Genomic DNA, 288358 nt, shown 5'->3' on the forward strand with positions numbered 1-288358 from the left:
AAATACTCATAGGTAGTTTTAAATTGCTTATTAAAGGCACAGGTCATTTAGGACTGGTGGTAACTAGATACATTTTAAGCAGCTTAATATTTATATGTTGAGAAGAGAATTTGTACTGTGTGCCAGGCACTCAACACATGAAAACAGAGTTGTGTTAGCCTTAGTTTCTTATGCTAGCACAATCACTCTACATGTTTACTATTCTATGTAGGATGAAATATTCAATATTTTCATGGTTTCCCAGTTTTAACTGTCCCTAAAAGCAGCAAAAGGAACAAGAGGAGAAGGAAACTTTTAGACTGCCAGAGAGTCTGAAATATAATAAATACTACAGTAATATTGTCTTAATAACAAAAGAGGACTACTAAGGTAATTTTTAGATTTAAATGGGAATTTTCATTCTAAAGTAATGACAAAAAGGTAAATACAAAAGGCAGTTATTAAAAAAAAAACCATGAATCTTGATTCAGATATAATTTTTCTTGCAACAACATGTGAACATTTTAATTTAAAATTAATAAATCACAATTCTGTATTGCTTTTAAGATTAAGATTCAATAATTGACACATTTCAGAATTAACCAAAGTACATTTCTATTACAAGTTAGTTTATCCAAGTAAGTAAAGAATAAACCACAGCGTAGCTCCCTTAACCTAGGAGTCAGGTTTTAATGACAAAGTCCGTTGCCAGCAATGGACATGCAGGTAACCATCAAGGAAGTTGTAAATACAAACCCCAAACTGCTTCTATAAACTGAAAAGACCTTTGTTGAGTCACAGGCATAAAAATGGGGCATTGGCACTGCATTCAGTGAATATGACCTTTATGACTTACGCATGGAAGTGCCTTCTAGAGTGGTCATGAGGATCACAGTCTTATACCATCTAGTTGATTTTCTATTTCATTGGTAGCATCTTCTTTATCATAATCCATCCAGACAACTATTTACAAAGAATGTTCAAATCTGGAACTCAAGAGACACTGTAGCTTTCCACCAGAAATAAACCAGCTTATTTCTGTAAAGTAATTTAGTAATAGCTGTAGAAGGCCAATATAATCCAGAGAAAAATGAAATCAAGAATCAAATTGAAAACAGAGACTATTAAGTGCTCTAGATACAAGTTTCACTAATTATCTTACTTATTTTCGTGAATACCTTCCTGCATTACCAATTAAAAGAACAAACAAACCCCACCAGCCATTTCTATCCTTATACCTGTATCTTAACACAGACATGATGGGAATGATAGGAAATAAAACTCATATTAAGTTCTCCTAATGTACTCCAAAACATCAAAATTATTTTTATTCATGATTTGTACTATTGCAGGATGGCAAGTAGGTGTGAAGTCAATTAGGAGCGAATGGTGGGAACAAAAAGCCAGAACTAAAGCACATATTTTTCTCTTTCACGTGGCTCTTGGCATGTCAGAAGGGACAATACTGCCTCCAAAAGCCAAACAATTAAAATGATGAGAGAAGAAGAGGAGAGGAGGGGAAGGGAGAAGAGAGGGCACTCTAATAATTAATGCTACAGGTCACAGACCTTTTTTAAATCTTTAAAATAAAAAATGTATTGCTATCAACAAGCACATTTCATTACTCTTTCTTTCTCCAGTTTTTTACATGAATATTATTTACTTATTTGAAAAAAATCTAAAGTAACTCAACATCTCAAATGACCCATGAATTTACCAAGAAGTACTTTGTCACTTAAGTTCTCACAGACAGTAAAAATGTTGGTAATGGGCTGGGAACAATGTTTATAACAAATCTCTACAGTTTACTGGTCAGAAGCTGCATCTCTAAGTAACTGACATTTCTCTTTCATGAATATAATCTTATCTATTTTAGAGCTCACCAAGGTTCAAGCCTCTCACTTTGTCTCTGCTAGCTCCAAATATTTTTTACCTTTAAATGGAAAAAAAAAGGTTAACTTTTAAATTCTGAAAATTCAATGGTTATTATATTATTTACCATGGGAAGGGGGGGGGAGGAGTAGGGTGAGAAAGGGTTAATTAAAAAACAAACTAGCTAAAATTACAACATATACAGAAACTTATTTCCAAAATGAAGGGAAAAAAAGAGGGAAGGGGAAAGTAGCGGCACAAACCAAAGTCCTGAAGCCAAATCTGAAGAGGACATAGAAAGGAAAACGAAAGTGTAAGAAAGTAGAGTCAATGGGATTCTTTTTCTGTTTCAATGATTTAGTTATAAATATAGATTATTAGTCTTCTCTCTATACATGTAACAAATGCCAAACAACTCACTATTATGAAATTTTTAAAACTGGTTCTTTCACATTTGTTAAAAAAGGTAAAAATCACATACTTTTCTTCCCTTCCTTCAGTTCAAATTCTGAACTGAAATATTACATGTAACAATAGCTGGTTCTAACTTCTATACAAAGTTAAACCATATTGAACTCCTTTGCCAATATAAGGAGCTACAAAATTTCTATCACACTTGCCTCCAATTTAGGCATAAGAAACATTTCTCAAAGCAACTCAAAAGGAGCAAGTCAAGGAAAAGAAAGTTATGAAGAAGAGAGAAAAGAAGACTAGCAGATAAAACACATACTCTGCAAAACTCAAATCTGCCATTCAAGTACTGAAAATACCCCAAAAGGGACAATGAATGGGATCTATTATAATGAAGTCAGCAAAATAAAATGCAAATCTCAAGCATGATAAATGGCCCTGATGGGCTTTCTGCTGAAAGACGTAGGCTAGTGATTCAGTCCACAATTCCTTTTGGACCCTAAAGAAGGGATTCAATAGAAAGTTGTCATTCTGTTTTGCAATTTTTTCTTGGTTGTCTTCAGGAAATGGTAGCTTGTTTTTTTCCTCCATGTTATGTAGACCATTTCTTTAAACCCCAAAAGAATAATATTTTTCATATATTAAAAGACTTCTTTTAGAAAATGGAAAAAAGAATATGAGGCCACGGCAATGATGTTAACGGTTACTCTTCATTGCTTCTTTAGCTGCCATGATCAGTGGTGTCAAGCTGGATAATGGTTTGGCCAGTTTCAGGAAGGGATGCTGTCAGAAAGAGTGGGGGAAAATAAATGTAAATGTCACCAGTTTAGAAGCTAAATATTTCCTTTCAATTAAGCCCCAAAGACTACTTTATGGATCATAATTTATTTAACAAACACATATTTCAGTACTTATATAAAATCAACAAAATCACTACATCACTCCTATGGTTGAAAGTGTAGTCTTTTTAGTTTTTCTCATATTATAAAATCTCAGTTAAATGACCCAGATACCCATGCCTGCAATGAACTGGTGTGAGAACTGGTAATATGAAAAACTCATACATTTATCCCAGTTTTATGGGTATTTTATTCCCAGCAGATAAAATCCTAAACTGCAGCAGCTGCCATGCTGCTGGTGATGAATGAATAGTGAAATGTAATTATTAACCCTATGTAAACTTTCTGCCGGTTACTCAAAAAAGTCAACTTTTTCCCCAAATAGTATTATTTCCAAATTCACCTGTAACAATTCTCTGGCTGAACCCCTTTTCTCCACATCCATCTCCAAACATCGATTTAAGAAATCCCGAAATATTGGGGAAAGTTTCTCTGGGTTTTGAAGTTCTGGGGTTCCATTAGTCGCTATCAGGTACAAGGCCTAAGAATAGAAGAACAACTCTGACATACTTAAGATAGCTCAACAAAGTTAGAGAGTACTTTAAAGTTTATGGATCTTTTACGTATTTAAAGACAATTGTCATACACACTAAAGTGCGGTTATTATTTCTACCCATTTCGATTAGATATTTTTCACTTTATTTTTAGATGTTACATTTCCCTGACTTTTTTTCAAAATTATCTTCACCTTTTTCTTTTTTTGGATTATAAATACATATTGATAAATAAAACTACCACTATAATAAAATGGTATAAAGAAAAATGACCACAATCCCACCATCCACATATAGTATCCTATTTATCTTTCTTAAGATTTTTTTTTCGAAGTCATACCACATTTCAAAACAATGGGATTTGTTGAAACCGCTTTAAGAAATTTTAAATTAGCTATATCTATATGGCTATAGATGAACAGGTGGAACACATAGGATTTTTAAGGCAATGAAAATACTCTTTAAGATAATTTTATAATGGACACGTTATTCAGTATACATTTGTCCAAACCCATGACATATGACATCAAGAGTGAACCCTAATGTAAACTATAGACTCTGGATGATAATGATGTGTCAGTGTAGGTTCAATGATTGTAAGAAATGTACCCTCTGTGAGGGATGGTGATAATGGGGGAGGTTATGCATGTGTAGGGGGAGAGGGCATATGGGAAATCTCTGTACTTTTCTCTCAGTATTGCTGTGAACATGAAACTGCTCTAAAAAAACAAAGTCTTTAAAAAAAAAACACAAAAAACAAAACCCGAAACAAAACTAGCTATATCCCACCCTCATCATTACTATCAATAATAACAGATTAGATCTACAAAATTATTTTAATGGCTGAATTGAATAGTGTCTTATTATATGGGTGCTTCATAATTTAGTCAATCCCCTTTGGAAAATCCCTGTATTCTTTATGTAATTCTCTGACTATTTTCTTTGAATTCCTAGAAATGGAATTAAAAAAAAAAAAAACCTGAATAGACTTTTTGAAAGAAGTTTTAGATGTACAGAAAATTGAGCAGATAGTACACAGCTCCCATATACCACCCCTAAACACACACACACACACACACACACACACAGAGTTCCCCCATTATTAAAATCATACATTAGTATGGTACACTATGTTACAAGTGATGAACCAATATTGACACACTTTCATTAAACAGAAGTCTGTAGTTTACATTGGGGTTCACTCTTTGTATTGCACAGTTCTATGGGTTTTGACAAATGTACACTATCATGCAACTACCATTATAGTATCACACAGAATACTTTCACTGCCCTAAAAATTCCCTGTGTTCCACCTATTGGTTATTATGAATAATGCTGCCATGAACATTTGTGTACAAGCTCTTGGGTGGATGAATGCTTTTAATTCTCTTGGTTATTTACCTAGCAGTGGAACTGCCAAGTCACATGGTAACTCAAAGTTAATTTTTACAGGAACTGTCAAACTGTTTTCCAAAGTGCTGTACCATTTTACATTTCCACTAGCAATGTATGAGGGTTCCAATTTCTTCACATTCTCACCAACACTTATCATTGTCTGCCTTTTTGATTACAGTCATTCTAGTAAGGGTGTAGTGATCTTGTTGAGGCTTTGATTTGCATTTCCTTATTAACTACTGATACTGAGTCATATATGATAATTTAAAAGAAGTAAAAGATAAAAGAGAAAGAAAGAAAAATGGAACTCTCCACCTCAGCTGCTGGAATACGTACATAACTGTTTAAAGTCTACTGACTTCATCTGTTTCTCAGAACCCTCACTCTTTTGTTTGAATATGGGCTTTAACATTGCCATCTACACAGCCTTCTCATAGAATGTGATCCTGCTTTCCTCTTTGTACCTGGGGGTACAGAGGCCAAGGTTCAAAGTCAACAACCTGAAGGATATATCTAGAGTCCCTTAATTCTGCAGAAAAGTGACCAAATTCTTACTTATGTGCAAATTTAGAAACCATACAGCTTACCAAAAATTTACAAACTCTTTACACCTAACACATTCAACTCAATAAGCCAGAAGCAAATGATTTTTAGATGTAGAGTGAGGGCAGAGACTAGGTTTTATCAACTTTGTATCCTAAATTCTTGGCCAGTGCCTGGCAAAAGCAAGTTCTAAATAAATGATTTAAAGAAAATTATTTTTCTTAAAATAAGGCTGGTATTTAATTGGTCTTACCCTCAAAGGATTTTCATTGAGGTATGGAGGCTCTCCTTCTACCATCTCAATAGCCATAATACCCAGAGACCAGATGTCAACCTTAGGGCCATAAGCTTTCCGTGTAACCACCTCTGGTGCCATCCAGTATGGCGTTCCAACCATAGTACTTCGCTTGCTCTGCTCAGGGGTGATCTGGGCACAGAAACCAAAGTCAGCTATAAAACAAAATAAAACATCTTGAGTTAATGGTGTCCATGGGTTGTTTAAGAGTTTACTTTATATGATTTAACTAATTACATTTGAGTATTCAGCCTCTTAATTTTTAAGAATGTATTAATAAAGAAAACCAGAATGGGCTTACAAATATTTTGATGATGTTATATACTCCCACTTTTTAACTTTTACTTCCCACAAGTAGAGGGTAAATTATCAGGAAGCCTTTTATTCTAAATAATTCTATCCTAAAAATTTTAATAAAGTTGAAAAAGTCTGAAAGAAAAAGTCACCAAAGCTGGACACCAAAACTATGTCCACTGTGAATCAGGCAAAGGTCAGGAAGTGGAAATTACTTTTGAAGAAAATAAACAGAAGCTAGAATTAATAATAATAAGCATCCAACTCAGCAGAGAGCCTAGAAAAAGAACATGTTTAACTACAACTGTACCTACAAGGTCTTCACCAGCATTACTCTATTCCAACCACCTCATTTATAACTGAAGAGCAGAATGCCTAATTTAGTACCCAGTATTAATTTAGTGGAAAAGTCAAGATGAGAATCTAGAATTTTTTCCTTCCTTCTACTGTTAAACCCATTCTACTCCATATGTAAATACTGTTAACATTTAGGTTTGTAAGCTTTAGACTTTTCGTTATGCATTTCCAAATGTACAAATAATACCCGTGAACTGATTGGTTTATTTTACCTAGTTAGGATATTTTGTAAACCGCTTTTTAAAACCTAATTTTTAAAATATCTTTCCATATTAGTACGTTAACCCACCTCATTATTATAACTACACAACTTCACGGAACATAAAAATACCATAATGTATTTAACCATTTCTGTACTACTAAACATTTAAGATACTGTTGGTTTTTCTTTACAAGGTTGCAGAGAACATTTTTGTACTTATTGCTGTGCATATGTTCAGTAATTCTATAGGAGAGAATCCTACAAGAGCAATTGTTAGGTCAAATCATAACATTTACAGCTAAAATGAGTGCTTATAACTGTTCCAAGTATAATACCTCATAAGAATTAACATACCTCATGATAACTTTATGAGACAGGCATATTTACTACTATTATGATTTCCATTTTACAAATGGGGAAACTGAGGCATACATATTTTTAGATAACTTATCCAAGATCATTCATCTAGTAAGTGGTAGAGCCATGGTAACATATTATCCAAAAAAGTCAAATTTAGTTTACCTGTGTATCCACCAAAAACGTATGAGAATGTCAATTTCTAGTTTTCCCATTAAAATTACAATTATTAACTATATATTCTGACCATCTGATAGAACCTGGGTCCCCTTTCTTGTGGTTGAATAAACTTCGGAGGATCTATCTTAAAAAGAGAGATGTTGAAAAAGGAGCCAAACTCTTCTAGGCAAACAGAAGAAAAAGTTTTTGGTCTCTTGATCTAAGAAATGCCTTGAATTTTGCATAGTTGGAGAAACCTCAGTAGAAGTTCTTCTTGAATCCTCCAGAGGACATGGTTGGAACTGAAGATTATAGCCAGCAGAGGAAAGGAGGGTTTTTTTTTTTTCCATGACTCTACCATGTCTGATACAGAAGTTAATTAGGGAAAGAGGTTTACACATGGTTTTTTTCAGACCTTGTCATCTCTGACATAAGAGTCATACAGCCCTCCCCCAATTAGGCCACCATCTACCAAATCCAGAGAAAGATGAACAGCATAATGACAAAAACCTACCCCAACAGGTAGCAGAGATAAATCCAAGTTTATGTTTGGAAGACAGCACCAACATTATAATAGTCCCAGACACTGTTCCTCAGTGCTTTACATTTTTACTACTCAGAAGAATGCTCTGAGATAGGTACTGTTATTTTCCTTATCATACAAATGAGAAAATGGACACAAAAAGAGATTACGTAACTCACCCAAAATTATTCAGCAAGTAGTAGCAGATCTGCTATTTAAACTCAAGCTGTCCAGCTGACAGTCCATATCTTTTTACTACTATTCTCCCCCACTCCATGTATTGCCATAAAAATGTTAATAGCAGAAGAGGGTTTTTACTTAAACAAAAGGCAGAAAATTATAAGTAACATATAAATGTTATTTGTTCACTTGTTACTCACTAAGTTTAACAGATCCTTCCATGCCCAAAAGCACATTGTCGCTTTTGATGTCTCTGTGGATCACTTGATTAGCATGTAAAAACTCCAATGCCTGTAAACACTGAACAGGAGAAAAACATCTATCAATGAAACAGTCCCTGAAAAGTCTAAGGGAAGTTCACATACACTATTTATGACCTAAGCACCACCTCTAGTAACCAGCAGAAGACACTCTAATAATACATTTATGAAGAAAAAAATCCTGTCACATGCAGTTATGAAAATAAGACACCTTAAATAATTAGATCCCCCTCTTCCCACTCTCTGCTCTTATCCAGAGACAAATATTAAATAATGTCTTATCTAGTCCTATTTCTGCCACAGATTATTTAATACCATAGAATATCACTTAGTCTTCAATGTTCTCATTTATGAAATGGTGGGTGGGTCTACATGATTTCTAGGCCTGCTCAGGTTTAAATGCCTAAAGGTATGCAGCACTTGGTAAAGATGCACAAGGCTTTTTAGAAATCATTTCAACAGTAAAGGATAAACTTGTGATCATTCCCATTTGAATCTGAAATATGCCGAAGTCTAATCAATGTAAGCCACTGGGGGTCTGGTTCTCTCCAGCTGTTCAATGCTATGTAAAATGTTTTCTTCATTTCTTCTATGGTAGGTTTTACATAAAGCTATACCCACACCCTAGACACCAATGATGATCCTGGACACCACTTCCCTCTTATGCCATATTTCAGAAAGCACTGAGTCAAAAGAGCAGAAGAACTACTCTCACTTCCTTAAAAACAAGAATGAAATTCAATTTTAAAAATCTGCTTGCTATTTTTTTTAATGTAAACTGAGTATAAATGGTAACTTGGAAAAAGTTTTTATTTCTTACCCCCATTAAAGTAGAACAACAAAGTCTGTACATCATTAATAACAAAAATCTCATTCAAAATACTCTACTATTCAAAGAAAAAAACCAGATTAACTGTGTATTACTGCAATACATTTACCAAGCATTTAAACAGATTCCTGAAAAGAACAAATCCCCAGAAAAATACTTGTGTAAACAAATAGAAACAAATGTTATCACAATTAGAGGAACTACTAAAATAATTTTATATTGATTATGAAAAAAATTATAAGAAAAACAAATTAAGTATAAATAGATAAATCCTTAAGTTTTTATCAGCTTTTAAGTGATCAACCATTCTTTGTTAAGGGATATATTATTGTTTCCCTCCTGAAAGAGTTCAAGAGGGCTCCCCTTAGGTGAAACATAATTACATTAGAATTAAAAGTTTCAAAGAATACTTTTTTAAAAACACCTAATAAAAGCTGAAAAAGGAAAAACATCACACATACTGTTCTTACATGAACAAAGTTTATAATTTACTTATAATTCACTGTAAAAATGCTGAAAGCCAAATCACAGGAAACATAATAGTCGTAAGAACTTTTACAATTTTGTCCTTTGTGACAATGATTCCTAGGATATTCGAAGAAAGTACTGTTGCAGTTTTAATGACAATAAGCAAATCATCAACCTAAGTCTCATCTGTAGGAAAAGATTACATGGAAGAAAGAAAGGCTCATTTTTGGCTTAGATGTAGGCAATGTGGCAGAATTCTACTAGCCTAAGCAAACAGTATGTCTCAAATTCATTAATGAATATCATCTCATTGGTCACCTTTAATGAGATCGATAAAGCCACAAGTAAACTTATTAATTAATACTTAGGGTGAAGATGTGTACCACTTTGTCCTTGCTTCCACTGTTGAGCGGTGTATTTTTAATGGCACTCCCTCTCACCCTTAAAAGTATCCTGCTTGGATAATAACTAAAAATTTGCTTTTTTTCACATCCTGTTAACCACATTGTTACTGTAACTTTTCAAAAAGGGAGCAAACTCACCTCTCTGCATACAGCAGCAATCTGTGCTTCATCCATGCAGGTCTCTGTTACAACATCAGTAAGTGATCCCCCAGCAAGGTACTCCATTACCACAAACAATTCATCTCCCACCAGGTAACTAAAAAAAGAACATAAAAAATACATTCACACTTTTACTTTTTCTAAACACGTGGTACTCTATATTGAAGAATTCAAATGTTAGGAATCCTAATTTAAAAAACTAGAAAGCTGGTAGCTTTGAGAGCTGGGAAGAAAACTGAAAAGTTGCTATGGAACAGCACACACAAAAAAAATAACAGAGGGTCATTATGATTTTCCCAAATCACTTTAAAATTTTGCCCACAATTCTAACTTGAGTGTGTACATAGATTATTCCAATTCAAATAACCTTGTATGGTAGGAATGATTTGTCCTGTTTCACAGATGAAAAGATGGAGGCTTGGAAAGGCTAAGTAACTCATCCAAGGTCACACAGCCAGTAAGTGACAGAACCAGAACCTGAAGCCAAGCACAACTGATTCCAAAGCTTATGGCTTATCTTAACCACCATGCTTTACTGACTTGAAATACTATTTTAAAAGCAGAGAAATGTACCTGCAAAGTTTCTTTCTATGAACATGGTCCCCAGAGCTAGCCCTGAAGTCTAAAAATGTGTTTTCTTTTAACCCATTCAAAACAAATTTAAATATGGAAATTTTAAAAATCACCTATGATTCCCTATCTCCAATACAACCACTACTATAATTTTCATTTATTTTTCTACTATTCTTCTTTCATTCACATATATGTAACTGCTTTTAAAAAAAACAGATGTAAGGTAATTCCCTGGCGGTCCACTGGTTAGGACTCCGAGCTCTCACTGCCGAGGGCTCGGGTTCAAGCCCTGGTTGGGGAACTAAAATCCCATATGCCACATGGTGCAGCCAAATATAAAAAAATTTTTAAATTAAAAAAATTAAAAATGTAAGATACATAATTTTCTCTTCTACTTTTTGTTTTGCTATTTAACATCAATTCCTAAATTAAGTGAGGTTCTGATAAACATGCTATTTGCCCCTGAAAGACAAAATTTGAAATAAAAACTGACTTGAAAGTTTAAAAACTGTGTGGTCAGTCACCTCTGTCAGTCAAGACATGAATCATAGCCAACGTCTCCTTAATGTTTCTGCTTCTGATCATTTGTAATTAATATGAGCACCAGCAGCAATGTCCTTCATTTAACTGCCTTCTCTCGCTTACCAAGTGATATCTATGTAGAAAAAGGACCTTCTAAACTGTAATATGCTATTTTGACCTCTCCTCCTCCTTCAAGTTTACTTTTCAGTGTTGACACTCAACCCTAGTCTAACTAAACTGGCTAGCCCCCAAAGCTATGAGACTTAAAATTTCAACATTTTTCTCCCAATGTTTAAGAAATATTTATATTTACCTGTCTAAGAAGTTAACTATGTTGGGATTCTTTAATTCTTTCATCACCAGAATCTCATTAATGATCAATTCCTTCTTTGGCTGTTTCTGTAAATTAATCTGCTTAATAGCAACCTATGATGGAAACAGAAAAAAAAAGTCAGAACAAGTTTCCTAATACTCTTAGAAAATTATAAACACTGATCAGTTAATAATCTATTACATACATACTATACGATGAGATTATAATTTACTCATAGGCAGTACTTTAACTTCTACACTGCCTATGCACAATTCTTTGTAATACATAGAGCTTAAATATTTTTAGATTTCTCTTGAAATCTTAATGCAAGGTCAGCCCAGTGCCAGGAATTAATCCTCTTTTCATCCCAAGCTGGGAAAATAATTTTTAAAATATTTATTTATGAAACCAAACACGTAATTACTTCTTTTTTCCCCTCAATAAGGAAAGTGCTATAAAATTACCTAGAGTAATTCTTTCAACATATTGAACTGCAAAAGAGATTCCTTATTGATTATTCACAGGCAGATCTAGTTTCTTCCCATATTAAAAGCTAATGCTAACACCCAGAAGTATGAAAAGGTAGCTACCTCTTGTCCCAATGCCACATCAGTAGCAGTGAAAACTGTGCCAGAAGCCCTAGGGAAAAAAAGACACAACCAGATTTAAGGTTTCTAAATCATTCGCATTTATAACATCCAAAGACTTTATACTCAGAACAACTAAAAAGAGGTTAAAGAACGTTGAAGACTCAACATCTTTAAAAGAAGTAAAAGCAAAAACAAAGGGGGAAAAAATAAGAAAAAGGGGCAATTCTTGTGGCCAAAACTTATGTTAGAAATTTGTCATAAATTTCAGATCTACAAAAATACAGAAAAAAGATAAAGAAAAGAAAGAAAAAAGTCACATATACTCATGGATCCACTGCCCTGTTTAAGAAACAAAGAACTACAAATAAATTTGAAGGTTCTTATGTGCCCTTTCCAAAGGCATCCTACCTCCTCCCAAAAGTAATCTATATTGGGTATTTATTCTGTATTTGATGTGCATCATTTCCATGTATTTCTCTATACTTTATTAAGCCCATAGGTGTGTACCACTATAGAAAATGTTTCACGTAATTTTTTAACTTCATATAAATGATTTCATTTTATGTATTTTCTTGTAATTTGCTTTTTTTTTTTTATATTAGGGGATATTATTATTTATTTATTTATTTATTTTATTTTGGCTGTGTTGGGTCTTCGTTTCTGCGCGAGGGCTTTCTCTAGTTGCAGCAAGTGGGGGCCACTCTTCATCGCGGTGCGTGGGTCTCTCACTGTCGCGGCCTCTCTTGTTGTGGAGCACAGGCTCCAGATGCGTAGGCTCAGTAGTTGTGGCTCACGGGCCTAGTTGCTCCGCGGCATGTGGGATCTTCCCAGACCAGGGCTTGAACCCGTGTCCCCTGCATTGGCAGGCAGATTCTCAACCACTGCGCCACCAGGGAAGCCCTGTAATTTGCTTTTTAAATTCAACACTGGATTGGGGCTGGTCATCCATATGGACAGGTGTTATCCTTGTTCATTTGTAATTATTACATTTATTATCCAGTATACTATTTATAATTTATCCATTCTCAGGCAGAAGAATATTAACATGATTTTCAATTTCTTGTTATTAAAACCAGTGCTGCAAGTGATTAAAAAGAAATTCATAAGGAAGTTTTCAAAAAGACTCAAGCTCACTTTCTAAACTCACAGAACACTTTCCAGAGATTAATAACATTAAAAATTCAAGATGTTCATTTGCTCCCAAGCAACAGAAAAAAAGATTTCAGTTAGCATACTTTAAAGATACAAATTATTGGGAATTCCCTGGAGATGCAGTGGTTAGGACTCCGTGTTTCCACTGAAGGGGGCCTGGGTTCAATCCCTGCTCGGGGAACTAAGATCCCATGAACCGTTTGGCGCAGCCAAAAAATAATTAATAATATTTTTTTAAAAATACAAATTATTGAACAAAATCAGAAGATCAGTAGAATTAAATATCCATATTCAATGACGTGATTAAAATGCAGGTTTTTTAAACGATAATCCCACCCATCTAATTTCTTATCACCAACGTGAAATAATACTTAAGAAGAAACAATGTACAATCACTGCTAAGTAGTACAGTATTTTAATAGCATCTAGAAATAAATGCATTACTTATTTACACAAATCCAAGGATACTACTCATAGAATACCAGAAGTGCTCAATGTCAGCAGGCAAAAGAGATATCATGCTGGACACCCAGGAAATAATGAATATTCTGGTAATACAGTCACAAATACTTACCCTTGCCCAATTTTTTCATATCTTGTGTATTTTTTCTTAGGGTCACCTATGCTTACAATAGTTCCTATTTTAAACAAAAACAACAAAAAGTTGGAAACTCAGTCAAGCATTTAAAAATTGTAAACTAATTCTGATAACATTATTTCTTTTAATAACCTCCACTGATTTTAGAACAGTAGTTTTCAAACATAACACTAAGTTTCAAAAATAATGTATGTTTCAAACACAAAACACTAAAGAAACAATTAATACAAATAAAAAAGTATCAGAAGCAAGAAGACACATTTCCACTAGGTTAGACCTCCTAACTAATGTCTTGATTATCCCATTTTCTCAAAAATGACCACGTTTTAGAATGACCAACGATACTAGTTTTCTTGAGACTAAGGGGGTTTTAGGATGTGGCATGTTCAGTCTTAAAACTGGTAAATTCCCAGGGAAAGGAAAAGTTGGTCATCCTACTTTTCATACTCCACTGAAATGTACTAAACTAACGATAAGTTATAAAACTACTCACTATGAGAAAAAAAAATTTTTATATATATATGAAATATCCAAATGGAAAACCCTAAATGGCTTTTCTGACTCTTCTCGTATATCTTATATCTTTGAATATATTTAGGAAACCACTTATTACTATAAACATTACTCTAATGTGAACTAATCATACATCTGTTTTAGGAAAGTTCACTATGTCACAACTAAGAAACATGTTTTATTTTACTTTATTTAACTTTTAATTTTACATTGCAGTATAGCTGACTAAAAATGTCGTGATAGTTTCAGGTGCACAGCAAAGGGACTCAGCCATACATATACATGTATCCACTCTCCCCCAAACTCCCCTCCCAGCCAGGCTGCCACATAACATTGGGCAGAGTTCCCTGTGCTATACAGTAGGTCCTTGTTGGTTATCCTTTTTTTATTAAAAATTTTTTTTTAATTTTTGGTTGTGTTGGGTCTTCGTTGCTACGCGAGGGCTTTCTCTAGTTGCAGTGAGCGGGGGCTACTCTTCGTTGCGGTGCACAGACTTCTCATTGCTGTGGCTTCTCTTGTTGTGGAGCACAGGCTCTAGGAGCACAGGCTTCAGTAGTTGTGGCACGCAGGCTCAGCAGTTGTGACACACCGGCTTAGTTGCTCCGTGGCATGTGGGATCTTCCCGGACCAGCGATCGAATCCGTGTCCCCTGCATTGGCAGGCGGATTCTTAACCACTGCGTTACCAGGGAAGTCCCTGGTTATCCATTTTAAATATAGCAGTGTCTACACGTCGATTCCAAACTCCCTAACTATCCCTTCCCTCATTCTTCCCCCCGGTAACCATAAGTTCATTCTCTAAGTCTGTGAGTCTGTTTCTGTTTTGTAAATAAGTTCATTTGTATCATTTCTTTTTAGATTGCCCATATAAGGGATATCATACAATATTTCTCTTTCTCTGACTTACTTCACTCAATGTAACAATCTCTAGGTCCATCCGTGGTGCTGCAAATAGCATTATTTCATTCTTTTTAATGGCTGAGTAATATTCCACTGTATGTATGTACCACATCTTCTTTATCCATTCCTCTGTTGAGGGACATTTAGGTTGCTTCCATGTCTTGGCTATTGTAAACAGTGCTCCAATGAACACTGGGGTGCATGCATCCTTTCGGACCATGTTTTTCTCCAGATATATGCCCAGGAGTGGGACTGTAGTGTCATGTGGTAGCTCTACTTTTAGGTTTTTAAGGAACCTCTATACTGTTCTCCATAGTGGCTGTACCAATTTACATTCCCACCAACAGTGTAGGAGGGTTCCCATCTCTCTGCACCCTCTCCAGCATTTATTGTTTGTGGATTTTTTGATGAAAGCCATTTTGACTGGTGTGAGGTGATATCTCATTGTAGTTTTGACTTGTATTTCTCTAATAATTAGCGATGTTGACCATTTTTTCATGTGTCTCTCGGCCACCTGTGTCTTCTTTGGAGAAATGTCTATTTAGGTCTTCTGCCCATTTTTTGATTGGGTTGTTTGTTTTGATAATATTAAGCCTCATGAACTGTTTGTAAATTCTGGAGACTAATCCCTTGTCAGTCACATCATTTGCAAATATTTTCTCCCAATCTGTGGGTTGTCTTTTCGTTTTGTTTATAGTTTCCTTTGCTGTGCAAAAGCTTTTGAGTTTAATTAGGTCCCCTTTGTTTATTTTTGTTTTTATTTCCATTATTCTGGGAGACAGATTAAAAAAGATATTGTTGTGATTTATGTCAGAGAGTATTCTGCCTATGTTTTCCTCTAGGAATTTTAGAGTGTCCAGTCTCACATTTAGGTCTTTAATCCATTTTTGAGCTTATTTTTGTATATGGTGTTAAATAATGATCTAATTTCATTTTTTTACATGTAGCTGTCCAGTTTTCCCGCAACCATTTGTTGAAGAGACTGTCTTTCCACCATTGTGTAGTCTTGCCTCCTTTGTTGTAGATTAATTGATCATAGGTGCATGGGTTTATCTCTGGGCTTTCTATCCTGTTCCACTGATCTATATTTCTATTTGTGTGCCAGTACCATATGGTTTTGATGACTGTAGCTTTGTAGTATAGTCTGAAGTCAGGGAGCCTGATTCCTCCAGTTCCATTTTTCTTTCTCCAGATTGCCTTGGCTATTTGGGGTCTTTTGTGTCTCCATACAAATTTTATGATTTTTTTGTTCTAGTTCTGTGAAAAATGCCATTGGTAATCTGATAGGGATTGCACTGAATCTGTAGATTGCCTTGGGTAGTATAGTCATTTTGACAATATTGATTCTTCCAATCCACGAACATGGTATATCTCTCCATCTGTTGGTATCATCTTTAATTTCTTTCATCAGCGTCGTATAGTTTTCAGAGTACAGGTCTTTTGTCTCCTTAGGTATGTTTACACCTAGGTATTTTATTCTTTTGATGCAATGGTAAATGGGATTGTTTCTTGAACTTCTCTTTCTGATCTTTCATTGTCAGTGTATAGAAATGCAACAGATTTCTGTGTATTAATTTTGTAACCTGCAACTTTACCAAATTCATTGATTAGCTCTAGTAGTTTTCTGGTAGCATCTTTAGGATCTACTTCGCATACTATCATGTCATCTGCAAACAGTGACAGTTTAACTTCTTCTTTTCCAGTTTGGATACGTTTTATTTCTTTTTCTTCTCTGACTGCTGTAGCTAGGACCTCTAAAACTATGTTGAATAAAAGTGGTGAGAGTGGACATCCTTGTCTTGTTCCTGATCTTAGAGGCAATGCTTTCAGCTTTTCACCACTGAGTATGATATTAGCTGTAGGTTTGTAGTATATGCCCTTTACTATGTTGAGGTATGTTCCCTCTATGCCCACTTTCTGGAGAGTTTTTATCATACGTGTGTGCTGAATTTTGTCAAAAGCTTTTTCTGCATCTGTTGAGATGATCATATGGTTTTTATTCTTCAATTTGTTGGTGTGATGTATCACACTGCTTGATTTGTAGATACTGAAAAATCCTTGCATCCCTGGGATAAATACCAATTGATCATGGTGTATGATACTTTTACGGTATTATTGGATCCGGATTGCTAGTATTTTGTTGACTATTTTTGCGTCAGTGATATGTTCATCAGTGATACTGGCTGTAATTTTCTTCTTTTGTGGTATCTTTCTCTGGTTTTGGTATCAGGGTGATGGTGGCCTCATAGAATGAGTTTAGGAGTTTTCCTTCCTCTGTAATTTTTTGGAACAGTTTCAGAAGGACAGGAGTTAGCTCTTCTCTAAATGTCTGATGGAATTCACCTGTGAAGCCATCAGGTCTTGGACTTTGTTTGTTGGGAGTTTTTTAATCACAGTTTCAATTTCATTACTTGTGATTGGTCTGTTCATATTTTCTATTTCTTCCTGGTTCAGTCTTGGAAGGTTGTACTTTTCTAAGAATTTTTCCATTCCTTCCAGCTTGTCCATTTTATTGGCATACAGTTGCTTGTAGTAAGTCTCTTATGATCCTTTGTATTTCTGCAGTGTCCGTTGTCACTTCTCCTTTTTCATTTCTAATTTTATTGATTTGAGTCCTGTCCCTTTTTTTCTTGATGAGTGTGGCTAAAGTTTATCAATTTTGTTTATCTTTTCAAAGAACCAGCTTTTAGTTTCATTGATCTTTGCTATTGTCTTCTTTCTCTCTATTTCATTTATTTCTGCTCTGATCTTTATGATTTCTTTCCTTCTACTAACTTTAGGTTTTGTTTATTCTTCTTTCTCTAGTTGCTTTAGGTGTAAGCTTAGGTTGTTTATTTGAGATTTTTCTTGAGAAACAGATTTTAAAATTAGGATGTTGTACATATAACTCTAACTTATATTCGTATTAACAGTAAGTCAAAACATGAGAAAACCACACTAAATTTTCACTTAAACTTTCACTAGGTAAAAGGAGAGAGGGGCATATCAAAGAAATTCACAGAAATAATCCAGTTTTACATAGGTACCCCACCGCAAGCCTACTGCCAATATACAATATTTTTCCTTGATCCCTCTAGGTCAGTATCCTTTATAACTAAAGTTGCTATAGACTTGTAATGAGACGTTATTGCTACCCTCTCTCTGGCACTGTGTGTATTATTTCCAGTGCTTGATCCAGGCCAATGATAGTTGATGGATGAAAAAGGAGAAAAGAAAAAAATATATTTTATGCTTACACATATTATCTATATAGGCCATTTTGTTTAGTTAGTTAGGGACATATTGTATTCTACAGGTGTGCATAAATATATACAAACTTCCTTTCATAAAGTTTCCAACTAGGACCCTTAGATTTGGCCCTTTGAGAAGAAGTATTGCTCCCCAAAGTACTGACTATTTTGCAAAGATGCTGCTCACTAGCCAGCACATAATAATAAGAAAACAAAGAAGAGTATTATTTTGGCTTTACTACATTAATTGAAGCTGTTGTTCCTAGAAGAAAACAATTTATTTTTTATGTCTTAAGCTAACATATAAGACATAAATTAAGATCCATCTGGGCCAAACGTTTCAGGGGCTGTTAAAAATTTAAGAATAATGTAAAATGTAGTTAACATACTTAATTTCTCCATAATCTCTTCATCTGTCATTTTGGCCTTCTTTTTCTGTTTGTCTGAAGTCTTGGCACCACTATCAACATTAGAATCACCAACTGGTGCAGGAATAGGATCAATTACAGACCGTGTATAAATCTGCAGAGAAACAGTTAATTACTGAGACTTGAGGAAAAATATTTTTAGGTATTCTTACTGGCACACTATTCAGTTCTTTGATTTTTGACAAAAACTAAGTTGTCCTCAGTGTTCTAAAGAATGAGAATAGTATTTTCAGACTTGTCTTATAAAAGACTGGTAACTAAGATGCAATGTGAAACATTTTTCTTTGGCATGACATGTATATATTTTAAAAGTCTGTTTAGCAAAACAGCAGATCTGTGAATGAAATTTAAGTGTAACCAGATTACAGAAAATAATATGCCAGAAATTAAGAAAAAAGAAGTACAAGTTTAAAAATCATATTTTTTCTACAAGAGAGAAATAAGGAGCAAAGAAACCCTGATGTTGAAATAACTATTATTAATTTCCACAAAAATTTTTTATACAAATATAGTATCTACCATTTCATTGCAAACAGCCAGTTCTAAATGGTAAAGAAAATAGACCTATCATTAGATGAGGATCCAATGGCAGTCCTTAGAGCCTTACCCGCCTATTGTGCCAACACTTCACCATGCTCCCCCGACTTTATTTGTATTAGTACAGGGAGAGGGACAGGACTTTTTCTGTCTCTATCTAAGGTTTTTATTGTTAAAATTCTCCCATATCTGTTAGAAACTTCACTCTCGGCAGCCTCTTGAATGATACCAAGGCTTTAAGAGAAATGTTAAATGGGAGTTAAATACGTACTTTGGATAAGAGGTAAGATCCAAGTTTTAGATACAGTACTTTTCTGCACTGAGATAAACAGAAAAAGGCAGAGAAACAGATGCGTTCTCTGGAACAGATGGTGTAATACAGAAAGAAAACAAAATGAGAAAAGTATTTTAACTTTTAAAGGATCCATTCGATTTTAATTTTCAAAAAACTAGTTTTTTGATGCGTGGTGTTTAGGTAAAGATCTCCTAGTCAAATATCCCATATTAAAACATTTTAAGCCTGAGGACTTTTAAAAAATTAATCACTGGAAGTCAAATACAGACTGCTTTTTAAAATACACAGGCACAGACACACACAACCCAATTCACTAATCAGAAACTCACTGATTTTGTATGATCTGGTCGTGGGGCAATAACAGGAGGAGGAGTCTCTTCATCATCATCGTCTTCTTCTGTTACTACTGCTGTTTCCGAACCCTTGGTATTCAGCTGCATTTATCACACGAACAAAGTGAGGAAGACAAGTCAAATATAAAAACACGTTAAAATATGACTATCTCTCTTTTTCACCATACTTGAAAAAATATTTAATAGCTCATTTCAAAGCAATAAAACCTCACTGGTTCTAATCTAATCATTTAAAAAGTAAAGGTAATTCTATACGTTACAGAAAAGTTTATGAAACAAATGTATACAGTAAATACCAAGTATTCTTAAGAGGGAATTCACACCTTTTATAGAGAATTTTATACCCTTTTAACAAGCCCAAAAAGTAAACAATCATTTCATTTGTTAAGACCAAAAACAAAAATCCTCTGGACTTTGTATAAGTCAGAGTTTTCTGGCTATTTAAAACAGCTAGATTCACCAGAAGAAGTTGTGGCTAACAAAGCAAAAGACGAAGGCATTATCCTTTATACAGAGCTTATTATATGCCAGGTGTATGCTAGGTAGGTACTTTACATGTTATTACATATAGTCTTCAAATAACTCCAGGAGACTGTGTCCTCCTAATTGAGGAATTGAAAATAAAATAGCTACTGTTTGCAAGAGGTATTTGTGCTTACATGATAACTTAGATAAAGTTTCAGACAACTCTGAAGATTCTGACAGGCTTCTATTGTTCAGTATATTTCCAGTCTATATTCAGTAGGATGATGCCAGAGGAAAATGCTGGCAAGTTCTTTGTATTCATGTTTATATATGGAAACATTACCAAAAGTAGCTAAACTGCTCTAAAGATCATAAGCTTTAGTTACTTTAAGCATCATCTGAGGAAATTCTATTTGCTTAATATGGCTTCCTCAAACAATCAAGTGGCTAGCTAAAAACATATATCAATATTAAGTAGCTATTTCTAGAGGCTGTAATTTATTTCAGAATGTAAAATAAAAACTGAGACTTGTTTTGGGTAACTTAAATTAGAACAAGAGCTATAAGAAATAACATATTAACTTACTGCTGGTGTTCCAGACGGGAAGCCATCTTTCTCTGAATAGAAAACAGAAAATAATGCTAAGTTAACAATTCAAAAAATAAAACAATTTTATACAATAAAAGGAAAAAAAGATAAAGCAGAGCAAGTAAAAAGTTCTTAGACTGGTTTCATTTTAAGTTGAATTAAGTCTTGAGAAAAACAGTATCAGTATTCAAACAAGAATTTACATATTATAAACCTCAAATTTAATGGAACTCTGTAAATTTGCTAAAAATCATTGAATTGTATACTTCAAGTGGGTGAATTTCACAGCATGAAATTATACCTTAATAAAAAAATTTTATTTGAAACTATACCTGTATTTATTAAAATAAAACAGAAGTCTATTCATAATGATATTTTTCTCCAGCAAACTGCCTATCAAGGAACTTAAAAAACCAACAGTAACTCTGCAAAGGAAAATTATTGACATAAATTTTGATCAGTATGAAAGCATATCCCTGAAGACAAAACACAGTTCATGAAGACTAAACATCACAATATTCATTCTGGAGTTTAGAAGAGCAAGTTTTGTTTTACCTTTCAAAATGACCAGACACACACACACACGTGAATATACCATTCTTTGTTCAAACACTGATTAAAAAAAAGACTATTCATTTACACAGACTTAGAAGTTGACAAGAAAGTTGCAGACAAATCTGACCTTTTGCTAAGGTTGTACTAGACTATGTAAAAAAGGTCAAGATTTACCAAGTGGGCTCTATTTCTTCCTTCAACACAGCCCTTATTTCTGCGAGAATGCAATCAAATAAGTACAATTAATTAAAACTAAATGTATGATTTTTAGCTCAATCATATTGTTCTTTAAAACTACATGTATGACTTGAGAGGACAGAGAAACATATTAAATGATAACCTGTGATGTAATTAGCAAAATCTACACTGAGGGAAACAGGACAAATGATTCTGTTTCTTTAACAAATAAACTGCAAGAAAAGGAGAGCATGAGAGGAACCAACGTGAGGGAGGGGAAGCCTAAATAACAAGAGATGCAAGAGATACCACAATCAACTGTAATGTATGGATTTTATTCTAATCCTTATTTGAACAAATAAACTTAAAAAAACCCCACTATTCTCCAATTCTTACCTGATGATATTCCAATTCTGAGGAATAAATACTTTTAGTTCTAATGCTTATTTTATGTTTATATATGTGATGAGTTTCAATTTTTGAGCAAACATTTTTTACTTCAAAGTCTGTGCATTTATATATAGTAAAACAACCTGTCCCACTGACAATAAATATATTTCTAGTACAAACATGCCTATAAATCAGCCTCTTTCCCTTCTATTGCTGAACTCATTCAAAAGCAGTAAAGAGAAAAAACAAATAAACAAAAGGTCCGAACACTCACTTTTGGCAAAACTAAGAGATTAATATAATCCCCAGACTCCAAATTATGCATAACAGCTGTCCCAATGAGTTTACAAAAGGCAGGATCTATGCAGGGAAAAAAGTAGCTTAGCTTTTTAATTTTTCCAGAAGCAATCTTTTTATCCAGAAGTGCTCCACAACTCTACAATCCCATTTAAGTCAGCCTTTTACCATGGTCTGATGTCTTACCAGGAGGAGTAAAGCTCAGGTATTTCTGCTTCACTGTGTTGGAGTCATAGAACTTTAAGACATCCAGCACAGCCTGAGGATTCTTCTTTTGCTCTAGTTTGGTGATATTGGAAGTCTGTAATAATCGAGCCCACTGTTCTGGCATGCCCTAACAAAAAGATATTCAGAAATCAGTTGTTTTGAATTGCTCTAATAAGATCAATTTCCAGAGGAAAGTGAGAAAATACATAAAACAAATCAATCTACATAATTGTAGGTATGACTAAATTCTAAAATGTCTGGTTTTCTAAATCTATTTTGCAAATTATAATCAATAGGCTCAGCTCCCTAGGAAAAGAACACATCTAAACACAAACACTTTTGTAAGAAGAGAAAAGCACTAAGAATTCACAGTTAACGTGTGGATAGAAAAGTTAACTTCAAATTTAATACTGAAAGGAAAGGTTTGAGTATTGCTTTAAAAATGAGTCTGAACTTGGTAAACTTACAGTGAATTCTCCAGTAACAGCATCAAAGCCAACATGGATGGTGTGCTCAAAATCAGATGGAGGAGAAATTTCTGGCCTTTCCTTCTCTTTCTTCTTACTTCCTAGAAGGCATTAAAAAGAGAGTCTCTTTAAACAAGATTAATAAAGGTACTTATAATCATGTTTATAGTTTTCCCAAAACAGACTAGGAACAAAATTATTCTAAAACAGAAATTTTCCCTAAAAACACTGGCTGATAGGAAACTGATAAATCAAGTACAGAAACCTATTCTGTCATCAAGGGCCAGGGTTGGGGGAGGGGAGAGGAGGGGGAGGGTGTCAACCTATGTCCTGATTAAAGAGGCACACAGACTGACCCAGCACCAGGCCTGAATAAAAGCCCTCAGGGCAGAAGAGAGAGCCCCTCAGATTATCGGTTCTCTCATAAATAAAGAACTACACCTCAGATGCCGAACAATCTGGAAAACAAAGTCTATCAAGTCCTATTTCCAGTGAGCTATACTCATCTAGAAAGAGCAATTTACATTACTATGACTATGGATAATATACACCATATAAACAGGTAGTTTACAAGGACCACGTCACCTCTCTTGTGCAGCAACTCTAACTCTTCCTTTTTATTGACATTAATAACTGTTACATTTTAAGATTTCCCAGTTCTTCTGTGGTTCCGCCAATTATTTTTACAACATTTCTGCCACACACCTATCAATAATATTCTCTGTAAATTCAAACACATCAGTTCTTTTTTTTTCCCCACCTAGCCACCTTGCTCTCAGATCCTCTTGCTCTAATCTGCAGTAGTTTATTAGGCGGAGGCTTCTGGCACAGCTATTGGTCCTAGGTCATTCCTTCACTTTTACGCTGTGCTAGAATCTATTTTCTGTATCCTGTGTTCTCCTCTTCTGGTATACACCTTTGTTTTAATTGATAATTCTTGACTAACTATATATGTATTTAGGTTGAAAATACCATCCCCCTTTGAATTTCTTCTAATTTCCAGTGTTGCTATTTAGAAGGCCAAAGCCACTTTCTCATTCTGAACCACTGTTGAAAATCAATTGACCATATATATGCACAGGTCTATTTCTGGATGTTCAACTCTGTTGCAATAATCTCTTTATCTTATGCCAATAGTAAAGACTGCCTGGATTACTGTAGTTTTATAATAAGCATTGAAACTACACACTCTAAGCCTTGTGACCTTTTCTTTTTTTATTTATTTTTTTAAAAGAATTCACAAGTTTTTCTTGTTTTATACATATATTTTTTATTTTTATTTACTTATTTTTTAAAATTTATTTTCTTTATTTTTTTCAGCCTCATCGGTTCTTAGTTGCAGCATGCAGGATCTTTCGTTGCAGCGTGCGGGCTTCTCCCCAGTTGTGGCACTCAGGCTTCTCTCTAGTTGTGGTGTGCGGGTTTTTTCTCTCTAGTTGTGGCGCGCAGGCTCCAGGGTATGTGGGCTCCAGAGTGTGTGGGCTCTGTAGTTTGCAGCACGTGGGCTCTCTGGTTGAGGCGCATGAGCTCAGTAGTTGTGGTGCACAGGCTTAGTTGCCCTGTGGCATGTGGGATCTTAGTTCCCCAACCAGGGATCAAACCCACGTCCCCTGCATCGGAAGGCAGATTCTTTACCACTGGACCACCAGGGAAGTCCCCGACCTTTTCTTTTTTAAAAAATTGTTTGGCTGTATTCTAGGTCTTTTGCATTTCCATGTGAATTTTAGAATAATCTTGATAATTTCTAAAAAAAAGCCTGCTGGGATTTTGATTTAGACTGCACTGAATCTATAGATCATTTTAGGGAGAACTCATTTATTAACAATATTGTGTCTTCTAATCCATGAAAATAGTGACTCTCTCCACTTATTTAGGTCTTCTTTCATTTCTCTCAGCAATGTTCTATAGTTATCATTGTACAGCTCTGTTACTGCTTTTGTCTGATTTCTGCCACAGTATTTCAAAAGGTCTGACGCTACTGCAAATGGTACAGCTTTTTTTTAATAATAGTAATCTTTTATTTATTTATTTTTTATATTTATTTTTGGCTGTGTTGGGTCTCTGCTTCTGTGTGAGGGCTCTCTCCAGTGGCAAGCAGGGGCCACTCTTCATCGCGGTGAGCCTGCCCCTTCACCATCGCGGCCTCTCTTGTTGCGCAGCACAGGCTCCAGACGTGCAGGCTCAGCAGCCGTGGCTCACGGGCCCAGTTGCTCCGCGGCACGCAGGATCCCCCCAGACCAGGGCTCGAACCCGTGCCCCCTGCATTAGCAGGCAGACTCCCAACCACTGCACCACCAGGGAAGCCCTGGTACAGCTTTTTAAATTTCAATTTTCAATTGTTCATTGATGGCATAGAGAAACACAGTTGATTCTTAAATACTGATCTTATATCCTGAAACCTTACTATTAAGCCTTACTTTTTGTTCCAGTAGCATTTGTAGCTATCACAGAATTTCCTATAAAATTTGAATTATGTTGCTGGTGAATAAAGACAGCTTTACTTCTTCCTTCCCACTCTGGAGTCCTTTCATTTATTTTTCTTGCCTTGTTGCACTGGCTAGAACCTCTAGCACACTGTTGAATAAAAGTGGTGAAAGGGTAATCTTTGTATGTTTCTTAATCTAAGTAGGAAAAGCCATTTTTTCTCCACCAAGTTTGATACCAGGGTTAAGTTTTTCAAAGATGTTAAAGGTATTTCCTTCTATTTCAAATTTGCTGAATGCTTTGATCAGAAATGAATATTGGATTTCGTCAAATGCTTTTTCTACATCTACTGAGATGAACGTGTGGTTCACCTTTTAAATTTTGTTAGTATAGTAAATTATACTGATTGATTTCCAAATGTTACACCAACCCTGCATTACTGAAATGAAATCCACTTGGTCATGATGTATTACTCTTTTTGTATACTGTTGGGTTGTAATTACTAAAATCTTGCTAAGATTTTGCGTCTATGTTAATGAAGGATATTGGTGTGTAGCTTTCTTTTCTTGAAATGTCTTTGGTTGGGGTATGAGTAATGCTGGTCTCATAAAATGATTCGGGAAGTATTCCTTCCTATTCAATTTTCTAGAAGTTTGTATAGAATTGGTAATGTTTCTACCTCAAATGCTTGGTAAACTTCACCAATGGAGCCATCTGAGTCTTTGTGGGAAGGCTAGTAACTATAAACTAAATTTTCCTCAGAAACATAGGGTTTTCAGGTTACGTATTTTTTTTTTTGAGTGAGCTTTGAAAACTTGTGTCTTTCAAGAATTTTTTTCACTTTAATGTTTTGAATTTATTTGTATATATTTGTTCATAATACTACCTTCTTTTTAATATCTGTAAAATTAGTATAGAGATACCATCTCTGTCATTCTCAATATTGATAATCTGTGTCTTTTCTGCCTCCCGACTACCCCGTCAGTCTTGCTAAAGGTTCACCTATTTTATTGGTATTCTCAATGAATTAACTTTTTACTTCATTGATTTTACTGTTTTTTTTTTTTTATTTCACTGATTTCTGCTTTGACTTTTATTATTTCTTTTCATCTACTTACTCTGGATCTCACCTGTTCTTCCCTTCTAGTTTATTAAAATGGCTTAGCTGAAATCACTGAATTGAAATCTTTCTTTTCTTTTCTAATATGGATGTTTTAAATACTATAAATTTCCTCTAAGTACTGCTTTAGCAGCATCATGTAGATATAGATGTCTTGAATTTTCATTTTCATTCAGTTTAATATATTTCCTAAATATTCTTTTAATTTCTTCATTTATTTGGAAGTGCTTTTATTTACTTTCCAAATATTTCCAGGGATCTTTCTGTTACTGATTTCTAACTTAATTACACTGTGGTCACAGAATATACTTTGTGATTTGAATCTTCCTAAATTTATCGAGACTTTAAAAAATGGCCACAGAATACATCTTGGTAAATGTTCCATGTTCACTTAAAAAGAATGGAATATTCTATAAAGGTCAATTGGTCAAATTGGCTGATAGTTTTAGCAATTTTCTGTCTACTTGTTCTACCAATTATTGTGAAAGTGTACTGGACTTTGCAACTATAACTGCACTTGTCTATTTCTTCTTGAAATCTGTTTTTTGCTTCATGTATTTTGAAGCTCTGCTGTTAAGTAAATAAATGTTTAGCTCTATTACACCATATTGATGAACAGACACTATTATCATTATAAAATAAATTATTCCCTATCCCTTAACTAGAGGAATATTTCTTGCTCTAAAATCTACTGTGTCTGATATTAACAAAGCCCATCCAGCTTTTTTTCATTGTTAGCATACTTTATTTTTTTTTAAAGCACCAGTGCTCTTTTTTTTTTGAAGCTGTTCACAGTCTTTTTAAAAATTATTTATTTATTTATTTATTTGGTTGGTTGGTTGGTTGCACCGGGTCTTAGTTGCAGCTTGCTGGCTCCTTAGTTGCAGCACGTGGCCTCCTGAGTTGTGGCATGTGAACTCTTAGTTGTGGCATGCATGTGGGATCTAGTTCCCTGACCAGGGATCGAACCCTGGCCCCCTGCATTGGGAGTGTGGAGTCTTATCCACTGCGCCACCAGGGAAGTCCCATTGTTAGCATACTTCAAAAAAATTATTTTATTTTAACCTATTTTGTGGCTTTATATTTTTTAAGTGGGTTTCTTATAGGTTGCATATAAATTTAGGTCTGCTTTAGCAATCTGTTAATCTCTGCCTTTTAAACGGGGTGTCTAGATCAGTATCATTTAATGTGATTGCTATAGTTAGGTTTAAACCCACCATTCTTTCATTTGTTTTCTAATCATCTCTATCTATTCTTTGTTTCCACTTCCTTATTTTCTTCTTTTGGATTAACTACGTATTTTTTTTATTATTACCTTTTTTCCCCCTTCTATATGTGTCTTTTCTTTCTGACAGCTTTTTTTTTAAAACAGACTTTTTTAGAGCAGTTTTAGGTTCACAGAAAATTGAGCCTATGGACTTCCCTGGTGGCGCAGTGGCTAAGAATCCACCTGCCAATGTAGAGGACATGGGTTTGATCCCTAGTACGGGAAGATCCCACATGCTGCAGAGCAACTAAGCCTGTGTGCCACAACTACTGAGCCTGGGCTCTAGAGCCCACAAGCCACAACTACTGAGCCTGCATGCTGCAACTACTGAATACTGAAGCTCGTGGGCCTAGAGCCCATGCTCCACAAGAGAAGCCACCGCAATGAGAAGCCCGCACACCGCAACGACGAGTAGTCCTTGCTTGCCACAACTAGAGAAAGCCCGTGCACAGCAGCAAAGACCCAACACAGACAAAAAAATAAATAAATTAAATTAAATTAAAATTTAAAAATAAAATTATTTAAAAAAAAAAGAAAATTGAGCTTAAAGTCTGGATGTTTTTAAGAGTTTTCTATCACTGGTTTTAAACAATGATTATGTGCTTTTGTGCAGTTTTCATCATGTTTCCTGTGCTCAGAATTCACTGAACTTCTTGAATCTGTGGGTTTATAGTTTCCATTAAATTAGGGGAAAAAAAATCAGCCATTGTTTAAAGTTTTCTTTTTAAGGTTTTTTTTTAAATAATTTTTATTGGAGTATAACTGATTTACAATGATATGTTAGTTTCAGGTGTACAGCAAAGTGAATCAGTTATACATATACATGTATCCACTCTTTTTAAGATTCTCTTCCCATATAGGTCATTACAGAGTACTGAGTAGAGTACATATACATACATATACAGTATACAGTAGGTCCTTATTTTAAGTATTGGGTTTTTTTTATTTTTATTTTTTTTAACATCTTTATTGGAGTATAATTGCTTTACAATGGTGTGTTAGTTTCTGCTGTATAACAAAGTGAATCAGTTATACATATATATATTTTCCCGTATCTCTTCCCTCTTGCATCTCCCTCCCTCCCACCCTCCCTATCCCACCCCTCTAGGTGGTGTTTTTTAAATGTCTCTCCTTCCCCTCCTTTGGAGACTTCAGTTATACTTACATTAGTCTGCGCGAAGTTGTTCCATGGTTGTTCACTTTTGTTTCAGTCTTTTTTCTCCAAGTTTTATTCTGATGGTTTCTATTGCCATGGTCTTCAAATTCACTAATCTTTTACTCTGCAATGTCTAGTCTACTGTTAGTTTTGTCCAGTGTATTTTCCAGCTCTAGAATTTTGATTTGTTCTTTTTTCTCTCTTCCTTTGCTTTTCCTTAATATGCTGAATCCTTCCTTTGGGTTCTTCAACATATAGGATACAGTTATTTAAATATTTTAATGTCCATGCCTACTAATTCTATCACCTGTGTTATTTTGGTATTGACTCCAATTGATGGATTTTACTCATTTACTCATATTTATTTACAAATATTGACTGGATTTTACTCATTTACTAATATTTATTTACAAATATTGACTGGATAACAGACTGACATTTTTTCCTTGTTAGGTGCAGATATTTTTGCATTCCTATAAATATTTGTGAACTTTGTTCTGGGACATAGATAGGTGATTCTTAGCTGTACTCATATAGGAGAGAAACAAATTTAGAAACAGTTGATCCTTTTAGGTATTATTTTTAAAGTTTTGTTAGGCAGGGCTAGAGCAGCATTTAATCTAGGGCTAATTCTGTCCTGCTACTGAGGCAAGACCTCTATCTAATATTTTGTACTCTGAATAGTGGGAACAGGAAATATTCTGGGCCCTGTGTGAGCTTTAAAGGCTGTTCCCTTTTATAATTTCCAGTGGTTTTTTTCCCCACAGTTTTGGGTAGTTTCCTCACACGCATGTGCTACTGAAGACTCAAAGGGGACCCTCTGCAGATCTCTTTCTCTCTCTGTTCAGCTCTTTACTCTCTGATACTCTGACTACAAACTAGCAGCCTTGGCACCCCCAAATTCCCAGTTCTGTTTTTCAACTTTACGAGACCACTTAATTGTCCCTCCCTATTGCTGTAAACTCTTCAGGCAATAAGCTGAACCAATTATAGGACTCAACTCATTTGTTTCCCATCTCTTTGGGATCACTTTCCTTTACTATCTGATGTCCAATGTCTTGAAAACTGTTGTTTTGTACATTTTTCCCCAGTGTTTTAGTTTTTTTAGGTGGGGAGATAAATCTGGCCCCTGTTAGTATATCTTGAGTGGAAGTATAACAGGTTTTGCTGTCTTATCTGTGGTATAATGAAACTTCAGGATGATGTGATTTGATATGGTCTTCATTCATTCACTGTGTTGAGCACTCAGTGAGCTGCTTCCACCTAGAAATCATATTCTTCAGATCTGGAAAATTTTTCCTATTATTTAATTATTTTCTTCTATTTTCTTTGTCATTATTAGTTAGATAAGTCCATCCTGGTCTGATCTTGTAACTGTTACCTTTTCTCTCATATTTTCCATCTTTGTACTTTCAACAATCTGGGAAAATTTTCTTGACTATCTTCCAATCCTTTGCCTATTGATATCTTTTGTTTGTGTTGATAATCTTTTTTTTTTTTTTTTTAATTTATTTATTATTTATTTATGGCTGTGTTGGGTCTTCGTTTCTGTGCGAGGGCTTTCTCTAGTTGCAGCAAGCGGGGGCCACTCTTCATTGCGGTGCACGGGCCTCTCACTATTGCGGCCTCTCTTGTTGCGGAGCACAGGCTCCAGACGCGCAGGCTCAGTAGTTGTGGCTCACGGGCCTAGTTGCTCCGCGGCATGTGGGATCCTCCCAGACCAGGGCTCGAACCCGTGTCCCCTGCATTGGCAGGCGGATTCTCAACCACTGCACCACCAGGGAAGCCCAGATAATCTTAACTATTGATATTCCAATAATTATTTCTCATTGTTCTCTGATCAATTTTTCTCTGAGAATACTTTTCCTGTTTCATGGATGCACTTTATCTTCTCTCTTTGAAGATTATATAGTTTATGTGTGTGTATACGTTGGGTTTTTTTCCCTCCCTGTTTCTTCTACATTCACATTTTACCCCCTGTTGTTTTGGACTCTCTTATGTTAAGGGTTTTGCTCAAATGTCTGGTGATCCTTTGCTGTCTACTCATACAGAAAAGTATTAAAAAGTTAACTGGGAGATAAGTCAGCCTTTTCATTAAAGGTGAGGATGGGTGTGGAGTATCTGAAATATTTCTCCCCAGAACATTCCGTTTATCCAGAAAAAAATCGTTCATTCTCTTGTCTGAGGGCTTTGACTCAAGGTACAAGTGCTCTAAAAGCAGGGCAGAAGAAAGAAGTTCAGTATGTTAACTTTCCTGAATCTGCCTTTTTCATTTTGGTTCTATACCTTTTTCTGACTCCTCTACAAGAATAAGGAGACTCTCAGATTTAATTCTCCTCAAATAAATATAAATATCTTTTTGTTCTTTTGTTTCCCCAGAGGATGGAGTTATATTTGCATGCCTATGGGATAAAGGAGGGGCCCTGAGGGCCATCAACACATCCTATAGAGCTATTTAACTAACTACCCCTTTTCAGCCTATGTATTACACACAACCACACACACACACACACACACACAATTGTGTACCTCTAAATCCTGAGCCTCTGAGGTTTTTACAAGTAAAATTGGTCACTTCTCATAAACATTCCCCTCTGCAAACACTTAGGATATGTCTTCCTCTGTTCTGCTTAGTCAGTTACCATTCTCCACCACTTCACTCTTCCAAATATGTATTGAAATCTCTTGTATACTACTGTCTCCTCTCCCGTTCTCTTTGTCCTTGTGATAGAAAAAATAATTCTTTTTTTTACTGTTATTTTAGTTGTGTCTGGGGAGGGAGAGTAAATAGAGGCATGTTTAACCATTAGATTCTACTAATAGGCTATGGTAGGAGGGCAGCACACATTGGTCATGGAAAGGAGCAGAGGGAAATGTAACTGTTAAGCCTAATATAAACTTTGCTACCTTTACTGAAATGCACATTTACATCTCTCATAAACAATCTTTCATATTCCATTAGACTGTGAATAACCTGAAGTCATGCCCTCTACTTTCTCTATTATGTCCCTTGACTTCTAATTTGGTATCCTGCATATAGGAGGAAATATTTATTAACCAACTATAAACTAATAGTTGATGACCCTTTATACGGCTCTGAACTGCTGACAGAAAAACATAAAATTTCATGCACTATATAAAAGTGTTTGTTTCTTCTTTTTAAAAAATCTGCTCAGTACCCACTTCTGATATGTACATAGTTGGGAAAGATGCCATTTTCTTATATGACCCTGATTACAGATGACTGGTCCAAGGTAGGCATCTAATTCAAGCCACGTCAGCCACAGTTGCCCACACACTCCCAGACAATTAGATTGGTTCAGGGGTGAATACATAAGCTAAGCCAGTCTTAGGACCCTTAGAATCAGTCTCTCACTGGTGAATATAAGAAATAAAGCCCAGGAACTGTTGAGGGCTGTATTTCCCAACACACAGAGAAAAAAACTCAGTCTGATATACAAAAGAAATATGATCAGATACACAGAAAGCAGGAAAACTAGACATATAGCAAGAGAATGCCCGGTTCCTGTTGTATCTAAGGCCCAGCCATATTTTTCAACTTGGGAATTTTGAAAAATTTAGAGATATTTAATAGAAAGTTTCATATATGTTAGGAGTATAGAATAAAGAGTTAAAGAAGTGAAAATGATTAAGCAGAACTTGAAGCACAATACCCTAAAAATCTGTTTAATTTCATTTGTTTTTATATAACACACATACACACAAATACTCCTTGCATTTTAGTGGTCCTAGTAGGAGAGGAAAGGGATATTAAAAACAGTATCTAAAACAAAAAGATACTGAGGCATGTCTCAAATCAAACAATGTGCTGGAAGGATATTGCTATGTAAACAGAATCACTGCTTTATAACTCTGGAATCCAAGAGCTATATGGACAAACAACAACAAAAAAACCCCACAGTCATCTACCTACAGGATGTCCACCCAGCAACTGGATCACTTGATGGGAAGTAATGGACCAGGGAAAGAAACTTCTTTTAATAAAAATGCACAATTTTTTAGTGGACTGGGAAAAAAAGGATTCTTAGTATCATTTTTCAACTTCATGAGACAACAAAATAAGCAGGCAGGCAGCAACCTTCAGCTAAGAAGTGGGTACCCTGAGTGATGTGCTGCACAAAAGGTGCTTGAAAGAATCCTAAATATGCCACTACCGTATCCTTAAAAGCCACCACTACTTAGGCTACATTTGAGCTAGAGTCTAAGGCTAAAAAAGCCCCCATTTCTTTAAAAGGAAGACTTTTCTGTTTAACAGAATCAGTGATTACTGATTACTTTGTTCTTTTGACCCAAAACAGCTTCAAACTGGTGACCTAAACTTGTTCCATCACACAGAAGGGTATTCTCTAGGAAACAGACAGAGGAGTATGGACTACTATTATTAATCTTAGAATTAGATTTTTAGACCAGAAAGAATATTTACAGTTCTAAGTCTATCATCTTCATAACCAACTAGAGGTGACAGTGCATATAGGTTGAATAATTAGATACAAAAATTGCTTTAGTTTATAAATACACACCATTCAACACTAGCTAACTGAATAGAGCTTTTAAAAAATAAGCCAAGACAATGGCTCACTGACATTTTCATTTTTCGTTACCAAAACTACTAGACTTGTTAAGCCCATTTCTCACCTGGACTACTGCAAAATCCTCCTAACTAGTTTCCAACTTCAGTCTTAGACCTCCAACAAAACCTATTTTCTAGACAGCTACTAGTCTCGCCTATTTAAGACAGAAATGTGACCAGGTCTTTCCACTGTTTAAAATCTTGTAATGGTTCCCCAGGAAACAGGATAAAATCTGAGCTCTGTAGCGTGGAATACAAGGCCCTTTATGAACTGCTCCCTGCCTACCTCTTTAGCCTCTTCTGCTACCTGCAGTTTCCTACATACATCATGCTATTACTATTCTCTCTTTTTCTGTGCTTTCACACCACACTTGACCGTACTCAGCTCCACGAATGTGCTACGATCCCCCCCTGTACCTGGGCCACTGAAACTCTTTTCTAGGCACAGAATATACTTTTAAACTATCAAAATCCTCCTATTTTCACTTACTCATCCTTCAGTCTTCAGCTCTAATATCCCTTCTTTAGGAAGCCTTCCCACATATAACAGACATCTTACTCTATCCCTATTATCACTTTTCACAGTTCGTAATTATATGTTGCAGTCTTTTATTAGTGCATGAGGGCAGGGATATCATCGGCCTTGCTGATCATGGAATCTCTGATGACTCACAGAGTGTGTAAGATACATAATTAGCAGGGATATGAAAAAGATTTATTCAGTCAAGTTGTTATAAAAGGTACAATTTCTAATTTTCTTAATTTTTGCAGTGACATGAAAACCAATAATGAATAACTGAAGATACTCTAGAGTCTTTTTTTTTTTAAATGAAAATATTGGCTGTCTGTTTAGTAATAAGGACAGCAATAAGGGATGTAAATTTGAGCAGAACAAAATTAATATCTCTAGATGAGGCTTTACATTAGAGTTGGCAAAGATCTTAGGGTCACTGTAATTTAAAATAAAAATACAATTTTTTCCCTTTTATCCTTCTGTTTAAAGGTGGTAGACCAAGCACATATTGTAGCTCTCCCCTTCTACACCAAACCTCTTTATTCACCATGGAACAAAATCTGTGAGGAATGCCCAAAGATGAAAAGCAATTAGGATAAAACTAGAGAGAGAAACAGCAGCTCAGGATGTAGACAGGAGGATGAAATTGCAGATGGATTTCTGCATTCATACAAGCATGAATGTGCATACACATCCACATTCCTAACCCTCATTCCTAACCCTCAAGGTTCAGGCCCTGTCAGAGGTGTTAGCTTCCAGAAAGGAACGGTAAGTGTGGGAGGCTGGGTTGGGAAGGGAGAAGAGCCCCAGGAATAGGAGGTATCAAAGAGCACCCCACCCTCCAAACATCTTTTTCTCTCTCAGTCTAAGTGAAAATTACTCACTCCTAAATATCTCCCTCCAAGTAGACTATACAAAGAGACTCTGCAGATGTTCTACTCTCAACTACAAAGCTGAATGCACTTCTCCCCAACTTGCCCTACAAATTCAAGGCAATTCTAATCAAAGAATCAACAGGTTTTTTAAAAAGGTACATGATAAGCAAAGTCCAAAATTTATACAGAAGAGCAAAGGGTCAGAAGATCCTGAAGAACCACATGGTACCAGATTTGCTCTATCAGTATTAAGAATTATAAGCTATAACAATTAAGGCAGTCTGGTATTAGTGTAGGTACAGAGAAATGAGCCAATGCAATAAAACAGAAAACACAGAAACAGATCCCGGCATACGTGGAAACCTGACAGATAATGGCTAATTAATACTGTAGGTTAGTGGGGAAATGATAAAAGTTTCAATAAATGGTCTGGGACACTGGTTTAAAAAAAAAAAGTGAAAATGAATCTCTCTTTACAAATACACAAAAACCAAATCCAGATAGTTCAAAGGTTTAAATTGTAAAAGCCAAATTATAAAACTTAGAAAAACCTAAGAAAATATCACCTCCAGTTTGGCAAAAATTTCTTAAAACACAAAAAGCTCAAACTTTACATAAAGGAAAAGAACTGATCAATTCAACTACACCAAAATTAATAACTTCTATTCATCAAAAGATACCACTGAAAGGGTGAAAAGGCATACTGCAACCTGGAAGTCTATATTTAATAACACATAGCTGACAAAGGATTAGTATATAGACTATAAGGAATGTTTAAGGAAAAAGAACTCAACAGAAAACTGGACTAAAAAACAGGTATGTCACAGAAAACACAAACGAATAGCAAATTAATATATGGAAAGATACTCAATTTCCCAAGTCATCAGGGAAATCCAAATTAAAACTACAATGAGATAGCATTTCACACCTCCCAAATTGGCAAAAATTAAAATTCCATAATACAAGAATTGGCAAGGATGTTCAGCAATAGAACATTTGTATTCTGTGGGTGAGAATGAACATTAAAAAAAAAACTTTAGAAAGTAATTTGATAAACCTAGTCAAGTCAAACATGGGAATACCCTGTAACCCAGCAATTTTACTACTAAGTATATACCTGAGAGCAACCTTTAAATATTTGGCCAGGACCCACATCAATACATTTTGCATCCTGACCCTACATACACACAACTGAAACAGAAGTTTCATGAAACTTTTGCAATAACTCTATTTATACTGTGTGCAATAACTCTATACTCCATTTCATTTAGTGTCATCCACTATATAGATTTCATAACTCACTAATGCAGTGGTTCTTAATATTAGATGCACATTAGAATCCCCTGAGGTGTTAAAAAAATTAAAAGCAAAACCAGAACTGATGCCCAGGTAAGCTCCTGAAGACTGATTCAATTGGTCTGCGATGGAGCTTGGACACAGATTTATTTAATTAAGCTTCCCAAGAGATTCTAATAAGCAATTAGAATCAAAACGACCTGATGTCTGAAAAGCACTGCCCTAGAAAAATACTTCCACATGTCCACCAAGAGATATGTTTAAAATTACCCATAGCAGCATTGTTCATGAAAATAATCCAAACGTCTACAGATAGGAGACCAGGTAAATGAACTGTCATCTATTTATACAGTGTACTAGTGTACAGCAATGAAAATGAACTACAGCTACATATATCAACATTAGCAGTGAAACGGAACTACAGCTATATATATCAACATAAATCTCAAAAACATGAGGTCGAGTGAAAATATACATCCTGAAAATATGCATATACTGTATGTAGTATGATTCCATTTATAAAATGTTCCCAAATAGGCAAACCCAAACCATATATTATTTGGGGATATTATGTCATAAGATTATAATAAAAAGCAAGAAATAAAAAATGCAAAATTCAGGATGGTAGATATTGTCGGGGGAGGAGAAGGAGGAAGAGGAGGGGTAGGATGGGGTGTGGCTGATGGGGACTTCAGGGCATACTGGTAAAATTCTATGTTGGGTGGTGAGTACAAGGGTGTTTATTAAAATATATACATTATGTATACTATACTCTTTTGTGTATGATGTCACCACAAAACTAAAAAATTAAAGCAAAATTCTATTTATATAAAGTTCTAAAACAGGCTGAACTGATCAAAGGTGAAAAATCAGACAGAAGTTTCCCAAAGGTGGGGGAGGAGTAGCCTATTTGGGACACGATGTGAAAGAGTTTTCCAGGGAGATGGAAGTGGTGCATAATGTGATAGTGGGATAATGATCATGGCTTACACAGGTCTGTCCATTTGTCAAAACCGTAGTTAATTTTCATGCATTTCAATATATGTAATTTTAACCTAAAAAGTAAGTGGAGAAAGAATGATAATTGTTGAAGCTGGGTTACAAGGTTCATTAGACTGTTGCACTTTGTATAGTTTGACATTTTCTATTTTTTAGAGAAAGGAATAAAGGAATTGGATAAGAAAGGCAAAGTTTTTTTTTTTTTTAAAGAGCTTGTAAAGTTTTAAGATTAGCACTAAAAAGTTATTAAATCTTGAATATAATAAGCACAAGAGGGCTTCCCTGGTGGCGCAGTGTTTGAGAATCTGCCTGCCAGTGCAGGGGACACAGGTTCGAGCCCTGGTCTGGGAAGATCCCACATGCCGCAGAGCGGCTGGGCCCGTGAGCCACAATTACTGAGCCTGCGTGTCTGAAGCCTGTGCTCCGCAACAAGAGAGGCCGTGATAGTGAGAGGCCCGTGTATCGCGATGAAGAGTGGCCCCCCACTTGCCGCAACTGGAGAAAGCCATCGCACAGAAACGAAGACCCAGCACAGCCATAAATAAATAAATAAATAAATAAATAAAATAAAAATAAATAATTTAAAAATAAAAAATAAAAAATTTAAATTAAAAAAAAAATAATAAGCACAAGAAAACAAAAGACTTCAGAAATCACCAAAAAAAATTTAATAGATGTTAATTACAGACCTCAAAAGCTGATAAACCTGAAGGCAATCAGAGCCTTCCCTGGGACCCCCAGGTACCCTCACCCTCCCTTCGTTAGTGGGGGACCTTGAATTAGTCACCACTGGTAAGTATTAATATTTCTAGGAGAAAAGAAAAGAAAGGGGAGTTAATGAAGGAGGGTAAAACTGGAAGATTCTCAATATGATCAGAGAGATAGGCATGCTCTGCTATATTTATGTAAATGCGTGTTCAATTTGCTCACAAACCCCACCACCCTACCATTTACCCAAAGTGCTGGACTGTCCACACTTTCTCCTTCATTTAGTGCTCTTCTCTTCCCCTTTCCAAAGCTGTCCCCAAGTACATGTTGTTATCCTATCTTGAGCATTCTCCTACCCCAATTTTGCATTCTGCTCTCCATAGGCAAGTAATTTCAACCCTTTGGGCAATTTCTTCTGGTACTAACTAACCACCATAAATTTTTTTCTAATCTCCGTAATTATAAATACTGTGTTTACACTGCCATTTTTAGGTTTTCTTACTTTAAATACACTGATTTACTACTACGGAAGATTATAATTTAGTGCTCTCCAACACATCCACTTTTTCTGCCTTCTTCCCACGTGTACTTTTTGGTTCATTTCCTGATTTCCCCCTTTATCGTTTATTTAATCCAGTCTAAGTATGTACACTTTTCATTCTAAAACACGTCAAATACACATGCTACCACTTCTGTTAAATAAACTTAAAAAACATACTTTCATGAGGCTTTTCAGTTACAACCTCACATGAAATCTTAAAAATAAGAGGAAAATTAGAAACAAGAGATATACACTAAAATGAACAGTTTTTCAACTGTTCAATGATTATATCCTGCCGGCATATCTAAATTCTCTAAGACTTGATTCTCTATTAATATTAACTATATTGCCTCATTCAAATTTTCATTGATTATGTATTTTCAACTCTCAAATTAAATGTGTATTTATTATTATATACAAAGCACTGTTTTCTTCCACTAGGATTTACCTCTCCATGTAAACTTAGACATATGTAAGCGGAAAAATATCTTTACCTCTACTTATATATATTATTAGCTGTCAGAGCCATACTGTCATGCTTAATATAATAAAACAAACTAATCCCTAACCTTTATTCTAAAATCCATTACAGTCCATAATCCCTTATCCAATTCTAAAATCCATAAAGCTCTCTGAAAACCAAAAGTTCTTTCTTTAGGTTTGGCACCAAAACAAATTTAGTGAATTCAATTTATGTGAGACTATTTATAGTTTTTATTCTACTTTGTGTAACTAGACCAGTGGTTCTTAACTGGAGGCAATTTTGCCCCACAGGGGAATCTGGCAATGTCTGGAGACATTTTCAGTTGTCACAACTGGGTAGGAGGTGCTACTTACTAACATCTAGCAGGTAAACGCTAGAAATGGTGCTTAACATCCTATAGTGCACAGGACAGATCCCTGCAACAAGGCATTATTTGGCCCCCAAATGTCTATCTTACTGAGGATGAGAAACACTGGACTAGACTCTTGTTTATGGAAGATCCATTTATGTGTTGATTACTGAGTGTTGCCTCTGATGAATCTCAGGGTATTACAGAACACATTATAAAAAGACAGCATTACTGGGGCCTTCCCTACTGGCGCAGTGGTTAAGAGTCTGCCTACTAACAAAGGGGACATGGGTTCGAGCCCTGGTCCGGGAAGATCCCACGTGCCACGGAGCAACTAAGCCCGTGAGCCACACTACTGAAGCTCTGTGCTCTAGAGCCTGTGCTCTGCAACAAGAGAAGCCACCGCAGTGAGAAGGCCACACACCACAATGAAGAGCAGCCCACGCTCGCTGCAACTAGAGAGACCCCATGCGTAGCAACGAAGACCCAACACAGCCAAAAATAAATTAAAAAAAAAAAAAAAAAAAAGACAGCATTACTACTACTCAAAAGTCAGAAAAACTCTTAATTCCAAGCCACAGTTGGCTCCTGAGATTTCAGACAGGAGACTGTAGACTTTATATTTCCATTCTTCTAATAGCAAGTCTTTCTCAAATATCACGAATCTCATTAATGTTAGGAAGCCATGAACTGTGGCCCAAGCCTTAGAAAATGAAGGCGGGGAGTACAGAAATTCACTGGACATAACAAATAGAATGAGCAAAAACTTTCATTTTATTCTTTTCCATTACAGTTTAAAATAAACTAGCCTTCCTATGTTTTTCTTTTTTTGGCTGTGCTGCGCAGCTTGCGGGATCTTACTTCCCTGACCAGGGATTGAATCCGCACCCTCAGCAGTGAAAGCACAGAGTCCTAACCACGGGACCACCAGGGAATTTCCAAACTAGCCTTTCTAATAGTGCCTATATACCACCATCAATTGTATGTTTACTGTTCTCACCATAAAAGATATCAGCTTATTATACTTTAATTTAAAAGATATCAAAACCAATAACATAAAATAATAACTGTGACTCTTGAAACCACAGTAGCTATTTACCTTTCTCTGTGCTTGAGAATATAGAGATGATTTTATTCCTGGGCTTTTTTTCCTCTGGAACAGAGGGCAAAGGTTTTAAACTGTGATTGGCTGACAAAGGGTCTTTGCCTCCAGTGCTAAAAATGGTACTGCTCATTCGCACGGGGGGTGCTGGAGGCTTGTCTTCCAGTTCTCCGTTATCAGACATGATTCACAATTATGATATGGCCTGAAACAAACAGGCAAAAACATACAGTTAACAACAAGGTAAAAAATAGTATGGACAAGCACAAAACAGTATTTATTCCCTCCCCAACTTCAAATTAGAAAATGTTACCCATTTAAAGCTGTAAAACTTAAGAGATGAAATTAGTTGCAATATAGGCAATCTCCCCTAACAAAGTTGGTAAATGGCTAGCTGAGGGAATCTTTGAAAAGTCATATCCCATTAAGAGGACTATGATAATTTTGGGGAAGCAAGATGACACTAACATATCAGAGTATATCCACCTATTCAACTGATTCTAAGAGTAAATGTTCCAATGAACAGACAACATAGAGTCTTAAAAAAATAATAATTCGAAGAGGAAGACTATGTCCTGACCAGCCAATAATAGGATATATGTCTCTGATAGGTCTACTTCTAGAGCAGAGATAGGATGCTTGCTACTAAAAAGATCAACCAATAGCCTCCAAACTGATTCCATCCTTGCTAGCTTTGTCATTACAACTTAACCTCAATATAGACTTTCGTAAAGGATAGGAACGTGCCACTGATACAATATTTGGTTTCTCTGAAAATCTGACCATCTAACTACATACGTTAGTCCCTTCAAGTCTGGGAACACTAACAAAAGTAAATCCAGAGTTTGGCCAAATCCCAAGGTTCTGTCATCCTGTGATGCCTTGTCCAGGCCGTCAAGTTACCCTCCTTATCCACATGGCTAATTCAGCAGAAATGTCAACCTTGTTTACATATATGTACACACATCTATTTTATGTCTTTAAAAAAAAGTAGATTACACACATTTAAAATCAGCAGTGAAGGAGAGGGGATGCCTAACTTATAGATGAGCTCTAATACAAAAGTATATATGTTAGGAAATAATACCTCACTAAACAAGATTTTGATTGATAATTAGATCCTGATTTGATTGTAACATTATTTAACACATGTAAGTGAACAAAACTTTGTATATGTACAATGAAAAGAATGCAACTGTTTTTAGATAAAATTAAAAATAATTTAGAAGATTTTTATTTAGTCTGAATGCTAGTACCTGAAGAATAGTAGGTATAATTTGAAAAGAACTGAGGGATGAAGAATTATACCTAATTCCATGCCAAATCTTACAGCTTTTGTTTCCCTTGATAGGAGTATGTTAAAGCACTACTGTATAATTTATATGTCATATGACAGTTATTTTTCAGCCTACAAGAGGAAGAATGAAAGAAGGTAAAAGGGGAAAATAAACATTTCTGGAGGTAACTAGCTGGAGAAGAGAGAAAGAAAAGATCTATAACTGTGTATGAGAAAGACTGCCTGAAGTGAAATTAAACTACTGGTGCTCAAAGGAAGAAATGGGGGTGGGATCTAAGAAGGTGGTGTGAACAACATACAGTCAGATGATTCTTCCAAACCAGCTGGTCACATCATGTGGATTACCTGATGAATTGATAAAATCAAGACAGATATTTAGCTTTTATGTGACCAAACATTAAGGCAAAACAGATTAACCCTAGAGTAGCTCACTTTTATATTAATCACCAGTTACAATATAGAAACTACACGTTTAGATTTTGATTACACTGTGAATTGCTCCTATTTAAAAATCAGGATAACAAAATTCCAAAATACATTTGCATGCATTTACAGAAGGAAATGCACCAAAACATTAACAGTGGTTATCTGTGATTAATAAGTAATTTTTAAACTTGATTATAATCAGCATAGCTGTGGTTAAAAAAAAATCAATATAAAACTGGGCACAATAATTATTTAGTATAAACTGACTACAAATTCTATCCTTAAGGCTGGCTCATAAATGGAACATAACTAGAAATTGGCAATGCACCTTCAGCTGCATGTTGTCCGGTACTGGGTTGTGGAATCAGATTGCTTTGGTTGGAATCCTAGTTCCATCATTTACTTAAGTGTGTGACCTTAGGACTAAACTGTAACTCAGAGTTTCTTAGAGAAATGGCTGGTTCTAGGCCTGGACAGGGAAAATACAAGATGAGTCTACAGAGTCTTACAGTGTCAGAAGATAAGCAAGTAATTATAAAGCATGATAGCATGTCAAAAGGACACAGGAAAGAGTTCCCAAAAGCCAATACAGGAATGATTTGAGCAATAAAATTAATAAAGTAGTATATAATCCAAAGTATAAAATAAATATACATAATTCATATCGATACAAAAAAACTGAATACATAAATAAAATGGGGCGGGGGGACAAATCTTCCTTACAAAAGAATTCCAAATAATATATATGTAGATACATTCCCTTCTAGGAGTTGGAACTTAACTTCCCTCCCCATTTGAGTGTAGGCTAGAGTTAGTGACTCATTTCCAAAGAAAAGAGTATGGAAAGGGGAAAATAACACCACAATGGAAAAATCTGGCATTAACCAAGTGATCAAGGTTAACATCACCAGTGGTAAGTCACAATGACATCGTTAATCTCCTGACGTAATGTGATGAGGAGCACAATTCACCTCTGTGGTATTCTTCCCCAAACCCATAACTAATCATGGGGGAAAAAATCAGATAAACCCAAATTGAGGGACATCCTACAAAATTCCTGACCAACACGTCTCAAAACCATCAAGGACATGAAAAACAAAGACAGATTGAGAAGTTGTCATAGAACAGAGGAGGCTAAGGAGACATGACAATGTGGTATCCTGGAACTGAAAAAAAGACATCAGTGGAAAAACTGGTGAAATCCAAATAAAATCTACAATTTAGTTAATAATAATGTACTAGTGTTGGCGTCTTTGCTTTGAGATACATTTTATGGTTTATGTAATGTTACTATTAGGGGAAGATGGGTGATAGTTATACAGGAAATCTACTATCTTTGCAACTCTTCTGTAAGTCTAAAATTATTCAAAAATAAGAACTCTATTAAAAAAGGAATAAATTCCTCAAAAGGTTAAATATAGAGTAACCTACCATATGACCTAGCAACTTCACTTCCAGTATATGCCTAAGAGAATTGAAAACACATGTCCGCACAAAAACTTGCATATGAATGTTCACAGCAGCATTATTCGTGAAAGCCGAAAAAGGACAAAAACCAAATTATCAACGGATGAACAGACAGACAAAATATGTCATATCTATACAATGGAATACTGTTTGGCCACAAAAAGGAGTCAAGTACTGATACATGCTACAACATGAAATAAACCTTGAAAACATAAGTGAAAAAAGCCTGACACAAAAAGACCACAAATTATAAGATTCCATTTACATGAAATGTCTAGAACAGGCAAATCCACAGAGACAGAGAGTAGATTAGTGGTTGCTAGACAGTGAGGGGAATGGGATGTGACTTTGGAGGAATGAAAATATTCTGGAATTAGACACTGGTAACAGTTGAACAACCTTGTGAATTATTAAAACCACTGAACTGTACACTTTAAAATGGTAAATTTCAGCTATGTGAATTATATCTCAATTTAGGATAGGAATTAATAATATTTACCTCATAAAGATTAAATGAGTTAATAATTGAAGGCTGCTACTATTACTATCATGATATTATTATTTATAAGATTCTATGCTAGAAGTTGGAGAAAAGAAAAGAGGACTTAATTCTTCTCCAAGAGTTCATAATCTACTGGGAAAGACCAGCACATACATATTTAAGTTAGGTTATGCCCTTTATCAACATTTGTTCTCAACACATGCATATTAAAAGCCACTTTGTTTCTTCAAAGCAGCAGTTCTCAAAACATTTTGGCCTCAAGACCCCTTCACACTCTTAAAAATTACTGAGGATCTCAATTTTTGTTTATGTGCGTTCTATCTATCTATATTCACTATAAGAAATTAAAATAAGTTATTTAAGTATTTATTTCATTAAACCCATTACATTACAATGTTATTCATAAATAAAATTTTTATGAAAAATAACATTTTCCAAAACAGAATATAGTGACAAGAGTGGCATTAGTTTACTTTTCTGCAAATCTTTTAAATGTCTGGCTTAGTAGAAGACAGTTGGATTCTCATATCTGCTTCTGCATTCAATTTATTGTGTTATGTTTTGGTTGAAGTATATGAAGAAAATCTGGTCTTACACAGATATGTAGCTGGAAAAGGGAGTATTTTAATAGCTTTCAGATAATTGTGGATATTCCTCTTTGATACTACACCAAACTCAACCTTCATAAGGTTAGCTATGGACTCTGAAACCACAGCAATAAATTTTTTGTACTGTGTTACATTAAATCCATTGATTTCTCTTATGCTTTGAATGGATATTTTACCCATTAATGAATTTTGTAATGTCATGAATTGATTATCTGGAAAGTATTGGCTCATTCAATTATTAAGATATTCCAATGTTTACACTTCATTATACTATAAAAATAAAATCACATTCATTAATATCACCACTGATCTCATCAGAAAAGTCTAGGTATTGGGAACCTATCAAACCCAAGAAAGTGAATACAAGTTTTCTAACACTCTAATTTTCATTTGAAAATTTAAATTTTATCAATTAACAACGAATTCTGTCACTTCATTCATTTTCAAGAAAATGTCTGCCAAATACCTAAGTCTGAACAACCAGAGTTGTTCAGTGGGCCAGTCGTTCTTTCAAATAAAAATGGTGTTCCAGGAAACGGGGCCTTTTTAAGCTCAATCATATAAGTGGTTTTCTATAAGACAACCATTTCATACTTCATAAGTACCTTATGAGTACTTCCCATTTTGCTATACAAAATACTTTAAAAGTAAACTCAAAAGTAGAGATATAATAAGATTAGTAATTTTATTGTTTCAAGTACATTCTTAAGTGAAACTGGCTTTTAAAAATAAAAACTACAAGCACATAGCTATTGCCTTGAATGAGTTGTATTAAAGTACAGTCAGTTTTACCCACCACTGCTTTTGCATCATCAATGCAAATGTCAACACAGTGTAAAAAGGCAAAGAACACCTTAGTATTATTATGAAAAATAGGTTTTGACTCACAGACCCCCAAGGGTACCACAGATCACTCTTTGAGAACTGCTGCTTTAGAGTTTACCCCAGCTCCATACTTCACCCTCATAGTCCCAATTCTTTCTGATGTGCTACTGAGGCAGCAGAAGACCCATATTTATTTCCTCCTATACTCTACAGAACACATTTTTGACATAGGAAAAGGTAAAAGGTAACCAATGGCTTAATTTCCAATCTGGGGCACAAAAACCTAATCAAATCTTGAAAATGGTTCAAAATCTATACATATGTCATAGGAATTACTACACTGTTTTTTGTAACAAAAACCAGAAAGATGTCAGCCAGAGAGACTGTCATTTATATGAAAAATACCACCACCAAATTCTAAAGCAAACAACACTAACAAGGCAACTTTCAGAACACAGCCTTTCCTTATACTCTGGTTATTCAAAAAAATTTCTTCACTGCTTTATTTTAATATACTGTGCAGTAATATTTAAAATTTTCTGCACAAATTCAGTCCAATAAAACTAAAGAGGAGCTAATACATTATTTGTTTCAGAACTTTCTTCTTTATCTACATTATAAAGTTAAATTAGCTATGTCTCAAGGAAATCCCAATTAACACGACACACCCTATTAGGCAACACATGTCTGAACAAAATCTAAATTTTACAGGTCACAGATGTCCCTAATGAAATTACTCAAAATGACAAATATGACGGCAATAATTCTAAGTAATATGCCTCATAAGTGATTTTTTTTTAAATTTTTATTTACTTATTTATTTATTTATGGCTGTGTTGGGTCTTCGTTTCTGTGCGAGGGCTTTCTCTAGTTGCGGCAAGTGGGGGCCACTCTTCATCGCGGTGCGCAGGCCTCTCATTATCGTGGCCTCTCTTGTTGCGGAGCACAGGCTCAGTAATTGTGGCTCACGGGCCCAGTTGCTCCGCGGCATGTGGGATCTTCCCAGACCAGGGCTCGAACCCGTGTCCCCTGCATTGGCAGGCAGATTCTCAACCACTGCGCCACCAGGGAACCCCCCTCATAAGTGATTAGATGGTCGTAAATAAAAGCATGACCCTTGATAAAACACTGATTACTCTGCCACTAGCTAAGCTGAGGACTTGATCCCTTCATCTCATGATTTCTCTAATGAATCTGTCTTCAGCTGCTATTCAGAGGAAAAGGTTAGAAGAAGCCCTAACTAGCTTCCCAAAGAGTTTCTATACATTCAGCTTTTGTTTAGACAAAGAAGTTAAAATTGGTTGACTAAAAATAACACATGATAACACTCTCCCTGGCTATACGTTCCTCAGCAGCTACTGCCATTTAGGGCCATTTACTACCAAATCAATCTGATCTCACATGAGCGCACATAAATACTATATACTTCATGTTCCCCAAATATACCAAAGACTTTTCTGGCCTAAATCATCTTTGGGTATACATTTCTCCATTCTTAAATTTTCTTCATCCTCTTTTCTACCCAACCAAATGCTCAGTAAAAATTATTTCCTATGTAAGGTCATGCCTGTCTGTCCCTGTTCAAAAAGACCCCTCACATCCTCTGAATGCAAGTTACACAGGAATATAAATCCAGAGAGTATTAAAGTTGGAATGGAATTCATTTGGTCCACCTTCCTTATTTTATTTGTGAAGAATCTGACTCACCAAAATGTAAGCAGTTTGCCTGAAGTCACACAAATTTAATTATTAACAGAACTAAGACCAGAATCCAAGTTTACTAACAACCCTTCATCTCATATTTTTTAAATTATATTAACATATCAGACCATTCTTTGGCAATGAATTACAACTGTGCATCATTAATTATTATTTTAAGTGTGTTCCTGCCCAAGACTTAAAGCAATTCAAAAGCAGAGATTATACAGTCTCTTCAATAAGTGGTGCTGGGAAAACTGGACAGCTACATGTAAAAGAATGAAATTAGAACATTCTCAAACACAATACACAAAAATACACTCAAAATGGATTAAGACCTAAATGTAAGACCAGGTACTATAAAACTCTTAGAGGAAAACATAGGCAGAACACTCTTTCACATAAATTGCAGTAGTATCTTTTTGGATCCACCTCCTAGAGTAATGAAAGTAAAAGCAAAAATAAACAAATGGGACCTAATTAAACTTAAAAGCTTTTGCACAGCAAAGGAAACCATAAACAAAACAAAAAGACAACCTACAGATGGGAGAAAATATTTGCCGTGACTGACAAAATATATAATGACGTGACTAACAAGGGCTTCATCTCCTAAATGTATAAACGGCCCATGCAGCTCAGTATCTAAAAAACAAACAACCCAATCAAAAAATGGGCAGAGGAATTCCCTGGCAGTCCTGTGGTTAGGACTCTGCACTTCCATTGTAGAGGGAACAGGTTTGATCCCTGGTTGGGGAACTAAGATCCTGCAAGCCGCATGGCGCTGCCAAAAGAAAAAAAATAAAAAGGCAGATCTAAAGAGACAGTTCTCCAAAGAAGATGTACAGATGGTCAAGAGGCACATGAAAAGATGCTCAAGGGACTTCCCTGGTGGTCCAGTGGCTAAGACTCCAAGCTCCCAATGCAGGGGGCCCGGGTTCTATCCCAGTTTGGGGAACTAGATCCCACATGCCTCAACTAAAGATCCCACAAGTGGCAACGAAGATCCCGTGTGCCTCAAATAAGACCCAATGCAGTCAAATAAATAAATAAATATTAAAAAAGAAAAAAAGATGCTCAACATGGCTAATTATTAGAAAAATGCAAATCAAAATTACAATGATGTATCACCTCACACCAGTCAGAATGGCCATGATCAAAAAGCCTACAAACAGTAAGTGCTGGAGAGGGTGTGGAGAAAAGGGAACCCTCATACACTGTTGGTGGGAACGTAAATGGTACAGCCAGTATGGAGAACAGTATGGAGGTTCCTTAAAAAACTAAAAATAGGGGGGTCTGGGCAAGATGGCGGAAGAGTAAGACGGGGAGATCACCTTCCTCCCCACAGATACATCAGAAATACATCTACACGTGGAACTGCTCCTATAGAACACCCACTGAACGCTGGCAGAAGACGTCAGACCTCACAAAAGGCAAGAAACTCCCCAAGTACCTGGGTAGGGCAAAAGAAAAAAGAAATAACAGAGACAAAAGAATAGGGACGGGACCTGCACCAGTGGGAGGGAGCCATGAAGGAGGAAAGGTTTCCACACACTAGGAAGCCCCTTCGCGGGCGGAGACTGTGGGTGGCAGAGGGGGGAAGCTTCGGAGCCACGGAGGAGAGCGCAGCTACAGGGGTGCGGAGGGCAAAGCGGAGAGATTCCCGCACGGAGAATCGGTGCCGAGCAGCACTCACCAGCCCAAGAGGCTTGTCTGCTCACCCGCCAGGGCGGGCGGGGGCTGGGAGCTCGGGCTTCGGAGGTCAGATCGGGCTTCGGAGGTCAGATCGCAGGGAGAGGACTGGGGTTGGTGGCGTGAACACAGCCTGAAGGGGTGGAGTCCGGGAAAAGGTCTGGAGCTGCCGAACAGGCAAGAGACATTTTCTTCCCTCTTTGTTTCCTGGTGCGCAAGGAAAGGGGATTCAGAGCGCCGCCTAAATGAGCTCCAGAGATGGGCACGAGCCGCAGCTATCACGCGGACCCCAGAGACGGGCATGAAACGCTAAGGCTGCTGCTGCCGCCACCAAGAAGCCTGTGTGCAAGCACAGGTCACTAACCACACCACCCCTCCTGGGAGCCTGTGCAGCCCGCCACTGCCAGGGTCCCGTGATCCAGGGACAACTTCCCTGGGAGAACGCAGGGTGCGCCTCAGGCCGCTGAGGCTCGCCCCGCCTCCTCCGTACCCCTCCCTCCCCACGGCCTGGGTGAGGCAGAGCCCCTTAATCAGCTGCTCCTTTAACCCCGTCCTGTCTTAGCGAAGAACAGATGCCCTCAGGCAACGTACACGCACAGGCGGGTCCAAATCCAAAGCTGAACTGGAGCTGTGCAAACAAAGAGAAAGGGGGGCTTCCCTCGTGGCGCAGTGGTTGAGAATCTGCCTGCAAATGCAGGGGACACGGGTTCGAGCCCTGGTCTGGGAAGATCCCACATGCCGCGGAGCAACTGGGCCCGTGAGCCACAACTACTGAGCTTGCGCGTCTGGAGCCTCTGCTCCGCAACAAGAGAGGCCGCGATAGTGAGAGGCCTGCGCACCGCGATGAAGAGTGGCTCCCACTTGCCACAACTACAGAAAGCCCACGCACAGAAATGAAAATCCAACACAACCAAAAAATAATAATAATAATAAATTAATAAATAAATAAAATTTATTAAAAGAAAAAGAGAAAGGGAAATTTCTTCCAGCAGCCTCAGAAGCAGCAGATTAAAGCTCCACAAACAACTTGATGTACCTGCATCTGTTGAATATCTGAATAGACAACGAATCATCCCAAATTGAGGAGGTGGACTTTGGGAGCAGGATGCACTATTTTTTCCCCTTTTCCTTTTTTTGTGAGTGTGTATGTGTATGCTTCTGTGTGAGATTTTGTCTGTATAGCTTTGCTGTCACCATTTGTCCCTAGGGTTCGGTCTGTCCATTTTTTTTTTTTTACTTAAAAAAATTTTTTTCCCCTTAATAAATGTTTTAATAATTTTTTTATTTTCATTTTAAAAAATTAAAAAAATTTTTTTCTTAATAATTTTTTCTTATTTTTTATTTTAAAAAATTATAATTTTTTTCTTAATTTTTTCTTAATTTTTTTATTTTAAAAAATTGCTTTTTTAAATAAATTTTTCCTTAATAATTTTTTCTTATTTTTTATTAAAAAAATTTTTTTTTCTTAAATTTTTTTCTTAATAATGTTTTTCTTATTTTTTATCTTAATAGCTTTATTTTCTTTTATCTTACTTTATTGTATTTTATTTTATTTTATCCTCTTTCTTTCTTTCTATTTTTTCTCCCTTTTATTCTGAGCCATGTGGAGGAAAGGTTCTTGGTGCTCCAGCCAGGCATCAGGGCTGTGCCTCTGAGGTGGGAGAGCCAACTTCAGGACACTGATCCACAAGAGACCTCCCAGCTCCACGTAATACCAAATGGCAAAAATCTCTCAGAGATCTCCATCTCAACAACAAGACCCAGCTTCACTCAACGACCAGCAAGCTACAGTGCTGGACAACCTATGCCAAACAACTAGCAAGACAGGAACACAGCCCCATCCATTAGCACAGAGGCTACCTAAAATCATAATAAGGCCACAGACACCCCAAAACACACCACCAGACACGGACGTGCCCACCAGAAAGACAAGATCCAGCCTCATCCACCAGAACACAGGCACTAGTCCCCTCCACCAGGAAGCCTACACAACCCACTGAACCAACCTTAGCCACTGGGGACAGACACCAAAAACAACAGGAACTACGAACCTGCAGCCTGTGAAAAGGAGACCCCAAACACAGTAAGATAAGCAAAATGAGATGACAGAAAAACACACAGCAGATGAAGGAGCAAGGTAAAAACAAACCAGACCTAACAAATGAAGAGGAAATAGGAAGTCTACCTGAAAAAGAATTCAGAATAATGATAGTAAAGATGATCCAAAATCTTGGAAATAGAATAGACAAAATGCAAGAAACATTTAACAAGGACGTAGAAGAACTAAACAGGAACCAAGCAACGATGAAAAACACAATAAATGAAATTAAAAATACTCTAGACGGGATCAACAGCAGAATAACTGAGGCAGAAGAACGGATAAGTGACCTGGAAGATAAAATAGTGGAAATAACTACTGCAGCGCAGAATAAAGAAAAACGAATGAAAAGAACTGAGGACAGTCTCAGAGACCTCTGGGACAACATTAAATGCACCAACATTCGAATTATAGGGGTCCCAGAAGAAGAAGAGAAAAAGAAAGGGACTGAGAAAATATTTGAAAAGATTATAGTTGAAAACTTCCCTAATATGGGAAAGGAAATAGTTAATCAAGTCCTGGAAGCACAGCGAGTCCCATACAGGATAAATCCAAGGAGAAACATGCCAAGACACATACTAATCAAACTATCAAAAATTAAATATAGTGGGTCTCTTGTAGACAGCATATATATGGGTCTTGTTTTTGTATCCATTCAGCCAGTCTATGTCTTTTGGTTGGGGCATTTAATCCATTCACGTTTAAGGTAATTATCGATATGTATGTTCCTATGACCATTTTCTTAATTGTTTTGGGTTTGTTTTTGTAGGTCCTTTTCTTCTCTTGTGTTTCCCACTTAGAGAAGTTCCTTTAGCATTTGTTGTAGAGCTGGTTTGGTGGTGCTGAATTCTCTTAGCTTTTGCTTGTCTGTAAAGCTTTTGATTTCTCCATCAAATCTAAATGAGATCCTTGCTGGGTAGAGTAATCTTGGTTGTAGGTTCTTCCCTTTCATCACTTTAAGTATTTCATGCCACTCCCTTCTGGCTTGCAGAGTTTCTGCTGAGAAATCAGCTGTTAACCTTATGGGGGTTCCCTTGTATGTTATTTGTCGTTTTTCCCTTGCTGCTTTCAATAATTTTTCTTTGTCTTTAATTTTTGCCACTTTGATTACTATGTGTCTCGGCGTGTTTCTCCTTGGGTTTATTCTGTATGGGACTCTCTGCGCTTCCTGGACTTGGGTGGCTATTTCCTTTCCCATGTTAGGGAAGTTTTCGATTATAATCTCTTCAAATATTTTCTCTGGTCCTTTCTCTCTCTCTTCTCCTTCTGGGACCCCTATAATGCGAATGTTGTTGCGTTTAATGTTGTCCCAGAGGTCTCTTAGGCTGTCTTCATTTCTTTTGATTCTTTTTTCTTTAGTCTGTTCCGCAGCAGTGAATTCCACCATTCTGTCTTCCAGGTCACTTATCCGTTCTTCTGCCTCAGTTATTCTGCTATTGATTCCTTCTAGTGTAGTTTTCATTTCAGTTATTGTATTGGTCATCTCTGTTTGTTTGTTCTTTAATTCTTCTAGGTCTTTGTTAATCATTTCTTGCATCTTCTCAATCTTTGCCTCCATTCTTATTCCGAGGTCCTGGATCATCTTCACTATCATTATTCTGAATTCTTTTTCTGGAAGGTTGCCTATCTCCACTTCATTTAGTTGTTTTTCTGGGGTTTTTTCTTGTTCCTTCATCTGGTACATAGCCCTCTGCCTTTTCATCTTCTCTGTCTTTCTGTAACTGTGGTTTTTGGTCCACAGGCTGCAGGATTGTAGTTTTTCTTGCTTCTGTTGTCTGCCCTCTGGTGGTTGAGGCTATCTAAGAGGCTTGATGGGAGGCTCTGGTGGTGGGTAGAGCTGACTGTTGCTGTGGCGGTCAGAGCTCAGTAAAACCATTTATGATAAAAACTCTCCAGAAAGCGGGCATAGAGGGAACCTACCTCAACATAATAAAGGCCATATATGACAAACCCACAGCAAACATCATTCTCAATGGTGAAAAACTGAAAGCATTTCCTCTAAGATCAGGAACGAGACAAGGATGTCCACTCTCACCACTATTATTCAACATAGTTCTGGAAGTCCTAGCCACGGCAATCAGAGAAGAAAAAGAAATAAAAGGAATACAAATTGGAAAAGAAGAAGTAAAACTGTCACTGTTTGCGGATGACATGATACTATACATAGAGAATCCTAAAACTGCCACCAGAAAACTGCTAGAGCTAATTAATGAATATGGTAAAGTTGCAGGTTACAAAATTAATGCACAGAAATCTCTTGCATTCCTATACACTAATGATGAAAAATCTGAAAGAGAAATTATGGAAACACTCCCATTTACCATTGCAACAAAAAGAATAAAATACCTAGGAATAAACCTACCTAGGGAGACAAAAGACCTGTATGCAGAAAACTATAAGACACTGATGAAAGAAATTAAAGATGATACCAACAGATGGAGAGATATACCATGTTCTTGGATTGGAAGAATCAACATTGTGAAAATGAGTATACTACCCAAAGCAATCTACAGATTCAATGCAATCCCTATCAAATTACCAATGGCAGTTTTTACAGAGCTAGAACAAATCATCTTAAAATTTGTATGGAGACACAAAAGACCCCGAATAGCCAAAGCAGTCTTGAGGCAAAAAAATGGAGCTGGAGGAATCAGACTCCCTGACTTCAGACTATACTACAAAGCTACAGTAATCAAGACAATATGGTACTGGCACAAAAACAGAAACATAGATCAATGGAACAAGATAGAAAGCCCAGAGATTAACCCACGCACCTATGGTCAACTAATCTATGACAAAGGAGGCAAAGATATACAATGGAGAAAAGACAGTCTCTTCAATAAGTGGTGCTGGGAAAACTGGACAGCCACATGTAAAAGAATGAAATTAGAATACTCCCTAACACCATACACAAAAATAAACTCAAAATGGATTAGAGACCTAAATATAAGACTGGACACTATAAAACTCTTAGAGGAAAACATAGGAAGAACACTCTTTGACATAAATCACAGCAAGATCTTTTTCGATCCACCTCCTAGAGTAATGGAAATAAAAACAAAAATAAACAAGTGGGACCTAATGAAACTTCAAAGCTTTTGCACAGCAAAGGAAACCATAAACAAGACGAAAAGACAACCCTCAGAATGGGAGAAAATATTTGCAAATGAATCAACGGACAAAGGATTAATCTCCAAAATATATAAACAGCTCATTCAGCTCAATATCAAAGAAACAAACACCCCAATCCAAAAATGGGCAGAAGACCTAAATAGACATTTCTCCAAAGAAGACATACAGACGGCCACGAAGCACATGAAAAGATGCTCAACATCACTAATTATTAGAGAAATGCAAATCAAAACTACAATGAGGTATCACCTCACTCCTGTTAGAATGGGCATCATCAGAAAATCTACAAACAACAAATGCTGGAGAGGGTGTGGAGAAAAGGGAACCCTCTTGCACTGTTGGTGGGAATGTAAATTGATACAGCCACTATGGAGAACAATATGGAGGTTCCTTAAAAAACTAAAAATAGAATTACCATATGACCCAGCAATCCCACTACTGGGCATATACCCAGAGAAAACCGTAATTCAAAAAGACACGTGCAGGGCTTCCCTGGTGGCGCAGTGGTTGAGAATCCGCCTGCCAATGCAGGGGACACGGGTTCGAGCCCTGGTCTGGGAAGATCCCACATGCCGCGGAGCGGCTGGGCCAGTGAGCCACAATTACTGAGCCTGCGCGTCTGGAGCCTGTGCTCCGCAACAAGAGAGGCCGCGATGGTGAGAGGCCCGTGCACCGCGATGAAGAGCGGTCCCCGCACCGCAATGAAGAGTGGCCCCCACTTGCCGCAACTAGAGAAAGCCCTCGCACGAACCGAAGACCCAACACAGCCAAAAATAAATAAATAAGTAAATAAAGTAGCTATAAAAAAATTTAAAAAAAAAAAAAAAAAAAAAAAAAAAGACACGTGCACCCGAATGTTCATTGCAGCACTATTTACAATAGCCAGGTCATGGAAGCAACCTAAATGCCCATCAACAGACGAATGGATAAAGAAGTGTGGTACATATATACGATGGAATATTATTCAGCCATAAAAAGGAACGAAATTGAGTCATTTGTTGAGACGTGGATGGATCTAGAGACTGTCATACAGAGTGAAGTAAGTCAGAAAGAGAAAAACAAATATCGTATGTTAATGCATGTATGTGGAACGTAGAAAAATGGTACAGATGAGCCAGTTTGCAGGGCAGAAGTTGAGACACAGATGTAGAGAATGGACATATGGACACCAAGGGGGGAAAACTGCGATGAGGTGGGGATGGTGATGTGCTGAATTGGGCGATTGGGATTGACATGTATACACTGATGTGTATAAAACTGATGCCTAATAAGAACCTGCAGTATAAAAAAACAAACAAAACAACTAATACTAAACTTTCATTGGGTTATTTGTATGGAAATATGTTAATATAAATGTTTCAGACATTACATGAAATTTCTAAAAATCTTATATTTGTATTTGTATGGAAATATGTATGGAAATATGTTAATATAAATGTTTCAGACATTACATGAAATTTCTAAAAATCTTGTATTTGTATGGAAATATGTATGGAAATATGTTAATATAAATGTTTCAGACATTACATGAAATTTCTAAAAATCTTATATTTGTATTTGTATGGAAATATGTATGGAAATATGTTAATATAAATGTTTCAGACATTACATGAAATTTCTAAAAATCTTATATTTGTATTTGTATGGAAATATGTATGGAAATATGTTAATATAAATGTTTCAGACATTACATGAAATTTCTAAAAATCTTATATTTGTATTTGTATGGAAATATGTATGGAAATATGTTAATATAAATGTTTCAGACATTACAGGAAACATCTAAAAATCTTATATGTTCTGGTATAATGTTATAAGTAATAATCCTAGTTATTACTTTAAAATGTATATCTCAGAAATAACTAATTTTCTTGTCAACTGCATTATTATGAACTTTCATCAAATCTTTAACCATGGTCATTTTTAAGTCTTTTGTCATTTACAGACAGTTCTGGGTGTACTCTGATGATTTTGCAAATATGTTCCTATAAAAGAGTTTCATCTTCAAGAAATTCATGGAAAAGACTCTGACAAGTACAGGTTTCTGGTAACTGACTGTACTGCTGAACTGAATGAATAAGCATTTTCAGAACTCTAATGAAAAACTGATGAACTCATAAAACTGCTAACAAAAGATCAAGATGAAAAAAAAGAAATTAATTACATGGGACTGAGTGAACTGATGAGGATGAGTATAATTTTTGTGACTTTCTGTCTGAATTAAAAAAAAAAAATCCCACAAGGACTCAGAGGAAAAGAATATACAAATCAATTTTCACTGCAAAGTAAAGGAGCTGTTACAGTGGAGGATTACTGGACTGAATGTCAATATTATGACATAGTATAAGTGTGTTTCATGTTTGGTAATTGCAATCATTGTTGCTTTTGTTGTGGTCATCCATGTACAATGCTTGGTGTCAGTCTATCTATCTCTTGTAAAAATAAAAAAAAAAAAAAAAAAAAGGAACGAAATTGAGTCATTTGTTGAGAAGTGGATGGATCTAGAGACTGTCATACAGAGTGAAGTAAGTCAGAAAGAGAAAAACAAATATCGTATGTTAATGCATGTATGTGGAACGTAGAAAAATGGTACAGATGAGCCAGTTTGCAGGGCAGAAGTTGAGACACAGATGTAGAGAATGGACATATGGACACCAAGGGGGGAAAACTGCGATGAGGTGGGGATGGTGATGTGCTGAATTGGGCGATTGGGATTGACATGTATACACTGATGTGTATAAAACTGATGCCTAATAAGAACCTGCAGTATAAAAAAACAAACAAAACAACTAATACTAAACTTTCATTGGGTTATTTGTATGGAAATATGTTAATATAAATGTTTCAGACATTACATGAAATTTCTAAAAATCTTATATTTGTATTTGTATGGAAATATGTATGGAAATATGTTAATATAAATGTTTCAGACATTACATGAAATTTCTAAAAATCTTATATTTGTATTTGTATGGAAATATGTATGGAAATATGTTAATATAAATGTTTCAGACATTACATGAAATTTCTAAAAAAAAAAAAAAAAAAAAAAAATTAAATATAAAGAAAACATATTAAAAGCAGCAAGGGAAAAACAACAAATAACACACAAGAGAATCCCCATAAGGTTAACAGCTGATCTTTCAGCAGAAACTCTGCAAGCCAGAAGGGAGTGGCAGAACATATTTCAAGTGATGAAGGAGAAAAACCTACAATGAAGATTACTCTACCCAGCAAGGATCTCATTCAGATTTGATGGAGAAATTAAAGCCTTCACAGACAAGCAAAAGCTGAGAAAGTTCAGCACCACCAAACCAGCTTTACAACAAATGCTAAAGGAACTTCTCTAGGCAAGAAACACAAGAGAAGGAAAACACCTACAATAACAAACCCAAAACATTTAAGAAAATGGGAATAGGAACATACATATCGATAATTACCTTAAATGTAAATGGAATAAATGCTCCCACCAAAAGACACAGACTGGCTGAATGGATATAAAAACAAGACCCATATATATGCTGTCTACAAGAGACCCACTTCACCTAGGGACACATACAGACTGAAAGTGAGGGGATGGAAAAAGATATTCCATGCAAATGGAAATCAAAAGAAAGCTGGAGTAGCAATTCTCATATCAGACAAAATAGACTTTAAAATAAAGACTATTACAAGAGACAAAGAAGGACACTATATAATGATCAAGGGATCGATTCAAGAAGAAGATATAACAATTGTAAATATTTATGCACCCAACATAGGAGCACCTCAATACATAAGGCAAATACTAACAGCCATAAAAGGGGAAATCGACAGCAACACAATCATAGTAGGGGACTTTAACACCCCACTTTCACCAATGGACAGATCATCCAAAATGAAAATAAATAAGGAAACACAAGCTTTAAATGATACATTAAACAAGATGGACTTAATTGATATTTATAGGACATTCCACCCAAAATCAACAGAATACACATTTTTCTCAAGTGCTCATGGAACAGTCTCCAGGATAGATCATATCTTGGGTCACAAATCAAGCCTTGGTAAATTTAAGAAAATTGAAATCGTATCAAGTATCTTTTCCGACCACAACGCTATGAGACTAGATATCAATTACAGGAAAAGATCTGTAAAAAATACAAACACATGGAGGCTACACAATACACTATTTAATAACGAAGTGATCACTGAAGAAATCAAAGGGGAAATCAAAATATACCTAGAAACGAATGACAATGGAGACACAACAACCCAATATCTATGGGATGCAGCAAAAGCAGTTCTAAGAGGGAAGTTTATAGCAATACAAGCCTACCTCAAGAAACAAGAAACATCTCGAATAAACAACCTAACCTTGCACCTAAAGCAATTAGAGAAAGAAGAACAACAAAACCCCAAAGTTAGCAGAAGGAAAGAAATCATAAAGATCAGATCAGAAATAAATGAAAAAGAAATGAAAGAAACAATAGCAAAGATCAATAAAACTAAAAGCTTGTTCTTTGAGAAGATAAACAAAACTGATAAACCATTAGCCACACTCATCAAGAAAACAAGGCAACAGACTCAGATCAATAGAATTAGAAATGAAAAAGGAGAAGTAACTACTGACACTGCAGAAATACAAAGGATCATGAGAGACTACTACAAGCAACTATATGCCAATAAAATGGACAACCTGGAAGAAATGGACAAATTCTTAGAAAAGCACAACCTTCTGAGACTGAACCAGGAAGAAATAGAAAATATAAACAGACCAATCACAAGCACTCAAGCTGAAACTGTGATTAAAAATCTTCCAACAAACAAAAGCCCAGGACCAGATGGCTTCACAGGCAAATTCTAACAAACATTTAGAGAAGAGCTAACACCTCTCCTTCGCAAACTCTTCCAAAATATAGCAGAGGGAGGGACACTCCCAACTCATTCTACAAGGCCACCATTACCCTGATACCAAACCCAGACAAAGATGTCACAAAGAAAGAAAACTCCAGGCCAGTATCACTGATGAACATAGATGCAAAATTCCTCAACAAAATACTAGCAAACAGAATCCAACAGCACATTAAAAGGATCATACACCATGATCAAGTGGGGTTTATTCCAGGAATGCAAGGATTCTTCAATATATGCAAATCAATCAACGTGATACACCATATTAACAAACTGAAGGAGAAAAACCATATGATCATCTCAATAGATGCAGAGAAAGCTTTTGAAAAATTCAACACCCATTTATGATAAAAGCCCTGCAGAGAGTAGGCATAGAGGGAACTTTCCTCAACATAATAAAGGCTATATATGACAAACCCACAGCCAACATCGTCCTCAATGGTGAAAAACTGAAACCATTTCCACTAAGATCAGGAACAAGACAAGGCTGCCCACTCTCACCACTATTATTCAATATAGTTTTGGAAGTTTTAGCCATCGCAATCAGAGAAGAAAAAGAAATAAAAGGAATCCAAATCAGAAAAGAAGAAGTAAAGCTGTCACTGTTTGCAGATGACATGATACTATACATAGAGAATCCTAAAGGTGCTATCAGAAAACTACTAGAGCTAATCAATGAATTTGGTAAAGTAGCAGGATACAAAATTAATGCACAGAAATCTCTTGCATTCCTATACACTAATGATGAAAAATCTGAAAGTGAAATTAAGAAAACACTCCCATTTACCATTGCAACAAAAAGAATAAAATATCTAGGAATAAACCTACTTAAGGAGACAAAAGACCCGTATGCAGAAAATTATGACACTGATGAAAGAAATTAAAGATGATACAAATAGATGGAGAGATATATATATACCATGTTCTTGGATTGGAAGAATCAACATTGTGAAAATGTCTATACTACCCAAAGCAATCTACAGATTCAATGCAATCCCTATCAAACTACCACTGGCATTTTTCACAGAACTAGAACAAAAAATTTCACAATTTGTATGGAAACACAAAAGACCCCGAATAGCCAAAGCAATCTTGAGAACGAAAAATGGAGCTGGAGGAATCAGGCTCCCTGACTTCAGACTATACTACAAAGCTACAGTAATCAAGGCAGTATGGTACTGGCACAAAAACAGAAACACAGATCAATGGAACAGGATAGAAAGCCCAGAGATAAACCCACACACATATGGTCACCTTGTCTTTGATAAAGGAGGCAAGCATATACAGTGGAGAAAAGACAGCCTCTTCAATAAGTGGTGCTGGGAAAACTGAACAGGTACATATAAAAGTATGAAATTAGAACACTCCCTAACACCATACACAAAAATAAACTCAAAATGGATTAAAGACCTAAATGTAAGGCCAGACACTATCAAACTCTTAGAGGAAAAAACATAGGCAGAACACTGTATGACATAAATCACAGCAAGATCCTTTTTGACCCAGCTCCTAGAAAAATGGAAATAAAAACAAAAATAAACAAATGGGACCTAATGAAACTTCAAAGCTTTTGCACAGCAAAGGAAACCATATACAAGACCAAAAGACAACCCTCAGAATGCGAGAAAATATTTGCAAATGAAGCAACAGACAAAGGATTAATCTCCAAGATTTACAAGCAGCTCATGTAGCTCAATAACAAAAAAACAAACAACCCAATCCAAAAATGGGCAGAAGACCTAAATAGACATTTCTCCAAAGAAGATATACAGATTGCCAACAAACACATGAAAGAATGCTCAACATCATTAATCATTAGAGAAATGCAAATCAAAACTACAATGAGATATCATCTCACACCGGTCAGAATGGCCATCATCAAAAAATCTAGAAACAATATATGCTGGAGAGGGTGTGGAGAAAAGGGAACACTCTTGCACTGTTGGTGGGAATGTAAATTGACACAGCCACTGTGGAGAACAGTATGGAGGGTCCTTAAAAAACTAAAAATAGAACTACCATACGACCCAGCAATCCCACTACTGGGCATATACCCTGAGAAAACCATAATTCAAAAAGAGTCATGTACCAAAATGTGCATTGCAGCTCTATTTACAATAGCCAGGATATGGAAGCAACCTAAATGTCCATCATCGGATTAATGGATAAAGAAGATGTGGCACATATAGACAATGGAATATTACTCAGCCATAAAAAGAAACGAAATTGAGTTATTTGTAGTGAGGTGGATGGAGTTAGAGTCTGTCATACAGAGTGAAGTAAGTCAGAAAGAGAAAAACAAATACAGTATGCTAACACATATATATGGACTCTAAGGGATATAAAAAAAAAAAAAGGGTCATGAAGAACCAAGTGGCAGGACGGGAATAAAGACACAGACCTACTAGAGAATGGACTTGAGGATATGGAGAGGGGTAAGGGTAAGATGTGACAAAGTGAGAGAGTGGCATGGACATATATACACTACCAAACGTAAAATAGATAGCTAGTGGGAAGCAACCACATAGTGCAGGGAGATCAGCTCTGTGCTTTGTGACTGCCTGGGGGGGGTGGGATGGGGAGGGTGGGAGGGAGGGAGATGCAGGAGGGAGGAGATGTGGGAACATATGTATATGTATGACTGATTCACTTTGATATAGAGCAGAAACTAACACACCATTGTAAAGCAATTATACTCCAATAAAGATGTTTAAAACAAAAGAAAACAAAACAAAACAAAAACTAAAAACAGAACTACCATATGATACAGCAATCCCACTCCTGGGCATATATCTGGAGAAAACCATGGTTCGAAAGAATACATGTACCCCAATGTTCATTGCAGCACTGTTTACAATAGCCAAGAAAAGGAAGCAACCTAAATGTCCATCAACAGAAGAATAAAGAAGATGTGGTACATGTATATAAAGGAATATTACTCAGCCATTGAAAGGAATGAAATAATGCCATTTGCAGCAACATGGGTGGACCTGGAGATTATCATTACTAAGTGAAGTAAGTCAGACAGAGAAGGACAAATATCATATGATATCACTTATATTTGAATCTAAAAAATAATACAAATGAACTTATTTACAAAACAGAAACAGACTCACAGAAATAGAAAACAAACTTATGGTTACCAATGGGGAAAGTTGGGGAAGAGGGATAAATTAAGAGTTTAGGATTAACATATACACACTACTATATAAATATAATCAACAAGGACCTAACGTATAGCACAGGGAACTTTACTCAATAGTCTGTAATAACCCATATGGGAAAAGAATCTGAAAAAGAATGGATATATGTATACGTATAACTGTATCACTTTGCTATATACCTGAAATTAACACAACACTGTAAATCAACTATACTCCAATATAAAATACAAATTTTTTTAAAAAGCAGGGATTATACTACTACTACTGCTGCTGCTACTACTACTATTATACCACATTACTATTTCTTTTAACACAAATCCTTCCATGTATCAGACAATAATGTTTACTGACTTACAGTAGCACACTCTGTCCCCAGATGAAATATTGTTTTTCCTCAACTTTCTTGTATCAAACAGCATTTCACTAGACAACATATAAACTACCCTATATTAACAAAAGTATCTTTGGAAAGATTTATACTTTTCCCCTAACAGCCAATTCATAGCCTTAGTCTTCAACTTTTCCATAAGGCAGTGTATTTTTTTTGTTTATTGCTTCTACTGACAGTGTCAAACGGCTAAGAAGCACCAAATGAAGATGTGATAAGGTTCTTTACATCTTATATTTTAGGAGAAACAACAAAGAGTATAAAAACAATTCATTATAAAATACTGATTTACCAATGTTTTGCTCTACCATTACGCAAAAATGTTTTATAAAAAAGGGCAAAATGATAAGGAATGCCTCTCCCCAAATCCTTTCACTTTCTGCTACTTTTCAGTGAAAAACAAGTAGGCGAAACAAAAAGCATGCCCAAAACACACTGTACTCTTCTAACAGGACCATTGTTTAATTGTGACACAACTCAAAGACAAACAATTCCTCAATTGTCTACTGAAGGAGATGAGGGGAAGCTAAATACACAACAGAAATGAAAAAAGGAGTGGTGTCTGGAACCAGTCAGTCCAACTAGGAGAAATTAATAAATTTATTATAATTCACTCAGATCATCTATGGTACTCCAAGTACAAACCACATACTACTGAAAAACATGATTTTAAAAGCACAATTTTGCTTCATATTTTTTACTTACATTTTATATAAATACCAAACAAACCTTAATTTTTTAGTACCTTATGAATGTAATAATACAACACTATAAGATATCAAACAATCTCTCAATAAGCTCTAAGAGTCCCAACATCACTGACCCTGAGTCCCTCCAAAAAAGCCTCAAATGCCTTTGAGAGCAAAAGCATTAATGAAAATATCCCAAATCACCTTAAGTGGACAACACACACTATGAAAGGAAAGTTCACAAATCAGAAGGAAAGGAGTGTTTTCATTTGGTGGCAATGGCTGTAACATCAGGTCTATCAGTAGCAAAGCCTATCAGTAGCCAAGTCTATCAGTAGCAAAGTAGAAAACAACTTGGGCATGGTAAAGAATAAAGGAAAATAAAAAGAAACTTTGCTTCAAACTCAAATAAATAAAGGATTGGATAATGTAACAAATCTTTAAATATGCATGGATAAGCTAGTTAAGATGAAAGGGATGTTTCCATATGGTGCAAAGCAAAGTGAAACCAGGAACAAGAGAGTAAGCAAATTTACTAATCCAGGTATTCTCAAGGAACCTCTGACTAAAGTTCTACTATGATGGCTGCCATAGGGGACAGGTGATAAAACCCAGAGTCTGCCAAAATTGGAGTCCCTCCCACAGAAGGCTAGCTATAATCTATAGAAGAGTAAATCAGGAATAAATCCCTTTGCACAGAAGGGAACGAGAAAACCTTAAGCATTTTGAGCCCAGTAATAGCAACAGAAGTGCAGGCAATGGGGAATCCCTGAGAAATCCTAACAACAAAATGCATGCTTGTGGTCTGAATTCATGCCACCCATGAGGTCCCCCCACATACCAAACAGGTTTAATTGAATGTGGCCATGTTGGTAGCACTCCCTAGTGAATGACAGAATCAAATATAAAGCCTCCTTGGGAGAAAACAACTTCAACACAGGTCTCAAAAAATACCCAAAGATCAAATTCTAACGAAAAGGAGCAGCTCATAGGGAAAATTCAGAAAGCAAACAACACACTGTGACTGAGAACTAACCAAAACAGACTGGTGAAATAGATGTGAAATAATCTGACACAGAACATGTACAAGAAGCTCAAATATAAAAGCAGAAGAAAAGCAAAAGTGAAAAACAACCATACAGAACTTTCAGTACGAAAAAACATAATACCTGAAAATTAAAAATTGACATTTGAAGTAAAGAGCAGCATGGACTCAGGAGAAGAGAGAGTTAGTGAACTGGAAGATATATGTGAAGAAAGTACCTAGAATGCAGCACAAAAGACAAAGAGATAGAAAATATAAAAGAAAAGTAAAATGAGTAGGCTAGATGATCTAAGATACATCTATTTGGAGTTCCAGAAAGAGATGACAGAATGAATGAGGGACTCACTCACCAGATAAATTAGGGGTGAGAAATTTCTAAGGCCGATGAAGGACACAAATCTGTAAGTTGAAGAAACCTAATGAATCAAAAGCAGGATAAAATGTAATCTATGCATATCAAAGTGAAAAAAAAACATAGTGAAATTAAGATAAAGTTCTTAAAGCAGTCAAAGGAGAAAAAAGGATAAACCTCACAGAAGTGGCAGTTGGACTGTCAGCTTACTTTTTGATAATAGCAATGAAGGCAACAAGACATTGGAATAGCCTCAATGTATTGAGAGAAAAAGCTGCCAACACAAATTGCAGATTTAACAAAACTATCTTTCAAGAATACAGTTAAAATAAATACATTTTGAGAGAAAGAAAATTTCCAAAAGATTGGAATCACTATACACTCTTAACCAAAATCAATTAAGTTGGAAATCAATAACAAAAACGTAACTAGGAAAAAACTCCATGAGTTTGTAAATATAAAACACCTCTTAAAAACTTACGGTTAAAAAAAAAAGATATCATAATGGAAATGAGAAAATACTTAGAACTGAATGAGAATGAAAAACTATGTATCAGAATTTGCAGGATTCGGATAAACAAAATGTGGTGTATATATACTGTAGAGTATTATTTAGCTTTAAAGAGAGATGAAATTTGATACACACTCTAACAAGGATGACCTACGTAAACATTAAGTAAAATAAACCAGACAAAAGGACAAATACTGTTTCATTTCACATATATGAGGTATCCAGAGTGGTCAAATTCAATAGAGACATAAAGTAGAATAGGGGTCACCAGGGCCTGGGGTGGGGGTTGTGAAATAGGGAGTTACTGTTTAATGGGTAGAGTTTGTATTCGGGATGATGAAAAAGTGTTGGAAATGGATAGTGGTTAAGAGTTGCTCAACACTGCGAGTGTACTTAATGCCAATGAACTACACACCTAAAAAAATGGTAAATTTTATGTTATGTATATTTTACCGCACACACAAAATAACCTTGCAAGATGTGATTAAAGCACTTAATGACACTTACAGTTCTGAATTTTTACTTTAAAAAAGAACCAAAAATTAATGACTTAAGCATCCAACCTAAGAAGCAAAACAAAAACAAACAAAAATAGCAAAATAAACCCAAAGAAAGTAGGAAAAAAATAATAATTTAAGATAAAAGCAGAAATTGCTGAATGTAAGGCTATTATACAATAGAGAAGATCAATAAAGCTAAAAAGTTGAGTCTTAGACAAAACTAGTGATACCTCTGGCAAAATTAACCAAGGAACAAAGAAATCACAAATAAACACTAACAGGAATGAAAAGGGGTTCTATCAGTAGTGAGCAGAGGTCACTAATACCAATATTCTGCAACATGCCAGCAAGTCTTCGCAACTCTTGAACGTTCCACCATGCTCTGATTTATAATTAAAAAGACATATATATAAAATTATCCGAACCTAGAGCACAGTTTATTTTATACATAAAAGATACCTTTTACACAGTTTTAACACACACTGAATTTTCCAGGTATGTAACGACTATGAAATCAAGAAGAGCTTACACTTTGTTTTGCTCAGTTTTACCAAGAAGTTTATTCATCATTTGGAATATCGTGTCACTGAAAGCAATGCACTCATGCTGGTTGAATCATCAAAGCAGTACACCTGCATGAGATTGCACTGTGACTGAACCTATAAGTATTAGATACAGGCCTATGATCACTTCATACTTTTAAAGTTGTTGTGATCAAGTATTTACAAATGGAAATATTATTTTATTAAAATTTTCCTGTTAGTTCTATTTTTTCCATTATATATTAATTTCCCCCCCCCCCCAAATTGATTTAGAGAAGTAGAGTAAGGCATTATATTGGTTTTTCCCTGAAAAGAAGATAAAGTAAATAATCTGTGACTTTTAATTTCATAGGAGAGCAGTAAAACATAGTGTCTAAAAAGAACAGACCCATGGCGGGGGGCGGGGAGGGTGTTTCCCTGGTGGCCCAGTCGTTAGGATTCCAGGCTTCACTGCCGTGGCCCGGGTTCAACCTCTGGTTGGGGAACTAAGATCCTGCAAGCTGTGTGGCGGAAAAAAAAAAAAAAAAAAGTACAGACCCAGACACCCCATTGCTAGCAACCTATACCAAAGACACACCAACAAAAATACAATACAAATAAACATATACACTAGGCTTTTATTGTTGTTATTATCTATAACAGCAAAAGACAGGAAGCATCTCAAATGGCCAAAAATAGGGGACTGGTTGAATTAACTATGGCATATCACACACTAAAGTATTATGAAGCTGTAAAAATGAAGGAAGAAACCACTGTATACATTGCCATGGAGTTATCTCAGGATATACTACTGATGAAAATGCAAGATGAGGGAAAAATGTATGTCTGGTATGCTACCACTTACCTAAGGGGAGAAAAAAAGGTGTATCAATACACAAACACACACACACACGGTTATTATTACTTTTTTTAATGGAAGGATAAACCATAATTTTTTTTATGGTTGCTTTGGGGGAGGGAAAGAATAAAATGGAAGGGACTGAGTTAAAAGTTAGATTTCTCTGAACATATCTTGTTTTGTATATTTGTAAATTAACAATTTTTTGTTAATTTTTCTTTTTGTTAATTTTTCTTTTTCTGCAGCGTTTTGCTATACTAGAAGAAACAAGTGTCATTAATTGCAAATAATAAGACTGTCTACAAAATGCAAACAAAACTATGATGAATTATTAGGATAACACAAATTTAGCAAAGTTGCAGGATGAAGAGGAATACACAAAATTCAATTGCATTTGTGCACACTAAACAGAAAATGAAATGGGGGGGGGGGAGATACCATTTATAATACCATTAAAAAGTCTGAAGTTCCTAGGACAGAAATTTCCAAACCTGCTTAGTTCATGATGCCCATACTATTCTCAGTAATCATTTCACAGCACCTCTAAGCCAAAAGACATTCCTAACAGTTTCATTTAGTATTTAGTAGTTAGGTCCAAACAACTTCATTAGTATTTATCATTCACTCATCCTAAAAACTTAGTAACTATTGGAAAAAGCAATTGAATTAAAAAACAAAAACAAAAAACTTTTCTTTCTCTTTCAGGTACATTAGGGAAACATGCACAACCTCTGAAACCTCGGACCCCACCCACCCTCATTTCCTGTTCCACATTGATTTTCATACTTCTAATCTCAGCAACCATTTCACAAAGATAGACTTTATCAAATGTATCACAATCTAATGTTGAAACGTGGAACTTCCTAGAGCTAGAAGTTCGCATTGTGTCCAGTGGACATCCATCACCATTTCCCTCTAAAAGTTTAAATATCCCACGGTGGGACTTCCCTGGTGGCGCAGTGGTTAAGAATCCACCTGCCAGTGCATGGGACACAGGTTCGATCCCTGGTCCAGGAAGATCCCACGTGCCATGGAGCAACTAAGCCTGTGCGCCACAACTACTGAGCCTGCGCTCTAGAGCCCCCGAGCCACAACTATTGAGTCCGCACGCCACAACTAGTGAAGCCTGCACGCCTAGAGTCCGTGCACCACAACAAGAGAAGCCACCGCAATGAGAAGACCGCGCACCGCAACGAAGAGTGGCCCCCACTCACTGCAACTAGAGAAAGCCCACAGCAAGAAGACCCAACGCAGCCAAATAAATAAATAAAGTTCAAAAATAAATCAATAAATAAATATCCCATGGTGCCTTTAAGCTCAGTGGGGTACTCCAGGACACCATGGCACAGTTTGGGAACTGTGGACCTAGAATCTTTGTAGAGAGGAAAAATGTACGGAAAGACACTAAGACCTAAATAAACGGTGAGATACTAACGGTCACTAATTTAAAAACTCAATAATGTACAAATGCCACATTTCCTCAAACTAATCTATAGATTCAAAGCAATCCTAATCAAAGATCCAAAAGAGTTTTGTGAAAAATTGGACAGTTAATTCTAAAATCTATATGGAAGAACAAGAGCATAGCAAAGATATTCCTGAAGAATAATAATGTGGAAAGACTCACCGTGAAATGAAAAGTCTTCATTAAAAAAAAAATGGATCCTATACCAGATACCATACCACTTATGCATCTTTTCCAATCTTTTTATTTCGCTTTACCTGTCTTTTCAAGCTACTATCCCAACAACCAGCTCTATACTGGGTGTGGCCAACTTTTTCATGCAGGCACAACATGACAACACCCCTCTTCATTCTGAGCTGCACAATGCGATGGGATAGTGTGGCACCCACACGTGTGCAACCTGGTAGCGCAGGGGAGTTAACTGTGGAGTGAACCTATGACGAATGGTGATGAAACAGATAGATCTCATCTCCTTAGATCATTTTTCTCATCCTGTTGGATGATCCTGTGAATGACTTTATAGTGTAACTTCCTGGGGGACAATACACTGGGATTGAGCAATCAGTTGCACTGCCATTCTGGCTACCACTTCACTCCCCTTTTCCCACACTGGGGAAATGCTTCCTAATAATGTAAAGATATGTAAGCCTGCAGCCTCAAGCTCTGTTTTCTGGGGAATCCAGGTGAAGAAAGATTCCTACCTTGCATCATACCAAAAAAAATTTTAGATGAATTAAAGATTTAATATGAAAGGCAAAATCCTAACTTTTAGAAGATTATATACAAGAATATCTGTATACAGAAGAATATCTTTACAATACACGACTCTAAAGGAAAAGATTGATAAATATGACTACATTCTACACCATAGAATAAAGAGAGAAGCCACAAACCAGGGTATAACTGCAACAAAAGTAACTGACAAAAACTGTATCAACAATAAATAAACAATTCCTACAAAGAAATATGCAAAAGGCAAACAATCCAGTAAAAAAATGAGCAAACGACAAGAACAGGCATTTCATAGAAGACAACAAACAGTGAATAAACACGAGAACAAGCCCAGTCTCATATGGAAATGTACATTAAGGCCATTTGTAGATACCATCTAACACCTAGATTGGCAAAAATTAAGACATTTGACTGAAAACAAGGATGCAGAGCAAAGATAATTCTCATACACTGCTAGCAGGAGTATAAACCAGTAAAACTACTTCAGAAAACAACTTGGTATTAGCTTATACAGTTGACTGACTGTACATTCTGCAACTCAGCAATTTTACTCCTGGATATAAATCCAAGAAACCCTTGCACATGTACAAATTATAAGAATATTCATAATAGCACTGTCATAACAGCAAAAGACTAAAAACAACCCTGTATTAGGCGGGGCTAGGCTATGCACTGGTAACAAACATATCTCAAAATCTCAATTGTTTAACACAACAATTTCTAGTGGACACTAAGCTTGAGGAAGTTTGTTTTTCTTCTTAAGGTGATTTACGGTTCTAGGCTGCTGCCATCTTAAAGTTCCACTCTCTCAGCAAGCCACCACCAAAATGAAAGACTGAGGGTGCATATGGGCTCATAACCGTCTCAGTCCACGAGTGACATGCCTCACTTCCCCACTCATGATTCAACAGAACCCAGCACGTGCAATGCAATGCAATCAATAAATACCTGTTGAACAAATGCATGAGAGTACAGAGGGGTAAGAAATTATTTCTATCATTTCAAAATGATCTGTGAAAGAGCATGACTGTGATAATGTGATAAATGTGATAAACTGTGATAAATGACATAGGACAGATAGTTTCCATACATAAAGAGTGGGGGAATGATACTCCAGGTACTATCTATAGGTCACAAACGGCAAGCAGGCTTTACCTCACAGAGCAACTCTGAATGACCCAGAGTGGCTGGCTGTCATGTCATCCGTATGCTGTGATAGGAAGAATTCTGAGGCTGCATTCCACTTATGGGAGGATATGAAGTAAAATAATCCGGGGAAGACAGACAAAAATCTCTCTCTTTGCTTTAAAAAAAAATGGTTTTTAAAAGGTGAGGCAAGTTTTTAAAGAAAGAATATTCTTAAGCAGTATCAAACTGCATAGAGATTTCTTTTAAAAAAGGGAACACTTAAAAGTTTCCCTTTACCCCTACCTCCCTCTCCCTTAATCCCAACTTGACTAAACTGCTAACGACAGCAATTATACCTTATTAGCTTTTGTACTCCCAGCACACAGTACAGAGCTTAGCACATAGTATGTGCTCAACAAATGCTTACTATAACGAGCTGAGAGTAGGTGAATAAGTTACAGAAACAGATGTCGCCAAGGGACATGCATTTTAAAAAATGCCTTAAAAGAAGAAATGGATCTTGACCCAATTTTAGTAATCACATCAGTGATTGTAAAAAATTCCGTGATGTAAAAAATTCTTCAAAAAATATCAAGTTAAGATAGTTTGAGAAAATGAAGTGCTAGAATGTAGACAGACCAACCCTGAATGGAAATTGTTCTCAATGAAATTTATATATTTTATTTTAAAATAAATCATCTCTATTAACCCATTTTTCTTATTGTTAAGGCTCTTATAGATGGTAACCTAGGAGCTCATGTTTGTTTCTTCGCATCAATATACTCTTTAATACACTTGGCCTTGTTCTAGTTCATTAATCTAGCTGTATGAGAAGTTTTGTGGAGAAACAAAATGGAAGCTGGGATTACGGGGAAGCTTTTGTTACCATTTCCTAGGGAACCAGGAAGCAGTAGCTTGGGTGGTCCAGAAGTGAGAACAGATTTTTCAGGGAGCCCCCTGAAAGATGAACAAGTATTTGCCAGGTAGAGAAAAAAGAGTTCATTTATTTTACCCTCTAGGCTCCTATGGGATTTTGTTAAGTTGCACACTTTGGTCTACAAATTAAAGGATAATCCTCAGACTGAGGTCAGCATCCTGTCTAAAATTATGTCTTGCTAGGCTCTGCTAAGTTCTGCTTCTTCTTGCTTTCACCTGAATGGGAATTTGCTCTTAAAGTCATCTTCAAATTATTTATCTTTAAAACTTTTTTCCTTATGAACACACCATTCTGTAAGCTGTGCTATCCAACATGGGTAGGCCATACTAGCCACATATGGCTATTTAAATATAAATGAATTTAAATGAAATAAAAATAAAATTGTTTCTTCGTCACACTAGCCATATTGGATAGCACAGATATAGAACATTTCCATCACTGCAACAAGTTCAAATTGGACAGTTCTAAACTGTTCATATACGGTCAGAGGATGAGTGTTTATCGTATCTAAAAGGCATAAAAACTAAACTTATGGGGCTTCCCTGGTGGCGCAGTGGTTGAGAGTCTGCCTGCAAATGCAGGGGACACGGGTTCGAGCCCTGGTCTGGGAAGATCCCACATGCCGCCGAGCAACTAGGCTCGTGAGCCACAATTACTGAGCCTGCGCGTCTGGAGCCTGTGCTCCGCAACGGGAGAGGCCGCGATGGTGAGAGGCCCGCGCACCGCGATGAAGAGTGGCCCCCACTTGCCGCAACCGGAGAAAGCCCTCGCACAGAAACGAAGACCCAACACAGCCATAAATAAGTAAATAAAATTTTATAAAAAAAAAAACAAAACAAAAAAAACTAAACTTACACTAAAGTTTTAATGTTTTCCTAATTTTATCAAAAACAGGAATGCAAACAATTCACTTTTGTACCAACTTGGTTAAAAGGCAACAAGTCAACAGGAACTAGTCTGAATTTAGCAGTATAGGATATTTCTCTGAAAACAGGCCTAACATTGTATGTCCTAATCATTCATGAGCCAGTTGTTGGTTAATACACGAGAACTTTGTTTTCATTCTCTACAATTACTGTCTAACTTTAAAAAAATAAATGCCAAGAAACAGTGATATGGTATTATAAAGTCTTTCTCTTTCAGAATGGATATACTATGTAAATGTATAACTGAATCACTTTGCTGTACACCCAAAACTAACACAACTATACTCCAATATAAAATAGAAATTAAATTAAAAAAAATAAAGTCTTCCTCTTTCATGAGAATCCTGCAGCCTTTGCTATCTGGGGGAATTAATCCCCATATCTCAAAACGGGCAAGATTCAGTTTTCAATTTGTTTTCTCAGATTAAGTCTGCTAGAACCCTATTCCTAAGAGGAGGATTCATATGGAAATCTTTGAGCAAAGAGACAAGCACAATGGACTTCTAAGATACAACATTCCATCAGTGTGATTACAACAGAAAATACCTTCCTAATGGTCACTTAAAGAGCACGAAAGTGATGTCTAGTAATTGTCTATCTGACAAACTTGTCTCTTTCACAAACGTGAAGTTACATAAATAAATCTCATTAACGCCAAAGATAGAAAGTTCCTCAAAATGCTAGTTTATATAATTTAGCATTATTATATTTCAAAGCCAACTTTTTTCCTGTAAACAAAGATACAAAAGCAGCAGCAAGCACCATCATAAAAAGCTTTTCCTCCCTACTATATCCACTATCTAGCCATATTTTGTCAAACAATTAACAAGGGTTCTCTTCATGGGTAATAGACCTGACTGCTTTTCCCTTCTTTATCTAGAGACTATAGACAAAAATACTTGTCTATATTCTCATTTTTATAAAATGAACATGTACTATTTTTCTAATAAGGAAAAACAGTAAGTCATTTTTTAAAATTAATTAATTTATTTATTATTTATTTTTGGTTGCACTGGGTCTTTGTTGCTGTGCGTGGGCTTTCTCTAGTTGCAGCGAGCGGGGGCTACTCTTCGTTGCAGCGCGCGGGCTTCTCATCGCGGTGGCTTCTCTTGTTGCGGAGCACAGGCTCTAAGCGCGTGGGCTTCAATGGTTGTGGCGCTCGGGCCTTGTTGCTCCGCGTCATGTGGGCTCTTCCCGGACCAGGGCTCGAACCCGTGTTCCCTGCATTGGCAGGTGGGTTCTTAACAACTGCGCCACCAAGGAAGCCCTAAGTCATTTTCAATTAAAAAAAAAAAAACCCTACTCATGTTACCAGGGCTCTTTCAAATAGTACTTCTTCCTTAACTCTCATAACCTGATATGATCTCTGCTCCTTCTCTGAGCTCCTGCAGCACTATTACCATTACCATGCTGATTTCTGATTTAGTGTCTTTCAATTCCAAATTCATCCTTTTTGTCTACTGTGAAAACCGATCTGGGATCTTCAAGTATTTTTCTCTGGCCAGTTGGCATGATGCTAAACTTAATCAGCAGAGGGCGCAGGAGAGACATTGTAGCAGAAAAGTTTTGTTTTGCTTCCTGGTTCTGGGGCCCTTGCTCACAGGCTCCTCTAGCACCAGGCTTCTATAGGGCAAGGTGGCCAGCAGCATACCCAGCAGCCAGCAGCTTCCTCACACTTTCTTCTTGGGAGGTTTTGTAGTGGAGTTAACACCTCCCCGTGAACAACTTTACGAGCACCCTAGGGTGCAGATGTCCAGCACATACTACCAATACAGCACCACATCAACTTCTCTGTCATTCAGTGATCCACAACCATGCTCTGTCCAACAAGGTCTGGACCTTCCCCTTCTGGGGGAAGGAGGACTCTTCCCTAGGTGCTGAGATATGAGTTATTCCTACGTTCTCTGGAGTTCTATTTACTTTTTACTACTAGCTAATCCTTCACTACTCCATTCTCCTGCTATAGTCAATAGTCTTTCCATGTTCAAATTATTGTGTGGTCTCTCTCCTGATTGGACCCAGAGTGATACAGTCCTATCTATTAATTTGACACTTACACACTTCCTTGAACTTCAGTCAACCAACTTCCAACTTTTCTTCTTTCTACAAGATTATAAACTCCTGGCTGCCAAGGAACACTTTTCATACTTCTCTGTATCAATCTGACACTGTGTAACATAATGCTCTTTAACACAGAAGCACCAACAAATGTTTAAAATCACACTTCAAATGATTCATAAATACTCTATTACACATTCATTAGTTTAAGGCCACTAGAAACATGTTCTAATAACCCACTTTTTTCCCCAGAATTTTCACCACCAAAAGCATAAGTAATTTGAATACTATAACAATGTATTCCTCAGTATTCCTAGACTATAAGGTTTCAAAGTCAGGAACAGCCTGTGGACTTAGACCTTCTAGACCTTGTAAGATAGGAGATAATGAACTGCTCATGCTCACAGACTGTTCATGGCTACAGGGTCAAAAAGGGGCTGGGCATGACTAACGCTTATTTTTGTATAAATGTGAACAATGAGGTAAAAAATTATGTTCAGAATAAGGATGTAACAGCCAAGTGACTATTTACAAACAAATAAGTATATTGGGATTTCAGGGTGACATGGTTGGAAGTATAAGAGGCTTTATTGTAAGCTTCTACTCTGTGCTTCTGAACACCTAGCAGAAACCCCTTCAACAAGAACAATATCATCAACACTGAGGGTCCTATGAGAAAAACTGGGAGAAGGACAGAAGGCTACCCTAATTGGCCCCAAACCCAATTTGCCTTGTTATCTTTTGCTAAAAATGTACTCTCTAGCTTATCTCAATAAAATATAACCAGCTTATATAAAATCTGTATGCAGTGCTTATTTTCATCAAGCCTCAAAACCAGCCCTCGGTGGGATTAATTCAATAGCAAATTAGAATTGGTAGACATATCCGGAAGTGAGAAAATACAAGAATCAAGCAACTGCCTTGAGTTCAAACATGGAAAAAGTTGAACTACTTTTCAAATGCCTTTTAGTAATTTAAAGCAGTACCTCTGGAAGAGTGTTATGTGGACTGGCTACTTACTAACCGTACTGAATGAAATACAAAAAGTGAGAATAAGTGTTTAGCAACTTTCAGAGCAATTTGACAGAGTGATTTGCCATTGACTCTAACAACCACAATTGGGGCTTGTACTTTTGCCTGGGTTTTCTTTCATTTCCATTTTATGGTATTGTACAAAAGTTATTAATTAGCCCATTACAGAAAATTTCTAAGAAGCATTCATCTAAAATACTCAATTCGGAACATAAAATGCTTTCCAAAAGGAGATGAAGTTAAACAAATGGCCAATAAGCACGTGAAAAGATATTCAACTTCATCAGTGATCAGAGAAATGCAAATCAAAACCACAATGAGATACCATCTCACACCCATTAGGATGGCTATAATCAAAAGACAGAAAATAGCAAGTGTTAGTGAGGATGTAGAGAAACTGGAATCCTCATACACTGCTGGCAGGATTGCAAAACGATGCAGTTGCTCTGTAAAACAGGCTGGTAGCTTCTCAAAAGATTAAACATGGAGTTACTATATGACTCAGCAATTCCACTCCTATGTAGATAAATGAAATGGAATATTATTCAGCCATATAAAGGAATGAAGTACTCATACATGCTGCAATATGGATGAACCTTGAAAACCTTGTGCTAAATGAAACCAGTCACAGAAGACTACATATTGTATGAATCTGCTTATATGTCCAGAAGAGACAAACTTATAGACAGAAAATAGATCTGTGATTGCCTGGCGCAAGGGGGTGCAGTTCGGGGTAAAATGAGTGACTGTTATTGGGTGTAAGATTTCCCCTTGCAGTAATGTAAATATTCTGGTATTAGACAGTGGTGATGGTTGTACAATCTTGTGAGTACAACAGAAACAACAACAACAACAAAAACCCACTTAATTGTACATCTTTTGAAGGGTGGATTTTATCATATACAAATCATATCTCATGTTTTTAAATTTAAAGGAAAAGAAAGAAACACGGTGGGGCAGATGTAGTGGAGAAAGCAACGGGGACTGATGGAAACAGGCAGAGGCAAAGATGGAAGGTCTGCCTCTGTTGAAGAAGATACTCTAAAGAACATACGGCAGTCCCCTAGAGTATTTCAAAGAGAAGAGTTCTGAAAAATGATTTGAAGAATGGAAACATCACTGAAATAATCACATTGCCTTTCAATGGGACTACTTTGAAGGTGACAAAACTATTTCAAGTTACATTTTTCACTGTATTCAGAAAAATAATCACTTCTAAAACTTCACAGCCATGCCTCCTACATTCTATGCTGCTGTTCTTCGTATCTGGAAAAAAAAAAAAAAAACTGCTGTCTCAGTTTATTCTGGTAGTAAAATTTCTATCCAATGAGATGGAAAAATATGGAAGTAAAAAGGTTTGTTTTCCCATTTTTAAGAAATTAGCATTCTTGGAGGAAAACAATTTTTGAAAATCATTTGCTTCAGGATTTCATAATACTATCGAAATAACCTAATTCTCAAAACTATCTATGCTTCCCAAAACAGCTTCTTCAACTTCTAAGTCGCTATAGCCTGTAACCTAATAATTGTTATTTACTGTCCCCAAATCCACTCAGTCTCTCCCAGTCTATTCTTTACAGCACAGGGAGCCACTTTAAAATACATAAAACTTTATCACTTCAGTCCCCTTCTTAAAGCCTTTAAGTAGGATACTTAAGATGAAGCCCAGTAGTACATGCATGATCAGGCCCCTAATTTTCTAGACTCAGCTCTCTGTAGACTTTCCCTCAACAGGCTTTAAGTTTTGTCTATTCTTTCAGTTTCTCTAATAGCCATCTCAGGCCTTCACACATGACCTTTCTGGAAAACTTTCTGGTCAGTGACTCATCATCCAGTTTCCCTGGAACTGGAGGAGTTATTCTGGGACACAAGATTTTCAGTGCTAAACCCAGGAAAGCCCGGGGCAAACTGGGATTGAACGGGTCACCCTACTTTCTGTTCACCACCTCCACCTGTCAAACACCTACTCCAAGTATTATTGGCCTAAAGGTCACTTTCTCAGGAAACCTTCTCTGATACCTCCTCACTCCCATCCCAGGCACATTATTTTATTCTGTCTTAACATTCATCACACTGGATTTGCTTTTAAAAGTCTCTCTACCCTAACTACGTTATAAACTCCACAAGCATGGATCCAATGAGTATTCTGTTGACCATTACATCATTAATACCTAACACTGTGTCTAGTTCATGTGTCTCAGAGATGAGTATTGTTGAATGAATAAATCAATCAATGAAAGGTGTATCTGTGATGGCATCGGAGCCAAGCAAAGTTTGTTTCCTTTTTTAGGCTAGGGGAGACCCAGGAAATTTTGAAGGTATTTTCACTATTCTTTCTTCTTTAAGATCACTATTCTAGAAAGCTAAGATAATTAAATGCTCCATTTATCTCGATTCTCACAACTGATAAAACTCATCCAAGCACCTCATCTTAACTACTGTATATTCAAAATAAGACCAGCAGGACATTAGTCTAAATTCTCACTACTCAATCCCTATTACAAGCATTTCTCCATTTACAACAGATCATACTCCTACACAGGAGATGGGATTCTAGGCAACAGGAACAATAAGAATGATCTAGTTCATAAGACAAAAGGGCACATAGGAGCAAGTAGGGGGAAATAAGACTGTTAAGTGGGACCAGAAAGTTGCAGGTGCTGGGCAATGGGGAACACCTGGAAGTTCGAGAGGTTTGGTTTTAAGTGTTTTTTATTCTCATAATAAAAGTAGTACAAGGTCATTACAAAGAAACCCAAACCAGAATAAAATTTAAAGAAAAACAGAATATCCATAATTACACTCCCGAGAAAGAACTGTTTTTTACATTTCACACTAGAAGCAGGAAAATGACATGGTTGAAGAATGAAGAAACTCTTAGTATGTCCTTCCTAAGTCACTGAAATATTTATTTTGTGAATACAATGTGTCAGATGTTAGAGATCAAAGATAACTAAGATGTAGTCTCAGTTATGAGCTCACCATCAGTGGGAAAAGAGTAACAAATGACTACTCTGCAATGAGATAAGAGCTGACAGGGATGAGTGGAATGCAATGGAAAAGAGGACCCAGAGCTCCTATGCATATGAAAGTAATTAGGCAAAGAAATCAGAACTGGCCTTTGAAGGATGAGAAAGAACTTGCCAAGCAAAAAGAGAGGAAGGTCTCTGTAAACAGAGGAAGCAGTGTGTTAAAGAAACTTTGTAATCAAAATGTGATCCTCCTTTTTTTCTTCTTCCCCTTGGCCTTCACCCAATCACTACACTAAAAACGTGAAACTATGACTAAGCAAGAAAGAAGTAAAGGGGTGAGACTCAGAACATGCTTCAAAAGTGCCTATAAGGTAGTGAATGGTGAAGCAAGGAACAACAAATTAAAAACTTAAAAAAGAAGTAAGAAGAAATGTATTCAACAGAGTGAAGTCTAGCTTTCCTCAAGCTTGGTCGCAAACCCCAAATGGCGATTCAAAATGAAAAAAGAGGAGAGGGGCAACAAGCACAGATCTTCCTTACGATGGGGCTACATAATGATATGTATGTTGAAAATACCGTTTAGTCGAAAATGCATTTAATACACCTAAACCTATCAAGGAACATCATAGCCCAGCCTACCTTAAACATGCTCAAAACACATTAGCTGACAGTTGAGCAAAATCATCTAACACAAGGCCTATTTTATAACAAAGAGTTGAATATCTCCTGTAGTTTATTGAATGCTGTACTTAAAGTGAACGAGAGAATGGTAGCATGCGTACAGAACGGTTGTTAAGTCTATCACAAGTGTATACCCTTGTGATTGCATGGCTGACTGGGAGCTACAGCTCGCTGCCTCTGCTCAGCACCACCAGAGTACTGAACCTTGTATACCTGGCCCAGGAAAAGATCAAAATTCAAAGTATGGTTTCTACTGAATGCATACCACTTCTGCACCATAGTAAAGTCAAAAAATCATAAGTAGGGGGACTGTATGTATATAAAAAGTGTTCAACTAGACATCAAAAAGATGCAAATTGTAACAAGATGCCATCTTCCTACAATCAAAGTGAAAACTTATCAATCTAAGACCTTATACTGAAAAATGAAGGTCAACAGCAGACTGATTATTTGATTACTTAGGTGGTTATCTAAGTTAAACAAAAACTGAAACCAGTTTATTGTAGTAAAAAATGGTATCATATCAGAAGTCACCATGGAGTCTATCCCAAATTTCCATGAAGACAATTTATATAAAATCTTTGAAGGCTTTCCATTAGCTGTAACGTCACGCAATCTCAACTAAGAAAAGATTCATGACCCATCCATGTTCTGTTTCATAACAGAAAGTTTGACCATTTGCCTAAAAGAAGATATAAAGATAGCTCGCTCCTCTCTGCTAGCCATACTTCTATTTGGAGACCCAAAGTCTGCCTCAAAGAAACAAGCTAGTCAGTCATCCTTGCTAAGCCATTTCTTGCTATATAGAAGTGGGTTCTGTGACAGCTGGAGTTCCTTATCATCTCTTCTGATCTTTCTACATACATTTAGGAGACTGCCATGCAAGTTCCAGAAAACAAGTATGTTTCTATGTGCCTGTGTGTATGTAAGGTTCAAGTGGAGCTGTAAATGGGCAGAAAAACCTGGATTGGCACATGGCTTCCTGGGAGGTGTAGTCACACAAGCAAAGTGCTGTGTTGGGGGTACTTGGTTAGAATCAGGAAGAGCCCTAATAGTAGCACATACTAGAAACCAGGGTACCATAAGATCCCACCATCCTAGCCCAGAACTACCCTATACGATGAATGCCAATTTATCACTGGAACTCAGGCTAGGTGCTGTGTGTATTTATCCTTTAGCAATACACCTAAGAAGAGGTTTCAACCAGAATCCCAGTCAACTGTAGAGGCAAGGACAATCAATCCCACAAATGTTTCTGACAAGTGCATATCAAGTAATAGATAACTGTTACCATTCAAGGATGAATAAGCAGGAAAAAATTCAACATTGGTCCCAACAAAAAATAATGCAGCCTAAGAAGGAGACAAAATTACCTTTCACAGAAGCAGAGTCTAACTTAGAAGGTGAATTAAAATTACTTCAGGACAGGGACTTCCCTGGTGGCTCAGTGGTTAAGAATCCACCTGCCAATGCAGGAGACACGGGTGCGAGCCCTGGTCGGGGAAGATCCCACATGCCACGGAGCAACTAAGCCCGTGCACCACAACCACTAAGCCTGTGCTCTAGAGTCCGCGAGCCACAACTACTGAGCCCATGTGCCATAACTACTGAAACCCGCCCGCCTAGAGCGCATGCTCCACAACAAAGGAAACCACTGCAATGAGAAGCCCGTGCACTGCAACAAAGAGTAGCCCCACTCGCCACAACTAGAGAAAGCCCGCACGCAGCAACAAAGACCCAACACAGCCAAAAATAAATAATAAATAAATTTTAAAAAAAATTACTGCAGGACACAGAATTAAGTTCCAAACACTGTGTTTGGCAAAATCCATGAAACAGGCATATATGAAGAGAAAAGACCAAGATGAAATGAGAGTAATTTAAAAAGAAAAGGGAGTGGAGTAAATTTTTAAAGGATGTAAAGAAACTAAAATTTCCATAGCAGAAATAAAGCCTACATTGAAGGTGATAAAGGAAAATCAAATGAGTGTTAAAGACAAACATTCGAGAAGCTCACACAAAAGACAGAAATGATAAGCCAACCTGATTACTGTAAGTGTTTTCAAGGAAGAAAACAGAACTAAAAATAACCAAAAATATTTCTGGAAATGAAAAAAAAGTATGAAGACTGTAAGGAGTTAATGTATCAGGCAACATTAATAAACATGTACAAGACACAATCAGTCACAAAATATTTCAATAAAAAGAAAAAGGAAGATTCCTAGCACCATCAGATATAGGAAGCTCTGAAACAAAATTAATGCGAGACCACATGGCATGAAAGTTTCTGTGGACATTAGTGACCTAATAATTATTAAATGTGCCTTCCAGTTACTCCTATATTAAATGAAAATGTATGTTAGCTGGCATACATGATGACTCAATTTAAATGTAAGACTGAGAAACTAACAATGAACATTAAAGTGAGGGTTGGTTAAGAGAATAAGCCAGTCTTCAGTTATGGGGAGTCAAAGTATAATTTTCTTTTTCAGACTGACAAATCAGAAATTATTTTTAAAAATTTTAGATTTACAGTTGAATTCACTTAAAGTATAGATGAGTTGGCTTTAAGACATTGACAGATAACAGGATAAACACACACACTATGGAATATTATTCAGTCTCAAAAAGGAATTAAGTACTCATAAATGCTATAACATGGATAAACCTTGAAAACATGCTACGTGAAATAAGCCAGACACAAAAGGACAAACATTGTATGATTCCACTTATATGAGTCATCTAGAAACGGCAAAATCATAAGAGAAAGTAGATTAGAGACAGTCACCAGGGGTTGTGGGTAGGGAGGAACAGGGAGTCAGTGTTTAATGAGTGTAGATCCTGTTAGGGAAGATGAAAAATTCTGGAGATGGATGGTGATGATGGTTGTACAACAATGTAAGTGTACTTAATGCCAAAGAACTGTATACAGTTGACCCTGAACAGCTTGGGGGTTGGGGTGCAACCCTCCACACAGTCAAAAATCTGAATATAACTTATAGTCTGGCTCTCCATATACATGGTTCCTCCAAATCCAAAGTTCCTCTGTATCTGCAGTTCTGCATCCTAGGATTCAACCAACCTTGGATAGGGCAGTACTGTAGTTTTTACTACTGAAAAAAATCCACGGGCTTCCCTGGTGGTGCAGTGGTTGAGAATCTGCCTGCCAATGCAGGGGACATGGGTTTGAGCCCTGGTCTGGGAAGATCCCACATGCTGCGGAGCAAATGGGCCCGTGAGCCACAGCTACTGAGCCTGCGTGTCTGGAGCCTGTGCTCCGCAACAAGAGAGGCCACGATAGTGAGAGGCCCGCGCACCGCGATGAAGAGTGGCCCCCGCTTGCCGCAACTAGAGAAAGCCCTCGCACAGAAACGAAGACCCAACACACCCAAAAATTAATTAATTAATTAGTTAAAAAAAATTGCAAGGGCATTCATTAAAAAAAAAAAAAAATCCACGTATAAGTGGACCTGCACAGTTCAAACTCGTGTTGTTCAAGGGTTAACTTTACTTTAAAATGGTTAAGATGATAACTTTACATTATGTATATTTTACAAAAATGTAGAAGTAGTAGCAATGAATCATTAAAAAACAGAAAGCATTAAATAAAATAACAGAAACACACTCAACAGAATTAACTATCACAATACACATAAATGTTTTAAGTATTCACTTTGGATTAAAACAAAAATAAACTATATGTAATTTAAAAGAGATACAACTAAAAATGGCATGGAAAGACAAGGTTGGATAATAATTTATTGAACAAAGAATAACAGGACAGATGGGAATTTAAGATAAGTAAAATACGAGACTTAGAAAGATTAAATATGACAATTATTTTTGATTAGGTGTAATGCAGATCTTTAGCAGTATAGAACTTAAACATGCATCAATAATATTACACCAAAAACATGATAAAAATCATTAGGATAGAGAGAACATGAAGACAAGCCACAGAGTGGAAGAAAATATTTGCAAAAGAAGTATCTGATATAAAGATGCTCAGTCTCATACTTCATTAGAGAATTGCAAATTAAAACAATGAGATAGCACTACACACCTATTAGAATGGCTAAAATCCAAAACACTAACATCAAATGCTGGTGAGGATTTGAGCAACAGGAACTCTCATTCACTGTTGGTAGGAAAGGAAAATGGTTCAGCCACTTTGAAAGACAGTTTTAGCAGATTCTTAACAAAACTAAATATATTCTTACCATACAATCCAGCAATCGTATTCCATGCTATTTACTCAAATCAGCTGAAAACTTATGTCCATGAAAAACCCAAACTCGGATGTTTATAGCAGCTTTATTCATAACTGCCAAATGTGGAAGCAACCAAGATGTCCTTTAGTGGGTAAACGGATAAACAAACTGTGGTATATCCCAACAGTGGAGTATTATTCAGCATAAAAAAGCAATGAGCTATTAAGCCATGAAAAGATATGAAGGAAACTCAAATGCACACTGCTAAGTGAAAGAAGCTGAAAAGGTTACATATTGTATAATTCCAACTATATGACATTCTGGAGAAGGCGAGACTATGGAGACAGTTAAAGCTTCAGTGGTTATCAGGGATTAGCGAGAAGGGAGGGATAAATAAGTGGAGCACAGAGAATTTTGGGAGTGAAGAAACTATTCTGTATGATACTGTAATGGTGGATACATGTCATTATGCACCATTTGTCCATACCCATACAATGTGTAATATCAAGAGTGAACCCTAATGTAAACTATGAACTTTGATGGATAATGATGTGTCAATGTTGGTTCATCAATCATAACAAACATACCAAACATTGCAGAATGTTGATGATGGGGGAAGCTGAGGAAGGGGGTAGATCAGGGTATATGGGAACTCTCTGTACTTTTTGCTCAACTTTTCTGTGAACCTAAAATTGTATAAAATAAAGTCTATTAATTTAAAAAAAATAAAAGTCATTAGAAATAAAAAAGGACACTCTTTACTTAACAAACACATACTGCATACATACTTGTTCTAAGTTCTGAACAGAATAGCAAAGAGATAAACAAGTGAATGAAAAAACAATTTCAGGTGGAAGTGCTATAAAGAAAAACACAGAGGGGAAAGAAGTTAGATACTGAGCAGGAGCAGGTGGAGGCTAATGAAAGGAACACAGTATTCAAGGGGAAGAAACAGAAATGTAAAGGCCCCAATGTAAGCACAAGCTTTTCAGAAACAATGCTAACTCTTAGTCTTTGACAGATTAAGATTAAAAACTTAATAAAGACTATCTTATAATTAATAAAAACTATTAATAATAATAAGATAATTTGAATAAAGTTTAATTGACAGATATATGCGTGTATATAAAACTGTATGTGCAAACAGAAAATGTTCTTAAGTTTTCAAAGAACATTCAGCAAATTGGATTATGCTTTAAGTCACAAAGAAACCCTCAATAAACTTAAAGATATTTTAAAAGAACATAGTCACTGACAGTGAAAGAAAATACAGTGAATAGAACTATACCAAATACTTCCTGAGTCAAAGAGGTAATCAAACTAGAACTAGCAACTATTTGGAAAGCAATGAATATAAGAATATCATTCACAGACATTTTAGAGTGCAGCCAAAGCTGTACTCAGAGGCAAATTAGGAGCATTAAAAATGATTTCATTTAAAAAAAAAAGAGAGAACTAAGAATTTACTATGTTAGAAAAAGTACAGTAAGTCCCCTACATATGAACCTCCAAGTTGTGAACTTTCAAAGATGCGAACGTGTGTTCACAGGTCCAACCACGTAAGTTAATTCACATGTCTGGCATACACTGTCACATGTGGGCATCCTCTACAAGTGGTTGTGCTTTTGTGTAATTTACTGTACAGTACTGTAATAGAGTACAGTAGCACAGTATCTTTATTTCAAGCCCAGGATGTCCAGAAGCAAGCGTAGAAGCAAGCGTAAAAGCAGCGGTGATGTAGCTGGTAGTGAACGTCAGGTGTGAGTGAAATTGCAGCTTGCCCTCCATCTCCTACTGCTGACGATCCTTCAGCTCTACCATCTCCCACCTCCTCTCCTTCCTCCAGTCAGTAACTCTTCTTGCCCGTTCACTCGATGCTAGCCCATGTATGCCAGCCGTTGCACTGTACTACTGTACTTTTCAAGGTACTGTACTGTAAGATTAAAAATGTTTTCTTTATTTTTTGCATTTGTTTTTTATGTATTATTTGTGTGAAAAGTATTATAAACCTATTACAGTACAGTACCATATAGCCGATTGTGTTAATTGGGTACCTAGGCTAACTTTGTTGGACTTACGAACAAACTGGATTTACGAATGTGCTCTTGGAATGGAACGCGTTCATATGTAGGGGATTTACTGTATAACCAAAAAAAAAAGAAAAAGCAGAGCAAAATAAAAAGCAGAAATTAGAAAATCAGAAAACAGAAAATCAACAGAATAAATCTCAAAGCTTCTTATTAAAAACCACTAAGTAGACAAACATTTGGCAAATCAAATTAAGAAAAATAATGAAATCACTAATAAAAGGTGGAGATGAACACCACAGATTTTAATTATAAAAAATATTACATACACCCATATAATAATAAATTTGAAAATCTTTAAAAATATAATCTGGGGAAATACAAATTTCTCAAAACTGACTCATGAGTAAGTAAGGATTTCTCCAGACTACAGAAGGAACTACAGAAGTTACCATATGGACTGTGTATTCTTATTAAACTAAAGTTCTGTGAGACTCTCTTCTATTCTTTCAATAAATTCTGTACACTTGACTAACAAGAGTGGGGTTTTGATTCCTCATGATATATGCCTTAGGATATATAACCTTTGGGAATGTTATTAGCAAATTTATTTATATACTTTTATCAGTAGTTAAAAGAAAAATCTTATCATCACCTAAATAAGTTACAAAAACATTTGATAAAATTCGGAAGACACTCCTCTTTTTTACAAAGAACAGAATAAATAATAAAAAATTTCTCTCTAAAACCAACAGCTGCATTCATCCTTAAATCGTAAAAATACCAGACACATTCCAAGACAATTATCACCTCTCTTATATAACTGTGTCTTGGAGATTCTGATCAATGTAATAAAGAGCTAAAATACTAATAAATATTATAACTATTGGAAAGGAAGCAAAAGTTACTATTATTTTCAGGTAAGACAATGAACCTGAAAAACAAAAGTAAATAAAATTTTACTGAAGTCCAGCAAGATAATAAAAATAATTGTGACCACAAAAATCTAGTTACTTCTAGTGGTACAAACTATTGGGTGTAAGATAGGCTCGAGGATGTATTATACAACATGAAGAATACAGCCAATGTTTTATAATAACTGTAAATGGAAAGTAACTTTAAAAACTGTATAAAAAAATTTTTTAAAGGAAAAAGTGAACTTACTAATAAAAAATCTAGTTACTTCTGTATACTTATCAGAAATAATGAAACTAAATCAAATTCACAAAAACAAAATTATAATTTAAACAGGAAATGTAAATTAAACTGTATTTTTTATTTGCCTAGCAATAAGCAAATTTAACGATTTCATTAAGAATGATGGTTGTTTCAATGAGGATAGCAACAAAATGAGACTCACAATGCTAGTGATGGTATACATCAAACCTTTCTGAAGGGTAATTTAACACTTGTAAATGTTTATACCCTTTCATTCAGTAATTCCACTTCTAAGAAAATATTCTAAAGTAATACTCAGGGATGAATAAAAAGATATTCATCATAGCATTATTTATATAAAATATTAGAAATGTTATACATTCACCAATAGGAGAATAATGAAACTAAGGCATAGGTGTACAATGGAATGTTAGGCAAATATTAAAAAATCATTTTTAAATAGAATTTTTAAGGAGAAAGAGGGAAACTTTCAAGATTTGAGGTTAAGTTAAAAAAAGCAAGATAGCAAATTATACAGAATATGATTCCAATTTTAGAAGAGTAAACTATGTACACACACAAATATAAAGAAACATCAAAATATTAACAGCAGTTATCCACAGGTAATGAATTAAGGGGTTTTTTTTTTAACTTTATTCTTTATCAAACATCTGGTTATATTTTTACCATTATATCTGCCAATGTAACTTTTTATTCTTTAATAATTTGTTCTTTAGAGCACCTGAAATTGTGTTTAAAAGTTTTACTCCAACTCTTGTTCATGTGTTTATTATATAACATTATTGCTTCATAAGCCTATAAACTACTAATCTCAAATTAAAAGGAATAGGAATTTTTTTTTTTTTTTTCTGGCTGCACCACGTGGCATGCAGGATCTTAGTTCCATGACCAGGGATCAAACCCATGCCTCCTGCAGTGGAAGTGCAGAGTCCTAACCACTGGACCATCAGGGAATTCCCGGAATAGGAATTAATTTTTTAAAAGCTGAGATTAAAATACACCTTGTTCTTATGAAATAAATAACCTTGTCCTTATGAAATAAATGCAAGATTAAAATAAAACCTTGTGTTTTTCCAGAACCTATTAAACATTTACATGAAAAAATATTACCTACAAGGTAACAGCTTGATCAGAAAGATGTTAGGAAGAACTCAGTAATGCAGGTTAAAAGGCGGTTAAAAGTATGCATACATATGTATGTGCATCACTTTTAACCAACACTACTGAGTTCTTTGCACCTCCCTTTTGACTAATTTCAATTGACAACGATTGAGAAATAACTCTCATTTCCAGATGAATAACTCATTCTTTCAGCACACTGCAAATAAAGATTATGGACGTGTTAAGAAAACATATAAAAGCAATAAGAATATCTAAGTCATACTGGAAATCAGGAAAGACTCCCAAAGAAAGCTATACTCAAAAGCTGAAATTTGAAGGATGAGGATGAATTAGGTAGATGACAAGAAATAGGGGCCAAAGGGGGCATTTCCCCCTCTTTTCGGATGTGATGCTTACAATAAAATGATTAAAATATTCCTTTCTGAATCCCTATAATGGGACTAATTTTTACACCAACCTCAAACTCCTGAAATATTGTTACACCTGTATTTTATTTCAGTAGCCAAACTCTTACCCCACCAAGCACCACCCCCCAAAAAAAAAAAAATCTGGAAGTATTAAGATTCAAATACAAGTTATTAAAGTACCAGAAGAAAATACAGAAGACTGTTTTTTGATAAAGATAAAATGTAAAAGATCGTCTTAAACAGAAGGCAAAGTATTAATATCTACTATGTGTAAAGAGCTTCTACAATTCAATTAGTATAGTCTTTTAGGAAGGCAATTTGCCATCTATCAAAACTTAAAATGCGCACTTAAGAATCCTTTTAATGGAAATACTTGTATACATGTGCATGTGCACAAAGGTATAAAGAAGTTCATGAAAGCTCCAGTTTTAGTTGCCCAAAAGTGGAAATAACAAATAACCATGAATAATTAAGTAAAGTACAACCATACAATGGAATATCTCATGATTATTAAAAATATGAGGTTTAACTACAAGTACTGAGATGGAAACGAATTTATAATGATTAGATTTTTTTAATTAAAAAAAAAAATCAAGGTAAAACTACATACACACTGTGCTTATTTCTAATTGCATAAAGAAAACAAAATTGTTTACAGTGGGCACCTGTAAGGAATGGGACTAAAAAGTAAGGAAAGTAATTTTCACTTTCTACTCTAAATAATTGACTTGCTTGAACCTTTTGTAATAAGCATGTAGTGACTACCTTTGGAATTTAATTTAAAAATAAGGAAAAAAGGCACTATTCTCATCTGTTATGATGGTTATCTCTGGGGGCTAAGTGATTTTTGTATAGTAATTTTTGTCCCATTCCTTAATAGTCTTCACTACTTCCTAAATTTTCTATGAGAAGTATGCCTATTTTAAAATCTGAGAAACATGTATTCAAAAAACCTGTATTTTATTTCAGTGATGAAACTATTTTTTTTCCTGAAAAGTAATTTTTAACAGTTATGGTCTCAGAAACTTGGCCCTGAGATTCCAATCACTTTCAGAAAGCAGTCTTAAATCTAAGTTTGGAAGTATAACATTTGCTGTAGAAGCAATTAAATATAAAACCTATTTCAGAATGGAATATTAACTATTAATATTATTAATATTAATATTAATAATAACTAACATTTATTAATCACTTAAACACTGCATTTGCTAAGTACTTTTCCCTGCATTATCTCATTTGCTCTAAATAGCCCTATGAAATGTGTATTATATTATTATTAATCCTCATTTTACAGATGAAAAAAACAAGCCTGAAAAGAATATGTATCTTGCCCAGGGTCAAGTGGAAGAGCTAGCATTCAAACCCAGGTCTCCAGCTCCTCACCACTTGTGATACATGGAATGACAAGTACTACTGTACCTCAAAGATAAGAAGCTAGACCTCTGAAATCCGGCATGAATGTTCAGACTGACTACTCTTATTCAGGTTAGTGATCGTAAAATGAAGAAGTAGTGAAACTCAATTCTGGTCACAGAAGAAAATAATCAGTATTTCTTCAAGGCAACGGGGGCTATTTTTTTCCATCTCTTTCTGCTTCTACCAAGGTACAAAAAGGATACCAGGGACAACTCAGATTCGCAAGTAACTTAACACCCTCCCTGATTAGTCTGGAATTACCCCCTCTAACTAACTGGAAGGGCTTTTGAAAACAAATTGATCAGAACCCAAAAGCTTTAAAGACTTGAAGAAGGTGCAGTTTCATACTTTAATCATAAGTAGAAAATTCAGAAAGCCAAAAGAAATATTATACTCAAATATTAGAATAATCAATATTGACAGATTAAACATAGGAAGAATTTAACAATACCTACCTATTTATTTCATCCCTAGCTTCTTGAACGAGGTCTCTCTCTTCTAAAAAGAATAACTGAAAGTTTATCTTTAGCTACCTGAACAAGTTCTAAGTTTTCTCTTTAAAAAAGTACAATTGAAAAGATACACCACTGTTAACCACGTCTACTTGGAAATCGCCCTTTCATAAAGATCAGAGAATCATAGGAACCCCTTATTCATTTGTTTAGTAGATAGACTCCAACCACAAACGTACTTTATGAATTCGGGTTTTCAAGGCTAGTATTTAATGTCACAAAGTCCAAAAGAATAACTCTCTCTTTGAATAACTGTAAACCAGAATCAAGGTCCTGAGAGAAGCAGAATACCCAGAACTCTTCCTCAGTAAAAGCGTTTGTTTGTAGAAAGAACTGGCAGAGAAGCTGACATCAACAGACCTAGTTTCACACTCCAACATTTCTAGACCTTAACCCCTTAGGCCAAGAAGACCTCTCATTGAATTAAGGACAACTGACACTACCAAAATGACAGAATTGAAGTGAAAACACAGAATTCACTGAACTTAGGTCAACCTCTTTCACCAAAACATGAAAGTGAGTTTAAGACCTACATATATTACGGGTCAGAAACATTTTAAGGTTCATTTTTCATAATGCAAATCAGTGTTTCTGGTTAATTAATTACTAGAAAGATTTAAAAGCTAAGGATGAAAAGAGTTAACAAATCAACACCCTTAATAGGAGAACATGAACAAAAATTTTTCATTTATATATATATTTTTTTCATACATATATACAAAATATATATGTGATTATGAGTGTGTTTTACAAATGCCACAGAGCTCCTGGCAAAGTTGACAAGTTCTAACCTGCTTTAAAAATTACTGTTCACTGCCTCATCCCAATCTAACTTTATTTAATGTTACTGTTTTGAATAAACCTACAAAAACAAAACCCCCAGAGCAAATTCTTCTACATTTCAATATCCTGCCTACTTACAAGAGCGGAAGAGTCAAACAGAGCAGGGGAAAAAACGTGACGTGCACAACCTTGATCCAAAACACTGCTCGTCGTAGTCTAATTTTAGGCCTAACCATTTTGATTGTCTTTTTACAGAGGTTTAAAAAGAAAACAAAAACTACAGATCACTTGTAAAATAAAACAGATAATTATACCAGTGGGAGTTAGCATTATTTATCAAGGAGGAAAGAAATCACGCTCGCACTGCCCAGAGAATTCCCATTAAAGATAAGATACAAGGACTGGTAGTACAACTCCACAACGACTGACAATGGCAATTACTTTCCACTCTTCAGTTCTTGGATGACTCTATCTTTAAAGAATTAGTCAAAAGGTTGAGTCCACTGAGGAATATTCGGCAACATGTTGTGTATGTTGTTTGAAAGAAAGCCAAACATGGTAAAAGTCAACCTTCACCTAAGTTACCTAAAGAAGCAAATATTCACCTCCTGGCTGAAGATCAAACAGAAATCACGAGAAGATCCGAAAGTTCTGTTCTTAAGCGGAGGCCCTCAAACCCTCGGAAAACTATTCGTTTCTACTAACGCGGAATATGGAAGAGAGCACAGATTGCAGTTTAGAAAACAGTAAAGGGACCCTAGACAATATGCCTAAGCAAAGAAACTGGGATGACCAGAGAGACAGCAAGGAGGGGCTAGGATTCTGTAACAGACGAAAAAATCGAGGAACAAAACCCGCAACGTTTTGCACAACACAAAAGTAAATGGAGAAAAGGAGGTTGGAAACGCGATGGAAGGGAGATCAACAGGGCAGAGACTGTGGCGCGACAGGGTTCAGGGTAGGGCCGGGTCCAGGAAGAGTGAGACCTCACCAGCCCAGCAAGCTTCCCATTTCAGGCTACAGTCGGGGAAGAAAACAGCCGGAGGGCGCAGACAATGAGCCACCGCCCCAAGAGTTGCGGCTCCAGGCACGCAGGTGGCGGCTTCCCGGCCCCGCGCGGGGCAGGTTAGCTGCCCCGGGTCGCTCGCGCCGGCCAGGCCGCGGAGAAGGAAGAAGGAAGAGCGACGGCCCGCGTCCCGGCCTGTCTGCACACTTACCCCAAGCGAGGAAAGGTCCCCGCCCCAGCGAGGAGCCTCCGGCCGAGCTCCCGGCGAGCTCAGGAGCCGCCCCGAGCAAGCGCGCGACACGGGGCCGGGAGGGGAGGGAAAGGGAAGCGGGGCGGGAAGAGGAACCGCGCTGGAACGTAGCTGCTGTTATTGCTAGGCCGGGCGGCAGCCGAGCCCCGCGGGCGCCGGGAAGGGAGGGTAGGGAGCCTTCGGCAATGGCGACGGCCCAGGCCAGAGGGGAAGCGGAACAACCGCCGCCGCTGCGCGTGGCCACAACCCTGGGGGAGGGCTACGGCGCGGAGCGGGGAGGGGTGGGGCCGAAGCAGGGAGCTCCACGGGGCGGAGACGGGCACCGCCTCCCAGTGGGCGGGCTCACGCGGGGCCTGCTGGGAGTTGTAGTTTGGAGGTGTGTACCACTTATCTCCGCCACCCCCCAGCCCCGTACCCCGCAACCCCCCGCCTTTTTTGGGTATTCTTTATATTGAGAGACACCGCCACTTCCTCATGTAATTCAGCATTGCCTCCAGTCAGGTCTGTGGCCAACCAAAGATGCTGAAAGACGATTCCTGTTATATGAAACTGCTCTAGGATACGCGTTCCTGGGAATTCATCCACTATCCATTTTGCTTTTTACCTACAGCTCTTAATATACTTTGGTGCTAAATTAAGCCCCACCTCCTTGCAAATTAAGGCCTCTATGTTTTATCCATGGATGAGTTCATTAATGTATTCACTGATTCTACAAATATTTCAGTGTCTAATATGTACCAGACACTGCTGGATATATCAGGGATACAAGGGTGAATACAAGTCACTTTGTCTTTGTGGAACTTACAAATATGAAAACATAATAATTAAAATAGTGATATCTGGTATGAGGGAAAAACTAGGATGATTACTTTGGATAAGGTGGCCAGGGAAGGCATCTTTAATGAGGTGACATTTAAGCTGAGAACAGAAAGAGTTAGCCATGAGAAGCTCCCAGGAGCATTACAGACAGAAGGAAGAAGAAAAGAACTTACTAAGGTCAGTTAAGAAAGCCTGTGTAACTGCAGTTTAGTGCAAGAAGAGTAGCATAGTGGGAAAAAACGCTAGAGAAGACAAGATTCAGGTCAGGAAGGATCTTAAATGACATGGTAAGGAGGTTGGACTTGATTCCAAGAAGTTTAAGAGTTGTAAGTAAGGAAGTGATGTTACCTGGTTTACACTTTAAGATCAATCACTAGAGGGCTTCCCTGGTGGCACAGTGGTTAAGAATCTGCCTGCCAATGCAAGGGACACAGGTTTGAGCCCTGGCCGGGGAAGATCCCACATGCCACGGAGCAACTAAGCTCGTGCTCCACAACTGCTGAGCCTGAGCTCTAGAGCCTGCAAGCCACAACTACTGAGCCCACGTGCCACAGCTACTGAAGCCTGCAAGCCTAGAGCCTGTGCTCCGCAACAAGAGGAGCCACGACAATGAGAAGCCCACGCACTGCAACGAAGAGTAGCCCCTGCTCACCGCAACTAGAGAAAGCCCGCGCACAGCAACAAAGACCCAACACAGCCAAAAATAAATAAATAAAGTTATTTTTAAAAAAAAAGATCACTAGATTGCTACATGGAGAATGGAGTATTGAGATGCAAGAATAGAAGGGAATGAACTAGGAAGGCATTAATCATGACTGATGCTAGAGCAATAGCTGTGGAAGTGCAGATAGGTAGTAGCCAGACTGTTCTTACTGATAGATGTAGAGTGAAAAACTCAACTGATACAGAGAGTACGAGAGAAGGGATTCAAGGAGCAATATGGCACGCTATTAGGTAACTTGAAAAACAGTCCCACTATTAAACACACAAAATGCTGGATAAAATAGAACATCCTTTCAAAGGCATAACTAAGCTTTCAAGGAAGAAAGAGGAATACATCTGATAGTCTTCCAAACTCCACATTCAACCCAAAGGGGGGAGCAAGAAACCAGAGTAGTAACCAGGTCAGTGAAGCCTATTGTGTTGTGTTGTGTTGAAAGAACCTACTTATCTCAGAAAAATCTATGGTTTTACTGGCTGCACATAAGACAAGAGACCAAAGACAAGGCCTTGGGCCTGTAGAAGGTATTGGGATTATAATCCTGCACAAGGCTGGAAAACTCAAAGGGCTGTACCCTCTAAGAATACACTGGAAAAAAAAAAATTCCCTGGACCAACCCAGGGCGATATGCAGATACTGGTAAGTTTTAGCCTGGACTTTGGCATCGAGGGGAAAAAAACTTTCCCTTTAGAATTCATAACCACAAACTTTCCCTCACATGGGTTTGAAAGTTCAAATTTATAGTACCTACACTGCCCAGGAAACTTAGTCAAGAAAATGTCCCAGGCTGGTAATGCTTGGAGGCCTGGAAGAAACAAACACAAATCTTCACTGCACAGGTTCACTCTCAACACAGGACTGAAAGGATTTCCACAGACAAACAGGCTATCAAAAGTTAAACATGAGCACCCAAAATATAATACATCTGAGAAAATAAGCCAGAAGTGAATCACCAGAAACCATAAACAGAATAATGAAGCCCATGAACTTTAGATATTGGAATTATTGATTACAGAATATAAAATAAGTTTATTAAAATGATTAAGCAAAGTAAGACAGGATACTATTTTTAAACAAGAAACAAGATACTATTTTTAAAAAATGACCAAGAAGCTTTGAGAAGGAGCCAAGTAGAACTTCTAGAAATAAAGAATATAATAATTGAAACCAAAGCCAAAGTTTGGGTTAAATAGATTACACACAGTTGAAGAGAGAATTAATAAACTGGAAGACAGATCAAAAGAAATTACTGACAGCAGCCCAAAGACAGAGGAAATATGAAAGAAAGACTGAGAGACATGGGGATAGATTTTGAAGGTATACCATTTGCCTAATGAGAAATTCAGGAGAGTAAAAAGAGAAAACAAAAGAGGCAGTATATGATGAGATAATGGCTAAGAATTTTCCAGAATGTATTAAAGACAAGAACCTTCAGATTCAGGAAGCAAAGTGAATTCCAAACAGGATAAGTAAAGGAAATCTTCTCAAACACATCAAAGTGAAACTGCAGAATACCAAAGATAAAGAAACCAGAAAAAAAAGACACCGCTACAAAGAAACAACTATTAAATTTAGCATAGATTTCTTGACTGCAACAATGTGTGCCATCTGACAATGGAAAAATATTTTCAAACTACCAAGAGAAAATAACTAAACTAAGAAGTATATATCTTGCTAAATTATCAGTAATAAGAGTGAGGGTGAAATAAAGATATCATCAAGCAAAAACAGAGATGTTATCAACCACAGAGACCTACTAAAGGAACATCTTAAAAAGATATACTTCAGGAGGAAGGTAATCCCAGAAGTAAGGTCTGAGGTGCAAGAAATCAGATAGGCAGTTAAACCTACCATCCTATCACTGACTACGACAATTCTCTATATTATTTCATTCTCTCACAGCCTACTAAACCATATATTCAACTACCTGCCGGTAGTATATTTTGTAAGTTTGAAGAATAATACAGGTAGGTGTTAGTCACCTCACCCTAAGTTCTTTATCTCCATATCATATCAATTAGTATCAATCATCAAAATATAGGTGAGTAGCATGAGATGAATAGACTATGTGACTAGAGTAATCCTTAAACTCATTATATTCTGAAATCATTAGAGCAGAAATATATCAATATTTTCTCAGTTCCCAAGTCACATATGTACTATCCTCCATGAGATCTAGCTAAATAATCTAAGTTCCTAGTAGAGTGGCTGAGAAACACACACACACACACACACACACACACACACACACACACACACACCAATCTCTACCCCATCACCACCCTTAGTTGAGTCTCTGTTATTTTCATCCAAAGAACATTACATGATACTTTAAGAAAAATAAACCATAAAAGTGGAACAAATACTGGAACACAATGACCAGCAGAACAATACCCATTTTCTTGGCTATAAACAAAAAAGACCACACACAGAATTACAAAACTGATTTAAAAAATAAAGTGCTTATTCCTTTCTTAAGTATCCAAAGAAGATAATACAAAGAGTTCAAAACCAGAAATGCTCTGTTATATTAAAAGTGATGTCATCTGCAAGTATTTATCAGGCAAGAAAAGTCATATCAAAGTATCTTCACTCACATTCACATTTTTATTACATTTCTGAATACCTGTATAAATGAGAAAATGGCTGAATCATGTTCCAAGCCACAATCTCAAATATTAACTTGAAAACATTTAAATACTGAGGAACTTGGCTTCGATGTGCAAAAGAAAATACACACACACACACACACTTAAGAGGTTAAATAGTACCGTGTTCCCTCACCTGACTAACCATATTCCAAAATGTTGTTGATGTTACTGAATCTTTACTGACATATAATTCTATTTCAAGCCACTATATTAATCCCACTGTGAAAAAAAGACATGGAATTCTGTCTTATAAGAAAATACTAAACAGCTATGAAACAAGACTGGGTTGAAATTTTCATCATTTTAAAGATCTCTAATATTTCTGCTTTATGGCATTGGGTTGCCTTTCTCAATACATAAGTTCTCAAACACATCTTAAAAAAGAACTGTTATTAGTAGGTCAAACTATACGTGCCAAATTATGAAAGATTTATTCCATAAAAACACCAGAGTGTTTTAGGAAATTAACCAGTGATAGCATATATAAAGTACATCATATCCCATTATGCCACAGAAAACAAACAATGCCAACATACCCCAGTTTTTTGGCTTCTGTTTTGAAACATGCTTGCCCTTTTATTTTTTAATTAGCTTACGGCATTTACTTTATTTTCTAATTTTTACAAAGGAAAACAGTAAATCAAGACCTTTTGTTTTTTTAAAAAATCGCCCGAAGATTCAACAAAGTTTTGTAACTGTACAACTTAATAAAATATACTCTTTAATCTTAATTTCATCAAGACCTTTGCCAATTCATATATTCAAAAGCAGTATTATAAAATAGAAAAGGAGAATGGAAATGCTTTAAGGAAAAATCAATTTTGATATTAATAATTTCTTAGCTGTCCTACTTTAATGATTTTCTTTGAAACACTGGATAAATTAATATTCTCATAAAATTAACATTTAAATAAACTCTGATTCATCCAAATTAATCTTATTCATAACAATTTTCTCAATTTTTAGCGATAATTTGTCTCTAATATATAAAGTACTCATTTATAACACAAATGAAGATAAAGTCACTTCTCACAAGATAAATATTAATTTAACACAATTAAGTTTCCTCTATTGGCACTTGATGCTTGAGGATTATGAGAGGTCTACACAACAGAGCACTGAATTTTGAAATTAGCTGAGAATCATCCAGAATTTCCTCTAGTAAACATAATATTAGCCATAAATGAAGACGAAAGACAAAAGTAATGACATAATTCTAGAACACTTCTAGTCGCAAATGAATAGGTCTTATTTAGGTTTATGGAAAGCATTTAACTACATAAAACTCACAGGGAAAAATGGCCATATTTGAAAACAGCCACAAGGATTAAAGTAGAACACAAGATGGTAATAAACAGAGTCACAGAACACACTAAAGAGGTATGTACGGTCAGTCCCACTGGAACCTGTAGATTCGCATTCTTATATACCTAGGGAGAAAGATGGATAGAGAAGTTAAAGACATTTAAGATCAATGTCCTAAGGTGAAACCACTACTTCTTGATTTTTAATTTTAACTTTTTCTTTTTTCTTTTAAATATCCTTCAGCCATTGCTATATTACATATAACATTATTATTTGAATGATTCTTTTAAATTCAACATTTCAGTTAATGTAACAGAATCAGACTCAATTCCCACAATAATTCTTAAATTCTCATTAGCTTTGACTTTTTCTGCTTTTTACATAGAGTTGAGTATATTGTTTAAAAATACTGGCTATATCCTAATGTCACCTCTGTAATCAATATAAACATTTACTTCCTCTTACTATGTTTCATATTAGAATACAGAATTATCTAGAAGTTGAAGCCCTAGAGGAAAAACATTAAAACAACAATAAAACTAAAGGATCCATTCATTCCTGTTTTGCTGTTTCTCTCCTCAAACAGCTTTTAAAAGTTTGTTAGGACTTCCCTGGTGGCTCAGTGATTAAGAATCCCCCTGCCAATGCAGGGGACACGGGTTCTATCCCTGGTCCAGGAAGATCCCACATGCCGCGGAGCAACTAAGCCCGTGTGCCACAACTACCGAGCCTGCGCTCTAGAGCCCGCACACCGCGACTACTGAACCCATGCGCCGCAACTACTGAAGTCCACGCACTCTAGGGCCCACGTGCTGCAACTACCGAGCCTGCATGCTGCAACTACTGAAGCCTGCACACCTAGAGCCTTGCTCTGCAACAAGAGAAGACACCGCAATGAGAAGCCTGTGCACTGCAATGAAGAGTAGTCCCCGCTCGCCACAACTAGAGAAAGACCACGTGCAGCAACGAAGACCCAATGCAGCCAAAAATTTTTTTTAAAGTTTATTATTCACAAATTACACAATTGAATGTGTCCTTTACTGTTTTTAAAACATCCAAGTAGTTGCAATACTGACTAGCAATACAAAAGTTCTCCTATGTTCAACTTGGTTTCTATTTTCTATTTGGTTTTGAAGATAAAGGGGTTCAATTAGAAACTTTGGGAAATTTTATGGTTTAAAAATAGGTTTTGAAAAACATTAAAATTTAGGTAACTTGGGAATTCTTTTATTTTTGGTTTCTTTTTATAAATGGCATGCATTACACTTTCACATTCCCAAAAGAAGTTACCAACACAATCTGTAACAAAGTACCACCTAAAATTATCTTTCAAATAATGTCATTTTAAAACAAGCCTTAGTACAGATCACCATCTTAGTAATGGTCACCTATTTTTCTGGTATATATAAACAAGAAATGTAACAAAGAAAAAAATCAACGTACTTAATTACGACCTCCTATTTCAAGTTACATGGTCTTAAAGAGAACTGAATTTAAAATGTTTTAATAGAGTGATTATTTATTGTGTAGCAATGCACACCACAAATTTTTTAAACCAATACATCATAAATAGTGTAAATATTAATCATACTCTTCATTCACATAAGAAAATCAAATGTAATTCTCCAGATGTATTTTAGAGTTTGAAAAAAATTCAGGTACTCTATGGCAATAGAAATCTCAAAAGCAAATTTATGTTGCATAAGATATTAGCACAATCATACATCTTTCCAACTGTCTGTTCAAAGAAGGTTCTCCAATACAAAATAATAGGCTTTGCAGTAGGTCTTCACTGTCAGTAGTGGTTTTCTGAGTTAGCTGGTAGACATACTTCTAAGCAACTACAAGGAAAACACTTCAAATCTAAATATCCACACATATGAACAAATCTGCTTTATGTTTATCTGATTGACAGTTACATTGTCTGCTAGTCTAAATTTTTAAATTTTTTTAACTTTTGTTGCAAACTCATTTGACTCCTTGTAAAAATATATTGTAAAAATAATGACACAGATTGTGCCATTCAACCAAAGAAAACAGGTCTTAAAGAGAATTAGGAACAAAGAGAAATTCAGATACTACAAGCATCAGTTAAAAGGCAGCTCTTAAAAGAGTAACAAAAGAACAGAAAAAAAGAGGGAAAGAAAAGAGATATGTTGTACAAAGACTTATCAGTCTGAAGAGAGGAAAGTAGACTATGTTAGCTCAAGAGGGTAAGTAGAAAACTATAGACTCCTTAGACAAAGCCAGTGTTAATGAAGTACTAATACTTACCTAATTTAATAACTGAAAACAAGTTGGGAGGTTAAAACGCTAAAAATGGCCTGAAACAGCCTAAATTTAGATTTATAATAACAATACAACTGTCTAAAAACTTAACCACAGTAGAAATGATACAACTTTAGAGTTTTACTGTCCTTTTTTCACTTTTTCTGTGTAATATAATGCAGTCAACTAATTCATTTTGTTGCTCAAAAATTAATAAAAAGTTCTAAATAAAGTGAAGTTTTATTGATTAAAATCAGATGGACACACCACTGTTTTTCTTTACCATTCCACACTTTTAAAAAGCACATCAGCTATACTTAAGCTCTGGATCAATGAGGCACTGGGACTAACTCTAAATCCCCACCCCCCAAATTAAATGATTCTATGACTGTTGCCATTAGTAACAAAGAAACAACATTAAAAACAAACAAAAAAACAGCTTTCTATGATAGAATATAAAATGCTAATCCCTTAAACGTGGCAGAAACATTATAGAAAGAGTTTTATATGAGGCCGCATGACCTAAAACAACATAAAATATTAACTTACTGATTTATATTTCATATTGTTCCATTGGCAGTTATCCTTACTGTTCAAAGCACAAGGAGCTGTCACTTCTGACTGAGCCCAGCATTTCAAAATTGGAAACTCTGAGAAAAAGTGGTAGAACACCATATCAGAAAACTGATCTGGACTAGAGACTAGGCCAGTCTTTCATGTTGGGATATGAGTATTCAAATATTTTAATACACAATGTACATGATTTGGACCCAACTATCACGTGCTGTTTTAGTTTAATAGCCTGTTCTAAGTGGATGCCTAGGAAATTATAAAATTACAAAGACTGTATAGAAGTTGAGCATGACTTCTTAACAAATCCCACTACACCAGGGGCCATTTTTTTTTAACTTAAACTTTTTTTGAATTATAACATATCTCAGAAAAATGAACAGATCCTAAACCTACAACCTGATAAATTTCCATAGAAAAAATACACCCGTGTAAAGAACTCTCAGACCCAAAAAACGAACAATTCCAGAACCCCAGGTGCTCTCTTGGGAGGGGGCACTTTTCCAAAGTTTATTTAGGGTAAGTAAAAGGTACCATGAAAAGAAACAGAAAACTAGGTTGGATAAACAAAGCTAACACAGTTGAATACTTTTTAAGTTTTCTCATCATGAAATATATGATGACAGCAAATGTATGATTAAAAACTTTCTATCTGCCGATCTTTAGTAACAGTGCTACTGACTTCTGTTTGGAGACACAAAGACCCGAAATCTGAAAGGGGCTTCTTAAAGTCTTGATTGTAGGAAGACTGAAAATGATAAGAGCATAGTTTTTTAATTTACTCAAATCCACACATACGGACTTCCCTGGTGGTGCAGTGGTTAAGAATCCACCTGCCAATGCAGGGGACACGGGTTCGAGCCCTGGCCCAGGAAGATCCCACATGCCGTGGAGCAACTAAGCCCGTGCGCCACAACTACTGAGCCTGAGCTCTAGAGCCCGCGAGCCACAACTACTGAAGCCCTCGTGCCTACAGCCCGTGCTCTGCAACAAAGAGAAGCCACCGCAATGAGAAGCCCACGCACCACAACGAAGAGTAGCCCCTACTCGCCACAACTAGAGAAAGCCCGCATGCAGCAACAAAGACCCAACGCAGCCAAAAAAAAAAAAATCCACACATAAAAGCAGAAAGAACAATCACACACAAACCCAATAACTCATAGACAACTTTTACAACAAAACTAGGTGACAAAGTATCCCCCCTAAACACCAAAGTACATGTGAGTGGACACAAAGCACTAACAGCTACAAATCCTGCAGTATCAGTATGAAGAAACAGAAAGCAGCAAAGGAGTAATAAGGATCAATGGCTGAAAAAAGAAACAACCAGACATTATATGCCCACTCATAAAAGAACACAGCACCACCTATAGTCTTGCCAAAAGAATCAAACCTGAATCTGATCACACCTCTCAAGCCAGCTGCCAATTTCCAAGTAATAAAGAAGTCAGATGAACTAATAAGTATAATCACCCAAACCCCAACAATGATAGGGTCTCAAATGACCCTGGTTCTTCAACAGATAAATTTTTTTTTAAAGGAGATAGAGGGGAAATCTGTAAATTAAGAGACTTAATGGAAATAACATTTTTTTTAAATGGCAAGACTAAGCTACAGCGTCTAAGAATGCTCACTTGAGTGATAAAAGTATAAAGAAGCATAAGGAAGTGATTAAAAGTCAGGAGAGTGGGTTACTCTTACAGGAAAGGAGATTGGGACTGGACACGTGGGGCTCCTGCGAGGGCAGCTGGCAAAGTTCTGTTTCTTGACCTGGGTGGTAGTTACATGGGTATTTGCCTTCTAATAAGTCACTAAACTATATATCTGTGAAGTTTTCTATATCTGTGCTTTATTTTACAATCAAAAAGTTTAAAAGAAAGAAAAAAGAAACATGATTTTGTCATCACCGTCCTTGACTTCAGACTTACCATCATACCTTTAATTTTATTTTCAACTCTCCAAAAAGACTTGCAATCCTTACCTTGGTCACAATACATCAATAAATCTGGGTTATTGAGCACAATAAAGGTTTCTCCATCTTTACTATGTGGCCGATGATAGCGATAATGCACAGGCAAAAAAGCTTGAAAACAATCAATGCACTGTGAATCCTGTCTGGCATAAATGAGAACTTCAGACTCCTTGGACAAATAGTTGGGAGCCTCTATATTAAAATTTTCTGAAACCATCACTGCCTGTCAAAAAGAAAACAAATATTAGTCCAGAAGAAATGAATGAGGAAGATTAAAAAAAAAATAAAACCAGAAGATTGTTATATAGATGAACAAAAATGTCAAAACACCCCCCTTATAAACAATTTCCATTCCCCTTCCATCCTCAATTTTAAGTAGAAAACACAAGATGTGATGTGTGTTTAATGGACATTTACTAAAAGTAAACTGAGGAAACTATACTCTGGGGTGTGAAATTTCCCCATAATAAAAATTTCTATGTAATTTCCTTATCAACCTTTGTTTAGGTAACTACACAGGTACTAAGAAAATACATTTCATGAATAAATATAGCATTATTCAATAAGTATGAAAACTATGACAAAAACAGTTAACCCAGTATTGGGTTAAAATGATTGGTGTCATTCTGCTAATTTCCTGTTCTTCACAGAAGTAAGATGGTAGTGAGTAAGATAGAGCACTGCGGTCAGGAAGTCTAAGCAAAGGTCAGCACTCTTTCCATACTGGGCATAAAAAGTTAATGGAAAAAATGGTAAATGATTCTTTTAAAAAATAATATGGTAAAAAACATTTTAAAGTAAGTATTCTACACCAAAAGTAAAACTGCATATGTGGCAGAAATTAGCCCTAACTTACAAATGTATCCATATACACATACATACATATTTATGTGTGAAACCACACATATATACATATGCGCACACATACACATGTATATCAACATTATATAATCTGTGTTCGTGTGTGTGTGTGTATGCATACACACACGCAAGTTTTCTCTAGATTCTTTATGGAAAGAGAAAAAACCAGCATTAGCTTCTACCCACCACAGAGAGCATTCTAATTCTTCTATTTGACAGTGATACCAAGTGCTATATTTTCACATGTTGCTTCTTCTCTGTTCATCACAGGAGTAACAGAACTTATTGGCAAAGGTCAAGGAATTATATAATCTTGAGTCATAAGGAACCTAGAGGTAATCAAGTTAAACCACTGTTCCATGAGGGTATTTATCAAATATCCAGCCACTATTTTAATGCTTTCAATGACTGGTAGGGAGTTCATTATTTTGAGTCATCTCACTTTATGTACTGTTAAAATTATTCCTTTTTTATTAGTAGAAACTTGATGCTCTGACCCATAATAATTCACCAATTGTCGATACTTACAATATCTGCAATAAATATGTCCTCTGTTTTACTAAGGGTCCCTTATACATCAGAAGGCAACCACACTGCCTCCACTAAGTTTCCTCCTCCCCAGAGAAATATGCAGTTTTCTTGGTTTCTCATGACATGGTTTCTAAACCATTCATCTTATCAGTTGCCTTCCAAAATACTCAGAGAAAATAGTAGCGACACTACCTTCTTCAGCAAAAATTGCATTAGCTTTTTTTTTGTTTCAGTTTCTAGGTGTAAAAACTGCATTAGCTTTTTAGCAGCCTCATTTCAGTGTGACACATATCTATATACCAGCTCTCTATATATTATTTTTTTTAATTAATAGATTTCATTTTTTAGAGCAGTTTTAGTTTTACAGAAAAACTGAGCAGAAAATAACAGCATTCCCACATACTCCCCACAGCTCCCACACACACTCAGAGTTTTTTCTATTATTAACAACAGTTTGGTACATTTGTTACAACTGATGAACATTATTATTAACTAAAGTCCATAGTTTAAGTTAGGGTTCACTCTTTACATTGTATATTCTATGGATTTTTCACAAATGTAAAATGACACGTATCCATCATTACAGTATCATACAGAATAGTTTCACTGACCCTGTGCTCTGCCTATTCATCCTTATATTTTTCATTTGAACTTTTTGCACAAAACTTTAACTCCCATCCTATTTTTTCGAGTAATTGATGTTTTACTAATTAAATGCAGGGCTTTATATCTCTCTCTATTAAATTTATCTTTCTGGCTACAGTCCATTTTTTTCTATGCTGTTGAGATTTAATTGAAATCCCAATCTGTCAACCAGCATTTATGTAACATTTATGAACTTGATAACTGTGTCTTCCGTATTTTTATCTAAGGATAAAAACGTTGACCAGGAGGATCACACGAGCAAACCCCTAAGGAATTTTACTAGAGACCTCCTGCTAGAAATTTATTAATGAACTCTCTTTGGGTACAACTAGTTACAAATCAAAATAACACATAAGCCCAAATTTTCTATCTCGTCAACACAGATGACAGGATAATAAAGATAACCTTCTTTGAGTACTTAGGTATTTCACTAAGTGGTTTATATATGTTATCTCCTTTAATTTTCACAAGAGCCCTATCAGGTAGGAACTCTTAGCCCCATTATATAAATGAGCAAACAAAGTATCAGGGTGGATAAACAATATACTGTAGCTAATAAGTAAAGGAGACAAGATTCAAAGCCAGGTCAAACTGACTCTCCTATTCAATTAGGTTAAGTAATATAAAATAGCCCATGTATCTAATTGAAAATTAAGTGTAGTAAGTAGGACTAACATAAAGTATATTCCTGATTGTGCTATTTAGAATTTATGATGGTACTATGATCTTCAGCTTCTCTAATTATTGAGCTGTTTTGTTTATTTTTGTTTGTTTATTGCTTATTTTTCCATGGAAATAAAAATATGGTCACTTGCCAAAAATTGAGAATATTTTTAATATGAATTTAAGCTGGGATATAATGAAAATGAGGCAAATTGCTACACATGGCATTCTGGTCTTCAGGTAGGGCCCTGTTGGTCAAAGGATTATTTGATGATGGTTCAAAAAATTTTATTCTGGGTATCTGAATCTCAAAAATCAGCCTTATAGGGGTTTTCTTTTGCAAGTAATGAAAATATCTGGAATTAGATAGTGGTGATGGTTGCACAACCTTATGAATATACTAAAAACTACTAAATTACACATTTCCAAAGGGTGAATTTTATGTCATGTGAATTATGTCTCAAAATTTTAAATGGGGATAATTTCTTTTTAATGAACCTCAACAGAGACCCAAATCCATTTTAAACCAAGACCAAATAAGAACCAGCAGAAGCTAGTCCACAAACAACAGTCTGAGGTCCTGGAGCCGACTCAGGAGTTTAGGCTATGAATTTCTTGACACCTAGGTACAATAGGGAAGAGGGGGAAATGTACAAGTAGGTACACCAATTGACAGGTGATCAAAATCTCAAAAGAGAGTTACAGGTATGTGTATCACTTTAGATTCAAAATAATAGAGAAATATTTTTGAAAATCATAACCTGACAATCAAAAGTGATCTAGACAATAGTTGGATGCTGGTAAATCTCCCAAACGTGCCAAACCATCAGTGCAACCCCAAAAAGTCCAGTGACTCTACGCTGATCCACAAAAGTCAGAATTCATTGTTCCACTTTCACCATGATAAAACAATGGCAACAGAATGTTATCAAGAAATTGAAATTATAGGGGCTTCCCTGGTGGCGCAGTGGTTGAGAGTCTGCCTGCTAATGCAGGGGACATGGGATCGAGCCCTGGTCTGGGAAGATCCCACATGCCGCGGAGCAACTAGGCCCGTGAGCCACAACTACTGAGCTTGCGCGTCTGGAGCCTGTGCTCCACTACAAGAGAGGCCACGACAGTGAGAGGCCCGTGCACCATGATGAAGAGTGGCCCCCGCTTGCTGCAACTAGAGAAAGCCCTCGCACAGAAACGAAGACCCAACACAGCCATAAATAAATAAATAAATAGATAGATAGATAAATAAATTAATTAATTAATTAAATTAAATAAAAAAAGAAATTGAAATTATGTAACAAAAATTAATCCTAGAGCAACATGCACTGGTTAACAGACATGGACCTATACTTTTTCATGACAACACTCAACTACACGTGTCATAAACCACCAGAGCAAAGTTAAATGAATTAAGCTATAAAACTTTTGTACCATATCTGTAACATTCAACAGATCTTTCTCTCATAGGCTAGAGCTCTTTCAAAACAACCCAAAACACTCCCCAGTTAAGACACAGTAATCGGTATCTTTGAATAACTTGTATAATGTAAAAGTGTAAAACTATAAAAATGAAATGTACAATACTTTTCTGACACAGGGATGTTAATTCTAACAGTACTTATTTTTTTTTATAATCAGTCTGGCTAAGGGTCTATCAATTTTATCCCTCTTAAAGAACAAGTTTTTGGTTTCACTGGCTTTCCCTATTGTGTTTCTGTTTTCTAGTTCATTAATTTCTGCTATGACCTTCACTATTTACATTCTTCTACTTTGGTTTCATGTGCTCTTCTTTTCATAGATTAAGGAGGCTTAGCTGAAAACACTGACTGAGACCTCTCTTCTTTCTAAAATAGGCATTTTAGTGCTACAAATTTCCCCCTAAACACAGCTTTAGCAGTACCCCATTAGTTCTGATATTTTGCGTTTTCATTTCCATTCAGTTCAAAATTCTTTTTTTTTTTTTTAAAGTGGCCTTCCTCTTTGGCTTCTTTTTTTTTTTTTTTTTTAATTGTATAGCTACTTTATTTATTTATTTATTTATTTTTGGCTGTGTTGGGTCTTCGGTTCGTGCGAGGGCTTTCTCTAGTTGCGGCAAGTGGGGGCCACTCTTCATCGCGGTGCGGGGACCGCTCTTCATCGCGGTGCGCGGGCCTTTCACTATCGCGGCCCCTCCCGTTGCGGGGCACAGGCTCCAGACGCGCAGGCTCAGTAGTTGTGGCTCACGGGCCCAGCTGCTCCGTGGCATGTGGGATCTTCCCAGACCAGGGCTCGAACCCGTGTCCCCTGCATTAGCAGGCAGATTCTCAACCACTGCGCCACCAGGGAAGCCCCCAAAATTCTTTATTTCCCTTTTGATTTCTCCTTTGACCATGGATTACTTAGAAGTATGCTAATCAGTTTCCAAATGTTTGAGGGTTTTCTAGAGATCTTTCTGTTCTTTATAATTTAATTCCTTTGTAGTCAGAGAATATTCTTTGGACATCTTGAATTCTTCTAAATTTACTGAGGCTTGTTTTATGCCTAAAGTGATCTATCTTGGTAAATATTCCATGTACACCTAAAAAAGAACGTGTATTCTATTGTTGTCAGGTGGAGTGTTCCATGAATGCTAATTAGGTCAAGTTGGTCGATAGTTTTGTTCAAATCTTCCATATCCTTATCAACTTTCTGTCTACTTATTATGTCAATTATTGAGAGAAGGGTACCGAAGTCTCCAACTATAACTGTGGATTCATCTATTTCACCTTACAGTTCTACCAGTTTTTCTTTGTGCATTTTGAATCTCTGTTATTAGTGGCATAAATGTTTAGGATTATTATTATTCCTTCTGATTAGTTGATCCCTTTATCAAAATGACCCTCCTTAGCACTGGTAATAGTCTTGGCTCTGAAATCCCTTTGCCTAATATTAATATAGAAGCTTTCTTTTGATCAGTGTGAGCATGTTCTATCTTTTGTTTTAAAATTTAAAGTTCATTTCTTGTATGCAACGTACAGTTGGGTCTTGCTTTCTTATCCAATCTGAAAATCTCTGCCTTTCAATGGAGATATTTAGACATTTACACTTAATATGATTATTGATATGGTTAAGTTCAATTCATCTTGTTCTCTATATCTTATGTCTATTTTTTGTTCCCTTTATCTTCTTTCTCTGCCTTCTTTCTGAGTGACTCAATGTTTTTTATAGTTCCATTTAATCCGCTTTGCTGGCATATTAACTACAACTTTTTATTTTGTTATTTTTACGGTTACTTTAGGGTTTATAGTAAACATCTTTAATGTAGCAGAGTCTACCTTCAAGTGATATTAAACTACCTTACATTTAGTAAAACAACCTTACAAAAGTATTTCATTTTTCACTTCCCAACTTTTGTGATAGTGCTATCATACATTTTATTCTTAGACATGGTTAAGAATGGCTACACTACATTGTTATTATTTTTTGTCAATTATCTTGGAAAAATTTAAATAATAAGAGAAAAAAGTCATATTTACCCATGTAGTTATCATTTCAAGTGCTAGTCTTTCCTTGGTGTACATATAGATTTCATTTGGTATCATTTTCCTTCTGCCTGAAGGACCTCTTCTAACATTTCTTGTATTGGAGGTCTGATGGTAATGAATTCTTTCAGCCTGTACCTCTGAAAAAGTCTTTATTTCACCTTCACCTTGAAAGGTATTTTCACTGGCTACAGAATTCTAAATTCACAGGTTTTTTCTTTCAATAAAGTTGATGCTACTCCATTTTCTTGTTTGCATTATTTTTGGCAAGAAATCTGCTGTTATTCTTATCTTTGGTCCTCTGTATTTTACATGTGTTTTTTTCATCTTGATGCTTTTAAGATTTTCTCATTATCATTGTTTTAAACAATTTGATTATCATGTACCTTGGTGTAGTTTCCTTCATATTTCTTGTACTTGAGCATCGTAGATATGTGGGTTTATAGTTTTCATCAAATTTGAAAATTTCTTAGCCATTATTTCTTTTTTTCTGGCTGCGTTGGGTCTTAGTTGCGACACACCGGATCTTCACTGTGGCATGTAGGATCTTTCGTTATGGCACACAGGCTCTTCATTGCAGCACGCAGGCTTCTCTCTAGTTGCGGCGCATGGGTTCCAGAGTGCATGGGCTCTTTAGATGTGGCATGCGGGCTCTAGAGAGCATGGGCTCTATAGTTTGTGGCACACGGGCTCTCTAGTTGAGGCACGCAGGCTCACCAGTTATGGTGCATGGGCTTAGTTGTCCCGTGGCCTGTGGGATCTTAGTTCCCGAATCAGGGATTGAACCCGCATCCCCTGCATTGGAAGGAGGATTCTTAACCACTGGACCACCAGGGAAGTCCCTCAGTCATTATTTCTCCAAATATTTTTTCCATCTCCATCTCTTTCCTCTCTCCTTGTGGACTCCCATTACACCTCTCCCCCCCCCCGCTTTATTGAGATATAATTGACATACAACATTGTGTAGGTTTAAGGTGTACAACATGAAGATCTGATATATGTATATATTACAAAATGATTACCATAATAAGATTAGTTAACACATCCATCACCTCACATAATTACCTTTATGTGTGTGTGTGTGTGTGTGAGGTGAGTACTTTTAAAGTATACTCTCTTAGCAAGTTTCAAGTATACAATACAGTATCGTTAACTATAGTCACCATGATGTACATTAGATTTTCACAACTTACTCATCTTATAACTGGAAGTTTGTACTCTTTGACTACCCATTTTTCCCACATTCTCACCCCTGGCAACCAACAATCTACTCTCTGTTTCTGAGTTCAGTTTTTCTTAGATTCCACATATAAGTGAGATCATACAATATTTGTCTTCCTCTGACTTATTTTACCTAGCATAATGCCCTCACAGTTCATGTGTCTTGTTGCAAATGGCAGGATTTTCTTTTTTATGGCTGAATAGCATTCCACTGTGTGTCTGTGTGTGTGTATACATATTTATGTGTATATACACATATATATACACACATACACACACATGTATATACACATTTATATATAGCTCTCATTTTCATATCTATCTCTCTCTCTGACATTTCTTTGTCTGTTCATCCACTGATGGACGCCTAGGTTGTTTCCATACCCTGGCTATTGTAAACAGTGCTGCAATGAGTGCAGGGGTGCATACATCTCTTGGAAGCAGCCCAGTTTCACTTATGGTGGGGGCCACTTGAAGTTGTCCCATAACTCACTAATGCTCTACTCACTTTTTACATTTCTTTTTCTATCTCTTTTATATTTTTGGTAGTTTCTATTGCTATGATTTCAAGTTCATTAATCTTTTCTTCTGCATTGATCTGCCATTAATTTCATCCAGAATGTTTTCCATCTCACACTTTGTAGTCTTAATCTTTAAAAGGTCAACTGTCCTTTCATATATCTTCCATTTCTCTACTTACCTCTTTGAACATATGGAATACAGTTACAATAACTATTTTCTTGGCCTGTCTGTTAATTCTAATATCTGGGTCAGTTCTGCATCAGTTTTGACTGATTCATTTATCTCCTCATTACAGGTCATATTTTCCCACATCCTTGCATCCTTGCAAACTTTTGATTAGAGTCAAGACATTTTGATCTTTTTGGGTGCTAGATATTTCTGCATTCCTATAAATATTCTTGAGCTTTGTTTGGAATGCAGTAAATTTACTTGCAACAGTTTGATTTTTGGAAGGTCTTCGTTTTGAAATTTGTTAAGCAGGACTGAAGCAATGTGCAGTCTAGGGTTTAGTATTCCCCACTACTGAGTAAAAGTTCTTCTGTTTAATCTATCCAATGCCCAGTGAATTACGAGGATTTTCCTAGTCTGGTTGTTGGGAACAGGCACTACAACTGAGCCGGTGTGAGACACCGTTACCTCTAATTTTTTCATTTGGTTCTTTTCCCAGCATCAAGCAGTTTCCTCACATGCATGCATTAATTAATACTCAACTACGTACTTGAGGGGAACCTCTATGGATCTCTGCAGTTTGTCTCTTTGCAGTTCTCTCCTCTCTGGTACACTGTCTAGTGAATTCTAGTGACTTTGGTCTTTCCCAAATCTTACCTTTATCTCCTCAACTCAAGAAGTTCACCAGGCTCTGCTCGGGTTCACCCTCCCTGTACTACAGCCTGAAAACTCTCATGCAAAAAGCTAGGAAAACTGAAGGGCTAACCTTATTTATTTCCCACCTCTAAGATATCACTGCCTTCACTGCCTGATATTCAATTATTTTTTCCATTATTTCATATATTTTGTCTATTTCTTGGTTGTTTAAGTGGGAAAGTAAATCTGGTCCCTGTTCTCCAACTTGGCCAAGGCAGAAGTCCGAACACATTTTGATTGAGTGAAACTTATGAGTCCAAAAACACAGTATTTCCAGAACACAGGAAGAAATGGTGACTGGGGGTTAAAAAATAGGTGGAAGCTTATCATGTATACATTTTTACACCCCCTGAATTTTGAATCATGAGAATGTAATTACCTACTCAAAAACAAACTTAATAAAACAGGTGAAGAAATTGGCCTAAACCACAATTAGAAATATACCGCCATCATAAATGACTCCAAGCGTATCCATTTTGCCTTTTAAAAATTCATATATAGATTATAATCCTATGAACTAAGACAGTGTTCCCCAAAATTTCTTAATAGGAATCACTTGAGTCATTAACAGATTTGGGGGTCCAATATGAACTGCTGAATTAAACTTTCCCAGGCAGACAATAACCTGCATGGGTGATTCTTATCAAAGTTAGCAAAACCCTTAGCTAAGGAGTAAGATTTATTTCCCAAAAGAACGACAACTTTGCAATTAGACAATCCTGGATTCATTTCTTGGCTTTTCCATTTGCCTATGTGATCCTGGATAAGTTATTTGGCCTCTCTGTGCCTGTTACCTTATCTATAAAATGCAATCTTTCCAAGGTTGTTATAAGATTAATCTATGTAAAGGGTGTGGGACATAATCTTTCTTATAATGCTTAATTTTACCTTGCTTCCTTTAAAAAAAAAGAAGATATTTGTCATACAGATATCCAATAAATATTTGTTTTGTTTCCTCCCATACCCAAATTATACAGGTGTTGGGGTATATGTCAATTTAACAAAGTTGTTGTTGAAGCAGTATTTATTAACCATTAATCTTCTCAAAGAGAAGCTTTAATAACATCAGTTTAGTTGGCTTATTACTGACAAGTATGACAGGTATCACTCACTTTTTAAAGAATACTCCCGTCCTATCTTTAAAAGGTTACTTTATACACTTTAAAAAAATCAATACAAAAGTACTACAATGTTGTCTTACCTATTTAGCCTTAATCCAAATTATAGCATCCCTACAATAATTTCTCTCTCAAAAAAACCCCTCTAACACTTGTACCTCTGTTATGTTTCTCTCTCGTAATGAAGACAACTCATACGGATCCACAAAAAGTCCTATCGGGATGTACTGTTTAATTAAGAGTCGGCAGGTCTGTAAGTCCTCAATGCTCTCTCCAAATTTCACTTTTATTAACAAGTCTCTGTAAGACAAGTATGTTTAAAGTAAATATCTACATTCATTTTTTAAATGAGCTAGTATAACGTTATATTCAAGTTAGTAGAAATACTATATTTCAAATTAGTTTTTCAAAACAAGATTATATCAAGTCAAATGAAATATTTATATCACATCAGAACCACTCATTAGATCTTTCATAAATTCATGTCATAAGCCATAATATAGTATTAGTGTGAAAACAGACAAAGATCAATGGAAAGGGATGGAGTCCAGAAACAGACACACACTTTTTAAAATAAAGGTGCCAATATAATTTGATGGGGATAAGATTGTCTTTTCAGGGCTTCCCTGGTGGCGCAGTGGTTGAGAATCTGCCTGCCAATGCAGGGGACACGGGTTCGAGCCCTGGTCTGGGAAGATCCCACATGCCGCGGAGCAACTGGGCCCATGAGCCACTATTACTGAGCCTGCGCGTCTGGAGCCTGTGCTCCGCAACAAGAGAGGCCGCGATAGTGAGAGGCCCACGCATCGCGATGAAGAGTGGCCCCCGCTTGCCACAACTAGAGAAAGCCGTAGCACAGAAACGAAGACCCAACACAGCCATAAATAAATAAATAAATAAATAAATTTTTAAAAAAAAATTAAAATTAAAAAAAAAAAGTTTAAAAAAAAAAAAAGATTGTCTTTTCAGCAAATGGTACTGTAACAACTGTGTATCTATATAGAAAAAACTGAATCTTGACCTCTACCTCATACCATACTACAAATATTAATTTGAAATAGATGATAAACCTAAATGTATAATTGTCCCGGCATTCTGTCTGGAGGCCCATTCTGGACCAAGCGCAGGGAAGAAGATCCAAAGCACGGTGGTTTTGCTTAAGTGAGAAAACAGAGACAGAAGATAAAGGAGGCTTAAGTAGCTAGAAGTCACAGTGCTGTTCCAGAAAGGAAGGAACTTCGTAGAAAGAGTTCTAGAAGTCTGAAATGGAGTCCTCTTGAGTTTTTGTTGAATACTAAAATAAGCGTGAGTAAGATGTAACTCCACAAGACTAGACAAAGAATTACAAGGGAAGTGAAAGATGAGAAATTCTGAAATTTCGCACAGGGTGGGGAGACACTGCATTCCAACCAACCGAAGGTAGAGACCAAAGGGTTCAGCAGAGATTCCCATAGAGATAGAAATAGAATGGTGGTTGCCTGGGGCAGGGGGAAAGGAAGAATGGGGAGTTATTGTTAAGAGGCACAGAGTTTCAGTTTTGCAACATGAAGAGATTTATGGATGGATAGTGGTGACGGTAACACAACAATGTGAATGTCCTTAATGCCACTGAAGTGTACAATTAAAAACGGTTAAGATGGCAAATTTTATGTTATGGACATTTTACCACAATTTAAGTAAATAACAATGTAAAAAATATATGACTGGCTGTTCAGAGCAAAAGTAACAACAATATATGGTAGTGTTTATAACATAAGCAAAACATGTAAAGTTAATAAATGTATGGCAAGAATAGCATAAAGGGGAGGAGAAAGAAGTGAACTATTCTAAGATTCATACATTATTCATGGTATACAATAATATTATTTGAAGGTAGACTATATAAGTTAAAATTGTAAACCCTAAAGCAAACAATTTTTTAAGAAGAGAGAGGTATAGTTAATAAGCCAAAAATGGAGATAAAATGGAATGATTAAAAAATATTCCATTTATCCAAAATAAGGCAGAAAAAAGAAAAAAGATTAGATGGGACAAATAGAAAAAAAGTAGCAAGATGGATAGATTTAAATCAAACCAACCAAATCTATATTTATATTAAAAGTAAATAGTCTAATCACTCCAATTAGAATGTAGAGATTGACAAACTGGATAAAATAGTAACACTTAACTATATGCTGTCTACAAGAAACGTTAAATATAAACACAGAGATAAAAGTAGAAAGATGGGAAAATGTATGCAAATGTTAATAACAATAAATATGGAGTGGCTATATTAACACTTAAAAAGTGGACTTCAGGACAAGGAATATTGTCAGGGATAAAGAAGGACATTACACAAAAATAAAAGGGTCAATCATCAAGAAAATATAACAATCCTAAATGTACTTTATGCACCTAAAAACAGAGCTTCAGAGTATTCATGTATTTTACTTCTTAGCAAAAACTGGTTGAACTACAAGGATAAACAGACAAATCCACAATTAGAGAAAAAGATTTCGATGCCCTTCTCTCCGTAATGGATAGAACAAGTAGAGAAAAAATCAGCAAGGATACAGAAGGCATGAACAACCTTCAATTTAGTTGATCTGATTAACAATTACAGATCATACTCAGTGCATAAGAAAAACTATATGCTGGGCAATAAGTCTCTAGAAGTTTAAAAGAACTGAAATCATGCAGAATACGGTCTCTAACCACATCGAATTAAATTGGAAATCAATAGGAGGAGGAGACACGGCCTCCACCAAAGCCACAGCTTCAGCTTCTCTCTTGTCCTTCGGGCTATGCCTGGGATCTGCTGCCAGGTAGCTTCAGCCCCACAGCCCTGCATGTGTGGTCTCAGGTTTCTTCAGTTCCAGAAAGAGAAAAATTGACACCTCGCATCCTGGAAACTGATCTAAGAGACTGAAATTAGGGACTTCTTTCAAATTTAAACATGGCTAATCAAGGAGCAACAAGACCCAACGGGCCAAACACTGGAAATAAAATACAGTATGCTGGTACAAACTAGTACTTCTGGGAGAGCCTGCTGTTGGCAAATCAAACCTGGTGCTTCGTGCTGTGAAGGACCACTTTCATGAATTTCAAGAGAGCACCACTGGGGCTGCTTTTTAAGCTGTGTGAAATATGGGACATGAGATACAGCTGGTCAAGAATGATGTCATAGTCTAGCACCAACGTACTACAGAGGACTACAGGCAGCCATTAGTTGCATATGATATCACAAATGAGGAGTCCTTTGCAAGAGCAAGAAACTGGGTTAAAGAACTTCAGAGGCAAGTGAGTCCTAACATAGTCATAGCTTTACCAGGAAACAAGGCCAACCTAGAATAAAAGGGCTGAGATTTCCAGGAAGCGCAGTCCTATGCAGATGACAAGTTATTCACGAAGACATCAGCTCAAACATCAATAAATGTAAATGAAATATTCACAGTAATAGCTAAAAAGCTGCCAAAGAATGAACTTCAGAATCCAGGAGCAAATTCTGCCAGAGGAAGAGCAGCAGGCCTTAATGAACCCACACAGCCAACCAGGGGTCAGCGTTGTAGTTACTAGCCTACAGTTTGAACTAGGTGGAATATTCTTCTGCTTTCTAAATGTTAGCAGTAGAATTGGAGCATTTAACAAGTTTAATATGACTTCCAAAAAGAAGAGACTTATAATAGAGTCAATTTTCTAATACAGAATTATTTTAAGTGTTTTGAACTTAATTTTTAATAACATGCATGTGTCCCTGACTAATGTTTCAGGAATAGAAGGAGAGAATGAGAGCTGTGTGTCCACTTATTTCATTGGAAGGTTAGGGGGAATCATTTCTCATCACCAGAGATATAGACAAATGACCGTCTGGACCGACAGTTAACCAGAACCCACAGTTCTATGAAAAAGATTTGAAACTCTTCAGAAACATTCTTTATTTAGAAGGAGGTTCTAAAGATACTTATACTTAGCTACAGTATTCAGGCTAACAGTAATTTCTCCTAGTATCTATATTTAAAGTGTACATTCCACATTTTAACAAATTATCCAAGAGAAAACAGTCCCACATCTTCAAGGGAAAAAAATGAACATCAGTAGCATCTAAACTATAGCTAGTCCTGTTATATTTTAAATGGGCTTAAAAAATCAAATGTAGGGACTTCCCTGGCGGTGCAATGGATGGGACACCACGCTCCCAATGCAGGGGGCCTGGGTTCAATCCCTGGTCAGGGAACTAGATCCCACAAGCATGCCGCAACTAAGAAGTTCGCATGCCACAACTGAGAAGCCCACGTGCCGCAACTAAGGAGCCTTTGAGCCGCAACTAAGGAGCCCGCCTGCAGCAACTAAGGCCTGGCACAACGAAATAAATAAATAATTAAATATATTTTAAAAAATCAAATGTAACCCCATCTTGTTTTAGGAATATGAAAAATGATAAGTGCATCTTGATCAACAGTGTTCCCTTCAAACATGTGAGCTTATCAACAAAAGGAAACAAACCAGGTGTCTGTGAGTCTGTTTAATCACTGCTGGTCATTATGTAGGTTTTGTTGTTTAGGGGCAAAGAAGGAGCTTTCGTCCCCGTTGGACATAATACAGTCAATACATTAACAATCATGTACATTCAAACTTATTTTATTTTATTATTTATTTTTGGCTGCGTCGGGTCTTGGTTGTGGTGCACAGGCTCTTTGTTCAGCCCACAGGCTTCTCTCTAGTTGTGGCGTGTGGGTTTTCTCTTCTCTAGTTGTGGCGTGCAGGCTCCAGGGCATGAGCTCAGTAGTTGCGGCATGTGGGCTTAGTTGCCCCATGGCATGTGGGATCTTAGTTCCCTGACCAAGGATCGAACCCATGTCCCCTGCATTGTAAGGCGGATTCTTTACCACTGGACCACCAGGGAAGTCCCCAAACTTATTTTAAAGTTAGTCTTCAGCCGTGCTGTAAGTAGGGTAATGCATGGTAGTTTCCACATATATGTTTATTACTTTTCTGTAATATTTAAGAGTTGCTTCAAAGTATGCAAATGCTCTATTTACAATAGCCAGGACATGGAAGCAACCTAAGTGTCCATCGACAGATGAATGGATAAAGAAGATGTGGCACATATATACAATGGAATATTACTCAGCCATAAAAAGGAACGAAACTGAGTTATTTGTAGTGAGGTGGCTGGACCTAGAGACTGTCATACAGAGTGAAGTAAGTCAGAAAGAGAAAAACAAATACCGTATGCTAACACATATACATGGAATCTAAAAAAAAAAAAAAAAAAAAAAAAGAAAAGAAAATGGTCAGAAGAACCTAGGGGCAAGACAGGAATAAAGATGCAGACCTACTAGAGAATGGACTTGAGGATATGGGGAGGGGGAAGGGTAAGCTGGGACAAAGTGAGAGAGTGGCATGGACATATATACACTACCAAACGTAAAATAGATAGCTAGTGGGAAGCAGCCACATAGCACAGGGAGATCAGCTCAGTGCTTTGTGACCACCTAGAGGGGTGGGATAGGGAGGGTGGGAGGGAGGGAGATGCAAGAGGGCAGAGATATGGGGACATACGTATATGTATATATGTATAACTGATTCACTTTGTTATAAAGCAGAAGCTGACACACCATTGTAAAGCAATTATACTCTAATAAAGAGGTTAAAAAAAAGTATGCAAATGAATAGTTACTAAAACAATTTTTTTCTTCTCTCCCCATTTGAAAGAAAGGGGCTTCAGTTGTTCCTACATGGCTAGAACCATAATAAACAACATACCTGTAATTTATAACATTAAATATTCTGATATGTTAGTAACGATAATGCAGCCTTGTTTTCCCAATTCATTTTATTTTGATAGGTTAGGTATATTGCACTAATTGTTTTAGGTATGAGATCTACCATGTGTCAGAGATGATTTAATCTATTCAAGTGTTGAACTGTTAGCACAACTTGTACATTTACAGTAATTCAGAATTAGTAAGGAAAACAGTTCACCAGTGTTTAGTTATATACTAAGGTGCTCAGGTTGAAATAAAATGGTTATTATAAAAAGAAAAAAAATCAATAAAAGATTTCTGGAAAATCCCCTAAAACCTTAAAATCAAACAATTGTGTCTAAAGGACTGACACCAAAGATGAAATAAAAAAGGAAATTAGAAAATATATTGAACTAAATGAAAATGAAAATAGGGGAATTTCCTGGTGGTCCAGTGGTTAGGGCTCCACACTTCTACTGCAGGGGGCATGGGTTCGATCCCTGGTCGGGGAACTAAGATCCGGCATGCCATGCAGCACAGCCAAAAAATAAAATTAAAAAAGCTGCAGTGATCCAAACAGTGTGGTACCAGTGAAAGAATAGAAAATAGATCAATGGAACAGAATAGAGAGCCCAGAAATAGACCCACACACATATAGTCAACATATCTTTTAAAAAAAAAAATGAAAACAAATATGTCAAAATTTGTAGGACAACAGAAATACAGAAACAGATGTAGTGGACATACCTATGGATACCAAGGGGGAAAGGGAGGGGGGATGAATTGGGAGATTGGGATTGACAGATATACACTATTGATACTATGTATAAAATAGATAACTAATGAGAACCTACTGTTTAGCACAGGGAACTCTACTCAATACTCTGTGGTGACCTAAATGAGAAGGAAATTCAAAAAAAGAGGGGATATATGTATATGTACAGCTGATTCACTTTGCTGTACAGTATAAACTAACACAATATTGTAAAGCAACCATACTCCAATTTAAAAAATCATTAAAAAAATAATAAAATTAAAGAAAATTTGTAGGATATAACTAAAGCTCTGCTTAGAAGGAAATTTATACTTTTTTGTTTATTTGTTTTTTATTGAAGTATAGTTGCTATACAATATTACGTAGCTTACATGTATATAATAGAGTGATTCACAATTTTTAAAGGTTATACTCCATTTATAGTTATTATAAAATACTGGCTATACTCCCCATGTTGTACAATATACCTCTGTAGCTTATTTTATACCTAATAGTTTGTACCTCTTACTCCCCTACCTGTATGTTGCCCCTCCCCACCGATAACCACTAGTTTGTTCTCTATATGTGTGAGTTTGCTTATTTTTTGTTACATTCATTAGTTTGTTGTATTTTTAGATTCCACATATAAGTGATATCATACCGTATTTGTCTTTCTCTGTCTGACTTATTTCACTTAGCATAATGCCCTCCAAGTCCATCCATTTTGCTGCAAATGGCAAAATTTTGTTCTTTTTTACAGCTGAGTAGTATTCCATTGTATATATATATACCACATCTTCTTTACCTATGCATAGAAATTTATACTTTTAAATGCAAAGATACTTATATTAGGGGGGAAAAGGTCTAAAAATCAATAACCTAAACTGCCATGTTAAACAACTAAAAAGGAAGAGGAAATTAAATTTAAAGTAAAAAGGAAGGAGATAATAAAGCGCAGACATTAATGAAAGAGAAAGTAGACAAATAATAGAGAGAATAATAGAAATGAACAGAGAAAATATAATGAGAAAAATAATACAGAAATATAATAGAGAAGATATAATAGAGAAAAATAATAAAGAAAAATCAATGAAATATTTCCTTTGCAGAGATCAATAACATTGGTAAATCTCTAGACTGATCATGAAAGAAAGAAAAAAGCACAAATTACCAGAATGAAAGAGGGAACATTACTACACAACCTCTACATACTAAGAGGACAATAAGGGAATATTTGAATAATTTTATTCCAATAAATTAAACAACTTAAATAAAACAGACAAATTCCTGGAAAGAAAAAAGTCACTAAAACTGATACAAGAAATAAAATATCTGAATAGTTCCATATCTTCAATTTGTAATAAAAACAATTTAAAGCCTTCCCACATAGAAAACCTCAGGCCTAGATGTTTGTTTTTTTGGTTTTTAAAAAAACATTAATTAATTTATTTATTTGGCTGCACCGGGTCTTAGTCGCAGCCTGTGGGATCTTCGCTGCCACGTGCGGGATCTTTGTTGTGGCATGTGAGATCTAGTTCCCAGACCAGGGGTCAAACCCAGGCCCCCTGCATTGGGAGCATGGAGTCTTAAACGCTGGACCACCAGGGAAGTCCCAGGCCTAGACGGTTTTATTGTTGAATTCTATTAAACATCTAAGGAAGAGGTAATGCCAATGCTACGCAATCAGAAAATAGAGAAGAAGGAAATATTTCCCAATTTATTCTACAAGGCTGGCATTGCCCTGACACCAAAACCAGAATAAGGCATCACATCAAAAAAAAAGACCAATATCCCTCAAGAACATGAAATGAAAATCCTTAACAAAGAATTAGCAAACCAAATCTAGTAATATTTCAAAAAGATAATGCCTAGGGGTTAATTTAACAAAATACATGCAAGACCTATACTCTGTAAGTTATAATATTGTTAAGATAAACTGATAAAAGCTAAATAAGTAGAAATACTATATTCATGCATTGGAATATTCATTAATATTAACATATCAGTTCTGTACAAATTGATCTAGAGTTTCAACAGAATCCCAACCAAAATTTTATGAAGGTTTTTTGAAGAAATCTACAAGTTGATTTCAAAAGTTATATGAAAACGCAAAGGGTCTAGAATAACCAAAACAACTTTCAAAAAAAAAGGTGAAGGACTCAGACCTCCTGATTTGAAGATGCAGCATCAAGCTACACCTATTATCAAAATAGTACATTACAGGACATACAGATCAGGGGTTGGCAAACATTTTCTGTAAAGGTCCTAACAGTAAAATTATTTAGGCTTTGTGAGTCATATAAGGTTTCTGTTGAATATTTTTCTTTGCCTTTTTTTAAAACAACCTTTAAAAGTGTAAAAGTCATTTTTAGCTCAAGGGTGGTACAAAATGAGCAGGATTTGGCCTATGGGCCATAGTCTGAATACAGTACACAAATAGATCCTCACATATAAGGTAATTAATTTTCAACAAATGTGTCAAGGTAATTTGATGAGGAAAGAATAGTCCTTTCACCAAATGATGCTGGATCAACTGGATATCCATATGGAAAATTAACCTCAACCCTTACGTAACAGTATATAAAAAAATTAATTCAAAATGGATCATACTCCATATAACACTTCTAAAAGAAAATTTCCATGATCTTGGAATAGACAAGGATTTCTTACACAGGACACAAAAACCATGAACCACGAAAGAAAAAATTTGATAAACTATACTCCAACAAAATTAGAATTCTTAAAACTCAATAATAAAATAACAAACAACCCAGTTTAAAAATGGACAAAAGACTAAGACACTTCACAAGTCAGAAAGAGAAAGACAAATACAATATGATATCACTTATATGTGGAATCTAAAATATGACATAAATGAACCTATCTACAAAACAGAAACAGACTCACAGACATAGAGAACAGACTTGTGGTTGCCAAGGGGAAGGGATGGACTGGGAGTTTGGAGTCAGCAGATGCAAACTATTACATATAGAATGGATAAACAACAAGGTCCTACTGTATAGCACAGGGAACTATATTCAATATCCTCAGATAAACATAATGGAAAAGAACATAAAAAAGAATGTATACGTATGTATAACTGAATCACTTTCCTGTACAGCAGAAATTAACAGAACACTGCAAATCAGCTATACTTCAATTTAAAAAAAAAAAGACTGAGACACTTCACAAAGGAAGATATACTAGTGGACAATAAGCACACAAAAAGATGCTCAATATCATTACTCATCAGGGAAATACAAATTAAAATTACAACGAGATACCACTACACATCCACCAGAAAGTCTAAAATTAAAAAGACTGACCATATCAAGTGCTGGCAAGGACGTGTCAGAAACAGAACTCTCATACATTACTGATGAGAATGTAAAACAGCATAACCACTTTGGAAAACAGTTTGGCAGTTTCTTAAACAGTTCAACATTTATCTATCATATATCCAGCAGTTCTGTTTATTGATATTAATTAATGAAAACATGTCCACGCCAAGACTTGTACACAACTGCTCATTATAGCTTTATTTATCATAGCCCAAAACTAGAAACAATTCCAATATCATAGATATGTGAATGAATAAACAAATTTCAGTACTCTGCAACAAAAAGAACAAATTACTGCCATACAGAACATGGTTAAATCTCATTGACATAATGCTGAGTGAAAGAAGCCAGATATCAAAAAGTACATACTGTATGATTTCATTTATATAAAATTCCAGAAAATCTATCTAGTAACAGAAGTAGATCAGTGATTGGCTGAGTGTGGGTATGGGTGAGGGAGAATAACTGCAAGTAGCACATGAGTATTTTTGGAGATGATGAAAATGTTCTATATTTTGACTGGTTACATGGTTACATGGGTGTATATAGTTGTCAAACTCAATGAAGTTTATTAAAAAAAAAAAAACACTATGGGGGCTTTCCTGGTGGTACAGTGGTTAAGAATCCACCTGCCAATGCAGAGGACACGGGTTCAATCCCTGGTGGGGGAAGATGCCACATGCTGCGGAGCAACTAAGCCCGTGTGCCACAACTACCAAGCCTGCACTCTACAGCCCACGAGCCACAACTACTGAGCCCGTGTGCCACAACTACTGAAGCCCACATGCCTAGGGCCTGTGCTTCGCAACAAGAGAAGCCACTGCAATGAGAAGCCGGCGCACCGCAACGGAGAGTAGCCCCCGCTCCCCACAACTAAAGAAATTAACCCGCGTGCAGCAATGAAGACCCAATGCAGTCAAAAATAAATTAATTAATTAAAAAAAAACACTATGAAATAGTACTATTATAATTCCTATTTTACCTGTAAGAAAACAAAGCACTAGGGTAAAATACCCATGTTACTCTCTTCATAGAAAAATTGTCATCTCCAACTTAAAAAGTATGGGGAAATGTTTTCAGGCTTTACGTATGATGTTAGTTTCTGGTTCTCAGATAATCAATAAATTTATATGAACTCATTGCTCTAGGAACACAGCAGAAATTCCAAGAATTAAATATCAAGAGCAGCTATCTCTATAGATATTTTTGGCTTTTATTCTTTAAAGTAGTCTGAGGTAATTTTACATATAGCAGTTTATTTTCCTAATAATTTGCATTCACTGAAAGAATTCTGAATAGTTTCTGTGGCATTGTTATATTCTATTTTTGCCCCAAAATATCATTTCTAGTGATGTAAAAGCTAATCACAGAATATAAAAATCAATTAAATCCAAAAGTTGTGTATATACATGTGAGTAAACAAAAATATTTTCCCTCTTTCAAGAAAAGAAAGAGGGAAAGGAAAGCAAAGCACAGAGAGACTAAGTAACTCAGCCAAGAGCTAAGATTCAAACTCCAGTAGTTATACTCTAGAGCCCAAATTGTTAGCCACTATTTCATTCTGCCTCTATAAAATATCAAGAACAGCTATCTCTCTATATATTTTTTGCTTTAATTCTTCTAAATATATTCTAAAGTAGACTACATCTATTATCTCTTTTCTTCTGGATACTATATATGTATTTGTGAACATGTAATATCTTATCATCAGAAAAAACACATATATTTAAAAAGACAGAGACTCTTCAGGACCTCCCTCCAAGATGAATTCAACCAATTAACCAAAACATGTCGGATGTATTTGTTAATCTTTATGAAGTTATTCACCTGTGTTACCTTCCAGTTCACATTCTTCATCTTGTTTTCAAATATAACACGTAAATTTCATCAAGACTTGCAGAAAATCAGATATACTATAGCTATAGCATTCCTCTGATCCACCTATCCAGTAACTCTATAAAAGAAATAAGCTTGTAATAAAGCTTATTCATGCTAGTCCCCAGAAACCAACAGTTTCTATTCTGTGTTCACAAACCATCGTTTTAGTGATCTGGCCTAGAATTTTGCCCAGAAACTACAATAACTAACTAACTTCCAGATCATCCAAAGATTATAAACAGAAGTTCAGCAATGGTTTAAGCAAGTTCTCCTACTGCAATGAGATATAATTCATCAGAGAGGGGAGACTCTAAACTCATTTATATTCGTTAAGGCCCTTTTGTGTAATTAATTCCCTTACATTTTCTGCACTTCAGTTTCCTACTACCAATAACCACCTGACCCTTTCCAGAGTGGGATTAATGCTTCTTGACCAAGAAGACAGAAATATAAGAGGGGCTAACAAATTCTACTTTCTATGATATGTTAATATTTCCTCATCTACCCTCTCAAGACTATACCTGCTCTAAACATAACTAAAAAAGCCTTTTTAAAAAATGATTGTTGGCATTTTCTGAAGGTCTCAAGTAACTCTGAGATTTCTAGTTTCTGAAGCTATTCTTATGGGTTCTGTCACTCTTCACTGTTGGTTTTATATCCTGTTTTTTATCCTCGGTACTTAGAACTGGACAGCTACTTTTGTTGTCACGATAATCTCTTCAGTTACTTCTTTCTTCCTTACTGGAATCAGTTATCTCCCATTCCTCTTGAAAATACATTCCAATTATGTTAAAGAGAGAAGCTATATAATTGGCATAATTACCCTGATATTGCGTAAAATGTGTCTGGAACTCTGTCAAAAACTCCCTTCAGAAGTGAATTCGCTCCCAAAATCAGTTTTATACTTAATAGTCACACCTCCTCTTTGAAACTGTACTGCCCAGATTGCTCACCTATCTCATTATTAATAATAACAGCTAACATTTCCTGGGTATGTGCTACGTGACAAGCACTACATTAAGGAGCTTTCCACATATTCTCCGATCGAATCATCACAACCCTAATAAGGAAATACTATCATTACCCACATTTATCAGTAAGGGAGCAATGACTTAAGTAACTTGATAAGGCCACACAGATACTAAATAGTAGAGCTACATTTTGAGCCCAAATTTATCTGAATTAAAAACAAACAAACAGAAAAACCAAGTTCTTTCTACTACACCTCCTAGCCATTCACCTGTAGGCTAACGTTGAAGAGTGAGGAGAGTGAGTTGTTTTAGTTTAAGGTGACTTATAAAATGAAGGGATTTAAAAAATATATGTATCAGAATTTATAAGTCAAATATCTGATAATAACTTCAAAGTGACCACCTTGAGAAGCTTTAAAGTTTGGGAATTTCTTATGGAACAGTTTCCACAACATTTTACCAGTCTTTTAAATATCTTTAATACTAGCAAATATTAATTTTTGAGGATAGTTTCTATTTTGGAAATAGTTTGGTCTTTGGAACCAAGTCTTGTAAATTAGAAATAGTGATTTAGGGTGGTATAATATCTTAGTACTTGAGAGTGTGGCTTTGGAGTATGATAGTCATAAATTTGAATCAGAGCTCTACCACCCTAATCTCTACACAATTATTTAAATTCCCTGAGCCCTAGTCCCTCATCTGAAATACAAGAAAGGTATCATCTATCTTGCAACCACTGTGAAGATTAAACGGAATACTGTATATATAGCTTCTGGCTATATAAATATATAATAGATATGTGTAGTAAATAATAAATGTTTGTTTTCTCCTTCTCTTCTCCACTGTTATTTTAATCATTATTTCAAACTATGAACCACATATCTGTCACTTATAACTTTAAGAAGGCACGTGATTTTTTTTCAGTTTATCAATTTTTCAACTATTGATTTTTTGCTTTAAATTACATTGAAACAGTATTTTGATGTAAGTATAAGTCAATGGGCAACTTACCTGTGGAAACCATCTTTCAAAACTTCTTGCCTCAAAATAATTTCAGAACAAGTGGCCCTTATGCCTATAAGCATGAAAAGAATTTTTTTTAAACAAAGTAAGCACTCAATGAAAGAATATTTAAATAATCAGAAAATAATTGTTTGAATAGGCTTTAATTGCCTGGAAAATCTAACCAACCTAATAACAAAACAAAAACTTTTAAAACTTAAGCAATTTGAGCTACACATAAATCTATTTCTAGTATAGCATAGGGGTTAAAAGTCCTGACTTTGGAGTTAGATTGGCTAGTTTCAAACCCCAGTCTGTCTATTAGCAGCTGTGTGACTTTGGGCAAGATAGTTTCTCTCTCTACTAGTTGTCATGAGAATTTAATATATGTAGAAGCACTTAGAACAGGGTCAACCACATAGCAAGCACTCTATGTAAGTGTTTGCTATTTATATTACTTTATTCAGGTGGTCCCAGGACACCAAAAACAACAGAATGGCCAAACAGCCAGGAAACCTCAATTTTAATCCTAGCTCACTGAAACTGAGTATCAGATACACACTGGCAACTTCTATATTCTACCATCCACAAATAGCAAAAACTGAGAGGATGGTACACTATGCCTTGTGGAGACGTTGAAAGAGTTTAAAGAAACAACAAAAACTGGAGGCTTTTGAAAGGTTCAAAGGGTTCCTTTATAAACTTAGAATAACCAGAAATCTCACTATACTGACTCCATGCAGAATTCAGACATTAAAACTGTTACTCAGTGTCAGTCTCATAAAGTTAAAAATTCAGCTACTAATGACCACTAACTCTGCCCAGGCACTTTGCTATGGAATTTTACTCCATTTTCAAAAGCTGGAAGTGTGTGGGAAGAATATTAAAACAAACATACAGAAAAACCATACACTACTGTATGATGCTAAGTCCATTAAATATATTCCTGAGAAGATCCAAAAAAAAAAAAACATGACAGGGAGATGGAAACATTTGGAATATACTAGGGAAGGAAGGAAAAAAGTATGAAAGACAACATTTATTAAATAATACCTATATGACAGATTCTCTACTTGGGGCTTTCACATGTATTTTAACTTTCACAGTCTAACTAAACAGGCAGGCAAAATTATTGGCATTTGTACACAGGAAGAAACTCTGACTTATAAAGTTACTGTCTAGGTCACACACTAGGTAAGTAACTGATTTAGAAGCAAGATCTGCCCAACTTTTAAAGCCTAAGGTATTTCCACTCTCCTAGCTATTTAAAGAAATCCTTAATTGCTTTGGAGAAGCACATATCATCTTTTCCCAAGCAACTTACAGAATATCTCTTGCATAAATCCAGATATTTCTTCAATGTTTAATTTTAATAGAGGTGGGGGTAAGGGTTTATATCTGCCTATAAATTAATTAGAAAAAAGGTCAGATTAATAGGCTTAAAGTCTATCAGGATATACACTAGAGAATAGTAAATTTCATTCATCTTGGGATAGTAGAAAAGCTAATTTACAAACAGTATTGCAAATACTAGATTATTTATGATTTTTAAGGCAAAGGTACCACTTTCTTTCTTTTTTTTAATATTTATTTATTTATTTAGCTGCGTAGGGTCTTAGTTGTGGCACACGGGACCTTCGTTGCGGCATGCAGGAACTTTCCTCGCGTTGCGTGGGCTTCTCTCTAGTTGTGGTGCGCGGGCTCAGTAGTTGCAGCACGGGGGATTAGTTGCCCCGGGGCCTGTGGGATCTTAGTTCCCTAACCAGGGATCCAACCCAAGTCCCCTGCATCGGAAGGTGGATTCTTAACCACGAGACCACCAGGGAAGTCCCCAAAGGTACCATTTTCAGAGTGAATTTGTTGCATCTGAATGCACCTTCAAGATTTTTCCTCTTAAATATTACCTTATTTGGTTATTGCGGCCTGAACTGGCTCTGGAAATTGACCCCTTTTTAATCACAAAATGCCAGTGCTGGAAGAGTCTTCAGATATAAGTCCAGTTGTTTAAAAATTCTTTTTGGCCTAGTAATCCTTTCTTCAAATAAATTTGGGAACTTAATATGTAAACACAAAAGCAGAACTGCACTGACTGACAGATACTAGTCTAATATCCTCGTTTTAAAGACAGAGAAACTCACCTGATTTGTACTGACTTTCCTTTCCGTATCAAACGTTGTCACTTTATTGTAATTACTACTGCACTGTATACATCTCCCCCTACTGCAATGCAAGCTCCACGAGGGCTGGATCCACAGCGCCTAGCACAGCACTTCTGCCCACAGACTCGGGCCCAAAGAAGTTAATCAACTCGCTTGCCCAGCCCTGAGTCATAAAGAAACCCTAGCCCAATCAGTCCATTATCAAAAATGTTTGTAAAACGAAACTAGTCTTCCTCACCTTTCCACGTCCCCTGAGGACAGTACATACAATCTATGCATTCTAGATTGGGGTTCTCACACCTCATAGGACACTTGGGCTTTGCTGGCCCCGCAGTGGTCAGAAGCTTCACGCATTCCAAGAGCACCCCAAGACGCTTCACGGCTGTACTTTACAATATTTTAGTAATAGTGCTGCCAGTCCCTCCTCAGAAAGACAAAGCCCGACTCTCCAGAGAACCAGAAGCAGCCACAAAGCAATGAAGAGGGGGGGCGGGGCGGGGGGAGTAGCAGGAAGCTTGCAGCCTTTGTTTTTAATCTCCTGCAGCTCTCCCCACAGTTCTAGGGTCGCGAGAAGTACCTTTGTAAAGCGCGGAAGGGAGAGTACTGGGGAGCCTGGAGGGCTCCCAACCCTCTCGGCCCTAAACCCCGCCCTCACCCCTGAAGCCCCGCCCTTCCCCTTACCAGCGTCGGTGGGGGTGGTGTTGAAGGCTATGGCTGGCGAGCAGGTGAGTCCAGCCGCCTCCCAGAGGAGTAGCCAGGCCACCGCCCGGACGGCCACGGCCGGGGGAGCCAGGACGCCGGAGGACGCGCTCCCCAGAAGAGGGCGCGGGGACAAAATGCGGTCGGAGGAACCTGCGCACGCCTCACACCGCTCCTAGAGCGCGCTGTCACGGAATTAGGGACCGGGACGGAAGACTCGCTGCGCGCACGCCAGCGGTTCACCCGTTACCCTGCTCCCCGCATCCCCGGTCCCGGAATGTTCTGGCGTCAAGGAGGCCGCGGTCCCGCCCCCTCGTCGCCCCGCCCCTCGCACTCCCGGTCGGGGGCGGAGCGAGGAGCTGCGCAAGCGCCGTGACGTATGCCAGGGCAGTTGCTCTAGGGACCGCTCCGCGATCCTCCAGCATGACTCCGAGCCCCGCGCGGTGTCCTGGGAACAGCCAAGCCCAGCTCCCGACGTCCACCTCCAATTCCAGGTATTTGCCAATGCGGGCCTCCTGCTGGGGAATTCACCCCAGTCACGGCTGCGGAGCTGTGGCTGTCGCCTCTTTCTGCAGCGCCAGGCTGTGCCTGGCCTCAAAGTCGAGTGCTCCTAGGTGCACTACGGTTAGTGGAAACACCCCCTCACGGAGACTTTAGACGCTGACCTGCAGAAGATGCATTTTCTGTACTTCTCTATGGGTAAGAAAGGCAGTCTTGCACTGGTGGGGGCGTGGATAGGGAGAGGATCGTCTACCTGATGGCAAAATCCGTACACTTTTAGGTGCTGTGGTGATGCTTGGCAGGATTATGCAGGTCACCGATCCTTGAGGAGAAAAGTATTAATGTCTAGGAAGAAATGCTGGGTAAATGTGTCGTCTGTCTTCATGAATTGAATATATAAACAGAGCTGGAGAGTATCCAGTGCAGATTGGAACAGAACGGAGGGCTCTAGGATGGATGTCTTAAAGAGGAAAGATGTCAGAAGATACTACCTAAAACTGAAGAGAGCAGTATAAGCATGCTGTTGAGAAATATGAAGATAAATTTTGGAAGAAACATTTAAAAGAATTGAAACTCGTTACCTATGGAGAGGCGAAGGGGAGAGGACAACAGTTTTTTGTTATAAGCCTCATAGAATTATGTTACATTTTAAACAATACAAACATTACTTTAATAAAAATAAGAGTTTAATTTTTAAAAGAAAGAAAAGAGTGTAGTCATAAAACTACATTATTGAGCATCACTTGCATATATCATTTATTAATACAGCCATTTGCTTGAGTGTATGGAATTTTTATTGTGCTCAGTAGGATCTTCTAGGAAGTTTACTAACAGAACAAATTTTAGTGAGGTGAACTGGGAGTAGTATTTGTTTTAAAAAAAGAAGAAAAAGAAAAAAAAGAAAGAAAGAAGAGTTGGAGTGGGATCATGGCATCAGATCAGAGGCAGAGCACAATAACTTGATAACACAGTTCTTTATATATTGGGTTGGCCAAAAAGTTCCCTTGGTTTCTAAGTAAAAATAAGAGACACATTCTTCATTTTAAAAAAAAAAATATTTATTTATTTATATCGGCTGCACCAGGTCTTCATTGCGGCACGCGGGCGCTCTTAGTTGTGGCATGCGGACTCCTAGTTATGGCATGCATGCAGGATCTAGTTCCCCAACCAGGGAACAAACCCAGGCCTCCTGCATCAGGAGCACAGAGTCTTACCCACTGGACCACAAGGGAAGTCTCACATTTTTCATTTTTCATTTTTACCAAGAACTTTATTGAACAACGTATTCACCGTTTTGTTCCACTACTTTCTGCCATTTTTCAGGCAACTCTATAGTTCCATCTTCCCAAAATTTTTATCTTTTTGAGCAAAGAACTGTTCTAGGTGCCTTTTACAGTCTTCCAGAGAATTGAAATTTTTTCCATTAAGAGAATTTTGTAAAGACCGAAATAAATGGAAATCCAAAGGTGCAATGTCTGGTGAATATGTTGGATGAATCAGAACTTCCCAGCCAAGCTGTAACAGTTTTTGCCTGGTCATCAAAGAAACACGCGGTCTTGCGTTATCCTGATGGAAGATTATGCGTTTTCTGTTGACTAATTCCGGATGCTTTTTGTCAAGTGCTGCTTTGAGTTGGTCTAATTGGGAGCAGTACTTGTTGGAATTAATCGTTTGGTTTTGCGGAAGGAGCTCATAATAGAGGATTCCCTTCCAATCCCACCATATACACATCACCTTCTTTGGATGAAGACCAGCCTTTGGTGTGGATGGTGGTGGTTCATGTCGCTTGCCCCACGATCTCTTCCATTCCACATTGTTGTACAGTGCCCACTTTTCATCGCTCATCACAATTTGTTTTAAAAACGGAACGTTTTCATTATGTTTAAGTAGAGAATCACATTCGGAAATACGGTCAAGAAGGTTTTTTTCGCTTAACTTACGTGGAACCCAAACATCAAAGCGGTTAACATGACCAAGCTGGTGCAAATGATTTTCAGTGCTTGATTTGGATATTTTGAATATGTTGGCTATCTCCCACGTGGTATAATGTTGATTGTTCTCAATTAATGTCTCGATTTGATGGCTATCAACTTCAACTGGTGTACCTGACCGTGGAGCATCATCCAGCGAGGAATCTCCAGCATGAAACTTAGCAAACCAGTTTTGACACGTTCGATCAGTCCTAGCACCTTCTCCATACAATGCACAAATCTTTTTTTGCGTTTCAGTTGTGTTTTTACCTTTCTTGAAATAATAAAGCATAATATGCCGAAAATGTTGCTTTTCCCCCCTATTTTCTATATTAAAACGGCTACACAAAAATTCACCAATTTTAATGCACACTGATATGACAGCTGTCACAATACAGTCTAACAAAACTTTCGAATGAAGTTAAAGACAACTAAGCGCTACTAGAGCCAGCTTATGGAACAAATGAACTTTTTAGCCAACACAGTATGATCCATTTCCTAAAAGTAAAAATTCTCACATCCAATAGTAAGTGGTGAATAATATAGATTATGGTATATGCATAGGACAAAACATTTGCAGTCATAAAAATTTGCATTTTAGAAAGAAATTTAATGGCAAAATTTCATAGGTTGTTAAATTTAAAAGGCAGGACTTAAAAAAGAATGAAATAATGCCATTTTCAGCTACATGATGGACCTAGAGAGTATCATACTAAGTGAAGTAAAATAGAGAAAGACAAATACCATATGATATCACTTATATGTGGAATCTAAACTATGACACAAATGAACTTATCTACAAAACAGAAACAGACTCACAGACATAGAGAACGGACTTGTGGTTGCCAAGGGGGAGGGGGCGTAGGAGAGGGATGGATTGGGAGTTTGGGATCAGCAGATGCAAACTATCATATATAGAATGGATAAACAAGGCCCTACTGTATAGCACAGGGAACTATATTCAATATCCTGTGATAAACCATAATGGAAAAGCATATGAAAAAGAATATATATATTTATATTTATTACTGAATCACTTTGCTGTATAGCAGAAATTAACACAACATTGTAAGTCAACTATACTTCCATAAAATAAAATTTTGTAAAAATTTAAAAGGTAGGAAACAGTATGTATGATATAAAAACTTACTATAGGGCTTCCCTGGTGGCGCAGTGGTTGGGAATCTGCCTGCCAGTGCAGGGCACATGGGTTCGAGCCCTGGTCGGGGAGGATCCCACATGCCGCGGAGCAGCTGGGCCCGTGAGCCACGGCTGCTGGGCCTGTGCGTCTGGAGCCCGTGCTCCGCGGCGGGAGGGGCCGCGGCAGTGGGAGGCCCGCGCACCGCGATGAGGCGTGGCCCCCGCTTGCCACAGCTGGAGAAAGCCCTCGCACAGAAGCGAAGACCCAACACAGCCAAAAATAAATAAATAAATTAATACATAAATTAAAATAAATAAATAAATAAATAAATAAAAAGTAGCCCTTGAGTTTAATCTAAAAAAAAAAATACTATAGCTAAAAAACAAACCAAAAAAAAAAAAACCAAACACAAACAAACAAACAAAAAACTATGCCTAGAAAGACTGGAAGGAATCAGGGATGATTATTTTGTATGTTTCTTCCTCCCCCTTCCCCACTCCCATCCCAGTTTTCTACAATGAACATGTATTAAGTAACCATGTTCCTAGTGATTCTCTAACAGAAATGAATTTATGAAGATATCATCCCTATGCTGCTTTACCTCCAGGTTCTTTGACATTTGCAAATCTTTCTGAGAATATCATAGTCATATCTAAAGCAGTCCCTATAATTAAGTATATTTTGGCATTGAGAGCAGGGAAGGGAAGACGGAATGGAAAGTATTAACCTTTAAAATGGTTGTTTCAAATACTGTATGCTAACACATATATGGAATCTTAAAAAACGGTACTGATGAACCTAGTGGCAGGGCAGGAATAAAGATGCAGACATAGAGAACAGACTTGAGGACACAGCGGGGGAAGGGGAAGCTGGGATGAAGTGAGAGAGTAGCACTGACCTATGTACACTACCAAATGTAAAATGGATGGCTAGTGGGAAGTTGCTGCATAGCACAGGGAGATCAGGCTGACACTGTGATGACCTAGAGGGGTGGGATAGGGAGGGCGGGAGGGAGACGCAAGAGGGAGGGGATATGGGGATATATGTATACATATAGATGATTCACTTTGTTGTACAGCAGAAACTGATATATTGTAAAACAATTATACTCCAATAAAGATTAAAAAGTAATAAATAAATAAAATGTTTCTTGTAACTGAAAAAACATCATGTAGTGAGACAAATAAGTTGAAATAAAAGCCATGTAAGCTTTATTGCCTCAAATATGTGGAGGCTGATTCTGCCTTTTATTTATTTATTTATTTATTTTATTTATTTATTTTTGGCTGTGTTGGGTCTTCGTTTCTGTGCGAAGCCTTTCTCCAGTTGTGGCGAGCGGGGCCCTCTCTTCATCGCGGTGCGCGGGCCTCTCACTGTCGTGGCCACTCCCGTTGCAGAGCACAAGCTCCAGACCCGCAAGCTCAGTAGTTGTGGCTCATGGGCTTAGTTGCTCCGCGGCATGTGGGATCTTCCCAGACCAGGGCTCGAACCCGTGTGCCCTGCATTGGCAGGCAGATTCTTAACCACTGTGCCACCAGGGAAGCCCTGATTCTGCCTTTTTTGATCAGACTTCTAAACTGTGAACACTTAGAGGATGTACAGGGGCTGTGTCTTCTATTAACACATTGAATTAAACAATGGAATACCTACTACAGTCCAGGTATTGTGCTGGGGATATTGTGGTGAACAGTGGATATGTTCCCTGCCCTCATGGAGCATATAGAATAGAAGGAAAAGAAAAGTGATAAAGTAAGTAGTTACAAAAAACTCAATGAGTAGAATGATTGGGGAAGTACAAAGGAGAGAGGTCTGGTCTAGTGAACCCGTCAGGACATAATGTGTAAGATTTAAAAACTCTTAGTATGTTGACATAGAGGATGCTTGTACATACTTGTTTAATTGGTAAACAAAAAAGATCCTGTAAGTTGATTCTTGGGCTGACTCAGAGGTTCATATACAGTCTTTGGTTAAGAGTACAGTACACTAAGAGATCCAAACTGAACTGCATTTCTAGGTTCATGTGTGAACAAATCTACACCCCTCAATGAACCAGGGATTCTGTAGACTAAAGATAACTTGGGGCCAAACTGAACTTTCCAGGTAGCTCTTGAAATACTGAGCTTGAGCTGACTATGCATCTCCAGAACTGGAGTAGATTCAGATCTGATGGGGAGGAAAAGTAGAGGAGAATGTGATTTATCCAACACTTAATTTTTTTCCCCTTTAGCAGGAAGTCATTACGCAACTGACACATTTTCATCAGATTTCCTCTGATTTACTGTGAAGTGTATGTGAGAATGATGTGCACTGCCAAGAAATGTGGAATTAGGTTCCAGCCTCCGGCTGTTATCTTAATCTATGAGAATGAAATGAAGGGGAAAAGTCGCCAGCGCATCATGCCAGTCCGAAACTTTTCAAAGTATTCAGGTATCTTATGTTTTATCTTGCCTCCTATCTTAAATATTCACTGAGTCAGTTTATAAGAACGATTTGAGTCTCATGTGATGGAATGACATGGCCTTCAGAGTTAGACCGACCAAGGTTCAAGTCGTGACTGTCAGGGTAGGTGTGAAATCTTGGCTAAACTACTTAATCTTGGTGAGCATCAGTTTCCTAATCTGTAAAAGGAAATTGATAATCCCACCCTTTGAGATCTGCAGCAGTGTGGGTTAAATGAGATAGCATTATTCAGTAATATTAATTCCCTTCTCTCCCTCCAAATGTGTTTTTTATTTGTAATCTTGATATTTTCTTGGTACCAGTACTAATATCTAAAGCTGTAATACTACTTTTTCTTCTCAGACATTTTCTCCAGTTGAAAGTATTTAACATTTCCTTAAAGTGATTTTAAGTTATTACAGAAATAAAAAATATATCCCTCCTTCCCCCATCACACTCAAAGCTGTATATAAAGAAATAGTTCTGTGAAATAGTTCATTCCCAAAAGCCAGTTAGCTAGTTGACTATAATGACAGGTAATGGTTTCAGTAACTTGTGGTCCCTGAATAGTCTGTGGTGTTGTGTGTGGTATAATAGTTTTGTTTCTCCCTCCTAGATTGCAGCAGAGCTGCTGAACAATTAAAGAATAATCCACGACACAAGGGTTACCTGGAACAGGTATCCCTGAAGCAACTAGAGAAGTTATTCAGTTTTTTACGAGGTTACTTGTGGGGGCAGAGTTTGGCAGAAACAATGGAACAAATTCAGCGGGAAACAACCATTGATCCTGAGGAAGACCTGAACAAACTAGATGACAAGGAACTTGCCAAAAGGAAGAGCATCATGGATGAACTTTTTGAGAAAAATCAGAAGAAGAAGGATGATCCAAATTTTGTTTATGACATTGAAGTGGAGTTCCCACAGGACGAACAGCTACAGTCCTGTGGCTGGGACACAGAGTCAGCTGACGAGTCCTGATAACCAAAAACTAAAACAAAAATTATTGGGTAGTAGAAAATCCATGTTTATACAAGACCATAGATTGGTTGTAGAAAAATCTGTAAAGAACACTATGCATATTGGTTCACGTTTGGATTGACCATGTTACTTTTCAAAACAAAGATATGTAGAGCATCTACTATGTAGGTGCATATGGAATATAGGGAAAACAGAATATAGGAATCTGCCTTTAAGGAGCTTACAGTCTAATTGGAAGATAAGTCAAAAGCTTATGAAAAGCTAGTTTAATGGTATTAGGCAGCATTAGATCCAAATGCTTGATAAAGGCTAGAGAGGATCAGAACCTAGATTACGGTAGGGTAGAATAGTCAGGGAGGACTTTGTCCTTCAGTGGCAAGATGGTACTTTGCCTGGCCCTTGAAATGGTAGTATTTGGATAGAAGTTTATATAGGACTCCAGATTAAACTGGGAGGAAAAAAAGGGGGATGTTGCAGGGGATTGGTAAAGAGATAGGAATTAGAACGTTTTATTTGAGGAACAGTAAGCAAATTATAGTTTGATAAGATCAGAGGGCATATATGGTTGCCAGGGGATTATCCTTTATGCACTGTCTTTATATCTATTTAACTCTGGAGTAGAAGAGTACCCCTGAAGAATGCCCTGCAGCTTCAAGTGGATGTAATCTGATGGATAGCAGGGGAATTCTGCCCCATGCCCCTGTCCCAGTATCAGGAAATATGTACTAAAGACATTCTGAAACCCTGAACCTCTTCCCATAAATAAGAGGTTTGTTTGTAAAATGGGAAATCTACCCATAATAAATGAACATATGTACGGCCAGTTTAGGCCTATTCATGAGTTTGTATCTCCAAAGAGAAGATCTTTGTTGAACAAGGTTATATATGTACAGATATATCTTTCTTCATATTAGAATATTATTTAATTGGTAGAAATCCTGTTTTCTGCAAGGAAATTAATACCCATTAAATAAAGCTATAAAAGTTACTCATTCTTTCCACCTGTCCATCCCTACTCTCTTTACCATTAAAAGCCTCATTAAAGAGATCATTCTTATAGTGATATCACCAAGGACTTAAGATGGCCATGTCTCAAATGTATATTTGTCAAAGGTAGCAAACCAATTTTCAGAACTGGAGATCCTTCCATAACTACATACTATTTCACTGTATAGATGTAGATGATACATTTTAAAAATTGACCTTAGGCTGTTTTCCCCTTTCACTATTACAAGCAATACCACAATAAATAACCTTGTACATTCCCTATTTTGCTGAACTAAAACTGACGCCTGGAGGGGAATTGCTGGGTATGTGCATCCTGAATTTTAATAGATATTGCCAGATTGTCCTCCAAAGAGTTTCATTCATTCATTCATTTAGTAATGTACTTAATAAGCACCTACAACATGCTGAGCCTGTACTGTTCTAGAGTGTGGGGATGCAGCAGTGTGCACAACAAAGTCCTTGCCTTTACGAGGTTTACGGTCTGCTTGGAGGGGAGAGACAATAAATATACATAGAATAATGTCATATGATAAGTGCTCAGAGTTCAAAACAGGGTAAAAAGAGAATGATGGTATGGGCGCCACTATTTTTGATAGGGCCTTCAGAGAAGGCCTCACTGAAGAGGTGACATTTGAGCAAAGGCCTGAAGGAGGTAAGAAAAATTTGATGTGCATTTCAGGGGTAGCGGAGAATAAGTGCATAGGCCCCCAGGGCTGGAGTGTGCTTGGTATATTTGAGTAAGAGTAAAGTGGCCAATGTGGCTAATACAGATTGAGCAAAAGAAAAATGGTAGGAGATGATGTTGGAGTGTATTTTACCAACACACGGTACTTACCATGAAGGTTGTAGCAATTTAAACTATCAGAAATACCTAAGAGTACCTGTTTTCCCCACATGCTCATTGACAGAGTTATCAAACTTGATCTTTGTCAATTTTATAATTTAAAAATGGTATCTCATAGTTTTAATTTGTATGTCTTATGAGTGAGACTGAGCGTCTTCATACACTTTTTATGAAATAAGCCATTTTTTATGACATAAAAAATGTTATGTCCACTCAGTTTTCTATTGGGTTACTTGTTTTTTTCTTATGGATTTGTAAAAAGTTATTTATTAAGGAAAATAGTTCTTGGTTTATGATATGAGTTGCAGATATTTCCACCTTGTCATCTGTTTTTTGACAGTGTTTATGATATTTTTTCCAAGTCTAATTGATCAATATTTTTCTCTATGCTTCTGCATTTTTGTGTCATATTTAGAGAGGCATTTTTCACTCCAAGACTTTTTGTTTTAATCCCATGATTTCTTCTATATAGGAATTAATTTTGCTGTAAAATATGAGATTACTTTTTTCCAGATGCCCATCCCACTGTCCCAACAACACTATCTATTGAATTACCTATCTTTCCCTACACTGACTTGAAATGCATCCTTTATCATATAAGAATTTTCCATATGTATCAAAATAATTATCTTTTGATTATGTTAATGTCATCTGCCCCACACTTCCCAATCCATGTTTTGGGGATAATCCAATGTTTATCGAGTACATCTATGTTCACTAAATTAAGAGCTATAGAAAGATACAAAATGGGCCATAACTTTCGCCTTTGAGTTGTTAACATAGTTCAGCCAAAGCAACAAAACTAACGTGCAATAGAGGTACTGACTAACTAGAGCAGAAGGGGGTGAGCATATGAGCTGAGTAGCTATTGCGATTTTTCCTCCGTGTAACTTGTTCAAAGCTAATTCTTCTGCTGAGCTCTTTTAAGTGTTTTTTTCTATTGTAGAATTAATACATATTCACTGTTCATTATCTTAAATTTTTAGGCAAATACCAGAGTGTAAAAGTGAAAGGGGAATATTTTCCCTCACCTTCTCTCAATTCCCACTCCGTAGAGAAATTAGCTTCCCTAGAGGGCTCTGGATTCCATCTTCTCTTATGACCCGGCTTTATCAATTATTCTTTCTCTCTCTCTGCCCCTGTCTTTCTCATTTTCAACTTCATTCTCTGCTGGCTTTCTCTTCAGTCTGTCAACGTACGTAAGGCTCCACCATACTAAGACAAGAAAACACATCACCTTGTCTTTCTTTACCTAATATGGCATCTAACCAAATTTTAGCTCATTTAGTTTGTTAGATAATCTAACCACCATCCTCCCCTCTCCCTCCCAACCCCACCCCATTCCCTTTAGAGCTGATCTGGCTCTAATCCAAGTGTAGAGATGTATGCTCAGGCTATGAAGCTCAATACTTTGAGAGTTGCCCTGAATATTCAATTTGGCCCTGGGTTATCCTCAGTCTGTTGGATCCCTAGAATCTCTGGTTCATTGAGTGGTGAAGGTTTGTTCACATGTGAACCTGGAAATGCAATTCAGTTTGGACCTCTTAGTGTACTGTACTCTTAACTAAAGATTGTATGTGGGGCTTCCCTGGCGGTGCAGTGGTTGAGAATCTGCCTGCCAATGCAGGGGACACGGGTTCGAGCCCTGGTCTGGGAGGATCCCACGTGCCGCGGAGCAACTGGGCCCGTGAGCCACAACTGCTGAGCCTGCGCGTCTGGAGCCTGTGCTCCGCAACAAGAGAGGCCACGATGGTGAGAGTCCCGCGCACCGCGATGAAGAGTGGCCCCCGCTCGCCGCAACTAGAGAAAAAAGCCCTCGCACAGAAACGAAGACCCAACACAGCCAAAAATAAATAAATAAATAAATAAAAATTAAAAAAAAAAAAAGATTGTATGTGAATCCCTGGATCAGCCCAAGAATTGACCTAAAGGTTTTTTTTCTATTTCTCAATTAAGCAAGTATGACTCAAGCACCCTGTATGTCAAAGTACTGTGAGTGGTCACTGTAAACATTATGTCCTGAGAAGTTCATCAGATCTGTCCCCTTGTACTTTTGGGACTATTTTATTCACAAAGTTTTTTGTAGTTATTTAATCACCTATCTAATATTTTGACAAAAGCAGCGGGTGAAAATTGAGGAAAGGCAAGTAGGTCTCTATTAATGTTCAAGGATGAATCTTGAAGGGAGTAATTAGGATGGAAGTTGCAGGGTATTAAAAAGGAAATAGAAGATCATACACCTATATGAAAAAAGCTAAAACTATACAACTTTTAGAAGAAAATAACAGAGAAAATCTCTATGACCTTGGTGTTTTAGCCAGATCAGGCTGCTATAACAAAATACTATAAACCGGGTGGACTATAAAAAAACCAGAAATTTATTTCTCATAGTTCTGGAGACTGGAAGTCCAAGATCAGGGTGCCAGCATGGTCAGTTTCTGGTGAGAACCCTCTTCCAGGTTGCAGACTATCAACTTCTGGTTGTATCCTCACATGGTGGAGAACAGAGAATAGCAAACAAGCTCTCTTCTGACTCTTTTTTTTTTTTAAATAAATGTATTTATTTATTTATTTTTGGCTGTGTTGGGTCTTCGTTGCTGTGTGCGGGCTCTCTCTAGTTGCGGTGAGCGGGGGGCTACTCTTCATTGTGGTGCGCTGACTTCTCATTGCAGTGGCTTCTCTTGTTGCGGAGCACGGGCTCTAGGCATGCAGGCTTCAGTAGTTGTGGCACGTGGGCTCAGTAGTTGTGGCTCGTGGGCTCAGTAGTTGTGGTTTGCAGGCTCTAGAGCGCAGGCTCAGTAGTTGTAGCACACGGACTTCGTTGCTCCATGGCATGTGGGATCTTCCTGGACCAGGGCTCGAACCCATGTCCTCTGCATTGGCAGGCAGATTCTTAACCACTGCGCCATCAGGGAAGTCCCCTCTTCTGACTCTTTTAAGGGCACTAATCCCATTCATGAGAGCTTCACCCTCATGATTTCATCTAATCTTAATCACCTCCCAAAGTCCCCACCTCCTAATACCATCACATTGAGGGGTAGAGTTTCAACAAATTAATTTTGGAAGAGCAGATACATTCAGTCCATAACACTTAGGTTAGGCAAAGAGGTCTTAGAATTGACACCAAAAGTATGATCTATAGAAGAAAAAAAAATGATATATTGGACTTCATCAAAAATTTTAAATTTTATACTTCAAAGACAACATTGAGAACATAAAAAGTCAATCCACAGACTGAGAAAAATATCTGCAGATCATATATCTGAAAAAGAACTTGTATCCAGCATATATAAAGAACCCTTACAAGTCAATGATAAGAAAAACAACCCAGTTTTTAAATGAGCAAAAGATTTGCCTAGACATTTCACCAAAATCATTGATTTTGTGCACTTAAAAACAGGTGAATTTTTTGGTATATATATTGAGGTATATAAGTTATACCTCAATAAAGCTGTTTTAAAAATAGGAAATAGAATAGAATCAACATCTACAGGTCATTTGTTCTAAGAACGAACAAGAAGGGTCAAACATATGCACAAAACCTCTTCAAACCCACATAGAGATGGAGATTGAAAAAGATTGGAGAAGGGATGGAATAAATGCATTCATTCAATAAACACTTTTTGAGTATTTATTCTGTGGAAGCTCCCAAGACATCTGGAAAGGGGCAGCTTTAAAGGAAAGTGAAAGTTCATGCAACTCAATATCAAAAAAAAAAAACCCAAACAACCCAATAAAAGAAATGGGCAGAAGATTTAAATAGACATTTCTCCAAAGAAGACGTACAAATGACCAAAAAGCACATGAAAAGCTGAATATCACTAATTCTTAGAGAAATGTAAATCAAAACTACAATGAGGTATCACCTCACACCAGTCAGAATGGCCATCATCAAAAAGTCTACAAATAGGGACTTCCCTGGTGGTACAGTGGTTAGGAATCTGCCTGCCAATGCAGGGGACATGGTTTCGAGCCCTGGTCTGGAAGATCCCACATACCGTGGAGCAACTAAGCCTGTGCACCACAACTACTGAGCCTGTGCTCTAGAGCCCGCGAGCCACAACTACTGAGCCCATGCGCCACAACTACTGAAGCCCGTGTGCCTAGAGCCCATGCTCCCCAACAAGAGAAGCCACCGCAACGAGAAGCCCCCACAGCGCAATGAAGAGTAGCCCCTGCTCGCCGCAACTAGAGAAAGCCCGTGTGCAGCAATGAAGACCCAACACAGCCAAAAATAAATAAATAAATAAATAATTTTTAAAAAGTCTACAAATAATAAAGGCTGGAGAGGGTGTGGAGCACAGGGAACCCTCCTACACTGCTGGTGGGAATGTAAATTGGTGCAGCCACTATGGAGGACAGTATGGAGATTCCTTAAAAAACTGAAAATAGAATTACCATATGACCCAGCAATCCCACTACTGGGCATATACCCAGAGAAAACCATAATTCAAAAAGACACATGCACCCCAATGTTCACTGCAGCACTATTTACAATAGCCAGGACATGGAAGCAACCTAAATGTCCATCACAGAGGAATGGATAAAGAAGATGTGGTACATATATACCATGGAGTATTACTCAGCCATAAAAAAGAACGAAATATTGCCATTTGCAGCAACATGGATGGACCTAGAGATTGTCATACTGAGCGAAGTAAGTCAGACAGAGAAAGACAAACATCGTATGATACCACTTATATGTGGAATCCTAAAAAATGGTACAAATAAACTTATCTACAAAACAGAAATAGAGTCACAGATGCAGAAAACAAGCTTATGGTTACCAGGGGGGAAAGCAGGGTGGCTGGGGAGGGATAAATTGTGAGGTTGGGATTGACATATACGCACTACTATATATAAAATAGATAACTAATAAGGACCTACTGTATAGCACAGGGAACTCTACTCAATACTCTGTAATGACCTATATGGGAAAAGAATCTAAAAAACAGTGGATATATGTATATGTATAACTGATTCACTTTGCTATACACCTGAAACTAACACAAAATTGTAAATCAACTATACTCCAATAAAATTTTATAAAAAAATAAAGGAAAGGGAAGAATAAGAGAGAAGACTGATGATAGGCCAGTTATGATGTCAGGGGCAGGTTCATGATTTCAGTCTTCTTTTTTTTTTGTTTTAATTAATTAATTAATTTTTGGCTGTGTTGGGTCTTCGTTGCTGCATGCGGGCTTTCTCTAGTTGCAGCGAGCAGTGCGGGCTACTCTTCATTGCGGTTTGCGGGCTTCTCATTGCAGTGGCTTCTCTTGTTGTGGAGCATGGGCTCTAGGCACGTGGGTTTCAGTAGTTGCAGCACATGGGCTCAGTAGTTGTGGCACATGGGCTTAGTTGCTCTGTGGCACGTGGGATCTTCCTGGACCAGGGCTTGAACCCATGTCCCCTGCATTGGTAGGCAGATTCTTAACCACTGTGCCACCAGGGAAGTCCAGTCTTCTTAATGAGCCAGGCAGAGCCATCAGATTATAGTGAGACTGAGGAGAAGCCGGGGTAAGAGTGAGTAGTTAAGGTGAAAATGAAGGGCGACCATGTCGATGAAAAAAATTAATCCATAGCCCATCTAAGAAAGAAATGGAAATTTTTATTTGAACGAAACTGAGTATTATAACCCAGGAGGCAGTCTCTCAGAGAGCTCTGAGAACTGTTTGAAAGAGGTAAAGGGATTTTGGTGAAAGAGATATGTGCAACCAAGCACACATCTCAGTAGAAGGTTGCTACTAGCCATGGGGAATAGACATCTTAGTTAATGGTTTTAGTGCTTTTCTAAGTATGGGAAGATGCAAGAATCCGGGTTTATAAAAAATTTCTCCTGAAAATATCTATCTGAGGGCCAGTTCTGTCAGTTTTCCTAGAGCACAGAGTGCCTCATCCTGATCTTTCACCCTGAATTCATTTCAGGGTGTATTGTAGGTCAGTGACTGCAGCAGTTAAGGACTTGATTCTTGAACTCAATGGTGGGCAACATTTTCTTTCTTTCTTTCTTTCTTTCTTTCTTTCTTTCTTTCTTTCTTTCTTTCTTTCTTTCTTTCTTTCCTTCCTTCCTTCCTTCCTTCCTTCCTTCCCTCCCCCCCCCTTTCTTTCTTTCTTTCTTTCTTTCTTTCTTTCTTTCTTTAATTTTGGCTGCACTGGGTCTTCCTGGCAGCATGCAGGCTCTCTAGTTGTGGCATGCAGAGAGTGGGCTCAGCAGTTGCAGGGCTCAGGCTTAGTTGCAGTATGTGGGATCTTAGTTCCCCAACCAGGGATAGGAGCCAGACCCTGCATTGGGAGCACGGAGTCCTAACCACTGGACCACCAGGGAGGTCTCAACATTCTTCGTTTATCGATCACTTCCCTTTCGGTCTTAATTTCGACCAAGGTTTGGGAGGCATTTGGTGACCAATTTGTTCCAGAGCACTAGGAATGCTCATTCCCAGGTCAGGCGAGGATTTCATTGATAGGCCACTCAATGTGCTATTACTGGACTATGCCCTGTTAACAGCAGCCAAAAGCCTCTGGATTGCCTGTCTTACTAGTCTGTTATGGTCCAGGAAATGGCTCCCTCTTGTTGCTTCTTCCCGTATCTAGAGTTACACTATTACAATCATTGGTCTTATAGGACTATATATTTGGTCAATCATTTCAGGTCACTTAGGCATCATTAATTTTATCTGAGGCTCAGTCACATATTTGGTAATGCAAGAAATAATAATCTTGTAAAATAGGCAGAATACAAGTAATACAGCTAGTAACATTAATAAGGTCATAAGTAAGTATTTAAGCTAAGGACCTCCATGAAGTGTGGCCCAGTATCTCCCCAGGTTGTCTGACCAGTCTGTTCTGCACCAATCACTATCTTTTTTTTTAATATTTATTTATTTATATTTATTGAAGTATGGTTGATTTATAATGTGTTAATTTCAGGTTTACAGCAAAGTGATTCAGTTACACACACACACACACATATATATATATATATTCTTTTTTAGATTCTTTTCACATATAGGTTATTACAAAATATTGAGTATAGGTCCCTGACCAACCACTATTTTTTTTAATTAATTAATTTATTTTATTTTTGGCTGCGTTGGGTCTTCGTTGCCGCTCACAGGCTTTCTCTAGTTGCGGTGAGCGGGGGCTACTCTTTGTTGCAGTGCATGGGCTTCTCACTGCGGTAGCTTTTCCTGTTGTGGAGCACAGGTTCTAGGTGTGCAGGTTTCAGTAGTTGTGGTGCACAGGCTCAGTAGTTGTGGCTCGCAGGCTCTAGAGCACAGGCTCAGTAGTTGTGGTGCACGGGCTTAGTTGCTCTGTGGCACGTGGGATCTTCCCAGACCAGGGCTCGAACCTATGTCCCCTGCATTGGCAGGCGGATTCTTAACCACTGCACCACCAGGGAAGTCCCTGAAAAATTTTATGTTTAAATTTTTCTTGTCTTGCCTTAAAATGTGATTTTTTATTTCATTAAGAAGGAGAGGACTTCCCTGGTAGTCCAGCAGTAAAGAATACACCTTCCAATGCAGGGGACGTGGGTTCGAGCCCTGGTTGGGGAACTAAAATCCCACATGCCACGGAGGAACTAAGCCCACGCGTGGCAACTACTGAGCCCGTGCGCCTCAACTAGAGAGCCTGTGTACCACAAACTACAGAGCCCATGTGCTCTGGAGCCCGCAAGCCACAATGAGAGAGAGAAAACCTGCAGGCCACAACTAAAGAGAAGTTCGTGCACCACAACAAAGAGCCTGAGCGCCACAATGAGAGATCCCGCCTGCCACAATGAAGATCCCACGTGCCGCAACTAAGACCCGACACAGCCAAAAATAGAAAGAAAGAAAGAAAGAAAGAAAGAAAGAAAGAAAGAAAGAAAGAATGAAAGAAAGAGAGAGAAAGGAAGGAAGGAAGAAAGGGAGGGAGGAAGGACGAAGGAAGGAAGGAAAGAAAGAAGGAAGGAAGGAAGGATAGAAAGAAAGAAAGAAGGAAAGAAAGAAAGAAAGAAAGAAAGAAGGAGCTTTGTTCAGATGGAAGGGTGAGGTTAGATGTGTTCAACATAGATGGAGAAAGTAGACTGTGGGGAGTCAAATGAAAACCTGCAACCCAGGGGTCACAAACTGAAAAGGATCTCCCCTATCCTCACCTCCTCTCTCCTAGAAACAAACTAACAAAAGAATTTCCCCTGGCCAAGTTTACAAGAGTGTTAATGGCTGAATGAACAATCAACCTTCAAGCTCAAAAGTTTTAGTTTTTATGGCTATAAAATCCTCTCAGTGGTTCACCATTTCACATTGAAGCAGATACTGTTATATAGCAGATTACCTACTCAATATCCTTTCACTTCCTTCACTGCCTGCAGAGGTCCAATACTGTTTGTTCAGGTATAATCCCTCCCACATAAGTCTCAGATCTAGAGGCAAAGACCATTTGGTCTCAGTAAATCCCAGTAGTTCCATTTCATTGTCTATGATTGGTTTAGAGATGGGCATGTTACCCAGTTCTAGCCAATGAGATGTGAAGGGGGATCTACAAGGACCTGTGAAATAGGTGTTCACTATTTTTTGGAGAAAAGGAGTCTCCTCTATTTCTCTGGACATGGTTGTATCTGAGTGTGACACCTGGAAATACTGCAGTCATTTTGTGGCCAGCCTGAGGATGATGTTGATCATTAATGAGGGCAGAACAAAGAGAATCACAGAAAGATGGACCCAGAGCCCTGGCATACTGCACCTAGAGCCTGCCCTACCTTTGGACATTTTGTTACATGAAATAAAAAATTTCCCCATTTTTAAGCCAATTTAAGTGGATGTTTTTCTCTTTTCTGCAGCCAAAAAACTCCTGTTAACAAAGGAACAAACCTCTTCCATTGGCCTCTTTCATTTCTGGACCCAGTATGGACAATGTGTGTTTTAAGGATAGACCCAGACACCTCTGGGAAGAGACTGATACAGTGGACAGAGCAAAGCACAAGAGAGTGAGGAAGGCTAGGCAACTGGCAAAGGCAGTACAAAGACGTGGACCTTGGAATCTAAGGCTGGGTGGAGTCCTGTGGAGCCAGGAGAAACTGAGTCAAGTGGGAGGGGCTGAGCAATGAAAAGTACTAGAAAGGGTGGCATCAGAAGGCAGGTCTGGCAAGTTGTGACAGGTGAGCTTGGGAGAAAACAATAAAGCAATTAGGTTAGAGAACTGATATTCTGAGTTAAGAGATCTCAGAAGTTTAGCAAGTCCTAGTGGTGATGAGATCCAGCATCTGAATTTGACAGACCAAGACTGATAGAGAGGGAAATCCATAAAATCCAAAAAGTTATGGAGCCTTGTGAAATTAAGGAGTCTGGAGGAGCAGTAGACCAGGTGCTGAAAGATCCTGGGAATAGTGACCGATGAAGGGCAAAGGGAAGAAGAAACTCAGCCAGTTCCTAAAGTCATTTGGGTAGGTATGAAATGCTTACTATGGTTTTGGGCAACTGCATCAATGATTTGAAGAAGAAAATGTAAAAGGATGGAATTAATATTACATGTTTAGGAAGAGGGAGAGAAAAGGTACAGAAGAGAAAATGATAAAAGATTAGAGGGTTGTTTTTTTTTAAGTCAGAAAAAAGTTCCTATATGTGTTCCACCAGAAGCAAAAACAAACAACAACAACAAAAAATTGGCAGTACCTGTTCAAGACAGGATTTTCTTTAAACTGAATGAATGATCCTTGTTCCTAACCTAGATATAGACACCCTAATGCATGATTATGGATCCAGGAACTTTCAGTTTCTGGTAAGAACTCCTAGGTTAGCAAATTCCATTAGGGCTGCCATCTTGACCTTGTTAATAGTAGCATTACATAGCTGGGACAGCAAAATTACCATGTGCCTCTACACTTAAAAGGAAATCTTAACCAGAGCCAAGCAACTGTCATCACTATCATTAAATACTTGTTGATTCCACTGTTCCTCTTCCCTGTTATTAGATACTGGGTACTACATAATTTTCATGTTTTGGGTCTGATGGATTCTCCACCAACAAGAAACAGAGTTATCCATTATGTCTGATAATGAACCATAATAAAATGGATAAATTAAAATCCTAATGTAATCCTCAAAGTTCATTTTAGCCAAAACCTTTAAACTCTTCGTTCAATTTCCCTCTTTCCCTCCACTCTACACCAAACACTTTCATCCTGAAATTAGAGTTATCAACTAGAAACAAAAGAAGTTTTGTGAGATTTATGTTTTCTCTCTCATTATCCACTGTTCAACATTTGAAAAATACTAACACGGTCCAAAACAGGGAAAAGACTAACAGGAGAAATACATATAAACTTTATATTAATATATATATGAAAAAAAACTTGTGTTATGAAAAATTATCCCAAACTTAAAATAAGGCAAAACATGAGGGCCACATGTCTTTTCAATATTATACTACAGCATTGTGTAGAAGCTTTTCCAAAGATTGCTTAATTTTCTAGGACAATGTATCGGTGTTTGACTTTGAGGTTTACTATTTGATTGGAACCCAGACACTGTTAACATGAAATTTTCTGTCCAGTAAAGAAGATAACCTATAAGTTTACTTGCCTATAGGACATTAACCACTTTTGTATCTAACCTAGCAGTCTTATTCTAACATTCCTTTGTGAAAACCTATAAACACTTAGTCCTTCAAAATACTTTTGGAACCAGCTTTACCATCTTATTGGTCCCCTTCATCAATGAGTTAATGAATCTTAGCATGTGTTCATTTGATATTGGTTATGAGAATTATGTTTTAAAAATTTTGAAAATTATGCTTTGACACCTGATAGCCCTTATGATAAAAGGATTAACATCTTTTTAGACTTTGGAAGCATGCTTTTGATATAATGTGCTGACATTTTTTAAACCTTCAAATCTGACATTTCCACCTATGAGAGGAGCTAGGAACAGGAGGCAGGAAAGAGCCGAAAACCTGAGGCAAAAGAGAAAGAGGCCAAGTTGAGAAGCTAGACAAATAAAGGACAATTGCCATATGAGGGCTCACACCTCTTAGGGTCCTAGCAGGCCCAAGCAAGCAAGCGGTGTCACTATCTTTCTGACACCATCTCTGAGCAGGCCCACCCTAGCACTGCCAAGCTGACCAGTGGGACCCCAGAATGAGAGGGCTGGAGACAGCAACCTGGTTGGAAAGTTTGGGAGTAAGTAGGAGCAGTAGCTAGGGGAATTGTCTTGAATATGCACAGCAAACACGTTGTGTATTTTACAGTCCCTCCCAGGCCACACCTTGGTTTTGCCATTACCCAAAGTCATAGTTTGGTCTTAGGGAACTGGGATGTCCAACTACTGCTGCAAAAATTAAAATTAACCCCCCCCCCACTACCATCAGAGGGCAGTACATTTTTAAAAATTTATCAAAAAGTAGCTTTGACCTGGCCCTGGAAGGATGTTAGTAGTATTTTCTTAAAATTTAAACAATGTGCCTACATCTACATCCAGGGTGAGTTCGGGGTGAGTCTTGCTCAGCCTTGTACGTTGTTTTTAAATACTCTTTTTAAAATGCTAGGTTTTCTGTGTCATACTTAGATTCATTCATTTTAAACACTTAATATGTGCCGAGCACTATTCTAGGTAATAGGGATACCAGAGGAGAACAAGGCAGACAGGACCCTGCTTTTACGGAGCTCACATTTCAGTAGGGAGAAATAAGTAAATAAGAAAAGTATCATGTGATCATAAATGCTGTGAAGATAAATTAAAGTAGGGTAATGTGGGGAAAATCCTTCACTTAATCATCGCTTCCTCCTGCAGCATCTAAAAAGACAAGGAAAAAAATTCTATCAGCCTGATAAAGCCACAAATGCAAACTCCAAGATCCTGTAACTAAAACACCTGTATGACCAAGTCACATTTAATGGCATTATATGCTCAATAAGCTTTACTTTTAAAATCCAACTTCATCTTTTCCTAGCTCTTTCCAATTTTCATCCATTCCTATGCCTGACTTCATTTTCTTCAAAAGGCTAATGAGATGTCACTCTAAGAAGAAGGACCCAGGAGTTAGTTTTTCTTGTTTCCACCCTTTGGAAATAAGCCTATTAGTCACAGCTGAGCCCAAACCTTCCTTTAAGACCACGGGGTGGAGCTTACGTAACTTGCATGTGTGAGTGCATGCGTAGAAGCAGCTGCATGCCCAGTAGTCACTGAGACTGATAGCTGAGGAAGATCTTCATTTTCCTCCCTTCCCCTTAGTTTCCTCCTTTATAAAATGCAATATTAGTATCTGTTTTCACTGGGCCAGTATAAAGATGAAAGATTAAATAAGAGTGCACTCAGTAAGTGGAAGTTTAAAAAAAGTGTTTCTCGCCTCCACCTCCCCGCTAAGCTCCAGATATATGTTAGCAGCCTTCCAGATGTACAAAAGTAACACTAAAATTCAAGGCAACTAAGGCTGGGAAGTAATAGCCATTGAAAAACAGAATCAAGATTTTAAAATATTTTTCATGACTGGACTAAAACCAAGAGGATGAAATTTTATGGAGCTAAAAGTAACGTCCAGCTCTTACATTAAGAAATGTCGACTGCAGGAGCACAGGATGGGAAAGAATTCACTTAATAGCAATTAACGTGAAACAGAGGAGGTTTCATAGACAGCAGATTCAGTATGAACAGACTGGAGAGTGGCTGCCAAGGAAGCTAATGTAATCCCACACTGCACTAATTGAGGCTTAATGTCCAGATCAAGGGGAGGAATAGCCCCGATGCACACCGCCCCGGCCAGATCTTGTCTGGAGCCAAATTCTCCTTCAGGAGCCTTATCTTAAAGGGGACATGGACCAACTGGAGTGCGTTCCGCAGGGAATGACCACGTCACACGAGAATCTATTGGAAGACGTGGTTAGGCTTTTGCCTGGAAAAGAGAAGATGGTCTTTATGAACATTTATTTAAAGACCTTTCATGTGGAAGAATGTAGCAGTACTTCCGGAGGGAAAATTAGGCACAGTGGGTGGAAGTTTAGCGAGCAGTTCTCACCTCAGTAAAAGGAAGACATCTCTGAGGGTCAAAGCTTCCAGCAGTAGGAAGGATGACGTTGTGCAGTAGTGATCTGGCTGTCCCTGAAAGCAGTCTCTCGAGGCTCTGGATAGGAGGTCAACCAGATCAGTCTTTTTCACACCGCTCTCTAGGGAGTGTCATCCCAGGGAGCTGGACTAGGGGAGGGGTGGGCAATGGTAATTGTTCCCGAGTGATAGAAAGGAAGGAGACCAAGGACGTGGGAACTGGACCCCCAACTTAACCACAGCAGCTCAGTCCTTATGTTTCTAAGTTTAACCCATTTCAGAGTTCCACTTGAGGGGCTTTCCTGGTGGCACAGTGGTTGAGAATCTGCCTGCCAATGCAGGAGACACGGGTTCGAGCCCTGGTCTGGGAAGATCCCACATGCCACGGAGCAACTAAGCCTGTGAGCCACAACTACTGAGCCTGCGCGTCTGGAGCTTGTGCTCCGCGACAAGAGAGGCCGCGATAGTGAGAGGCCCGCGCACCGCGATGAAGAGTGGTCCCCGCTCGCCGCAACTAGAGAAAGCCCTCGCACAGAAATGAAGACCTAACACAGCCAAAAATAAAATAAATAAATAATAATTTAAAAAAAACAGAGTTCCACGCGAGATATTTCTTAAAGCTCTGCTTATAAAATCAACTTTTGAAGACCATTGGAGATGATGGCTTTATCACCAACTCAGGTGGTGACCCCACACCCCCTCTCTTAGGACACGACTGTCAGAGAGCAGTCTAGAGCAGGGACTAGATAAATCCTAGTTTTGTCTGAGCTCAATCACTTCTGGAGCTTTCTAAATCGTCCCTCCCACCCCCACTTCCCTTAAGAAAAAAAAGGAGTCTCAGTCTTTTGGTTAGTAGCCCTTGAGAAGGTCTGACAATTTGCTGGATAATTAGCATTAACCTTTAAGCCTTCATCACACGCCCTCTTCCCAAAAGCCATCCTCCTGTCGTGTCTCCTCCATCAGCCTCCACATCTGGCACGGAGGAGAGAAATCCTGGGGCCAAGTTTCAGGCAGAACTTTAGCCCCAGACGGCGGTAATTCTCCTGTCCCTGCAGGCCCTCCAGGAAATACGTGACCGGCACAGGCCCTTGGAGGGGAGCTTATCCCTTCCTACTAGGTGGAGTTTCCCTGCCACCCCAGGCTTGAGTTCTCCCCTCCCTACTCAGAACCTCCTTGTTACCACTATTTATAACAAGGCTTCCCAAACCAGGCTTCTCTTTATAGTTGTCATAAAAATTTGAGCAGCTTTTAAAAGTATAGACTCAGTCACTCCTCAGATGCGAATCACAATCTCTTAGGGTGGGATCTAGGAATCTGTATTTGTAACAGACTGGCTTCCCCAAGGCACCTCAGTTGGGAACCACTGGTCTCAACCATTACTGTGGCACAGAGGCCATCTCACTTTGTAGGACTGCTGTCTTATTTATGCATCCCATCTTGAAGGGAAGGACCATGTGTCACTTGGATTTGTTCCTCCACTTCCTACCACCAGATCCACATTGCAGCAGCTGACAGTGGGTGAAGCATAAGCAGCACCTGGAGTCCCCTCTCGCTGCTCTACTTCTCCCGAGATTTTCAGTTGCAAAAGTCTCTTCTTTAAAAAAAAAAAAAAAAAAAAAAAAAAAAGTCTCTTCTTTGCTACCACTGGTTCTCAAACTTCCCAGTGAATCAGACTCACCTGGAGGCCTTGTCAAAACAGATTGATGGGCTCCACCCTTAGAGTTTCTGACTTAGTAGGTCTGCAGAGGGGTCTAAGAATTTGCATTTCTAACAAATTCCCCAGACTGCATTTTGAGGAATACTGCACTAGACTCTTGCTTTCCTTCTTTCTTGCCCTGGGTATACATGCTTCTAATCTACACTTCCTTTTCGTACATATTAACTCCAGTATATCCCATAGTGTCTCTCTGCTTATAGGCCTCTCCTATTATAACTATGTTATTTCTATGAGATTCAGGTATACGATGGCCTTCCATCTCAAACTTCCCCACAATCCCTGGTTCTGTGGCCCAGGGGTTCACCCTCACAAGGTGTTCTGCACTTAGAAGCCATTCGTGCTGAAGAAATTCAGAAAAGGGAAGTACTATTATAGGCGGGAGCAATTGGGAAAGCTTCGAAAAAAGGGGTCAGATTTCAGTTCATCCTCAAAGGGAGAGGAAAGAGCATTTACGACAGGGAACCATACCGCCAGTGGCCCCTGAAAACAGGAGCGTATACTGGAATGACACTGAGGAAACAGACTCACCCTGGAACACCCCTCTCTTCCATGAGGTGGTACATGTCATGGGAAGGCGTCCTGTCTGTTTCCACATCTATTACAACTTACCAACCGCACTGGAGGCAAAGTGACGTTGATTTTGTTGTTTCAGGTTATTAAGCTGTTCAGGAGCCCCAGGGGCAGCAGTGCTGTGTGGGCCAAGCAGCATGGGCGTGGCTGTCAAGAGAATGAGCATGTTTGCTCCTAAGGCCCAGGATAGATAATTCCACTTCTTCTTTCTGTGGAAAAAGCCCCCCACCCTTAGGGGTGTGGCAAGAGCTGACCTGAGGAAGAAGCTTTGCTCAATAGGAAATGAGCTATGATTGTGAAATGAGGAAGCCCTGCTAAGTTTCAGCTTGATGGTTTTGAATTACACAAAGAAAAGAATGAGTGAAAAGGGAACATAATAGTGGACAATTGGAAAAACCCCAAATATCCATCAATAAGATATGGGTTAAAGTGAGAGAGTGGCATGGACATATATACACTACCAAAAGTAAAATAGATAGCTAGTGGGAAGCAGCCGCGTAGCATAGGGAGATCAGCTCGGTGCTTTGTGTCCACCTAGAGCGGTGGGATACAGAGGGTGGGAGGGAGGGAGACGCAAGAGGGAAGAGATATGGGAACATATGTATATGTATAGCTGATTCACGTTGTTATAAAGCAGAAACTAACACACCATAGTAAAGCAATTATACTCCAATAAAGATGTTAAAAAAAAAAAAAAAGACATGGGTTAAGTGAATTGTGCTGTGGGCATATTGGGAAGCCCATAGGAACAAAGAGGTAGACTAGGGACCTGGAAATACCTCCTAGCTGCACTGTTGAGAGAAACCAGTTGCCAAATAACGAGTAAATTATATTCCCATGATTTTTAAAAAATCAGTTAAAAACTCTTGAAGGATCATCACAAGTTAACTTTAATCATGGCCTGTGGAGAGGGGAGTGAAGTTTAAATGAGAGGGGAGGAACCTAAGTGAGATTTTTTAGTTTTTAAAAATAAATTTCTAAATGGTTTGAATTTTTACATGTAATTTTTTATTTTTATTTTTTGGCCACGCTGCCCACGGGATCTTAGTTCCCCGACCCGGGCCCTGGGCATTGAAAGCGCCAAGTCCCAACCCCTGGTCCACTAGGGAACTCTCATGTTCTACATGTTTTAGACCTATTATTAACTTATTTAATCCTCCCAATAAGCCTATTTTATAGATAAGGAAACTGAGGCACAGAGCAGTTAAATAGCCCACCCAAGGACATGCAGATAATACATGGGAGAGTCAGGATTTGAACAGATCACCTGGCTCAGGTGCACTAAACCACCTCACTATTATGTCTCTCAGTGGACCATGTTGGGCCATTGGATGTTAACCATAAATGTAATATGATCCCAGTTAAAAAACAAACCATATGGGGCTTCCCTGGTGGCGCAGTGGTTAAGAATCTGCCTGCCAATGCAGGGGACACGGGTTCGAGCCCTGCTCTGGGAAGATCCCACATGCCGCGGAGCAACTAAGCCCGTGAGCCACAACTACTGAGCCTGCGCGTCTGGAGCCTGTGATCCGCAACAAGAGAGGCCACGATAGTGAGAGGCCCGTGCACCGCGATGAAGAGTGGCCCCCGCTTGCCGCAACTAGAGAAAGCCCTCGCACAGAAACGAAGACCCAACACAGCCAAAAGTAAAAATAAATAAATAAATTTAAAAAAAAAACACCATATGTATAGAAAAAAATGGAATTCAAGTCTGTAAAGCTATCCTTTTAAAACACTGATCCAAATATTCACTGTGAATTCCAGCTCAGATGGGATAATTCAGGCACAAATTAAATGATTTCAGAGTGCAAGGAAAGCCTTACTTCTCTCCCCTACCCCAAACTGTTGGTTAACATTTCTTAAACAAGGATTAAATGTTTTTACTACCCTATTTGGTTTAACATGCAAATATCTCTGGGCAAGGTATAACTATCTTGGACTTAATTGTCCAAATCTCTGATTTAATACTATTAAGGTGTAAATAGCAATTATACACAAAGATTAGGTTATGATAGGGAAAGGGAAAAAACAGGCAGGAAGGAGACAGCTTGAGAGCACCACAGAGTTCTTATGGGGAAGGCTGGAGGAAGCAGGTTATCATAAACTAGCTATTGATGACACTGCTTTACATGATACAAGCCTTACCTTTTATAAGCACTTGCCCATGTATTTTACACATTTGATCCTTCCTAGAGCTAGGGAAGATAGATATACCCATTTTACAGAAAAGGAAATCAAGTCTTCAGGACATTGCGGCTTGGTTAATTACCAAGTTGGAGCTGGAACCCAAAACTCATAATTCTCCTTTCAGGACTCTTGAATCACACCTAAATACCTCAGCTACGTCACTGCCTTACTCAGGGATAGGCTGGAGCCAGCAGACGAAACTGAAGAAGTGTAGCAGACAAAAGATCCAGATGTAAATGGTAGCAATGGGGTCCTGGCCAAGACCCACTGAGGGATGTCCAGGTGGGAAGACAGAGCAGGAGCCCTGGTCAACTAAGAAGCAACATGAGGGTGCCAGGTCACAAGGTGGGGGAAAGGCCTGGGGACAGGCACCACGTCAGCTGTGGGGCAGGGCAAGAGTTGACTTCGGCATCTATCTGCCAGGACTTTGCTCCCACTCCATCCCCATGTCTAGATCTTCCTCTAACTCCTTTCACTTCTTCCGTTGCTTCCCTCTCCCACTCCAACTCCAAACTCATATTTAACAGCATTGAAAAATGGGGAAATGCATGATATTTTTTAAAAAGAAAATTGTTCTATCGATGGACTTGGATTAGTATTCCTATTCCTTTGGGTTCCAATTACAAGTCCTACTAATTATTCAAGCTTCTTTCCATTTTATCAGCTAATTAGGATGGGTGAAGCTCTATAAATCAGTTGCTTCACTTCTTAATTAAATCCACTTAATCTATTTACTGCTGCATTCAATCTTGGATTCTTTTCATATTCTCTCTACCTGCTAGTACTACAAGTTTTAATATTTAAATGATCTCCAGCAGGATTTTGTGTAACTCCCACAGCTTTGAGTCTGTGGTCACATCTCCTAAAACAGGCCATTCTAATGACATAAAGACATGGATATGCTTCCTAAATCCTTGTGAGCTGGAGGAGAAGGAAAAATACAAATGAAAATAAATATACTACAGTTCCTCCAGGGTAATTGGATGACTCCTGAAACTTCCTGCAGTGTGTGTACTACTGATAGTAGGAGGAGGGGAAAGGCACTGAGGAGGTAAGAAAATTAGCAATTAAAAAGCTACTGTGCATTACAAGGAAGGCATCTCATGATTTTTGTTTTACAGTTTCCACCATTAATTTTTGCCCTTACTACGGTCCACAGAGGTCTAAAAATCACCACCAGGGGGCAGGAGTGTGCCAATGTCAGATGTTTGAATCCGCTGGGTTTGGGTTTCCTTGCAGAGAATTTCCTTAGGAAGGAATTACCGTTCCTACTCTACAGGTTAAGAAGCTAAGGCAGAGAGAAGTAAAAAGTAGGCAACCCAGCATCATGTGCATGGCAGAGGTAGGATTTGAACACTGGTTTTGGTAATCCATCCAGCAGGCTTTTTTTAAAAAAATAAATTTATTTATTTTATTTATTTATTTTTGGCTGCGTTGGGTCTTCGTTGCTGCGCGCAGGCTTTCTCTAGTTGATGCGAGTGGGGGCTACTCTTAATTGTGGTGCACGGGCTTCTCATTGCAGTGGCTTCTCTTGTTGCAGAGCACGGGCTCTAGGCATGCGGGCTTCCGTAGTTGTGCCTCGCAGGCTCTAGAGTGCAGGCTCAGTAGTTGTGGCGCATGGGCTTAGTTGCTCTGCAGCATGTGGGATCTTCCCGGACCAGGGCTCGAACCTGTGTCCCCTGCATTGGCAGGTGGATTCTTAACTGCTGTGCTACCAGGGAAGCCCCCAGCAGGCTCTTTTAGTGCTCACCTGAGTTTGTGGCTTTGATTTCCACATTTTTTTCCCCAAAGGTTTACAACCCCCTTTTATGAAAGGCAATACATTAAGAAAAGTTTAAGCAATGTTACTGTAACTGCTTCTTTTTTCCTATTTTCTCTCACTTATTCCTAATTTTTGTCATTCACAATTCTTCTTTCATCCCTGGACCTAATGTCAAAGAGAGAACCTCGTTCTCTTCCACCAACCTTGACTTTTATGCCCCTCAGTTAAGAAATCAGTTCTGTGACAGCTTCTGTTCTGTTGTCTATAATTTACTTTGACGGCTTCAGTAGAACCACAGCGATATAAACATGTGTGAAGTACACTGGATTTACAAGCCTGAGACAGCCAGATATCCTAAGCAGGAGTGTTTTGTCCAGAGGTGGTGAGCAAAGCCTGTCATGAAATACCTCCCACATTCCTGGTCAAGTTCACACCAGAGGCTTTGTTAACTAGCAAAATGGATGTTAGACATGTTTCCCTTGGTGACATTAGCAGTGACCCAAGAGGTGTGGATTCCCTGGAAATATTGAAGAGCACCCCTGCCATTGCATGGTCAGAGTCACAGGCTGGTGGCCCAAACCCTGTAGAATGGTGTTCTGGGCTTGTCTCTTAAATGGTCCTGTAATCCAGCCACTGACTCAGAAGAGTCTTGGCCCTTTGAGTTTGACAAGGTGGCAGTTGAATCCTCACAGGAGACTCATGTTTTATTTGTTTCAAGTGAGATGGAGTTCTTAAAACAACATCGACCTGGGGCTTCATCAAGTCCACAGAACAAGTTTTAAGACAGGTTTCTAAGCCTGCCTGATAATAACCATTATGTGTGTGTGGCCAAATTTGGGCTGAGACTTGCTTTCATTGTAGCGGCAACACTGTGGGTCGGGAGACCTATGGACCACATGTGTTATCTACCAGATAGACCCTCATAATTATAAACAGCCCAATTGCCTTAGGTTGGTTCACTATGTTTTGCTTACACCTTGCTTTGGAGAAAATCCCCTCAGGAAATATATCTGCATCTCTTTCCTTCTTGCATGAGGGAAAAGTACAGGGAGGAAAGATTGTCACCTACATCCCTTCTCCACACATTCACCACTCACTGGAGGAAATAGCTTTCCTTCCTTTCTGTTATTCAGAGGCCTGTTTCCCACAGCTCCATTTTTTTTTTTTTAAACTTTCTCACAGGCAATAGCATGTGTGTTAATAAGCCCCCTGGCAAGTTTTCCTAAACTAGGTTGTAACACTGGCAATTCACTTTTTGAAAAAACGTTTATAGCAAATGTTTAAAGCAACAATCTCCATTGAAATACAAGATAATATTGAAAAGAAAATAAATGTATTTAATCATTATGGGGTGGCTATTTTTACACTTTTCTTTCTTGGTAAGGAGATGTCTGTGGATTCTAATGGAGTCCTGAAGAGTCAACTCAAGAATTACGACACTGCCCCCTCAACATCTATCTCCAAATTCACTTCTTTGCTCCAGACTTTCATTATCTGTTGTCTACACTGTTATTATTGTCTAGATTGGTTACTATTTTTGTTCCATAGTTCTTTTATTTTATAGAAGTGTAGCAAAGTGCATCAATTTAAAATGTACAGTTCAATGAATATTTACACATGTATACATCTCTGGTGCCCCAGAAGGCTCCCGATGTCCCTTCCTTGTCAATACCCAGCCCCCCAAAGGTTACAACTACTCTGACTTCTATTGATACTACCATAGAGTGTTTCCATCTTGTCTCGAACATAATTGAGTGAAAGAGTATGTGCTCTTTGGCATCCAGCTTCTTTGCTCGACACAGGGCAGTGAGATTAATCCACTGTGGCATGTAACAGTAATTTACTCTTTTATATTGCTGTGTGGTATTCCATTATATGAATATATCACAATTTGGTTATCCAGCCCTCTGAAGTTGTTGCTAGTGTTTGGCTATTATGAATAAAACTGCTAGAAATGTTCTTGCACTTGTCTTTTGGTGGACTCATTTTCCTTGGAGGTATACTACGAATGGGATTGCTTGGTTGTAGGATAGGCATGCAATTAGCTTTAGCACACACTGTCCTACAATTTCCCAAAGTTGCATAAATATACATTCCCACCAGCAATGGAGAGAGTTCAATTGTTCCATATATTCATCAATGACTGTTGTCAGTCTTTTAAATTTGAACCACTGTAGTGAATGGGTATTAGTAAATGATTGTAGATTTAACTGCATTTTGCTTATCTGAACATCTTTTTATGTGCTTATTTGTCCATTTGGATAACCTCTTTTGTGGAATCTTGCTTGTGTCTTTTGCCCATTTAAAAAAAATTAGGTTGTCTTTTTCTTACTTATTTTTAGAAATTCTTTATATATTCTTTTTTTTTTTTTTTTTTTTTATTGATTAATTGATTGATTGATTGCTATGTTGGGTCTTCGTTTCTGTGCTAGGGCTTTCTCCAGTTGTGGCAAGCGGGGGCCACTCTTCATCACGGTGCGCGGGCCTCTCACTGTCACGGCCTCTCTTGTTGCGGAGAACAGGCTCCAGACGCGCAGGCTCAGTAATTGTGGCTCACGGGCCCAGCCGCTCCGCGGCACGTGGGATCCTCCCAGACCAGGGCCCGAACCCGTGTCCCCCGCACTAGCAGGCAGACCCTCAACCACTGCGCCACCAGGGAAGCCCTATATATTCTTATAATGGAGCTTTTGTTGACTATATATATTGTGAAAATCTTCTCCAGTACAAGGCTTGATTTTCACTCTCAATAACATCTTTGATAAGCAGTCTTAATTTTAATCAATCTGAAGCATAATTTTTTTTCTTTTGTGTATTGCTTTGTGTGTCCTGCCTAAAAAAATCTTGCCTACCCCAAATTCATGAAGATATGCTCTTATTTTCTTACATAAAGTCTATCGGTTCAGTTCTAATTCTCAGGTCTATAATCCATTTCAAATGAAATGTTGCTTATGGTGTGAAATAGAGGATCAAGGTTCTGCTTTTTCTTTTTCTGTAAGAATATCCAGTTGCTGTAGTCCCATTTGTTGACAAGACCATCCTTTCCCCATTGAATTTCAGTGGTGACTTTGTTGTATATCAAGTGACTCTGTATGTGTTGAGTTTATTTCTTAACTCTCTATTCTCTTCTGTGAATGTATTTGTTTGTCTTTATCCCCATACAATGCTGTCTTGTTAATTGCAGCTTTATATTAAGTCTTGAAATCTGGTAGTGTAACTCCTCCAACTTTGATCTTCTTGAATACATCTTGACTCTTCTAGGTCCTTTGCATTTCCATATACATTTTAGAATCTTCCCATCAATTTCTACAAAAAAATCTTCCTTGGATTTTGATTGGGATTGAACTGAATCTATAGATCAATTTAGTGAGATTTGACATCTTAGCAATATGAGCCTTCTAATCCATGAACATTGTATATTTTTCCATTGATACATTTTCTTTAATCTCCCTTAATATTTTGTAGTTTTCAGTGTAGGGCTTTTGCATATCTTTCATTATATTTATTCCTAAATATTTAGTGTTTTTAAGTTATTATAAATTATATTTTTAAGGTTTTCATTCTCTAATTGATCATAAAACACGATCAGTTGTTTTTTGTATATTGATTTTCTATCCAATAACCTTACTTAATTCATTTTTGAATTCTAATAGTATATTTGCAGGTTCTTTCAGATTTTCTATGTATATTATCCTGTCATCAGTAAATAATGGCACTTTTATTTCTTTATTTCTAATTTTTATGCCTTTCCCCCTTTGCTTTATAGTAATTGCTAGAAACTCTGGTAAAATATTGAATTCTGGTGGTAACAGAACCACCAATCAGTCATGTTTCTGATGTTAAGGGGAAGTGCTCAGTATTTAAGCATTAAGTGTGATGATACCTATAGGCTTTTTGGAGATAGATACCATTTCTTAGATTAATAAGGGTTTCTCTCAATTATTGGTTTGCTTAGTGTTTTATCATTAACCGTTTTTAATTTTGTCAAATGCTTTTTCTACATATGAGGTGATTCTCCTTTAATCTTTTTTTTCGGGGGGAGGGGAGGCCATGCCATGCAGCACGTGGGATCTTAGTTCTCAGACCAGGGATCGAACCTGTGCCTCCTGCATTAGGAGCTCGGGGTCTTAACCACTGGACTGCCAGGGAAGTTCCTCCTTTAATCTTTAATGCAAAATGTATACTGATTGATTTTAAAATGTTATACTATTCTTGCACTACTGAAACAAATCTGGCATTACTGATCAAGATGTGATATACTTTTTGGATATTGCTGGATTTGGTTTGCTAATATTTTGGTTAGGATATTTATATCTAGGTTCATAAAAGATATTGTCTAATAATTTTCTTTTTTGTAATGTAATTTTTCTTTTTTGACATCAGGATTATCTTTGCATTGTAAAACAGGTTGAAAGTATTTCGTTTTCCCCAGCTCTTTGACAGTATTTGAACAATATTGATATTGTTTCTTTCTTAAGTATTTTGAGTAACTCACTGGGGAAGCCATCTAGACATGAAATTTTCTTTGTAAGAAGTTTTTATTTTTTAATTTAATTTAATTAATTAATTTATTTTTAATAAATTTATTTATTTTATTTATTTATTTTTGGCTGCGTTGGGTGTTCGTTGCTGCACACTGGCTTTCCCTAGTCGCAGTGAGCGGGGGCTACTCTTCGTTGCTGTGCAGGGGTTTCTCATTGCAGTGGCTTCTCTTGCTGCAGAGCACGGGCTCTAGAGCGCAGGCTCAGTAGTTGTGGCGCAGGGGCTTAGTTGCTCCGTGGCATGTGGGATCTTCCCAGACCAGGGCTCAAACCCATGTCCCCTGCATTGGCAGGCAGATTCTTAACCACTATGCCACCAGGGAAGCCCCTGTGAGAAGTTTTTAATTACAGATTCAATTTATAGAACTATTCAGATTTTTTCTTTCTTCTTATATCAGTTTTACCTGTGCTTTTCAAGGAATTTGCTAATTTCATCTAAATTGTTCAATTTATTGCACAAAGATAGTTATACCATCTTATTATCTTTTTAATGTTGTAGGGTCTGCAGCAATATTCTTATTTTCATTCCTGATATTGATAATTTGTGTTTTTTCCTCTTTATTAGTCTTGCTAGGAATTTTTTAAAGTAAACTTTTTATTTTGGAATAATGTTAGATTTACAGAAACGTTGCAAAAATAGTACAGAAAGTGCCCATACCCCTCTCACCCAATTTGTTTCCCCTTGTCAAAACTACAAAATCAACATTGGTATGTTATTACTAGCTAAACTCCAGATTCATATTTTACTAGATCTTTTTCATTAATTTATGACCTTTGTTCCAGTATCAGTCCTGGGTTACTACATTGTGTTTAGTTATTAGTTTCTTAGTCTTTCCTTGTTTTTCATGACCTTCACAGTTTTGAGGAGTACTGGTCAAGTGTTTTGTAGGAAGTTCCTCAAATTGGGTTTGTCTTACGTTTTTCTTATGATTAGACTGAGATTATGGGTTTGTGGAAAGAATTCCATGAGGCGATGTACCTATCTCATCACATCATATCAGGGGTGCATAATATCCACATGACATCCCTGGTGATGTTAACTTTGATTGCCTGGTTAAAGTAATATCTGCCAGGTCTCTCCACTGTAAAACTGCTATTTTCCCCTCTTCATACTCTATCCCTTGGAAGCCAGTCACTAAGTCCAGCCCACACCCAAAAGCAAGGGGGATAGGAGGAGGCTAAGCTTCACCTCCTAGAGTGAGGAGCGTCTACATGCATTATTTGGAATTGTTCTTCATTTGTCTCTTCTTCTCCATTTATTTACTTATCTAATCATTTCTTTATATAAGTATAGATGGATACAGAACAAAGCAGGGAATGGTAAAGAATGGATTTGAAAGTAAACAAGCAGTTGACTGGCACTAGAGCTCAAGCCAATATTACTTAACTTCATCTCTAGTTTCTTTGAGATTCTGAGGCTCAGAGCCTGGGCTGAAGTGTCTTTTGGATGACTGGATCTGCGATGGATTGATGTTCTGTGTCACCCAGTTTTGGAATCAAGAATAGAAAGGGCCATTGTGTTGACACAGGAACAGAAACTGCTCTCTCAGAAGCACATTAAATTAAGAAAACTGAAAACACAGAAAAGAGCTTCTATTACACATGTGCCACACCCTTTTGGTAAGTGCCCAAATATAGCAAGGAGTACCTCAGGCCTATTTTAATCAGAGTGGTTCAGTACTCAGCTCTCAAGTATACCGAGGAGAGTCAGGAACAGTGGAGGGTCTGGGAAATGGAAGTGAAGAAAAGTAACTACAAGTGAAACCAATGAGAAGAAAAATAGCTTTATCTGTATTTCCAAGGCTAAGTAGTGCCTGGCACATGGCAGGGGCTCAATAAATATTTGCTGAATGAATGAATGTCTTAGGGTTGTGTGTCCGTTCCCTCATTATAGAACACTGCAGGGCATGGAACAAAAAGCAAGATATTTCTGTGCATTTGGGCTTGAAATAAACCCCAAGCAAATGAATGAATATTCTTAAAAGTTAACAAACCTGAAAGGTCTGCAATGTTGAAATCATAGGGAAGACACTGAGCTGTAATTCCGTGATTAGGATGTCAGATTTGAGGATGTAGGGGTAGGATGATGAAGATTTTTTTTTTTTTAAGCTCCAGTTGACTGATACCAAGAAACCCGTGGGCAGTTCACCAGCAGAGCACCCCTTGTCATGCTCAGTAACTTCTAACCTTCCTCTTGCCCTGTCCTCCTCAGTTACTGTCAGTCGGTTTGTGGCAGAGGGGAATTCCAGCCCATTTTAGGGGCATTAAGAGGGAGGTTCCTGCCCTCTATCCCTTAGATGCATTCTGGAACCCTGATGAGAAGGGTAGATCTGAAACACACCAGTCTCAGAGGGTTACTCTATCAAGAATGGATATGTGTTGGCTAAGATCTTTGCAGACAACAGAAAAAGATCCATGTATGTGTTCTCACAAATCTGGAAGCTCACAGTTATACACAGTAAGATAAAAGGGGGTAAAAGAGGGTACGGCTGCTCCATCATTATCTTTTGCCGTCAGCAAACCAGGCACCTCCAGATTGCGCTGTTTCTTAAGAAGGCTGACCGCACATTCTTCAGAATTTTATTTTCAATTAATATTTTATTTATAAATATTTATAATACTTGCCTACTTCACACAGAGAGATGAACAGAAAGCTCCTGAGAATCATGGAATGTTAGATTTGTAAGTCACTGAAGAAATGATCTAGTTCAGCCTCCTTATTTTGTAAGTGGGGCAGGTGAAGTCCAGGAGGAAAATGTGTGCCTTAAGGGTCACGTCGAGTTAGAAGCCAAGGATAACCTCACAGTTTAAGGCTCTTTGTTACTCCAGTGCTGCTCTTCTACCCTGGGTAACCTCAGAGTAGATTCTATACCCAGACCTAAGACTGTCCTACCTTCCTACCTAACAGAGCTCAGGAACTGACAGTGGAAAGACTTATCATCAAATGGTTGGTTAAAAAAAAATTATCTATGTAGAAAAGAGCAGCTTGGGATTGGGAAAAAGCAGATGTCCCATGAAAGATAGAAACTGTTAGCCATTGAGGACTCAAAGGAGCAGGACCATTCAACTGGCAACCCTCCGTCATTTGCCACAAGCCTCCAAAAGAAGCTCTACTCAGTTATCGCAAAGGAGGTGTTGAGCACTGTCATCCAGCACCAGAAATTAAGCAGAATCTAGAATGTAATATTGAAACCCAGTAATATGAGAACCTAGTAGTTTCGGCTAGCAACTCAAACTTAAATTGTCCTCTGAAAATGAACAAACCTCACGGACATGAAAGTTCAGGTACCAGCTAAGTCTTAACAAACAAGCCATGCACCATCTTGGTTACCATGCAACAGGATCACAACTCCCTAAATGATTCAGTGATTAGAACTATGAACAAAATACAAAAATAAACAGTTCAACATTTTGCAAGGGCACAGAGATTTACATTCATGAGGCAAAGAAATCAACATTGGAAAGCTAAGCCCCCCAAAAGAAGTAAAATTTGGTCATGAACTCACATAAATACATCCAAGAAAAGCACCTGAAGATGAAAGAAAAGGGGAAGGGGTATGAGTGGGTGCCAACTGGGGAGAAAAAGGTGAAATAAATCAGGAAGGGAAAAGATGATAAATTCAGTGATGACCCAACTAGAATTCAATGCCAGCCACCAGAGGCTGAGCTTCTCACATAATTAAGGAAGTATCAGCAATATTCTTCCTTTGAAGCCTGAGAAACAAATTGTACCTGCTTACAAGATCTTAAATGCCAAAAGGGGGAGAGTACTCAAGTTAACAGCTATCAAAAAGAAAAAAAAAAAATCCAGTTGTTAAAAGATTTCACCAATGGTCTGAATAAACTAAAAAAGTACAAGGAAAGATGTTCTGCCTCCTGTGGGAAGTGGGAGAGCTAAAATACCAAGAGAAAACTCAGTAGTCGTAGAAACCCTCCCCACCTCGAAAACCTCAGTAAAATTACCTGCAGCCAAAAGTAAGTAAAGCACATTTTTAAAATATTTTGGGGCTTCCCTGGTGGCGCAGTGGTTAAGAGCGCCTGCCAATGCAGGGGACACGGGTTCGATCCCTGGTCCAGGAAGATCCCACATGCCGCGGAGCAACTAAGCCCGTGCACCACAACTACTGAGCCTGCGCTCTAGAGCCCGCAAGCCACAACTACTGAGCCCGTGTGCCGCAACTACTGAAGCCCGCGCGCCTAGAGCCCGTGCTCCACAACAAAGAGAAGCCACCGCAATGAGAAGCCCGCGCATCGCAACTAAGAGTAGCCCCCGCTCACCGCAACTAGAGAAAGCCTGCACACAGCAACGAAGACCCAACGCAGCCAAAAATAAAATAAAGAAATTTAAAAAAATTTTTGTACTTTCATTCTCTTCAAAACATAGGATCATATTCCAGGGACTGACTTCAGAAGTACCAATTTCTTGTTTGTAAACACATTCTTTATGCAAACAGTTCTTTCACCTGGAAATGCAACTGTTTTTACAAATTCAAATATTTTAGTCTTCCCCCTTTTAATCTTTTTTTTCTGTAATTAATTTCCCTATTGAAAATATTTCCACTGAACTATTTCATACTTTTGTACATTTTGAACTTTTACTGTTGTACTAAGCTTTTTTAATTCCTTTAATATTTATGAAGTGATATCTCATCCCTTTTCCATTTTTGGACCCTCTTTTTTTTCATGTGTAATTTCTTCATTCATTTATCCCCATACACATATCCAAATGGCATTAAAGTTCAAGTGAGACTGGAACTTAGATAAAGACCTATGTCTCTTTGCCTTATCTTGGGCAATTCGTTTCTCTAGATCCATTGAATGGATCCATTCTCTAGATCCTTTAAATAGATTGATTTTCAAAACTACAATGAGGTATCATCTCACACCAGTCAGAATGGCCACCATCAAAAAGTCTACAAATAATAAATGTTGGAGAGGGTGTGGACAAAAGGGAACCCTTCCACACTGTAGGTGGGAATGTAAATTGATACAGCCAGTATGGAGAACAGTATGGAGGTTCCTTAAAAAAATGAAGATAGAGCTATCATATGATCCAGCAATCCCACTACTGGGCTCATGTCCAGAAAAAACCATAATTCAAAAAGATACAGGCACCCCAATGTTCATTGCAGCACTATTTACAATAGCCAGGTCATGGAAACAACCTAAATGTCCATCAACAGATGAATGGATAAAGAAGATGTGGTACATATATACAACGGAATATCACTCAGCCATAAAAAAGAATGAAATAATGAGATTTGCAGCAACATGCATGGATTTAGAGACTATCATATTCAGTGAAGTAAGTCAGACAGAGAAAGACAAATGTCATAGGATATCACATACGTGGAATCTAAAAAAATGATACAAATGAACTTATTTGCAAAACAGAAACAGACTCACAGACTTAGAAAACAAACTTATGGTTACCAAAGGGGAAAAGTTGCAGGGGAGGGATAAATTAGGAGGTTGGGATTAACATACGCACACTACTATATATAAAATAGATAATCAACAAGGACCTACTATATAGCACAGGGAACTCTACTCAGTATTCTGTAATAACCTGTATGGAAAAAGAATCTGAAAAAGAATAGATATATGTATATGTATAACTGAATCACTTTGCTGTACACCTGAAACTAACACAACATTGTAAATCAACTATACTCCAATATAAAATAAAATTTTTAAAAAATAAAGAGATTGATTTTGCTCAACAATTTGTCGTGCCTCACTGTATTTTCATTTTCACCCAATCCACATAATATTAAATCTCTTTTCATCATGATCATTTAAACTATCAATTCCCAGGTTATATTTGTACCGTTTTCCCATTCATAATGTATTTATTTATTGTATTTATTCTGATGAGTGCTTCAGTAAAATTTGTAGCCATTTTTGCAATTAATGACAGTTTTTATTTCAAAACTGAAAAAAGAAAAAAAAGCTTAATTCAGTCTGTGTCACAATGCTCCCCACTCCCCAGCAGATCCAGCTGACAGAGCTGAGCCGAGCACCTCCTTCTGCAAACCTACTGCACTGTAGGTTGTTACTTAACACATGTGTAAGGTCTTTTCTCCGGGATATGATACATATTGTGGAATAGTTGATAGTCTTCCATAAATATCGGTCCAGAAGATAATTTAAATACTGTTGGAACTTCTGGTAAAGAAGAGTGAAGTAACAAAACATCACCTTTAGAAACACAGCTGGATGTACCAAAAAAAAGAACTGAGGGTGATGTTAGCAACAAAGATGTCTGTGCCTCTTTCCCTTTGTCTCCACCCGCCAGGCAGTCCTTTAGGAAAACTGTAGGAAATGGAGTTGGGGATGCAAAACTCACGTTTCTTTCAAGGGGAAAGCATAGCATGTTTGAAAAGTTAGAAAAGTGGAGGGAGTTTCCCTTTCTAATCGACTGTTACGATCAAAGTGGAATTTTTGTTGTTCTTATCTCTCTTTCGAAGGAAGGATGTACTATGATGTGAAACACAGGCAACAGAGGAAGATAACATTGTTAAAGAAATCTAGTTCAAGAGAGTCAGGGTTGGCTTGAAAAGCTTAAGAGAATTTTCTTGCAGATTCTCAGAATCTTAGGAGAGGTGACAGATTGCAGCTTGACCACAGTCTTTCTCACAGATCTCCAAAAAATATTATCTAAGAGGAGGGTGTGGGGAAGGTACACGGCCAAAGCAAATTTCAAAGGGGATAAAATTGGCCTTTTCAAGAACAGAAGAAAAAAATTGGCCACTGAAAAGCAAGGCGAGGGCAGGCTATTTTATTAAGTGGTAAGTTGTGTGGTGACATAAATGAGTATTTATATTGATTATGGTGCTATAAATAGGTAAATATGTAAATATATGGCAACCTGTTGGCACCGCCTGTGTGCTTCACCCCAGGGGCCAGAATGTTATTTCAGCTAAATCTCTTCAAGCATCTCATAGATAGCTAAGAGCGCATAGCAGCAAAATAAAACAGAATCTGATATTTAAATGATTCTTTCTAACACTGCAAAACTTTGGGGTAGAGCCCCACAAATAGAGGGATTTTAAGGGCATTAAGCAGAGGATAAGTCTATTTCTTTGGCAGTATCCCTCTATACGTATTACCTTATCCTTCCTTTTAAGATCTCCAACCTTCTTATCTATTCTGTTGTTGCGCAAAAAATGTCCTTTTTCTGGAGGGAGGTTATTTTCTGGATCCTGATTGATTTGAGAAGCAGCTGAGGATGTGCCCTTGCTGCAACATCTCAAGGAAAAGGTGAGCTGGGTCCCCTCGTGGAGGCTGGCGTCCCTGACCTACCCAGAGGAGCTTCCCACTCCCCCCTGCCCTTTTCCCTTTTTTCTTTATCTCTAACTTGCCTTTTGCAGCACTGGTAAGACAACAGGAAGCCCTGGGCTTCCTCTCCAGGGCATTCAACTGAAGGGATGTGCTCACCGCACTGATAACAGTAGCCGGAAAAGAAAGAAAACACACCCACCCTCCAGAAGGCATGACCCTCCCCCTCACTCTCCGTGCCCTCCCCGTGTGGCCCCCCTTCTCCCTCGGAGCCTCACAGGCTCTATCAGGGTTGCACGATGGAGGCCACTCCAGTGTTCAAGCCAATTTTACCCGCATTAAAATTTGGATTGGCCGTGTACCTTCCCCATGCCCACCTCTCTGACAATGTTTTTTGGAGCTCTGTGGGAAAGATTGTTGTCAAACTGTGTTCTGCTAATGCCACTTCTCCAGAGATTTTGAGACTTTGAAACTTCTTCTCTCAGTTTCAGAAACACGTGTGATACGGTTGTCTAAAGTTATTAAGCATGAATCATTGTGACACGGACTCCACTGGTATCAGTATTGCTATGCATGTTCTTAAATGAAAAATGGTTTGTTGGGTTGCCCTTTATAACCCAAACACCCTTGAAATCAGCGGGGGAGGGGCAGATTATTTGTTACAAACTCAGTGTGTCCAGTGATAGTAGTTAAATATAACCAAAGTAGTAGTTAAATATAACCGAAGTTTGGAATCTAGTTTCCATATTTTTCACATGAAGGGTTCTGGAGGTGGGGCGAGTACAAGACTGAGTGCCTGAGGAATGACCACAGGACCAAGAACAGCCAAAAAGCTGCCGAGAATGGTCATTGCACTGGCATGACGATGGGACAAATTAAAACGAGAGCCGTGGCTAGCCTGTGTGTGACAGACGCGAACAGCTCTTGGGAGCAGTCACTGAAGACAGTTTTTTTTTTTTTTTTAACATCTTTATCGGAGTATAATTGCTTTACAATGGTGTGTTAGTTTCTGCTTTATAACAAAGTGAATCAGTTATACATATACATATGTTCCCATATCTCTTCCCTCTTGACAGTTTTTAAGGAGCACTGAGAAGTGTAATTTGAGAGAGACTCCATCTGGAATGTCGAGGCCCGTGCATTGCAGCCTTTCCTGGGGCTTAAATGGCCCTGGTCTACTACTCCTGGTATCTAACGCTAAGACCAAGAACTGCCTGAGCTCTCAGATGTCCTAGAGTGAATGGGTCAGTGTCTTAAGAACTCCTAAGTCTCTGAGGGTGTAAGTACCATGTCCACTGATGTTTCATCTAATCTTTCCTCCCAGAGAAAATGCATCTATAAAAGTTGGGTTCTGCATTTGAAAAACTTGGTTATCCCAGAAAGGGTCTCCTCCCTGGGCAAGATAGTTTCCTGGTCAGTCCTGTCCCCTACAATGAACCTTTAAAATCATGGTGAAAACTAGAATCCTTTTGCCTCAGCCTTTTATCTTAATGGTTGAGTGGGAAGATGCTGCATGACTGAAGGAGGAAGGAATTGAGTGAGATTCCTCTGTCGTAAATTACCTCCAAGCTCTCACCAAACCCTGCTGCTGCCTTCAGAACAGCCTCAGAAGGATGGGTGACCTTCAACTACTCTGGACTTCCTCACCTCTGCACCATATGAACCTTTGCACTTTTGCCATTTTATCAGCAAATGTGTGCTATTCAGTAACAACTAGCTGCCTACAGATTGCTGTAGGTTGACAGTTTGTTAGACTTGATAGAGATGATCAAGTTGTTGAAGCTGCTTTCTCTTCTTCAGCCTAATGCTAAATGTCTTTATCACAGTTCTCTGTGACCATGGGCAAATCTGAACTGCTCTCAGCCTAGGGTTTTCCCAATTTAAGTGAAATATTCCACATAAAGCACTTAGCACAAAATAAAGGCTTGGTAATTGTTGATGAGGATGGAGTAGAAGACGCTGGTTAGTGGGGAGTATTTTTCTTTTTCTTTTCTTTTTTTTTTTAAATGTCTGAATCATTTATATTAACATATTTCCATACAAATAACCCAAAGAAAGTTTAGTATTAGTTGTTTTTTTGGTTTGTTTGTTTTTTTATACAGCAGGTTCTTATTAGTCATCAATCTTATACACATCAGTGTATACATGTCACTTCCAATCTCCCAATTCATCACACCACCACCCCCACTCCACCGCGGCTTTCCCCCCTTGGTGTCCATATGTTTGTTCTCTACATCTGTGTCTCAAATTCTGCCCTGCAAACCGGTTTCATCGGTACCATTTTTCTAGGTTCCACAGACAGGCGTTAATATACGGTATTTGCTTTTCTCTTTCTGACTTACTTCACTCAGTATGACAGTCTCTAGATCCATCCACGTCTCAACAAATGACTCAGTTCCATTTCTTTTTATAGCTGAGTAATATTCCATTGTATATATGTACCACATCTTCTTTATCCATTCATCTGTCGATGGGCATTTAGGTTGCTTCCATGACCTGGCTATTGTAAATAGTGCTGCAGTGAACATTGGGGTGCATGTGTCTTTTTGAATTATGGTTTTCTCTGGATATATGCCCAGTAGTGGGATTTCTGGGTCATATGGTAATTCTATTTTTAGTTTTTTAAGGAACCTCCATACTGTTCTCCATAGTGGCTGTATCAATTTACATTCCCACCAATCTTTTTCTTTTCTTTATAACACTTTTTCTCTACCTGTTGTGTTTCCTTTGACCCCATGCCATCACAACCACAACACTATTTTAGAGACGGTCTCCAAGGCTGGAATCTCCTCCCTCTCCAATTTGGGTTACATTTAAATATACTACTTGTAATATGATGAGGTGCCCATCCATAGGAATCAGAGGGACAACCATCTCTGGGGGATTTGCCTTTATACATCCGGTTGCATTCATAGCTGTCTGTGGCTCCCGGATATAAGTACCAGCATTTCTCTGGCTCAGTATTACTGAATAAACAACCAACTCACCCAGGGCCCCAGAAGGAACCAGATAGGTGAATGTAAGAATTGCATTCAAACAAGGATAACTCTAGGAGGATTTATAAAGGGACTGTTTACAAAGGGGTGGGCAGAGAAAGGCAAACCACAAGGGATAATGCAATTACACAGGGCTGGTAATGCCAGAGTTGTTCCCCATCCCTAGGCCAAGAAAGAAGGAACCCGTGAAGTGAGTGGTTCCTAAAAGCCCAAGGCAGAGGTGTGTGTGGAAAGGGCCACCTTGAGAGGCATGTGAGCTTTGGCTGTGAGTGCAGCTGGTTTGAGACAAATCCAGATGGAGGGGTCAGGATAATGAAGACTCTGACCTCACTTTCTTCCTTCTCTCTGGTCTACCAAGGCTCCTGCTCAGCTAAATACAGTAGGAAGCCAGAGGGAGCCCATTGAGGTCAGCCTCCTGGAGCAGGATAGAGAAGGGTAGAGAATGGATCTAGAGAAGCAAATGGAAGAAATCTGGCCCATCACACAGATAAAAGTGGGCCATGCATGGACCAGCAGTGCCCAAAGACGACCAGTGATATGAAACAAGGATTATAGTTGATCCAATTTCTCGCAACTGGGGGTCCTTGAAAAAATCAGTGGACCCCTAATAACTTATTCTGGGCTTCTAGAAAAACCTTCAGATTTTGTTTTGTGACGGGATTTTCAAAATCGACACTATTGTTACTTATGTTAACAGTCCAGACTCTGACATTATTTATCTTTGATTCTGAATATTCTCCTGTCTGAATATTCTGGCTTGTGGCATCTGGGGGTGGCCCCCACTTCCCACCCACTGAGGAAGAATCGCTTGGTGCTCCATCTGGCTGTGTGGGAGGACTTAGGCAGACACCATGCTGGTCTCCCCAGGGAACTCTGGGGACAGGCTCTGTGAGTCCTCCCCCTCTGGCACCCGCAGAGTGGACATCAGAGTGTACTCTTCTCCTGCAGGTGGAGGTAGAGGTGGGAAAAGCAGAACAAAGGTACAGAATTTGCTGGAGAAACCACAGCTCAGGACTGGAGGCAGAAATTCCCCTGCTCTTATCTTTCTTCTTACTACACGGAAATAAATTTGGAAAACAGCCTTTGGACCCTAGTGAAGGACTAGCAGACTAAGAAAAGCTTACAGCCTTCTGAAGTTCCTGCCACAGGCAGGGGTAGCGTTCTGTCCTAATGTCTTCTCAGTTTGCTCCATTCTGCAAGGCTGGCCCCTGAAAACAGGTACAATGGGTGGCAAGCTACATGGTATGACTGGAGGGGCTTCAAAAGGCCTGCCTGACCCCAAACTATCTCCCTTGCTGGCCTGAGGATCTGTCTGAAGTTTTCATCACTTGAGTCACTTCTTTATGCAAAGAATTTGCTTCAAGAAGTCCTCTGCTAAAATGTACACGCTGCTTAAAAGGGTGTGGTGCACATTTGTCTTTCTCTTTTGTCCTCTCAACATCTAACTACCCTTCCTGTTTTGAGAACTTCACCCCTTATGAGTATTTATAGGAAGCAGAGCCCATTTTCTATTGCCAGGGCAGGGGCACAGGAGCTGAGGTCAACCAGCCGGGTCCACTTACTCCAGGCTGTGCATCTGGAGCTGATGACCCAGGAGAGCAGAATCTGGGAGAGCACTTACTCGGCAGTGGGTGGCAGCAGTGGCGGTGAGCCTTGTGCCAGTGGCCCTGTCCCGAGCTGTCAGTGGCAGCAGTGCAGACCGTTGTGTCCAGCAGTAGGGAGAGGCTGCAGTCCTGGTCCCACAATTATTGTTTATGGTGTGATTTGGGCTGAGGTCCCCACTGCTGTGTAGCATCTCCTGTTCCTGCCCATTTTTAAAGTCTGTTCCTCACCCTTCCCAAAGAGTCTAGAGCTTCCCAGTATCCTTTTACTAAATCCCCATGCTGCTTAAATCACACAGAGTCATCCTTAGTTGCAAGAAGCTAAGAACACTGGCTGACACAGGGGGCGAAACATTAACTCAAGAGAAGCCTTCCATGTACCAGCCACAGATAGATTCATTTGTCTAATTAGCTAATTGTCACCTTGGGAAACAGCAGAACCCCGGGAAAGAGTTTTTGTTGATGGCGGAGGAGAGTCTGGTCTTATGGGCATTAGCTGATGGGCTTGCCCAGAAGGACACTGGGCAGACGCTTCGAGGGACGGATATCCAAGGGACTAGGCTGGGACAGTGCGGGATGGAGAGAGATACCATGACAGGAAAGATGAAGCCACAATAAGAGCAATAGCTAACACGGGCTGACATTAATGCTATTGAGTGTGGAAGCTTGCTGAAAGGGCCTTGTTTACACTCGTAGAGCATTCAAGGGAAGTTACTGCTTTGTCAAAGTGAGACCACTGATTTTATCACTTTGGTTTGCCTAAACATTTCTGTTGACACTTAGCCTTCACGGTAACAGTAATCAGCCTGTGGAATTTCCATCCCCTCCCCATCCCCACACCACCCCTGCATTAGGCCCTTTATGATGTAATAAGCAGGGATAAAAAGGCAAGGACAGAGTAAATTCTCAACTACCAAAAGGGCTGTGTCTTTATGATCTTTTCCCCAGAGAGGAGCACAGAAATTGTTCACTGAGGGGAGGGAAGGAGAAAGGGAACTAGGAATGTAGTGAGTACAGATACTGAACATCTGTTAAGAAGTTGTTTGTGGGTTTTGTTGCCAGTAGGGGCAGTTCACAAGTTAGTAGAATTCCCTCCTTTCTGCAGTCCTCTTTACTTTCCCTTAGAACAAGGACTGTGCCCAGCGTTCAGTGACTGCCTGAATAAACTCAGGGCCCCCAGTTATTGTTCTCTTAACTTTCCCATGGAAGGGTCAGGTTTGCCTGCTGGAGACTCCAGGCGGGAACCAGGGCCCCCAGAGAGGACTCCACCGCAGGCCCATTCTGGCCGCAGCCGTGATGCAAGCCAAGGCAGGAGGGGAGAGATCCCATCTCAGACTACTCAGCTTGGCTCTGAAAGACTTGTCCTTGGGGAACCCTCAGAACACTGACTCTCGCCATCCATAGGACGTGCTCTTGGAGTGGTTTTTGCTGTAGGGTAGCACTGAATGATTTCCCTTTCTCACCTGCTCCATGGATGTCACCAAGGGAAGGGCACAAAAATAATCCAAGTGAAACTACCAAAAAGAAAAAATTAAGGAAAGAAAAAACACAAGCTGCATTTGATTTAAAAAATATTTATAAGACACATTTTTTATTTTCATAGAATGTCACTTAATAAATATTTTACCAGGATGATAGAGGATGCATCACAATGATAGAGGAAGAACTTGGGACAACTAAGGGATGGAAACATTTTAAACTTTCATTTAAACCTCAGTTCTTCAGACTTGTCCTCTGCACCAGATCTTGAAACCTGGCAGAGAAAGTCCTTACGTGTACAGACCAAGTGTCTAATGTGGGCACGTAGCCAGGTCAGTATATGGAGGACCAGTGGCAGCGGCTCTTGACCACCTGAAGCAGAGGCTTCCTGAAAGTGAGGAAGATGACGGTGCAGGCCACCAGCAGGGTGAGGCAGCTGGGGAGAATGAGCACGAGGTACAGCAGGCCCATGTCTACCCGCTCCCACTTACAGACCTGAGGAACGCCTCCGGGCAGCTCCGTCAGGCGAATGATCTTGGAGGAGAGGTTGCAAGTGACCATGGCCAAGTCGGCGACAGTGTGCAGGCGCTGCAGGGCCCCCCAGCCCTCCACCCCACAGCAGTCATACGGATTCTGGCTGAGGTAGATGGTCCGCAGACTTCCCACGAGCTGCTCAGACACAGCCCTCTGAGGAAGGGCCGTGAGCAAGTTTCTGCGGAGATCCAGGGTCTGCAGGGCCAGGCTGCCCCTGAACCTTGGGAAACTGGTCAAGGCATTTCCCGACAGATCCAAGTCCCTCAGATTCCCAAACCCAGAGAAGTCCAGCTCCTTGAAGCTGGAACTGAGGCCCACGTTCCTGAGAGACAGGACCTGTAACGTGGGGGCAATGTCCCAGAGAGGGGCGGTGCTCCCATTCAGAAGCCCCCAGTTGCCAGACAGGTCTAAGTGGGTGAGGGCCGTGCCCTGGAACGAGCAGTCTTGTAGTGCCCCCAGCCCACAGCCCTCCAGAGACAGGCTCCGCAAAGACGCCACGTTTCTGAAATCCACACAGCCGGGGGCGCCCCCGGCGTCTAAGTCCCCCGGCCGGGGACAAAGCGAGATCTGATTGTGGCTCATGTCGATTGTAGCGAGGTTACTGGCATCGGCAAAAAGGCCAGTGGGGACACCCAGGAGCCGGTTGGAGCTCAGGTTGAAGGACCGGAGGCTCCTCAGGCAGCCAGGGAGCCCCGGAGCCAAGTGCAGCTCCGACAGCTGGTTCTGGCTCAGGTCCAGCTCGGTGAGCGCTCCTGGCGGCTCGTGCTCCCGGATGTGGAGCGTCATCAGGCAGTTCCGGTTGAGGTTCAGGTGGGAGAGGGAAGGCATTTTCTTCAGGAAACCGTCTGGCAGATACTGGAACTGGTTCTGGCTCATATCCAGGAAGCGGAGATCAGAGAGGTCACTGGAAGAGAACTCTTCCCAGAGGTTGACGGTGCTGATGTTGGTCACGTTGCCGTCCATGAGGAGGAACTGGGCCACCATCTCCTGCGGCGACGAGGTGTTGTACAGGTCCCTGTAGAAGCCCATGTTGTTGTCCCGCAGCAGGAGGGTGTGCAACTTGCTGCACTGCGGCAGGAGGGGGAAGAACAGCAGCTGGTTGTGAGACAGGTCCAGCGCCTCCAGCTCAAAGGTGGCCTCTCCCCCCGACGCCAGGAACCACTCCAGGACGTTGTAGCTGACGTTGAGGGACCGCAGCTGGGTGAGGCCGAAGTCCACAATGCAAGGGAGGTTGTTATAGGCCAGGTTGAGGTGTCTCAGCTCGGGCAAGCCGTCGAAAGCACCACCCTCAATCTCAAAGATGTAGTTCCTCTGCAGATCCAGCTCCCTGAGGCGGCCCAGGCCCTCAAAGACAGAGTCATCCAGCCTCATGATGGTGTTCCGCGCCAGGGACACGGACTCCAGCGAAGAGAGGTTCTGTAGCATGAGGGCCACCATGTCCTCCGTCAGGGAGTTCCCTGACAAGTCCAGCCTGCGCAGACCCCGCAGGCCGTGGAGAGCGGCTGCTGCCTCCTTGTAGCTCTCGGAGAGGGAGTTGTCAGGCAGCGCCAGGCTGCACAGGCGAGCCTGCTTCTGGAAGGCGCCGCGGCTGATGTGCTCCAGGCGGCAGCTGTGCAGACTGAGGCTCTCCAGGAGAGGGTAGCGCTGCAGCGAGTGGTTCCACAGGGTCTTGAGCGGGTTGGCATCCAGGAGGAGTGTCTGGGAGGATGGCGGGAGATTGCTGGGCACTGAAGCAAGGTTCTGGCCTCGACAGTCAGCGACTCTATCCAGCTAGGTCCAAAAACACACTGGTCAGCAGGGCGGGGGGCCTCTGAGGTGAGGGTTTATGTACAGAAACTTAGTTCACTCATCAGACTGTTCACTAAGGCTCCAGGCCTCACTCAACGCACACAGCATATTAGAGAAGATCTGAGAACCTGTCCATCGGGTGCTGAGTGCTGACCACTGTATTGCAGTTTGGTTTTAACTACAGAGAGGGACTGAGGATCAGGTCTCTACTTGGGTTCGAATCCCACCTCTGCCATTTATTCCCTATGTGACCTTGAGCAAATAATGTAGTCTAAATCTATTGTTTCCTCAGAAAAATGGAGATAAAGTTAGCACCTACTTCAGAGGATTGTAGTGAGATTAGGCAAGAGGCTGCACAGTGCCTGGCACACAGTGGACACTATTAATGCAAATGGTCACTATTGCATTGTTATCGCTCTGATCATAAGACTGTGTGTTTAACAGGGACACAGCCCAAGAACCGGCAGCACTGTGGCATCTTCATTTTACCTGAAGGAATTTTGCCTGGGAGGCTCCTCTACGCTCTCGATTGATAAATATTACAGCTCAGGAGGACTTGAGAGCTCATCACCAGCCTGAATCATACGGAGAAGTAAAGGGGGTCTGGAGAGGACAGGTGAAGAGCCAGTGACAGAGCTGGGACCGGAGCCCAGAGCTCTTATTGCCCAATCCAGTGCTTTTCCTGAACGCCATTCTACTGCGACTGTGTGGGGAAACTGCCAGGACGGATGGGTCTGGTCTCACTCCAGGAATCACACAAGCCTCAGGATACTTTCCCTCAGCCCACTTTCTACAAGATTGGCAAAAGCAATCATCCACAGGGTATCCCTTCGGTGTCCAGGAAAAAAGTTTTAAGCGATGAGATGGAAGAGCAATGGCGTTTCTTTCCACAGATTGGTCAGTACAACAAGGTCAGTGATTGCCTAAAATTGTGGGCCCAGTCCCACGGGGCAAGTGGAGTAGTGGAACAGGGGAGAAAACTCCTGAGAGAGAGGAAGAAGCACAGCTTTGGAAAGATGACAGACTCAAGTCTGAATCTTGGCTCTGACACTTATTAGCTTTGGTCTCTGGGCAAGGAATTAACCTCTTGGAGCCCCAAGTTCTTTATCTGATTATTAAAATAAAACTTCTCATAATTAAAAATTGATACACTATAGAAATAATGAAAATTAAACTATTCAGTAACCTCAGCCTCTCCTTCAAAGAAACGTTGTTAACCTTTTGTTACATCTCCTCTGGACTCTTTTCCAAAGACGTTCTCTAACTTAAAAAAATTTTTCTTTGCAATATGGGTGGACCTAGAGATTATCATGCTAAGTGAAGTAAGCCAGACAGAGAAAGACAAATATCATATGATATCGCTTATATGTGGAATCTTTAAAAAAAAAAAATAAAGGATACAAATGAACTTATATACAAAACGTAAATCGACCCGCAGACACAGAAAACAAACTTATGGTTACCATTAGGGAGGGATAAATCAGCAGTTTGGGATTAACATATACACACTACTGTATATAAAATAGATAACCAACAAGGACCTACTGTATAACACAGGGAACTGTACTCAATATTTTGTAATAACCCATACGGGAAAATAATCTGAAAAAGAATATATATACATATACACACACACATATGAATCATTTTGCTGTATACCTGAAACTAACACAACATTGTAAATCAACTATACTTCAATTTAAAAAATAAAATAAAAAATAAATTAAAAAACATTTTAAAATGAGACTGTACTCTACAAACCATTCAGTAATCGACTTCCTCCCCTCCCCCATTAATAATATGTGATAGATATATTGCCTTGGCAATAAAAATAAATTTGATCACATTCTTTTAGGCAACTGTATATTAGTTCATTGCATGAATAGCGCAGTGGCTAAGAGCCAGATCTCTACGATCAGCCCATTTTGATTCTGCTTTTTATCAAATGGGTGAGCTTGGGCTGGTACCTAACCAGTCGGGACCTTCATTACACCACCTGTAAAATGTAAATTATACTTGTAATTTTCTCTTGGGTTTTTTTTTTTTTTTTTGAGGATTCTGTGTGATTGTTTATGTAAAGCACTTAACATAGAACCTGTCACATAAATGCTTAATAAATGTTTGCTAGAACGATTATTAGCATGCTCTAATTAGTTAATTTCCTATCGCTGAGCATTTGAGTTATATCTAATTTCCAGATGAACGTTAGAATGAATTTGTCTAGTTCCTTCTACACCTGCCCTCCCCCCAAAAAAGTCTTTGGAGTTTTGATTGGGATTGCATTATAATCACAGAGTAATTTGGGGGAGAACTGACATCTTTACAAAATTGAATCTCCCCATACAGAAACAAGATGTATTTCTTTATTTGAGTAAGTGTTGGTCTTCCCCCCGTGGGGACTGGAGAATGCTGTGGTTAGGGGCTTTCCTCAAGCTGTGAGACCCTGTTTCACCAGAGTTGCTGCAGTTGCTGGGGATGTGTCTCTGCAATTCTTGCAGCCCCACTGACGTGTTGCAAAAAGTCCACGTGGCCATCAGAGCCCAAGAAAGCTTACCACATACACTTCATGATAATGTTGCATGGCTAATGCAAGGAGGGGTTTTGGAGAGTAGCTGGACTTTCAAACTCTCAACCCTCAATTCAAAAGAGCACTGAAAAGCCACTCTTTCATCTCACTGGTAGCCGAGTCCCTACTCCTGCCCACCAGGCTGCAGAGGGTCAGGCAGGGAGTCTAGCCTGAACCCTGCAAGCTGTCAAAGAACTCGCGCTTTATTCCCTCCTCTTCCTATGCCTGGTAACTCCTGAATTAGCTACTGTGAAGTTAATCTTTCATTGCCTCTGTAAGGGAATAATGGACGTCTGTATAGCAGAGACTAACAACAATAATAACAGTAGATAAAACACATAGCACTTACTACACACAAGGCACTGTTCTGAGTGCTTTACATACATTAACTCATTTAGTCATCATTGCAGCCCAGTGTTATGGTATTATTGGTTGGTACTATTACTACCTACATATTTTACAGATGAGGAAACTGAAGCACAGATTGGCCCAATGTCACCAGCTAGTAAGTGGTGGGGCTGGGATTTAAACCTGGTCTGGCTCATAACCCCTACCCCTTACCGGAGTCTACTTCAGCACAGTGGTTAGAGGTTACTAAAAGTGGTCAAGAACCACCACCAGCTGGGTTTTTAAGATTCATCAGCTTTAAGAACATTTTTGAATGTTATTAACCCTGACATCCAATTTATCTTCCCAGTGCCTAGTATATAACATGGCTCAAGGAATATTCATTAAATGTATGTTTCTCAAATTTTAATACCACTAAGTTATAGGCAAAGGAGAAAATTTCTAGAGAATGCTCAGTTATTAGGAGCCAAGTCTGCTTCCACATATAGGCTGAAAGCCCTGGAGAGGGTGAACCGTAAAAGCTCAGGTATCTCTCCCTGGATTGCTGTAAGCCTGAGCGTGGTCAAGGACGGTGCTGTGCAGGGCAGCGTGGGCAGCGTGGGCAGCGTGCTCTTCAGTACAGCTGGTTAAGCATTTGCTATGGGCTCACACACAGACTCTGAGGCAGAGCTTCTCCAACTTTAATATGCGCCCCCCAACCAGAGATTCTGATACCATTAGTGGAGCTCCATCATCCAGATTCTTAACAAGGTGTTCTTGTTCCAGGTGGCTGACCTTGGCCTGTCTCTGGGATCACCTGTCCTTAGCAGGTATGAGAAAGGTGGGGCAGGGCCTTTCCCAGGCATCACCTTTACCTTTGATTAAAGAGCAGCTTGCACATGGCATCGTGGTAAGTAGGTACAGAGTGATTCAGACTCATTCATTCCCTCCCCTCCTTGACTGACAATCCATCAGCTTTCCAAATGGACCCAACCTCTTCAGGACAGGAGCAACAGACAACTTGGAGTGCCCAGGAAAACTCACCAACTCACAGCCCCCTTGGGAAGTGGCCATGACAATTCCACTTCGATTCCTCCATTCCACTGTCAAGAAGTGAAAACCCAGGCAGAGCCAGAGGGGCAGTAACTCCATCTCAAGTGCAGCACTGTGGACAGAGGGCAAGGAAGAAGCGGGTAAGAGAAGGACATCCCAGAGGGCTGCTATGCGCTCCCGGGAGAAAGAGCCAGTTCTCAGTATGACCGCTGTTGGAGGCCCACGGCTACAGCGAGGTGGAAACCCACAGATTATTCAAATACCTCAACTTAGCCAACACATTTAACCTCTCACTCAACTGTCAACAAGAACTCATTTTCATTTTGCCTCTACCATTTGATGGGCAGGTGGCTGAACCTGAAACTCCCAAGAGTCCAGCAACAGAAGAGAGAAGCAAATCATTTGAGGAACTGGGTCTCAGGTCACCTAGAGTTTGCCATGTTTCATAGTTCTCTTGAAATGTTCCTCTCAAAGCTCAAATCTGCCATGCATCACCTGAGCTCAATAAATATTTGCTGAATGAATGAATAGTGAACTGGGATTGAAACATTAATTGTAGCCTCTGGTCTCATAGAGTTACTAATTGCTGTGTCAACATGAGGCTTTCAGAAAAGAGTAGACCTCACTGATTAACTCATTTGAATAGAGACCTTTGAAAAAAGGATTTTGATATTTTGCCTGAATAAGGAAAAAAGCTGAGGGAAAAATGAAAAAACAATCTTCAGATATAATAAGGGTTATTGATGAAGTGTGCTTACCGGCTCTCTTACCTGGCCGGTGAGCCCACAACTGGAGTCATGAGAAGGCATAAAATTATACATAGACCAATAGAATTTTAGAACTAAGAGAAACCATAATGGAAATGTAATATACCCTCCACCGCCACATTTTTACAGGGCCAGAGATAAAAAGGCCACAGATAGTAAGGGCTTATTCAAGGTTCCAGATCGACTTAGTGGCAGGGCTGGAAGTAGCCCCCAGAACCACCCCCCCGAGCTCTAGGATGAGTAGCCAGGGTAATTTGTCTCCCAGTAGGTGCTGTTGAATTGACTACCCTCTTGCTGGGAGAGTTTATAGCCCAGTGGCATCCCCTCCTAGCTCTGCATTCCTCAGAATCAGAGGCAAGAGCCTGGTCCCAGCATTTCGCCTGCCCCATCCTCTCCTTGACATCCCCCCAGGAAGGACCGCAGGAAGGACCACAGGGTCTGCTCTCGAATTGTCTCCTGGGCCAGCAGTTCCAGTGCTAACATGAACTCCTCACATATTCCATGGGACCCACAGACATTTCTGCCTGACGCATCTAGCCATCTTGGGCCCCTTCCTCTTTCCCTTTCTTCGAATAAGTTTACACATCTCTAAGGCTAATTTTAACTTTCTGGTCAGATTTGAATACTCACCAGTGAAAGACTAACAGAAAAGCTAAGTGAAACCAGGTAAGTCAGCTTTAACCTTCACTTCAGGTCAGGCCAGCTTTCCTTACCACAGAGGGAACCTCCAATTCAGAATTCAGCCATAATTGCCAGACACTGGGAGTCCCCATCCCAGGCTCTCCTTCTACTTCTGCACCTGTGCAGGAATTATTACCTCATGGCATGTACAGGGCACAGATGGCAAAAACAAGGCCATATGGGCTCCTGTCCTCAGTGAACTCCCAATACACACACACACACACACACACACACACACACACATGGTAGGATCACTGCCCACCTTGAGATAAGGTTGCCGGACTTAGCAAATTACAAGATGCTGTTGGAATGTCAGATAAACAAAAAACAATTTTTTAGTGTAAATATGTCCCATGCAATATTTGGGACATACTCATACTAAAAAAAATTCATTATTTGTCCAACATTCAAATTTCACTGGGTTTGAATTGAGGAGAGACAGAAAGATGGGAACCATGGACTTACTCCCTTCGTCCTTCATTCCCCTCTGTCAGGCTTGGGATGGTACATGCTGCTGTGACGCTGAGCCTTTTAGAACAGCCAACCCTATATATTGATATTGAGTTTAGATGTGTTCAGGGCAAGAGTGCAGACTGGAATGCTAGATGGGTCTGGTGTCAGTTATGCCCAGAGTGTAATTTTAATTTCTGGGTCAACAATAAAATTTTTGCAAATTTAAAGCATATTTTCTCCTTTCTCCTAAAGTCAGTCAACCAGCCCAGAAAGACTCTTGCTGTGCCCTCTGGGCACTCCATCTCTCATGAGGCAGCATGAGAAAATTATGGGATTTGGAACCAGACAGACCAGGATTTGAATTCTGGCTCCAGCATTTGTTATTTGTCCTTGAGCAATTCACATAAATTCTCCGAGACTCAGGTAATCCTGTTATAAAACAGAGATAATAATAACTACTCAGAATTTTTATGAGAATCAAATAGTATATACGTAAGTGCTTCAACTATGAAGGTACTTAATAACAATTATTATTTATGAGTTCTTAACACCAGTGAGCTGGATGAGTGATTGTTACTCCTATGTGTAATCTCCAAGGTAATTTAACAGCCACAGAAAAAAGGGAAAAGAATGAATAATTTGGCAGAAGAATGAGTAAGTCATTATACCAACTAAATGTGTGAAAGTTACGTGGGAAGGTTGGACTACAAATTCTGCATTAATAAATTCCAGAAAAGACTTATTTGAATAGAAGAAAAAAAAGGCTAATCCCAGTAACAGATGACTATGCTGGTTGAGAGCAGTCTGTCCTCAGAGCCATAGTTTACCCTGCCCCACCCAGCTCTGGTTTGCGGGGACTGATTTCTGAAGGCTCTGGGTGTCAGCTGGCCTCCAGCTGGTTTGGTCAATGGGGAACACTACTGGGAGGTTAGTTAGAAGGTAGGAGGAGGAGAAAATCCATGGTATTTCTCTCCCGCCCTCTCTGCCTGGGACAGAGAAGTCCTTGAGTTTCTTCTGGTGACTCCCAGGCTCTGGTAGTCCTCCCAGTATCCTCCCCCTACCTAGGGGAGGTGGCAGCTTCCCAAAGTTGCTAATCTCTGGATTAACTCTCTGTTCCCTGGTTGGCTTCTCAGCCTCTTCCATCATGTGTAGCCAATTTCCTGCATTAAATTTCCTCTGTTTTAAATAATCTGTGCGTTTCTGTTTCCTGGTTGGAGCCTGACTGATACAATGATGTAAGTGAGAAGGGGCTTGGAACAATACAAAACAAAAAGGTATGTAATGCCTCTGAAAAGCAATAAGAGACTTTCAAAATAATAACCGTTTAGGTTGAGAAACACTCTTCCTGGGGTGTGTGGCTGCAGAAGCCCTCCTCAGAGCCACGGCATGGTGAAGAGTACAAGATAAACAGTTGGGATGCCAAGTCTCATTGGAAAATCCCATGAACCCTCTCCCGTGTGCACAGGACTGCTTCCCTCCACCCACACTTACCCTCAGCTGGGTGAGGACCACTCAACAGTGTCTCCAGCTGTATGAGAGCGTCTACGCTTGAGTGTGCTTTTTAAAAAGTAACCATCCCACTTTACTCCTATCTGTCTGATATCTTCTGAAAAATACATCCATTTTTTAAGCCAAATGTTTCTCATCTTAGATACATTTTTGGCGGAGAAAGGGAAGTGAATGAAGAACAATTATGATGGAGAGCACACATGACAGTATGACATTAACAATTTAAACGGGGTAACCTGGAACCTCCCCCTGTTATACTTAAAAGGGCTTGGATCAAGGGTGCCTATTTCATGGGCTGTGAACCACTGTGGGAGCCACAGAGTAATACAAAAGAACTGCAGATCAACCCATGTTCCAAGTAGGCTCTGAAAAAGTACCATGTTTCCTCCTGGTCTGGGTGACCACTGGGAATATAATCCATATAAGACCTGAGATCCTGACATGAGAAGCAGATGGCATTAACAGAATCTGCTTGTATCTGTTCTTCCTAAACCAGATAACGAGGTTGCAGAGTTCTTTCCAAGTGCGGAAGCAGAAAATAGTTAAGTCCCATTCTTTTTTATATAGATCTATAAATCCTATATTCATTTATTCAGCTAACGATTTCTATAATCTCTCTGTATCTTTTATCCAGTCATAGTTATCATGAATATGACTAAAGTCAGAGACTGTGAGCTTCTAACTAGTGAAGAGTTTTAAAGGGACAAGACACCATTGAACCAGATGTGGGCAGGAGACAAGACTCTGTACTGTCTGTAACACATCTGACTTGAAGATGTTAAGATTATAAATCCTACCTCATGTTAAAGTGAGGCCCTCTTAGTGTTGCATTTATATTTTTTCTTTATCTTCTAACTATTTTGTTTGTGTCATCACAAAATGTCTTTCCTGTTTCCTCTCTAAGAAGTCCTTGAAATATTAGGACCTCAAATGCTTAATGGCATCCCTTATTGTAACCATTCATCTTGATACTATGCTTTCCAATTGGTTAACATGAAAACCTGTGATTCAACCCCACATCCATCCCTTGTCTATAAAGAATGTTCCTTTTTTAGGCAGAAAGACAAAATTGGCTTTTTGTCTGGCTTTTCTCTCTCCAGATCTGGTCATAATAAATGAATGGTAAAAACAAATTTATTTCATAAAACAACACGCACCAAGATTGTGTTCTGAAACAAGAGGACACTAATAGTGAGGAAGAAGAATGCGTATCAGCTGCAAAAATTCCTCTTTGTTTTAGAAATTATGCTTGTTTGCTTTTCCTGTTTCTACAAAACAATAGGGAGAAGCTCCTGCTTCAATGAGCCAAGTAAGGTAAAAGGAGACTGACTGGATGGTCCCGTGGGCCGTGTGAAACAATGAAAGGGGATGGGAATATTCACTCCTCTTGGAAGGAGCATACTGAGCCTGCCGGCAGTGGCTTGGCTGTAAGCTGGGGCAGTGCTTCCATATCCATCGCCATGACTGCATCAGTTCTGGGCTCAGGATTGCTTGGATGGAAGAAGATGGTCACGTGCAGGACAAGGAGTGGCTCCCGTCCAGGAGCCACACCTGTGGGTGATACTTGCTTTTGCAATGGACAGGGAAGAAAGGATGAGTGAAAACTTTTGACTTGTCTTTTTTCTTGAAGTCCTGAAATTTCCATGTCCCTATCATCACAAGAATCAAAATACAGGAGTGCAGCAGTGTCCGTTTTTGTCAGGTCCTCTGACAAACACACATGTACACTATTTTTTTTTCACATGGATGTAGGTTTTCCTGTATTAATAAAATATAACTTATTCTTTTAAGGGTTATTCATTCCAAGTAGCTTTCTGTTTCCATGGAATGTCTTTATCAGCAGATAGTAAAACGCAACCATCAGGTAAGGGCTGATCTACAGGTATTTTTGTCCATAAAAAGGTATCCTCATACTCAAAGTTTGGGAATACTAAGGAGTAACTCTGACCTGAGTTTTGGTTTTGCTTTGTTGGTATTTTCTGATTCATTTTCAGGAAAGGATGCTGGGTTTCTAGTATTCGGGGGCACCCTGAACATCACCTCCTCACTCTCTCTCACCTCCCCACCTTCTCCAGCTGCTGCTACTACTACAGCAGCTGCCTCCAGAGCTGGGACTGCAACCTCTTTGCTAATGGCGCTATTAGCAAGTGCTAAGAGTGTTACCCATACATTAGCATGTAACTGAGAATTTTCTCTGCAAAATAATCAGATAAGCTTAAAAAGCTTTAAAGAAAGAGGTCTTGCAGGTGAAAGTGGAGAACTCTCAGTGTTAGAAACAAATATTTATAGACTGGTTGTGGGCGGGGCAGGGGGAGAGGGGATGAGGGGCAGAATCTCTAGAAGCAGAGTTTGCACAAGTGTGGAGTGTAAACGTGTGATGGTGACATCGCTGAACACAAAAGCCACGGGTGCTAGGTAGAGGACTCCATAGAAAGGGAGTCCGCCTTTGTTTAAAAATAAAAGAGCAGATCCCACTTGGGATCCTGGGAGAAAGGGAAGGGCAGCTGGTCACAGACCACAGAAAATAGATAATAAAGAACAGAAACCCCAGTCTGTGACCACTTCAAATAATTCCTGCTACCAAGAAGTATTTGAATGCCTCAGGCAAGCAGCTCTGGTCTCTGATTCTTAGCAAAAAAAAAAAGAGTGATCTCAACTGTCACCGAATGGTTATACTTAGCATCTCCCATGATGAGACCACCTGCATCCTGAGTCTCTAGGTGTGGTGCCTTGGGAAACACAAAGTCCCATCTCGGTAGTACCCTTGCCAAAAATTGTTTGCCCTGAACCAGTCATAACGAAAGATCCAGACTGTAAGATGTCCTACAAGACAGCTGGCTTGGACTCTTCAAAAAAAAGTCAGTCTTGGGCTTCCCTGGTGGTGCAGTGGTTGAGAATCTGCCTGCCAATGCAGGGGACACGGGTTCGAGCCCTGGTCTGGGAAGATCCCACATGCCGCGGAGCAACTAGGCCCGTGAGCCACAACTACTGAGCCTGCGCGTCTGGAGCTTGTGCTCCGCAACAAGAGAGGCCGCGACAGTGAGAGGCCCGCGCACCGCGATGAAGAGTGGCCCCCGCTTGCCACAACTAGAGAAAGCCCTCGCACAGAAACGAAGACCCAACACAGCCAAAAAAAAAAAAAAAAAAGTCAGTCTTGAAAAACAAAGAAAGGCAGGGGAGGGGAGAAGTCTGATTACAAGTGACTAAGAAACATAATAACCAAATCACATGCATGTACCTTGAGTTGATTTTGGATTTTAAAAAATCTCTAAAAGAAAAATTTGAGACAACTGGGGAAATTTACATGTGTACTAAATGATGTCTTTTTAGGTGATATTATGTACAAATGATATTACCAGATTATTGCTAATTTTCTTAGGTATGATAATGATGTTGTGGTTATGCAGAAAAATGCCTTATTGTTAGGAAATGCATGCTGAAGTATTTAGGGGTGAAATTTCATGATGTTTCCAATTTATGTAACCTTCTTTCAAATGGCTCAACAAAGATAGAGAGTGAGAAGGACAGAGAGAGAGAGAGAGAATTAAAGCTAATTATTACTAACTGACAAATTTAGCATTGTACTTTCTTTTAACTTTCCTGTAAATTTGAAATTTTTCAAAATTAAAAAATAATAGGGGCTTCCCTGGTGGCGCAGTGGTTGGGAGTCTGCCTGCCAGTGCAGGGGACACGGGTTCGAGCCCTGATCTGGGAGGATCCCACATGCCGCGGAGCGGCTGGGCCCGTGAGCCACAATTAATGAGCCTGCGCGTCTGGAGCCTGTGCTCTGCAACAAGAGAGGCTGCGATAGTGAGAGTCCCGCGCACCGCGATGAGGAGTGGCCCCCACTTGCCGCAACTGGAGAAGGCCCTCGTGCGGAAACGAAGACCCAACACAGCCATAGATAAATAAAAATAAATAAACTACGTTCCTTTAAAAAAAAATGGGAAAAATAAAATAAATGTTGGAGTTCCTAAAGGGAGAGGGATTATGGTAATCTTTGGTCCCCAAATTTCCAGGAATGTACATTTTTCAAACTTTCTTCTCAGAAAGGTACTCAGGAAACATTTGTTAAATTTAAAATGCATTACACAGAAACCTTTAAAATATCCTGAAACTTCTAACATTTTGACATTCAAACTAGAGCTTCCAGACAGCATCTCTCACACCTGAAAGGGGCACAGAAGTGTTAGATCACGTGGCCTGACTGTGGTTCAGGAAACACGGTTGATGTACTACTGTAATTTCCACTGTCCAGGTCAATTGCTCTGTCCACCACACCCACAGTCCCTCTGGAAGGGCAGCCGTCAGAAGAAGCTTATGACCTCACCACTACCTGGACCTCCACCAAGCTGACAGAACCTTCAGGAAGCACCTGACCAGGGGAGGTCACTCCTTACTTGTGGCCGTCACCCTATGAGTGATGTCAGTGCAGAGAGACAAGGGAGAGAATTAGGTAATTAGCAGTGGAAATTGGAGCCAAGAGGCACAGAGAGAGGAGGTGGAGTTGAATTTTTGAGGGATTTGCCATGAGGAAGCAAAAGCAGAAGCTAGACGACAAGGCATACAGACAGAAAAGAATGAGATAGTCAACAGAGGGCAGAGATCAGAGAAGATGGACTAGGAAGAATGATGAGAGGGTGGACTGCGAATGCTGGGAGAGGGGGTGGGGAGAGTGGGCTCAAGGCTGCCTCTCTGGTTCCTGGTGGTTCTTGGAAAATGGCTGGGTCCATTTCCAAGCTCCATGGTTTTTCATGATAGCACCTCACCACCATCACCACCCCCATAGGCTGGCCCAAAAGTTGCATCTTAGCAACAAAAAGAACCTAACTAAAACAGGACTTGTGCTCTTTAATAAGCTTGAACACAAAGACAAAATAGAATGTCATATTTCAAAAGAGCACATTCAAGCATTATGATGCTACCTGAAAATTAGAGAAAGTAGCTGAAATCTGAATGCAAGAATGTATTTTTCAAAGTGCACCCTATAGGCAAGAATCACAAGGGATGGTAAAACTAAAGAGTGAAAATTTGTTGGGAAACAAGATATTAATATAGTCTTAAAGTATCTTATTAATACAAGTTACTTGTTAATTTTACAAAGGCGAAAATAACGGCTTTATAGTGGAAAAACTGGCAAATGCCTCCTTAACCAAATGATCAAAATACTATAGGGGCCTTTCTGCGGTACTTAGTAAAATTTGAATACAGACAACATTTGAAATGATAGTATTATATCAATGTTAATTTACAGATTTTGATCACTGTACTGTGGTTATGTAAGACTGTCCTTGTTCTTACAAAATACACACTGAATTATTTAGAGGTAAAGAGTGTGATGTCTGCAACATTACTAAAGTTCCAATTTCTCCTCATCCTCACCAACGCTTGTCATTTTCTATCGTTTTTATTATAGCCATCCTAGCAGGTGTGAAGTGCTATCTCTTTGTTGCTTTGATTTGCATTTCCCTGATGACTAGTAATGTTGCACATTTTTCATGTGTTTATGAACATATGTGTTTTCATGTGTTGGCCATTTCTATATCTTCTTTGGAGAAATGTACAAAATGTGTACTTTCGCATCCAAAGATTTTTAAATTTTGATTTTGGAATTACATGTAAAAGAAAATGCAGAATAGTTATAAAAGTAAAGAACCAGTTGTATTTTTGGTCAAACATTCCTATATTTTGCAAAGAATATTGACTCATTAAAAAAGAACTTGCAAATTTAGTATTGGAACAAGAGAGCATTTAGAACTGAGATGTGTGAATTCAGACCTCATAATTTGCTTCTCTGGCTTCCTCTCTTAATAATGAATTTGTTAACAGAAATAGACTCACATAGAAAATAAACGTATGGTTACCATAAGAGGAAAAGGGTGGGGGAGGGATAAATTAGGAGTTTAGGATTAACAAACACACACTACTATATATAAAATAGATAGCCAACAAGGACCTACTGTATAGCACAGGGAACTGTATTCAGTATCTTGTAATAACCTATAATAGAAAAGAACATGAAAAAGAATAGATAGATAGGTATGTGTATAACTGAATCATTTTGCTGTACACCTGAAACTAACACAACAGAGTTAATCAACTATACTTCAAGTTTTAAAAAATAATGAATTTGTTAAAATATAGGCAATACAACGGCTTTTGAGTGCCTCCCCGAAATTGTCTCATATCCTGCAGATAGGAGAAAGCAAATTGGCACACTTTTTCTGAAGGACAATTTAACACGATTTATCAAATACCTTGAAAACATTATTTTATACAATAATTCCACTTCTAGGGATTTATACTTAGGAATTACAGTGTAGGTAAAAATATTTTTACAGAAATATTCATTGCTGTATTCAGTGATAATACAGCAAATATTCAGTGATAATAATAAAAAGGTGGAAATCATCTAAAAGTCCAATAATGAAAGGATTGGCTAAATACGTTATGATACAGCTATACAATAGGTATAATGTGTGGCAATTAAAAATGCTTCAGTAGCAATATATTCAACACAGAAAGATGTCAGGAACCTGCTCACAAAACAGGGAGCTGCCACCCCGGATGTGTTTAAGCACAGGCAGGTGGACAGCTTTCCAGGGATGAGGATACTATAATGATGACAAAAACTATTTTTTGAACTTTGTTATAACAGTTGTCTTAATACAGTAATAACCTTGCAACACAGGCATTATGATTCCCATTTTACTGGAGAGGATATTGAGGCCAAGAATTTGAGTGATGTACTCAAGATGAGAGCCAGGCTTTGAACCTGTTCCATGTATCTCCTTACCCTGGGCTCTTCCTTTACCTTTGCAGCCACCTTTCCAAGGGCTGGGCTAAGAATATGCAACCCCAGATCTAAAACCCCTGGACTCTGAAAAGTAAAAGTAGTGTCTATAATAAAACTTATTTTAGTTATCAGTCAGTGATATTTTTTCTTCCATTGACTCCAAACATAATCCTTTTAAGTACACTCACAATCATCTCAATTCTAAGTAATTATAAGAAATTCTCTATTTCAGTGATATTTATTAGGCTCTGATTATGACATATTTTAATTTTTAACTAATAATAGATTGTTTCTATTCTTTAAAAGCTTGTCTTAATATAGTAATTGAAGTTGATGGCTGGCAAATTAGAAAATACAAAGAAGCAATGATACAGATGTGGACAAAGTAAATATCAGGTGCAATTCTCCCCATTGTTGAGATGCTGAAATGTATGTACCCTTTCAAGTATTTTCTACACACATGCAGATGCATGCATATTCTTTTAACAAATATACTACACATTCTGTTTTGTATTTTCCCTATTGTACTATTGGGGCCCCTTTGCATTTGCTTCCAGGACTTGGATCCCCCTTTAAGCCTGGACAAATAAATGAGGAGTTGCGTCATTTGAATTTGTTGGAATGCTCCTTGAATACGTGGTCCTAAGAATTTATGCGAGGAAGGACAGTTCTGTGGCACGTGACTCTTAGCAACTGCACTTTCATTCAAATTTTGTAACTGACCACCCTTTTGAGAAGAACTGCAGCATTCTGAAGGGACTATCCACCAGTATTTCGGAGGTGAGAACACTCAGGCCAGAGAATGCAATGCAATGGTTTCCAAGCACCGGTTTAAAATCCAGATCTCTTTTTCCTACTCGGAGCCTAGCACACCTGGTCAGCCAGGCTCCGCAAAGGCTCTTGTGAGAAAAGTCTTCATCTGGGAAAGGTTGAGGCTCTGCCTCCACCTGGAGGGAGGCTGGAGGCCACAGCAGCTCTTCTTCCTTTGGGCTCTTCCTATAGCTACACCAGGCAGCCAGGGTGTGGAGCGCTGCCTGTGTGCTACCCTGCTGACTTCGTCTCCTCGGGGCTACAAATGAGTCAACCAGCTTCCCTGTGTGGTCAAGGTTAGCCCTTTAGAACCAACAGAAGTCAAGTCACTCTGTCCCGTTCCATAGACACAGGCTGCATCTGGTCACAGGTCTTAAAAGATGCAAATCTGCTCCCACGGGGGTGATAACACCTTGTTCTTACACGGCTGGTGGTGTCTCCTTTGTATAGAGAGACACACATACTCTCTGTGGATAGGCACCCAACCAATAACCCATTCGTTTCAAACTTATCGTTTCTGTTCAGTATCATAGGTTTGTTCTCTCTGATCATTTCACTCCTGTGGTGGCTCTGGTTGACAATAACAGCTGCCTTGCTGACCCCACAGGGTTGTGTCAAGACTGAATGAGAGAATGTGTGTGAAAAGGCTTTGTCAATAAGGAAATGTTGTGGACTACGCTAATAAGGTAGTGTCAGGTTAAAGGGAAGGCAGAGTTCCTCTGTGCAAACAGGGAGCTGGTGTTAACTAAGACAGAGGAACTGCAGTACCTTCTCCCTTCCATGTGTGAGCCTTGGGATATTCAGAGGAGACACCACCCAGAGTCTGTGGGAGATTATGGATGGAAGGGGTTATAGGTGATAACTGAGATTTATTGCCCAGAGTAGAAATGTATCACTCCCACCCAACCAGCCGACCCTGGTTCCCTTGAGAAAGAGCGCAACTGAGGAATGAAATGATATAGATTCCTGATAACCGGCCAGCTCGACTGGGGTAGTACTCAAGCTCCCAGATTGCCTACTAGGCTCTTAACTGTAGTATCTAATGTTTATTGAGTGCTCACCTTGGGATAAGTGCTAGGCCAGGTGCTCTACATATAATAATCCTCACAAAATCCTAGCAAGTAAATGTTATCATCCTCATCCTACACTTGGTAAACTGAGGCTCACAAAGGTTTGGGCCACACAGCTAAAGATGTCAGAGCTGCAATTCAAACTTAGTCTATGAAACCAGCAAAACTCAGTGTCAATTCCACATGCCCCAGCCATGCTGGGATACTGGCTATCCCTGACTAAATCACACACTGTTTCCTCTGTGGGAAAGGTCCTTTTTCTGGTATTCTCCAACTGCTGAACTCTTATTCATCCTTCAAGGCCCAGTACATGTGTCACCTCCTCATCATATCCTCATAGTTCAGATGTGCAATAATTCAATAATCCAAATAACATGATACTATAGTATAGATAGTTATAATGCCTATGGAAGTCTTACATTTAAAAAAATATTTTATTTTTATGTTTATGAAAAGAATGTGAGTGGTGATTGGGTATTAATAGTAATTTGACTTTTCCCCCAATTTTTATTATGAAAAATTTTAACATACAGCAAAGTTGAAAAAATTTAACAGTGATCACTGGTATACCCACTACCTAGATTCTACTATTAATATTTTACTATATTTGTTTTTTTGTTTGTTTTTTTTTGTTTTTTAAAGATTTATTGATTTATTGATTGATTGAGTGATTGCTATGTTGGGTCTTCGTTTCTGTGCTAGGGCCTTCTCTAGTCGCGGCAAGCGGGGGCCACTCTTCATCGCGGTGCGCGGGCCTCTCACTATCGCGGCCTCTCTTGTTGCGGAGCACAGGCTCCAGACACGCAGGCTCAGTAATTGTGGCTCACGGGCCACGTTGCTCCGCGGCATGTGGGATCCTCCCAGACCAGGGCTCGAACCCGTGTCCCCTGCATCGGCAGGCAGACTCTCAACCACTGCGCCACCAGGGAAGCCCACTATATTTGTTTTTAATCACATATCTATCCATCTACCTATCCTTCTATCCATCCTTCAAGCCACCTTATTTTTTGATGCATTTTAAAATAGATTGCAGTCATACGTACACCTCCCCCTAAATACTTCAGAATGCATATCAAGTGATTTTTAAAAATTAATTAATTAATTTATTTATTTTTGGCTGCTATGGGTCTTCGTTGCTGTGCAGTCTTTCTCTAGTTGCAGTGACTGGGGGCTACTCTTCGTTGAGGTGCGCAGGCTTCTCTTGCAGTGGCTTCTCTTGTTGCAGGGCATGGGCTTTAGGAGTGCGGGCTTCTGTAGTTGTGACACACGGGCTCAGTAGTTGTGGCTCGCGGGCTTAGCTGCTCCGCAGCATGTGGGATTTTCCCGGACCAGGGCTCGAACCCGTGTCCCCTGCATTGGCAGGCAGACTCTTAACCACTGCGCCACCAGGGAAGTCCCTGCATATCAAGTGATTTAACCTTGAAAAAAATGTTCCTACTTTTTCAATCTTCCGGATCAATTTAATTAATTTAATCTCAATATAATTGAGATTGCAAAGTCAGCTATTTTATTTGGAAAAAAAAAAGTTTCTGTCTTGTAAGAAGAAGAAAAAAAAAAAGATTTGGTAATCACTGCCTTAGTGTTCTCAGCCAGAATTAGCAAGAAAGCAGCTCATACTAAAGAGTGAATGATCTCCTCTTTAATGAACTGCTCTTTAATAGGTATTTATATAGGTAATAATGAAAAATAATCAAATGTTCATGGTGTAGTTTCAGGACAGTAGGACAGATAATTTTACCCTTTTAAAAATCCTTCAAATTATACTAGCAAGGTGGGCTACTTGTTATAAGGCTAATTTTTTTTCTCTCTCTAACACTTATTTGAGTTCACAGAGGAATGGGAGTAATGTGATATTTTTAACGCCCTCCCCCAAATAATGATTTTTAGGGAGTTCTTGGATAAAGCCAAAACAACTGGATTATAATTTAATGCTACCGGTTAATAATAATAATAATAATAATAGCACTTGAGGTTGCAAAGGCTTCTTTTTTTTTTTTTTATAAATTTATTTATTTTATTATTTTTATTTTTGGCTGTGTTGGGTCTTCGTTTCTGTGCGAGGGCTTTCTCTAGTTGCGGCGAGCGGGGGCCACTCTTCATCGCGGTGCACGGGCCTCTCACTGTCGTGGCCTCTCTTGTTGCGGGGCATAGGCTCCAGACGCGCAGGCTCAGTAATTGTGGCTCACGGGCCCAGCTGCTCCGCGGCATGTGGGATCTTCCCAGACCAGGGCTCGAACCCGTGTCCCCTGCATTGGCAGGCAGATTCTCAACCACTGCACCACCAAGGAAGCCCGCAAAGGCTTCTTATAGATATTTGATCTCATGTAATACTTGCAACAGTTCTACATAGTAGGAATTATTATCTCCATTTTTTATTGTGGTAAAATATACATATAGTTTACCATTTTAACCCTTTTTGAGAGTACAATTCAGTAGAATTAAATACATTTACACTGTTGTGCAATCTCACCATTATCCTTCTCTAGAAGTTTTCTATTATCCCAAACTGAAATTCTGTCCCATCAAATAATAACTTCCCATTCTTCCCTCCCCTCAGCCGCTGGTAACCACTATTCCTTTTCTATACATTTGCCTATTCTAGGTACCTCATATAAGTGGAATCATATAATATCTGTCCTTTTCTGCCTGGATTATTTCATTTAGGATAATGGTTTCAAGGTCCCTCCATGTTATAGCATGCATCAGAAATTCATTCCTTTTTATGACTGAATAATATATAGACCACATTTTGTTTCTCCATTCATCCATCAATGGACATTTGGGTTGTTTCTACCTTTTGGCCATTGTGAATAATACTGTTATGAACATTGGTGCACAAATATCTATGTTAGAGTCCTTGCTTATTGTTCCCATTTTACAGATAAGAAATCCAAGATTCAAAAAGGCCAAAGTGAATTGCTTAAGTCTCATGGCTTATAGAAAGTGAAGCCAAAACCAGAGCTCAGTTCTGGCCCAGGTTGGAGGTGCTGGATGCACACCTGTATGGGAGGAATATATGTTGGGTGAGTGTTCAGCTGGGTTGCACAGGTAAGTATTTGTTGGTAAACAGGTATCCCATGAGCCCCACCCCAGCTGCCTGGCCCCTCTCTTGTAACTCCCAGTTCCCTCTCCCCCATGATCCAGCAACCAAGGAGGTAACATCTGACCCAGCAGGGGCCCCCTGGACCCTGCTTCTAAGGACAATGTCCATTCTGTTTGGTCAGTGCCCGTTCCATGTGGTGTTTGATATCCTGAATAGCACCCCTGAGCGTTCAGAGGGCTATGGTCTTCTCTGGGGATGAGGTACCCTGTCAATGCCATGGGGTGTACCTATGACAAAGATGAGGGCCTTTGGAGGTTCTGTAAAAAGAGCTAGAAAGCCTAGAAAAAACTGGGGATTTAGAAGGAAATAAGAGGACAGTAACATTAGTGAAAATGGAAATTTCAGTTTAGGGACCCGAGGAAGGGCACAAGAACCTAGGAAAAGAAAAAGGCCATGGGGAGAGTCCCACGAGGAAGTCTCAGGGTGTCAGGCTGGGCAGTGATAGGGAGACCATTAACATGTCTGAGGGTGAAGGAGGTGGCCCAGGGCCAGGCATGGAAAGACCCACTTGCCACTGACCCTGCAGGCTGAGGAAGAGAGCTCAGCCTTTCCCTTTGGTGGGACCACTGAGGGGAGACACCGGAAAGGCAGGAGAGACCTGAGGGGTCATGGCTGGGCCAAACAAGGAGCAAAACTAGAGACGATCAGGAGGAGCCAGTGTCCAGCCTGGAATCTAAAACAGAATGATATGAAGTTATTGGGGAGTATGATGTGCACCCCAAGATGAGCCCCTGAGGAGCATTGTGGGTGCTGGGTTGCCTCAGACACTTAGGTCCTGCTTAAGAGAGCCAGGGTGGAAAGACAGAGAGCCCCAAGTGCTACCTTGCGAAGGAAAATCCCCTCCCGATTCTTTTCTTTCTTGGAGGGGCCAACAGAAAGTTTCTTGGGGCACACAGCACAGCGCTTGAGCAAGGCGACCTTGTGGGTTGAGGTTGGAGGTGGGGAGTCCCTGTGTCCTCACAGGGTTTTGTGGCCACGTTTAGCCATCACTGGCACCAGCCCTGCTCCTCATGCCCACCTCACTAGTGAGAACCACTACAGGGTTCTACTTCCTCTTTTATGCCCTTTCTTCAGCCTGAAATCACTCACGCATCAAAATGAGAAGACACGTGTGGTTTGGTCTCAGCCGCTGACTCCATTCACTCTGGAAATCACTTGGTTTTGCCTACCCACGTTCATTTCTCCTTCTGGTAACAGCTCCCCAATTCCCCTTTCAGGAAACCACCCCTTCCTTTCTTTTCTCTCTTCCTTTTATTTTAAAAAATGTTTTATTTGTGGTAAAATACACTAACATAAAATTTACCACCTCAACCATTTTTAAGTGTAGAAATCATTAGTGTTAAGTATATTTACATTGTCGTGCAACCAACCCCCTTCCTTTCTTAAAAAGTCTGTGTTCTTTTGGGTCTGGCCTCAACTCATGGCTCCAAGATGAGCACTATGATCAAGGCTGGGCCCATGAGAGCCTCCTAATTCCTTAACCACAGTGATTGGTTTATAACAGGTACAGCACAGATGCCAAGCCCATGAGAATCAATCTAAACATTTTTGCTAGGACTATTAGAAAAGAGGTTTTCTCTTCCTGCTTCAGATGCCAAACTGGTGGGAATTAAGCTTAGAGCTGCAGGCAGCCATCTTTGTCAACAACTTTAGGATCTGCCTGATAATGAAGCCTACACAGAGGAAAGCAAAGGTGAGGAATGGAGATAGATGGATGCCTGGCAATGTTTGAGCACCCAGATCCAGCCATGCCTGAAGCTGTTCCCCCATAGACTTTTTGGTCATTTGAAACAATAAATCCTCTTTTTTTTTCCCCCTGAAACCAAGCTCAGTTAGGTTTTTGTCATTTGCAACTAAACAACCCCTAAACTCAAGTTGACAGTTGCTTGTGAGGCTTGATAAGATCAGTGTCCTTTTTCCCTCTCCTCACCTCTCTGAGCTTTCAGAGATCATCATCTAACCTAGCCCAGAACCTCCCACATATTGAACACATAACATTCGTTTGATGATGAGGTTGAGAAGAATAATTTTTGGGGAAATGAGTATAATAAAGAAAAATATTTGTCACTAATGTGCAGATACATCAGTGAGCATCCCTGACCATACATGCATGTCCTAAGAAAGATAATGTTTTTCAGTCATGGGTGAAAGCCCACCCTCCCCTAACGTATGTGGTTACAGTGTGGATCTGAGCACGATGTGAGGTACACCTAGCGTTCCATCCAAGAATCTAGCTCACACTTTGTGATGTGGATGCACACTACAGCCAGAACACAAGTTACAATCAGTACTAGCATCACTCTTTCGAAAGAATCAAAAAGACTAGAGACACACAGGTCAATGTATCCCTGACACAGGCCCCGGGACAATTACCCGGAGCCTGCTCTCTGTTTGGGAGCCTCCTGTTCTTGGATGATGGGTTTAAGGACTCTATGGGATCAGGTTCACATGGGTTTTCATGAAGTTCCCATGAGGGCACCCATTAGATGAGATCACCCTCTTTGTGAAAGAGGTTTTGATTTATGTTGAACCTAAAGACGGGAGTTGAGGTTACCCACACCCCCGGGGCCCATGATTCTATAATCCCCTCTAGGAACTCTCAGACATACATGTACAAACCTATGTGGTACGTGAAGAAAATAAATAAGTCTCAGGGCTATAAAACCCAGTAAACCATCAACCTCCACAGAAAGAGTCTGTGCAGCACAGCCAGTAGGTGAAGGGGACACAGGAGACCTCAAAAGGCCAACTCTACAAACTCTGAATGATTCTGCTGTCCAGACTCCTAACAGGCTGTTCCTGTCATGGAAGAAACCTCCCGTGGAGTCCCTTCACTGCCCCCTGGAAGTGCGCCACCCTGGACCAGCCCTATCCAGGGGCTCCATTCCTAGGACCTTGCCTCAGCCTCCTGGAGTCCCAGCCACCGTTGGAACACGTGGTCACCTCCCCTCAGGGGTGCAGTGAGCTGGCAGCCCATTCTGAGGGCAGCACACAGCCCACTCGGCGGCTCCTTACTTCTGTCAGCTCCTGAGGGCAGGGGGATATATGCTAAATCCTCCAGAATCCAGCCCACAGGGAGAAGCTGCGTGGGCTACAGAAGAACACTGTACAAGGGGGATCAGAGGCCTGGAGTCTAGTCTCCAGGCTGTGGGTTCAAGTAACAGAACCTGGGGAATCTCCCAAGGACACACACTCTGTGGGGAAGGGGCTTTGTCTGTCTTCTTCACAGCTCTAGCCCCACCCAACACCTTGAACTCCAACTCGCCTGCACATGGAAGCTATCCATAAATATGTTGTTGTTAATGAGTTGCAGGGTCTTCATCTATGAAATCGTGGTTCTCAATCCACGTTGTTGGGCAGGAAAGGCAGGCTGAGTGTTCACAGAGCAGTCTCACTACATCCAGTCATCCAGCCCAGGGAGGGAGCATTACTGTTCCCATTTCGCAGACGAAGAAACTGAGGCTCAGGAATTCCCCCCACAGAGCCAGGAATCAAACCCAGGTCTGACTCTGAAGCCCTCACTGTTTCCACTACACCACGCCACCTCTAAGTCTCCCAGAGGGAGGTATTTCCACCTCCACCCAGAGCTGTAGCCCCCAAACAGAACTGGTGGAGCTTGGATGCAGCAAGCCACAACTTCCCCGTCAGCCCTGAGCTGTGGGCCACAGACGCTGACCTCCCGCCTCCCCACTCTTCAGAGCCGCCCGCCTCTGGAGGGACCGCGGCTGCCCCTCAGGAAATACTCACGGCTCCCGCAGGCCCAGGCGGCTCCGCGGGGCGCATCCTCTCCCGGGGCTCTGGCCTCCTCCTCGACAGCAGCCGAACGCGCGGTTGAACTGCCTGCTCTCTCTGGGGCATCAGATTATTTTAGCACTTGCGGAAGGAACTGACGGAAACTGAAGTCACATGGAGAACGAGCAGCTCAGCAACTCAGCACTCACAGAGAGCAGGCATCTTAGAGGGAACTGCCGCCGCGGGTGGGTGGCAGGGGGGATGGGAGAGGGCGGGCAGGAGGGCGGGAGGCAGCGGCCCCCGGACTACCTATTGGATTAGTCGCGAAAGAGGTCACATATTTTTATGGTCTCCCAGCAGTGCTAACCAAGGCTCCCCAGGGTTTCTGGCCTTCGAGATTTTGAGGGGGTAGGGGACCGGGGGCCCTGCCTACGAGCTCTGCTGACCCAGAAACTCTTCTTCAAGGTTATGTCCAAGGGTCAAGCTAGGGCAAACTTTGAGAATGGGTAGGATACACGTTTCCCAATTGGGAGAGAGTCATCCACTCAGCTAGTCTTTACTTGACTCCAGCAAATCAAAAAAAGAAAAAGAAATGGAAATTGCTTTGTGGTGCCATGAACTGCTTGATCATAGGCAGCATGGATGAATTTTTTTGTACCTGATGTTTACAAAATTCCCTGCTAGCTCTTGCCAAGAATGCAAAAGGTTAATTGAATTCATAATAGCCACCATCAAAGAGGTGTGCCAGGCACTACACTAAGCGCTTTCTGTGCATTATCTCATAGCTCCTCTTCTCCAAAAGCTTACCATCTAGGACTTCCCTGGTGGAGCAGTGGTTAAGAGTCAGCCTGCCAATGCAGGGGACATGGGTTCGAGCCCTGGTTGGGGAAGATCCCACATGCCGCGGAGCAACTAAGCTCAAGGGCCACAACCACTGAGCCTGCGTGCCACAACTACTGAAGCCCACACGCCTAGAGCCCGTGCTCCGCAACAAGAGAAGCCACCGCAATGAGAAACCTGCGCACGGCAACAAAGGGTAGCCCCTGCTTGCTGCAATTAGAGAAAGTCCGGGCGCAGCAACGAAGACCCAACGCAGCCAAAAATAAATAAATAAAAATAAATAAATTTAATTTAAAAAATAAAAACAAACAAACAACAAAAAAACCCAAAAGCTTACCATCTAGTGGAGAAGGCAAAATATTTACAGTGTCTGCTGCATTCGGAAAGAGTAATGCAAACAAGCATACTCCGTGAGTCAGAGCTAGGATCTCCAGTTCTGCTCTTTCCCATCAGATCTGGAGAGTTGAAGCGTCCTCGAGGGCTCGCTCGCATCTCTTGTAGCCTGTAGATTTGTGATTCTGTATTGCATTATTATCATTAGCATGTCCATCCTAAGAGAACAGGAGCAAGTCCTTCCTTGCCCCAAACATCCAATAAATTGTCTCTGCTCCCTGAAATATTCATTCGTAACGGTAATAATGATAACACCAATGGAAAAAAACTAAACACAAGTCAAATTGTCACAAACCATTGTTGTCTTTTAGGCCTTTTCTTCTCATGGTATACACATTTTCTACTCTCATGTCTTTTGTGTCTACCAATTTGTTGATTATTCCCTAACTGTAATTCCTAGCTCCAACATTCTCTTCCAAGACAGAAGTTCCAAACATATTTTTAACTGTCCACTGGTCAATGTCACAGAGTGGCCGGAACACAATGTGTCCTAAACTGAACTCATCCTTTGGCCTGCTGGTCTCGCCCCGTATTTGGCTGTCACTATTTATGGCACGCCTCCAGCCCTCCCAGACTCCACCTCTCATATTCCCTGCTGATTCTAACTCAGAAACGTTTCTTGAATCCGAACCTACTGTTAATCCTTGATGCCACTGCCCTGGATCTAGACCTCATCAACTCATGTCTGGATCATTTCAGTAGCCTCCTTAAACCGGGCTCCCTGCCTCCAAAGATTCCACCCAGAAGCCATGGGCATCCTTATAAAATATATATTGGGTCATCTCACTCCCTGCTTACAGCCCTTTCATGGCTTGCCACCACCTCTTACATGGATCAGCAGTTTAAAACCAGGTTCAGCAGGTTCAGGGTTCCTAAGGACTGTCTGGTGGGACTCCGGGCATTACATCCCCTCCTTATCCCAAGCAATTCCACTTTTAAATGTTTTATTTTTTAATTATTATTATTATTTTAACATTTATTTATTTATTTGGATGCGTCGGGTCTTAGTTGCGGCTTGTGGACTCCTTAGTTGCGGCATGCAAACTCTTAGTTGCGGCATGCGAACTCTTAGTTGTGGCATGCATGTGGGATCCAGTTCCTGGACCAGGGATCGAACCCAGGCCCCCTGCATTGGGAGCAGGAGTCTTAGCCACTGTGCCACCAGGGAAATCCCCACTTTTAAATGTCTCATACGTTAAGGTTCTCCTACGGAATTTCTTTTTTTTTTTTTTTTTAACATCTTTATTGGAGTATAATTGCTTTACAATGGTGTGTTAGTTTCTGCTGTATAACAAAGTGAGTCAGCTATACGTATACATATAACCCTATATCTCTCCCCTCTTGCATCTCCCTCCCACCCTCCCTATCACAGCCCTCTAGGTGGACACAAAGCACCGAGCTGATCTCCCTGTGCTATGCGACTGCTTCCCACTAGCTATCGATTTTACATTTGGTAGTGTATATATGTCCATGCCACTCTCTCACTTCGTCCCAGCTTACCCTTCCCCCTCCCCGTGTCCTCAAGTCCATTCTCTACATCTGCGTCTTTATTCCTGTCCTGCCCCTAGGTTCTTCAGAACCATTTCTTTTTTTAGATTCCATATATATGTGTTAGCGTACGGTATTTATTTTTCTCTTTCTGACTTACTTCACCCTGTATGACAGACTCTAGGTCCATCCACCTCACTACGAATAACTCAATTTCATTTCCTTTTATGGCTGAGTAACACTCCATTGTATATATGTGCCACATATTCTTTATCCATTCATCTGTCGATGGACACTTAGGTTGCTTCCATCTCCTGGCTATTGTAAATAGAGCTGCAATGAACATTGGGGTGCATGTGTCTTTTTGAATTATGGTTTTCTCTGGGTATATGCCCAGTAGTGGGATTGCTGGGTCATATGATAGTTCTATTTTTAGTTTTTTAAGGAACCTCCATACTGTTCTCCAGAGTGGTTGTGTCAATTTACATTCCCACCAACAGTGCAAGAGGGTTCCCTTTTCTCCACACCCTCTCCAGCATTTACTGTTTGTAGATTTTTTGATGATGGCCATCCTGGCTGGTGTGAGGTGATACCTCATTGTAGTTTTGATTTGCATCTCTCTAATGATTAGTGATGTTGAGCATCCTTTCATGTGTTTGTTGGCAATCTGTATATCTTCTTTGGAGAAATGTCTATTTAGGTCTTCTGCCCATTGTTGGATTGGGTTGTTTGGTTTTTTTTTTGATACTGAGCTGCATGAGCTGCCTGTATATTTTGGAGATTAATCCTTTGTCCGTTGCTTCATTTACAAATATTTTCTCCCATTCTGAGGGTTGTCTTTTGTCTTGTTTATGGTTTCCTTTCCTGTGCAAAAGCTTGTAAGTTTCATTAGGCCCCATTTGTTTATTTTTATTTTTATTCCCATTACTCTAGGAGGTGAATCAAAAAAGATCTTGTTGTGATTTATGTCAAAGAGTGTTCTTCCTATGTTTTCCTCTAAGAGTTTTATATTGTCCGGTCTTACATTTAGGTCTCGAATCCATTTTGAGTTTATTTTTGTGTATGGTGTTAGGGAGTGTTCTGATTTCATTCTTTTACATGTAGCTGTCCAGTTTTCCCAGCACCACTTATTGAAGAGGATGTCTTTTCTCCATTGTATATTCTTGCCTCCTTTACCAAAGATAAGGTGACCGTGTGTGTGGGTTTATGTCTGGGCTTTCTATCCTGTTCCATTGATCTATATTTCTTTTTTTTTTTTTTTTTTAAACATCTTTATTGAAGTATAATTGCCTTACACTAGTGTGTTAGCTTCTGCTTTATAACAAAGTGAATCAGTTATACATATACAATATGTTCCCATTTCTCTTCCCTCTTGCATCTCCCTCCCTCCCACCCTCCCCATCCCATCCCTCTAGGCGGTCACAAAGCACCGAGCTGATCTCCCTGTGCTGTGCGGCTGCTTCCCACTAGTTATCTATTTTACATTTGGTAGTGTATATATGTCCATGACACTCTCTTACCCTGTCACATCTCACCCCACCCCCTCCCCATATCCTCAAGTCCATTCTCTAGTAGGTCTGTGTCTTTATTCCCGTCTTGCCACTAGGTTCTTCATGGCCTTTTTTTTTTTTTTTTTCCCCTTAGATTCCGTATATATGTGTTAGCATACTGTATTTGTTTTTCTCTTTCTGACTTACTTCACTCTGTATGACAGACTCTAACTCCATCCACCTCATTACAAATACCTCCATTTCATTTCTTTTTATGGCTGAGTAATATTCCATTGTATATATGTGCCACATCTTCTTTATCCATTCATCTGTCGATGGACATTTAGGTTGCTTCCATGTCCTGGCTATTGTAAATAGAGCTGCAATGAACATTTTGGTACATGACTCTTTTTGACCTATGGTTTTCTCAGGGTATATGCCCAGTAGTGGGATTGCTGGGTCGTATGGTAGTTCTATTTGTAGTTTTTTAAGGAACCTCCATACTGTTCTCCATAGTGGCTGTATCAATTTACATTCCCACCAACAGTGCAAGAGTGTTCCCTTTCCTCCACACCCTCTCCAGCATTTATTGTTTCTAGATTTTTTGATGATGGCCATTCTGACCGGTGTGAGATGATATCTCATTGTAGTTTTGATTTGCATTTCTCTAATGATTAATGATGTTGAGCATTCTTTCATGTGTCTGTAGGCCATCTGTATATCTTCTTTGGAGAAATGTCTATTTAGATCTTCTGCCCATTTTTGGATTGGGTTGTTCGTTTTTTTGTTATTGAGCTGCATGAGCTGCTTGTAAATCTTGGAGATTAATCCTTTGTCAGTTGCTTCATTTGCAAATATTTTCTCCCATTCTGAGGGTTGTCTTTTGGTCTTGTTTATGGTTTCCTTTGCTGTGCAAAAGCTTTTAAGTTTCATTAGGTCCCATTTGTTTATTTGTGTTCTTATTTCCATTTCTCTGGGAGCTGGGTCAAAAAGAATCTTGCTGTGATGTATGTCATAGAGTGTTCTGCCTATGTTTTCCTCTAAGAGTTTGATAGTGTCTGCCCTTACACTTAGGTCTTTAATCCATTTTGAGTTTATTTTTGAGCATGGTGTCAGGGAGTGTTCTAATTTCATACTTTTACATGTTCCTGTCCAATTTTCCCAGCACCACTTATTGAAGAGGCTGTCTTTTCTCCACTGTATATGCTTGCCTCCTTTATCAAAGATAAGTTGACCATATGTGTGTGGGTTTATCTCTGGGCTTTCTATCCTGTTCCATTGATCTATATTTCTGTTTTTGTGCCAGTACCATACTGTCTTGATTACAGTAGCTTTGTAGTATAGTTTGAAGGTGGGGAGCCTGATTCCTCCAGCTCCGTTTTTCTTTCTCAAGATTGCTTTGGCTACTTGGGGTCTTTTGTGTTTCCATACGAACTGTGAAATTTTTTGTTCTAGTTCTGTGAAAAATGCCAGTGGTAGTTTGATAGGGATTGCAATGAATCTGTAGATTGCTTTGGGTAGTATAGTCATTTTCACAATGTTGATTCTTCCAATCCAAGAACATGGTATATCTCTCCATCTATTTGTATCATCTTTAATTTCTTTCACCAGTGTCTTATAGTTTTCTGCATACAGGTCTTTTGTCTCCTTAGATAGGTTTATTCCTAGGTATTTTATTCTTTTTGTTGCAATGGTAAATGGGAGTGTTTCCTTAATTTCTCCTTCAGATTTTTCATCATTAGTGTATAGGAATGCAAGAGATTTCTGTGCATTAATTTTGTATCCTGCTACTTTACCAAATTCATTGATTAGCTCTAGTAGTTTTCTGGTAGCATCTTTAGGATTCTCTATGTATGGTATCATGTCATCTGCCAACAGTGACAGTTTTACTTCTTTTTTTCCGATTTGGATTCCTTTTATTTCTTTTTCTTCTCTGATTGCGATGGCTAAAACTTCCAAAACTATATTGAATAATAGTGGTGAGAGTGGGCAGCCTTGTCTTGTTCCTGATCTTAGTGGAAATGGTTTCAGTTTTTCACCATTGAGGACGATGTTGGCTGTGGGTTTGTCATATATGGTCTTTATTATGTTGAGGAAAGTTCCTTCTATGCCTACTTTCTGGAGGGTTTTTATCATAAATGGGTGTTGAATTTTGTCGAAAGTTTTCTCTGCATCTATTGAGATGATCATATGGTTTTTCTCCTTCAATTTGTTAATATGGTGTATCACATTGATTGATTTGCATATATTAAAGAATCCTTGCATTCCTGGGATAAACCCCACTTGATCATGGTGTATGATCCTTTTAATGTGCTGTTGGATTCTGTTTGCTAGTATTTTGTTGAGGAATTTTGCATCTATGTTCATCAGTGATACTGGCCTGGAGTTTTCTTTCTTTGTGACATCTTTGTCTGGTTTTGGTATCAGGGTAATGGTGGCCTCATAGAATGAGTTCGGGAGTGTCCCTCCCTCTGCTATATTTTGGAAGAGTTTGAGAAGGACAGGTGTTAGCTCTTCTCTAAATGTTTGATAGAATTCGCCTGTGAAGCCATCTGGTCCTGAGCTTTTGTTTGTTGGAAGATTTTTAATCACAGTTTCAATTTCAGTGCTTGTGATTGGTCTGCTTATATTTTCTTTTTCTTCCTGGTCCAGTCTCGGAAGGTTGTGCTTTTCTAAGAATTTGTCCATTTCTTCCAGGTTGTCCATTTTATTAGCATATAGTTGCTTGTAGTAGTCTCTCATGATCCTTTGTATTTCTGCAGTGTCAGTTGTTCCTTCTTTTTTATTTCTAATTGTATGGATTTGAGTCTTCTCCCTTTTTTTCTTGATGAGTCTGGCTAATGATTTATAAATTTTGTTTACCTTCTCAAAGAACCAGCTTTTAGTTTTATTGATCTTTGCTATTGTTTCCTTCATTTCTTTTTCATTTATTTCTGATCTGATCTCTATGATTTCTTTCCTTCTGCTAACTTTGGGGGTTTTTTGTTCTTCTTTCTCTAAGTGCTTTAGGTGTAAAGTTGGGTTGTCTATTTGAGATGTTTCTTGTTTCTTGAGGTAGGATTGTATTGCTATAAACTTCCCTCTTAGAACTGCTTTTGCTGCATCCCACAGGTTTTGGGTCGTCGTGTTTTCATTGCCACTTGTTTCTAGGTATTTTTTGATTTCCTCTTTGATTTCTTCAGTGGTTTCTTGGTTATTTAGTAGTGTACTGTTTAGCCTCCATGTGTTTGTATTTTTTACCGATTTTGTCCTGTAATTGATATCTAGTCTCATACCGTTGTGGTTGGAAAAGATACCTGATACAATTTCAGTTTTCCTAAATTTACCAAGGCTTGATTTGTGACCCAAGATATGATCTATCCTTAGAATTTCTTTTGAGAGAAGCAGCTGCTACCTCTCAAAAGAACTTAGAAAACCAATGATCCTGATGGTGTTGAAGACAAGCCAGTTTGTTCAGATAACACCAGTGCTCTCCCTCTAGTCCAGCAGCAAGCTGGCTCAGCAGGGAGGACCTATAAGACTTCCAGGTGAAACCAATGCTGATTTGCAGCTGGAAACAGAACGTTTTACGTGCCAGCAAGACTGTAACCCTGACTGCACAGCTCAGGATTCTCCAACGTGGATGGGTGCTCTGGGCCCCCTCCCAACCATGCTGTTTCCTCCAGAACACAGCCCATAGTGCATGCAGCCCTGCCCTGGTCAAGCACATGCCTCCATGGGATGGTGAAAGTCTGGGGGACCATGTACCTTTTTCTTTGAGCCTGCTCCACTTGTTGTGAGTTTGTACCCATTCCCTGCTCAACCATAACAAAGACAAGTCCAGTGTCAAGCAGCACACAGGTTGTCCGAGGAGATCTGAGGTGAAAGCAAGGAGCTAGGCAGTTCCCAGCTGGAGGAGAAAGTCCAGATGCCTCATTTAGCCCAATCTTGTCTCCAGCTTCTCTTCACTGTTACCTCCCATACTTCAACACATGGTCCACAGTGGGTTTCAACCCTAAACATAGAGCAAAATCTCCCCACTCTGTGCTCCCTCCATCAGAGGGTTCCCTTGCTTGGAACGACCTCCCAGACACCACCCCCAACCCTCCCCATCTCAAAGGCACAGTTTGAGCTCCCCTCCTCTGTGAAGCCTCCACCTCTTCCTCTGAACACACGATTCCAAGTGTCTACAATATCCACTGGCCTCATGATATCTCTTGTATTGTGGTCTAACTTAGGATTTCTGTCTTGTTTCCTGAACTACACTATAAGCTTCTTGAGAGAAGGCGGTCATGGTTATTCCAAAAAGTATACTGCCCAAAGCACGGAAAGGGGTTCAGTAAATATTTGCTTAAAGAAGGAAAGAGGTAAGAGAAGAAAAGAAGAAAGGAAGGCAATATGGCTATCTTGTCGATGATTCTCTAGGCACTGCCCTCTGATGGGTTTTTTTCCCCTTTCTTTCTTAAACTAAGCTTTATAATAGTTTGTCACTGGTAGAACTTCTCAGTCTCCCAAAGAGATCAAAGGAACTCTGGCTTCTTCTCTCCCCTCCCACTGGTTTTTCAGATGATAACCAGATACTATTCAAGACTGGGGGGTGGAAAGACCTACAGCAGAGACTGGGAAGAGAGACACATCCGAGTCGGGGCAAAGTGTGCAAAGGATTCAGTGGGAGAAATGGGGACCAGCTTCCTTCCTGCAGATGGGTCTGCGGGAGAAGAGTACAATCCATTGTACCCAGCAATGGAGTGGCAGGGTCTACCTCTGAAATTGGCAGCTCACCCAGGCCCAAGATTTTGGTCACCTCACTCTCCCACGTGGTGTTTCCCAATCTGCCTTGGGTTCTCCACTCCTGGCCACAGACAGCGCAGCCCCTCCATCTTGGCCCTTCACCTTGGTGGCTGGGCCTGGCCAAGCAGTTAACTAGTGCCTCCCCCGCTTCTCCCGGCCTCGGCACATGACAAGGAGGGGATTTCCTTTGGGGCCTTAACTGGGGATTATTCTCTTGCCCCATGTCAGCTGGCTGCTGGGGGAGAGTCTTCAGTAGTTTCATTTCCCTCATTTGGAATGTAGTTTTTAAGAACCAAAAATCAAAAACGGAAAGAGGAGAGGGTACCACCCACACTGGTACCACTCAAACCCTCATGATGCCAGTCCTGGAAAAGCTTAGGGGTCAATGCAAAGACTGAGGGCAAGTGAGGCTGGCTTGTCTGAAGGTCCTTCTTGGCATGTTTACTCCTCTTCTCTAACCATCTGGGTGAGGGGGTGGATCTCCAATCCTGAGGTCAGTTCCTCTTGCTCCTTGTTGCCCAAGCAGGTGGGGACTTAAGCAGCTCACAAAGCTCTCCCAGGATAATGAGTCCATGGCCTCCCTCAGCTACTAATTCCAGTGACTGATGTCACTGATGTCTGGGGGACACTGCCTCTTCCTTTTCTGGAAACACCATATCAACATGTGATAAAGATTTCACGTTGTACAAAGATAACAAAATGCTTACAGAAGTATAATGTCAGTGTCAGGGCAGAGGCGGAAGTAGGACAACATTTGATAAAGATTTCACGTTGTACAAAGATAACAAAATGCTTACAGAAGTATAATGTCAGTGTCAGGGCAGAGGCGGAAGTAGGACATCAAGGGAGAGGGGCACCCACAACTAACCATGGTCCAGTTCAGGGCAGAATGGAAGGAAATCATGGAAAAACAGGAACGAGGTGCTGGGAGAGTCATGGGGGGAAGAGAGCACAACTGGTGGAGACTTCCAGGAAAGCTTTCGGGAAGAGATGGCCTCTGAACTGGATCCTTACGCGACGGGACTGGGCATGAAGTCAGACTGAAGAAGAGATAAAGATGATGATGAATTAGAGGATGAGATAAAGCCAGGTCAAGGAGGAGACACTGTAGGAGTGATGATGGTATCTCTGTGCATCTTCACAGGACTTTGTTCATGGTTCTGTCCAGTGCTGCCCAAGGGACTTCATCATTTACAAGTCACACTTCTGTCCTTCCCCTGGGGCAGTGAGTCCTGGCTGGCTGGGACTATAGTTTTTTCACATTTGTATGTATCCCCAGCAATACCTAGTCTAGCATCTAGTAGGTGCTCAGTGAAGGTTTCTTAAATGAATGAAGGTTAGAGCAGTCAGAGAGGTTGAGGACTTGGGAAAAGTCACTTGCTGGTCATCGAGAAATCATTTTTCATGATTGACAAATCTAAATCCCAGTCCTTACCATGGGCTCATGGCCTGCATGATCTGGTCTCCTCTCTGCTCTCTTGGATTTCGTACCCTACCACTTTCCTCATCACTTACTCCACTCAAAGCATGAAGTCATCTTTGCAGCCCATTTAAACCAAGCAGGCTTCTGTCTCAGGGCTGTTGCCATTTTCTCTTTCCTAGGTCCGGAATGCTCTCCCCTTCGCCCAGATATCCAAACAGTTCACTCCCTAACTTCCCTGAGGCCTCTGCTCAAATGTCACCTCCTCCAAGAGGCTTTCCCTGATTGCACCATCTAAAGTGGCACACACACACACCCCATCACTTTTCCTTTACTTTACATTTTCTTCACAACATTTTTTTATTCATGTCACTGCCTGTTATCTATTATATATTTACTTGCTTAATTGTCTGCCTCCCCAACTAGACTGTGTGCTCCTAAGGAAAAGAAATTTGTTTATTAGCTGTTGTATCCCAGTGGCTATAACTGAGTCTGACACATACAGGGGCTTATAAATTTATGTGGGCTTCATGAATGAGTGAATGAATGATCTTTAAAAAAAAAACAGGGCTTCCTTGGTGGTCCAGTGGTTAAGACTCCATGCTTCCACTGAAGGGGGCATGAGTTCAATCCCTGCTCAGGGAACTAAGATCCCGCATGCCACATAGCAAAGCCAAAAAAAAAAAGATTTAGTATTGGGCTTCCCTGGTGGCGCAGTGGTTGAGAGTCTGCCTGCTAATGCAGGGGACATGGGTTCGAGCCCTGGTCTGGGAAGATCCCACATGCCGCGGAGCAACTGCGCCCGTGGGCCACAATTACTGAGCCTGCGCGTCTGGAGCCTGTGCTCCGCAACAAGAGAGGCCGCGATAGTGAGAGGCCTGCGCACCGCGATGAAGAGTGGCCCCCGCTTGCCGCAACTAGAGAAAGCCCTAGCACAGAAACGAAGACCCAACATAGCAATCAATCAATAAATAAAATAAATAAATCTTTAAAAAAAAGAAAAAACAGCTGCAGCAGAGTTATGGGGTCAGGAGCCAGGTTGCCACGTGTTGGTTAATTAGTGACTGGGGGTATGAAAATAAACCCAGGGAGGGACAAATGCTCTTTCAAGAATTAACGTCATGATGTAAAATAGATAGCTAGTGGGAAGCAGCCGCATAGCACCAGGAGATCAGCTCAGTGCTTTGTGACCACCTAGAGGGGTGGGATAGGGAGGGTGGGAGGGAGACGCAAGAGGGAGGAGATATGGGGATATATGTATACATATAGCTGATTCACTTTGTTATAAAGCAGAAACTAACACACCATTGTAAAGCAATTATACTCCAATAAAGATTTAAAAAAAAAGAATTAACGTCACGCATAAAAAATAAACTTGTTACCAAAGGGGAAAGGATGCAGGAGGGATAAATTAGGAGTTTGGGATCAACATGTATGCACAACTACATATAAAATAGATAAACCACAATAGCACAGGGAACTATATTCAATATCTTGTAATAATCTAAATGGAAAAGAATCAAAAAAGAATAGGTAGATATAATGTGGAAATGAAAAAATGATATAAATGAACTTATTTACAAAACAGAAATAGACTCACAGACATAGAAAACAAACTTATAGTTACCAAAGGGGATCTCAGGGGTTGGGGGCGGGTGCGGAGAGAGATAAATTAGGAGTCTGGGATTCACATATACAAACTACTATATATAAAATAAGTGAACAACAATGACCTAATGTATAGCACAGGGAACTATACTCGATATCTTGTAATAACCTATAATGGAAAAGAATCTGGAAAAGAAGATATATATATATATATATAACTGAATCACTGTGCTGTACACCTGAGAATAACACCACATGGTAAATCAACTATACTTCAATAAAAATAAATTAAATTTAATTTAAAAAGAATTAAGGTCATGAAGGGAAGGATCAGTATGTGAACACCTTTTGTAAAATGAGCTGTGCCGTATAAATATATCTCTTTCCTTGGCAGAACAGGCCAGGGGGAGATGAGTGAAGATGGGATCAAGTCTCTAAGTGGGGGTTAGCCTTGGCAAAGTGGCAAGCCCTCTGCATGAGGCAGATATCAATGTCTCCCAATGTGACAGGGAGAAGGAAAGACTGACCCGAAAGGACTGTTGATCATTTTTTTTTTTTTTTTAGCTTTTCAATGAAAAGTTTATTAGAAGGGCACTTACAGGGGAGAGAGAAGGAGAGAGAGGACACAGTTCTTTAACAATAGGGGTACAATGCTTATTAAACAGGTGCTCTGCTCTTAAGATAAAAGTTAGAGAATTCTAAAACACTATAAATACATACATGCTTTTTACAAAGGTATTAAAAGGTCAGGCTGGCTGAGAAGGGAAGGTAATCAACATCCTCCGCGTTCTTTTTCCCCACCCAAACGGGAGTCCTGCCCAGAACAGCCTAGTTGCAACAGCAGCACTGAGGGTGAATGAAGGCTTCCTGGAGGAAGATGGCTCCATCCCTCTGTACAGTTCTCACCCCCAGGAAGGGAGGGAGGCTTGGTTCAGAGGCCGCCGCGTAAGGGCCTGTATTCGACTCCGAGCTGCCTGTGATCACACGCTGCCACGTGGGGAGCCAGCCTGGGTCGGTGGTTCCAGGCGCTGAGCCCAAAAGCCACTGCACCCTCTACCAGCATTCGGAACTGGCTGTGCCCCGTCTCCTCCCAGCCACAGTCCTTGGGAGGAGAGCCTTTTTGCAACTTTCTTCAAAAACTTAAATAGTTATCTGTGTTGAATGGTTTTAAGAAATTATTACACACATATAAAAACACCAGAATGCTCGAGCATACGTTACTTTAGCATAAAAAAAAAAATTACAGGATCACCTGAGAGAATTTCTCAGTCCAGTTTACACAATAGGCGAGTTTTTCCATGTGATAGCTGTGTTTCTGAAAGGTTGCCTGTTGATCATCGTTAGCTGTTGATCATCCTCGTTTGTAAGGACCCACTTGTAAAACAGCGGGCAATGTGTGAGGGACCTGGTCTGCACTATTGCATAACAGTAGTGGGCAGTCCAGGCCTGATGGAGGAGAAAGGTATCTTGACACAAGGCCTACAGTCATAGCTACCTTCCACCCAGGCACGTACATTGTCCCTCAACAACTCCATTTAAGTAGGTACTAATGGCCTCAACTTACAGAAGAGAAAATTGGGCTCAGATTGATAACATACTGTGGGCCTTTTGCCCAAGGCCACATAGTGGAAACTTGTATTTAGTAACAGTTACTGGTTTTTTAAAAAAAGTTTCTGATTATAAAAGTATTACCTAGACACTGAAAGCCTAAAAAGAAGAAAATCCGCCACAGAGACAACTCATTGTTAACATTATGGTGTATTGCAGGCCCAGCTTTTTTTCATGCATGTGCTATATGCTTTTTAAAAAACAACGTTGAGATAGATTCCACATGCTCTTTTGTAAGTTTACATACATAATCTGTAACACTGGAATTGTTTTCCTATGTCCCTAAATGTCCATGGACATGATTTTGATTCGTTCTATGTTATTCTGCCACTTAGATGTGAATAGTTAATTATCCAGGTCTATTTTGTGTGGCATTACAGTACAGGTCCAAAATTCCTTATCATAAAATGTTGGGACCAGAAGTGTTTCAAAAATCACAATTTTTCATGGTTACATGGTACATATACCATATATTACATAATTCCTCCAACAGGATCTAGAACTATACTCTAAGTCAACACATTAATATTTTGGCAACAAACATAAATATTCACATTAAGTGGGGAAAAGATAAAGTGAACAAAATAGGCTTTTGTCAGTTCACAGTTTTGCAACCAAATGAGTTTGTGTCAAACTCACCAAAAAAGCCTTTAGTTTTCAGAGATTTTTGGAGTTCAGAATTGTGGACTTCAAATCAGGATTTGAAGCTGGCTGGTCCCACATCCTGGCCATGCTTCCCAACAGCTGTGGCATGCTAGAATGGCAGCAGAATGAAAAGCATAACCGCAAGGCAAGGTTCTGGCTATTCAGGAGGCAAAAGAAGCCAACAGGTGGCGGTGTGATTCCTGGAACAGAGAGGGGCTGCAGGCCTGGGGGTCAGCTGTAGAAGCAGGGTCCTCAGGAGTGAGGGAGTGCCTGGGGGAGGAGGACGTGTCAGTGGCTGAGACCAGAGAGGCCCTGGCAGTGGGGCAAGGTGCAAACTGCCACAAAGCAGAGGTCAAAAGCCCCTCAATTCATTCCGCATCACCTAGCCCCAGAAGTTCTACACATCCAGGATAAGACCTCCAAAGTGTCCTCCTGGGCCTCCTGAGACCCTGGGAGGGAGGAAAAAAGGGTGGAAGGCTCAGAAGCAGCAGCTGTGGGAGAAGGAGCACAGCCCTGTTGATTTCATAGAGGCCGAAGGCAGTGGGCCCGGTTCTCCTTCCTGTTCCCTGTCAGTGTGGTTTGCTGTCAGGTGGTAGCAGACTCAGCCACAGTCAAGGGAGGGAGGGGGGAGAGGCCCCTGGAGAGCGAGAGGCCCTGAATCTGGAAGGTTATTTGCTCGAGCTGCTTTCAGCTGGCGAGCAGAATGAATGGTGGGGACTGGGGTTCTGGGTGGTGCAAGGCATGCTGGGAAGTGTGGGTTTTAATTAGCAGTTGGGCTATTTAGCCACAAGCTGGGGGCAGGGCAGGGTCGACAGGGTCAGGGGAGACTGGTAAGACGGAAACAGGGAGGAGTGATCTTTTTTTTTTCCTCACACCATCAGACCAGAGGAAGATTGACCTATCAGACCAATTATTATCAGCCTGGCAATGAGCTCAAAGTCTGAATTTAGACCCTTCACCACTCTGAAGGAGACTCTTCCTACTTATTGCTTCCTGTATTAACTATCAACATCGGTCACACCAATGATGCAATTCCCATAGACGTCTGGCAAATTCCCTCGAACAGGAGTCTATTCTTCTCTGCCAGGTTATCGTCACCACCTTATCGGGGATTTCACTAAAGACTCACCTCCTCAAAACCTGCCCCAATTAATCCTCCCCTATTAATGTACTACCTCTACTTAGGTAAAGTGCCACTAATTCTCCCAGAAATCAGATTCCTGGTAACTAAATTACCCAAAACACAGCAGAAAGCTGTCTCAAAGCCCAGGCACCTCATTCATGAGATAAGCTGAGTCACCCTTGGCCTCTACCTAGAGTAATCAATCATAAATATTTAGAGCCGTGAGAACAAGGGGTGATAGCAGAGAGAGTAAGAAAAAAAGATGTACATAAATATATAAGGACATGCTCTTATAACTGCTTTTTAGTGCTCTCTGATAGCATCACCTTGCCTTTTAATATAGAGCAGACAGCCCTGCATGGGTCTATAACCCATGAGAGCTCCTCTGTATCACAGTGAACCTCAGCCACTGATGCCCATAAGAAGGCTCTAAGTCAACAAGAACAGACTTATATAAAGAATTCTTACAGCTCAATAATAAAAAGACAATAATCCAATTAAAAAATAGGCAAAGGATATGAACATACATTTCTCCAGAAGATATACAAATGCCCAATAAGCATATGAGAAGATGCTCAACAGCATTTGTCATCAGGAAATGTAGCTCATAACCACAATCAGATACCACTTCACACCCACAAAGATGGCTAAAATAAAAAAGACAGATAACAAGTGCTGGGGAAGTTGGAGAGAAATTGGGCCCCTCACACACCACTGATAGGAATGTAAACTGGTGCAGAAACTTTGGAAAACAGCTTGGCAGTTCCTCATGGCGTTTCCATACAAATCAGCTATTTCATTCCTAGGTACCCCCCCACGCCCCCGCAAATGCAAACGTATGTCCACAAAAACACCTCTATAAAAATGTTCATAGCAGCGGTATTCATGATAGCCAACAAGTGGGAATAACCCAAATATCCACTGAGGGAATAAAAGAATAAATAAAATGCGGTATATCCATAGGATGGAACGCTACTCAGCCATAAAAAAGAATGAAGTACCAATTCATGCTACAACACGAATGAACCTTGAAAACATTATACTAAGTGAAAGAAGTCAATCACAAAACACCACATAATAGAACCAATTATATGGTTCTATTTTTACGAAACGACCAGCATAGGCAAGTCTGTAGAAATAGAAAGATAAGTGGTTACCTAGGTCTGGGGATTTGGGGAAAGCTGGGGAGAGAATGTTAATGGGTATGGAGTTTCCTTTTGAAGTGTTGATAATGTTCTAAAATTGATTGTGGTGATGGTTGCACAACTCTGTTAATATGCTTTTAAAAAGACATTGAATCATACACTTAATATGTGTTTAGTATATGAGTTGTATCTCAACAAAGCTTTTATATAAAAAGTAAAACAAGGGGCTTCCCTGGTGGCGCAGTGGTTGAGAATCTGCCTGCTAATGCAGGGAACACAGGTTCGAGCCGTGGTCTGGGAAGATCCCACATGCCGCGGAGCAACTAGGCCCGTGAGCCACAACTACTGAGCCTGCGCGTCTGGAGCCTGTGCTCCGCAACAAGAGAGGCCGCGATAGTGAGAGGCCCGCGCACCGCAATGAAGAGTGGCCCCCGCTTGCCGCAGCTAGAGGAAGCCCTCGCACAGAAACGAAGACCCAACACAGCCAAATAAATAAATAAATAGACAATAATTTTTTTAAAAGGTGCTAATAATTAAAAAAAAAAAAGTAAAACTAGAAAAAAAACCCCAGAATCTGTAGACTTAGTTTCTTTTATTAGAATCTTGTATGGTTTAAGAATTTTTTCAGGGAATTCCCTGGCAGTACCGTGGTTAGCCTTGGCGCTTTCATTGCTGTGGCCCAGGTTCAGTCCCTGATTGGGGAACTGAGATCCCGCAAGCTGTGCAGTGTGGCCAAAAAAAAAAAAAAAAAAAGAATTAAAAAAAAATCAGAATTAAAAAAATTAATGCTTACATTGATACTGTCCAGTTATCTGGAAAATACATTTATGTAAAACATCTTGTTTCCTAACCACTGCACTCTAAAGCAGATGGGATATAGGAGCAACTATCAATATCTTAATGCTTGAAAAGATTATACTAAGTGACAGAGTGATGTAAAATTTTGACCATACTCTCTTTTTTTTTTTTTTTTTTTAATGGTCTCTTTTTTTTTTTTTTTTTTTTTTTTTATTTTTTTTAGAAATTCACGGTCTTTTATTTATTTATTTATGACTGTGTTGAGTCTTCGTTTCTATGCGAGGGCTTTCTCTAGTTGCGGCAAGTGGGGACCACTCTTCATCGCGGTGCGCGGGCCTCTCACCATCGCAGCCTCTCTTGTTGCGGAGCACAGGCTCCAGACGCGCAGGCTCAGCAATTGTGGCTCACGGGCCCAGTTGCTCCGTGGCATGTGGGATCTTCCCAGACCAGGGCTCGAACCCGTGTCCCCTGCATTGGCAGGCAGATTCTCAACCACTGCGCCACCAGGGAAGCCCCATACTCTCTTGAATTTGTGCAGAGTTTCTCTTTGTAGATGTTGAATGTTTCACATCTATATTTAGCTTTTCAAAGTAAAAAGATTTCAATGTTATTGAACTCTCCCTTTAAGACCTGTTTAAATGTTTTTAAATGTTTTGAAGATTTTGAAGTTATAGATTTCTTATTTAAAATACAATCATCTAGGAATTCCCTGGTTGTCCAGTGGTTAGGACTCTGCGCTTCCACTGCCGGGGTCCAGGTTTAATCCCTGGTTGGGGAACTAAGATCCCGCAAGCCACATGGCCAAAAAAAAAAAAAGATCATGAATATATATTAATTATATTACTGTTGTATGTTAAACAGTTATTATATTGTAAGTATAATATAAAGATAAATATAAGTATATAATCAGTATATAAATACTAATATATTTATATAATTTAAATATACAAATTAATTGTATATTATTATATTTCAGAAAACTCTGGGCAGCTGGTATTCCTTGTTAAAGAGAAAGGGGTCCTCATCCTTTTGAGAGCAGAAATGGCTCCCTTCTTCTGTTTGGTGAAAAGAGGATTACGTACTTAGGACTTGGTTCTGTAATAGACAATATTTGCTGGGCTGTTTTTGAGGGGTGCTTAGTATCCAAACCCCCTTCCTGTTAGGGGAGCCTTTTCTTGCATGGTCTTGGTAGGAAACAGAGCCCTATCCCTAGAAAATTGGAATATGATTGCACAATCCAGGCTCAACCATCTGAATCTGTGCCAAGAACCATGGGTCTGGAGCAAGCCATGCAAAGAAGCTGACTGCTCCAGAGGTGGCGGCAGCAGCTCCTGATGTCTGGAGCAGTAGTGGCAACAGTGCCAGGGACAGGGTTTTGCAGCCACAGTGATGCAGCCTTCCAACCAGGCTGTCCCCATGGCATGACCATGGCGGTGGTTACAGCTGCCCACCTCCCCCTGGTGCTGCCCATTTGCTCATCTGGATGTCCAGCCTTCACATTCACATCTACCTACAATCATTCCAAGAACTCCTTTCCTGATCAAGTGAGCCAGAATCAGCTTCTGTTGCTTGCAGTCAAGAACCCCAACTCATTCTCCAAATGGGAAAAAGAAAATACAGAAAAACTCTTGAAGTTGAAAAAGGTGACGGGCAAAAGAGGAGAAGCAGGGGGATAAAGGAGGTATTGGGATTTGGAAAGGTAAATAAGCTTTTCCCCAGAATTAGCATAAAGCACTGACAGCAACAAGTCTTATTAGAGTAAGACAGTACCTGCAACTGTGAGCAAAGCTGCTGGACTCCCAGGAAACCAGGATTGCAATTCAATAGGCACAAGTCAAAAATTATAGTCCACTACCCTAGGAGGATTTCACTCAAGTGATAGAGTGACAGAATTACTTTCAGAGACAGTAGTGTCTGATATTCTGAGATGATTTTTTTGGTGGGTGTACTTTGGGATAAGTTAGACCTGGAAACACGTAAAAGAACAGAAGTTAAGTGTTAGCCCAAAACTTGATAATAATATAGGAAGAACTGAAATATTTGAAGCAAGTCAAAAATATTAGTGAAAAAATTAATAAGCAATAAATTTTTATAGGTGAAATAATGTCACACCAAACATAAAAATAAGAATTGAGAGAATTGGTTTATGATTATGTGTGATAGAAATGCTTATAGCTTGGGTTACAATTACTACTTAAGCTATCCTGAAATTACAATTCTATATAACTTTAATAACTTTTATAATTGGCATTATTAATAAGAAAGTAATACTTTCTAAGTACATAGTGGTTTATAGATTAAATTTAGTAACACAATTTAAGGTCGTTTCAATGAAATGATACTTTTTCCATCTTAGGATCCCTTCAATCCTACGGATTGGCTGAATATAATTAATAGAAAGTTAGTAAAAGAAACAGATTCGTATAAGCTTTGTTCCATGCTAGGCACAAACTGGATGATTATCAGCAGAAATGAGCTGCTCAGTAGTTCTGTGGCCTCTCTGTGCCTCAGTTTCCTCATTCTATGAAGTAGCTACTTCGTAGAATTGTTCTGAAAGGACTAAATAAGTTAATACCGTAAGCTCTTAGAACAGGGTCTGAGTATATTAAGAACTCAATAAGCATTAGTTGTTTTTATTGTGATTATTGGGTTTTTTACTACTTGGGGTAAAGTCAGATGTATTCTCAATGGCTATGGAAAGGAAAGCAGGCTTGGGCAGCAATTTAGTTGAAACAAGATGACTTAAAAAACCCAAAAGGCAAGGCATTCCCACAACTGACCTAAATTTAGAAAAAATAAAAACATAAAAATAAAAAGAGCAGACTGTTTAAAGGAGGATCCACAGGAAATAACCTTTCTGCTCGGAAACCCATCACCAACCTCAAGTGGCCCCCAGAGGTGTGCCACCCTTATCCTTCTGCCAGCCAAGTCTGTAATGAGTGCAAAGTGGTCCACAGGCGGGGGGAACAAAGGTGTTTAAGAAAAGCCTCTGTGTGACTTGTGAGGGGAGAGGATGAAGACATCCTGGGAGGTAACCAAGGAACCCTGTTAGGTAACCCTAGGAAGGGCTTTAGTAAGGAAAACTCCACAACCAAGAGGGTGTCGCGTGGTAGGTCACAAGGATCGAAAGATGAGGGTGGAAGAAGAGGAGAGATGCAGGAAGCCTGCTGCGGTGGGAATTATCACAGCTCCTACAACCAGATGCAGGAAATGGCGCACAGCCTCTCCACATCACAAAAGTGGCATGGAGACGGGAAGATGCTGGTGGGAAGAGCACTTCCTCAGGCCGGCTGGAAGTCTACACAGCTCAGACCAGCCTGGGTGATAAGCTCTTTTAACCCGACACAGAACGTGGCCTCTGGAGTCTGACCCTGGCACCGGTGTCCATGCTCTACCACCTGCCAGGTGGGTGAACTTGAACAAGATATTAGCTTCCCTGGGCCTCAGCTTCCTCATAGGAAAGGTGCCTTTCACACAGCAAGAGCTCAATAGACTTTAGCCAGTATTATTGCTTGCTGACAATTTCATCTTCCAAAGGGTAGAGGAAGTAATAAGGGGAACTGCCACTCTAAACCTAAATTTGGCCAAAAGGAGGAATTGGTTGGCAGAGTGGAAGTGACAGGAACCTTGGGAGAGAGCAACTGTGTCTTCTTGAAGTTTGTGATAGTGAGAGAAATGGTAGGACAGAAATGGTTAGATGTGTTCCCCATATTTTAACAATTAAAAGAAGATACCACGTCTTGAAACTTCAGAAAGATGCTCAAGAATTTGGTATCTTCTTAAGAACGTCTCCCTTACCTGTGAAATTTCAAGTCAGTGAAAAAAGGGGAAGGGACTTAAAGAAATCATACAGTTACATATATATTTGTTTATTTGATTGTAAGAGAGAGTAAGCCTAAGATGGACATGGTGGAGCAGAGCCACTGATGAGCACAAGAAGGCGGAACAAATGCCTAACGTGCTTCCGAGAAAGTGAAAGCCTCACATGAATTGAGACCTGTAAAGGGCTTCATAAGTCATATTCAAAGCAAAAAAGGGATACACTATTTGTGGTCAATGTTGTCATGTTGGTGGGTGACAAAGAGAAAGCAGAACTCAATTTGTATCTTGCTTCTGTTTTCTCTGTCACAGGGAATGTTCTTAGAACAGAAAAGCCCAGAGGAAAGTTAACCCGAGGTGGGAGGGAAAATTGCAAAAGACAACCCCTGTGTTTCTATATGAATCCCAAGAATCTGACAAGAGAAATTATTTTCCAGACTGCGGGGAGGCTTGCAGGTGAATTATCCTTGAGGCATTGTCTAAATGACAGACCTCTGGAGACAGACACATGACAATTTTCAAAGCAGTGAGAAAATTCACTTCTACACATCACAAGCCATTGTATTTATTGCCAGTCCCAGAATCAAAATGGATTATTAATGACACGGCTCATGGGCACCTCAAAGAGGCAGTCGTCACTAGGGGGCCCGAGAATATCTCCATCCCTGCCATTTTGTCCCCAAGGAGGTTTTCAATGCCAACATTTCAAATGAATGATACTAACATTGATGAATTTTCATCAGGAATGTGTTTTCTGGAACAAACACCATGAAATCAATTTAATTCCTTGATCATCTTTCTATGACACTCATTTGAAACATTTCCATTTTTCTCTTTATTCAACTGAAATGTTTTTCACTAGGATCAATTCTTTTTCATTTAAATTTTTAAATTTAGATTTGTCTCATTTCTTGGTTTCTTTATCTGTATCAGATCTGTATCAAATTTTACTAAAGTTTCTGCCATGTTCAGTGACATTGTGATTGTCCCATCATCCCCCATCCATTTCCTTATTCCTGGTGAGTACCCCAACTTTTGTCCGCGAACCGTATATCCACTAGGCAATCCAGGGGATTTGAGGAAAGCTAACTCCACCCCCAGCTTAAAAAGGACCATGGCTCAAGCCAGGGCTCATCAGCAAAATCCCAACTCCAGTGAACTGTTATTATTGCAGGGGTAGGATGTGACCTAATTCAGGTTAGTGAGGTTGGAAAATAACTTTTGGTGGGGTGTTCTGGGAAAGCAGTTCTCTTCTCTTCCATTAACTAGTGTGATATGAAGCTGGGAAGCTGGGAAGTACTGCAGCCATTTCATTGCCATGAGGGAAGCCTGGCTGAGGGCTAAGCCACCACATAGAGGAGGACAGGACCTATAGGTCTCCATGGAAACTGAACTGAAGCCCTGATCAAACTACATCTGAAAGAGCTATTTATGGACTTCACAGTTATACAAGCCATTAAATCCCCCCTACTCCCTCTTTTTGACCAGTTTAGTTGAACTTTCTGTTCCTTGCAACCGAAAATGCCTTAGCTGATACACCCACTGTGGATTTTCTCTATGGCTCTTGTTTCTATCAAGTCCAGATTTTCTAACTCAAATTTTACAGGCCTTAATTTTGTCTAGAAGATTTTTATTTTTTAATTTTTAGCTAAAACAAATTTTTAAATGTTTCAGTATAAGCAGTTTTTTCGGTTTTATTTTCTGTTGATTGTGTCTACCAGTGATATTCATTATGAATTAGATAAAAGATTAAAGACAGTTTATATTTATTTCTTGACTAATCCATGAGGATACTGCAGACAATGAGTTAGTAAGAAGGAGAGAGAGAGAGATTGCTGCAGGCATGATGTAAGAACCTAAATGTATGCTTTATTCGAAGGGGATTTGGATATGGTATTTGGGGTTGGGGTTAGAAGACTAGCTCTTCAGAACTTCAGCACCCGCTAAGCCTGAGACCATGACCTTATGAAGGTTAAACTACACAATGAAACATCTGGGGAAGGATTAGTTATTAGGTGGGCAGTACCACTGGTAGTTCTGGTTCAGGACTTCTGATGTACAATGTCTTTGTGTGATTAGAAGAGATATACAGTCCACATGTAAAACAGAGGCGAGATTTCCGCCTCCGCTCCTCCCCTCTGCTCAGTGTTCTTTTGCAGGGATCCAGCACAACTATATGGTGTGGTCCTCAGCTTGTCAGAGGCTTTAGTCCCTGGGCCACATGATTAGGAGCACCAGCTGAGGGATCCAAAGTCTCAGTGTCATCAGTCTGCTCCTCAAAGGGTTATATGCTGAGGACAAAGCAATGACTGGCTGAGTAAGCTGGCTCAGGACTGTGTAGCCTCTAAAGAGCTGGGCAAGGATGAAGAGACCTAAGCATTGGTCTGACCGTCCCAAAGGTGTATCCAGAGCTGCAGGATGAGATCAGCCAAGGAGAGAGTCTATGTTAGCAGCAACCAAGGAAGGGATGTGTCCACTGCTGCTCTGCCTGGAAGATGACTCCTTTCATCCCAGGCCCCTTATCTGCATGTTTCTTACCAGTCCCTGCCCCAACTCAGTCCTCTGTGCCCTCTGCATCTAGATCAAAATGGAGACGTTCCCTGCCTCTACAAGAGCTGGGAAGTTCCCTGGTAACCAGGATCCTTGCAAGAGTTGTGAAACAAGGCAATGTCGTTCTCTGTAACACCATGGGAACCCCAGATGGCTGGTGGGTCCACAAGGGAATCTTAATCTTCTTTATGCTACACACCCCTCTTATTGTCTGGAAAAGCCTGTGGACTCCTCAGAATCACGTGTGTCTGTGTGTGTGTGTTTAACATTTTTAAAAATTGAGGTATAGTTGACTTACAATGTTGTGTTAGTTTCTGGAATACAGCAAAGTGATTCAGTTATATATATATATATATATACATATATATATATATGTATATATACATATGTATATGTATATATACATACATTCTTTTTTATATTCTTTTCCATTGTGGTTTATCACAGGATATTGAATATAGTTCCCTGTGATATACAGTAGGACCTTGTTGCTTATCCATTCTATATATGATAGTTTGCATCTGCCAACCCCAAACTCCCAATCCATCCCCCCCCACCTCCCCTCCCCCTTGGCAATCACAGGTCTGTTCTCTACGTCTGTGAGTCTATCTCTGTTTCATAGGTAGGTTCATTTGTGTCATATTTTAGCTCAGAATCATGTTTTTAAATGTAGAAAATAAAATACATAGTGTTATAAAGGAAATAAATATATTGAAATAGAATGCTATTTACAGACCACTTGGGTCCGTGGATGCTAGTTTGGAATCCAAAAAAAAAAAAAAAGAGGTAATAATACTATTGAAGGTATTTGTTTTCAGAAGGGTTAACTGAAGTGGAAAATGGAAAGCTAATTTAAGTTTTATTTATGTTCAAATTTTATTTTATTATTAAACATTAAGAATTTCCTGGTCAGCTCTATTTCAGCCAGCCCATTTCCATCTCTCATATACCAATATTAACCTCAAAATTTAAGTTTCCCTTAGTGACTTAAAATTCCTTAATTTCTGTATTTAAGTCATTTTTGGAATTGATCTTTACTTTCAAATTATACCACCTCTTAGGGTAATGAACTTCACAAGTGTACAATCCTCTGCATGAAGTAATACTTCATTTTATTTATTTAATATATCTCCAGGTCAGGATGTGCTCCCAGTACTAATATCCTGTTCTATAATCTAATGTATAAGTTATTCATTTAAGGATTTTATGCCCAAGCATCAGGTTGTGATTTGTCCCCACGTGACTCTTCTAACTCTCACTCCTAGCCCCTTGATCACTTTGGTTTCCCTCCTTTAGACTTTTCCTACTTTGCTTGTATTTCTCTTGAGGCTTCACAATCACAAACAAATGTAATTTTCCAAGTGTGAACATATTATGAGTATCAGACAGGATCCCAGAAGCGAAGACTTGGCACATGCAAATCAGGTAATTCGAGGAGGGTTTAATAGAAGGACTAGTACAAAGATGTGGTAGTACAGGAACCCAGGACTTGCCACAAAGGGCTGTTAACATCCCTAGGACTGAGAGGAGGCCACAATGATCAGAATCCAGAAGGCGAGAAGGTCCAAAAGTGACATGGAGAGGACATTTGACCTAGGGAAGCAGCCACCCTGAAGAAACCCTGATAGGAGGGAACCAGGGAAATAAATACCCCAACTTCTCTCTCCTCTCTGCCTCTAATCTCTTGTCAGGGCTCCCAGTTAGGGATCCCACCTAGAAGACAAAGGACACAGAAACGGTTGATGTAGTCAATACAGGTCCACTGCCCTGAGCGTAGAGCAGGATGGATAAAGTGTGGAGAGTGGATCCAGAAAGTCAAATGGAATAAACCCGGCACACTGTAGTTCTACACAAGGGTGAAATGAATCATTTTAACTGGGTTTTTTTTCCTTTTATACTTTTCCAATATGTTGGGGCAACAGTAGCATCTCGGCACAATACGTTCTTAAAGAGCCTTTAATGCCTCTCATTCTTTGTCTTGCAACTTATCATACTATAAACAGAATTTACGTTATTGTTTCCTAAATACATTACCAGCCACTTGCTTACACTGAAACCTAAACCTAACAATTTTCTTATCGCTAACATGGTTTCACACAATTTCCCTACAGAATTATTCCCATCAATTTGACTTTTTATTTTAAAAAAATTAATATCAGTCTCACTCTTTGCCCACTATTTTTATACCCTCCTCCAGATAATTTACACAAGCATTTTAAAGTACAATCTGGAATAATCAGGATTCTTTTAATTATTAATGATAAAGACCTAACTCAAACTAGCTTAAGCAAAAAGGGGAATTTATTGATTCATATACTCAAAAAGTCTGATTTAAGGCAAACCTGAATCCAAGTGCTCAAATAATGCTTTCAAAAATCTGTCTCTCCAGGTCTCACCCCCATCTTCCTCCGTGTGGCCCCCCCATCAGGCAGAATCTTCCCAGGTGGCATGTAGAATGGCTACTGGCAGTTCCAGGCCAACATCCTACTGGTTTAGCAATCCCAGCACAAAGAAGGCCTCTTTCAAAATAGCCCAGCAAAAGTCCCAGGACTGAGTCTCCTTGGTATGACCTGGGGTCAAATGCTTCTCCCCTCACCATTCACTGTGGCTGGGTGATAGAACGTACTGATGTTTGTGGACTGGGTCATATGCTTACTCTTGAAGTTCCATCCAAACTATATGAATTAAATGTGGAGGAGGAGTGGCATCCTAAAGAAAATCAGTGCTTTTATCAGAAGAAGAGGGATGGAGCCTGGGCAGATAAGAAATAATGACCATCCTCTTTACAAGTTTAATGTTGATTCCTTGGAAATACTGCAAGTTACACTTCGCCCAGAGAAGCCCACTGATCTCCACCCCTTATTCCTGGTCTCTAAGCCAGCTTCCAACCTACCAGAAAACAGCACTCACATGATCCCAGGTATGTGTAATTGCTTTTAGAATGTAAAAAGGTTTTTGAATATGTAAATAGATTACATATAACAAACACATGCATATTTCCCCATGGCAGAGCTTTGGTAGAATAAAATTCCCTCTTAACAGCCTGGTTGTCTTTTCCTGTAATTGATTATGCTTCCTGAGTTTACTAAAATAACCAGTAGACTTGTGGAGTTGAATCACATTGTGGGTGAAATAGAAAGAGCCCCAGATAGAGAGGGATAAGACCCATATTTTAGATCTAGCTCTGTTGCTAACAATGGGCCCCAGTCTGTCCATTAGTGAAATGAGGTTGGGCGAGACCTCTAAGGTCTATTCTAGTCATTAAGAACTTAGAATTCTATTCTGAGATCTGAATCATCAGAGAAGCAGTGAGATAGGAATGCCACTTATTTAGGGAAGAGAAGTTAAGCTCCTCAGGCTGCAGCTATGGGCCAAAGATGAGAGGAAGAATTGTAGTTCAAGTTTTATAGATTTAAGTTTATGTGCATCAAAAGACACAGTCAACAGTACAAAAAGGAAAACCACTGAATGGTAGAACATATTTGCAAATCATGTATCTGATAAGGAGTTACTATCCAAAATACACAAAGAACTCCTACAACTCTACAACAAAAAACCAAATAGCCCGATTAAAAAATGGGCAAAGGACTTGAATAGACATTCCTCCAAAGGAGACATACAAATGACCAACAAGAATATGAAAAAAGTGCTCTACATCACTAATCATCAGGGAAATGCAAATCAAAACCACGTAACATCTCACATCCATTAAGATGGCTTTATCAAAAAATAAACAGAAAACAAGTGTTGGCAAGGGTATGAAGATATTGAAACCCTTGTACTCTGTAGGTGGGAATGTAAAATGGTACAGTCATTATGGAAAACAGGCAGTTTGTCAAAAAATTAAAAATAGAATTACCATATGATCCAGCAATACCACTCTGGATATACAGGAAAAATAATTGAAAGCACAGTCTCTAAGAGATATCTGTACACCTTTGTTCTTAGCAGCATTATTCACAATAGCCAAAAGTGGTAGCAACCCAAGTGTCCATGGGGAAAGCTGAATGGATAAGCAAAATGTGGTATAGACATACAATGGAATATTATTCAGCCTTAAAAAGGAAGGAAATTCTGACACATGTTACAATATAGATGAACCCGGAAGACATTATGCTAAATGAGATAAGCCAGTCACAGAAAGACAAATACGATATGATTTCACTCATATGAGATATTTAAAGTAGTCAAACTCATAGAAACAGAAAGTAGAATGGTGGTTACCAGGGACTGAGGGGAGGGGGAAAAGTGGAGTTGTTTACCGGGTCCAAAGTTTCATATTTGCATGATGAAAAAGTTCTGGCAATGGATGGTGGTGATGGTTGCACAAAAATGTGAATATACATAACTACTGAACTGTACACTTTAAAATGGTTAAGATGGTAAATTTTATGTTATGTGTATTTTACTACAATTGAACCTTTTTTAAAAAAGAAGTTTGAAGCTAGAAGGAACCTTAGAGATCTTCTAGTTCAAACCCTTTATTTTACAGGTAGGAAAACTGAGGCGCCTTGAGTGTTAAATGATTTATACAAGAACAGAACACAGTAACAGAGATGGAACCTCCATCCATCCTGGCCCTGCCTTTTCTTTTTCTGATCAATTGTGACTTTAAAATACACATCATTTGCCATTTGTATAGTGCTATAATACAGCAACCACACAGATTTCTTTCTGGTCACAAAATGGAAAAAACACAATGAAGGGGTCAACACCTAATCCACGGGGTAATCTTAGCATCACCAATAGTAGGACAACCAGACATGCCACCCGATGTGAGGCAACGTGAAGTCCCAACATCATTGAGGGTATATCCTTGCTAAAAATGTTTAACTTGAATATAATCAAGCCCTAAAATCTAACTTACCATTTATAGGAAATAAAGGGCACAGAAGAACCAGCTAGAAAAACACTACAACAAGGAAGCAGTCGGATAAATCCAGAAGATGGGATGCTCCCTTCCACTTCTCAGCTTGGAGTGAGTACTAGACAATATCAGGAAATTATAATTAATTTTGTTGCATATTAATATTTTGATTTCAGCTCTGCAGGAAAGTATTTTTTATGGTTTAAAGATACATACTGTATCATTGATACAGCTTATATGTGGAATCTAAAAAAAAAAAATGACACAAATGAACTTATATACAAAACAGAAATAGACCCACAGACATAGAAAACAAACTTATGGTTAGCAAAGGGGAAAGTGGGGGGAAGGATAAATTAGGCCTTTGGGATTAACATATACACAGAACTATATATAAAATAGATAACCAGCAAGGTCCTACCGTATAGCACAGAGAACTATACTCAATATTTTGTAATAACCAACAAGGGAAGAGAATCTGAAAAAGAATATGCATATGTGAAACTGAATCACTTTGCTGTACATCTAAAACTAACGCAACATTGTAAATCAACTTGACTTCAATCTTTAAAATTTATTTTAAAATAAAATAAAGATATTGTTCCACTGTTTTATTTTATTTTTATTTTATTTTATTATTTATTTATTTATTTGGTTGCACCAGGTCTTAGTTGCTGCAGGCAGGCTCCTTAGTTGGGGCATGTGAACTCTTAGTTGCGGCATGCGAACTCTTAGTTGCGGTATGCATGTGGGATCTAGTTCCCTGACCAGGGATCGAACCCCGGGCCCCCTGCATTGGAAGCATGAAGTCTTATCCACTGCGCCACCAGCGAAGTCCCTGTTCCATTGTTTTAAAAAGAGATATATACTGAAGTACTTAGGGGCAGAATGTCATGATGTCTCTAAATATACTTCTAAATATTTTAGCAAAAATTAATAAAGTGAGCTGGATGGGAAAACAAATTCTTCTAGAAGACACTGGGCACACAGTGGCGGGGGGCAAAAGCAGTATGTCAAGGCCATACGAAACATCAGGGTAAACCACACAGGTCTCCTTGGCAAGGAAAAGGACGACCAATGGCATTGTCCTCAGCATTTCCTTCCCGCTTAGGTTCTAATTCAGATGCCCTTAGGGTTTGTAAGTTTCTGAGAAACTGATGCTTTTATTAGGACCTCTCCTGGGGGTGTCAGACTAAGGCATCTGAAGGCCTGTCCCATGGAGGAAGGAGAGAGGCCCAGGTGAGCATGAGGGGACTGTTGGAGGAGGCAGATTTCAACGGGATAAAAGGCAAAAATGGAGCTGATTCCTTGGGGAAGCAGCAAAATTCCCATCTCTGGAAGCAACCAGCACAGGCTGGAAGACTTGGGAGTACTGGCCTTGATGATATCTACAGTCCCTTTCAGCCTCACATGCCAGGACCCAGGAAAAGTAGAGGAGGGGCTGGAGGTTGTGAGAACAGGACAGAGCTGTAGGGAAGGAGGCCAGGGCCAGGCACTGACTGGGCTGGGCCTCGAGCTAATTCTCTGGCTGCCCTCCCAGGACATTGCTTCTCAATGCTGCTTCCTGTCTCTCGCAATCTGGAGAAGCCAATTTCCTTCAGTGGCTGATTTCATTTGATAAGAAAGGGAGGGGAGCCCAAGCCAAGCCAACACAGGGCGTTTCTTGAGCAGAAACAGGGAGCTCAGTCTTGACAGTTCCTACCCCCATCCTGGTCAGTCCCCAAAGGAGGGAGGATTAGGAGAGAAGCTGCAAACCAAATTACTGCAATGTTTGTTTTGAACTTTGCAAATACTACATGTAAAACTGGCAAAGAACAGTGACCAGCATGTTTCCTAGTTCTGCTAAGGATAGCACAATACAGTTCAGCCAAACACACTGGACCCCAGGGCCACTCTGTGCTGGGCTTAGATGGGATACGAAAATGAATGCACGCTTTTCCTGCCCTCGAAGCATTCAAAACCTTCAACTGCAGAAAAAGGTGAAAAATGAAATACAAATGACAACTCACTGTAAAATATACTTGATTCTGAATTGCCAGGAGAGGATATGGAATCTCCCCAGAAACAGTTTAACACACTATATACCATATTCTTTCTTATCTATCTGAGGTAGTTTAGATGCAGCCTTAGGTGAGGGACAGGGAAATGGCCTAAGACTAATGACCCTTTGGTGATCTTGTCCAGACCCAGAATTCTAGAGGTAGATCACCCTATTAGTCTCCCTTGGCCCAAGGGAAAGAAAGAAACCCCTCCTCTCACAGAGAGCTAGGAGCCAAGTCCCTAGAAATAGTCCCACTCTGTTCTGTCCTGACTTGTCTCCCAATAGCCCTGGAACCCGCAAGAATCCAGTTTGTCCCAATACCTGATTCTGTGCCCATGAAACAGAAGCCAAAGTGCTCTTCAAAAAGAAATAGTCATGGACTTCCCTGGTGGTGCAGTGGTTAAGAATCCACCTGCCAGTTCAGGGGACACGGGTTCGATCCCTGGCCCAGGAAGATCCCACATGCCACAGAGCAACTAAGCCTGTGCGCCACAACTACTGAGCCTGTGCTCTAGAGCCCACGAGCCACAACTACTGAGCCCACGTGCCACAACTACTGAAGCCCGCATGCCTACAGCCCGTACTCTGCAACAAGAGAAGCCACCACAATGAGAAGCCCACGCACCACAATGAAGAGTAGCCCCTGCTCGCCACAAGAAAAAGCCCATGTGCAACAACAAAGACCCAACACAGCCAAAAATTAATTAATTAAGTAAAAAAAAAAGAAAGAAATAGTGACAAATGATAGTTTTGAAGCATTCTACTGTTTATAAAACCTTTTCATATCATTATCTTACTTGACTATCTCCACTCTGTAAGGTGGTTATAGACAGTATTATCAATATCCATTTGCAGGAGAGGAAACTGAGGCTTGAAGGTAAGTGACTTGCCCCAAACCACACAGCAGTAAAGTCAAGCGTTATGGCTTGTGTCCTGGCCCCATGTGCTTTCTACTACACCACACCACCTCTACTGTAATATGCCAGGCTGGCCGTGCTGCGTAGGGCATCGTAACAGCAGATTTGGGGAAAAGCAGTCAAAAAGTACTAGGATCACATTCTTTTGGGATCTTTGAAAAACTATCCCCCACCACTGTGCTTTGATCCCCAACCCCACGTGTTCTGCCCCCAGGAATTCCTTCCCCACATGGCATGCAGGTGTAGACCAAGTTACAGGCCAGATCGTGGGGGTGGTGCCCATGTTCTCATCCTGTCCAGGCAGAGGATTCAGCAAGTGAGTGGGAACAGGACGATGTGCAAGAGATTGCCAGGTGCCTTTGATTAGAGGTGATTCGAGTCTCTAATTTAATCTAAAAACGATGCCTCTAGGGAGGCAAGGAGCTCGGGAAGCCAGCCAGTTTGCCCCTCCCTCACGCTGCATCTCTTCTTCCCAGAGTGACCCAGTGTCAAGGAGGTGATTATTTGGATGGACCCACAACCATGGTGGTGGGAAACTGGAGGAAATGAAAGAATGGAAAAGGAAAGCTGGAGGAACTAGAACTTTCATGGGCAAAAGCAGAGGATAAAGAATTAGGAGAAAGGAACAAACAAAAAACCGGGTCCTTAGAAGTATTGAGCATCCTCCTCCCTCCATAAGAGAAGACTCTGTCAGCTTTACAGAAAAGAGTGTTTGCGGCTCAACCCACCGCAGGGTGTGGGTTTGGCTCTGAAGTGGGTCGAGGAACTAGCTAACTTTTTGCACTCAATGGGTTTCCTTCTGTGAGCTCCTCCCCGCTGGGCACCCAACACCCCACCCTCCCTTGAGACTCTGAAGTGTGCCGCTGCTGCCCCCTGCTGGGAGAATGCTGCAGGACCCGGGGAGCCAGGTGCCTTTGGAGGGCGGCCCCTTTCCGCACCCAGAGTGGAAGTGGGAACTCTAAGGAGCAGTCAACAAAACAGAGTATTTTAATACAGACTGACACTAAAATCAAGCTTTGCAGGAAATATCTGAAACATCTGGCTTAGAATCAGCATATAGGCCTGTTAGAAGAGGTTAAAAAAAAACCTGTAGATCATTGCTTTCATAAAAATTAAAATCAATAAATGACTTTTTATTTTTTTAAAAGGAGGCCAAGCAGAGCAAGGGGGAGAGTACTCACTTGAGACAGAAAGCTTTTGATGAGGCCTAGACTACCCATCTTCTCTCTTTGGCCTATTTGAACCATATTAATCTTCCTAAAGCACAGTATTTGTTGTGTGGTGAAAAACATCTTCAAAGACTACATTGCTAAGAGAATAATGTACAAATTTTTCAACTAACCTTTTCTCACCTTTTATTCCAAAGTCCACAGACTGACCCCAACCCACCTTTCCAGCCTTGCCTCCCACTAGACTTCGTTGCACAAGCTGTTCTCCTATCAAACTGAACTCTTCACTGTTCCCAAACCCTCGGTCTTTCCTTCCCATTGTCATTTCACCATCAATGCTTCTCTCCTATCCGTCCCGCTGCTCATCTAGCTCTGTGAATAATATGCATTACACAGATACAAAATTATGAAACAAAAACTGGCAAAAATGAAACAAGAACAGATGTGTTTTTAAAAAGCCACTAACCTCTTCATTATGTTTTATATCTTTTGAATTTTGTACAATGTGCCTATATTGCATATTCAAAACTAATAAATTAATTAAATGGGTTTTTCCTTAATCAGAAAAAATAGTTTAGAAATACTGTAAATATAATCTTTATTCAATGATTTTAAAAATTTAGCAAACCGGAACACAAAGAGAAAGTTTGTGAATTAAAATATGACAGAGGAGTAAACACTACGAAAAATACTCTTATGTAAAAAATGTAACAGCAGTCAAGTGACATAGAGAATAGGTTGAGTCTCCATTCCAATCTCTTTTAAAAGTCTCATATGAAAAGAATGGAGAGAATTGTGAGGAAGAAATTTTTGAAAATTAATAGTTCATGTGTTATATATGGAATCTAAAAAAAAAAAAAAAAGGTTCTGAAGAACCTAGGGGCAGGACAGGAATAAAGATGCAGACGTAGAGAATGGATTTGAGGACACGAGGAGGGGAAAGGTTAAGCTGGGACAAAGTGAGAGTGGCATGGACATATATACACTACCAAATATAAAATAGATAGCTAGTGGGAAGCAGCCACATAGCACAGGGAGATCAGCTTGATGCTTTGTGACCACCTAGGGCGGTGGGATAGGGAGGATAGGAGGCAGATGCAAGAGGGAGGAGATATGGGGATATATGTATATGTATAGCTGATTCACTTTGTTATAAAGCAGAAACTAACACACCATTGTAAAGCAATTATACTCCAATAAAGATGTTAAAAAAAAAAAAAGTTCATGTGTAGGGGCTTCCCTGGTGGCGCAGTGGTTAGGAATCCGCCTGACAATGCAGGGGACACGGGTTCGTGCCCCGGTCCGGGAAGATCCCGCGTGCCGCGGGGCGGCTAGGCCCGCGAGCCACAGCTGCTGAGCCTGAGCGTCTGGAGCCTGTGCTCCGCAACGGGAGAGGCCGCGACAGTGAGAGGCCCGCGCACCGCGATGAAGAGTGGCCCCCGCTCGCCGCAACTGGAGAAAGCCCTTGCACAGAAACGAAGACTCAACACAGCCAAAAATAAATAAATAAATTTATTTAAAAAAAAAAAAGTTCATGTGTATTTCTGCTTGCAAAAGAATGCAGTTGGACTCCTACCTCACACCATAAACAAAAATTAACTCCAAATGACCATAGACCTAAATGTAAAACCTAAGACTATTAGACTCTTAGAAAAAAACAAAGGAATAAATCTTTATGACCTTGGATTAGGCAATGGTTTCTCAGATATGACACCAAAAATCCAACTGACAAAAGAAGAAATAGATAAATTTGACTTCATCAAATTAAAAGTTTGTGTACTTCGAGAGGGCACCGTCATGCTAGGGTATATAAAGAACCTCTGCAATTCAACAATAAAAAGACAAGTTTTTCAATTTAAAAATGGCAAGAAATTTGAATAGACATTTTTCTAAAGAACTTATGTAAATGCTAATAAGTACATAAAAAGATATTCAATGTTATTTAAAAACCACAAGTTACCACTACCACTAGGATGGCTAGAATTTTTTTTAAAAGGAAGAAAAAAAAAATGAACAAGTGTTGGTGAGGTTTTGGAGAAGTTGTAACCTTCATACACTGCTAGTAGGAATGTAAAATGGTGCAGTCACTGTGGAAAACAGTTTAGCCATTCCTCAAAACTTTAAAGATAGAGTTACTATATTATCCAGCAATTCTACTCCTATGGAATTTCACTGAAGGGAATTGAAACCATATTTTTATGCATATGTTTGTCTAAAAATATGGACACAAATGTTCATAGCAGCATTATTCTTAGTAGCCAAAAAGTGGAAATCACAATGTCCTTCAACTGGTGAATGGACCAAAAAATGCAGTACATACATATGGAATATTACACAGCCATAAAAAATGAAAGAAATATTGACACATGCTACAACATGGACGAACCTTGAAAAAATTATGCTAAACGAAAGGAGCCAGATACAAAAGGTCACACATGATTTAATTTATATGTAATGTCCAGAATAGGGAAATTTATTGAGAGAGAAAGTAGGTTAGTGATTGCCAGGGAATCAGGGAAGGGAGGAATGGGGAATGACTGCTGATGGGTATGGAGTTTCTTTTTGCTGTATTGAAAATGTTCTTGACTTAGATAGTGGTGATGGTTGTACAGCTTTGTGAATATACTAAAAACCACTGAATTGTATACTTTATAAAGGTGAATTTTATGGTATGTGAATTATATCTCAATAAAGCTATAAAAATAGTTGAAAATCTTTTAGGATTGAAGAAAAACATGAGTCCTCATATAAAAAGTACATGCTGAGTATCAAGCAAGATAAATAAAAATAAATTCACATCTGGTTACATTGAAGTGAAACTGTGGAATAATAAGTTTAAAGAAAAAATCTTAATAGCCATTATAGAAAAAAGATTAACTATAGAGAAGTGATAATTAGACTGACAGCAAACTTCTTATCATGCCAGAAAATAATGGAGTAATATTTTCAAAGTGCTAAGGAAAAGGAATTGTTAACTTAGACTTTGTTCCCCTTGTCAAACTTATTCAAGAGTGAGGGCAAAATGAAGACATTTTCTAGACATCTAAAGATTAAGAGAGTCTCAGTAAAAGATACGTGTCAAAAGCCCAGATACTGGTTTATAAATACGATTCCCCACTAAAAGTAACCAGGCTCCTGAAAGAACAATTGATTCCAGGTCTGGGGCAGGAAAAGTGCAAGATGAACCTAGGACATCTTGTTATGCTAGAAATTTATTTCATGTCATGTGTTTAAAATGACATATGTACAAGGTTACTTGTTGCAGTGTATCTGTAATAAGGAAAGACTGGAAATAAACTGAATGTTCATCAATAGGGATTGAGTAAATAAATGATGGGTCATCCATACAACGGATACTATGCGTTCATGTGAAAGAAGTTTGCATGGGGATTTAGAGTGAAAGCTGTGGAATCAGACTGCCTAGACAAGAGCCAGGCTCTACCACATCCTACGTCTGTGACCCTGAGCAAGTTACTTAAGCTCTCCATTGCCTCAGTTTACCTAAAAGAGAATAATAACATTACTTATCTCATAAGGTGGTTCTTAGGTTGCTGAAAATGAGGTCATCATAGATAAATCAATAGAATTCCTATATACCCATGATAACCAATGAAAAAGTGTAATGGGAAACAAATTCCATTCTCAATTTAAAAAGACTAAAACCTAATATAAGGTATATAATATAAAGAAAGAATATTTTTTCCTACTTGCAAGATTTCTATCCATTTGAAAGGAGCTCTACTGGTATGACAAACCCTCTCAGTCTCTCTGCCCCTTTACTCATTTTGCTCCTTGGAGGACAGAGTGATATTAAATAGTAAATTTAGGAAGAATAATGTGGGCATGCTAGGCTCAGTTCTGTTTTTCTTCTTCTTGGGGTGCAAACTCCTGACAGGGTCCTATATATAGTTTTATCTTTGAGATTGTTTGTATAAATCTTTTGAATGCTTACTGATATTTAGTACCAAGAACTTGACTATCTGACCCAAAGCCATATCCTCTAACCCGCTCTCTATCAGCAAAAGGTAATATTTTTGTCTCCTAAGTACTACTCCTTTATTTCTCAATTTGTTCCAAATCCAAGTGGAGAACCCTATCTAATTATCGTACCCTCAAAGATAACATTGAAAGACATAAAAGATAATGAGATATACCATGATCATGGATGAGAATACACTTTATCATAAAGAGATAAGCTCTTTAAAAAAAATCAGTTCTTCCCAAATCCATTAATTCAATATGTATATTGATTTATGTTTTCTGTTTTTAATACTTATCACAACAGAATTTTCAGGTAACTTGACAAGTTAGATCTAACATTCTATGGAAGAACAAATGGCCAAGAAAAACCAAAACAATTTTTAAAAATCACAAGGTTGAGGAACTTACTCTTTCAAAAATGAAGACTGATTATAAAGTAAGAATAACTAAGAGTGTATGATGTTAGCCTATGTGTAGAGGCTAGACCAGAGGAATAGAACAGGGAGCCCTCAAACTGACCATGTATGTATGAAAACTTGATTATTGACAGGGGGCATTGTAAATCAATGGAATAAAGCATAAGCTGTTTAATAAATAGGACAAGGATAATATGTTAATCATATTTTTTAATAATGAAATTTCTACTTTCTCCAAAACAAAAAGTTCTAAATAGATTAAAGACCTATATTAAAAAATTTAAAACACCCTTTCTCCGTTTGTATTACAGATGTGGACAAGAAGTTCCAAAATACCTTTTATGCCTTTCATAGCCCATGATGCACATTGTCACAATGTTGTCGACTAATACATTCCCTGCGTCAGAAGGCCTATGTTTAATAAGCCTCCAGGGCCAGAGGTGTAATGTAGAGAGATAAACCAGTTGTCTACTGGACGACTGTTGTGAGCCTCGTTCAGGGAGCCTATCAATGAGCTGGCTCTTCGGGGAGGGCTGCAGAACCTCCGGTCTATAAATTCTCTAAATTATTGGGTTGTTTCTGACACATTTCTCATGCCAGGAAGGCTAAAATCTTAATCACAAAGCCAGCTTGTTCAGATGATCCTGATTCCTCCATACACCTCTATAAACATGTGAGGTCACGGGAAATGTGTAGTCCTTCTCCTGTACACAATACATAGTGTGTCCAGCTGTGCCTGGCCTGAGCACACTTCCTCATGAAGTGGTCAGAAACTGAGGCACCACATACATTCCCTTATACCTGCAGGTTGAAACACGCATGTACCACGTGTTATCTGTGGGGTTTGCCCTTGCCCCTTGCTCGATAAACAGAAATATTGCTAGTGAGAGTAAATTGGTCCAAATGTTTTGATAATCAATCAGGCAATACCTAACAAAGGCGAAGATGTGTATAACCTATAGAATGCCATTTCTAGTAATATATTCTAGAGAGACTAGAGTGTATGTACAGAATGTATTCCAGCTTTGTTTGTAATCATAAAAAATTGGAAATAACCTAAACATCCATCAACAGAAGAATGAATAGATTGTAGTATATTTGTAAAATGGAATGCTATATAGTAATCTAAAATGAATTAACAGCTCTATGTTCAGGTATGGATAAATCATAAGGACATAACATTAAAGAAGGACATAAACGGTATTATGATATATATGTACACACATAAATAGTTTTTAAATATGCAAAACAATGCTAAACCTTTATGGAATCATGCATATGTAGAAAAGTATAAAAATAAACATGGGAAAGAGAAGTCTCAGATTCTGGAAAGGAAAGGAATCAAATCACAGGCAAGGGTATAAAAGGGCTTCAACTGTATCTGTAATATTTTATTTCTAGTGAAAAATTATCTGAAGCAAATATTGAAAAATGTTAAGATTTGTTAAAGCTGAACAGTGGGTGTTTGTTTTTATTGTCTTTATTATTCTGCTTATTTCAAAATAGTCAAAATTACATAGGAATAGTCATGAGATAGAGAAAGCCTCAAGCATGTGTCTGCAGAAAATTGTACCTGTGGGAATCACGTCAGTGGAGTCGCAGAAGCCCAAGGATACAGCGAAATGAGTTTAAAGTTGGTTAGAAGAGATTCATCAGAAAAGAGAAGGTTCAAGACAGTGGTGTAGCAAGATCCTGAACTCACCTCCTCCCATGGACACAAGAGATCTACAACTATGTATGGAATAATTCCCTTGGAAGGGGACCTGAAAACTGGAGGAACAGAGCTTCCACAATGAAAGGTAAAAGGACAGCATCGACATGGGTAAGAGAAGCAGAGAGACGGGCTCCTCAAGGGAAAACTCACACCTGAGCCACAGTGATCCACACGCAGCGGGATCACAAAGGTATGAACCTTTTCCCTGAGGAACAAGGGATTTGAGCTCCACATCAGGCACCCCAACCCCTAGATCCTGCATGGGAGAGACAAGCCAGTCAAGCACCCCAAACACTTGGCTTTGAAAAACCAATGGGGAATATGCTCAGGAAAACTATAGAAATGAAGGGAATGGAAAACCCACTTTTTTCCTTTTTTTCTTTAAATTGAAGTATAGTTGATTTACAATGTTGTGTTAATTACTGCTATACAGCAAATTGGTTCAGTTATACATATATATACATATATACATTATTTTTTAAAGTATTCTACTATGGTATATCATCGGATATTGAATATGTTTCTCTGTCCTATAGAGTAGGACCTTGTTGTTTATCCATTCTATCTATAAAAGCTCACATCTGTTAACCCCAACCTCCCACTCCATCCCTCCCCCAAGCCCCTCCCCCTCAGCAACCACCAGTCTGCAAAACCCACTTTTTTTTTTTTTTAAAGAAATTCACGTTCTTTTATTTATTTATTTATTTATTTATGGCTGTGTTGGGTCTTCGTTTCTGTGCGAGGGCTTTCTCTAGTTGTGGCAAGTGGGGACCACTCTTCATCGCGGTGCGCGGGCCTCTCACCATCGCGGCCTCTCTTGTTGCGGAGCACAGGCTCCAGACGCGCAGGCTCAGTAATTGTGGCTCACGGACCTACTTGCTCCGCGGCATGTGGGATCTTCCCAGACCAGGGCTCGAACCCGTGTCCCCTGCATTGGCAGGCAGACTCTCAACCACTGCGCCACCAGGGAAGCCCTGGAAAACCTACTTTTAAAGGGCTCATGAGCAGACTCTACCCCAAAACTAGGGTAAAACCACCAGATTGAAAATCGCATGGACCATAGGTGATGGGGATCCACTTACTAATCTGTAAATTGGTGCAGCCACTATGGAAAACTGTATGGAGAGTCCTCAAAAAATTAAGAATAAAACTACTGTATATAGCACAGGGAGATCAGCTCGGTGCTTTGTGACCACCTAGAGGGGTGGGATAGGGAGGGTGGGAGGGAGGGAGATGCAAGAGGGAAGAGATATGGGAACATATGTATATGTATAACTGATTCACTTTGTTATAAAGCAGAAACTAACACACCATTGTAAAGCAATTATACTCCAATAAAGATGTTTAAAAAAAAAAACAAACTACTGTATGACCCAGCTATTCCACTTCTGGGTATTTATCTGAAGAACATGAAAACACAAACTTGAAAAGATATATGCACCAAGTTCATTGCAGCATTATTTACAATAGCCAAGATATGGAAACAACTTAAGTGTTCATCAATGAATGAATGGATAAAGAAGATGTGGTGTATATATACAATGGCATGCTACTCGGCCATAAAAAAGAATGAAATTTGGCCATTTGCGACAACTTGGATGGACCTTGAAAGTATTATGCTAAGTGAACTAGTCAGGTGGAGAAAGACAAATACCATATGATTTCACCAATATGTGGAATCTAAAAAAAAAAACCAAAATGGATGAACAAACAGGATGAAACCAGAACAGATTCACAGATACAGGTATACAGATACAGAGAAGAGATCGGTGGTTACCAGAGGAGAAGGGGGTTAAGGGGTAGGTAAAATGAGTGAAGCGGGTCAACTCTATGGTGATGGATGGCAGCTAGACTTGTAATGGTGATCACTTTGTAGTGAATACAAATGCCAAATTATAATGCTGTACACCTGAAACTTATACAATTTTTAGACATTAAAAAATAAAATTGGGTGGAAGAGAGAAATAAACCTTATGATATTTTTGACATTTGGGACATGACATTGCCTGAGATTTTAAAAAACAATAATAAACAATATTTGGAAGTTTTGGTAAAAAACAAATTGCTATAAAGTCTATAAATAGTTAAAAGAAACAGGTTTTAGTGAGCTGGTCATTTGACAAATTGTAAATTGCTATTAATGAATTAGCGTTCAACAGTTTGTTATTTAGCAAAATGAGAATGTTTAAATACTATTTATCCTTTGAGGGTCTGCTCAAAAGACACCTCCTTCACGAAGGAGCTTGGATTGAAACTCTCCCTCACCTTCTTCTTCTTCTGAAGTCCCATAGCTTTCTCTCTGCACTTCCCTCAGGTGTTAATTTTCTACTGTATGTTACAGCTATTTAGGCAGGTCTTGGTTTCCTTGCTGGGCCATGAGATCCTTGAGGGCGAAGTTTTCCTCATCTCTGCCTGCCTGATAGTATGGTGTTCATGGTAGGTCCTTAGTAAATATCTGAACAGGGGAGAGGAGGAGAGGGACCAGGAGCCCTAACTGAGGAAAGAATCAAGTAACTAAAAATGTCTGCTTCTTCCAACCTGCAAAGTGAAGGGTATTTATCAACAGTCTGTGCTTTGAGTTTAGGCCACAGACTTCTACTGTTTCAACATTTTCCCCTCTTGGGCCATTTCCTTTGAGATGAAGTTCTGCCAATTTCTACCTGCATGCTCTGCGTACCGTGCCAGCCTGCCAGTGTGGTGCCAGGGAGGTGCTGTCAGGGAAAGCAAAGCAAGAGATTATGATGAAAGCTTCTCTCTGCAGCAGCAGCAGAGCCCGCTCCCATGCTGGGGCATGTAAAGCAGCAGGTGAGAGTGCTTGGGTGGAGCCCAGGAGCCCAGGGCCAGGCTGCTATCAGGATGCTACACAGAAAAGCCAAGGGCTAAGAAAGGTATGGCTGCTGACTGTGAGGACCAAACAAGAGGTCTCCGGCTGGGTTTAAAGTTGCCAGATTTAGCAAATAAAAATACAGGACACCCAGTGAAATTTGAATTTCAGATAAACAATGAATAATTCTTTTTTTCTAACATCTTTATTGGAGTATAATTGCTTTACAATGGTGTGTTAGTTTCTGCTGTATAACAAAGTGAATCAGCTATACATATACATATATCCCCATATCCCCTCCCTCCACGTCTCCCTCCCACCCTCCCTATCCCACCCCTCTAAGTGGTCACAAAGCACCAAGCTGATCTCCCTGTGCTATGTGGCTGCTTCCCACTAGCTATCTATTTTACATTTGGTAGTGTATATATATCCATCCCACTCTCTCACTTCGTCCCAGCTTACCCTTCCCCCTCCCCGTGTCCTCAAGTCCATTCTCTACATCTGCGTCTTTATTCCTGTCCTGCCTCTAGGTTCTTCAGAACCATTTTTTTTTTAGATTCCATATATATGTATTAGCATATGGTATTTGTTTTTCTCTTTCTGACTTACTTCACTCTGTATGACAGACTCTAGATCCACCCACCTCACTACAAATAACTCAATTTTATTTCTTTTTATGGCCGAGTAATATTCCATTGTATATATGTGCCACATCTTCGTTATCCATTCATCTGTTGATGGACACTTAGGCTGCTTCCATGTCCTGGCTATTGTAAATAGAGCTGCAATGAACATTGTGGTACATGTCTCTTTTTGAATTATGTAAACGATGAATAATTCTTTAGCATAAGTACATATTATGCAACACTGGGAACATACTTATACTAAAAAAGTATTCATTTATCTGAAATTCAAATCTCATTGGCCATACTGTATTTTATCTGGCCACCCAGACAAAGGTCAGGGGTTGTGTAGTTACTGCTGATCATAATTAATAGGCAAAACAAAAGGGGACAGTTCACAGAGGTGAGAGAGGAAGAAAAGAGGAGCTAGCACAGACCCTGAATGTAGCTTGAGGGCAGGGAACACGTGCTGTGCCCATTTGTCTTCCCAGTCCTGACGAATAAAGCAACTGTCACAGCGTCTCTGCTGACCTTCCAGGCAAGTCGGCCACCACCACTACTTGTGTCTGCCTCTTCAAGAACACCCACTTTGTTATGGGTTGTTTGTCTATTGATGTGTCTGCCTCCCCCTTAAATGGAAAGTGATCAAGCTTTTGAGCCATAGATCTGGGTCCAAATCCCAACTCTGAAACTTAGCAAGTCACTTATCCTCTGAGAGCCTCAGGTCTCTCCTATAAAAAGTGAATACAAAATATTGAGTATAGTTCCCTGTGCTGTCTTATGTATAACTGAATCACTTTGCTCTGCACCTAAAACTAACACAACATTGTAAATCAACTCACATCCCCAAAAAAGTGAATACCATTAAGATGTTGTGATAAATAAATGAGATAATGTAGGTAAAGGCACACAGCAGGTGCTCAGAAATATTAAGCACGACATCTATAAGGAGTGCAGGGACCTGGTCCTAACACAGCACCGTACATGCTATGAAGAAGGTGCTCAATAGATGTGTGAGAGATGAATGAACATCCAAGTGAGGAGAGTGAGCTCTACATTGATTCCCCACACTAGAGGCTCTTAGTATTTTATTTGTGCCGCTAGTCATGATGCTGATGGGAAAAGAGATAAGAAAGCCTCAATCATAATTTTCCACCAGCCACCTCTGATAAGGCCCTGGGTGAGAGATGCACAGAGGACAAGACCTTGTAATACCCTTGTTCTTTACTGTATCTTGTGCTTCCTCATGGGAGGGGCAGCTGCACAGAAGAAACTTCAACTCCTCATGGGGGTCCCTAGGTCAGGGACATGGGTGCAAGTGTGGCAGGCCACAACAGGTCATGAAATCAGGAGACACATACATGCTTGGGCAGGGAGGAGGGTGTGGACAGTGCAGTAGGTCCTCTTGAGCCCCCTCTGGGAGGATGCCTGCCTCCATCTTCCTATAAGAGCTCCTTTTCTACCTCAAAACCTGTAGCTCTTAAGTTTCACCCCATGCGAAGCAGGAACATTTCACTTGGTTGAAGCAGTAGAGGATTTGAACATATGATTCCTTTGCTCTTATGGACTGAATGTTTGTGTCCCCTCAAAATTTATATGTTGAAACTCCACCCCCAAAGTGATGGTATTAGGAGGTGGGGTTGGGCCTTAGGAGGTAATTAGGATAGATGAAGTCGTAAGGGTAAAGCTCTCATGAATGGGATTAGTGGCCTTAAAAGAGTCACAAGAGAGCTTGCTTTTTCTGCTCTGCTGTGAGCCATGTGAGGATACAACTAGAAAGGTGTGTAACCTGGAAGAGGATTTCTCACCAGAAATCGACCACCCTGGCACCCTGATCTCGTACTTGTAGCCTCCAGAATGTGAGAAATAAATTTCTGTTGTTGATAAGCCACTCAGTTTATAATATTTCACTATAGCAGCCTGAGCTGATTGAGATCTGTCCTTTCCCTAAAATATTTCCTCAGTTCACCACATCACCAAACTCCCCTCCAGGCTGTGACCCTAAGTTCACTTCAGGACCCCCCAAAACAACCGAAATTAAACTTGGGGTCCTCCAGGAAAGGAATCCAGTGAACTATGTAAGCATGATTCCCACAAGAGAGGGAGCAACTTATTAACAATGCAATTACCCCCATTTTTCACATTCACAGGGGGCAACACATTGGCTGTTCAAAATGAGCAGCCAATGAGTAGCTGGGTGCTAATGATGCAAGATCAGCCAAACAAAAAGCAGATCATGGAGCTGGCTTTCCTTTGAATTTCAAATCTCACCATCCTTTAGGCTCTGTCTTAAAGCAGGGAACAGAAGTATGAGGCAAGAAGTATAGTTTCTTTTTTCAAGATCCACAGGACCTGAGCTTTTTATTCTTGCCCTCTATTTAACAAACCAGCTCCAGCTAAGGTGCAGCCCCTGCTGCCCAGGCAGTGTCTGCTGCCTCTCAAGACTGAGTCCGGCATGGAGACGCTGGTCCTCTCCCTCGGGTGCTATCATGCTGTAAGCCTCCATCCCTCTATGGGGTTGTCCTGCTCTCCTCTCTGTATCCTTTTCTCCTCACCCCTCTCAGCCTCCTGTTTTTTTCCCCCCTCTCAGAGTCCCTAAACATGCTACTCTTTATATGGCCGAACTTTGAAATAAAAGCATGTTTGTTGGCCAAAAAGCACATGAAAAGCTCAACATCACTAATTATTAGAGAAATGCAAATCAAAACTACGAGGTATCACCTCACACCAGTCAGAATGGACATCATCAAAAAGTCTACAAATAATAAATGCTGGAGAGGGTGTGGAGATAAGGGAACCCTCCTACATGTTGCTGGGCATGTAAATTGGCATAGCCACTATGGAGAACAATATGGAGGTTCCTTAAAAAACTAAAAATAGAATTACCATATGACCCAGCAATCCCACTCCTGGGCATATACCTGGAGAAAACCTTAATTCAAAAAGATACATGCACCCCAATGTTCATTGCAGCACTATTTACAATAGCCAAGACATGGAAGCAACCTAAATCTCCATCAACAGAGGAATGGATAAAGAAGATGTGGTACATATATACAATGGAATACTACTCAGCCATAAAAAAAGAACGAAATATTGCCATTTGCAGCAACGTGGATGGACTTAGAGACTGTCATACTGAGTGAAGTAAGCCAGACACAGAAAGACAAATATCATATCACATGTGGAATCTAAACAAAAGGGTACAAATGAACTTATTTACAAAAGAGAAGTAGAGTCACAGATGTAGAAAACAAACTCATGGTTACCAGGGGATAAGGTGGGGAGGGATAAATTGGGAGATTGGGATTGACATATACACACTACAATATATAAAATAGATAACTAATAAGAACCTGCTGTATAGCACAGGGAACTCTGCTCAATACTCTGTAATGGCCTATATGGGAAAATAATCTAAAAAAAAAAAGAGTAGATATATGTATATGTATAACTGATTCACTTTGCTGTACACCTGAAACTAACACAACATTGTAAATCAACTATACTCCAATAAATTTTTTTTTTTTTTAAAAGTACGTTTGTTGGTGTTTGTGTGGTATCCAGCCTCTCTTCTCTGTGACTGCCTCCCAACTACCCTCCTCTCCCCTCCCAGCCATTGGGTACAGACTTGGGACCCTAGCAGCTTCGGTACTAGTGAACCTGCTCCCCACCCTGTGACATGACCACAGCTGACTGGAGTGGGAAGTGGAGTCCCTATCTTTCGAATTTGGTATTAGGACTAGGAGTCCAATCTCATCCTGGGTTGATATCTGAACGAAGAGGTATAAGGCAGCCATTTTCCACAAAGTGAACTATGTAGAAGAGAAAGAGTGAAGAGATGTCTCAGAGACGAGGAAGAAGCGATACTCCCAGGCTCCTGATGCCTTTCCCTTGCCTTGTGCAAGTCCCTTGTGAAGTCCAACTGCATTCTTGCCATGGACCTCTGTGAAATACCTCTTAATCTGTCTCTTTTGCTTAAACTACCTAAAGTTTCTGTTGCTTTGAATACTTTTTTTTAATGTTTCCTATTCCTAATTTTAGGACCAAATGCGTTTAAAGTTTTGTTTTTTACACACACACACACACACAAAATTGCTTTTTTCTCATGGTTGGTTCTTAATGATATTTACCTATTATAATGAGAAATGTACTGAATGCTTACTATGTTCCTGGTGCTGTTCTAAAGCAGCTCAATGGGCCTTTCATTTCAAACTCACCATATCCTATAAACGATTTAGCACTCCCCCCGCCACTCCTCTTTTACAGAGAAGAGAACTGAGGCACAGAGAAATCAAATGTCTTCTCCAAAGTTACGCAGCTATTAAGTGGTAGAACTGGGGTTGAATCCAGGAAATCTTGACTCCAGAATCCATGCCCTTAACCACTGCACTACGTATTGTACTTTACAAACTCTAGGTTACCAATGCAACCTGACCAAAGACCTTCCAACAAATCTATAACACCCTTGAAAATAGTTCCTGGCCTTATTCTTGATTCAGTGAACAACACAATGCAGCATCGAAGTTGCCCCCAGAGAGAAATAGGAAAATTGTTAGAGTGAAAACTTACCAGGTATATTGGTTTCCTAGGGCTGCCATAGCAAAATACCACACACTGGGTGACTTAAAAGCAGAAATTTATCTTCTCACTGTTCTGGAGGCCAGAAGTCCAAGATCAAAGTGTGGGCAGAACTGGTTCCTTCTAAGAGCTGTGAGGGAGGAACCTGTTCCATGCCTCCTCTGTCCTAGCATCTGGTAGTTTTGCTGGCAATCTTTGATATTCCGTGGCTTCTGCTGAATCACCCAATCTTTGCCTTTATCTTCAAGTGGTATTCTCCCTCTGCGCATGTCTGGGTCCAAATATACCCTTTTTATAAGGACACCAATCACACTGGATTAGAGACCCACCCTATTCCGGTATGATCTTAACTAATTACACCTGCAACAACCCTATTTCCAAATAAGGTCACATTATGAGGCAAGTGGGACTTTGACATATGAATTTGGGGGTGGGGGTGGGACACAACTCAACCCATAACACCAGCTTTTACCATTTCTCTCCTACAGCAATTTTCAATGATTATATCTCCCTTTTTTTCGAAGAGGTCAAAAGTTTGATTCTAACATGTGACAAACCACAGGTGCAGCTCCTCAGCTTTGGTTTAGCACTCAAATTTCATAACCACCCTGATTCAGGAAGGATACTAAATCCACTGTTCCTGAAAGAATCCTAATAAGGACACTGACCTCTTTTATTTTTTTTAACATCTTTATTGGAGTATAATTGCTCTACAATGGTGTGTTAGTTTCTGCTTTATAACAAAGTGAATCAGCTATACCTATACATATATCCCCTCCCTCTTGCGTCTCCCTCCCACCCTCCCTATCCCAGCCCTCTAGGTGGTCACAAAGCACCGAGCTGATCTCCCTGTGCTATGCGGTTGCTTCCCACTAGCTATCTATTTTACATTTGGGAGTGTATATATGTCCATGCTACTCTCTCACTTCGTACCAGCTTACCCTTCCCCCTCCCTGTGTCCTCAAGTCCATTCTCTTTTAAATGACTGCATATATTTAGCTCACTAAGGATGACAGAAGGACGAACAGAAGAGGTAGGTATTAGATGCCTTAGCTACTAGCTCTGGCTCTGCCATTGACTTGTTCTCAGTAAAGGGCTAGAGTATTATATATGAATATATATATATATATATATATAACAAATTACATAAACATAAAATTATATATTATATAAATTATATATATACACATATATATGTATATATATATGTGTATATATATATATTTTTTTTTTTTCCTGGTCATAAAAGAGATTTTACCTCCGCTCTCAGTCTCGTCAAAAGTCAGTCCTGAATGGTGATTTCTAGTCAGGGGAGAATTACCTGGGAACTTTAAAATAAACTAGTGTTACTGATGCCTGTGTGCATCCCCCCTATCCCATCTAATTTAATTTGCCTGGAAATCTTACCTTTTAAAAGCTTCCCAGGTATATATTATCTTGATTGTGATGGGTGTATACCTATGTCAAAACTTATCAAAGTGCACACTTGAAATAAGTGTAGCTTACTATATGTTGATTATATCTCAATAAAGCTGTTTAAAAAATTAAAAGCTTCCCAGGTGATTCTAGTGAGCAGCTCAAAATGAGAACCACTGAGCTGGGTCAATCTCCTCATTTAAGCACATAAGGAAACAGCCCTAAAAGAGAAGAAATCTGCTCAGGAATCATGTCATGGCTACCAGGACTGCCAGGCCTTAGAGCTTGTGACTCCTGAACTATTACTCCAGTGTTCTTGCCTTAAAACCAAAATGCTAGAACATTACTGAGCTCCTCAAAACATTTTAAAAGAGGCACCTGAAAAATCTGAAGTGCAGGGATTGTTACACAGATGTAGGCCATGAGAGTTAAAACAAAACCAAAAAACCCCACCAGCCTTTACTTGGTAGAGTCACTACTTAAAAGAGCAGTTGGTTGTCCTTTCAATGTACTCCAGGCGTACCCTCCCCTCACTCTGCCCACTGTGTTGTGGAGTCTAGTGAGGCTGGTAGAGCTCTGGGCAATTTAGTTGTGAACTATATATATCACTCTCTGGACTGTTGAAGGGGGGAGAGAAGTCATTGACCTCTCCCATTTCAACCTTAAGTATCCTTTCTTTCGAAAGTAAAGGTAATCAACAAAGGGCACGGCTAAATAAAAAACCTTTTAAACATTGGTTGGAAAACATGAATACATTAGCTACATTAGAATAAAGAGATCTGGCCTACTCCCATTACAATACACCTCTAATTAATCTAAACGGATATTAGCATTTTAATAAATCATTTCAGGAGCCTTCTCAAAGGAGATAGGACCTCAAAACCATTCCCATTACTCAATTTCATCCTCCATTTCATTTATAGAGAAAAGGAGGAAGAAAGACAATACAACTTACTAAGTATCTACCGCAGAATAGACAGACAGAACTTGACTTCCCTAATCTTTCTCTTATATGTTTTCTGTTTTAAAAGAAACAGAAATTAAGGACTGTCAACAGAGTGACCTAAGGAAAACTCTAAATGATTCTTACTTCTTGAGTCACTCATTCATCATGAAATCCTACACACAGAAGAGGAACAATGACAATCTTAAATCTTGAGGGGCTACTTCTTTCAACAAACTATATTCTGAAAAGTAAAGAACATGTTGCTCTCAACAGTATTTTAATGAATACATTAAATGAAAAGCAAATGGCTTGGGGGAGGATTCAAAAAAGAAATTAGGACGACAGACTGGTAAAGCTGTCCCTGGTATCTCTTCCCACTAAACAAAAAGATACAGAAATTTTACACCTACTTTATTTTCCTTTAGAAAATTAAAACTCTTTGTATAAATTTTAACATATTTATACATCAAGAAACTTTCAGCAACATGATCAACTGATTCTTTTAAGCTTTTGGATCACAGGAGCCATTTGTTCAGCCATGCCTGCTTCTTATAACTCTTGGCAAACAACTGCATTATCAAACAACTGTTAGCTGGGGGTGGAGGCGATAGCGAAACAAGATCCTAGTGAATTACTATTCCCTGGCCATGGTCCATTCTAAACATGGGAAATGTGGATTCCATTATTAAAAGGCATGGAATTTATAGGTAAATTCCATCAACACATTTGGCTACTAAGGTATTACCATTTTTCTTTCTGACCAACATACAAAAAAATTCCTTGTTTTAAATGTAAGCAATCACAGGTGATTAATGTTTGTTTTAACTTTTTATTAAGAAACTAAAGCAAAAAAGAATTTCAAAAAATTAATATACAGAATTCTAATTTTAATTCTAAACAAATAAGAAATCTATACCAAGAACTAAGTATCAGAGTTTACCAATATTTAAGAATAAAGGGGAATGGCTAAAATGCATTCACAGTCACTATTTCTTCCTTACAAGCCTCAGATTTGCTTCACTCAGACAGGATACAAAAAGAATTTTTCTCATCTATCTTTTGTTACTATCGTCTGTAAATTCAGAGCTTTTTTTCTTCCTACATTGGGTTTGATAACATGAGCATAAAGATGAGTCCATCAGAGATTCTTTCTTAAGATGTTTAGGGGAGCTAAGACATAAACAAATAATAAATATAAATAAATTTATACAGGGTATAAAGTAATACAGCATGAGCTAAGTACAGATAAATAGAAAGACAAGGAAATTTCAAGGAAGGAGAGATTACATTCAGCTAGAGAAACTGAGGAATGCTTTATTAGAATAGCATTTGGGTTAGGTATGAACTGTTCCTTTCAGGAAGGCTTTAAAGTGGTGGTCCTGATTTCTAGAATGTAATCTCAATACCCATCTTTTAATTTCAAGTTTCTATCTTATCAAACCATTCATTTTTTTAGACGATCAAAAATATAAATATTACAGTCTATATAAACAGCAGTTTGGAGACATAAATGAAAAGTTAATTGTAATACCTACTATGTGGGTTAGGGCTCTGTTCTTTTCAAAACTCTCTCTCCCAAGTCAAATCATATCTAAAAGACAGAAGATGCCTAATCACGGAACTGTGACTTGAAGTATTCAACTGAGCAACACCTACTTGCTTTAGGTGCCTTATCAAATCTATATCCAAACTTACAGGAATAAGAATGAAGCAGATGAAATAAATGGTTCAATATTCAAAAGTCAGACAATGAAAAAATAACGGCAACTAAGAAATGACATATATTAACCACAGAATTCTTTGTATGAAAAGTTTTAATGAATTGTGAGCCATTGACCATTACAGACTTTAAACCTTAATATTTCTTCTTTCCTGTGTAAAACCAGATAATTAAACCAGCCTATCTCAAGTATGACAGAAGACCATAGAATGAATAAGAGTAATAGTAATGTTTTCTTACCCATCTGCACGCTTTGCTAAAGTTAAGAACCAAAGAGAGTGCTCCTGGTTTCCCAAGTCAACAGAGCAAATTCAATTACACATCTCTTCCTGATCAGAGTTTCAGCTGAAATACAACAAATATAACTTTGCCTTTCAATAGCACTTTTTATCCATAGCACAAGCACTTTCCCATTATTTTCTTCTTTACCCCCAATATCCTTATGAGGTAGTGAAGGGAGGGAGCAAGGATTTTTTTTTTTTTTTTTTTTTTTTGCAGATAAGAAAACTTAAGGTGAATTTAGATCAGTGGTTCTCAACCTTGGCAACATATTGAAATCACCTAAGAAGTTTTAAAAATCCTTATGATCATGTCATAGCCCAGACCGACATCAGAATCTTAGGGTATGGGACCCAAGCATCAATATTTTTCAAAATGCCTGTGACTCCAAACTATAGCCAAGGTTGAGAACCACTGGTTTAGATGATTTATATTCAGTATTCAGAGGCAACTGGCTTCTACCTAAGTGCTCTCTCAGCACCAATGAAAAAGAGATTCCATTTCCTCAAACATTGTAACAGTTTGTCTTATTATTCTGTACAACTACTATTGGTCTCCAGTAACAAATTAATTTACCAGGTTATAAATGAAGGCTCTTCATTCCCCTGATGCTCATGCTAAATATGAACCTCCATTTTATAAAATTTGCAAATTGGATATTAAGGAATTTAAGTCTTTGAGACAAGAATGGCTTGTTATTAAATATTTAGGCAATTATTTGATTCTAGGTTCAATATGCAATAACCATGTGTTTCTGTTTTCCATTCAGCACCTTCAAAACTTTGTTACAAATGAATGTTTACTAATAAGACAAAACAGAAGATATAAACAAAACTCTGAGCAAAAGCTCTTGGAATCGACCATATCACAATCTGAAAAAGAAACAAGTGCTTGAAAGACCTTACAGCTTTCTAACTAGTTCGATCTTTATCCTGAACCAGATCTCTTCTTTAATTAAATTTTAAACTTTGCCAAATTGAGTTGTTCCACACCAAGAAAAATCAATTTCTGTAGCAGCTATGTTCTCTAATACATTTAACATATAATTTCACTCTGTAGTATTAAATATGGTTTCTAGGAGGTTTCTTCCTTGATGTGGGTATCAAAAAGGATCTTTAACAGATTACACCTTTAAGCAACACACCAAATATACAACAAATACTTGTAAACCTTTCAGGTGGCAAAAATGAAATCTTTGTCCATGACTGAAATCCCTTGTTTCACAGGAGTACTGATAATATTAACTCGCAAGGAGCAACCCAAGAACCCCAGCCAGATGCTTGCTGTCCCTAATTTTATCAGATTCAAAACAAAATATGCATACAGCAAAACCTAAAAAATACAAAGATTCCACTTGCCTTAGTCAATTCTTATCACAAAGATGTATCTGAAACCATACAATTTATACTTTCATACAGAAAGATGTTTGTTTCTTTTCTAACAAAAGAAAATCTCAGCTCATGTACGTTGAATTATTAATTTGAAAGAGTATTAGTGAAATCAGATTTCTTAGTCAAAAATTCTGAATAGGAATTAACGTTAAACTCTTCTACAATAAAACCTTCAAAATATCACCAACCTGAAGTTTCCAGCATAAGGTGTTTTATTTCAAGTCCCATGGGGGCAATTATTTATAATGAGATAAAGAACATTCTTAAGCTGGGTTCAGGTTGGCACTGTTTCAGATGGATGAGTAAACATTTTCTTGACAACCCCAATGAAGAGTTTGAGGCTTAGATTGTTGCATGATGTAAACAATATGAAATTTAAAAATAATATCTACAGCATTATAAAGTTACAAAATAAAAGGACCATTGATCAATTATTTTCTTAAGGTCTGTGACTAACAGCTTTCATATTTGAGGCCTATAAGAACAAATGGCAATGTTCTCTGTTCTTATGAGACACTTTCTTGGAAGGTCAAAAAATAAAACCAGATTCTATAAGATGCACATTATTATTATTATTGATATATGAATGATTAGAAATAGATTTGCCTTCCCTCAATCTTAGCCTGGAGATTTGAAGGATCTGTTTAATAATTCTGATGGTTAAAAAAATAAATCAGACTGTAATAGGCATGGAAACTGTAAGCCAAATATAATACAAAATGAACCAATACAACACATCTCCTCTTAAAATTTTCTTCTTTGTAGTTACCAAACTGTCCCTAAATGTTACTCTAATTTTGTACCATGTAGTGGTTTTTAAGAAATTGAACTAGAACAAAGCAACTCCTTTGTCCTGTTTTGGTTTTTTTTTACAGTTTTTTTTTTACACACATATTGTATATACAACTTTTAAAATAGCTGCACAATTTTATATCTCACCGTTAGAGAAGTGCAGTCCAGGCAGACCATGCTTCTCAATATATTAAAAATATTAAATAAAATCCAACCAGTTTCATACTTTTCTAATAGTCAAGCTGGCTGGAAAAAAGGGTCTGGAGAAAAAACAGGCAGTTGTAAAACAGGATCAGTCTTTCTTCACAAACACACTACTTAAAACTCTTGCTAGTTCCTTATCTTATCCCTTTTACACCATCTCTAAGATCTCACCTTAAAAGTTGGAAATATCACATCACTAACTTAGAGACAAAATCTGTTGAAACATGCATATGTCAACTGCCCACTCAACCAACTGCAACCCTGAGGATTTTTCTGGCCCAGTAGAAAAGAGGAAACACTAAGATAATCTCTGCTGTAGAGTTGCTTCTCCAGTTAACAATATCATGTGTTTTTTCAGGATGTTTCTTGGGCATGCATGTATGACACTGTCACTTCATGATTCTACTTTCCACAAGCAGGTATCTCCTCCACTCTGTCTTTCATCCCAAGAAAGCCACTGTCATCCATCCAAAGGTTTTCCAAGGTAAACCAAAGTCACTTCTGTGTTACCATATACAGCAGAAACTGCTGGATATAAGCAGACCTTTGGAAGTCCTCTAAAGGCAACCCCCAGGAATTCATATCCACGTTCAAAAGCTAAAGTCTTATCTTCCATGTCCAAGATGACTCGAATTCTTTCTCCTATCTGCAAACAGACATCAAAAAAAGAAGGTAAGAAGAAAACCCATCAAAGGCACAGCTAGATGTAATCAAGTTGAAAATATTATTAAGACTATGTATCTCCACTACCAAATGTAAAATAGATAGCTAGTGGGAAGCAACCACGTAGCACAGGGAGATCAGCTCTGTGCTTTGTGACCACCTAGAGGGGTGGGATAGGGAGGGCGGGAGGGAGGGAGATGCAAGAGGGAAGAGATATGGGAACATATGTATATGTATAACTGATTCACTTTGTTATAAAGCAGAAACTAACACACCATTGTAAAGCAATTATACTTCAATAAAGATGTTTAAAGAAAAACAAAAAACAAAAAAAAAACTTAAGACTTGTGTGGGATTTATATTTAATACTGAAAATTTAAATATTCTTCCTGAACAGTCCCCAGATTTTATTTATTCTTTTTAAAGACTTTTCTTAAGAAGGTTACCACTAAAATCTATAACTTGGCATATTTTACCAAAAAAGGCTACCTAAATTTTCTCAAATTACTATCGTACATACATACAATGGAATGTTATTCAACCTTAAAAAGAAATGAAATTTTAATATGTGCTATGACATGAATGGACCTTGAAAACATTATGTTAAGAGAAATAAGCCAGACACAAAAATACAAATATTATATGATTCCACTTGTATCAAGCACCTGGAATATTCAAATTCATATAGATAGAAAATTGAATAGAGGTTACCAGAGGCTTGGGGGAGGAAGAAATGTGGCGTTATCGTTCAGTGGGCACAGAGTTTATGCTGGGGATGATGAAAAAGTTTTGGGTATATATAGTGATGATGGTTACACAACATTGTGAATGCATTTAATGCCACTGAATTATACACTTACAAATAGTTAAAAGAATAAAGATTGCTGTGTATATTTTACCACAATAAAAAAAAATTACTATAATAAAACACTTCCACAACCTTTAAAATTTACAAAGCAGTTCTACATACAATGTGGAACTTACATAATCATGAATAGCCAAATCTGACTATAGGTTCTAAAGATGCAGAATAGGCTTATTAAACAATCACTTTGTGGTCCACTACTCTGAAACACCCATTTGTTATAAAAATAGCAGTACTGATTGTTAAACTAAACTGGAAGCACAATTACCCAGTTCTTTTCCCATTTGGAAAAGTAAACAAAGAAAGAGCATGTTTATCCTTATAATTTGCATGTATTAAAGGCTGTTGCATCTATATACTTGGAGGCAGAAAGTCCTAACATTTGCAATCAAAAATCATAATTTAATACTTCCCAATTATGATATCCCCTGCTGCTATCATTACTTTCCTTCATTGTATTTCCTATCACAAATAACTACCAACATCTACTTTTTCTCTCCCTCTGCCCAACTCACAGATTAACCCCATTTTATGGACCTAAGAACCTCCAAATCACCATCATCACTACTGTTACAAACAAAACACGAACAACAGCAAAAATCAGAAATAAAAGCTAATATTCTGATGAGTATTGTTGAGTGATTTTATATTATCTCATTTAATTCTCATATTAATCCTAGGAGTTATCCCTATTTTACAGAAGATGAAAATAAGAAAATAGAACCACTCCAAGTGAAATTTGCAAGTTTGCTTTACCTTTGACTGAGCATACAACATACATACACATAGCACAGAGAGCAGAAAGAAAGTCTTACAGTTTTAGGTGTCAGAGGACAATATTTGGAGACAGCAGAGCAACTGGAAACTTAGAGGAACTCCGCAAGCAAAAAACCACAAAGAGGATGAGCTCCAAAATCTGAAAATAAACTCTGCCCAAATCCTCATGTGATGACTGTATTACACAAACACAGGGGAAACCCCCAGGGAACCAGGCAGAAAAAGTAGCAGCTAGAGGCCAAAAAAACTGAACAAAGACACAAGCTGCTGTATAGTTTCAGTGCAGGCAAGTTAACTGCCTACTAGAACAGGAAAACCTACAGTTTTCAGAAGAACAAAGCAGCTTCTAAAGAAACAAAACATTCCAGAGTTACTACTATATATTATCTACCATGTCCAGTTTTCAATTAAAAAATGACTGGATACGAAAAGAAAGAGGAAAGTGTAACTCATACTCATGGAGAAAAAAGCAGTCAGTAGAAACAGACTCCAAGTGGGCCTTAGATGCTGGATTTGGCAAAGACTTAAAGTAGTTATTATAAAATATACCCAAAGAATTAAAGAAAAATATAGTATTAATAAATGAACAAATAGAGATCTCAGTAGAGAAATGGAAACTATAAAAATGAAAATTTTAGAACTGAGGGGCACAATAACCAAAATTCACTAGCCTGGCTCAATAGCAGAGTTCAAATGACAAGAAGAAAAAAAATCTATGAACTTGAAGATAGAACAACTGAAAGTAACGAATCCAAAAAACAGAGAGAAAAAAGAACACAGCTTCAGAGGCACAGAGACAAGGATGATATCAAGCAGTCCAACAATTACATTAAATGTAAATGGACTAACTACTCAAATCAAGAGACTGGGTTAGATAAAAAGCAAGGTCCAATTACATGTTGTGTGGGGGACCCACTTTAAATACAAAGACAGACTAAAAGTAAAAGGATGAGGGAAAAGAGGTACTTTGCAATAGTAAGCATAAGAAAGTTGGATTGGCTTTATTGATATCAGACAAAATAGATGTAAAGACAAGGAATATTACTAGAGTCAAAGAAGGTCATTTCATAATGATAAAAGAGTTAACCAGGTAGGTAGACATAACAATTTTAAATGTATATGCATCTAACAACAGTTCCAAAACCCATGAAGCAAAAACTGACAAAACTGGAAGAAGAGATAGATAAATCTGCAACTATAGTTGGAGATTTTAATACTCCTTAGTAAACGAAATAACAGGTAGAAAGAAAATACAGAAAGCAGATAGAAGACTTAAACACTACCAACCAATTTGACCTAGTTGTCCTTAATAGATTATTCCATCCAACAGAATATATATTCAAGCATACAAGACATTTATCAAGGTAAACCACATGCTGGGAATAAAACATGCTGCAATAAATTTAAAGGGACTGAAATCATACAGAGTATGTTCTCTGAAAAACAAAGAATAAAGGACTTCCACTACAAAATCACAAGGCTAGTCATAGGTCTTTATCTTCAATGATGATTAAGTCCAATTCTCCTTAGGGCATTTGCAGAGCCTGAAAGGACAGTAAGGAAAGGATTCTATGAAAGAAAATCCTTCCAGGCTTTTATACGTCAGGAAATGGGATATATTTTAGTTCTTCTACTTTATTATGCCTGACTTGAGGTCATTACTGAGGCTAGAGCTTTCAAACCACATGTTCCTCTGAAATGTACAATCTATAATTCCTTAAAATTTCCAATTTCTTATCAGATTATTAATTTTTAAACTCTGCTGAATCTATGGTAATCATATAGCTTTTACAAATAGGAACTATAATTATGACCCTAGAATCAAGTGAGTATGGCTTAAGGCTAAGAATTTTTAGGGACTTTGCTGGTGGTCCAGTGGTTAAGAATCTGCCTTCCAATGCAGGGGACCCAGGTTCGATCCCTGGTCAGGGAACTAAGATCTCACATGCCGTGGGGCCACAAAGCCCGCACACCACGATGAAAACCCTGCATGCCGCAACTAAGACCCGACGCAGCCAAATAAATAAATAAATAAATAAATATTTTCAAAAAAAGAATTTTTAAATGTAGTAGTTTGAGACTTCCCTGGCAGACCAGTGGTAAGACTCCATGCTTCCACTGCAGGGGGCACAGGTTCAATCCCTGATCAGAGACCTAAGATCCCACATGCCGCACGGGGCGGCCAAATAAATAAATAAATAAATATGCAGTAGTTTGCCTGAACTCACCTATGTTTATGGAAATTGCTGACACCTCCAGACGCTTTAAATACAATCCAGATCAATACGTAGCAGAGGGTAAGTATGTATGCACATGCACACAGGTGCATTTGTGGGGGTGAGGGGATGAGGTATCCAGAAAAAGTAGATTTGGATGTGCATGATATAAGAAAGATTCCAATCCAAAGCACAAGTTGGCAAACTATGGCCCCTGGGCCAAATCCGGCTTGCAGTCTATAAATAAGGTTTTACTGGAATACAGCTACGCTCATTCATTTACATAATCCATGGTTGCTTTCGTGCTATAACAACATAGTTGAACAGTTGTGAGAGACAGTATGGACAACAAAGCCTAAAATATTTACTATCTGGCCCTGTATAGAAAAAGTTTGCCAACCTGATTTAGAGTAAAGACAGATTGCTCAGATTGAATATGTATTAGGAAACAAATATTGAGATACTAAAGATTATTGTCAGAGTAGCCAAAAAAGGCCAGTTACACTATTTATTTAAAAGTTACCAAAAAGACAAATAATGCTGCTATATAAAATTTTGTAACTTTAAAACAAATTAAGCCATGACTTAACAAAGGCTCAGAAGATACTCAGTTCCTCACCTGATATTTTGGTGCATTGTTGCATTGTGGAAAACTGCCATTGACTTCTCCATTATGTAGTAGATTATTGTCCACTAGATTCCAGCCCCAGCTCTGGTCATCACTGCCCAGCAATGCCACATAACCTTGGCACTGCATGGGGGCTCGTTTTGTGGCAATTCCGATCACTGCCACAGTGCCCAGAGGGCCCTCCCACCACACTTCCCATGCATGGCGGCCCTCACTGAAACCAATCTTGGTCCTTGCACCATCAGTGCTCTGAGCGATGGGGTTTCGATGTAAAGTAAACCCATTCTTCTTAATGTAGACATTCCTGGAGCAGTCGTTAGTGCTGAAAGCATGCTGGAAAGCACGTATCTGAAAAGATGAAAAGCAGACAAAAGAAATAGAAATTTGATTTTTCTTAAACATTAAAAAGTACCCAAACTTTAGGCTACATGTTTTTAAACAATAAAGTTACATATTTTAAGTAATACAATAAGTATTTCTCAAAAATGGCTCACGTTTCAGCAGGGGATCCTAACATAATAAATTATGCAACATTAAAAATAAAACTGCCAGCTGTTTCACTATTGACTAAAATTCTAAACCACAGTGTAATTTCTCCAAATAGACTTCTTAACACATCAAAAGATATACACAAGAATCCTTATATTTTAGAGATAGTACTGAAATGTTTATGGGTGACATATCTGGGAATTGCTTTGAAATATCCAGGAATGGAATGGGAGAGTGGGCAGGGTAGACATGAAACTAGACTGCCCATGAATTAATCATTGGTAAGCTTGGTGATGGGTATAGGGAGGTTATTTTCTATACTCTTGTTTATATTCGATATTTTTACATTAAAAAGTTAAGATATGCAGTTTTCGTGTTGGCAATGCTGCCACCAAAAAGAACTGTATTTTAAGTAAAATGGAGAACTTAGTCATATCAGCTCTAGAGTTTATGAAAAATTTTAATAACCACAAACTATCTTAGATACTCAGCCTCCTTGCTAGGTATTACTCATACACTGAGACATCACCACTCTCATTTTACCAAATCAAATAATCCCCTAGATAGCATAAATTCAATCACTAAAATTTATGAAGAGATAGTCATTAACAGCAGCTACCACTGACAGGACAGGATAGTTGACCTTCAGTAATCACCAGTTTTTTAAGCTTACAAAATAAAGACAATATGAAAATTGCTACTCTGTACAAATAATAACATTCTCTCATGTTTTAATAATTTATAGGTTTTGGTTTGTACGTTTTTTAGAAAATCCCTTCTTTATTCAAACTACCCAAAAGCAGCTGAAGGCTGGGACCTATTGCTTTAGTTAACCTGAGAAATCAACTCCAGAATCACAGAATTTCAGCATTAGGAAAGACGTTAAAGTTCACCTACTTCAACTCAGGGATGGGGACACAGGCGTAAAGTCAACAGGTAGTTAGCACAAGAGCCCCAAAGAGAAGTCAAGCATCCAGTCCCCTCATCTAGTTCTTATTTACCATTAGCAAGTACTTCACTGTTTAATTGTTGTACTCCAGAGCACAGATTAAAACAAAAACAAAAAACCTCCTTGGTTCAGGTATCCCATATTTTCATAAACGGGATGTAAACCTGAAGTATACCTAAATTTTTTCCGATCTGTTCTTATTATAACACACTTTTAAGCATCTAAAAGTGCTGTACACACCTCAACCATTTGATTCTAGTAAAACATATCTTGAAAAAAAATCTAATCTAACCAAAATTGATCAAACTTCTATAGGAAATACAGATGACAGAAAGCATGTTAAGCAACACCATGGGAATGAAATCAGCAAAATCCAGATTGAGGGAACCTCTCTACAGGGTAAACAACCTGGTTTCTTCAACAAATAAACTGCAGGGGTAAGAGGTGAGAGAGATGGAGGGTGTATCTGTAGACTAAAATAGCCTTAAGAGACATATCAACTGTTTGTCATGGGAACTTTATATAGATCTTGCTTAAATAAACTGAAAATTAAAGATATAACATTTGACATTTATGAGACATTTGGAAATTTGAACACCAAACTTTTTATATTAAGGAATTATCATTAATTTCTTTATACTTCAGATGTAATAATGGTATTGTGATTAAGTGTCCTTATCTTTTAGAGATAGATAATGTGAAAAACCAGATAAAATGGAAAAAAATACACAAATAAATAAAAACAATCTATAGTTCTTGCTACACAGTCTCATGCATAACCTGGATTTTCCATTATAGCAAACAGCTTTAAGACCTAGTTTAGGATGTAAGTCTGAAATTTAGACAATTATAGCTAGATGCCAAGCATAACTGGAATAACTGATGTTACTTGGTAATATGTAAAACATGAACTTTTAAAAAGAAGACAAATCCTAATTAGATTGACAACTCCAAATACTTTCCAGTTTTATGCTATCCCAAGCCTGTTCTCATCATTTTCTCAGTTACCCAGGCTCCCTGGAAATCCTATTTGACCCTTTCTTCTTCCTCATCCCACCTCACCCAGTCAGCTGTCCACCTATGTGGACTTGTCTTCTTGCAATTCCTCTCCCAGCCATCCCCTTCTCTGCTCTATACACTTGCTCTGGTCTTAAGTACCTCTGGTATAGGCACCAACCCCTGCCTTCCTGAATTCACCTTATGGACTGGTTTTTCTAAAGCACAGCTCTTACTTCATCCCTCCTTTGTTCAAATTTCTGTGTTTTCCAGCTGTAAGACAAAGTCCAAACTACAGACTGAAGGCTGTATGTCAAGGACCTCCATGATATATCTAGTTTCAGCTTACCTTTACAATCATATTTCCTATCACAATTCAATCTAACTAAACTATTTTATATCTTTAGCCTTTCCTCTAAGCTACAAATTGTAACAGATGCCTATCTGAAAACTCTTGGGATGTCTTAAAAACACTGTAAACTCTGTGCTACCAAAACTGAACTCGTTATTCTTCCAAAATCTAGCCCAGGTAATCCCTATATCATGTAAGCCAGATACCTAGGAGTCATCCTGAGCACCTCCCTCTTCCTCACCCCTATTTCAAATCTATTGTAGATTTTATTTCCTAAATTTATTCTAAATTTCTCCCCATCTCTTTTACTACATACTTCCTAATACTCATATTTCTAAGGTCCACCTCCAACCTGTTCTCCATTCTTAAGTTTGAATAACCTCTAAAAAATGGAAAAATATCACATCACCAATCCTCACACTCCTAACCCCCTTTTGCTTACAATTTAAAATGGCTTCCTTTTGTTTGGCGCCAGTCCACCTCTTCCATCTTTCTCAAACCTGCCTCACTTTTGCTCTCTATGCTCCAGCCACATTGATTATTTTCTGTCCGTCATACTCATTAGGTTCCCTCCTGGAAGGCTCTTCTCTCTCTCTGGCCTATTTATCCTTATCATTCAGGTCTCAGTTCATGCATTATTTCCTCAGAGAAAGCCTTCCCTGACCTCCCTACTTAGTTCAAATTCTCCATTACTGACATTCAGAGCATCATGTATCCATCCTTCGTAGGACTTACCACAAATGCAATTTTACAACTGTGTGACTATTTGATTAATACCCACTTCCCCCCACTAGACTGTAAGTGCCATATGGCAAGGCATCCATAAGAGTCTGTATTTGTTTTTATTCACCATCGCATCTGCAAAACTGAGCACAGTGCCTAGCATTCATATTTTTTTAAATAAAAATATATGCTGTACAAACCCTCTGCTTTCCATTGCCTTGCTTTTATTCAGGGTACTTCCCCTTAGTAAAATGTTCACATTCTCCCCATCTTTAAAACTCAGCTCAAATACAATCTCAACCTCAAACCTTCTACAATCATCCACTCAACTTGTAAATCTCTTTCAGTAAACTTCTAGTATATATATATTTTTATATCTCTAACAGTTAGCAACAATTTCTACCATTCCTATCTAATAACCACTAGTTATTTCTATACATTTTTTTTCTCCTCTACTAGACTGAGGACTTCCTTACTAGGCTATATGACTCCTTCTGAATTAATCTTTTATCTTCAAGATATTCAAGAAAAGTCCTGCAACATCTGAATGTACATGTGATTAGTACAGGTCTATAATACCTACAGTACAAGTAGTACAAAGGCACACAAAGTATTAAAAACTTATGAAACCTAAAATATCTCTGGAAGGATACAGAAGAAATAGGTAACATAGGTTGCCTCCAACCTGGATGGCGGTGGTATAAGGACAAAAGGAAGACATTTTGCTTTACATCACTTTGCTTCTTTTGAATCATGTATTCTTCACATGAATACATTATCTATTACATATTATTATATGAATCTTGAATCGTGAACATGACTATTACAGACCAATTACAAAAATGTCTTAACTTAAAATAAGTAAAAACAATAAACTTTATGGAAAAGTAAAAACTAAATAAGACTCATGAAATCTACACGTTTATCAGGCACAGTAAGACAAAACTGCAATCTTCTGCACTCTACTATATGAATTACAACTAGTATCCATTGAGAATCTGCCATGTACAAATACTGTCCTCGCAAATTAACATTATTTCATTTAATAGAAAAACAACTTGACAGTTGACATATTAAAAAGCGATATTCCTTATTAAACTAAAACCTGTTTTATTACAGAAGAATACATTTTACATCTATTTCACATGGAAAAAAAATTTACTCCTTATTCTGGCCCCACTGGCAGTCTAGCATTAAAAAGGTATGTTTTCCCTTTTTAGTTGTTAATGTATTTTTATGTTTACCATATTCTAGGTCAGACTTTATCCTGTCTCATATATGCTCTTGGTGACTGCTATTCTGAATAGCTGTTTCCATCCAAACTGAACCCAAGTTTAAGCCCTTTTATTTATATTGCTTGAAGAATCCTCTCAGTCCTACCATTATCTCCTACTTGACATTTTCACTTGCATATGAAGGCAAGACTAATCATAAGAATCTGGCAGAGGAAAAAAGGCAGCAAAAATGGAATCAGCATGTTAGATGACAAATAGAACATAAGGGACACAACATCAAGGTGGAACTACGAAAAAGTTGGCAAGGAAGTAGCTAATAATAGTGGGACATGGCAGTATTATGACTGTTAAGTGGTGCCGATGGGAGGATGTTCTATTAAAGCCTCTATCTTGAAAGTCAGCAGGATGCCTTGGACCACACTCATTTATAAGCCTGTAATATAGTGGAGGGAATTAAAGAGTGCTTGGGCAAAAATAAAGAAAAGATGGTTATAAATCAGAGCTTGGAAAAGGTGCGGTGAAAGCACAGATCTGAGAAACTAAGCCGATGTTAAGGCAGCCGAGGTGATTTAATAAAGGGCAGGGAGAAAAATAGGATGAGAGTATTGAAACCTACAACAATGAGGTGGTCTGTTTTTAAGGGTAAAGACTGTGGAAAGTAGAATGAGTGACGGAAACCAGGGATGGGAAACCACCTGGCCCTTCAAAAAGTGTATCGCGGAAGTGGGGTGGGTTAAGGAGCAGAACTTCAACCCAAAGAGAAGAGGATCTTCATGGCGCGGGGAGGTAAGGTAAGGTATTGACTGGAGCGGTGGAAAGGCGGGATGGTGAGGCGAGGCTTCTGACTCAGAAGCTTAGCTGAGAAGCACTGAGAGTGGCCCGGACAAGCGGGACTGGGGGCAGCGGCGGGGCGCGGGGCTCCCTCACCTTGGCCTTGTAGCTGGGCAGGTTGCAGAGGATGTCCGTGCGCAGAGCCTCCTCTGCCAAGCTGCGGGCGCACAGGCTCCGCCACACCTCGCTGTTCTCATCGCCGTGCAGGCAGCGGTACCAGTGCTTGCACACCAGGGCGCAGCTCCGCAGCTCGGACAGCTCCAGGTAGGAGAACACCAACTCCAGCACCCGGCTGGGCAGCCGGCCCCCGGCCCCCGCGGCCCCGGAGCCGGCGCCGGCGCCCGCGCCGCCGCCACCGCTACAGCCAGCGCCTCCCGAGGCTGCCCCAGCCCCCGGGGTCGGCGCCGCCATCACCTCACCAGCCGGCCCGAGGGCCGCCGCCGCCGCCGCCACTTCCCCCCGTCTCTGCTCCGGAGGCCAAGCCTCGCCTTGAGACCGGAGCAGTTACTCACCGCCCCTTTCACAGACTACCGCCCGGCCCCTCCACCACTCCCGCCCCTGCCCGGGGGCGTCCGCCACGCGCCCCGCCTCACTGAGGGCAGACGCACCGGCCGCACGGGCGTCCCCCGCCCCTCCCCCGCGGCTCAGCGCGGGCGCCGGAACGGCCCGACTCGCACGGCCTCCCTGTGGCGCGCCCGTGGCTCCGCCATGCGGGTTGAGGGCACGAAGCAAGGGCGCACGCCCAGCTCACGCGGTTCCTCTCGGCCCCGGATGTGACTGTTTGGCTGAGGCGCCTCCCCGCCTACGCTAGATGGGATTGGGCGCTCACGGGTGAGGTCATTACCGGGCGCCTAGGAGGGAAGCTGGAAGCGCAGGTATGAGGCTAGTGCCGGTGGGTTCCAGGCTATCCTCCGGTGCCTTTTCCCCTTTTTAGTCTAGTGGTTTCGCGTCGGCTTTTCTGGACCCCTTTTCCTATAAGTTTTCGCTGAGTCATTTGGGTCCCTGCTTCACTTTTCCAATCTAACGCATGAAACTTCCCTCTTCTTATTAGGCAATCCTTCGGCAGGTGAGGTCGTGTTTTTCTGGTCAGGCCCTCTTGTTCTCCCTTAGTACCAGTGCTTATCAGAACGTGTGTGCTAGCGTGTATACAGCATGCGAGGTCGCCACATTTGAACACCTTCCCCCCCACCCACAACCCCCAGTGTTTGGATAACCTTAAAGTGCCGTTTAAGTGCTTATTAAGTGCTACATTCTTTTGGACAAAATGTGGCTTTTCCTAGTCTTTCCTACTAACCCACGATGGGTAGGCGAATTAAAGCAGTGTGTTTTTAACTGAGACATTCCAATAGGGAGAATGACATGGAGGCTATAATTATAGAAGGCTTCTTGGAAGGGAAAGAGTTTCAGCATTATTTAGTCATATTGCGTTTTCCTAGGTGGCCAGTACGTTTTCTGACAGCCTGTAAAGAATGCTTGGTACGAGAAAATAATATCTATCATGTGAGCCAGGCACCCTACTGAGGCCCTTTACAGGGGTGTTTATATAACTTTCAGAACAACTCTGTGAGATAATTATTATAATAATAGGTTTCACAGATTCCCTTAGTAGTCAATTCCACTGTCTTGCCTTTATGTAGTAAGGAATCTTTCCAAAAGCTCCCTTACTGTGTATAATCCATTTTTTGTTCTCCGTAAAAACAAAAGAACAGCACCTACCGTCTCTACTCTCTGATAGGTGGTGTTTGGTTATTACTTGGCAGTCCCTTCTTCCCAGATGTTTTTTCCTCCAAGCTTAGTAACCCAGATTCTTTTCATTCTTACTAGTGCCAGTGCCACAGCCCTTCAGCCACTTCTGTTGCTATCTAGCTTCTCCACATCGAGGCCAGCTTTGAAAAACTCAAACATGTCAAGAAAAGTTGACCTATACTTATTACAATGATAGTGATTACCACATTATTTAGATCTCAGTCTATGGAGTTTTATTTATTATTCATTTTTCAGCTTTCAGCCATCCAAGGAAGACGGTCCAAGTTTTGTCTGGAAAGGCACTGAAGTTTCTTTTACAGCTTCAAGGATAAGTAGAGTCAGTCCATCCAAGAAGGGGACAAAGAACAGACAGAATGAACAGCTTTAAAGGCATAGACACTTGAAAAGGACAAGTGGATACATGGAGGTATGACAGGAGTTAAGTGTTTAGAGTAGAGAGCATTCAGTTATTAAAGACATTGCCCTCTATCCTGTCTGCCATGGTGTGAGGTAAAGCCTTTGAAGGATCTGATGAAATAATTCTGGCAAATCTTGTCCGGTCAGTGAGGTGACTTTTTGTGGCAACGTACCCCCCAAGTGGCCCAGGTAGGATTTCAAAGTAGGAAAAGATTTCCTTTATCACTACCTCCTTTTCTTTCTTGCCTGCTCAGCACCCTCCTGACCATGTCCCCTCCCCCATGTTCAGTACCCTCTTTCTGCCCTCTCACTGTTTAGAACTTCCATCTTTGCACTGCACCCTTTATAAAAATGTTCTCATAGTACCCCACCTTCCTCGCCCCCTCTCACTCCATGATCTCATTAGGTGTTAGAAGGAAGGAATCCATTATCTAATTAAACTAATTCACAATGGGATATGATTAATTGCCATGCTTGACCCTTTAGCATCTACCTAGGAGAAAAGCTAGTTGACTTGATACCTGAGTGTGGGGATAGTGGTACTTAGCTATTTCCAGGTAGGCTTTCCAGTCCCAGTAAAAGAAAAACAAGAAACAACTCATTTCTGAAAGATTATTTTGATTTAACCCATATGTAGTTAATTTTTCCCACTACCTCGTACCACAGCAGTCTGATTGTTTAACACTTTTTGATGGTGATCTTCGAATGTGTTTCAAATAATAACAAATAATTTTAGTTTTGTAGACTAAGTAAACAGGTGATCTGGGGGGCTCTCGTTGAATCCCTGATCAATACTCTGCGTGATAAAATTAAAAGCCTCGAATGTATGGATTTCTGGGGCTTTCCCAACTCTTTTTCCTAACATTCCCCATAATAGGTCTCTATTTTAATTTTTCTGACTAGCTAGGTGATCAGTGAATATTATCCATGTGGTGTAGAGATTAGAAGTTTAATTTGTTCTTTACTCTGGTGCATAGAGGTTAAGGTAGAGCTGACCTTGGACTTGTAATAGTCCAAGAGTTACTACTGCTTCCATTATGGAAAAATTTACAGGAACTGTGTTGTTGTCTATAATAGTCTCTTTAAGTACAAAATTCATTTATTGCCTAACTTCTCACACTTTGGGGTGGAGTTTAACCAAATGTATCTTTAAAATTGAGTTAATCTTTTCTGGAAAAGAGTTATATTAGGAAGAAAACCTGCTAAAACTTTTGTCTGCTAGTCAGCATTTACTTAGGTCCTTTGTGAGTAGATCTGTGATGGAGAAATAGAAGTACTAGAAACCCTGCCTCATTCTAGTCTTAGCAAAAACCTAATATATCCCAACAGTGATCCAAAACCTATATAGACACAAAATCCTAAAGCTGTAGGGGGCAGACTTCTGGACTTTAAAGTTAATTCATTGTAGAAAAATTAAAACTCTGACTTAGGAAATAAGTGGTCAATACCCTAAAGATTCATGACAGAGTTAAATAAAACTACTTGTAACTTTTCAGTGATTAATTCAAATTTCATATTTTAAGGTAGGATATTGTATTTATCATATAAGTCAATAGTCACCACAAATGACAGTTCCTAAGCCTAAATAATATTAATACCTTTCATTTTAAGTTGTGTTAAGTGTCCTTTTTCCTTGGTTTATCTGGAACATTTGGCAAGTCTTTGTTATGGTAGAAAATTATTTAACTACTATTTCAGTACTTGTCGGCAAAAATCAAACCACCAGAGTTCCCTGTCTTTATCTCCCTTTCAGTCATTTCCTCTCCAAACCTCTCCTTTAAAACTTGTTTGTTTCAGTCTCTATTTAGTTTCCTCTGTTTACTAATTGAGTGCTTCTGCTGAAATTTAAAAATGTATCTTTTTGTCTTTTTCCCATTTTGTTATCTATATGAAAATTGCTATATCTGATTTTGTGGTCTTGTTTCTGTTACTTCGATTATTATTAGATTGGTGATTTTTTTGCAGTCTAGTTAGTGATTTTGTTTGTGTGTGTGGCTAAAAGTGGAGGAAATAACCTTTGTGTTGGGAATAGAAGTTTTAGGCAGATCGCCAGATTATTTTAAATTATTTTTCAAAACAATTTTAGGAAATTTATCTCTGTACAATTGAACTAAATTCAGGTATCGTATCTGAAAATAGTAAAGCAACTATGGCAGTTTCTTAGTAGATAAATTCTCCCTTGTCTTGTGGAATGAAAAATTAAATTTATCCAGATAGATTTGTTTGCTTCCTTTTGACCATTTAGAGTTGTATAAATTGCCCCAATTTCCTTTTTTGCTTTGCACAGGAGGTAGTTACGACAGGGGTAGTATTATGTGGCAGTTACAATTATAGATACAGACTGCCTAGTGTATCAGGAAACTAAATTTTGCACATAAGTACTACTGTTATATAAGTTCAAGTAGGTGATAATGTGATTAAAAAATATGTGAGTATATTTAGAAGCAGTAATGAATTATTAGCAGCTTTCAGTCGTTTTCTGCACTTTCAAAGAATACTAACAAGTTAAACCTGTTGTCAAGTAGAATTGTTAGAAAAAGGTCTTCATTGTTTAGAAGTTTAGGATCCCTTTGTATTAGATCCCAAGTACAAATCCTAAGAGCCAGGTGACTTTGGGAAAATTATTTAACATTTCTGAGACTCAGTTTTATTATCTGTAAAATGGAATAATATTTACCAATGAGAAGTGTTGTTTTGAGAATAAAATTAAATAATGTACTGAATTAGTCTCCGATGGTAAGACCCAAGGGTTTGCATTTTTAACCAGTTCCCCTGATGATTATTGGTATAGTACAGGTTCTCAAATTCTAGCATACATCAGAATCACCTGGAGGGCTTGTTAAAACACGTTGCTGGGTACCAACCCCAGAGTTTCTGATTCAGTGGGTCTAGAGTGGGGTCCAACAGTTTATATTTCTAACAAGTTCCTAGGTGATGCTAATGCTCCTGGAGACCATACTTTGAGGACCATTTGTGTAGTATGTATGATGCCACTTTGACTAGCCTAATAAAAGTAAGAAAAGTGACAGTGGTAATATTTGTTGAGCCCTCATTACGTACCAGGCACTATTATATGTGCTTGACATTTATTATGTCATTTAATCCAATCTGATCCTGTGAAATGGATGTTATTATTACCGCCATTTTATCGAGAATGAAAGTGAATTATAGAGAGATTCAGTAATGTGCCCCAAAGTTGCCCAGCTGATAGGTAATAGAGCTATTCAAACCCAGAGAGTCTAGTTCCAGGGCTCATTCTCTATAAACATTATTCAGATAAAGGATATAACCTGATGATTGTGCAGCCCTTTCTTAAAAAGGATTTTTCTTAATTTAAAATAAATATATTTATTGTTTATTCTTATGTGAGCCTCACATCAAGGGCTGGAGGACCAGGCTTACCTGTGCCCCTGATGGCAAGGAAAGCCCATATAGGCATGTGCCAGCCAGGTGCACCACAATCTTGTGTTCAGCTAGGCTTTGTAGGCTTGATCTTCAAATGTCTTTTTTTATTGATTGAGTTTTTTAGATGTCTTTTAATAATTAAATGAAATATTGCTTATTGAATTTGTCTTTCGTGAAGTTCTTATATAAAACATGAGATTATAATTTTTCCCCCCTCTTCACAGAGTCATCTGGGCCATTATGGCAGTCAAGTGGACTGGTGGACATTCTTCTCCTCTTCTCTGCCTGAATGCAAGTCAAGAAGGGCTAGTGGCTTCTGGAGCAGAAGGTGGAGATCTCATGGTTTGGGGTGAAGATGGGACTCCATTAGGACACACACGCTTCCAAGGGGCAGACGATGTTGCCAGTGTCTTATTCGCTCCCTCCTGCCCCACCAAGCTCTATGCCTCACATGGAGAAACCATTAGCATACTGGATGTCAGGTCTCTCAAAGGATCCTTGGACGATTTTCATGCGAATGAAGAAGAAATCAACTGTGTTTCATTGAATGAAACTGAAAACCTTCTGGCTTCTGCTGATGACTCCGGAACAATCAAAATCCTAGACTTGGAAAATAAGAAAGTTAGCAGATCACTGAAGAGACATTCCAATATCTGTTCTTCTGTAGCTTTTCGGCCTCAAAGACCTCAGAGCCTGGTGTCATGTGGACTGGATATGCAGGTGATGTCTTGCAGAGAGTACTTGGGTAATTTCTAGATGGGATTTGGTAACAGAATCAAATTATTAATTGGGCTAAATATATCTTTCCATTTTCTGTTCTCCACTGACATGTCTTATGTATTTATGAAGCATAAGCTTTACTTCTACTGCATGTTTAATGCTAACTTGACAAAGTCTAGTAGATTTTATTCACAGAGTGATTATTAATCTTTTACTCTTCTTTTCTCTATGCTTTAAGACATTCCTAAAACATGAGAATTCAAATATTTGATTCTAAACATCTGTTTAAATAAAGTCATGCTAAAGTCAGAGTTTATCACCCACTCTCTACAAAGTCTGTTGTTTAAAAAAAAAAAGTGGGCTTCCCTGGTGGCGTGGTGGTTGAGAATCTGCCTGTCGATGCAGGGGACACGGGTTCGAGCCCTGGTCTGGGAAGATCCCACATGCCGCGGAGCAACTAGGCCCGTGAGCCACAACTACTGAGCCTGCGCGTCTGGCGCGTGTGCTCCGCAACAAGAGAGGCCACGACAGTGAGAGGCCCGCGCACCGCGATGAAGAGTGGCCCCCGTTCGCCGCAATTGGAGAAAGCCCTAGCACAGAAACGAAGACCCAACACAGCCATAAATAAATAAATTAATTAATTAATTAATTAAAAAAAAAAAAGTTGGAGGGCCTGGATCTATTGTTGTTTTTACTCTAAAAATCACTGGAGTGAGAATAGTCATGGCTTCTCTTTGGTGAGCATTTACTACTTCCCACTGCTTTACATATGTTAGTTTCATTTTAATCATATCCTGATCATTACTATTTCTTTTTTAGAAATGAGGAAACTGAGATTCAAGTTAAGTTTCCCCACAGCTGTCTGAATTGGGATTCAAACCTCAATCTCTCTGGCTTAAAAGTCTATATTTTTTCTCTGATACCAGAGATATTTAAACAGAGTATCATCGATAATGTGGTAGAAACAGTTCTTGGTATGGGAACAGATGACTTCTAGAAAAAGAACCATTGTTTATTAATGACGTGTGCCCAGCACACGTGTGCCTCCTACGTTTCCTATCCTAGTGGAGATAATCTGCTTACTTGGTTGGGCAGAAAGACCTACACAACCAGTCAGATATCTGTTTTAAGTAGGCAGATTGTACAGTGTCTGTTTGACTAGTCTTTCTTTCATCCTTAAGCTATACCAGTTTTCAATCACTGGTTCATTAATTAACTACTAGGCATGGCAATAAACAATTAGGTGTGCAGCAATCACAGATTAGACAAGAAGCAGGCACCCAGAATTTACCATTTTACCTCCAGTTCTAGATGAGAATGTTTAGTGGCAGGCAGCTGCTAGAGAACAGTATAGGAAATAAATGTTTTGTGAGAAGAAGGCTTAGGTAATTGCTTTTATTTTTTTTTTTGTGGTAATTCCTTTTTTTTTTTTTTAATTATTTTATTTATTTATTTATTTATTGGCTATGTTGGGTCTTCGTTTCTGTGCAAGGGCTTTCTCTAGTTGGGGCAAGCGGGGGCCACTCTTCATCGTGGTGCACGGGCCTCTCACTATCGCGGCCTCTCTTGTTGCAGAGCACAGGCTCCAGACGCGCAGGCTCAGTAGTTGTGGCACACGGGCTTAGTTGCTCCGCGGCATGTGGGATCTTCCCAGACCAGGGCTTGAACACGTGTCCCCTGCATTGGCAGGCAGATTCTCAACCACTGCGCCACCAGGGAAGCCCTTGGTAATTGCTTTTTGATTTGACTGCCAAGAATTGCTAAAAATTCACTGTAGATTAACTTCTGCATTGGGTTGTGCTATAACAACAGTGGCCAGGATAATACAGCCACACTTTAAAAAAATTACTTCTTTAACTGACGTTGAAACTATAATTTCTTCCAATTTATCAGTATTTCTTAAAACCTGATTATCTGGTATTTTTCTAAACCTTAAGAATAGCCAGTCTATGGGGGAGTCCAAGAATGTAAGCATAATAGTGGAAGGGAGTTCTTATCAGCTTAATGATGAGTTATTTCTCTCTGAACAAGTGTGTTTTATCTCAAGGCAGGAATTGAATCATTGCCACATATAATAGATGTGTTCAACACACCTATCTTTATTATTATACAAATTATAAAAATTATACCCTTTGATTTAGATAGGTTTAAATAGGCAGTGCAGGCTTCCTTGGTGGTACAGTGGTTAAGAATCTGCCTGCCAATGCAGGGAACACGGGTTCGAGCCCTGGTCCGGGAAGATCCCACATGCCGCGGAACAACTAAGCCCGTGCGCCACAACTACTGAGCCTGCGCTCTAGAGCCCGAGAGCCACGACTACTGAGCCCACGTGCCTAGAGCCCGTGCTCTGCAAGAAGAGAAGCCACCGCAATGAGAAGCCTGTACACTGCAACGGAGCAGCCTCTGCTCACTGCAACCAGAGAAAGCCTGTGTGCAGCAACAAAGACCCAATGCAGCCATAAATAAATAAATAAAATTTTAAAAATAAATAAATAAAAAATAAAATTAAATAGGCAGTGCTTACTCAAAGAGGCAGGGACCTTAAGAATGAAGTATGATTTATTAATACACTTGAGACTGCTTAATCTTTTATTAAATAGGCCCAAAATAATATTCATAATATATGTATAAGGTATAAAAAATAACATTAAATAAATACATGTGTACCACCACTCAAATATAGTTTTATCTTGTAAGGACCTTTGGAAATTTGAAGCCATCATGGATTTCTGTAGCATACACATTGGTTTTCTTTCTCTTTCATTTCCACATTTGAAAATAAATGGTTCAAAGGTTTGTTCTTTCTGGAGTTTGAAAGATCTCTAGTACAGAACTTAAGGATTGGGACAGTGGAGGAGCCTTTTTTTCCCCCCTTGAAAATGAATCTTTTATGTGGAAATAAATGTTTTTGTAGGAGAAATTTTTGAGCAGGGTCACTTTGATATGCTTGCATTCACTTCTTAACATTTGCCAGTTGTCCACTTTTTCTCCCTTTGACGTTTTATTGGACCTTAAGCCCTCAACTCTTGTATACTTTTCCTTCAAATCAATTTTCTTTAATATTCTTTTCCTTTAATACCTTACCTCTCTTGCTTAGGGTGATACTGCTTGATGAGGTGGTTGAGAAATTGTGAGATACCTTGGACTCTTGGGCAGTTAGGAAGAGTAAAGAAGTACAAAGGGAATGTCCAGGCAGGAACAATCTGGGAATCTTCAACACTTGGAAATGACTGCTGGGTTGGTAGAATCTGAAATGGCTATTAACACGTTTAGATGATTTAAGTAAATACAAAAATGTTTAAGCTGCTGAAAACACTTCGGGTGTAGTTCATGTTTGGATGTCTTGGGGCAGAAAATATAATCCAGGCATTATGGGGCTATGTGAAAAAGAACTTGGGGATACCTGCCATACAGTTAAGCTGGTAGATTTTAGAATGTCCATTTTCCTTGTGTTCAGGTTTTTTATAGAGATTATTGCCATGTCAAGTTTTTTTTTTTTTGGCTGTGTTGGGGCTTCGTTGCTGCACACGGGCTTTCCCTAGCTGTGGTGAGTAGGGGCTACTGTTGGTTGCAGTGCGCGGGCTTCTTGTTGCGGAGCACGGGCTCTAGGCGTGCGGGCTACAGTAGTCGTGGCGTGCGGACTCTAGAGTGCAGGCTCAGTAGTTGTGGCGCACGGGCTTAGTTGCTCCGCAGCATGTGGGATCTTCCTGGACCAGGGATCAAACCCGCGTCCCCTACATTGGCAGGTGGATTCTTAACCACTGTGCCACTAGGGAATTCCCTCAAGTTTTATTACTCATTCATTTTTGTTACATTTTCTGATTTTTAAAATTTTACTTTATTTCAATTTATTAGTATTTTGGCTTCACCCATACGTATAACAATTGCTGGCCTCTTTGTATAATGTTATAAATCCAATCCAAAGAGATTTTCAGTGTCTTCCCTAGTATAAGCAGAATATAAGTGTTACTAGATGTCGCTTCTTTTGAAAGTAGGCTGAGTTAAAGGAAGTTACCTTGAATAGAAAACCAAATCCTTAATAATCAACAGTAGTGATCTTGTCAATTCAGATCTGTGCTTTTGACTAAAGAAGGTTATGCTTATCCTAGTGTCCATTTTAAATTGTGAGTCATAATTCAGGGATAGTACTAGATGGTAAAATACAGCTGTCTATTCTCTCTGAAAGTATGAAGCATATTTTCTTTTTCAAATTGGTTGCTATGGGAAGAAAATTGCTAGATAATAGAGTAAAATCAGTTCACAGAGTTTATTGTTTTATTTTAAACAGTTTCTAATTAGCATTTAATTTAAATTCACTTAGTAGGTCCAAGATCATGGTAGGGAACAACAACAAAAAGCTAAGTATACCAGGATGTCAAATTAATCAACAGACTTGTTTAGAATTTCTGCTCTTTTCTCCAGGTACTATGCTAGACATTAGCAAAGGTGAATTAAATCTCAAGAAACTGAAAAGCTAGTAGTATATGTCAATTAATAGAACAGGAATTAAATATGGGAAAGAGAGAAGGGGCTGGAATAGTTAGGAAAGCCTTCCTAGAGGGACACAATTTGAGCTATGCCCCTAGGATGAGTAATTTGGGTAATGTGAAAGGAAAGGAAAAACATTGCAGATAAAAATGATTTCAGTGGTATTCTAGTTTAGTTTATTTAGTTGATAGGTATTTTTACTTGTAACAAGCATAGACGAAAATTAATAAATTTCATAATCTTCAATTTTACCTGCAGAGATCAGGGCAGAATGACTCAAAGAAACTGGCATCTGCTTAAGAATTTGGATTACACTTTAATGGGTTTGTTAATCGAAAATTACTCAGGATCTTGTTTTCTAAATTCTATCTTCCTTACTGCCCATTGGCATTCTAGTTTTGGCACCAGGGTTGCATCCCACTGGCATGTCGTGGTGCAATCTGAATTTTTTTTTTAATATTGCAGGAAATGTATCCTACTAATCATTCTCAGACTACTTTGATGATTTTGTTAGACGTGGAATAAACATGTTAGTTAAACAAACTGACTAGAACCGTAACTATGTAACTTCCTCTTATTTAAAGGTAATGCTGTGGAACCTTCAGAAAGCCCGGCCACTCTGGATTACAAATTTGCAGGAGGATGAAACAGAAGAAATGGAAGACCCACAATCACCTGGTCAGCTTTTAAACCCCGCCCTAGCCCACTCTGTGTCTGTGGCATCATGTGGCAATATTTTTAGTTGCGGTGCAGAAGATGGTAAGATTCGAATCTTTAGGGTGATGGGAGTCAAGTGTGAACAGGAACTGGGATTTAAGGGCCACACCTTAGGGGTATCCCATGTCTGCTTTCTGCCAGAATCCTATTTGCTGCTTACTGGAGGGAATGATGGGAAGATAATGTTGTGGGATGTAAGCAGTGAAGTTGAGAAAAAACAGAAGAGTCCTACAAAACATACCCACAAGAAGAAAACCAAAAGGGCAGCTTATACCAAGCAGGGTGGAAACACTCATGCTTCAGTAGCAGGTGAAGACGAACATGGCAAAATTTTACCAAAGTTAAGTATTGAACATGGAGAAAAAGTGAACTGGCTCTTGAGTACAAAAATAAAGGGATACCAAAATATACTGGTAGCTGATCAAACTAATTGTATATCTGTATATCCCTTAAAAGAATTTTAAATCCAATAAAACATTTGAAAAACTGCAGAACTTTTTATGGGTTAAAAAAAATCCTGATTCTTCGTTTGAACTATTTGTCATATGTGGAAATAATACCATTCCATCATATAAATTTTAAAACATTTGAGCAAAAGGAGATAATTGGGTAACACTTCTTATAGTAAATGACATATTAAAATTTGGAGAAAGAGAACTAATATTCACTGAGTACTGATTGTGTACCAGCCATTTTACATGTTTCCTTTCTTATTCCAAATCAATGAAGTGGGTTATTTCCTTCATTTTTTGCCACAGGAATCAAGACTCAGAGATGTTAAGTAACTTGAGGATCCAAGAAAATTGCAGGCACGATTACTTACCTGCAAAGGATCTTCATTGTCTTGTCAAGCCTCCTGCCATAGGGAAGACCACATCCTGATCCAAATATGGTCACCACATTAGTTATAACATTAGTAATTTCTGATCCTAAGATGTTATGAGGAACTTTACCAAGTTGAAAGAGGAAACCCGTTCTTGCTTGTTCTGTGTAAAGCCCAGAAGGCTTTGCTGACAGTCACCTTTTGCCGTTTCTAAGAAAAGTGTTCCAGGTCAAATCAGTTTAGGATATTACGAAGCAATCCAGGCTGTGATGCTGATAGGACCAAGAATAAGCTGAAGTTATGACTAAGCAGAAACTCTGACTAAGCAGAAGATGTAAGGTAGATAGAAGAGGTAGAGAATAGAAGCCAAGACAGTATGTCGAGAGTAAGTTTTCTTTTCATCATGCCTTGGATTGCTGATTTCTCTGCATGTTCTTTCAGCTTCTGCTTAAATTGCCTACTCTTATATTCAGAGGTTTAAAGAGAGATTCTGATTGGTTACCATTATCCTTGTTTGTGGAGAACTCTTTGATAAGCTCAATTTTAGTCAGAATGTTTGCTACACATGACAGAAACCAAATTCAAATTGACTTAAGGGAATAAAAAGGAATTTATTGGCTCATGTAACTGAGAAGTCCAAGGATAATCAGGCTTGTACTGCTGAGGTAGCTAAGCTGAAAGGATGTGAGTCTTATAGGTGCCTCACCTGTGAAAAGTCTTTCCTAGGGATGGAGAGAGAGAATCCTCACAGTAATGTTGAGCCTGGAACCAGCCATGCCTGAAACAAGTTATTTCTGGAGCTTTTTTTTTTTTTTTTTCACTTGTGACTAAAAGGGTCCTGACCAATTAAGTGGGCGGTCAGTAAATATTGTTTAGTGATCTCACTTAAAATTTAAAGCAAGGAGAATACCATCTTGGCCCTAAAAAATTCATTGACAAGGACCTTGGCCTGAGTATTGACAGAAACAAGTTTCTAATCCCAGCAATGGGCAAGGTTCTTGGCCATTCTGGGCCTTGATTTCCTTTCTTGAAAGCGAAGGGTTGAATTAGACATCCCCTAAGGTCCTTTCCATGCCACTATTTTATGAAATGAAAACAACATTATCATAACACTCTGTTTATCCAGTGAGTCTAATATTTATTAAAATGTCAGTAAAAACTAATTATCATGGGCAATCGCTGGAGATTTATTTCCTGGGGCTGATTTTATTTATCCTCCTTGGGATTCACTGGACTTCCACCATAAGGACTGTTTTTCTTTTATCAGTTCTGAAAAACTCTCAGACATTTCTATTTAAAAATTACCACACAAGCTTTAAACGATACATTAAACAAGATGGACTTAATTGATATTTATAGGACATTCCATCCAAAAACAACAGGATACACTGTCTTCTCAAGTGCTCATGGAACATTCCCCAGGATAGAGCTTATCCTGGGTCACAATTCAAGCCTTGGTAAATTTAAGAAAATTGAAATTGTATCAAGTATCTTTTCCAACCACAACGCTATGAGACTAGACATCAATTACAGGGAAAAAAATCTGTGGAAAATACAAACACATGGAGGCTAAACAGTACACTACTAAATAACCAAGAGATTACTGAGGAAATCAAAAAATACCTAGAAACAAATGACAATGAAAACACAACGACCCACAACCTATGGGATGCAGCAAAAGCAGTTCTAAGAGGGAAGTTTATAGCAATACAAGCCTACCTCAAGAAACAAGAAAAATCTCAAATAAACAATCTAACCTTACACCTAAAGGAACTAGAGAAAGAAGAACAAACAAAACCCAAAGTTAGCAGAAGGAAAGAAATCATAAAGATCAGAGCAGAAATAAATGAAACACAAAGAAAACAATAGCAAAGATCAATAAAACTAAAAGCTGGTTCTTTGAGAAGATAAACAAAATTGATAAACCATTAGCCAGACTCCTCAAGAAAAAGAGGGAGAGGGCTCAAATCAATAAAATTAGAAATGAAAAAGGAGAAGTTATAACAGACACCACAGAAATACAAGCATCCTAAGAGATTACTACAAGCAACTCTATACCAATAAAATGGACAACCTGGAAGAAATGGACAAATTCTTAGAAAGGTATAATCTTCCAAGGCTGAACCAGGAAGAAATAGAAAATATGAAGAGACCAATCACAAGTAATGAAATTGAATCTGTGATTAAAAATCTTCCAGCAAACAAAAGTCCAGGACCAGATGGCTTCACAGGTGAATTCTATCAAACATTTAGAGAAGAGCTAACACCCATCCTTCTCAAACTGTTCCCAAAAATTGCAGGGGAAGGAACACTCCCAAACTCATTCTATGAGGCCACCATCACCCTGATACCAAAACCAGACAAAGATACTACAAAAAAAGAAAATTACAGACCAATATCACTGATGAATATAGATGCAAAAATCCTCAACAAAATACTAGCAAACAGAATCCAACAACACATTAAAAGGATCATACACCATGATCAAGTGGGATTTACCTCAGGGATGCAAGGATTCTTCAATATACGCAAATCAATCCATGTGATACACCCTATTAACAAATTGAAGAATAAAAACCATATGATTATCTCAATAGATGCAGAAAAAGCTTTTGACAAAATTCAACACCCATTTAGGATGAAAACTCTCCAGAAAGTGGGCATAGAGGGAAACTACCTCAACATAATAAAGGCCATATATGACAAACCCACAGCAAACATTCTCAATGGTGAAAAACTGAAAGCATTTCCTCTAAGATCAGGAACAAGACAAGGATGTCCACTCTCACCACTAGTATTCAACATAGTCTTGGAAGTCCTAGCCACAGCAATCAGAGAAGAACAAGAAATAAAAGGAATACAAATTGGAAAAGAAGAAGTAAAACTGTCACTGTTTGCAGATGACATGTTACTATACATAGAGAATCCTAAAGATGCCACCAGAAAACTACTAGAGCTAATCAATGAATTTGGTAAAGTTGCAGGATACAAAATTAATGCACAGAAATCTCCTGCATTCCTATACACTAATGATGAAAAATCTGAAAGAGAAATTAAGGAAACACTCCCATTTACCATTGCAACAAAAAGAATAAAATACCAAGGAATAAACCTACCTAGGGAGACAAAAGACCTATATGCAGAAAACTATAAGACACTGATGAAAGAAATTAAAGATGATACTAACAGATGGAGAGATATACCATGTTCTTGCATTGGAAGAATCAATACTGTGAAAATGACTATACTACCCAAAGCAATCTACAGATTCAATGCAATCCCTATCAAATTACCAGTGGCATTTTTTACAGAACTAGAACAAAAAATCTTAAAATTTGTATGGAGACACAAAAGACCCCGAATAGCCAAAGCAGTCTTGGGGGAAAAAAACGGAGCTGGAGGAATCAGGCTCCTGGACTTCAGACTATACTACAAAGCTACAGTAATCAAGACAAGATGGTACTGGCACAAAAACAGAAATATAGATCAATGGAACAGGATAGAAAGCCCAGAGATAAAGCCACACACCTATGGTCAGCTAATCTATGACAAAGGAGGCAAGGATATACAATGGAGAAAAGACAGTCTCTTCAATAAGTGATGCTGGGAGAACTGGACAGCTACATGGAAAAGAATGAAATTAGAACACTCCCTAACACCATACACAAAAATAAAATGGATTAGAGACCTAAACGTAAGACCGGACACTATAAAACTCTGAGAGGAAAACATAGGAAGAACAGTCTTTGACATAAATCACAGCAAGATCTTTTTTGATCCACCTCCTAGAGTAATGGAAATAAAAACAAAAACAAACACATGGGACCTAAGGAAACTTAAAAGCTTTTGCAAAGCAAAGGAAACTACAAACAAGACGAAAAGACAACCCTCAGAATGGGAGAAAATATTTGCAAACGAATCAATGGACAAAGGATTAATCTCCAAAATATATAAACAGCTCATGCAGCTCGACATTAAAAAAACAAACAACCCAATCTAAAAATGAGCAGAAGACCTAAATAGACATTTCTCCAAAGAAGACATACAGATGGCCAAGAAGCACATGAAAAGCTGCTCATCATCACTAATTATTAGAGAAATGCAAATCAAAACTACAATGAGGTATCACCTCACACCAGTCAGAATGGCCATCATCAAAAAATCTACAAAAAATAAATGCTGGAGAGAGTGCGGAGTAAAGGGAACCCTCTTGCACTGTTGGTGGGAATATAAATTGATACAGTCACTGTGGAGAACAGTATGAAGTTTCCTTAGAAAACTAAAAATAGAACTACCATTTGACCCAACAATCCCACTACTGGGCATATACCTTGAGAAAACCATAATTCAAAAAGTCACATGTTGGGCTTCCCTGGTGGCGCAGTGGTTGAGAATCTGCCTGCTAATGCAGGGGACATGGGTTTGAGCCCTGGTCTGGGAAGATCCCACATGCCGCAGAGCAACTAGGCCCGTGCACCACAACTACTGAGCCTGTGCGTCTGGAGCCTGTGCTCCGCAACGAAAGGCCACGATAGTGAGGCCCGCGCACCGCGATGAAGAGTGGCCCCCACTTGCCGCAGCTAGAGGAAGCCCTTGCACAGAAACGAAGACCCAACACAGCCAAAAATAAATAAATAAATAAAATAAAATAAAATAAAAAAGTCACATGTACCCCAATGTTCATCGAGGCACTATTTGCAATAGCCAGGACATGGAAATAAACTAAATGTCCATCAACAGATGAATGGATAAAGAAGATGTGGTATGTATATATAATGGAATATTACTCAGCCATAAAAAGAAATGAATATGGGTCATTTGTAGAGATGTGGATGGACCTAGCATCTGTCATACAGAGTGAAGTAAGAAAGAAAAAAACAAGTATCATATATTAATGCATATATGTGGAATCTAGAAAAATGGTACAGATTAACCTATTTGCAGGGCAGGAATAGAAATGCAGACATAGAGAACGGATGTGTGGTCACGGGGTGGGAGGGGAGGGTGGGATGAACTGGGATATTAGGTTTGCCAAATACACTACCATGTATAATATAGCTAGCTAGTGGGAAGCTGCTGTATAGCACAGGGAGCTCAGCTTGGTGCTCTGATGACCTAAATGTGTGGGATGGGGCGGGGGAGGTCCAAGAGGGAGGGGATATATGTATACATATAGTTGATTCATTTCATTGTACGGCAGAAATGAACACAACATTGTAAAGCAATTATACTCCAATAACAAAAATAAATTTTAGGGCTTCCCTGGTGGTGCAGTGGTTGAGAATCTGCCTGCCAATGCAGGGGACACGGGTTCGAGCCCTGGTCTGGGAAGATCCCACATGCCGCGGAGCAACTGGGCCCGTGAGCCACAACTACTGAGGCTGCGCGTCTGGAGCCTGTGCTCTGCAACAGGAGAGGCCGCGATGGTGAGAGGCCCGCGCACCGCGATGAAGAGTGGCCCCCGCTTGCCGCAACTAGAGAAAGCCCTCGCACAGAAACGAAGACCCAACACAGCCAAAAATAAATAAATAAATAAATAAATTTTAAAAATATAAAAAATAAAAAAAATAAATTTTAATAAAAGATAGAATATCATTATGCCAGATACAGGGGGTTATATAACCATGGACTGATGAGGAGAGCCTTTTTTCTGTAGCTTAGTGTAGTGTACTCATGAAAGAAGGAAAGTTGAATAAATTGGTATTTGAACGGAACATATTTGTCTGAAGGACTAAAGTAAACATGTGTGACACAGGATCCTGGCTTCATCTTGCCATCTGATGAGGCTTCTCTGTAATTCTGTCCCTCCCTCTGAAAACAGAAAGTAATAGATGGCACCCCCACCTCCCCAGCATCTTTCTTGTAGCTTGTAGTCCTTTCTCAGCCAAGCTCTGAGGCTGGCCCAAGTGTTCACAGGCATTCCAACTCTACGTCTCAGGTTCAGGAGCTAAAGCATCAGCTGCAAACAGTGTAGCACATGCCGACAAATGCTGACATTGTGAATTATAAAGACACAGGTGATGACAATTTCCTCCCTTCTTGACTATTTCTTGATTCCTTTATATGCGCTTGTTTGGAAGGAGGAATTAAACCTATGGAAAATTTTTGTTTCTAATATAAAAAATACAGGATGATATGCGAGGAGAATTTGGAAGGTCATGAGGTTGAAGTCCTCCTATACCATGAAGGGTTTGGGGAAGCGGCAGTCCTCCATCTTCCCACTAGTCAGGTGGTACCCACGTAGCAGGAGGAAAACAAGAGAGTGAAACTGAGGTCTGAGTTTGTATCCCCAGTGGTCTGCAAGTTCTCCATTATACTTTCTGTTTACTTTAGCTTGCTGTTTCTTATGTAATTGACACATCAGTGAAACTAAACTTTTTTTTTTAATCTTAGTGTGCCTATGTGAGTTTTGTGACTAGAAGAAATTTTATTTTAACAGTGTAAGAGAGGAGACAGCTGCTGTTTCAAACACTGGAAATAACAATTGTTTCATGGTACTGGTAGAAACAATATAGCTTTAGAGAACAAAAAATTTAAATCAATAATTTTGAGGGGGATTTTTAAAGCAACATTATTAAGGTATAATTCAATACCATATAATTCACCCAATTAAAGTGTACAATGCAATGGGTTTTAATAAATGAACAGGGTTGTACCACCATCACAACCTAATTTTAGAAAATTTCTCTCCCCCACAAAAGGAAACCCTGTACTCATTAGCAGTTACTCCCCATTTCCCCTATACCACCACTCGCACCATTAATCTACTTTCTATTTCTGTAGATTTGCCAATTCTGGACATTTCATATAAATGTAATCATATACTATGTGGTCTTTGTGACTGGCTTCTTTCACTTAGCATAATGTTTCCAAGATTCATCTATGTTATAGTATGTATCAGTACCTCATTACTTTTTATGGCCAAATAATATTCCATTGTATGTGTATGTATATATATATATACATACACACACATATGTGTGTATGTATATATATGTGTGTGTGTGTGTGTGTATGTATATATACATATCCCATTTTGTTTATTCATCAGCTGATCAATGTTCAAGGTAGTTTCCACTTTGGGGCTACTATGATTAATGCTGCTGAGAACAAGTATATACCTAGGAGTGGAATTGCTACGTCATATGGTAACTATGTGTTTAATATTTTGAAGAACTGCCAGATTGTTTTCCAAAGTTACTGCAACATTTTATATTCTGAGCAGCAAATTATGAGGATTCCCATTTCTCCACATCCTCACCAACATTTGTTTTTTCTTTTTTATTGTAGCCATCGGAGTGGATGTGAATTGGTATTTCATTGTAGTTTTGATTTGCATTTCCCTAATGACTAATGATCTTAAACATCCTTTCATGCACTTATTGTCTTGCACGTTTATGGCAAACAAATTTTCAGCAGAGTTACCAAAGTAATTCAATGTGGTCTTTCCAACATGGACCACAATCCAGTTAGGGTCTTTCCAACAAATATTGCTGGAACAGTTGGATATCATATGCCAGAAAATGAACCTCAACCCTTACATCATACCATAAATAATGGATCATAAGAGCTAACACTGTAAAAGGTAGGAAACAGAGAAAAAGATCTTTGCGGCCTTGAGTTAGACAAAGCTTTCTTAGGACACAAAAAGCATGAACCATAAAAGAAAAAAGATTGACAAGTTGGACCTCACCAAAATGGAAAACTTCTGCTCTTCAAAAAAAAAAAAAAAAAAAAATCTATTAAGAAAATGAAAAGGCAAGCCATAGACTGGGAGAAAATATTTGTAGAACACATATCTGTTAGAGGACTTACCAACATATAATATACTCTTACAAATTAATGAAAAGACAAACAGTCCAATTAAAAAATGAGCAAATGATTTGAAGAGACACCTCACCAAAGTGGATATACAAATAGCTAATAAGTACATGAAAATGTACCTGACATCAGTAGTCACTAGGTAAACACAAATTAATACCACAATGTTACATCTATACACACCCATTAGAATGGCTAAAATTAAAAATACTGACAGTGTTAGAGAGGATGCAGAGCAACTGGAACTCTCTTACATTGTTAAGAATGAAAAATGGAACAGCCACTTTGGAAAAAATGTTTGGCAGTTTTTATCAAGTCAAACATATTTACATATGACCCACCAAATCCATTCCTAGATATTTACCCAAGAGAAATAAAAACTTAGGTCCACACAAAGATCTCTACCCAAATGCTTATAGCTACTTTATTCATAATAGACAAATTGAAAACAAACCAAATGCCCATCATCTGGTGACTATTTAAACAAATTGTAATATGTCCATACCGTAGAATATTACTGAGAAGAGGAACAAACTATTGATACATGCAACAAAACTTCAAAAGCATTATGATATGTGAAAGAAGCCAGACACAAAATACTGTATTATTCTACTTATATGAAGTTCTAGAAGAGGCAAAGCAGAAGGCAGATCAGAGGTTACCAGAGGTCAGAGGTGGGTATAGGATTGATTTCAAAGAAGTACTAGAGAACTTTTGGGGATGATAGCGGTGATGTTCTGTGATGTTTATCATGATTGTGGTGGGGGTCACATGACTATAAGCATTTGTCAAAACTCAACAAATTGTACTTTTTAAAATTATTGAGGACTTCCCTGGCAGTCCAGTGGTTAAGACTCCACACTCCCAATGCAGGGGGTATGGGTTCAATCCCTGGTCCATCCCTGGTCGGGGAAGATCCCACATGCCATGTGGTGTGGCCAATAAATAAATAAATTATTGAACTTTATTGTATGTAAATTATATCTCAAAACAGATTTTTGTAAAAAGATTGCTTGCTATAAAAAGTACATTTTCAAGACAAGTTTCTTAGTGTTCTTTCCAAACCTATTACCACCCATTGTCCTTGTACATAGAAAGTTTGAAGCTTTCATGACTTTAAGGTTTGTCTTGCTTTGAGTTATCACTAATTTTTCACTTAAAATTAGGATTTTTTTCCCCTTAGATTTCACATACTTTTTCCATGCTTTCTTTTTTAGTTTGAAAGTTGTGTTAGAAATAATAGTACAAAAAAGAGTTTAAACTGAGCATGTGTTCAACAGAAACACTTTGATTGGTTGTTCAGCAGGCACAGGTCCCCCCAGAGCCAAAAGAGTCACTCAGTATGTGTCAATAAACACTCTCCCAATGTTCCATCATCAGTACTCCACTCATCAACAGCAGTAGCAGAAGTAACGGAAAGAATGTATCTTCTAAATCATGTTGTTAACTAAAAATTCAAAGAATGGAGACCTGGTTGAGGCAAAACAAAACAAAAAGCTTTTATTTGGGATTTGTTAGGACTGCAGCCTGGGAAGCACAAATCCAAAAAAGTACTTGAATTGTGTTCCGCCAAACTACAAAATGGAGGAAGTTTTTCATAAATTGTTTGTCAAGAATTAGGATTGGAGCTGGCAAGAAGTAAGGGTGCTTGTTAAGCAAGGATTGTTTGGGGTTCAAAATGATTACATAGTTGCTAAGTAGGGGTGGGGAGCTTTGAAACTACAAGGTTGCATCTAGCAGCTGCTAGTAGATATTGTTTTGAAAATGGCTGGTGGTGTCTGAGTTTTATACAGTTCAGAAAGTTCAGGTTCTCGGTGATGCAGGAACGTGTCTGAAACCACATCCACAATGGCCACCCAGCTCCATTTTGGACGCCTGAACCATAGTTACTCCATTTTGATTTTTAAATGATCTTAAATATGTCATCAATGTCATAGAGTATCTTTGCCTTGAAAAAAACTCATAAAATCTTAAAATGTTTCATATACATGGCAGGTGTAAATATTCAGGGTGTTGTGTTTCTTTTAATCTAAAATCTACAAATTAGGAATGCATACACCAAGTGATGGATGTAATTCAATTACAGAAATGTTTTGTAATTGTCATTACTCTGCCCAAGGTAGTATCAACTTGCCAAATGCAAAAGAATCTCCTCTAAAGCAGGTAGTACCAAATCCATGATGTCACAGGTGATTTAGTTTCAGCAAAACAGCATCAGCCATCATAATAAATTAATATTGACAATTTAATTAGTTGTAATTTGGTTTGTATTCAATATGTAGATTTGTTTTGATTTTATAGTTATGTAAGAGTTATAAGTATAAGAAGTTTATACCTAATGCTGGATTTGGACAAATAATCTTGGTATAATAAATAATAATCAGTCATAGAAGTCTAATAATTTTTTCTTTTAAAAGTGGACAGTACTCAAGCTTGAATGCATGGGCTTGTACAGAGTCTTGAAGATCCTCTTGAGTGACTTTTAGCATTTCTAGGTGAGACTACAACTAAGTCAATGATGTTGCTGGGGAATGTGGGGAAGTAGCAAGGTTAGAACCCATAGTTTGTTCTGAAGAGGGTGTTCTGAAGGAGCACAGATAACTTTTCAGCATAAATTCTAAGGTAGCCAGGTAGGAAAACTAGTCACATTATCAGTATGAGGTATTGGAGTCAAGAAGGAAGCCCAGGTTTCTGGTTTCAGTGACTGGGTGCATCCTGAGGCCATAAATCCAGGTAGGGAGCACAAGAGGGTGAACAGGTTTGACTACTTAGACCTGATCTGCCCTGACTTGCCCTGGCTAGCATTTCTGGTGTCATTACCATCAGTTCTCCAAAATGACACACAGCTGCTGTTATTAGTCAGTACTCTTTGGTTGCACAAGACAGAATCCCACTGGAGAGGCAGGGGTGGTTCGGAGTCCATTACCAAAGCCAGAGGGAGGACTAAGCAGACACTTCTGTTTCTCTTTGTTTCCCTTAAATCTCTTACTCTTAGTCTTGCTCCCTTTTTAATAACATATTCTAATTTTCTAATTGATGCTAATGCTTTTCATGAGGCATTACTTTTCTGGTTCTTAGAATTTTCAATATTTTCCCTTCCTGCATTGCTCTGTAGAGATTCAGCTCCCCCTAGAGACACAATCCACAACTTTTTCTGGGTCCTCAGAGATTTTGATAGCCTCAAATTGGTCAATTAATTTATTAGTCATACCTGAGTTTCTTATTTTTTTTCTTTTCTGAGTGGGACAATTGTACATCTCCTTATCAACTAACTTATTTTTCTTTTCTTTCTTTCTTTCTTTCTTGTTAATAAGGAATTCTTCATGGCTCTAAGTAACCATTTATTATTTTGATATTCAAATTAAAAAAACTTTTTGGTCTAAGTAGACCCCTTAAAAATTAATCCAGTTTTGTAATAACCTATAAGGGAAAAGAATCTGAAAAAAATAGATATATATGCATGTGTGATTGAATCACTTTGCTGTACACCTGAAACTAACACAATATTGTAATTCAACTATACTTCAACAAAAAAATTTTTTAATTAAATTAAATTAATCTAGTTTGAATCTTCAAAAGCTTAAAAACTTATTTTCCAAAATATGTTAATTTTCAGGGTCATAGAATCCTTGTTAATATTTCTGAAACCTCATTTAGCTCTACTATTCTACCACATATTTTCATTGTCTATGACATTCCCATCATTTAATATGGCTGTTTCTTTTTTCTTTTTTTTCTTTTTTTTTTTTTTGAGCAAAGACTTCTTTATTACTGGCATTTAAA

The 288358-nt window shown here is 38.8% G+C and overlaps 6 protein-coding genes and 1 pseudogene across 11 annotated transcripts; 3 read left to right on the top strand and 4 right to left on the bottom strand.

Moving 5' to 3' along the window:
• Window positions 1–459: 459 nt before the first annotated feature.
• On the bottom strand, window positions 460–92419 carry PAK2 (p21 (RAC1) activated kinase 2). The gene is made up of 14 exons (XM_057544891.1): window positions 92126–92419; window positions 23231–23331; window positions 22743–22890; window positions 21135–21166; window positions 20060–20164; window positions 18860–18992; window positions 13805–13868; window positions 12079–12127; window positions 11489–11601; window positions 10060–10177; window positions 8161–8260; window positions 5847–6043; window positions 3505–3642; window positions 460–3045 (listed from the first exon to the last, which is right to left on the bottom strand). Exons 3-14 carry the CDS (start codon window positions 22885–22887, stop codon window positions 2959–2961), a joined length of 1281 nt encoding a protein of 426 aa, XP_057400874.1. The 5' UTR covers window positions 22888–22890; window positions 23231–23331; window positions 92126–92419; the 3' UTR covers window positions 460–2958.
• Window positions 40659–131393, bottom strand: PIGX (phosphatidylinositol glycan anchor biosynthesis class X). Its single transcript, XM_057544927.1, has 8 exons — window positions 131364–131393; window positions 128905–129097; window positions 126074–126137; window positions 112551–112692; window positions 102480–102693; window positions 100478–100578; window positions 97646–97785; window positions 40659–40861 (listed from the first exon to the last, which is right to left on the bottom strand). Exons 1-8 carry the CDS (start codon window positions 131391–131393, stop codon window positions 40786–40788), a joined length of 960 nt encoding a protein of 319 aa, XP_057400910.1. The 3' UTR covers window positions 40659–40785.
• LOC102997370 (ras-related protein Rab-5A-like) lies at window positions 115328–115947 on the top strand (annotated as a pseudogene).
• CEP19 (centrosomal protein 19) lies at window positions 129090–137143 on the top strand. Of its 3 annotated transcripts, none has more exons than XM_007171601.3 (3): window positions 129090–129621; window positions 134762–134961; window positions 135590–137143. In XM_007171601.3, the coding sequence occupies exons 2-3, from the start codon at window positions 134832–134834 to the stop codon at window positions 135949–135951; spliced, it is 492 nt and encodes a 163-aa protein (XP_007171663.1). In that variant the 5' UTR covers window positions 129090–129621; window positions 134762–134831; the 3' UTR covers window positions 135952–137143. The 3 variants fall into 3 exon arrangements, with proteins under 3 accessions (XP_007171663.1, XP_007171662.1, XP_057400875.1); XM_007171600.3 differs by having other exon boundaries at window positions 129090–129416; XM_057544892.1 differs by having other exon boundaries at window positions 129090–129416; window positions 134765–134961.
• A 37902-nt stretch (window positions 137144–175045) lies between these two features.
• NRROS (negative regulator of reactive oxygen species) lies at window positions 175046–200244 on the bottom strand. Of its 2 annotated transcripts, XM_007171602.2 has the most exons (3): window positions 200152–200229; window positions 181207–181327; window positions 175046–177251 (listed from the first exon to the last, which is right to left on the bottom strand). In XM_007171602.2, the coding sequence occupies exons 2-3, from the start codon at window positions 181312–181314 to the stop codon at window positions 175281–175283; spliced, it is 2079 nt and encodes a 692-aa protein (XP_007171664.1). In that variant the 5' UTR covers window positions 181315–181327; window positions 200152–200229; the 3' UTR covers window positions 175046–175280. The 2 variants fall into 2 exon arrangements, with proteins under 2 accessions (XP_007171664.1, XP_057400835.1); XM_057544852.1 differs by lacking the exon at window positions 181207–181327 and having other exon boundaries at window positions 200152–200244.
• Window positions 200245–251124: 50880 nt separating this feature from the next.
• Window positions 251125–265121, bottom strand: FBXO45 (F-box protein 45). Its single transcript, XM_057545751.1, has 3 exons — window positions 264535–265121; window positions 258855–259211; window positions 251125–254360 (listed from the first exon to the last, which is right to left on the bottom strand). Exons 1-3 carry the CDS (start codon window positions 264847–264849, stop codon window positions 254175–254177), a joined length of 858 nt encoding a protein of 285 aa, XP_057401734.1. The 5' UTR covers window positions 264850–265121; the 3' UTR covers window positions 251125–254174.
• A 104-nt stretch (window positions 265122–265225) lies between these two features.
• On the top strand, window positions 265226–276575 carry WDR53 (WD repeat domain 53). 3 transcript variants are annotated; one of them, XM_007171603.3, is made up of 4 exons: window positions 265230–265313; window positions 266440–266611; window positions 270231–270726; window positions 275799–276575. In XM_007171603.3, exons 3-4 carry the CDS (start codon window positions 270247–270249, stop codon window positions 276393–276395), a joined length of 1077 nt encoding a protein of 358 aa, XP_007171665.1. In that variant the 5' UTR covers window positions 265230–265313; window positions 266440–266611; window positions 270231–270246; the 3' UTR covers window positions 276396–276575. The 3 variants fall into 3 exon arrangements, with proteins under 3 accessions (XP_007171666.1, XP_007171665.1, XP_057401733.1); XM_007171604.3 differs by lacking the exon at window positions 266440–266611 and having other exon boundaries at window positions 265226–265313; window positions 275799–276574; XM_057545750.1 differs by lacking the exons at window positions 265230–265313; window positions 266440–266611 and adding an exon at window positions 266769–266790.
• The last annotated feature ends 11783 nt before the right edge of the window (window positions 276576–288358 follow it).

This window comes from Balaenoptera acutorostrata, chromosome 4, assembly GCF_949987535.1.
Source record: "Balaenoptera acutorostrata chromosome 4, mBalAcu1.1, whole genome shotgun sequence".
Taxonomy (NCBI): domain Eukaryota; kingdom Metazoa; phylum Chordata; class Mammalia; order Artiodactyla; family Balaenopteridae; genus Balaenoptera; species Balaenoptera acutorostrata.

What these genes read in the sequence shown, in the direction of transcription:
- PAK2 (XM_057544891.1), bottom strand. Translation starts at nt 22,887, where the DNA reads ATGCCAGAACAGTGGGCTCGATTATTACAGACTTCCAATATCACCAAA. An exon ending in ATGTGGCATTGGGACAAGAG is followed by an intron (nt 11,602 to 12,078) that starts GTAGCTACCTTT and finishes TTTCCATCATAG; the next exon opens with GTTGCTATTAAGCAGATTAA. An exon ending in ATAGTTAACTTCTTAGACAG is followed by an intron (nt 10,178 to 11,488) that starts GTAAATATAAAT and finishes TTCTTTTTTTAG; the next exon opens with TTACCTGGTGGGAGATGAAT.
- FBXO45 (XM_057545751.1), bottom strand. Translation starts at nt 264,849, where the DNA reads ATGGCGGCGCCGACCCCGGGGGCTGGGGCAGCCTCGGGAGGCGCTGGC. An exon ending in TGCCCAGCTACAAGGCCAAG is followed by an intron (nt 259,212 to 264,534) that starts GTGAGGGAGCCC and finishes TCATCTTTTCAG; the next exon opens with ATACGTGCTTTCCAGCATGC. An exon ending in ACAATGCACCAAAATATCAG is followed by an intron (nt 254,361 to 258,854) that starts GTGAGGAACTGA and finishes GTCTGTTTGCAG; the next exon opens with ATAGGAGAAAGAATTCGAGT.
- WDR53 (XM_007171604.3), top strand. Translation starts at nt 270,247, where the DNA reads ATGGCAGTCAAGTGGACTGGTGGACATTCTTCTCCTCTTCTCTGCCTG. An exon ending in CATGTGGACTGGATATGCAG is followed by an intron (nt 270,727 to 275,798) that starts GTGATGTCTTGC and finishes TCTTATTTAAAG; the next exon opens with GTAATGCTGTGGAACCTTCA.
- NRROS (XM_007171602.2), bottom strand. Translation starts at nt 181,314, where the DNA reads ATGGAGTTACTGCCCCTCTGGCTCTGCCTGGGTTTTCACTTCTTGACA. An exon ending in CCCAAGGGGGCTGTGAGTTG is followed by an intron (nt 177,252 to 181,206) that starts GTGAGTTTTCCT and finishes TTTTGGACCTAG; the next exon opens with CTGGATAGAGTCGCTGACTG.
- CEP19 (XM_007171601.3), top strand. Translation starts at nt 134,832, where the DNA reads ATGATGTGCACTGCCAAGAAATGTGGAATTAGGTTCCAGCCTCCGGCT. An exon ending in AAACTTTTCAAAGTATTCAG is followed by an intron (nt 134,962 to 135,589) that starts GTATCTTATGTT and finishes TCTCCCTCCTAG; the next exon opens with ATTGCAGCAGAGCTGCTGAA.
- PIGX (XM_057544927.1), bottom strand. Translation starts at nt 131,393, where the DNA reads ATGTTAACCGCTTTGATGTTTGGGTTCCAC. An exon ending in GAGAGAGAAACATAACAGAG is followed by an intron (nt 102,694 to 112,550) that starts GTACAAGTGTTA and finishes TCTTTTTGACAG; the next exon opens with GCAGTGATGGTTTCAGAAAA. An exon ending in AAATATGGCCATTTTTCCCT is followed by an intron (nt 40,862 to 97,645) that starts GTGAGTTTTATG and finishes TGTTTGTTTCAG; the next exon opens with GCCATATCATAATTGTGAAT.